General features: G+C 35.9%; 2 protein-coding genes across 6 annotated transcripts; both read left to right on the top strand.

Moving 5' to 3' along the window:
- Positions 1-6,603: 6,603 nt before the first annotated feature.
- nesd (SHC binding and spindle associated nessun dorma) lies at positions 6,604-78,690 on the top strand. 2 transcript variants are annotated; one of them, XM_081757321.1, is made up of 10 exons: positions 6,604-6,754; positions 23,830-24,066; positions 26,112-26,290; positions 54,585-54,674; positions 59,609-59,824; positions 60,491-60,628; positions 63,594-63,715; positions 67,603-67,940; positions 69,663-69,802; positions 76,841-78,690. In XM_081757321.1, exons 2-10 carry the CDS (start codon positions 23,842-23,844, stop codon positions 77,055-77,057), a joined length of 1,665 nt encoding a protein of 554 aa, XP_081613447.1. In that variant the 5' UTR covers positions 6,604-6,754; positions 23,830-23,841; the 3' UTR covers positions 77,058-78,690. The 2 variants fall into 2 exon arrangements, with proteins under 2 accessions (XP_081613447.1, XP_081613444.1); XM_081757318.1 differs by having other exon boundaries at positions 6,637-6,796.
- A 17,076-nt stretch (positions 78,691-95,766) lies between these two features.
- Positions 95,767-192,657, top strand: LOC145684938 (uncharacterized). Of its 4 annotated transcripts, XR_014131437.1 has the most exons (4): positions 95,769-95,931; positions 105,889-106,328; positions 149,818-149,885; positions 165,531-165,844. XR_014131437.1 is itself a non-coding variant. In XM_081757302.1 (3 exons), exons 1-3 carry the CDS (start codon positions 95,913-95,915, stop codon positions 159,632-159,634), a joined length of 522 nt encoding a protein of 173 aa, XP_081613428.1. In that variant the 5' UTR covers positions 95,767-95,912; the 3' UTR covers positions 159,635-159,645. The 4 variants fall into 4 exon arrangements, 3 of the variants coding, with proteins under 3 accessions (XP_081613428.1, XP_081613434.1, XP_081613420.1); XM_081757302.1 differs by lacking the exons at positions 149,818-149,885; positions 165,531-165,844 and adding an exon at positions 159,572-159,645 and having other exon boundaries at positions 95,767-95,931; XM_081757308.1 differs by lacking the exons at positions 149,818-149,885; positions 165,531-165,844 and adding an exon at positions 192,090-192,657 and having other exon boundaries at positions 95,768-95,931.
- Positions 192,658-236,386: the final 43,729 nt, after the last annotated feature.

Below are 236,386 nucleotides of genomic sequence, written 5' to 3'. Positions count from 1 at the left end.
TCAACAGGTGGTGTAGATTAATACAAGTAAATAGTAACTTCTTCCTGTACATCCTCTATTTTTACTTATTTTCATCACAATTGTTGGTAGTTACTTTTCGATACACTCCTTAGATCGGAGGTTAAAATCTTGGAACCTCCATGGTTACGCCTTCTAACTTTCATTCAAGAGTACATACTTTCCACTTGAAAAAAGAAAAACAAATTTAAAAATCCACCTTAATTTTAAGATATTTAAAACTACATATTCAGGAGACTCAATTTTTAAAATTCCTGGACCCAGGAAAGGACCCCCTAACCCTGAATAGTATTTCATACCCCGAGATCCCCGGTCGTGAACTGTGAAAACCACCAATTATTTTCAAAATTTGGAGTTCTTGCTTACTGTTCTGTTGTGGTGTGTCTGTCTGAAAGCGATGTACATGTTTTAAGGCAAAAATAACTAGAAAATGTCCATCTGACGATGTCATATGCCTCAATTTGGAAGAGAAATTTAGTAAAAGTACCGGTAATCTTTTTGATGTAGGAACATTTCATATGTTTCTAATAGTTTGGTTAATTTTTGCGTACTGTACAACAAAACTATCAGAAACACCTTTTGAATTCATGAAAAATATTTCTGAGGACTACAAAGAAGTGAATCCACGTAGGAAACTTCCAAGATCTCTAATTACTGGGCTGACCCCAGAAAAACACTTTTTACACAAAATTCCACTACAAAAGTCTCACTTTGTAAAGAACCCTGCTTCGAATTTTTCATTGAAGAAAACACTATCATAAATTGATACACTTTAGTGAAGTGAAGTTGCTGAAAATGTAATCAAATGTTCAAAAAATATTAAAGATAAGTACAATAAGTAAAATATATTTTGTTGCTTTCTTTATGCGTATTATATGTCACATCAACCTTTTATTTTTGTGAATTTTATGCACTACATGATGCACTTCTCAATATTGCCTTATTCTTGGAATGTAAAATATGATACACGAAAATAAAGAGCAAACAAAACTTTCCAGCGATGTATGATACCCGAATTTTTACATTTCTAGATTCCGAGATCTTATTCTTTTAATATAGGAAAAAGACCAGCAGTCATATTAAGGCTTGTGTCTCAGAATCCAGCTCTCAAGCTCTTTTGCATAAGTATTACCTTGCTTGCTACTGGGTAACGGACTACTATCAATACTTTCGACAAAATTACATGCATTTTTAATTTTCTTAAGCTGTTCTTGCATGCCTATAGGTCTATTTGTATCACATATAGAAATCTACTTACTACTTCCACATTGGTTTAATATTGCAATCAGGGGGGGGGGCTCCAAAAAGTTGAAATATTCATAGATTATTATTATTATTATAAATGTACAAATTAGTCGTCATTGTTATTTAAAATACTTTAATAATGTTATTTATTCATTTAACCTAAATTGGTACACTGATGTACTGCTTGTAATATACACTTCGGTGCGTATGGTCCAGGATTAACTCCCGTGGGGCACAGTTTTCTTGTGTTTACCATCATATTGAAGACTGCATTCACGAAAATAGCGGTATGAGATCTAGAAGTCAGAAATAATAGCGCCTGAGAACCGATGTCGTAATCAAGAATTGTATCTACTAAGTTGAAATATTCCACCTGGCCAGCCATAGATCCCCTTGAGCTGTAGAGTTAGAGTATAGTTTTTATTATTATTTATGCAATTCTCGTTTCTTCGTTAAATATTTAGCATTTCAGTTTGGTAGCTCAGATATCCGGTCACTTATGAAACTCTAAATAGTGCTATATATCTACATTGTATTATTAACAAGAATATATTATTATAAATAACATATATGATTTCAATACAAATACTTGAAAACAAAACGAAAAGCCACGTTGCCTCAGTTGTAGAGCGCTCACCTCAGGTGCGTGGGATCCCTGGTTGGATCCTAGCTCGAGTCATATTCTGCTTGTGGTACACAAACACTTGGGTGTGGGTTTTCTCGGTGTCCTCCCGTTTCCTTCCACTATCTTAATCCACCATTATCATCTATCATGACTGTCTTCCTTAGCGTTGGTGGATATTCGTAAGACGATAAAAATGAAACCACAGCATAATAATACGATTGATTTGCTTATTTAAGTTTAGTGTCCCTTCTCAGCAGCGAGGCTATGAGATGCGGATTTATTCTTTTGCATCGTTTTACTAATATTAGACAGAATGGATGCAATATCCAGAAAAAAACCTAGCAATGGAATGTTCTCTTTCTCCGACAGTTTTTTTTTTTTTTTTTTTTTTGTAAATACCACTCAGTTTAGAGCTATCTCTGTTGAAATGGTCAGTATTTTCACACTCGAAAAGTAGGAATTGCATTCTACAAGAAAAATCTGTAAAGACTGCCAATAGTACGTCCTTCTCATTTGAAATCCAACGTATGCGAAACAATTTTTTGATTTTCAGCAGTCCTACGGCATCTGTCGCTGTCGCGATACTTTTAACTTTTGCATCTGCAGATGGCTTACAGAACACTTTGTAAAGTTCATCTAACAAATATTCAAAGTTATGAACAGCATTCACAACACCAAAAGCTCTTTCAGAAACAAGATCCATTCGATGTGCCATGCAGTGTACGTTAATTAGGCATGGGTTGACATTTCTTCTAATTCGAGCGGCAACAGCTTCATTTCTCCTAGTAAACACTGCAGCCTGTCCGCGCAAACCTTTCTTTAAGATTTAAAATATTTATACCATCTTCGGAAAACGCTTGAATAATTTTCTATTCGAGGGATTTTGCATCGGCACTTTCTACAGATACTAATTTTTAAAAACAACAGCAAGGGTTATTTTCTTCGTCCACATAAGTCGTATATAACAGCAAGTGCTTATCCGCAGACCTGTCTGTAGATTCGTCAACTGAAATTCAAAAACAATCTGTTTGAGAAATTTTACCAATTTTGCAAGCAACTTATATGCTAGAGGATAAAGGTCTTCATCCCGCCACAACGGAACAGCAGGCACAGTTAAACACCTGATCCCTTTACAGCTAAACTACTTTTTTGAACAGGAATACATTTAAAATTATTGTTTGTCTAAAAATTTTCATTATAAACCTACTTATATTTTCATATTAATGTATCCCCCTACAGCTTTTGGTGGAGGGGAAAATGCAAGCATAAAATTTTTAGTTGGGGAAAATCCCTCCTGTCCTCCCCCGGGATTTCGCACCCTGATTACAACGATATTTTCTGTCTGCCATTAGCTTCTAACAGTGCACAAAATTTCGTTCCAATCATTGAGAGATTTGTTTATTACAGGAGCATATATATCTGTCTGTACTTCGCGGTCATCAACAAATGTAACTCTTTTTACTGGTTTAGCATTTTCTGCTTCGAGTTTGGTACTACATATTTCACTTTCCGCATATTTAACTTCTGACAAAGGTACTTCTCGTGCTACCGTGACAACAGGTGTTATATGTGATAGATTGTCCATCACAACAGATGTTACATTTTCTTTATTGTAACTAGACCTAAGCTCACAATCATTATTGGTGCTACATTTACGAAAATCTTTACCTTTTCTGCTCTACTCGTTCTACTTTTCTTCTGACATTGTCGTCATTACAATCCAATTTCAATTTTCTCTCAAAATATTCCAAACTAACATTATTGCTACGATTATACTTCTCTTTCAACCTCTGATACAGGTTAGTTTTCTCAAACCACATACTCTTAAATCTACTTTTTCAACTTTTGCTCTATATTCGTAAGTAAAATGAAACACATATTCTCCAATGTTTGCTTAGCAAATTTTCTAACCTTATTTCTTTCACGGAAAATGTCTAAAACATTTTCTACATCTGCTAAAGCGAACAATACATCTCTGTACTTATATTGTTTTATCAATGGGGCATTTTCGATTTCATTTCTATCTTTCAACAACTCTACTATTAACGTACTGGCTAAATTTCGCTTTTACTTCTAAATATAAAATTTCAAAGGAGGAGCATTACGATTTTTATGTGTTACTAGAAAGGCGGAATCAAGATGTCTTTTCTACACTTTCGACTTCGTCCCTGCTCGGGCGCCAATTTATAATAGTAGCGGTTCAATTCCGGGCAAAGCCAATTATATAAAAAGTCATCCGAGACTTATCCGGAATGAACAACAGGACATCTCGGCATCATCCGAATTTGCTCCCGGGACAGCCATAGGACTTCCACGGGATATCTAGATGTTCACTAATATCCCAGAAAACGGATATTCAACGGGACCTCAAAGAGATGTCCACCAGTAAATCGTGGGATTATGTGGTCCTAGGTATGTCCATCGTTGAATTTCCCTGGGATCTCCTGTCCCATCCGGGACGCCCCGTGGATATCCTTTAGGACGTCCCATGCAGGACGTACATGGGATTTCTACTCTGTCCCAGTAATCCTCGGAACTATATGGGATAATTGGGATCAAAATGGGGCGTCATGTGCTATGTGGGAAGTGGCCACGACCGGCACAAAACATGCTGGTGGAAGAAAATATAAGAAGTGGCCAATTCAGAGATTCGTCTAGACGAACCAAATTGTGAGGTAAACCATTGAATTTCGCAACATGTATGACAACAATGAAACATTGTTATTCTACATTCATTTAAAAAATTGTAACATGAAAAAAATTGGGTTTTAGTAGAAATTGTTACCGAAATTTTACCATGCAAGAACTTAAATATTCGTTATTACTATACTAATATTATATTTAAATATTCGTTATTTTGAGTTGGAAGCTTTGATAAGACGAACGATACATTGTACTTAATTTATTACAGGTATTAAGGATTTAGATTTCTGGGCTTTCGGCATCTAAGGCCATTTAGCTCGTCACGGTTTGAGGGATGACGTCCCTCGGCGAGCACAGTCCGAGGAATGGGAAGGAAGAAAGGATCGGGGAAGGAAGGAAGCGGCCTGGGACCTATGTTAGGTTTACAGCCCGGCATTTTCCTGGTGTGAATTAGGAAAACTCAGGAAAACCTCATTGAGAGTGGCAGGCTTAAAAAAGCGTGCTACACTTTTTCGATCGAGTGACCCCACCGGGAATCGAACCCGGGACCGCTCGTACCAAAGGTAAGAGCGTTAGTGACTAAGCTACGCGGGACCACTAAATTTATTTAAAAAGATTACCTGTACTATAAGTGCAAACATATAAATCACTAGCACAAACATACACAATCTATTTATTAGATAATCATAATATTATTATTTTTATTTATGTCCTGTGACAGAAATTAACGCCTATTGTGAATGACCGATGAAAGTTATTTCACATGTCGATGATTTCAAAAATTCTGAAGAATTCCTCAAACGCACATTTCTCACTCTTCTGTGTCACTGAGGAATCACTGCACCGTAATTGTCCCATTCCGAGCAGCTGATTTTGTAAATGAGAAAAACTTCGAAAAGAGGTTGGGCACCTGTAGTTATGGTGCTTACTTCTTTATGGTCTCATAGCCTCCTGTCGAGCTGCTTCTTGGCCATCGACTGACTAGCTTCTTCCATCAATTGCCTACTGGAAGAGGAAAAAGAGAGGACAAGGGAAAAGACATTTATCACTATGTACCACAATATAATTACTATTCAATTATGTTCATCATCAATGAAATTAACATAAGGAAATTCTGGTTTTTGCCTTCTACTAGCTTTGATAAACAAGAACTGATGTAATAGTTATAATAAGCGATTATATCATCAACCAAGTTAAACAAATTAAGACTTGGTTTTCTTTCTTTCCTTACACGTAACTCTCGCAACAAATATATGTATGCTCAGATGAGACCTGTAGCTATTCTGCTAGCTACTGTACATGTATACTCGTTTGAAGCTCCTAGCTGCACTTCCAAGAATTCTGACTGGCAAACTTCAGTTCTAAGAACTTTAACAATATATGAAGGTTAAATTAAATGTTGTATAGAGTATATAACGTTAATACAGTTATAATAACATTATTCACTTTATTATTGACGATTTCCGCATAGAAAGTTTAATGTAAATAAGAATTTTTCCAAATGTAATAATAAAGGACTATTAAATACTGGTAAATGGATATAAAACCAGGCACATTCGTATTCAAAAATAGATTAATGACTCGTATAAAATTATATTTAAAATCTAGGTCTTATTATTTTTGTTGAAGGTTTGGTCTCACTTAAACACATGTCGCCTTATGCGGAGTCTTTTAGAAGTAAGATTAGCGACATACTAACAACTGACTACTTCGGGAAACGTTAGTCGAAATACCGGTACTAGTATGGTACTAATCACGCTTCAGAAGGACTGCATAAGGCCCATGGGATCATATTCTGAGTAGTTGTGACACGTGAGTAGCGCTATACTGAAGAGTTCGATGAACCTATATTTCATACAGTAGTCAGGGTCCTTAGTATAATGGTAATCAAACTTCAAAATGACGCTGGATACGCTCCATGGGACCTTATGCAAAGTCGTTCTGAAGCATGATTAGTACGATACTAAAGAGTTTGACTTTGTTTCCTGCAATAGTCAGGTTTTTAGTACGACTCTAATCATAAACCAAAACGAATCTGTATAAGGGCCATACTTGTTACGAGTTTCATAAAAACTGAAGCTCCCAGTGGAAACAAAAGAATCACGATATATTCACATATTCGTGGCGGTTGCTTTCAATCATTTCAATGTATACGTGTATGGTCAATATCTAGTAAAGAAAAAGTGCAATTCCAGTAATTGCAATTTAGGAACAGTTTTATCGGTATATCCACGTGTACGAAACACCTTCAATTCAGTGCAATTGGTAATTTGTCTTCTACTTTTTTATTTTCTGCTCTGATTTTTTTCAAAAGTTAGATGTATTCTAGATTTTTAAATAGCAGGACAAATTATTTCCTGAGGCGAAAGTATTATAGAGAATAATGATAGTATAGCTGCTTTTCTAAGTATTATAGAGAATAATGATAGTGTAGGTCTTTCCTAGTTCACGGTTCCATAGATTTGCAAAATTTACAGAAGAAAAAATGTTATTTGAAACGAGGAATATATAAGTTATATACGAATCTGAGAGCTGACTTTCCTAATAATGTTAAAAGGTAAGAGTGCACTTTATGCCGAACATTCATTGGAACCGATTCCTCGCAACAGTTCAGAGGCCAGATTCCAGATCGGAGCGATCGAAAAGTAAATTCTGGACAAGTTTTGCAGAACACCTAGTAAGCAATCGTAACCTAACTACTCACCAGCAAACTAAGATATATCATGACAATGATAATAGATTACGATTACTAACCAAATGATCTACAACACTCACTAAGAATTTACTCTTCAATTGTTACGTACAAGGGCAATATCCTTGAGAACTGACGCTAAAGTCTTCCGAGATATCAATTCAGGTGAAACGGTGACTATCACTTTTGAGATCTAATTGGGGGCCTAGCGCCCCCAACCCCCCGCTCAAGTACCATAAAAACATCCAAAACAACAGTAAATAATCAAACTACTATAAAGCTAACGTAAGAAGGGAAAAAAAAAAAAAACCTCACCACTAATTATAAATCAGTGCAGCATGACGGAGAAGGGTATTTATTCCGAAGTTGGGCGTCTTATACTTTAAAATCTTCATAAAAGCTATTAAAATTCATAATTGTTCAATTCCTACGTTCTTAACTGACGTTACGGTTTCTTTCGTTACATCGTGAGGTAGGGGAGAGGTTAGGTTTGGCTTGGTTTGCATATACATCAGAGGTGCCCTTGGACGTCCGAACAAAGCTTACTATTTAATTCACACAGCATTGCCGAGCGAGCGTTAGCGAGTGAAGGCGGGTTAGAGCCCCGCACGGCACGTTGTTTTCAGTCTTCATTAAACTCAAATTAATATAGTTTTTTTTTTCCACTTACAGTACCTTAGTACTTCGGTTCGTACTGAAAACAATAACTTTCTCCACGTTTCTTCGCTGCCACCTCCTTTCCAATCTTCCCACAATTTGTTTTTAGGTTCATTAATTTATGCTCTTCACATAGTTTTAGATGATTTGCTCATTATGAACGTATTGCTTCACGAAATTTAACACAGTCAGTTCACATCCTGTGCATCGTTTAGATATATTTGCTGCCATGTTGATAATATAAATGCTTGTTAGTTTCCCACAACGCAACTATTCTGTTACCTTGCGCCAATTAGTTCCCTCCGCTCGCCGAATAGTCCCATGTTTGTAACCGTTTATATATAACAAATAAAGATATTTTTCGAGATCCTTATATATTATCAAGGACACAAACTATCAAATTATCCATATCTTCCCTGTAAATTTTAAAAGTTTTGCTGGAAACGGACGCCCAACTTTGGAACTTAACCCCGAAGAAGAACAAATTACATCTCACCAAGACAATGGAACAACCAGCAGCAAACCTTCTTTTTCTTAAATAAGCGAAATTATCACAACGTTAAGTTAAATTTCTCTTTAAATTCAACCACGTATTCTCGATAGACTGCGTAACACCGACTATCCACTTTTGACTACGGCGCATTCGACCGACATTAAATTTGCGTCTATCAAACAAACTCTCGTCCACCTAAATTCTTACTACAATTCTCAATATTAATCAGTCGACACAATATCGCGAAGCGACAAGAATTCACTTCAGTACCACAAACCTATTAGAACCAAAAAAAAGTAATAATAATTAATATCCGAACACCGAAACTCACTTCACAATATCAGAACAACGAAACAACATCGAAGCAAGACATATTCATCGTACAACATTTGAAAATAGAGCATCATCAGTCAGGAATACATAACAACCAATCAGCGACTTCAACACAACCAACCAACCACAGCACAGGAGACATCAGTGCCATCAATCGCTAAAACACCAAAACTACATTCACATCAGGAGAAACAGAAACACCGATTCCGTACCTGTTCCGGTGACAGGTTCTGTTCCTCCAATGCCACTTTCAGTGACAAAATCATTTGTTCGGTATAAACTGCATTCTAGCTTGTTAAAAACCTTAATCTAAAGTGAAGTATGCTTATAAGCACGTAATAACTTATAAGGAAGTTACGAACTCAATTCCTTTGTCAATGTAGTGTGTTAATTCATGATGCGTAAAGTTTCCTAACGGGTAAGGCATGTAGTAAGTGAATAATGCTGCTTTCACTATCCTCCCTTCTGGGTATTTTCACTCCTGATGCGCCTGGTCCCTACAGATGCCCTGCCCCGACTCGTTTCGTTAAGATTTACTTTCGGTGGTTACCTAGCATAGTTTTTTTTTTTTTTTTTTTTCGCACTATATTTTGTATGGCATATGTCCGGAAACTATTGATACTCATAACGGTTAAGTCCTCCTAACGTGAATCAGTGCTCAGGAATGAAACTCCTCCCAAGATATATTTAGGCTTATAAGGTATTAGGAGTACATTTCTTAATGAAAAGCTTGCATAAATTATGAATTTATGTGTGGATCCGTAAAATTAGATACCGATCGGGTTTGGACTCTTGGGCGTTGTCTTGGGAGGTGAAAGTTAGACCTCTTTATACGTTCGAAAACAAATTTTAATAACATTGAGGGTAGGGGAAATTAGAATTATTAGGTTCAGTGGAATGTTTCTTACAACTTTAAATGAGGGATTAAAGTTTATTAATTATTAAAAATCCAACTTTAATATGACAGTTCTTAAGATACAGCATTTCACGTCATCAGTGCCTACAACATTTGGATTCCTGCAGATTCGTCATAAGGAGGTGAAAATGGGAAAATCTAATTATTTGAACCTCATTGCATGTCCCAAAATAAATTTTATGTAAGAGTCAAGGAAGTCATAGTGGGGTACTGGAGTGTCGTTAAGTAGGGGAATTTTCCAATAACAGATTCAGAGAAGTTCCTCTTACATCATATAATAAAGCATATAAAGGTAATTAATTTAGTGTAAACCGGACACTAATATTAACAATAATTACTGAGTTACAGTGTTTTATATATATTTTTGACGTCATCATTGCCAAGAAACGATGCTTCATTTGCTCTCTTGGGTACTGGGTACAGAGAAACGAAAACTCAAAACTGTCTTTCTCACTGCACGACCAAATATGCGTCAATCAAGTGTCATGGTCAGAGGTTACTGTCAGATCAAGGTCACAAGTCACCTTGAGAACCCATTTGACATGATGAGGTACGGACATTGCGTTGTTTTCAGTGTATTCAAATGGGTTCTCAAGATGACCTGTGACCTTGATCTGACCGTGACCTTTGACCTTGACACTTGATTGGCGCATATTTGGTCGGCTTGCGACATAGAATAATAACATACAGTTTTTTCTTTATTATCACTTCGATTTACGTTTTTTCAGGCTCTTTCAGAATTTACCATTGGAGTCCCATAAGGAAAAAATCAAAATTTGACTCTTGATCCTATATCTCTTCAATCTTTAGCACGAGTGATTTGCTCCTATGGCGAAACAAAACTTATGTCCTTCATCTAAAGTTACACCGAATTGCACGACTTTACGTCATACCACTTTTGCACAGTGAACAAATGAAATTGACACACGAATTAATCAACCCTCTCTCTCTCTCTCTCTCTCTCTCTATATATATATATATATATATATATATATATATATATATAATGGTCTACTGTTAATTTTTTTGTAAGTTGTCCCGCTCTTAGCTGTTAAATTATGGTCACCCTATCCAGAACCCCCATCGTTACACTTTTTTCTTTTTTTAAGTGAAATTTGTTTTGGAACGCACAATGGGTTTCAATACTTACATTTTTTTAAATTTTGGTTCTGCATATTTAATACCGGATAGTCCACATGAAGCGTTGTTTCTGTATTAATGACGTCACAAGAATATATAAAACACCATTTCTCAATAACTATTTGCAATATTAACGTCAGATTTTCACTAAATTAACCAGATGTACTTCCTCTCTCGAAGAATGTAAGAAGTGTTTTTTAGGTATAATAATTATAGTTTCCCCCACCTTACAGCAATCCAGAAGCCCACCTTTAAATTCACTGATTTTTAAGTGAAGTTTCCTTTGGAACATACAATAGTTCAGTCAGTGATCCTTGCTCCCTGTTCAGTCAACCATTATTTATGCATGTGTTACCAAAGTTCACTAGTTTGTAAAATTCTAAACATACCAGTGAGCTCACGCTATGAGAGAGATTTGTTTCGGATATATAATAATTTATGTGACTGATACTTGCAGCTGAAATCGTGCAATGAATGTAGATATTGAAATAAACCTATAACGCAACTACAGCTCTTTTCAGATGAGAAACAACACGAGCAGTAGCCAATAGTACGCGATATTTAGCGCAGCGTTGTCGAATTGCGGACTCCCATTTCCGTACTAACACATTCTCCATTTAGGAATACAATATACTTGACAAGATTATTCATATCGTAAAAGGGATTTTCCACTAAAATTTAGAACATCCACTGTTCATGCTGGAAATATAAACTAAATTAATTGTCTTTTAGTGTATACTATTAGAACTGTTAAAAGTTCGTCGTCTATTTTATCCTGCTATAATTATCGTCTATGATAGTTTGTATTCTGTCGTTGTATTAGCCTGAATCTTAAATTTATTATAACAGGTTACAAATATTATTATTCACAATTTCATGAAATCTTCTCTAGTAGTTTTTCTATATGTTATGTTGTAAAGGACCATTTCCAGTCTTCCAGTATTGATAAAATACATAAAAATGACATACTTTCTTTTCTGGTTGGGGGGTCATACAAACCCCACGAGAGGCATTTATTGAAATCAGAAGTATCTTTGGTATCTATTTATTAACAACCTCCTTGCGTCGTGCCTAAATTGCATGGGGATGACGTTATTATTGACGCTTGGAGATCGCTACTACCAGGGTTTGCCCAAGTGGGCCCAGCCCGAAAAAACCCACCGGGTTTTTTCGGGTTGGACCCACCTGAAAAAACCCACCTGGGTTTTTGAGCTTTTTGTTAATATATTATTGATACAACTAAGGTGATCATATTGAAAGTGATTTTTATCAGATTTTGGACTTTCCTTGGGCGAATTGAATGCTTTCACGTTAAAGTATGCAACAACATTCAACACAAGACCTTTATAAAGTTCTGAAGGCACTGAATGAATAAAAAAACCTTACCTTAGCTTGAGATAATTAAGTAACAAATTAATGTATGGATTATGCTTATAGCCTATTTGAAGGAAAAAAAATGCAATTTTATACTTTAGAAAATACTTTCCGTGAATAGTATGCTCGCCAATTCGGCGACGCCGAGGGACGCTGTCCCTCATACGTTTAACGCGTTTAAAGCCATAGACGCCAGTACTACCAGTAAACATGTAATGCATTAGTAAAACTATTAGTATTATTTCTTACCTTTGATGGTAACGCAAGTATTCTTCAGTAAAATTTAGTTTTCCAACAACAGTTTAGTGCAGTTATTTGTAGGTACTCTTCAAATAAGCATTCTGTAGAATCAACACCAACAAAAGCGTAAAAATTCGTCAAATTTAAAAAACTCGATGCTCAGAGTTCCGAACTACGTACAGCTTACTATTTCAAGTACTGAATTCGAACTTTCGTACTAGTGGAAGTTTCGATGTACAGTAAAGGAGCTGTATTTTCGAGGGAGGAGGGAAAAAAAATACATGTCCCGAAAGAAGTTCTCGGGAAATTCCCCCAATTGAACGCACAAAGCATCGGAACTGAATACTTCAACAATAAAACTATTTATTTTATGCTGGAAGATATTTAATTTCATTTAAGATTCTGAAACATCCTAACTATATATAAAACTACATGAGCTGACAAATTATTGAACACTTCCTGTAGGGCTACAATGATTAAATTTGGCTACAATGATTAAATTTGGCTTTCCGGTACTAACCGACAGAAAAATTGCCAAAAGTGAATATTCTTAATTTTTAGGGGGTATAAAGAGGGGATGAAAAATTTCCCCGTGTTATTTAAATGGACCTTTTTTGGACCTATAATCTCATGTTTTAGGTACGTAGAATTGGAATAAAAACTTGAAATTCGGTATACTTGTACGTTTTCTTAGCAGTACCTAAGTAAATCAGTAAAAATTTAAAAATCCAACTTTAGAGTGGTTTTATAGGGAACTGAAATTTTTTTCCCATGTTATTTATGTGGAACACCTTTTACACCCCCAAATTATTGAGCACTTCCTGTAGGGCTACAATGGTTAAATTTGACATCATTGTAGCTTTTCGGGACAAACCCACAGGAAAATTGCCAAATGTGAATATTTTTAATTTTGAGGGGGTCTAAAGATTGGATGAAGAATTTCCCTATGTTATTTAAATGGGCCTTTTTTGGACATAATCTCATGTTTTAGGTACTTCGAATTGGAATAAAAACTTGAAAATCGGTATGGTTGTATGTTTTCCTTAGCGTTACGAAGTGAATAATCAGAAATAAAAATTTCTGACCGTAGAGTAGTTTTATGGGGAAATGAAAAAAACTTTCCCGTGTTATTTATATGAGTCGCCTTCTACACTCCAAAATGCTTAGGCACTTCCGGTAGGATTACAAAGATGAAATTTTGGCATGACTGTAGTCTTCCACGACTAACCGACAGGAAAATTGCCAAAAGTGAATATTTTTAATTTTGAGGGGGTCTAAACATTGGATGAAGAATTTCCCCATGTTATTTAGATGGGCCTTTTTTTTAAAACTTATAATCTCATGTTTTAGGTACTTAGAATTGGAATAAAATCTTGAAATTCGGTATGCTTGTATGTTTTCGTAAGCGTTACCTAACTGAAACATCAGAAATAAAAAATTCCAACCGTAGAGTGGTTTTATGGGGAACTGAAAAATCCTTCCCATGTTATTTATATGGGACGTCTTCTACACCCCAAAATGTTTAGGCCCTTCCAGCATGATTGGAATGATGAAATTTGGCATGATTATAGCATTCCAGGACTAACCGACAGGAAAATAGCCAAAAGTGAATATTTTAAATATTTTTAGGGGTCTAAAGGGTGATGAAGAAATTCCCTTGTTATTTAAATGGGCGTTGTCTTGGGACTCAAAAACTTATCTTTTAAATAGTTGAAATAGGAAAAGAAATGATAGAATTGAGGGTTCAAGAGATGCGAGGCCGTAGGCCGAGTGAAGACAGTGTGTGGGGGGCGATGCCCCCGGGTGGGCAGATTCAGGAAATATGAAGAGCAAGTTCACGAAATTCACTGTTGATGCAAAGGGCAATAGATAAGAAATGTGAGGCCGTAGGCCAAGCAAACTCGGGGACCTGGGGGCAGAGCCCCCAGCTAGCCAAAAGCTAGTTTATTTTATAAAATATGAATTATATCTTTCTTAGTGGTCTTAAATTAATTTTCTGGAAAGATCCCTCTTGCAACAAGTGCTCGGGAAATTCCCGAACTGAACGCACAAGGTATCGAAAGTGAACTTCAACAATAAAAACCATTTATTTTACGCTGTTAAATTAATATATTTGGTGTTCATATTTGGCAAACGTCACTGAGGCTTCTGGGACGATTCAATCTGCATTTGTTCGTTCGTCTGCTTGTACCACACATACTACAGGGAATCACTTCCGGTCTTTTAAGTGTAAAGTTTCAGAGTACAAGCACGAGACACACTAAATTTCCTGTATAGATTTTGGCGGCATACCAACGTAAAATTTCAAAATGGTGACAATTTATTTTTTTTTCAAAATAGCGGGTATGCACGCTACAAAGCACAATTTTCGGTCTTTTAAGTCGAAATTTTTAGAGTAGAAGCACGAGGTACTCTAAATTAGCTGTATATATTTTGGCGATGATCCAACGTAAAATTTCAAAATGGCGGCAATTTTTTCAAAACAGCAGTGATTAGAAAATTGTTGCAAGTTGTGACAATGATAATCTTGAAATATAAATCACATTTTAACACTTTTACCCCAAAGACATTGAAATATTTTGATAAAACCCAATTAAACCCGAAAAAAACCAATAAAACCCGAAAAAACCCATATGGGCCCAGGTGGGTTGGGCTTTTTCAGAAAAACTCGGGTTTTTTCAAACCCTGGCTACTACTCACCATCTGAAATGAGTAGGTTCGAAGTGGGAGCAGAGAAAAACCACACAAATTGAGCTTTCATTTAAATAACTGTTTAATTCAAAATATTAAGTGTGAATGTATGTTAGTGTTGAGTGAGTATAACACGTCAGATCACATATCGACAGCATCTAAGAATTCCGTCACGAATAATTCGTACATAGCTGAGATACACATACCTCAATATCTGATGACTGCCTGGACTGGATGTTGATGCTTCTATGATACAGGATCTCTTTTACTGCAAATAGTCGGCGAACTGTAGAGTCCGACTATAACCCAACCATACTCCAAGTTAATGGTTGAAAAATAGGAAATGATAGATCTTCCTAGATCTATTCCGCTGAATTGGACTTGCAGCTGACTACTCAACTGCGACGAGCTCTCAAGTGGTTCTCTCTAACGATCCTCCACTTCTGATCCTAATCCTCTCTGACCAGAGGTTTTTATTTTCCTTTCCAGACATTCTGGAATTCCCTTCGTTGATCTTTTGTCTATCTCAGCTATTGGTAAAACATTGGTTTCACCCGAATTACATCGTGACCAAATTCCCAGACCAACAATTTTCTGCAAGTCTGACGGTTATGCCACAGTCAAAGTGTGTCACTGTTACGTACAGAGTTTCACATTGATGACATTTCATTATTTTTAAACACAACGTTGCAAATCATAATAAACATGTAAACTGACGACTTAGCGTCTAGCCATAACACAGCAATTACATTTAACGCATTTACAAATTATTGACATACGTCAACAAATAAACACAAGCACGTGTTTATACTACATAACAACATTTCATTACTATAATTCAGTATTTTAATACAACTTTGAATGACTGTGATTTTCTATCACCAAAATAATATGACCCAAAACCATATACCTCTACATGCCCCCCCTTCAAAACGAGGGAACTGCGTTCACGTTTAAATTTCTGGATAGAAATTGACAAACATTTAGTATAAAAATACTAACAAAATAATTGAACATATTCTTCCATCACCTATATATATATATATACATATCAATTTAATATATTCCTACAACCATTTATCATAAATACAAATTCTGGCAAATATTATTTATTTACATCCATTCTCTTTATTTCATCTTAAAAAAAATCTTGACAAGAATCTTTGTAAAAAGTGTCGGCTCCTGCCATCTATTATATTTTACATGTAACTATATGTTACTTCCTGCGCTCTCAAACGCACATATATGTACTTTTTATTTCATAAATGTGTCAGAGCCAACTAACTAACTAACTAACTCTATGGCCTATGGAACCCGGAGGTTCAGTGCCGCGTTCACAAAAGCTCTCCACTGACTTCTATTCTTAGCTAATTGGATCCAGTTTCTACTTTGTATTCCTATCTCTGCGAGATCCATCTTAATATTATCCTCCCATCTGCGCCTAGGTCTTCCTAATGATCGTTTTCCTATGGGTCTACCAGTCAAGACTTTGAAAGCGTTTCTACTTTCTTCCATTCTAGCTACATGACCTGCCCACCTAAGCCTCCTAGACTTGACGACCCTAACAATGTTGGGTAAACCGTATAAACTATGTAGTTCCTCGTTATGAAGCTTCCGCCATTCCCCATTCTCGTTCCTCTTGAGTCCGAATATTCTTCTCAGGATCCTGTTCTCAAATACTTTCAGTCTATGTTCTTCCCTCAGAGTAAGCGACCATGTTTCGCAACCATACAGAACAACAGGCATGATTATCGTTTTATATATTTTAAGCTTCAAATTCCTCGACATAATTCGCGACGACAAGAGATTTTGAACCGAATAGTAACACGAATTCCCTGCTTTTAGTCGACATTTAATTTCTTCGTGAATATGATTTTCGTCTGTTAATATTGATCCTAAATATTTGAAAGTATTCACTTTATCAAAAGTATTATTTAATATTTTAACGCCTCCACAATTTGCCGTATTACGGTCCCGACGCACTTCCATGTATTTAGTTTTCTCTGCATTTACTTCTAAACCCATGTCCCTGCAAGCGTTTAATAATATCTCTGCATTTATTTCTACTGTTCTCCTATCATCCCCTATTAAATTTACATCATCAGCATATGCCATAACCTGGTGAATGCCGTTCAACTCTAGGCCCTGGTTGCTATCTTTGATTTTCCTTATGGCGTATTCCAGCACAAAGTTAAATAATAATGGCGACAACGCATCTCCTTGTTTCAGGCCATTTTCGACGTGGAAGCTCGTGGACAAAAATTTTCCTACCCGGACTTTACTTTGGGATTCACTTAAACATATCTTAATTAATCTAATTAGCTTTCTCGGTATTCCAAGCTCTGTAAGAACGTTGTATAATGTTTCTCTCCTAACCGAGTCGTAAGCCTTTCTAAAATCAATAAATAGTTGATGTACCGGGGTATTGTATTCCCACTTCTTTTCGAGTATTTGGCGAATGGTAAATATTTGGTCGATAGTTGATCGATTTCGTCTAAATCCGCACTGATAATCTCCAATAATTTCATCTGCGTATGGGGTCAATCTTGCTAACAGAATATTTGAAAGGATTTTATAGGATGTTGACAGAAGAGAAATGCCTCGATAATTATTACAGTCAGTTTTATCGCCTTTCTTGTGAATTGGAACAATGATTGACTCTTTCCACTCTTGTGGCAATTCTTCCTTGTTCCAGATAAGGAGAATGAGTTTGTGTATCTTGTTCCACAATTTTTCGCCTCCAGCTAAAATTAACTCAGCCGGAATTTCATCTACACCCGGAGATTTGTGTTTCTTTAATTTCTTTATAGCGGCTTCCACTTCTATTCGATTGGGTTCTGGAATATACGGTTCTGCGGTGTGTATCTCCTTTTCTCCACGCACATTAGTTTTTGGCTGCGTGTTCAGCAAATCGTCAAAGAAATCTTTCCATCTATTGAAGAGGCTATCCGTATCAGTGAGAACTGTTCCGTCAGATTTCTTTAATATATAAGCACGAGGTTGATAGCCAAAGTGGTCTCAAATAATTCGTATCTTTATTCACTTTTCTTATTGATATGCAAATTAAGTCATTGTATTTCTTTAACTTGGACTGATGTAAGTCGTAGTGAACTAACATGGATTAAATTAGTTCTTCTGTACTCTGCAGTACTTTAAAATTGTCCATATGTAATTCTGTGTAATGGTTTCACTTGTGCAACTGTGTATCTATTTGTCCTGAAATGACTCTTAACAAATATATTAACAGGTATGTAAAGATTAGTACAACGTATTTTTATCAGGAGTCCTTCGTGAGTGAGTTAACAGACGTATCGCATTTGTGGACAATTAGTCCCGGTTTCGAGTTCAAATGGAGAACAATTTCTCTCGGATGTAAGCCGAGAAGCGGTTTGGATTCCGCTTCAAGCTTGTGTGACCCCTTCCAGCATAACTCGGTCGTTGCATAATAACACCAAGGCGAAACGAACTTGTTTCTGTCCATATGTGATATAAATACATAGAGCAAATTATTTAAACAAAAAAAAAAAAAAAAAAAAAAAAAAAACAAAAAAAAAAAAAACAAAAAAAATGGTTTTCAATAAAAACCATGGTTTTTGCCAACCCTGCCTGAAGTTGATAATAAACTAAATATCTCGAGAAATGCGCATGCAATTTAAAAGAACACGAAATACGTGTCCAGGATTTTAAAAAGATGTATTCAACATACAAACGAAGTTGTCCTCCCCCTTAGGAAAATTCACAATTTGAAATGGAAACCTATTAATTTTATTGAAGATTTGGATTCTGCAACTTCGGATCGAAAATATGCCAACTGTTACTTGAAGTACTTTTTCGTTATCCTTGTAGATGGCGCTGTAATTCAAAATGTGAATATCATCGTACGTCATCTGAGGTTGATGGTAGACTAAATATTTCAAGAAATACACTTACAAATTAAAGGGACACCAAATACATGTTCAAGATCTATTCAACTAACAGGAAACGAAGTTGCCCTCCCCCTCCTTAAGGGACAAACTTTAAAATTTCAAGTGGACTAAACTGAATATCCCGAGAAATCCACTTGGAATTAAAAAGAACATGAAATACATGTCCAAGATTAAAAAAAAAAGAAAGAAAAAAAAAACATTAATATAACACTCACTCATTGTTCTATCAATAGTGTTTAAATGCTTTGTTCATCAAGCATATAATAAGATAATACGTTGCAACAATTTGCACTTACCTTGGGTCCGTGGGGTCCGCAGTTCGATTCTAGTTCGCGCAAGGTGTACTTCATGATGGACAATCAGTCTGTTCGTGGATTTTCTCGGAGTTTTCCCGTTTCTTCCCCACTCTTCATTCCGCCATTCATTTATTACTATGATCACCTTTCCCCTTAGCTCGGAGTATAATCGTGGAATGTTAAACTTTCATAAAATATCCCCAAGTTGTCCTGATGAAGAAATCAGAATGATTTCGAAATATTGACAGCGAGTAGTAACTTTACTTGATTTGGAGCACAAATATATAGTTTTGAATTCAACTACTGTATTCCACTCAACCTCTGAAGTAATGTGAAAATGTCTGACAGTTACTCCTCGAAATTTGGGATTCTGTAAGATGTTTATTTTTTGAGAAGAATGTTTCTGCATATGAAAAATCATACTTCCATACGAAATACTGCGACAGTATTGTATTTATTAACTTTTTACATTTTTTTAAGTAAGTTTAAGAATGTTTAAATTAATCAACTTTGTAAATAGATATTGAAAATCAATTCAGAGAGGGGGCGCGGTGGCTCAGTGGTAGAGCGTTCACCTCCGGTGCTTGCGGTCCCTGGTTCGATCCCAGCTCGCGCCGTTTGGACTTTGTGGTGGACAAACACCGTGTGCGTGGGTTTTCTCGGAGTTCTCCCGTTTCCCCCACTTTCTTCATTCCACCATTTCATTCATTTCTCATTATCACCGTCTCCTTTAGCCTAACCGGCATAAGCGTGGGACGTAAAACTTAAAGATTTCATTTCATGTTTTCAATTCAGAGAGAAGGGGAACCTAAAAATTTGGTGGAAAATTTTACAAAATTAGAGTTTGCCTTTTAATTTAAAATTATCTAACATATATAAAATTAAAGTATACTATCATACCCTCCTGAGGCCCAAGATTTTTAAAAAAGTAATTTCTTTTTGTTTTAACGATACTTAAAGTCCTAAACCAACAAAGAAACGCAAAATTAAGGAAAATTTTTAAAAACTTTATTCTGTCACGTGAGACACTATGTAGAGTATTCTCTACATTGGGCCTTTACTTGAAATAGTGCATTATTTTAATATGACCAGAATAAGATGCGTAATATGAAACTTTTAACAAACAAAAATATTTTTTCTACATGACTGTTCAGATAATTGCTCCAGGCACACACACATTCACATTTATAAAACATAATACCATCACACTTCTTTTATTATTTTGAACCTTTTTATGCCTCTAAACCTGAAAATATTTTTGAAAACACTATACGAACTAGATGTATATAGTAAAGATTATTTTCGGAGTCACCACAATCAGTGACTAACACAACCTTATTGGTTTCTGTGGAATTCCAAGAAACAATTTCTTGTTGGCTGCAAACACAAAAAGACATTACATTCTATGCAATACGTTCTGGAAAAATTGTTACATTTCTCATTTCTGCATCTGGGATAGTGCTTAATTTCTCCATTGATAGCCGGCATATGTTTTGCTGCGCAGACTCTCTTCGGTTTAGGTGGCAATGGACTTATAGGTCTTCCTCTTGCGCGTATTTCTTCATCTTCTTGATTATTTTCGGGAGAATCATCTTCATCAGTGTGAATAAGTGTTTCTGCGATATTAATTTGAAATCCAGAAGTTTCATTACCTCCTTTTTCGACACTTTATGCTTCTTGCATTCCGTTGTATAAATAAACCAACTATTTACAACTGCTAAGTCAAACATATGGAAAAATCATGCGTATTGTCCATTTTTTGGTTCTTGATGACATCCGATAAAATGACAACATGCGATCACATAGATCTACTCTCCCCATGAACTTATTATACTTTGCAACCACTGCAGGCATTGGAACTGAAATATGTTTCTGATCCTTCTTGCTCCATCTCTCACATGTGCCGAGTGGTTCAATTCCTGCTTCACTGGATACCAATACAACACTCCTGTTATCATACCACTTAACTGCTGCCAAAGCACCATCACTCCTTACAACCATGTCATGGCTGCCTCTGCCTTCCTTCTTTAGTGTAGTGTCTGATTTGAGGAGACGCTTTGCTTCATTCAGTAGCCTACTTAAGATAATGGTTCCTGTAGATGGCATTTCCTTGCTATTGAGAAAGTCGATTAGTTGTACAGACGTAAAATATCGATCAAAATATAACCTTGTACCAGAAGGAATTGTTTCTATTAACTTTACAACAGAGGCTCTTCCAATGCCAAGTTCGCGAAATTCCTCTGAAAGTGTTCCTTTTCCCTGGTATGGAAAGAAATCAAGTACACAACCATCATGGTTTGCTAGCACGAACAGCTTGATGCCAACAGGATTCGGCTTGCCTGGAACATACTGTCTTATTTTAGTTTTACCACTAAATGGTATGATTTGTTCATCAATGCACACATGAGAGCTCCTAGGTATACCGAGACAACCACTTTTGACCCGTTCTAACAAAGGTCGTATTTTCCAATGCCTATCCTTTCGTTTCTCTTCTTCTGAAATGTCACTATCAAACACAAGTTTCAGCCTTGACCTTAGACAGAAAAAACGATTTCTTGAGAATGTATTGCACACAATAGGAACTTTCGTTGCATTTTGCCAATACATTCTTAAGTTAGGATAGCCAAGACAAGACATATACATAGACACACCAAAAAACTTTTTCACTTCTGTCGCAGTAAGTTTTAATGGAAACGATGACAGTGATAGATGAGTTTGTTCTGTTTTCTCAGCGATAAGATGAAATATTTCATCGTCGATGAACCTTGAGAAGTACGTAATGGGATCATGGATAGTACTATCATAATCAGAGATGCATGTGTCCGGGAGTTTTGGCTCAAACTTCATCTTCTTCCAAATCCGTCGCCTTCCAGTTGAGATATTCCGTGTATCTTCAGTTGATGAAATATCTTCACCTGTTGAACTAGAATATTCCGTTCCAGCATCTTCACATACCCAGTCCTCGTCATCAGACGTGTCTGCATCAGATACATCGGATCTATCCAGAGCATCTAAAATCTCCTCCGGTGTCATACGTTTTCTTCCTGGCGGACTACCTACAAGAAATGGAAAATATTCTAATTAATTAAATTGCTGTCTGCCAGTATTGAAAATTAACAGTAACACATGTTAAGAGACATGCAAGAAAACAAGCGAAAAAAAAACGTGTGCTCTAAGAATCTAGTAAGCAGTTCAATGACTCGGATGGGAGTCGAACCATGGGGCTGTTGAACAAGTGATGGTGAAGTTAACCAGTGCATCACTAGATCCCCGATTATCAGTTTTTATTCTCTTCGTTTTTGAACCTATTTAAAAGCTATGAAACAAACTCTTACTATTCATTCCCTTACAGCCAATTCGGAAGCTGAAATAGGCGTCTTTATTAAAACCTTATTAGAACAATACTGCGAATCAATAATGCATATATTAACCACAATTCTCCATTACAATTACTCACATATCTTACCGGTACTGTATATGATTACAGCAAAATAATTTTCCATAGCGGAAGTTAAAAGTCTTCAATTTCACAGTCAATTGAAAATTACGAAAGAAAAATAATCTTTCTAATGCTTCGTGTGAATAACGAAATCAACGAAATCTACTTATTAAATGAAATTTCAGATCAAGGTATTAAAAACCAAACTTCATTTGTCCATTCTTGTGCTTTGAGATGCTAAATAAAGGTACAAAATTTATTTCATGTATGAATTTATTTTGGGAGGGATTCAAATTCAATAATAGATTAACTTACATGTAAAATTACCCTCAAATTACACTAAATTTACAGAAAAATCAGAATTTCGGAACATCCCCCTACGCACGTCTCTGTCAGGAAAGAGAAATTAAAGAGCACTGATATCATTCTCAGAAACCGTAGAAGCCCAAATGCATATTTGCTCACGTACAACTAATTTTAAAATGGTCTGAACGTGATGGTATTGGATGCACATTGAATATTCTCTTAAGTGCTTACGGCCCAATGTATAGAGGATTCTACATAATCGGAAAATATGCGTTGCCTTTCGGAAAACGTAATTTTTCAACAAAGTGGTGCCATATAACTAAATTCTATAATCCAGGGAACAAATATAAATGGAACTATTAATTACCAGTACCTATAAGAGCCTGAAATAGCACTCACCTTTTGAGCTTCCTGGCACAGCGTCCATTTTGCTTGCAGTCCCCTTTCAATAGAAGCGATTGACAACCAAGTGGCCTATGCAGACGAACCATCTGGTGGCAAAAGTAAGACTTAAGAGCGAAGATATCGAAGAAGAACAATGTGCACGCACAGCATTGCCAGCTACGATAATAAAACACACAGAATTTATGTATAGACCTCTCTACGCGGGGCCTCAGGAGGATACAACCCATCTTCTAAAGCTTCCGATTAGTGGTTAGTTGTGCATTGCTGCTGTACGCGAAATGCAGAATTTGATCTCCATTGAAATGGAAGGAATGAAAAGACATTAATTACAAATTAACTAATTCTCTATTTTCCTTGTTTTGTACTTTATTTTTCTTTCTTTTTTTTCAGTGACCAGTGAAAATGTTATCAGAAGTAATTACTTTTGGAAAATCTACTCAAAAGAGACTTGCGGAGTTTGCGAGTATTTTGATATCTGATGAACCCGTACCGCCTGAGAAAATCGAAAATATCTGGCGAAATTATTTGGAGTTTTTAGTTAGAGCTGTTGGATGGCAAGCAATTTGGAGAGTTCCAAAACATCAACAGAAAGATTTGGAAATAAAATCTTCGTATGTTCTTGTTACGGTAGGTATTTTCTTGTTTTGATATCCTGTGACTTATATCTTGATCTTGATATACACTTACATTGCAACAAATTTGTGCTCTACTGGACTAAAGTAGTAAAAAATCAAGGTCAGTATCTTTTGTGAATCGTATTTCCTGCAGCGTTTGAGTCTAGTTGTATTTATAGGAAGTGCGATTTTAAACTTTATATTAAGTTCTAGGGATGTACCGATATATCGGTATTGGTGATATCGGCCACTTTTGGGAGTATCGGTATCGGCAAATCGACACCGATATTTACCGATACATTTTCCGAACTATTTTCAATTTGTTTAATATTAACAATGACACTTATATTTCATCGGTTTCTTTTAGACTTAAAGTTGATCTAAATTATTATCAATTATACTATCGATTTCTTTGTGCGTGTATAAGCCTACTCCTATTTACTAGTTAAAAACAATTAGTTCAAAAGTTAATAAATACTTTTAAGTTGAGTTGATTTTACTTTAGCGTCCCTTTCGGCAGCGAGACTATACGAAACGTTGACCTACTGATTAACGTGGAATCCGAACCACATGAGCTCCCGCCGGGAATCGGTCCCGGGTCTTCCACGCCAAAGGCGCGTACGCTAACCGCTTAGCCACGAGGGAGCTCAATAAATAGTTTTATCGTTTTCGACTTCGTTAAATAACTCTCTTTTTTAACTTATACACACCAATACCTGGTTCAGCACGCATAATTTTGTCAAAAATTTGTAACGGTAGTATCATTTGCATTGTATGTATGTAATAGAGACTAGTAAGTACAATGTAACTATCAAAATACATTATCACTCTAAATATCAATCAGTGACTCTTAGAATTAAGTTTACACTTTATAAGTATTTGCTGCTTGTAAGTTAATTTTATGTAAGCTGGATTAAATTTAGCGGAAATAATTTTATTTTTTGTATGTGTGGAATCTAACATGAAATTTTGCTTTTGTCTTTGTATGTCAAATTTTTGCCTTATATCTAATATACCCTATTACAATGTTGATCATTTCATTATTCTGAAAATTCCTGATAATATATAAGAAATGTGTCCAAAAGTATCGGTATCGAGTATCGGTAAAAAGTGGTATCGGTACATTCCTATTAAGTTCATTTTCATTTTTTTTATATTAAGCCTTTAAACGCTGAAGGTTCTTCATATCTCCAAGTTCATATGACAACCTCAGCTTTGATAGATGAGATTCATTGCTATTATATATATATATATATATATATGATTTTGACTAGTAGAGATACTTGGCCGTTTTGTTTTATTGTCATTTTATTTTTACCCTATATCTTACTAACGTTTTCTGCTGTGACTTCGATAAGAGAACGAGCTTTTATGAAATCAAATGACCTTCCCCTAAGTTATATTCTTATTTTATTCTCCTGTATGCAGGTAACTACAAATACTCCTTTTTAGACCGGGGACCGCGGTTGCTCAGTAGTTCACATATAGTGCATGGAGACCTTGGTTCGATCACAGCTCGTGCCAAATGAGCTTTGTGATGGACAAACACCGTGTGCGTGGGTTTTGTCGGGGTTCTCCCGTTTCCTCCCACTTTGTCAATTCCACCATGGTCATTCATTTCTCATCATCACAGTCTTCTTTAACCTAGCCGGCATAATCATGGAACGTAAAACTTAAAGATTTCCTTTCATTTCCTTTTTTTTTTAGAGCTAAATTTGTACAAAACAAGTTATTGTTGAAAGGCTCACTGTTGTTGTTCTTGTTGAGAGAAAATAACAAATTTAAGATTGAAAAAGAGTAGTTGTACTTACCAGCATGTAGAACAATAAAACAAGGATACAATATAGAAGGATGTTCAAGATTGGAATTCAGAAAATATCGTTCTCTCAATAAAGCTCACAGCAGTGAGTAAAATGTAGGGCAAAAATAAAACAAACAGAACGAAAAGCTAAAATATATTTATTTATAATGTAATAATATTATATAATTTAGTTGTGTAAAATATGCTAGTTTTTGCCGTGGTTTCTCACATTTATATTTTCTTTTGTTTTCATTCAGGTTCATGGTATTAATCTTAATGACTTTACATTTGATGTTAATGTCATTAAATGTGTTACTGAAGAGATAGTGAAAGGCACAAAAACTGCATCTTTTCTGGATATCTTTCCAACCACAGATCAGAAAGAGGAAAGTGTTTTTGATGTATTGTATATTGCAGAAGCACTAGATCAGTTTAGGTAAGGTTTTGAAATATTTTAAGCTGTGTTTGAAACTAAAGAAAAATTTTCGCTAAGTTATTAATAGTTAAGAAAATAAATACAGTGAAACCTCCCTTAACGGATACCTCAATAATACGAACACATTTTTTGTCCTGGCAAAAATACATGTATTATTACAGGATAGACTCTCCCCTTTACGGACACGGACAGTCTTCTTGTACTCCCACTTTAGTGACCTCTTCACAACAGAAAGGAATTATTCTCAGCTCATACTTATTTAGCGTAGAAGATAATTTCCGCAATTTGAAAATATATCTTCAATTGATCCAGCAATAATAAGCAAATTTCGATCAGAAACTGGTTCTCATAGGATGTAAATGGCATACAATTTAATGTATATATATTTCAAGTAATTGGTGAGGTCTGTCTACATTGTCAGCATTTAATAATAATGTTGCATGTTCTGGTTGGGTTACTTTACTGCAGTCAGTAAGGTAATTAAAGGATTTTTACAAGAATATGACATATACTGAGAAGAAACTTACTGTACATGCGATATATTTATTTTTTATAGAGGATTTTGTCTTTACTCTCCTTGTAATTCGAACACTGAGCACAGTATTTTGATCTAGCATATATTTACATTCATAACTAATGTATTTACTGTATATTACATGAGCTGTGAGTAATTTAATTTTGTGTCACCTCCAGTGACGATTTCTCTAATGTACCGTGTTTACCGCCGGTAAACAGAGCATAATTTATGGAAATTCTTTGAGCCATTTTTCTATGATGTGATCAAACAGGCAGCGTCGCTTTCAGTAAGAAATGAAGTATCCATTTCTCCTTAAAACAACAATTTTCATAAAAGCCTGGACGTGTCTACTTATTTTTAATGAGGAGTTTATTTTCTCGTATTTCAGGGATTTACGCCGTACTTTATTCTGGGCAAAACATTTAACTTCTTTAGCGTACGTATTTCAAAAAGTTCATTTTTTGTTAATTAATTGTCCTCGTAGTAAAAGAGTTTTCTATACAAATCGCACGTTTCCAGATATGTTAGCATAGCCCGGGTGTCTAAGAGTGAGTCACTTTCACTCTTTTATATACAGATTGTCCTTTCCCCTTTTCGGAGGGAATTTTCGAAAACTCCGTAATAGGCTCTTTTTTTTAAATAAAGAATTTATGTAATGAATTTCACAACTTAAGTCAGTCCTTACATTAATCATTTTCTGAATAAATAGAGGGGAATCAATATTATGGAAATTGTCTCCTCCTTCAGAAATCAATTTTCGCAGGTTCTGAAATATGTATTCTTTTATTTTTATTTAAGTGTTTATATATCTATTTTCAATCTCGAACGTAAGCAAATCCCCACATTGGACACATTCTCAATAATAATAATAATAATAATAATAATAATAAAAGATATGGAAGGGCCCCATTTTCACCCGTAAACCCGAAATTCTCAAAAAAAAAAAAAAAAAAAAAAAAACATGAAACATAGGTTCTGTTATTTTTATGTAAGAGTTTATATACCAATTTCACATCGACTTAAGCTAATCCTTATATTTGGCACTTTGTGAATAAATGAAGGGAAATTCCAATATTTTACAGTAATTACTCTCTTAGGAGCGAAATTTTTCGAAAACGCTGAAACAAGTTTTCCGTTATTTTTAACGAAAAATTTATATGCCGAGCTTCATTTATCTAGTTTAAGGGACTCATGAGACACACTATTTTTTCCACTTCCCCCCCCCCAAAAAAAAAACTTCTTTTAATCGTTTCTTTTCCCTTGCTTTCGTCACAAAAGGTATTGTCCTATTACGTTTCCACTTATAGTACTATGACTTGGACGATGATGAGTCTGTCACTTCTACTCCTTTATATGTAGTCCCCACTCCTTTTCTTCCCTTCTAGGCCCAAAAAAAAAAAACGCTGAAAGTCTAATTATTTTATTAATTATTATTTTAAATGAGAAATTCAAATTTCGAATTTCACATTTCTACTCTAACCTTAAAAGAGTCCAAGATATGGATTCCAATATCGATATTATTATCTAATATAATTCCCACCCCCTTTTTTTCTCCCTTTTAGGCCAAATATCTAAAGACGCTTAAACGCGTATTTATTGTTTTAAATCAGAGGTCCAAATACAACATTTCATTTTCCTAACATTTATAATTTGTTATGGAGTTTGTTTTATAAAGCTGTAATTCACATACCTTTTTTCTTTCCTTCTAGATCAAATGTGTAGAAACGTTGAAATCCGTATCCAGTTATTTTAAAAGTCGAAATACCAAGTTTCATATCTCTAACCTTCAGAAATTCCGAAATATGGAAATTTTAATGTAATAATTCCTTCCCTCTTACCCCGCTTCCTAATCGAACTTCCAGATCTTTCCTTTCCTGATGCCTTACGACACAAATCCTGTATACTATCTAAATTTGAAGTTCCTAGCTTAAGCGGTTTAGTGTGGGTGTTGATCAACCATTCAAAACTTTTATCATATACAGAGATCAGAACGTTAGTTGAGTGTTTCTTTTTCTCTTTTAGATTGGAGCGTTCAATGGTAATTTTGCCGATGTGACTTTCCTCGAGAGACGTCACTGAGAATAAGCTAGTAACATAACTTGTTTCGTAAACTGATTTTTATCGTCATGTTTCCATTTTGCCAGATTCGACGTCTAAGGTTTCGAACCTTTTCTCAATTTCATAAGATCTCCGAAATTTTGGGTATAAAGCTCGAAAATTTTCTGAAAGTATTTTCCTTGAACTCTTGGTTTTGATAAAATGAGTTTTGTGAAATTCAACTCCAAAGGGAAAATGATGTGTTTAAATCTTTCTCACTGTTCAACAAAAATCCGACACTTCAAACGTATGAAGTTGAAATTTGGTACAAATTCTCCATCAACTAGGGTTGCGTGTTAGGCAGGGTACTAATTCTTAAGGAAGGAAAAGGGGTTGAACTTTTTCTCGCCTTTCATCAGAACTTAGAAACTTTGGGGCGTAGATAATTGAGATTTTATGTTGAACTTTTTCTCGCCTTTCATCAGAACTTAGAAACTTTGGGGCGTAGATAATTGAGATTTTATGCAAATGTCTTCAGACTAGACTATGAGTGAAGCTGGATTTTGTGAAATTAATCGCCTAAGAGGATGGAGAAGGGGGAGGGGGATACTTTCTCATTTTTCATTACATTTCCGATTCAGAATAGGAAGTTGGAATTTTGTACCAATAATATCCTTACACTATAAGTGAGACTGAGTTTAGAGATTCCACTCAGATGGGTACACGAGGGATTAAAAACAACGAAATTTATGTATGAGTATTTTTTGGTACACAACGTATTAATACACTGATCACCAGTTGAATTAGGGACATCTGCCTAATACTGTGTAGCATCAATTTTTTCGCTCTGATAACGGCAGCTACCCGCCGCAGCATGAACTCCACGAGGCGCCTGAAGTGTTGTTGTGGCATTTCAATCCATATCTGCTGTAAAGTCTTCCACAGAGCCAATAGGTAGGTCGGAAGAGGGTCCACAACCCGAAGTCGTCGTTCCATGGCGTCCCAGATATGTCCGATGGGATTGAGGTCCGGTGACCGTGATGGCAGGGAAATGTATCTGCCACATCAGAGGAATGCTCATCAAACCAGTCTGCTGCCATCCTAGAGCGGAAGCCCAGTGCATTATCCGGCGCAATGTACTAATTACGGTGCGGCTGAAAGATGAGGTCACCATCCGATGTTGCAATCCAGCAAATAATAAGACAGTCATCCAGAAGATCGCGGTAGCATTCATCTGTGAAGGACCATGTCACATGTGTTAGAGAACCCATTTCAGCCCGCGTAAACATGCCCCAGATAAGAATATCACCACCACCGGCCTGCGCAGTTCCCTGCTAGCACGATGGATCCATTTCCTCGTGCGGTTGGCGACGCATCCGTACCCGTCCATCGGCATGTACTACCATGAGCAAAATAAATGACGCGTCTCTTTATTTTGAAGTTTTTTGAAAATATCTCCGTTTTCTTTATATGTTCGAAATTTCGGAAGGTTTCCCCAGCAGGACAGGTTAATAACAAACCCGTTTTTAATATTTGTGTTAGATATTAGCTTAAAATAAAGAAATTAGAAGCAAAAAACATTAAATCCACAGAAATCTCGAGAATTACCAACTCTGCTAAAGTGGGAAATTTTCAAGAACACGAGAGAATTCTGCATTTCAACACGAAGCAGCGACATCTATGTCATTGAGAGAAATGTGGATTAAATCTACAAACTAAACTTTTAACGAATATTTCTAGTATGTCTTATTATATGCATTATCTGCAAACTCCAAATATATGAATATATGCTAAGTATTAACATAAAGATAGAGCAAATAGTGGAAATTATCTATGGAAAAGGACGAATTGGTAGGACGATCGTAATGAAATATCGTCTTTACCGGAACAGGCTCAGTTCACGTAAACAAACAAATAGCTCAGTTAGTTAAAGCAACGAGTCTGTATGCTGAAGGTAGCGGGTTCGATCCCGTGGAAGTGCCGTTATCATTTTTATCACTACACTACGGTTATTTTTTTAATTTTTTTATTTGGGAAAGAATCAAATTGTAACGTATGTGTAAAACTCATGACGATACCAAAGAAAGAAAAAATGCTGTTGTCGCACTTGCATTAGCGTCCCTAATTTTGTTTGCAAACAGTTTCGTAATTATTTCCCCTGTGCTCACTGCTCACCATATGCTCGCTGGCGCATAACGAATGTTTCCCAGTAAATGTTAATTCTAATTTGGAGAATTTTATAAAGTTTCACAATATTTCTCACTAGATAGTCTTCTATCTACGTGTTTGGATATCTTGATAACAGATTTCCCTATTAAATGTTTAATTTTCCCTAGATGTTTAATTACGGAAAAGTTTTACAATGTATTTGTATTGAATTGAAATTGTTTTGAATTTACTACATAAGGTAAGTAGACCGAAGGAGGAGAACTCAAGTAATTGATATTCTACGTAAAAGCAACCTATTGTAGAATGATGATGCTTCTTACCTTCAGCACATAATCTTAACGTTAGAGAGTCAGAGAGAGAAAAATCCTGGTTTTTCCTCCTCTATGACCACCCATCTTAAACCTCTACATATCTTTGTTCGTCTCACAAAATTTCGGTGCTCCAAAAAGATTCAAATAATAATAATAATAATAATAATAATAATAATAATAATAATAATAATAATAATAATAATAATCCTGAATATGCCATCCTTACATAGTGTAGGATATCTTAGTTTCCTAGTTTAAATCTTAAATATCTTAGTTTAAAATGCTTTCTTTAGTACTTATTTGAGCAACCATGTAGGAGGGGGTACGACTTTTTATTTTGCCCCTCTCATTTCAGTAGCCTTCCAACAGAAAGTAATTTTTGATAAGCAGGACAGACAAAATGAATAAGAAATATATTTACAGCATCCTCTCCCCTTTCATGATTGGAATATCACGTAATATTTTTTATTCTACGAAAGATGGCCCTGTGCGGTTAGGGGTAGGTAACTAAAAAAATACCTAATATATAGCGCCCCTTGATTGTAATATTACCGCTCCTTTATTTGTACGAGGGAGCCCCTACACAATCAAGGATGAAAAAAAGAATAGGAAGAGTGTCTATTGATTCCAGTGGTGGATCCAGCACGAACTCCTGGGGGAGGGGAGGGGAAGTGAAACATTCTTTTGATGATGTGAAGCTGTCACAAATTACCAGTTAACTAAACTAAACAATAGTGGGGGGAACTGGAACCCAGTCAGTTTAAATTTATGTAAAAGTTTAATTTTTGGATTCATATTAAAGTTTTGGTTTCAAATGAGAATTTCAGTCCAAGTGGTCAATGATCAAATCTCGTGGGGCTCTTCAGTGTAGGCTAATGAGAAAAGGCAAAATTATTAACATGTTTATAACTTTCGAATTTTTCGTCTATTTTAAAGAAATATTTTGCTTCGTATTAAAGTGTTGGTTCCAAATAACAAACTCAGTCCGAGTGGACAATGATCAAATCTCCGGGGGGTCTTCAGTATAGGGGGCTACGGCTCCCTTATGGGAAAAGGCAAAAATATGAAAATGCTTATAACTTCCGAATTTTCCGTCTATTTTAAAGAAATTATTGGCTTCATATTAAAGTCTTGGCTTCAAATGACAATTTCAGTCCGTGTGGACAATGATCAAATCTCGGAGGGCTCTTCGGTGTAGGGGTTTCGGCTTCTTTATGGGACAAGATTCACGTAGTTGATATTGCAAAATTGTTTTGTATATATAAGTGGAAACTTGCACCATTTGGTTAATTTTATCTCTTATGTTTTGCAGATTCATATTCCAAGCAATAGTTACTTCGCAGAGCTAAAAGAAGGCACTTACTAGTTTCATTAAAATGAAATGTCTTTTATGAGAGGAGCAGACGAACGAACAGGCACCCAAACGTTGGTTGAGTCGTACGGTTGGTTGAGTCGCTTCAATTATTATTATTATTATTATTATTATTATTATTATTATTATTATTATTATTATTATTAATAATAATAATAAAGCATTGCAGGGACCTTTGGTGCAGGGGGTCCGTGGCTCGATTCCACTTCGTGCCAAGTGAAATTTGAGGTGGACAAATACCGTGTGCATGGGTATGTGTTTTCTTGAGATTTTCAATTTTCCTCCCACTTTCTTCATTTCACCATTTCATTCATCATCATTCTCCCTTAGCGTAGGTGCATAATCGTCCAACGTTAAACTAGATATTGCAATTTCAATAATAATAATAATAATAATTAATTCAACTGAAAGGACTGTAATTTATGTGGACAGCAATTATCATAAATATGCAACCATTATAAAAACAATGCTTTGAGTAGAAAGATAATCCTTCCCAAGTGTTAACGAATGCGCACGAGATAAGACATGTCTCGAGAAAGAGACAAGACGCGCTTTGTGACATCCAAGATAATACGAGGCAAATGTTTTGGACACGAGATAGCTTGTAAAATGTCTCGTCTTGTCTGGAATGTCTCGAAAACAAAAGTCTAAGTTTTAAAATTATTTTTCAAGATCTATTCTCTCAGAAGTAGTTCTCTGCCTTAAAATTAATAACGACATTTGTGATTTAAAAAAAAAGATAAACAATGCCTAAAGTTAATAGTTAACTTTTCGAAAAGAAGCTTCATTAAGGGTGAACCTGTGAGATGTCCACAAACTTCGGGAGGTGATTCGTGACATCAAAAGGAGACAAATGGTCCTCTTGCAGTTTTCGAATTCAGCTTCGTTGTCGAGATACAGGGTTGCCAACTGGTCGTGTTTGAGAAACTCACTGGGAATAAATTCAGTCCAAGAATAAACTACTACTCATATATTTTTCAGGTCAATTGACTTATACCATGTTGTAAGGTCAAATATTTATTTATGAAGTGTGTACAAAATTCGCCAGGGTCTTTTCTGAGAAAATCGTCGAGAAAAAGTCACCTCCAAGAATAAACTACCCTTCGTAAATTTTTCTAAGAGAAATATCTGATACTGCAATATAGGGTTGTTAATTAAATATTGATTAATGAAAAATAAACAAAATTGTTAAAACCATTTTTGAGAAAATAGCGTTTTTCGATTTTCGGCTGTTTGTAAACCTCACTTATTTTAGGTGGTAGGAAAAAATGGAAAAGCTCCTGTAAGAATACTAAGTAAACCCTAAGTTTAAAATTTGGTGTAGATAAGTTGAACGGTATGGCCTCTAGGCGAGTGCATATAAAAGTGTGCCGAACGGACGGACCGGAAGGACGGGTGTCGAAAAGTCACATTTTCGGTATGTAGACGCCATGAAACATGTAAATCCGTTGAAATCTGAATTTGATATTATTTTCACAATCACTATATTTTCTTCTCTCTTTTGTCGCTCGAAAAAGAAAAGCCTGAGTTTACCACAAAAAGCTAGGGAGTTTCTCAAAAAATATTCAATTACAGGGCCACCGCACTAAACTTTTTCAATTCAATTTCTTAACTGTGTTAGGCCGCAGTTGTTACTGAAGTGTGTATTTGGATAATACGAATAAAATTATCGTATTATTCAAATACATCGAATGTCAGATTATCGAATAAAAAACTTCGATTGAAGAAAATCCATACTACAAAACTAACTCACACTTTGAGCACATTTTCATTAGACATATAATAGACCAATTAATGCAATCATTGTTTATGAAATATGAAAAAAATCAAATGAGTCACTTTGGGAAAGTCGTTCAAAAAGAACACGTCAGGAGTAACCTACCTCTTGTGAATTGTTTCGAACAATGAGTTAAGATATACTTTTGGTTATTAATGAAATATTTATTTGCGAAATTTGAACAAAATCGCCTGTCGTTCGAGAAAATTGTCGGGAAAAAAACCTTGACCCCAAAAATAAACTATCCGTTGTAATTGTTTTTTATAGAAATGACTTATACTAAAATATAGGGTTATTAATGAAATACTTATTTATGAATTATCAATAAAATTGTCCGAGTAATTTTTGAGAAAATCTTGTGGGAAAAATAACTCCCCGAATAAACTATCTCTTGAGGATTCTTTCAGGGTAAGCGAGTTATTCCATATTACTAGGTTTTTTAATGAAATATTTATTTCTGAGTACGAACAAAATTGCTTGACTCATTTTTGAGAAAACCGTGGAGGAAAAACACCCCCAAGAGTAAACTACCCCTCGCATATTTTTTCAGGACAAACGAGTTTTGCCATATTGTTCAGTTATTAACGAAATATTTATTTTTGAAATATGAATAAACTCTTTTGAGTCGTTTTTGAGAAAATCGCCCAGACAACACTCCACCAAGAATAAACTACCCCTCGCATTTTTTAGGACAAACGAGTTATGCCATATTGATAGGTTATTAATGAAATCTTTATTTATGAAATATGAACGAAAACATTTGAGTCCATTTTGAGAAAATCACTGAGAAAAAACTCATCCTCTTAGTATAAACTACCCCTTGTAGATTTTTCTCAGATAAATGCCTTATACCACAAAATAGGGTTGCTAATTAAATATTGATTTATAAAAAAAGAAAGAAAACAAGATCGTTAGAGCCAGTTATGAGAAAATATCTTTTTTTTATTTTCATCGTACAGGAAACTACCCTTGTTTTGGGAGTAGGAGGGAAATAAAAAAAAACTATAGGAAATACTATGAAAATCTTAAACTAAAATTTGGTGCAGATAAGTTGAACATACCGTAAATTTTTCAACTAATTTACGGTATGTTCAAGTATGGCTTCTAGGCGAGGTATGGCTTCAGGTATGGCTTCTAGGCGAGTGCACAGAAAAGTGTAGCGAACGGACGGACGAACTGATGGACATGTATCGAAAAATAACTTTTTCGGTGTTAGGGGCTATAATACGTGTAAATTCGTTGAAATCTCAAATTTGATTTTTTTTTCGAACACCATACTTTCTTCTCTCATTTGTCACTTCAAAGTAAAAGGAACTCAGATTTACAGATAAAAGACACCTACTTTTACACAGATAATAGACATTTATTGATTTAAAACTGTTTTAGTTTGTGTCATTTCACTTCCAATTGAAAGGTTTTACAATGATTAACGGCATACCAATGACGAGACGGAAGTTTTCAGGAAGTAAATGCATTCAGAAGTCTAGACTGCATTACAGCCTGTTTTTATTTCTGCAATTGTTAACAGCTGTAATTTCGTCCAAACGCTACATGAAATAATTTTTGGTTGACGTCATTGTATTACTATTTTAGTATTGTTCTCTTCAGACTTGGTTGAAGTTTTGTCTTAACGGTTATACATTTTTTCTTTCTTATTTCATCGTTACACATAAGAACAAAATGTTATGGTGAGTGGATAGATTCGAACCTACGAACATTGAGTTTATATTCTTCCAACACTTTACCAATGGACCAAGCTTTGTCTTCACGTTAACGCACGGTTACAGGGTTTACTACGATTTAAATAAAATGGCTGGCTGTTAGAATTCCCTGCTCACATATTTCGATAAATAATTTTCATTGCTTCGAAGATACGTAGAGCAATGTTTAGATACACATTTTAGGAGAGTGAATTTTGGTGTATATAATAATTTCATGCCAGGTAAAAGCTAGATAAGTTTTAATAAAATGTTTCATATGTAGTTCTCAATAATAAGCTTGCTGTTCGGAGTGAAGTTCCAAGGTTCAGCATTGCCTAGCAGTTTTTGCTATTAATATCCCTTCTAACAATATTGGCAGTGGACAAAAGTTAGCCCGTGTTGAAGCTTTTTGCTCCTAATTTAGTTATTTTACTTATTTAAGGAATATATTGAAAATTGTCAGCAGGCACGTATGCAGTAATTTATTTCGGGAGAAGTCCGACTTCAATATTAGGATAAATTATAATAAAATTTAAAAGATAATCCTTAAATTTAGGCTAAATTTACAGAGAAGGTGGGATTTCAGAGGGGAGTCCGGACCACCTGGACCCACACCTAAATGCGTCCTTGTTTGTCAGTAACGTTTCCTCATTTTGAAACCCTCAAAAACTTCGGATATATAAAGGAAAACGAGTTATTTTCGATAAAATATCACTTCAGAAGACGCGACAGTTTTATTGCACATGGTGGTATCCCAAGTTCACAAGGGCAAGAATTCATTAATTTTGATTCTCTGTCATTGTGCTCTATCGAAAGGTTAGGTTTGTAACATATTACTCCTACGAACAAGCATGACTGGCAGATAGGAATACTGAACACAACTCCAGAGAAATGCATGCTGAACTTACGTTTATAGTTACGCTTTGGTGATTTGCCCTCAAGGTCAATCGAGTGGTAATTCAGTTCCGTCCCTGTTCTTAAGCCATGTTCGTATTACTTCGAACAGTTTTGATAATGAAAAGAATGCCTCTTAATATAACAGACTTCTTTCGCGTAAGAAATCGAAACTCAGTTGGTCAGAGCAACTAGTCTGTAAGAATTAGGTTGTTAGTTAGTTAGGAGCCCAGTACGAGTAAGGGTTTTTATTACTATTGTTTTTATCTTTTTTATGTGAGGAAAAATCAAATTGTGACATCGCGATATCAAATGTATTTGATTAGGTAGCTTTGTCTTAGCTAAACTTTAAACATCAGTAACCGTCGAAATTATTTCACCGACTGATCACTTACTGAACATTTCAAACACGTCAAACCAGTGGCATAACATGAAGGTTAACCTCTCCTCCGCAGTCCTTAGTTATGCGTCCATACTTTCAAGGGCGGACTAAGGGCCGAGCGACTGCCCGGGGCGCCAGAGAAAGAGGAGCACCAAAACGAGCCTCAAAAAGTAAATTTTATAATGTGCTTTCTACTGACGTTTTTGGTTTATATTCTTGTAAAGTAGTGGCAATTATATGATCTTTTTCCATTTCACTATGGAAGAAGAGAGTTTCATAGTACTAAGGGGGCTGTATCGAAAAATTGAGAGATGGCATGTAGAATAAAGAGTGCCGGGAATTAAGTATTGTTTGTTTGTTTGCTTGAGTATAGCGTTCCACGGTTATGCCTTAATGGGCAAGGGAGATGTGGATACTAATTATAGTGGAATCCGAACCACTTTTATCGTTCAACAGTAATCCACCGGGAATTGGACCCGGTACCACAGAAGGCAGGCGTGCTAGCCACTAGACCAGGGGGGGTGGAGTTGGTATTCTTTATAGCGGGCCATATTCTTTGTGAACTTTTCCTAGGTAATGGATTTCTTTTTGAAAATGGGTTTAAAACAGGGGCGTCATTTAGGGAGGGCAGGGAGGGGCATTTGCCCCCCGTGAGTTTGAGATGTATATAGATTTTATCATTAGAATAGTAGTAAATCAGTGAAAAACGCGAAATTTTACTTATATCAAGAGGTCTTGCCCCCCCCCCCCAAAGCAAAATCTGAAATGACGCTCCTGGTTTAAACTATTAAAAACACTATGATAAAATGTAAAATATAGGCTACTACTAGGGGAAGGGCGCCAAAAAGTCACTTTGCCCGTGTGAAAATTTGGCCTGCTCCGCCCCTGCGTACTTTCTCTATATTTTTTGGCCTTGCAGCTTGTGCGGTCCCCACGCCACATTGTTGCGGGGGCGCTATTTACGCCTACCCTTCGAACGTAATTCAATAACTGTTTAAGAAATTCTACCATCAGCGTGAAAACGGGAATATATTTTTCTAATAGTCCCATAGAACTTTCACTCAGAATGCCAGATGCAATTTTTCAGAGTGGGCTCTGGCTAAGTAGAAGGAAGATCTGTTTCCTAAGTAAGTTCCTTTCAGAAAGTTTGCTATTTCTTTAACAGTGATGTAAATAAATATACTTATCGTTATTAGCTCGACACCAAACCATCCTGGACAAATCCCTCTAGAACAATGATCGGCAAAAGTTATTCTCAGGGTGCGAATTACCGAGGGGGATGAGGGGGATTTTCCCCCTCAATCACATTTTGTTCCCCCCCAAAGAAGTCAGCTGAAGTATCCCCACCGGGGATGCTCGCTTTCCCCCCCCCCCCCCAAACTATGCTCAGTATAACTCCAAATTTCTTCGGAATGATCGATATAAACTATTCAGTTTTGGTCATTTCTACTTACCACGTAATTGCCCACTATTTTCAACGTTGTTTAGTTGAACTCTATTATTATGACTACGGTTGTTACTTGCAACTGTACCTTTGTACCCTTCAGTTCGTCATCGTTCGTGAATTTGAATGTACTAATTGCGTATAACAAAGCCACATATGAATTTATAAATGTTCTAAGCGGTTAGTAAAGAAGAAGTAAACAAATAGCTTCTTCCACCATACTTAGCGAAGTTCTGACATGTCATATTCATCCTCTACATTTGTATCGATTATCATCTTATTTTAATTTTTGTTATAACATGTTGTTTCATTTTCCAGTATACTCTTTGTTAGTACATGGTCCTCATTCCCTAGTAGTGTGCGTGTATGCAACCCAAAAGTTGCATTTAATTTGTGATAATTAGCATAGTAATCACTGCCTTTTACAGTTTACGGAAATGAACTTTTGAAACTGTACTCAAAATCTGAGATATACGCATTCTCTCGCAAGTATATGTTAACGTACACGCTGGGGATACGCTCCTAGTGAACAGACATGTTAGTGAAGATGATTTTTAGGTGAATAAGCGCATAACTGAAGATTTGTTTCAGCATTTGTTAATACGACTGGTTCTCCGTGTCATTGTCCGTGTCTGTATAAGCATTTCAACCAGAACGGTTCTTTTAAAGTTAACTCTCCATTTTTCCATCTTTCTTTTAGCTGTACAGTTTGCTGTTCACGCTAATAATGTTGTCTGAAAAACTTCAATGTAATGTTTTATTTTATTTGAATAACGTAGCCCATAATGAATCAACTCATCTGCAACCTAACAATAAAGTAATTGTAAGTGTTGACTTCCTGAGCCCCATCACGGAATCGATATTTGGAGGAAAAAAAGTCGTGAAGAGCGCAGCTTTAGCGGGGAGTAGAAGCGCAAGCTCGAAATTTGAATTGAGAATTTTAAATATTTGGCCTTCGATTTGACCTTGATGTTAGAAATCGGGTCCAGCAACAACCCATTTCTTATTTGATAGGCTAATATCTAGATTTTCTTTTTTAAAAAAGTATGTCCGGTTTAACTGATACTTTTAGTGATTTTCATGAGACTAAAGGGTTTTTTTTTTTTTTTTTTTTTTTTTTTTTTTTTTTTTTGCTACCTGTACGTAATAACGCAAAGTGGAAGATTTCAATATGACTAGAAAAATTAACATATGCTAGTGATCATGGCTATCGCTCGGGCCGAATTATTAAGTAATTAAGTAAATAAACCTTAAAGAGGTACGGAGACAAGAGTGAGTACAACATTTAAACACGTTCAGAAAGGTTCTGTGGGGTGTGGGCATGTCAGACAATATATAGGTACATAGTTATTGTCGGTAGATTTATTAAATTAATACATCTCTTATTTATTACAGATGTCACACACACACATATTATATGGAGAGTAAGACATTATTGTCTCATTTTGAAATTTGCACCTTCACACTTTATGTTCTGTTGGCCTAATTTTATCCCCCCCAATATAGATTGTCTAATTCGCACACTGGTTATTCTGCATAATTTTATAAGCGACTCAAGGGTGAAACACTTGTTAACGAAAGCAATGTTGTGTATATACTGCCTTGTTTCTGACAAAATATAAAGTCTTTTGTAATCTTTAGACACTTTTCCTATTCTTTTTGTCACCCTTGGTTGTGTAAGGAAGCCTCGAACAAATAAAGAAGAGGTAATATTACAGATAAGGGGCGCTATAAATATATTAGGTATTTCTTTTGTTACCTAACCATAACGGCCTAGGGTCGTCTTCAGTAGAATAAAAAATGCTACGTGATATTACATTCACGAAGGAGGAAAGGATGCTCTAAATATATTTCTTATTCATTTTGTCTGCCCTGCTTCTCAGAAATTATATACCTTCTGTTGGAGGGTGCTGAAAAGAGAGGAGGGGAAATAAAACGTCGTGCCCCCTCATACATTTTAAATTTTGTGACGTGGTTGCTCAAATTATTACTAAAGAAAGCACTTTAAACTAAGATGTGTAAAGTTATAACATTATGTAAGGGTGGCATATTCATTAATAATAATAATAATAATAATAATAATAATAATGATAATAATAATAAATATGAATGTCTTTGGAGAGCCGAAATTATGTGAGACGAACAATGATATGTAGAGGTTTAAGATGGGTGGTCATAGAGGAGGAAAAACCAGGATTTTTCTCTCTCTGACTCTCTAACGTTAAGATTATGTGCTGAAGGTAAGAAGCATCATCATTCTACAATAGGTTGCTTTTACGTAGAATATCTATTACTTGAGCTCCCCTCCTTCGGGCAACTTTGCTTATGTAGTAAATTCAAAACAATTTCAATTTAAGACAAATATTTATAGAGAAAATTAAACATTTAATAGGGAAATCTGTTATCAAAATATCCAAACACGTAGATAGAAGACTATGTAGTGAGAAACATTGTGAAACTATAAAATTCTCCAAATTAGAATTAACATTTACTGGAAAACATTCGTTATGCATCAGTGAGCACAGGGGAAATAATTACGAATCTGTTTGCAAACAAAAATTAGAGACACTAATGCAAATGCGACGATATTTTCTTTTTTTTTTTTTTTTTTTTTTTTTTTTTTTTTTTTTTTTTTTTTTTTGGTATCGTCATGAGTTTTACACATATGTTACAATTTGATTCCTTCCCAAATAAAAAAAGAAATAAAATAACCTTAGTGATAAAAATGACAACAGTACTTCCACGGGATTCGAACCGTCTACCTTCGGTATACAAACTCGTTTCTTTACCTAACTGAGCTATTTGCTCTCTTACGTAAGCTGAACCTGTTCTACAGTAAAGACGATTTTTCATTACGATTGGGCTAACAATTCGTCTTTTTCCATAGGTAATTTCCACTATTTGCACTATCTATACGTTAATACTTAGCATAGATTCATATATTTGGAGTTCGCTGATAATGCATATAATAAGACATACTAGAAATATTTCGTTAAAATTTTCGTTTGTAGATCTAATCCACGCTTCTCTCAATGACATAGATGTCGCTGCTTCGTGTTGAACTGCAGAATTCCCTCGCGTTCTTGAAAATTTCCCACTTTAGCAGAGTTGGTAATTCTCGAGATTTCTGTGGATTTAATGTTTTTTGCTTCTAATTTCTTTATTTTAAGCTAATATCTAACACAAATATTAAAAACGGGTTTGTTATTAACCTGTCCTGCTGGGGAAACCTTCCGAAATTTCGAACATATAAAGAAAACGGAGATATTTTCAAAAAACTTCAAAATAAAGAGACGCGTCATTTATTTTGCTCATGGTAGTACCAATGTGAAGCGTGACTCATCTGTCCAGACAACCTTTTTCTACATTTCCATGGTTCAATGGCGGTGTTCCTTTGCCCATGCTAGACGTTTGTGTTATGCGGATAGAAGCGGTACTCGCGTGGGCTGATGGCTTCTGTACCCCATGGCGAGTAGGTGGTTGTGGATTGTGTGGCTGTTCGGTGTTATTGTCCTCCATTGAACCCCTCAGCGATTCGATGCACTATGGCCCGTTTATCGGCTGTTACGATGCGGGCCAGTCGGCGCCTACCTCTGTCGTGGACACGCCCCTGACCGCGACAGTTTGCCTGTGCAGGTGCGGTTTTACTGAAAGCCAGGTCTTCACGATACACTCTTGACATAGTTATCTTTGAAAATCCGAGTGCCACTTCCGAAATCAAAACACCCAGTCGTCTGGCCCCCACGATTTGACAACGGTTAAATGGATTCAGGTCCTTCGTCTTCCCTATCATCAAGGTTGGCAAAAACCATGGTTTTTATTCAAAAAACCCGGTTTATTTGGTTTAAACCTTTTTTTTTTTTTTTTTTTTTTTTGTCTAAATAATGTGCTCTATATATTTATATCACATATGGACAAAAATAAGTTTGCTTTGCTTTTGTGTTAGTAAGCAACAACCGGGTTGTGCTGGAAAAGGTCACATAAGCTTAAAGCGGAATCCAAACCGCTTCTCAGCCTATATCCGGGACTAATTGGGCACAAATGCGATACGTCTGTTGACTCACTCACGAAAGAATTCCGATAAAAATACGTCGTACTGATCTTTACATATTTGTTAATATGTCATTTCAGAAGGAGAAAAAGATGAACACTTGCACAGGTGAAACAATTATACAGAATTACGTATGGACAATTTCAAAATACTGAAGAGTACAGAAGAACTAATTTAGTCCAGGTTAATTCACTATGACTTTTATTAGTCCAAGTTAAAGAAATACAATGACTTAATTTGCATATCAGTAAGAAAAGTGAATAAAGATAAGAATTATTTGAGTCCACTTTGGCTCTGACCCATTTATAAATAAATAGATACCAAAGATACTTCTGATATCAATAAATGCCTCTCGTGGGGTTTGTATGATCCCTCACCCCCAAAAAAGGTAGAGCATTTCGATGTATTTCATCAATAGTAAACATTAATAAAACGAAACAATATTCAGAATTTTTCTTTGATTGCAATTGCATAACAATAATAACAAACTATAAAAAAATCACAAAAGAAACATTCATAAACTTATTAAAAAAAGTTGCTTTTGTAGTATAATCTCTTTGAGTAATGAATGGGGAATTTAGGTCGAATATAATACGAATAATGTACGGGAGTGAAACGTGATAACACACACACACACACACACACACACACACAAAAAAAAAAAAAAAAAAAAAAAAAAGCTGGTTTAAACCAGCCAACACTGCACTGATACAAATGCCGAGAGAGGAAGCACACGACAGCAGTACACGCGCGATACGTTTCATTCACATGCACTGGTGGAGCCTTTGCAGGGCAGTTTCAGCAACTGTCCTGCTGTCTCGACTTACATTGGTAATCAGTGTATGTTCTTGTGAGAAAGTAATTTGGATTCGCTTTGAGGCTAGAGAATGACGTGTACGAGCTGCGTTTGCAATGAGGGTTTAAAAATTTTGAGTATAATTGTCCACAAAATGGAATCTTCCAATTTTGAATTCAGGAAAACTATTTAACTTAGTCTTAACTTTGTCAAAGCTCATCTAAGGAGACTTCTGGAGAAGTGTTTGAAGCCGAGATGTGGATGCATAAATTGAGTTCTGAGTAGTCGAGTAATGAATGTACTCATTAAGGTGCGAGAAAATTATTTGATCAAGTCCAATGATGCAAAAATTTATTTAGTGGCTATTTGTGAGGGGTTTACGTAACTCCAAGGAAATCGATCTTGCATCAAAAAGATCATAAAAATAGAAATGTGGTTTGTATATAACTTTGTAACACCCCACTTTCGTGTTGGCACTAGAATTTGTTTCGTTTTGTTGATAGCCGTTTGTTCGAAGTTACATAGTTTTCTTGATTTATTATCGTTTGTGTTATTTTAATTTTAATATTCATGCTTACAATGGTAAACCGAAAATTTATTAAACTGAACCAAAATTTCTTTCCAATCTTTATAGACAACATATTAGAAATAAGTATTTTATGAATTAATTGGTTATAAAGACTTCAGTTTCAGAGACATATCATGAATACTTACAAAGGAGAGGAAACAAAAGTAATTGAATTGAACAACAATGAAAATAAAAAAATCTAATGTTCCGCAGATCAGAAACAAAAATAGTAATTGGATAGAACATAATACATAATTTCATATAAATTAATCTTTGACACCGAATTACACGATTCTGATTAGATGTTGAAAGGAAAGGAATCGCTGAATAGGTAAATTGTAGGACCAGAGTCGTCATCAAAGTTCAAAATCTATTTTTTATGTACTTTTTATTTAGGAAGATGAAAATGAATAATATGCATTACAGAAACATGCAACCCACTTCGGGTTCTCATATGCATTTCTCAAATTCTGTGAAGATCGTCATGCTTTTTAAAGTCCGATATCTACGTTTATCTATATTCTAAGTAAACAATAAACATAATCTGTAAATACTTTATGTTTATTAAGTATTCTGAACAAATAATTTTACAATATGCGGTGGATATCACACTAGTGTTACGATACAGATGGATGATACCAGCTTATATGACATAATTGCGCTGATCTTTGTCTGATGAACGAACTAACCAAGGGAATAATGGTACATCATCTTAATGTTATATAATCAGCTAGCGTTTATGTAACTACAAGAAATAATAAATATATTGAAGAAAGCAAAGTAAGTACAATAATTAAATCGTCGATGGATAATTATAAGGATTGCAAAAGCAAATAGTTTATAAAATATAAATAAAAGACCCCCAATAGCAATTCACGAAAGGAATAATAGATAATTAAAGGAATACAATAAAGGATTCCATGTTTTATATAGTACAATGCCAGAATAATTAAATGTGGAAGAACTGATTATGAATTACTATATTAAGTTATAGGCCTAATCTACAATGCTATTTCTACTACATTAAGCTAGCACAATACTACTACTCTAGCACGAAGCTAAATACCAAGATTCTAACATACATCTAAAAGTAACTAATAAACTAACACATTATAGCAAAGTATATTGACTTACCTGGAAGATGAGTAAAGCTAAGCAATCTACAGTATTGAATAGTAATACTACAAATATCTACAGCTAGAGGATAATTCAACTAAGCTATTTACAAATAACAGTATTTACCTGAAACCGGGACAGCCTTCTTGGTTTCTGATGTATTTAAACAACTTGAAACATAAATGATATTAAAACATAAATAATATTAGATGATTATGTAATCATATGGATTTGTTTAGTGTACAATAACCCAATTTGTTTTCTGCTGTTTACTTTGTAACGCAGAGTAAATCTTGTAATTTAATTATTTGTTGATTTCCTATTTTAACGACTTCCTATTCCGCCTGTCTTAATTCTACGATCACCCTCTTCCATTCCGGATCAGGACAGCGTTTATAGTTCCTGGAGTTTTACTTCAGAACGACCAAATCGGACCTTGTGTCCCCTATTGCTTGGGATGTTCTAGCATGTCATCGTCAGTTGTGTGACATCTAATAATTAATCTGTTACGTAGAGATCAAATTACCTTCTGCGTTGTTGCGTTGTGGAGATGAGATTTCTTCTGCGTCGAAGCAAACGCGCTTGACGTTATCCATAGATCCAAGGAAGAGCTAGCGCAACTGTCAAATATTTTCCATAGATCATATTTTTATTCTTTTATATATTTAATACGATGCTAAATACTTAACGTGGAATACATATTCTTTGCAGTTCTTGCAGTGTAAGGTTGCAAGAGGGAAGGAAGGTGAGAAAATATTGGATATGGAGGGAAAACAATTCTGATCCGAATCCAAAATCGATTTCTCATTGCAGAATGGAATACGAACTCGATTTCGAATACACAGAATATTCGATTTTGACTGTCCCTATAGAGAAAGATTGTTCTGGCCATCCTAGCTCAGAAGCAACCGCTAGTACAACTAGAGCCGCCGTGACCCCCATGTAAAAATGGCAACACTATTGTTGAAGTGGCGTCAATTGTTGAAGACAGGTCTAGTCTACGGATTTTCAACAAAGTGTTGGTAATAATTGAATAGTTGGTAGCAGGTTCTATGAATACTAGTGTATATGACTCTCGCTTGCCTTTCAAAGTTAAGATTTTAACGGGCGTGCAGTTATAACAGGATTACACTCACTTTTTTGTGACTTCGTAAAGTCGTCATTTCTTTTCATATAAAGAGTATGCACATTTGAGAGCTAATAAACAATTAATGGAGTGGTCAGTTTAAAAAAAAAAAAAAACCCTCGGCTCCTCATAACTAATCTGCGTATCGGTGATCTCAAAAAGGTGGATTTCTCTGAGCACTTTGACCAGCTTTGGTAAACACTTCATTGCTGGTATCTTTTTACCGATGGCCTGCCATAATCTACTTGTTATTAACCCATTGTATTTCGCAATGTTTATTTCAACTTTTTAAATGCCTCCTAAAGTTGTCCATCAAATCCTAATTTTGAGAATGGAATATCCGAAATCCAGATCTGTATTCGAGTATCCATGATACGAAGATTTGGATTGGCCCCAAGATTCGGAATTTGAGATCCAGTTCTCATCGGATCATAACATGAAGCTGTTAATGCATAGTGCGTAGATATCTGAGGCTAAGAAAAAGAGTCCATAATGAAAAGTCAGATTCAGAGATGTCTGACTATTCCTAGGCACTTCCTCCTAAGCTTCATTCTATAGTGCACAAGAAATAATTATCTCCCTGGTCTCTTCCTTCAATGCCACAACACACATATTGTCAGAAAGCAATACATGCTTCGTTCCACACTTATGAACCACTTAATTCTCTTAAATTAATGAAATTCTGTTAAATTACACCAAGAAATCTGTATTTCGTGTTATATCTTCTTCTTGTTCACCTCAGCCATAGGTTGGTAGGCAACATGGAAATTTTAAAACTTTTCTCTTGCTTGGGAGAGCTGTTTTATACTTTGATAAAGTCTCTTCTTCGTAACTGCATCTAGACATTCTATCCTTAGTCTTCCTCTTCCTAGTTTTCCTTCTGCCTTTCCCTCTATCATAGAGATGCAAAAAAGCCGGCTTTTTTGAATCGATGGTTTTTTCGCATAAAAAGCCGGCTTTTTTGGGAAAAAAAACGAGAATTTTGGAAATTTTGGCTTTTTTCATTTTCATGATTTTTCTATCTAAATAGCTGTCTTATATGCTTTCTATAATTAGGTAAGAAGTCCATGACCTAAATGCCATATTTCGCTCTGAAATTCACCATCAAGATTGATGGAGCACATGTTTTACGAATTAAAGCTAACAAAGAATGTAGTATTTGAGGACAATTTTAGAGGCTATTTAACTTTTGAGTTATCGACATTTTTTCTTCTCTAGATCATTATAGTTTGTCATCCGTGTTTCATTTCTAAGAGCTTAGTACTCTAGCTTCTAGCGCAAAAGTTAAACTTATGTTTTTCTATATATCCGTCAAAGCGTACGTTTTTCAATATATCCATCAAACCGTACTTCCACATTTCTGTTATACTGTGGCTGTGCAACGATTTAGCAATAATTTTCCGGATACAATCTTGAATACTAATTTATGCAAATAATCAGTAGCGGATTGAGAAAAGTACTTTGGGAGGGGTTTCTCTGATTGTTTCGTTTTCTAAAATGTCCTAATTTTATTTGGGAGGAGTTTGAAGTTTATGAGTACACGAATAATATTTCGTTTCGTTTATATATTTAGCGATAATCTTCCGAATACAACCTTGAAGATCATTTTATACTGAGAATCAGTGGCGGATTTAGAAGAGTATTTTGGGAGGGGTTTTTCTTACTAATGTTTAGTTTTTCTAAACATTCTTAATTTTCATTTGACGGGAGCTTAAAGTTTATGAGTAAAGGCATAACTAATAGATATTTCCTTTGTTTTAGACATTCCGTAATTTTGGGGAACAGGATTCAGTCCGAAAGACGGCCCCTCTAACCTTCGCAAAACCGTCACTGCTGGTAATTAGTAATAATAACGATTTAAAAACAATAAGAAAGGAATTCGGCCAACTCACAGTACACGCACTATTTCTACTTCACAGATGGAATGAAGAAAAGCTTTGTCAGAATGGTCGAATGCTGGGTTGAATCCCGAACTTCCCTATAGAAGCGCAAAAGCTCCACTCAGTCATGTTTGTTGTGCAGTTGTATTTATCTTAACTTAAATATATTCCGTAGTCCTTTTTTTTGGTGGTGGTGGTGGGGTGGGGAGAGTTCCGTAATGATATGAAGCAGGGTTGGCTGTTTAAACCAGCTGTTTTTTTTAATGGTTTAAACAAACAAAAAAAAAAAAAACGAAAAATGTTTTAAATCGTGTGAATTTCATGGTGACGTTTTCACATATCATACCATCCGCATTACGTTTATCTACTTTTCACCTTTTAATCAAGGGGTTCCGTGTTCAATTCTCGGTCGAACCACAACTCATATTTCAAGTGTAAACCAAGTAGCGATTCGAGGTGTCCCTCTAAGTAAAAGTCTTCTCCGTGATAACCTTGGTATTTCATAAGGATGTTGAGCCTAAACATACGAAATGAAACCAAATTATATATTTCTACTTGAATGAATGCCTGTTGTCTTATAAAGAAGCCAAGGTTGCTTAAATATATTGATAGAAATTGGCAAAATGTATCAACTGCCTACGTAGCATCCAACATCAGCTTGGATTTGACTTGGTTTTTATTTTATTGAATGATATCTACATACCAAGTTTGTAATTTAATACCTCAGTTTTAGTGTAGTGATTATAATACGTTGGCCTTAAAATTTTACATACAAATACATTTAAAGTAATAACAGGATTTTCCCAATGGCTAAGGCGGGAGTTTCCCGATTTGTATATAATTCTGTATAATGTTTTTACTTTTGTAACTGTTTATCTTTTTGTCCTTCTGAAATGACTCTTGACAATTATATTAACAAGTAGGCCGGTGTAAAGATCAGTACAACGTATTTTTATCACGAATCCTTCGTAAGTGAGTCGGCAATAACATTTGCAACCAATTAGTCCCGGGTTCGTGTCCAAATAGACAACTTCTTCTGGATGTAAGCCGAGAAACGGTTTGGATTCCGCTTTAGCTTATGTGACCCCTTCCAGCATAACCTTGTTGTTGCATAATAACACCAAGGCGAAATAAGCAAATTTCTGTCCATATCTAATATAAATACATAGAATAAATTATTTAAACAAAAAAAAAAAAAAAAAAAACTTTCTTTTCAATAAAAACCATGGTTTTTACCAACCCTGATATGAAGGGTGTGAGCCAAGAACATGGTAACTAATAAATTTTCAATTGCTGAGTTATGCATCAGATAGACAGCAACGCACACCGCTTCGTTTAGTCCTTCATGTATAGTCTTATATGAAAAATCAGCTTTCCGACTTTCAAAATGGATTGTGCAGCAGAAAATATCTAATTTCTTAAAATAGTAAAATTGTGGGTTACCATGTTCTTGCCTCACACCCTTCATATGTTGAATCCCTCTTGTTAAAGTTCAGAAAACTTGAGGACTGAGTAAACCGTGATGGTGGTTAACAAAACTATAGAATTTCAAGAATATACAGAACCAAAAGCTCTAGATGTGCAGCCTTTAAGTATATCATATAAATCTAAGTATTTCTCTTATGTTTTATTTTAATTTATTTTGTTCCAAAAAGAGGATATGGAATATTTTGAAGTAAAAATACTACATAGAATTTTGCTAGTTATTTGTGTATTTTTTTAAAAGAGGTATTTACTTTTAGGGTTGGCTGGTTTACACCAGCTGTTTTTTTTTCTTTTTTTTTTCTAATAAACAACTGGTTTAAACCAAAAAAATAAAAAGAACGAAAAATGCGAATCGTGTGAACTTCATGGTAACGTTTCCACACATCAAACAATCTGCATTAGTTTTATTTCCTTTTCACTTTTTGATCAAGGTGTCCCATGTTCAATTCTCGGTTGAACCACAACCCTTCTTTCATGCGTAAACAAAGTAGCGGCTCGGATGTAACTTTAAGCGAAAGTTTTCTTCTTGATAACCTCGGTATTACGTAGGAATGTTAAGCCTGAACATACGAAACAAAACCAAATTGTATATTTCTGCATCCCTGAATGCCTGTTGTTTTATAAAGAAGCCAAGGTTGCTTAAATATATTGATAGAAATTGGCATAATTTATCGATTACCTACGTAGCTTCCAACATTAGCTTGGATTGGACTTTCAATGTTATGTACGTACTAAATTTGTAATTTAATACCTCAGTTTTAGCGTACTGATTATGATACGTTGACCTTTAAAGTTTACATGCAAAGCAATAACAGTATTTTTCCGTTATTGTTTTACATTTAGAGTAATGACGGGATTTTCTCGATGGCTAGGGCGGGAGTTTCCTAATTTAAGAAATTTACTGACCGGACTTCTTTAAGCTTACGTGACCTCTTCCAGCATAATAACACCAAGTCGAAACAAACTTATTTCTGTCAATATGTAATATAAATACATAAAGCAAAATATCTAAACTCAAAAAAACCTGGTGTAAGCCAAAAAAGCCTAGTTTAAACTCCCCCCCAAAAACGAGTTTTTGGCATTTTCAAAAACAACCATGGTTCTTGCCAACGCTGCTTATTTTTGTATGTAGGAGGTTAAAAAATCTTATTATATGCACTGGTCAATCCTTTGGAATTCATAATGTAAATATGTTGAGAAGTAAAATTGTTTGAAATATCTTTTCGAAATTCATGGTTTATTTTCAAGGTTTTATATTATTATCGGCATCAACCACTAATTAAATGACTTTTTGTGTTATAGAGAAGCGAAACAAAAATCTGATTTATCAATTTAAAGCAGAATTTTGAAAAAAGCCCAAAATTTCCCAAGCAAAAAAGCGAAGCAGAAAAAACCGTTTTTTTTTTTTCAAAAGAGCCGGTTTTTTTCCGAGCCCTTGCATCTCTACTCTATCAGCACGGTGATCCAATCGGAGTGCCGAATAAGAGGGCCAAGCATGCTGCTTCTTCTTTTTCCCATTATCTTCATGATCTGTCGTCCTTCATTAGCTTCCTTTAGTACGTCTTCATTTCTTTTCCTTTCGGTCCATGATATGCGCAGCATTCTGCGCCAACACCACATTTCAAATGCTTCCATCTTGGATATTTCAGTTTTTCTCAATGTCCATGTTTCTGACCCGTAAAGCGCCATGCTTCATACCAGTGTCTCAATAAATCGTTTACGGACGTCCAGCGACACATTTCTTGATGTTAGTAGTCCTCTTTCTCTATTGAATTCTGGTTTAGTCTGCGCTATTCAGGAACTTACGTCTTTTTCACTTCTTCTGTCCGAGGATATTAGACTTCCTAAATAGGGGAACGTCTTAACGTCTTCGATTTTCTCTCCATCTAGCCATACGTTTGCCTCTTCCTGTCCTACTCTTGTGCACTTTATCACTTTCGTCTTCTTCTTATTTATCTTCATTTTGCATGTTTTTTCCAGTTGGTCGTTCAAGTTTGAAAGTGTTTCCTGCAAGTCCTCATCGTTTTCCGCTATCAATGCTATCTCATCAGCAAACCTTATTCTGCTGAAAACCTGACCATTTACTGTTACGCCTTTCTCGTTTTTCTCAAAGAATTCTTTTATAGCCTCTTCTATATAGAAGGTAGAACAGGAGAGCTCAAAGTCCACATCCTTGCCTCACTCCTTTACTTATTCTTGCTTCCTTCTGATCTCTTCCTATAACAGCTGTCTGGTTTCTATGAAGTTGGTATATTATATTTCTGTCTATATAATCCACTTTCAGATTCTTCAACGCTCTGAACATGATATTCCAGTCTACGTTGTCTAAAGCTTTCTCTATATCTACAAATGCTATCACAATTGGTTTGTTTATTCTGATGTGCTGTTCCATGATCAACCGTAGACTCAATATTGCTTCCCTTGTTCCCCTTTTCCTCCTGAATCCAAACTGGTTCTCCGATAACTGTTCTTCGATTTTTCCTTCTATTCGTTGTGCGATAATTTTGCACAGTATTTTTAATGCATAGGAAAGCAAACTTAACGTTGAGTGTTCTTCTCATTTCTGTGCCTCGTTTCTCTTCGGGATAGGGAATAATATGCTTTTTTCGAAGCCTCTTGGTATTTTTCCCGAGATGTACATTTCATTAATAAGATTAAATAGTTTCTTCTTTGTTGCTATTCCGACATTTTTAATTACTTCCGTTGGTATTCGGTCTATTCCTGGGGCTTTACCATGTTGCATTTTCTCCAAAGCATTGTCAAATTCGCACTGCAAAATTGATGGTCCTAATTCATTTTCATCAACTTCTTCCTTCTCTATCTCTTCTTGGTTCACTCTATCTCCTTTGTAGTATGTCTTCAATGTATTCCTTCCATCTTGTTATTTGCTCCTCTTCTATTAGCGTTGTTCCGTCCTTGTCTATGATAATGCCTGTGCATTTCTTTTTCTCACTGAACTGTTTTCTAACTTTTCTATATACCGTTTCTGTATTGCCTTTGACTATATTTTCTCAATTTCTTTGCACAAGTTGTTTGTCCAGTTTTCTCTGACCTTTACTTCTCTGTTGATGTGATTTCTGCACCTTCTGTATTCCTCTTCTTTGTTTGTTATCTTGAACTGTCTTCTTTGCTCCATCATTTCCAATATTTCTGTAATTATCCAGGGTTTATATTGGGTTCACGTTTCTCTTCCTATGTGCTCGTCGGCAGCTTTTGTAATCCCTGTTTTCATGGCTTCCCATTTCGAGTCGATGTCTTCACCTGCTAAAGCTACTGTAGACGTCTCTGTGTCTGTCGCATTTGCATATTCCCTTTTCATGTTTTCATCTTTTCTTAGCTTGATTGTGTTCCATCTTTTGTTTGGTGCTACCACTCGTTTCCTCTTTAGTCGGAGTTTGCTCTTCATCAAAACTAAATTATGGTCTGAGTCAATGTCTGCTCCTGGGTAACTCTTACTGTTCTTCACTTGATTTCTAAATGCTTGTTGGACCAGTATATAGTCTATTTGATATCTTTCTTTGTCTACTAGTCTTGTCCATGTGTATCTTCTTCTTAGTGGTTGTTCGAAGAGAGTGTTCGTTACAGTCAGATTATGGCTTTTGCAGAACTCAATTAATTGTGTACGTCTCGCATTCCTTTCACCTAGGCCGAAATTCCCAGTTACATTCTTTTCTTTGCTTTCGCCGACTACTGCGTTCCAGTTACCCATGATGATTAAATTGTCCTGGTCAATTCTAAGAACTTTTATCAATACTTCTATTTGCTCATAGGTTTCTTCTACTTCCTCATCTGTGTAGCTTGATGTAGGCATGTATACTTGTATTATCGCCATATTCCCCGGTTGGGTTGCTATCTTCAACATTACTATCCTTTCATTGTATTTCCAGCTGCCTGTAACTTTCTGTCCTATCTTCTTATTCAGGACAAGACCGACTCCTGCTGTGCCGTTTACAGCTCCTGAATAACTCATTCTGAAGTCCCCGCTACACATGTCGTCTCCATCAGGCCACCGAACTTCGCTGATTCCCAAGATATCTATCTTCATGCGTTCCATTTCTTTCTTCAGGTTTTCCAGTTTTCCACGTTGTAACAGCGATCGCACATTCCAGGTTCCTATGCTGCAGGGGTTTCGTTTGATGACGATCGAGGAGGCCCTACTGTGTTTCCCTCCACTGCCGGGGACGACCCTCTGTGAAACAGTAGTGTCGTATTTCCTAATATTACATTCTCTTATTTCTCTTTCCATGTTGTTTTCTAGGGACTAAGTAAAGTGGTGGTGTCCCAGGTCCTTCTACCTCGCAGTGAAACAGTCATAGAGGACATCCTGTTCTTGCCTGTTTTTGTCCACATCTGAGCCTTGCCGATGTCAATCATCTTCAGTCTCAGTGTGGTAATGGTAGAGCTGCTCCCCACTACCATAATATATCTATTCATCTGACTCGTACCCCTCAAGTCCTGTCCGACATGAGAAGCCCTCTGATAGCAAAGCTATCTTCGGCATAGCTCTTGGGATCATTAGAGCACGCAAGCCCCACCCTTCACCGCGGCAAGGTGGAGATATTGAGGGAGGATCGTGTTATATATAAGATCTGAAAAGGGATGGAGAGGAATAATGCTTTGTCGTGACTAATATGACTGTTGTATAAAATATTAAATTCACATTTGACAGGTATTTCTTCGAGCACGTGTGGACTCCTTTAGATGAAGAAATGGATGTCCCTGATTGGCCAAAAACATATTTGGAATCCAGGATGCAACTGTAAGTAAAAACATTTTATTACGTTACGAAATTGGTATATATGTATTTTTAATAATGAAATTTAATCATCAGCTGTGCCTCCAGTATTGTGCAGAAACTGTAATTATATCAACAGCCAGTTCGTTGTCATCCTCGGATCGTAATTAGAAGTAAGTAGGTGTCTTGAAGAAACTTGATTATTAAGACATCTAATTTCTAATTACTATCCGAGAATGACAGTAGACTGGCCATTGAAATAATTAACATTTCTGCTCAATATTGAAGATACATTTGGTTAGTAAATATCTTTATTAAAAGTATTTTAATTATTTTTAAGGGCGTAAGTGAAAAACTTACTTCATTGATTGTGTCTGTAAGTACAGTTTCAACCATTTGCTGTGTGGCCTTGATCACCAGGGAAGTCACTGGCGTACATGAAGGTCGAATCATTTTATGAATATTTTACACTTTTCGTGCAAGGGTTTTAAAATTGAAAAAATATCTTTTGATGGACTGATTGTTTATGTTCTTTTTTTTCTTTCTTTCTTTCTATATGAAACAACTGAAGAGTTAATGATTTTTCTGTATACATCAGGAGTAGCCAGTCTTTTTAGGTTTGAGTACTACTTTTCATTTCAGCAATCACTAGTGGTCTACTTATATTAATATACACTAACGGTGCCCAATTATAATGTACACGTGAGCCATAACCGAAAAACAAAATGCTACTGTTTTTATTTATTTATTTATTTATTTATTTTTCGTTCCACCCTCCCTCCACACCCCATTATGACAGCATATTAAAGAATGTCACAATTCACCTCATTGACGAAAACAACTCATGTGTTCTCCTACAATGACATAAACAACTCGTGTGTTCTCTACAAGAACTGTTTCTACAATTCAATAAGAAGTTTGTCAATAAGGGAGACTGTTACACTTTACGGTTGTTTATTAATGAATAAAAATGCTTTTCACAGAACAGATATAAAATGATTGCAAAGTATAGAGGCTCTTATTTAAAGCTGAATTATTCTTACTCAAAGCTGTAGAAAGTAAGCAATGTGCTTTATACGGGTTATTTTAACGAGATTAACCTATTGGGATTACTCGCATTGAAATTGATAGTGCAAGGACAGACCACCGTTGTCTACTTATTACGATTTGTCGGTCGACTAGAAGCTGCGAGAAACGCATTGGCCACTTCTGTTTTACATCAGCAATGAGAGTCCTGTAGACCCTAATACAATGAAGCCTGTATATGTTGGTCACCATAGGTTCCATTAAAAAGTGGCCAACTTAGGTGGCCAATTTACAGAAAATAAGAATGATTGGTGTATTTTTAGAATAGAATTTCTTGCATTGTGTGTAAAATTTTAACAACCAATGTCATGACAGCTACTTTTAAATAATGTATATAAAGTAATCATAATAATAACATAACATTACTACAAAAAGAACGTATTTTATGCGGCTCCTCCTAGACGTTTTTTTTGTTTTGTTTTGTTTTGTTTTGTTTTGTTTGTTTGTTTGTTTGTTTTAGCACATATGCATATTCTAATTTTGTAGTTCCTGTATACCATCATCTACCTCTTTGTTAATGAGCTACAAGTGTTCCTTCGGAGAAAAGAAAAAAAAAGTTTTGTGAAAATCTTAAGGGAATTCATATCTCAAAACCTACGCTACTTTTCGACAAGCCGTCAGGTGCCAATAGTTGACAATTGAGATGGTTAGTCTTAACTTTGAGAATTTTCCGGAATTACTAAAGCTCCCCACTGATGAAAGGAGCCGATATAGTTAATGGTTCTACCAAAACGAACAGGATAAACTAATATGTACAATTGTAAACCATTTCCTGAATTCCTGTACGTGCTTTTTCTTATCCACATCTTCCTTCACCACCCCTCTATCAGAGCAGAGTTCTAGCCAGTGACCTCCAAGAACAACTTGTGGAAATCCATGCTTCTTTGTCTCCAGTCACAAATACAGCATATCTGCCTTTGACGTGGGTATATGAAAAAGTTAAGAAAACAAAATGGTATTTTGCATGGCCAAGATACGCAGGTAAATTTATCATTATCATAGAGTAAACATTGCTTCAATGCGGCCAACTTTTTTAAGATAGACAGGTGGCCAACTTACAGAGTAATAAGTAACGAATATCTTATGGGAAAATGCAGGTTCAAGACGAACCAGACCAAGATGAGCAGGTGGCCAAGTTGACAGGTTTTACTGTAATTTGAATCTCTCCCTTGATATCTGTAGCACTATAGTGTTAATAGTTTTAATTTTTTCATAGTATTTTTCATAGTATAGATAACAAATGTCTGTATTTTCATTAATTTCGATAGTGTCTGAAGAAGGATATGCTAGATATCCGAAATAGTTACAAATTATAATTTAAAATAAAGTGGGTTTTAAGCTTTGGTCAGTGTCTCTTTTGTTAAAACAATCAATCCAAAGCCATGAATAGTCTTAGTATTTTTTATCATTATTTTATTATTTTAAAAAGTAAGTTTTCAAGTTCGATTAGAATATTCAGTTCCAAGTGATAATTATGTTCGTTAATATTAGTAATGATTTTACGTGGAAGCTATTTGCACATAAAATAAAAATAAAATCTTAGGTGATTGCTTCCATATTTAAACATTTTTTTAATGTATATTAAAAATTCAACATTTCCATCTTGTTCTGCCAGACATAGTCATAGGTGGATTAATGGCAAGAGGAAGATTTACGAATGGCGTAACGAATAACTGTCTTCCTGACAGATGTAACTGGTAACTTGATAATTTATTTATTTATTTATTATTTTGGAAGTAATCAAGGCTAATATTTTATTGTCATTTGATACATATGTACTAAGTTCATATTGTGTAACTATAATTCCCTTTACGAAAGCTGGTAATATTGGATATAAAGAAAGTGAAACAGAAGGTTTTAGGTTTTGTCTTCTTCCATAATATTGAATTAAAAAAGAAAGAAAAATTTCAAGAATACTTTGTTTAGGAGCTAGTGTTCTGTTGAAAATTTTCGGAAAATATTGACTTTAAAATAAATGGATGAGAGTTACTAAGTACAACAAAAATCATGTTTTAGAATCTGCGCCAAAATGTCAAATGTATTAGCGATATACACGCTACTTTCTATCTTCGGAAATGAAAAGTGAAATGAGATTTCTAGTTTAACGTTCCACAATTATGTCCCAAAACTAAGGGTGACGCGATAATAATGAATCAAATGGTGGAATGAAGAAAGTGAGAGAATTCCGAGAAAGCCCACGCACACGGTGTTTGTTCATCAGAAAGCCTACTCGATGCGAGCTGGGATCGAACCAGGGACCCTACGCACCAAAAGTGAGCATTTTACCATTGAGCCAACACGATCTTTTTAACTTCAGGAACAGTGCTAAGGAAATATCTCGACTTCTCTTCACGTATTGCTGATGCAACACAGATTTTATTATGAATCATTTCTGCGGTTATAGCTCCATTTACTTGTTATTTAAGCATCATTATATCCTGCACTTCTTGTGTATTTCGATGGTCTTGTCAACATATGTATATACAGGGCGTTACAAAAAATTGTCACAAAATTTTGGGAATAAATTCCTTACATCAAAATTAGGAAAAAGTTTATACGAACCTGTGGTCGGAAGCATATAGTTTCATTCTTATAGGGTGCCGAAAACGTGAAAAAATGAACTTTAAAGGTCCATAGTTCCACTACTATAGGACTGATCGTAGTCGGGTCAAGACATCACTGAGAAACTAGTATGTGAATTACCCAAATATCAATCTTTCAGAAGTTCCGGTACTTGTACAATCATTTTTAGAGAGGCTGTATGGGAGTACTTGATCACTCTTCACCTACCTCTCTAAGAATTGGTGTGCAAGTACTGGAGCATTCTTACACATGGATATTTGGATAGTCCACATACTAGTTTCTCAGTGATGTCTTGATCCGACTACGATAGGTTTCATAGTAGTTAAGCTATGAACTTTTAAATTTCACTTGTTTTAGTTTTCGGCGCACTATAACTCCGAAGTTATCCACTTTTAAGCACAGATTCATATGAACTTTTGTTCATATTTTGATGTGAGAAATATATATAAAGTGCGAATTCAATAATACACAGAGTGAAAAATGCACGAGTGGACCAAAATTCAAACATAGTTCTTCGGTTTACTATGCCGATGCGGTAACCACTACGATACCCAATTCGCTCCCTAAACAGCCATTGATTCTATTACTCTTGAAGTCGGTGCTCAGTCATTCAGATTGATGGGCTGTACCACAACTCCTGTATGCTTAGATAACTCATTGTCTATATTGAATTATTGATAAATCGAAGAAATAACCGATTTTGTGTCATATCATCATCTCTTTATATGGAATTCAACGATACCGGATGAAAGAAGTCAGGACAAAACCGAGATTCGAATCCGTGTCTCCGACTGTTCAGGAAGCGGATTGGGTAGCGTAGTAGCTAATGCATCGACATGGTAGGCCGAAGGCCTGGGTTCGAATCTCGAGGAAACCTATATCTAATACAGTCTAATTTCTAGTGAATTATATTCTAGTAGGACGACTGTATTCTCTTCGTCTAACCCCTTGGTGGTATTTTTGATCCTTCGAATTTTGTGGGATCTCCCATAGCGAAATAATTAACATGAAGGCTTCGGTTTGATTTCTGGGAGTACATTGGTTCGATTTCGAAAAAAAATGTTCAGTTAAATTCATTTTGTGTTGACCCTTGCTCTTTAGTTCTGAAAAATATTTTTAAAAAAGGTAAAAAAAAAAAAAAAAAAAAAAAAGGCAGAGATTCGACAAACATTGATGAAGTGTGTTCAAAGAAAGGAGTGATTTGAATTTTGGATGTCTGTATTAAGTGTGTTGTTCTAAGTGTGAATTTCGTCATAATAGTGTAACAAATATTATTTACTTTATTGTAGCTTGTACGACATGGAATTTGGGAATATAAGGTTAAGTGAATCTAATAGAATACGAGTTCTTCTACAAGAAGCAGCACTGAACAAACAGAAGATCAAAGAAATTGAAGAGCTGCCGGAGCAGGAAACCTTTAATTGTGGACCTGTATTGCTTCAACTTCATAACAGACAAGAACAGTTGAAGAAAGAGCTAGAAATGCTTTACAATCCAGTTCTCAGGTTAGTTTTATTTTTTTATTACTTGGAGTAGAATGTATTTTGTAGTCTTTTTAGTGTGGAACACCATACCATGAGTGACACTTGTTTGTATACAACAACTGTATTTTTGTTCTCTTAAGTGTCAAAGAATGAGTAATGTATAAATCATCCAAATTGCTTATTACTTTTTGTTCGCATCTCTTCCTTGAAGAATCGTTGTCAGCATTTCATCTTCCAGTTACTAGTAGATAATGAAGGTTCGCTGGAGATTAAGGTTCATTTCCAAACTGATCAATTTGAGTACATTATGATACACAAAGAACAGGTATTTAAGGTACAGTCAGTGACAAAAGTTATTTTCGTTTGACAAAATGTATTTTGAGGATAACGGTAGTATGGCTGAACGTACAGAAAAGTACATTCTTTTCTAATTTACTGAAAACTGTATTCAAATTGTCCTTCCATTCTGAAGTTATTTATGAAACTAATTTCATCAAATGGAAAGAACTTTTGTCGCTGGATGTACAATGAACTTACCTATATTGTTGTTTATGAAAATTCTGATACGATAATAAGAAGAGTTATTAATAAACAATAAAATTACAATCATTGGTTACTTAAATTTGTAAGAATGTTGTTGGTGGAATATCACAAAAACGCTATTATTTATTTATTTCTATTTCGTAGGAAGTTTGCAGCGAAAGTAAAAGAAGATTGTGCTTACAAAAAGAAATCCATACTTATTTGTTCTGGAGAAACAATAGGATCTGTTAATGAATTCTTGAATCGAGCTAGACAATTTGTGGATGATGATTCTACGATAAGGTATGTTTTTGTAGCATTTACCACGCTGGAAATTCAGATGAGATATTTATTTTAAAACTGAAAGATATAGTATGTTTTATTGTAACAAATACAAAACAAATTAACAGTATATAAGAATAAATTAATTACTTGTTTTCTTCACTTATCGTATTTTTACAGCAGTATTTAATTTATTTAAACATTGGAAAGAATATGTAAAAAAATATACATTAATTCCAGGCTAAATATTCATTATGCCAAATATGATACCAAGTCAAAGGTGACACAAAGTAGTGGAAACAGAAAATGACAGATTATACTTTGAAAATTGAAAACATAAAATAAAAGAGAAAAGTTTTCAAATACATAACAACAATAACGAAATGTAATGTGTGCAGGAAACTAGTAAATAAGTGAAAAGAACAATAAAAATATATGAATTTTTAAATCATTTTTAGTTAAGTTATTAAAAAGATAAGTGAAGCATTACCGTTAAAAAAATAAAACTACATAAGCAATCAGTTTATCAAGGCTTATTTTAGCTTTAGAACATTTGTACCAAAAATATAAGATGTGTTTATAATATGATTCTGTCCTCAGTTGAGTGATTTAACCGAGTGAACAAGACCACAGAATAAGTGATCGAAACTCTGCAGGAAAACTCTTACAAATGCTTAAGATAGTTAAGTGCCTTGTTTGAAATGCAACTTTGTGTATTGTTTTCCTCGAATAAAATGGTGTGAAAGAAACACACATATATACAGAATAGTAGACCCCCCCCCACACACACACACAGAGAGAAAGCAATTAAAGGGAATACAGCTTAGCTTGTACTTTATGGAATCAGTGGGCAAGTGGCTAATACAATTACCTGCTGTGCACTTGATCCTGGGGTTCGATCTTCTGTACGGGACAGAAGCTTTGATAAAAATCCAAATAAGGATTTGGATCTCATTCTGAGTAGTAGGTCACGGCGTAGACGTTAAACTCCAGTCAATAAATTCGGGGTTTACATAAATTAAATAAACGGAAAATAGGAAATGTAAATAACTTCTTAATATAAACTATGAAGGAGGGTATAAAATTCCTGAATATTTTTATATGTAAACAAATATCTGTGTGGGTGGGGTGGGGGGGTGTTCAGTCTAGATTATGACACGTAATTTGTAAAAGATAAATATTATGGAAACGGTTTTTCTCGAATGTTAATGTTGGAATGTTCCTGTTGAGTACCGAATTGTGTGCGGATATGTTACATTGTATCGAAAAAGAATTAGTCTTGTTCGAATCTGTAATCACCTTTAAGGAAACAGATTTTTGCCAACAACCCAGAGATTAAACGACAATCCGTGTAGTGGAAGTGCTCCGGTTCCCCCAGACGGAAAAAGAACATGCATGTTATACTGGGAGAACAGTTAATCAGTACTAATACATTGAGGTTTTGATTAGACCTCTTAGAAAAATGAGTAGAAAGATACGTCAACTGCGGAAAAGAGAGTGAATTCAGTATCAGTCCGTAAGACTGTCTGTCTGGCAGTTTTTAGCGGGTTAAAAACATTTGTTATTCAGACCTTACTCTACTCGCGGATCTGGCATCTTGTGACTTTTTTTCTCTTTCCGAGCCTAATGTCTGGTCTCAGTTGAAAAAGTCAAGTTGGAACCGACAGGCTTCACACATGATCTCAAAAAATAATTTCCACTATTATTATCAAGGATGGCAGCAGCGAATGCAGAACTGTATGAGTGCCAAAGGTGACTGCTTCGAAGGTAGTGATCACGCGAGGCTGTAATGCGGAAAGTACCAAAACTTACGAGTCCAATACTCATTTGTCACACCTCGTATACTGTGCTTTTAGTAAAGCTTCTATTATTTTTGTTTGAAATATATAAGTTGAAAATATGAATATCCATGTATCGAACCGTATCGCGCAAAGAATACTAATCTTAATTTTGTGTGGACATTTGTTCGAATGGCACAATGTGTCTATCCATTGTAATATATGCTATTAATTGTGTTGAAATGCCAATTTAGTATTGACAATTAGTTACCGAATGTGTGTTACGATATAAATATTCATATAGATGAAGATAAAGACAGATTGTTGATTAAATTTGCTTTTTGTGGAAATATATTGTGACCGAAGCGGATGGAGTTTACACTATACATTTTCTTCTACTGATTGTTCTTCTTTATCCTGTACATTCCTTCTTATCCCTTATTTTCATTTTTTCTTCTTAGATTTTGTATCTTCTTCCGTAATCTTTTCTTTTTCCCCTACTACCTAAATTATAGGCCCTCTTTGACTTCACGAACTCTCACCCGATTTTGACTTTCCTAATTTCTATTTATCCTATTTTTAAGTTTCTTGATTGTGTTATTTTTCTAATTTTATTCTATACGTATTTAAAACATTCTTAATGTTACAATTTCCTATTTAATACAAATTTCTATCTATAACTATCTTAGTGACTAACTATCTTGGCCTATGTCTGCACCATACGTTTCTGTAACCCGTTTGCGGGTTTTAAGAAAGAAAGATAGTGTGTAATTATGATTAAATATCAAGCTACGAAGTAACGGTGTGCAAACAGAATTTACGCAGATGTAATTACGGTGTAAATGTGAAGAATGGAAATGACTACATGTGGCTACGATTACTGAGGTAATAGCGATAGTTCATGCAGTGTGATCAGGGTAGGTAATTATTTATTTGAAGTTTTAACTGATCGTGGTTTGGCAGGCATTATTATATTTATAAGCGAGGCGAGTAAAGCTAGGGAAAGATCTATAAGAGCAGTTTCATTCCATCAGATTAGTATTTTGACTGGGCTTCAGAACTCTTGCATATGCTATACGTGTATATTGCCTGTACACTGAGAATTAAGAAAAAAGAAGAAAAAAATGAACGCAACATACTATCATAGTAATTAGTGAGTTCATAATAAAAGATGACTTAACAGATGTTTTTCAAATTTTTGTTTCTAGCATTTTCCCATCACTTCAGTCCGCTAGTATGTTTGATTTTTGCTGTGATACTCTTCTTCTTTCTGAAGGAGAACATAAGTGGGAAGGAATTGCGGATGTAAGTGGAGTAAAAACAATCAAAGGTAAGTTACATTCATTATTAGGTAATGGCATTTGAGATCTGAAGTTAAGCTGACCAACTGACCTTATGGATTAAGCTACGATTGACCCAACCAATATCCTGTTCTTTGCCGTTGTTAAAGTAATCTAACCACAGTTAGTTAAGAAAGCATAGACATGCTACAAATTTTATTTATTTATTTTTCAAGTGTTAAACCGAAGTAGACAGAAAGCAATAGAATAACACGAACATCTGGCTGCTATACTGCTGGGGATTCGAGTCCTAATTTCCTCATTACTTTTACTAGTTGTACATAAAACTGAGGATTACAATATGAGACGGGTTTATTGGTACGTAAACTTTCAAGCTTTCGTGCAGTTTAAAAGCAAACTCAGTATTTGTGGTGCTTAAACCTAAATGTTCACTAACTAAATAAGTGAAGATTTTAGACAACTGTGTCTGAAGGATATCAAATACTAGGGATGTCTTCATTCATAAATCTTATTGCCAAAGTCCTGTATTACTGCGAGATTTAGTGATCTCAAGATGTAAACCTTGAACAAAACTCAAAGTGAATTCATAAGACCTCTGCTTTACTCATCTCAGGTTTTGTCTTTGCTCACGTACAGTCATGTTGAAAAAGGTTAAACATTCACTTCTTTAAAAACACTAGCTGTTGCACTCTAGCCGTCAGCCAGCTGTACTTTATAGATTAAAATCTTGCTTTAATTATAAGCTCAAATTGTTTTTAATTTGCCCCCAACAGGCGGTTACACAAATACTAATGCTCGAATCTAAATATAGTTATGGTCCTTGTCCTAATAATATGCAGCAAAGCATATTTTATGTTCAGTATCATAACTATTTAAATATTTGGAACAATGCAGTTTAAGTTGCAATTAAATCATCAGATTATTATTGTAGAAATACTTAAATATTAATGCTCAAACCTAAATATGATTACGACGGTGGACCTTTTGAAATGGTTAAATTGAAACAATACAGTTTAGGTAGCAATTATGTCGTCACAGTAGTTTTAAATCGGTAAATTGCCTACGATGTCTATTAGCGTCAGGCAGGCAAGTAATAGCGATATATATTAGCTTGATTTGACTATTAGAAGATTAGCATGACGTACTGAGAAGTTTGCATTTATAAATAGTATGTACTAATCTATCAGTGGTAATCTAGGAAGATTGAGCGTTCAAGTTTTTTCGAAAACTATTGATCAGATTCTAGCTTAATGTTCATTTTGGCATACAGATGGCCACATTTTTTTCGAAGAATGAATTTTTTCGTAAAACGAAAATACTAAATTCATTTCAGTTGTTAGATCTCCCAACTATACTATGCATATAGGAAACCTTATACAAAGGCTATGTTCGTCTGTCCGTCCGTCCCTCTGTCGACAGGCATCAAATCAAAGACGGTAAGAAATAGCAAGAAGCGCATTTTTTGAAATCGAAATAAGTCCCACGAATAGGTTCTATCTAATACATTGACCTTCTATTTAATTCGGAAGTGATAGAAATCAATAACTTTTAGTTCTTCTAATACTTATAGGAGAAGAGGTAATATATAGGCAATAAGTAGTTCTTTGGAATCGATTCAGTACCAAGAATAGATACCGTTTCCACTCTTATGTCTATTAAAACCGGAAGTGGTAGAAATCCACTACTACTTTTGGTTTCAATATTCATCTTCATAGTGCAAATTTGATAACTGATAGCTAGAAATGGCTTCCTGTAATGAATTCAGAGTCACTCACACAAACATAAAATATTAAAAATAAATAAACGAACAAAGAAAAGTCATACATATCTAAGATATGTATGACTTTAAGACATATAACAAGGACTTATAAACAAAGACATATATAAGATTAAGGATGGTTTAAGTATAGGATCTAAGATAAGTCCGGTATTGTCTGATATCATTATGAATGTGTGGAGAAGGATGTGATAGAAAAGGGGAAAGAAAAGATTCGATTTTTATGTAGATACGTTGATGATTGTTTTGGGATATGGGAAGGATCAAAAGAAGAGTTGATAGAGTTCGTTGGTAGTATTGAAGATAAGGAGAAGGGAATAGAATTAGAACTAGAGACAGAGCAGGGAGATGTATTATGTTATCTTGACATTTTAATGAGTAAGGAAGGGAAGAGCATTAAGACTCAATGGTATCAAAAAGAATGTAGTGCTGGTATTTATTGTAATAAGAAAAGTAATGTAGATAGAAGCACAAAAGTTAATTTCATAAGAAATATGTTAGAAATAATTACTAAAATTTGTAACAAAAATGTAGAAGAGAATGTGGAAATCTTTAAAGGACAGCTGTATAAGAATGGTTATAGTAAAAGGGATATCGTTAAAGCATCTGTGGTCTCGGGGAAAGGTAAAAGTGGGGAGGACAATGAGGGGGTATGGAAAGGCATTGTAGGGTTAGGAGAAGATACCGAGATTTTAAAAAAGATGTTAAGAAAGCAAGGGGTCAAGGTGTATAGAAAAGGTAGCAGAACGTTGTTGGACATGGTCAAAAGCAAAGGGAAGAAAAGAGAGATCAGAAAGGTGTAATTTATTGTATAAATTGTAAGGATTGTGATATGAAATATATTGGTGAGACGGGGAAATTATTGAAAGAAAAAATTAAACAACATAAAAGTGATGTGAAATATGGCAGAGAAACTAACGCAATCTTTAAACATGTAAAAGAAAAGGGACATGATGTGAACTGGGAAGAAGTTATTGTGCTGGAACGGGAAAAAAAATTGTGGCCGAGAAAGTGGAAAGAGGCCTGGTGGTTAAAAAAGGAAGAGGATGTAAACTTAATGAATTGGACCAAAGGTATCAGCATTAATAAAGAATGGAGAAATATTATTGATAAATACAGAGAAATGTATATGAATTAATGTATTTAATGGTTGCTTGCTCCTTGTTGTTTCTTTCTGGTAGAATGTTATGCTGTCCCATTGGTCAGTTCAGATAGATTTCCACGCTTCTGATTGACTGTTTGAACGGGCCGATGAGAGAGCAAATAGGAAGATGAATTGTGTATATATACTTGAGTAGTTTTTTGTATCACTCAGTGCACGTCTGATGAGGATCTTGGCTAGAAGATCGAAACGTCACGTGTAAATGTGTTTTTATATTAAATAAGTGCAGTCTTGTTCAGCAGTGTGTTTATTTTTCTCATTTTATTCGCAAGACGTTGACTATGATTGTGTGTCAGAAAGAAAAGTCCTTAATGTTTCTCCATCATCTTGTGCAAATTTTTATTTTTGTCTAATCTATCTTTTACCGTTACAAAATGCGTAACTTACCCTAACACACCGGTGATAAAAACAGTCAGTCTAGTGATTAGGTCAATTACAAGATGAATGGGAGAGGCGAGATAGGTGTAGAAATAACGTTTGGAAGGGCAACTGTTATCGAAATTAGCGTAGGTTTTGCATCGAAACTTTTAACATTTGTTCTGGAAAAGGATTTAACGAGTGTAAGTGATTTTGGAACATCTAGGAGAGGCTTTGTTTGTTTAAATGTTTCATAGGGTTTATGAGTTTGTGCATGAAATGAAGTCTGTACTGGTATTGAATCTTAATGTAATTGTGATTAGAATATAATTAAATTATCAGTATAGTACAATATTTAATCTAGTGAAATGAGTTGTAATGTGATTTAATATAGTGAAATGTCTGGTCCCGTGTGCTTCACGAAAAATGCATGCGTTATACATAGCCAACATATAGAGAAGTAATAGTAGTAGGACATGGTCATAGTTGCATACAGTTGTGCAGTCAATTTAAGAGATCTTACTTCGAGTGTGTATAAGCAACGATTATAAGGATTTTTTCTTTTCCATTTATATTTTTGTTGTTTCATACACTTCCATTTTAATTATAATTTATTTCAGGACTGTATTCTCCGGAATCAACAATTCTTTCAACAAAAAACGCAGGTGAAATGTTTATATGGTATGGAGATAATCTCACAATTGAAAACGTTACAGTGGATGTAAGCGACTGTCTATTGTTTCTAAGAATACTCAGCCATCACACTCTTACGCTAAAGAATTGCCGTGTTGTTGGAAGCGGAAATTGCCTTTCTCAAGGTATTTTCGTTTGTGGTAATGCGATACTTGAGGCAGAAGACACGCATTTCAAAGGCCTATCTACAGCTATTGAAGCTCACGCAGTAGCTGGTGTCACTCTTAAATCTTGTACAATAACAGAATGTGACGTAGGAATACAGGTTAGTATATACATATTAGAAAGTTACGTGCTAGACATTCTGAAGTATTATACAATCGGTTACAAAAAACATATTGTCTTTGTAAAATCCTATACTGTGCGTATATGTTGTGGATTCATGTCTGAAAGAAGTACACAAATCTGATCATGTAGCGTAAGTTACAGGGAAAATGCTATCAATATAATTTTAATAGAAGGCAGAACTTTTTTTGTCTATTTGTACAGTCATGTTAAAAGTAGTGGATATTCATTCATCTTTCGTGAAAGGTTCTGTGTTCTTATCCAGAGGGGAACTGTATGAAAGACAATGAATTCCTCATCTTTGTCTCATCTTTTATTATAAGTCTAAATTAAAAGATTACAGGTCTACTTACGTAAAAATATATTTTTTTACGGAATTAAGTAAGTTTGCACACAGAAGATGGATAGTTAGGTTGCTGTGAATACTACACTTCAAAACAATTGCAATAGTAATTTCTAAGGACAATATATTAATACCAATATCTAGAATTAGTGCATTGTTAAGATTTATATTTTTCTGTACTGTTAAGGGCGCATGTTATTTGATACAGATGCATGACTGGTAGTTAATTCCCTTACATGACTTCGGCGTTTCTTTTTAACCAGATGTTTTTCAATACAATCTCATGAATCACATTTCTGTTTTTTGGAGGAGGGGGGTATACAAAGCTACAGGAAAATCAGCGTTTATGACTATTATGTACGTGCTTATTAATGTATATGCAAATACAAAAAGATTTAAAAAAATAATAAATCTAATAGTGCTTTAATAGTTAAATATTGATATTAAAATACACATAGAATAGTTCTTTTCCACACTTTATTATTTTATATATTCACATTTTATATATCGAACGGGGGCACGGTGGCTGTGGGAGAGCGCTTAACTCTGGCGCATGGGGTCCTTGGTTCGATTTCCGGCCAAGTAAGTTTGTGGTGGACATCAATGTGTCCGCGGGGTTTTCTCGGGGTACTCCCGTTTTCTCCCACTTTCTCATTCCACCAATTCTTCCATTATGATTCATCGCAGGACGGTAAACTAAAAGATTTAATTTCAAACAGATTTATATATCAAATATGATTGAATAATGACATTCGACAGAACAGTTTGCGCATTTTTCCAGTTTCCCTTTATTTTCTTTTTTTCTCTTTGCGTTCCAACTTAGAGCCACTGCGCCTCCAAAGCTATGTTTCTAATCTTTATTACGTGGATCCTCCCAATTTGTGAATGTTAGAATTTTTTGTTTCGCTAAATTTTTGAAAACATAATTTTGACATTGATTCCCGATGCGAGCATACGCTAAGTAATAATTGTTAGCACAATTTGAATAAATTGTTTTGCAAGTTTACTTAGAATAAATTATGGTGTGAATACTATAAATGCATTTAAAATTTAAGGTCGCACCTGAAAGTTTTGATACCTTTACTATAGACATAATTATATTGATCCAGTTATAGTAACTTCAAGGTTGCTGCTAAAAGACTGATAAACTTTCCGAGTGCAAACATACTTTGGATGCAGTTCTGAACAATAAATAATATGTAACAGACTGTATTAAAACCATCAGGGAATTTATATTTAAACTTTGATTTCTTTTATTGAAGAGAATGTGAACAAATAATTCATTAATCTTTGCATGATACATAGAAAGGCGCTAAACATTTTATAACTAACTTATTATTTCTCTCTCTGTTTTTCTAGATTGAAGATGATACTTATTTGACAATGCAGAAGTGCACGATATCTGATTGTAGAAGCCATGGCATTTGTAAAATTAGCCGCGAAGGTCAAAAGGAAGAGAAAGAACTCCAGACAATTGACTCGGAAGAATTGTTGAATGAGTAAGTGTAATATATCAGGTTGTCTAAAAATATGAGTCTTTGGAGGTCAAAATTGAAAATACTTTTACTCTGATTTGAAAATGAGATTATGAAACCATATATGCGTCATTTTGCTCGATGACCTTCTGCATTTTTTCCTGCAAGACCAGTCTCTATAGAAAGTCTGTGGTTTCTGGTTAATAATAATAATAATAAACTGTTTTGACAAACCTCTTTTGAAACTAACATAATAGAATTCAGGGAGCTTTGCGAAAACAGAAACGAATGATGGTCGGACGGTGCCAGGTCTGAGCTATACAGTGGATGCATTAAAACATTCAAGCCAAGTTCTTGTCATTTCTGATGAGTCGTAAAGATGTGTGCGGTTGACTTTGTGAGCGTAGTATACGATACCCTTTCTATTTACCAATTTTGGCTGACCATTTCTTTCGAATTTCTAGATGCGTTCGTACTAATTGTTGACAGTACAGGTCCGACTATCGTTCGGAGCAGCTCGTGATGCACGATGCCCTTCCAATCCTGTCAAACGCATAACATAACCATCCTGGGCATCAGTGTGGGGTTTGTTACAGATTGTGGAGCGTCTCCTCTCTACGACCACGATTTTTTATTGTATATTATTTTCGTAGGTTCACCCGTCTCCTTTAGTCTGGGACATTAAATTAAAAAAAATCGAAATACTAAACTCAGGTTCATCAAAGAAACCATTAATTTTATAAAGTACGGAACAATTTAATACGTAGTATTTATAAAGTGAAAATGTATAGCTGGATCGAAGATCGAAGCTACTTCAATGGTTTATTTGGCAACGCTCTAATATCTGTGCTACACAGTCCCGTCCCCAAATTAGCCACACATATTCAGTCCTAAAATTGGTGTTCAACCATCCAAACGACAAGAACTGTATTGTAACTTGTTACATTCGGACAATTCCAGGTCTACACAGGATTTACATTGACATTGAAAGTCGGATACATTAAAATGAATCCTGAAAATGCTTCAAAATATGCTGAAAGTCACGGAACTCCGCCATATTTTACAGAAGATTCAGAGAATTCTTTTAAGCCGCCCAGAGAAAACCTAAAGAATATCTCAAAGAATCAACATAGATTGAAAATGATGAAGACAAGACAGAGGCTGAAAAATAAAATTTTCTTCAGAAATATTTGTCGGTTGTAGATGATAATTAAAGAGATAGACTAAATTATAACATATGTTTATCTGTATATATTTGTGAGTGCATTCAGAATTCCTAGATACTAAAGATGTAGTTAGTGTGTAATTACTGTTTGATACTAGTATTTTATTGTATTCCAAATACAAGAAGTTAAACTTATAATAATGTAATAAACTAAAATATTATTAGAATTATACATAAGTTATGCTTATAATAATGTAATAATCTAAAATATTATTAGAATTATACATAATTCTTCCTATATCCCTGTTAAATTTAATAGAAAATTTATTCTCCATTTTAAATTCTTTCTCCGCCACTGCTTCTGCAATGATCACGTTATTTTACTCTCATCTCTTTAGTTTACACATTAAAATTTCTATAAATGGCTATAAACGAATTATATAAATCATGGGAAAGAAAGGAAATAATTTGTAAATATAGGGACCATCTCATCCAATGGGAGGCGGTAGAACAGTTCTCTAATATCCCCCCCATCTCTAACTCGATCGTTATAGGTCCTATTTGCTTTTTGTCTAAAACAATTGGATGATAGTCTAAAAATACCACTAAATCTGTCATGTTAGCGTCATAATCTTGAAGAACCTGTGTGAGCACAGAAGGGCCAACTGATGTGAGGAAGAGTAAATTAAATAAACATATACATACTATTAGTGTTCCATCTCAAGGACTAAGAAGAATAATAGAAGTATAAAATAAGAATAATTAAGTGGAATAGGCCGACATCAAAACTTTGAAGATTGAATAACAGAAATTAAGCATTGAAAGTAACACAACAATAGTCATATGGGCCAGCCATGTTTGCAGTAACTGGAATTATCCACCATTAAATCAGAAATTTAGGATTTTCCAGCAGTGAAAGAAATATTTTGAAAATTTATTGCATATGCCTTCAGCCGATAAATATTAACAAAATTTGTCCATTCTTATTTTGCATAACTTAGATTATTTTTTTAGCTCTTGTTATTATGGTCGGCCCGTAAAAATTTTCAGTTGTATACATAAACATAATGTTAGATTAGACAGGAGTGGCCCACCAGGGTTCAAAAATGTAGTTCTTTTGGCGAGGTATCTGCCAGAGATCCTTGATTGGTCCCTGCAGATGTCCTAAAATTTTAAATACCTTTTTCAACATTTCCCCTCCACTCAACGTAGCAATAGACCATTGCATATTTCCAGAACAGCTAACGTATCACATCGGAAAACGTATAATAAGTGCTGCTGATTTCTAATTTAATATATATTCTGTGATTTAGTAGTAGTAATGGTCAAGGTCAGGTCAGTGATATGTTGTATTTATTAGAGGTTTTTTTGTTTGTTTGTTTGTTTGACCTCATTTCTTTTAAATATTGAAAGAAATTATAGAGATTGAAATATTTATGCCGCGAGTGTTTTCAATAATTTCCGTAAATTCAATTTAGTCCATGGCGTCCATTTAGTGGAAATATAATGTATGTGTAAAAGTGCAAAGTTTATTGTTAGGTACAAGATGTGAATGATCGGTGTCTACTGTTCCGACTGGCGTACCATCTGTTAGCCTTCGCTCAATGTTAGTGTTTTGTCTTTAATAGAACAATTTTCATCAAACTCGTGCGGCGAGCATGATAAATAGCTGATGATATGCAGTTGTACGCTTTAAAAAAAAAGTTTTTTTTTTTTTTTTTTTTTTTTTAACTATGAAGTTCTTCATCTTGATATGCTGTTGTTGATTTGATGTAGGAATTTAATCTTAATGTGTTGGGAGTGTGTTACTAAAGGAAAGTGAGTGTAGAAAAATTATAAATTGGTTATTAAATTTAAGAAAGGGACGCTAGCAAATCCAGTTATTTCAAGACTGCAAAAAAAAGTGAGTGCGTGTTTTCGTGTTGTAAGTGCTAGCCATGTCACTTATTAGCCGTGTCATATTTATTTTAGGAAAATAAGAGTATAGTTTCGTAGCGGAAATGTTATGCAAGAGGGTCCACATGCGTGAAAGAATAAAGTCAAATTGTGTTTGACTGTGTTGTGGCTATAATGTAAGGTAATGATAATAAATAAATATAAATACAAATGTTTTATCGACGAGTGAGACATTCTAGACATTAAATGTCTTGGCCCAACACCAATGACGATTTATAATTATATTGATAAATGACCCCATGTTATTTTATTTGAGTATAGTCCACGGTTAAAGTAAGTAGTGATAAGTGCGTGTGATAGTTCGGCGTCTTGCAATGACTGTGTTTGCGGCTGACGAAACTGAACAATTTAGTACGTGTTGGGAACGGAAAGTTATTGGGGGTTGGATTAGGTTAGAAGTTGCAGTGAAGGAAAGTTAGAATTTAGATAGAAACCAACAGCATAATAGTGAACTTTCGTAATGGAACAACTGCTTATTGTTCAGATATAGTGTTAAAGTTTTTTTTCCTACTACGTTATGCACAACTGAATGATAGCATTTCACTGATGCGGTTAGTATTTCAACTAGAACTGTTTCATGAAAGTTATAATCTACACTTAAGTATTTCTTACTGCCCAACGGCAAGGAAATATTTTACCCCTTAAGTCCAAACATTATTTCAAGTGGGTGACTTGCGTTGTGTATCTGGCGTGCAGTAGACAACGTGTTGTATGGGGGGGGGGGGTATGTGTGTTTGTGTGTGTCTGTGTTGATTTGATATGATGCAATTTTCTGTTGTTTTCTGCGATTTTGTTTTCGTACTTTCTGAATCTGTTAGGTGCAAGGGGAAAATCGATAGAGACGATGTTCAAACTTTTATTATTGACTTCCCACTACTATAAGATAGCATGCCGCTCCCTTAACATATATTTCCTCTTACATTCTAGAAACGCGGAGCATGTCTTTGTGAGCTCATTTTGGGATTTTGCCAGTTTTTCTTTCCAAAAATGTAGGAATTTTGAATTATTGTTATTATTTTTCTTTCTTATTATTTTCTTCGATTGGAATCAGTGCTTTACTATTTTCCTGTCTTCTACGGACATTTAAAACTACAATGATATATATATATATATATATATATATATATATATATATATATATAATATTTCAAAATTAAGCAGGCAAACCACCCTTCCGATGTAGTCGGCCGTAACCGACATGGACGTATCTGGCCGATTACAGCGAATAGGGTGCGGGGGACCTAAGGGTAGCGCATAATGCGTTTTCTCTTGGTTTTCCATGCTAGAACACAGCAATTCCAGCGGTCATGTAGGGACATTTTAATGCGCCCAATATTTGGGGGCGGTATTCTTTCGCAGTTTATGAAGTAATTTGGATATTCAGCGAATGTTTAAACGCTTGTTTTTGTTAGCGTGGGAAACTAACAATGTCTATTTCTTACTTCTTCTTCATACCCTAAAACTTATGCACCTTTTGAGGATTAACGAGGACTACTAGTTGTGAAATTGTCTATATTTATGCTAGCAATATTTTTGGAATAGGGGGAAAGATATATTTGGCATTTAAAACAGTTGCAAAGAAATTTAAAAAAAAAAAAAAAAAACGCCTCGCAGTTTTTGTTTACTCTCAATTAATTAACTAATCGCCTGAATTTCATTCGAATCCTTACTCTTTCTTGTTCTACCTATCTCTTTATCTTAATATCCCTCCATTTTCTCCAATCACGTTAGTATATCGACATAAAAGTTTGGGCGTCAATTCATAATAGTCGTTAACATCTTTCTAGCTGCTTGTACGTTGGTATGTCGTGTACGCAGACTATAAATAGACTGCGTTTTCGGGCCTATCTGTTATTTTCTTCGGTCATATTTCTGGATTGTAGCGAGCTGGGTTATTCAGTGACAAGGTAACATTTCAATACACGTGATTTATTTTCTTTATTATTTTTTTCGGTTTCCTGCGACATAATTTAACTGACATCATATTTTCTCGTTGAGCTGAGTGCAAATACCCATTCTGTATAGGAAGAATCACAATATACATCCCGATTTTTTATCCCTCGTCATATTTGTTACAGTTGGTGATACATTTGAATGTATTTAGAGAAAACTATTTATCTTACAAATGCCTTTTGTTTTCTCAATTACCTATTATATTTTTGCTACTTCGCTAATTTAAAACTTTCTTTCAAGTATCTCAAAGAACGTGGTTTACTATTGGATGCTTTATTGTCAACCATTCCTCGAATAGTATCGATCGTAATACCACACTATTAGTGCAACTAAGAAACAAATTTGGTTTTCTAGACATGCTTATTAAAACTTCACATACTCGAACGCTATGAAACTTCCTAAAATGTGTAATATATGTATGCATACTAATTTCACTTCGTTTTAATAATTTGGTTACCGATGTGTTAGATACGTTATTAATCTCAAATGTAATACCATTTTCTTGAAACTCACTAGTTAAATCTGTTTTGCGAATGAAAAAAATTAAATCTTACTTTTGAACTTTATTATATTCTGTTATACAAATATTTTTTCTTTCTTTCAACCTCTTTCTTTGTGTTGAAATGCACATTTCATTTATTAAAATGTTTAGTGGAATTGGGTTATTTGATTCAACATGTATTAGTAGTGAGTAGTACCTGACCTTTGACTTTAGTGTTTGGTATAACTTAGGAATATGTAATAAGATAGTTTTGGTGTGATACTAGTAATATATGACAATTCAACAGAATTACTTTAAACTTGGAAGTCCATAAAGATCATATTTAATGTGTGTAGCTGAATGCTGATATATATTTACACTCTTGCGATCGTTATAAGAATAAACCGTCATAAATATCAACATATAACAGAGTTACCATTGGAAGCCTAATGAATAAAACATGAGATGGTACATTAGCATGACAGAAGGAAATAATGAATGTGGTAATTTAAGTTAACAGTACTATTTTATGAGGAATTTACTACTCAAATATCATTAGTACATTCATATCAATTCTCAGTTTAAGAAGGGTCCCGATCCATATTCAATTATTTGGCATAATTGAATATGAATCGGCCAAACACCAGACTACTGCTAACTTCGAATTTCTGGTACTACATACTAACAATAGCATGAAGTTACCTTAGAAAAGGTAATTTCGTGTCATTCTTTTGATTGAAAACGACTCGTCCTCATTCCTCCCACGGGCATATAACTGAAAGAAAGGAAAATATAATTTCGGAAGTCCATTGCCGTTAACATATTAAAACTTCAATACTTTTATAAATTATTCATATACGTTAGGCTCATTATAATTGCATTGGCGACCAATCAAAATAAACTATAACCAGAATGTAGGAGGAGTGACGTGGTGGCGTTTTTCAATAAGTATATACAGTAAGAGTAAGCTTATACTTTATTTTAAAAAATAAAAAGGAGAGGTTAAACGGCTAAGGATATGGTGGAGGTCGATAGAAAGAAGTATACCTTTTGTCCTAAACCTAACCATAAAGGATAGTGTTTGCAGTGTCTTGGGTCAGGGAAGATTTACTCACTCAGCCACAGAAAGTCAGGGAAACAATAGCAGAATTTCAATGAGTATCCTGCTATATTAACGAACACTTATGAGAATTGAATTAGATGTTAAATAAGAAATGAAAAAAAAAAAAAAAAAGCTGCTTTTTCTTAACACATATTCTGTGCATGTATTTATTTTTAAACGTTCACCATCACCTCCACATGCGAATGAAAAAACAACTGATAAGTGTTGAAAGCTTTCAGCAAACTGAAACTAATATCAAAGAGGTAAGCAACGAAAGATACAAAACAGAAAGAGAAAGTTAAATGACATTGAAAATATAATCTAGATAAAGATAGGTTGTTTTCTCAATTTCTAATGTAAATATAAAAATAACTTTTACAAAGTTTATTTTATTTCGATTCACAGTCATCCAGCAATCCACGTGGAAGATTCTATACTCAAAGGCAACAAAGGAGGTAATGTGTCATTGATTCAAGAGCAAATCATTGGATTAAATGATTCTGGTTGCTCTGGGTATACCCTTTTTGACAACTTTCATACATCGTTCTCATTTTCCTCTCCTCGTTCACACTCTCGACTGGAAGATGAGTTAGAAGATTTGGGATGTCGCTATCTGGATTAACAGAAGAGAAGGACTTCAAAGCATTATATACAGGAATTATGAAGGCAGTTTTTAACATATATGTGAGGTTTTCGTTAATTTAGATGTGGGTGAAACGTATTTATTAATGGCTTGGAGTGAGGCTATTTTGTATATTTTATAATACTTGGAATTTGAAGCATATGAGTTTATAGCGAACGATACCAGTAGGAAAAGTATTAGGGTATTACTTAGGTAGAATAAGCTCTCAATACGTATTAATGATCAAGAAGGAAGTCAAAAGTTAGATTTTATTTTCAATATTACATAAATAAAAAGTATTTTTAGAGATTCTCCAAGTTCTTTTTTTTATATATATATTATACAGAATTATGTTTTATGATATAATTTATATATAATGATGTTACCAGAAGCTTTAATAGTGAAATTTCTAGCTCTTAACACATAGTATATGTTATATTTTTCTAAATTTGGGAATACTTACTTCTCTTCCTTATCATGTTAAACTTGTGTCTTTCTTGCTTTCGAAACTACTGTTAGAAATCCCGAAGAAGATTGGATACAGATGACTACAGACACGTAGTGACGTGTCACCATATCACAACATGCAAGACTCAAGTGTGAACATTGCACTGTTTTTTGAGATTCACCGCCTGTTAACGTAAACAGGTGGTGAATATTGAGTAGTTTTCCTGTAACACGTTAACTCAAGTCTGTATCCAGTCTTCTCACCGTTTGAACTGACGTTGAATGAGTACGATAACATTCATATATATCTAATACGATACAGTGAAACTCTCGTAACGGAACGTATCTGGAATGGAAGGTTTAATGGAAAATTCTTTGTGTCCTTTGAATCTTCATTAATAATTCCAAATGTGTATTAAATGTAACCTGTCCGGTGGAGAAACTGAGCCATTCTGCCTCCGAAGAACAGAATATGTTTTGTGCACCTATAACGCATTTTTTTAAAAAATATCCAACGATGAAATATGTGCTAATGCACAATGGAAAAGGAACATCCAACTTTATGTTTTCAACTTCTTTATTTGGAAACAAACAGCAATAAAAATAGCAGCTAATCTTCTCTATTTATTCCTTAAATTTCTGGAAATTCTTTTTGATTCAACTATCGTATCTTCCATTCAATCCAAGTAACCGAATCTGCATATTGTATTGTAATTACATTTCAAATATCAATAATTTATGTGTGTTTGTATTGAATACTATAACAAGAGTTTGCGTGAGTAAGTGTAGTAAATATGGTATAAAGTTTGGGAGTGATGTATACATTAGCTGTCTGACTGCTACTTGGTAGTTAATACTATATATATATAAGACATGTATTTATCGGAAACCTATCCTCAGTGAGAGTAAAATACGTGTAACAACATAGAATAACATTAAACACATAATAAGGAAGAGGATTCTTCACTGTATTCTTTGTATTTTTTTTCACTGTATTCTTTTTTTCTTCAAACAAGATACTTTTGTTTATAATATTCTTATCACTGTACTTCTGTTGTACTGTACTGCCTTTATTTCTTTCAGCTATATGTACATTTATAGAATAAAATTATAGTGTTTAAATATATGTGCCAACTTTTGTACATTACTTGAGAAATATATTTTAATAAATTTTAGTATTAAATTATTTCCTTTTATTATTTGTATCCCATTGTAAACGATTCGAAAGTACAGGAAAGAAGACTTAAGGCCTTAGATTAAAGGGACCTCTAGTTTAAAAAATTCAGTTCATTCGATTTATATGAAAAGCTTTTTCAAGAATTCATGTCAAATATCACAATTTCAAATATATATATATATATATATATATATATAAAATATGTAATATGTAATGAAGTTCTTGTGTTTAAACTTATATTTGATCTTTTAAAGATTTAATTGATTTTGAGTTAGGTTTGTTATATTAAACGGCTGGGTATCGTGGTACGCTCGTTTCCGGTTTTCTTTAAATAAAATAAACTATAAAGCAAATTCAATAGGGATATTATAGAAGATCTAAGGTTAAAATTAAACTATTATTTCGAGAATTTATTATAATGTATATTTTACTGCTTATTTATTTCCGATCCAGTTTCACTAGTTTTTCCTCCAAGAATCCTTACAAGTTAAATTAACATACCAGAAGAACTTCCCGATCGACGGACATGAACAGTAAGCATACTTGTTTTGCAATTTATAGAAGGGTTTGAATGCCGCTATTGGTCATCCTGACAGCAGAAATATGCCCATTTCGCCGGGTGAATGCTGGAATTCCACTCAGTTACTTTTTATGCTTTAATCATAGACAAACAAGCAGCTAGTTAAATAAATAGCATCAGAATCATTATAATTTCTTATTCTTTACCATTACATAGAAATTAATGTGTTACCATGTGCATATTCTCATCCGTTTCATTGAGATATTGATCCACTGATCGTACTTCAGTATCTCCATTACCAGAAGTATACTTGGAAGATAAACGGGTTCTTAACTGCAACCTGGCAGCCTGATTACTCGAAACGTTACCAACAGCAACAAAAGTGTACGAGTAGTAAGTCGCAAGCACAAGGTACATAGAACAAGTCGCTTTTCATTCTTTCTTCAATACTGCTTGTAATGCCCATTCGTAATGCATAACAGATGGGATGGAATTTTTATAGAGTTATTCGAAATTCCCTCTGATTGTTGCTCAAGTGTAAAATGACTTCATAATCATGCCTGAAACTTAATAAATTAATTTCCGTTTTATCAATGCTTGTTATCTTTAACCATAATAACTGAACTTAGCTTTAGTCTCTCTCTCTTTCTAACATCTTTTAGTTCTTTAATGAATTTGCTAAAATTGGTTGCTGGACTTTCAAATGTTAACATTCGCCTCGAACTTAGTCTTACAATATAAAAAGTAGCTTGGTAAAACGTAGAAGAAAAATTGTAAATAGCGTATCTGCTGGTGGAAACTCATCTGTGGTGGACACCTGGAATTTATTCCAGTGAAATTGATGCCACGAAACATGTGCCTATGGAGGGCATGCTAGCCTTAGGTTGAAAGTTGCAGTATACTGATAGACGGCAGGCTGATTGCAAGTAGTTTGAAGGTCCTCAGACAAAATGAGTGTAAGAGTAGTTGCATGTGGGAATCTCTTCAGTGAATCACAGTCTGTGTGTGCAATTCCAGGGTGACGCCAGCGAACCCCTGTGGTCCTATCAAGTGAGTTCGAACATGACTGTGTGTAGAGGCTGCGAGAGGCCGTATAGTCGTTTCTTACAACTCTTGCTTACATAGGTCGTGATGTGTCAGTGATTAGTCGGTGATGTACACGATGGGAAGCAGATGTACTACCCAGTAATGGAAGCACATGCAGAGTGCAAGTTACCGTGGGATTTTCCCCTCAATCACACTTTGATCTTCCCCGATAAACAAACTGAATCGTCCCTGTTAGGGATGCTTCCCTTCCCCAAATTATGGTTAAGGATGTGGGAATATTGTCAAATTCCATTTTGTTTCTCCTTTCTTGTAATTTTAGTCTGCCAATAGTATTTGGAAATGAAAGATGTAAAAAAGTTAGTCTTTGGCATCTAATTTTATGCCAACAGCTACTGCAATATTCATAATTTTTTCCCTCTTCTCTTTGTCGCCCAGTTTAACTATTTTATTATGCATACAATTGTCACTGCAATAGTATTCTCATACCTTCATTCCGTCCCCGGAGATCAATTTAGATATACTAAGTACGTATAACAAAGACAGATGAATTTGCAAAGGTCTTACATTGTACAAGGTCTACCCATAAAGAAACTGAACTTTCAAAAAATGCGATCAACGAAACTGTCCGTGACTTTCTGCTTATCAGTGGTGCAGTAACGACACTAGCTTTAATTTTTTTGAGGGATGGTGGGAGGGAGAATTTTTGGGGGGACAGCTATTTTTTAGAATACGGAAAACAATAGTTTTATATTGAACTACCATGCAATACATATCCTGGGAGCAGACAATGACACTGGGGGCGTCTCCACCTACACTCGTGTCCGCACTACAGCACCGCGTAGTGGAATTATTTCCAACTATTTTAACTAATTGCATCATTCTGTCTTGATATTGTAAGACTACTTGTGGCGATTTTATGATATTACGAAAATGGAGATTTTGGAAACGCTGCATGTGTGCATCAAATTTTGTTTCAAATTAGGCAAGACCTTTACAGAAATTGGAAAAGTTTCAGGAAGTGTACGGGGAAGAATGTATAAGCCGAAACTGGTGTTCGGAGTTGTTCCACCGTTTCAAGGCAGGAAGGTTTTCTTCGGGAGCTTGACACATACTTACCGAACAAGTAGCTGGTACTAGTACTGCTGCTACTACTACTAGCACTTATTATTATTACTATTGGCATATCAGAAAGAAGTTCTTCCAACTTCCCGAAAAACGCATATCAAAATTTCTTATATGTTATCTCCATTCGCTCCGTTCGCGATAACCATAACTATTTTGAATATGTTTATTGCGGTGTATATGGTTTAATACTAACCATAACTATACCGGTTGAATTGTTTGTTTACAGCATCACATAGGATATTACAATATATATTTCATTCATTTACTGTATCTTTTTAATGTACAGAAAATTATTATACACGAGAAGATGCTAATCCACGACACCGTCGAAATTGCTGGAACATTTAACTTAGACTTAGGTCAAGAGGTATTGCCTGAGAATATCGTTAGTAATAGTACCTTAGTCGGAGTTCCCACCGTTAATGAATTAGATATAATGGAAGCAATTAAACTAATTAAACCGAACACTACTCCAGGTCCAGATAATATTTCTTATTATGTAATAAATGCTTGTGCAACTGAACTTTCAATTAGTTTGGCAAATATATTTAACGTTTCATTACGTACAGGTGTGGAAGCAAGTATATGTTGTTCCGATATATAAATCAGGTGATAGGCAGAATGTTAACAATTACAGACTAATAACTCTTGCCAATGCATACTCGAAGATATTTGAACTAATTCTACATAAACACATATTTTAATGTAAGAAATATCTTAAATGAGTCTCAACATGGTTTTCATAAGAGCAAGTGAATTATAACAACTCTAATTCATTTTACCTATCACGCACTGAAAGATAAATTTCAAGTCGATGTAATATACATAAATATTTCAAAAGCTTTTGATTCTGTCAGTCATAAGTATCTCATTACCAAGTTATCAAATATTGGTTTGTCATATTTGTACATTCGCTATTTTCAAAGCTATCTGTCAAACATAACATACAAAGTTAAAATTGGACCTGTACATTCTAGTGTAGGCTATGTAAAAAAGGCATACCGCAAGGGTCACCCTTGGGCCCTCCCTCTTACTTTATTTTTATCACTGATCTTGCAGAAAAAATCAAATGAAGTTGTTCAGATTAGTCAACAATGAGTTTGATAATTATTTACTGCAACAAGACTTAAATGCAGCAAGCATGTGGTGTAGAAACAATTTTCTAAAAATTAATGATAAGAAAACAAAATTTGTGACTACACCAATAAAACTCAATATTATGTCAGTAAATATGAGGTCAATGGTGTACAAATAGAGAAAGTAAGCATTATTAAAGGAGAAAGTAAGTATTTCAAGTTTTCTTACCACATAAATTGTATTATACAAGGTGCTTGAAGGATAATGGGTTTTACTTTTAGACAGTAGTCTGTATTTCAAAGAGAAAACATATGAATGTATATATAAATTACTTGTAAGACCAAAACGAATTTGGTTCAGTAATTTAATTTGGAGTAGCATTTCTAAAACTTTGACAAACAAGATAGGATCTGTGCAAAAATATTTTATTCGATTGATATATTTTAATATGAAAATGAGCTACTATTCATATAGCTATGAATATTGGAATAATTTATTGGGGTTTGGAGAGTCTTACGAACAGAAGAGAATATTTTGAGAAAGTATGCAGGTAAAAAATACTAGATAATATTTATATCAGTGAATATTGTTTACAAAACATAGGTTTTAAAGTACCCAATCAAATCATTGCATAACAAGTAGCACGATTTTAATTCCTCTGAATTGGAAATGTGAAATTTTAAAAAGATTGACAGATTCTTAAAGCTCATAAACTTAGACTTATTATTAAGCAAGTGAAAATTTTATGCGATCTGACTGACAGTTTTAACCAATGATGTTTAGAAATATTAAACCAAAATGTAATTTTAAGACTGTTGTTGTTTTAGATAGATGGATAACCTGATAATTTTTACTGCGTTGACAAGGAATTATTTCTGCTTAACTCACTTTTATCTACATTGTGTTTTATATTAGTACTCTTCTTTTCATTTCTTTCTTATTTTATTATTATTATTATTATTATTATTATTATTATTATTATTATTAGTAGTAGTAGTAGTAGTAGTAGTAGTATTCCATTGCAATGTAATGCTCTGATACCACGTGCTGTATTTTTGTCAAAAGCTGTTCGCGGCACTAAAATAAAGATTATTATATAAATGAAAATTTATAATATAAAAATTGACAAAGTAAAATCTTAAAAGTGAGTAATTTAATAAAATTCGTAAATCATAGATCAAAACAAATTCAAGTAACAAGAATTTTAGAAATGATCCCAAAAAAATATGGGTCACAAGATTGCGATCTTGGCTAATAATTAATTTTTAAATCAGGGGCTACAAAATTTTTGAGCGGCCCCTAAATCGAGCTTTCGTATTTTCTACGGAATAAGTGATAGTTTGGGTTTGGTTATACTATATAGTGGCGTAGGGAAGGAGACGGCCAGGAGACCGCCTTCCCTCAAAGGCTTCCGACAATGTATTTTAATGTTTGTAATTTTTTCTCGGAACAGAAACAATTGCCTTTCATGTACTCTATTTCAAAACAAAATATGTCAGTAAACAGTTCCTAGACAAGCTCTGTTCACCAACGTCGTCTTTATTATTTAAATATATTTGCATTTTGGGGGTATGGAACCCGAGTTTTACAAGAATCCCTGCTGCTCAAAGAGAAGAAAGAAAGTGAAGAGGACATATGTGCATACGGTGACCCTGAAGTTATTGTTCTACTTTTTGACATAGCATTGACCACAGTTTTCACGTGTCTTCTTTGACCCAAAGCCAAAGTTTGCAGACTCAGCCAGACAATACTGAAAAGAATCAGTTCCTTTCTAATAATAAAAGGATGATTCGAAAAAAATAATGTTTACCTTAGTTCAAGAAGCAACGGACGTAGCCTATTTGAGCCCAAGAAATCATTGACTTCGACCAGTGACGGATGTAGAAGGTAAAAACGGGGGGGGGGGGCAGCCATAACCAAATCTACGATAGGTATATCATGAGTTTACTATACACTTTCAAAAATATATAAATAATACCTTAAATTATTTCTTCACTCAAAAACCTGGGGGTCCTAGACCTCCCAGGCTAGATCCACCACTGACCTCGACAATAACAAAACACGTGACCTTTCATCGTCTATTTTGAATCATTCACTGGTGTTCCCAATAGGATATCTAGGTTTAATCTAGCTGCAATTGTCATCAAAGAAAGCTGCGCTCAATTGATTTTGATAAATACTCTGCAGCTAGTAACCAGCAAGGGAAAAAAAAAAAGAAGACAGAAAGGAGGGGTGAAAATAAAGATTTTCCTTGTTTTGGTTTCATTCAGATGAAATATATTTGAGGGAAATTTGTTAAAAATAGGGAGTGGAAAACAATAGTAAAGACTTCTAGCGTGTGACTAAGTCATAACAATCTCTGATGTTTGATCAATTAGAGTAATTCAGAAGATTTGCTCGAGTTAGACGTATTTGGGGTGTCGAAATAAGAATTTGTTTTACAATTGCAAAATGTTGGAAAATGTTTTACAAGAGTGATTAAAGCGGAGAAAAGGACAGTAGTGGTGTAAATTTTGGCGAAGAAAATGTGCAAAAACAGCAATCGAAAAACAACGAAAAATATTTAAAGAAGAGAAAGGTGTAAGTATTACATTATTATTATTATTAAAACTAAATCTTCCTGCGCAACAAGCGCATATATATAAAACAAGCCCCCTCAAACAAAAATTTTGGCTACGCTACTGACACTATATGTAGTTCTCCAAATATAAGACCTACAAGAAAAATTTTGATTGAAGTATATTGGATCTTTTGATCCAAAAATATAATTATACTGTTAATTCTTAACAGGAAATTTAATGAAATACAGTAATTTAACATTTAACACTTCTTAAAAATTTACAAATGTTACGAGTAAAATATTCTATGAATTATTATGAATATATCTATGAAAGTTGCATCAAAATCGGTCTCGCCGTTAGAGAGAAAAGTGGCAATAAAATCGAATGCATAAAACAGTCTTCCTCAGCGCAAGCGAACGTCAAGTGAGAGAATCTTTTGAGTCTCGGAGAATGAAGCTGGGAGAATTTCACTAAGGTGCTTATGGTGGCTACAGTAGTGTTTCCATTTCCAGGATGCGCGCCGACTACGTGGGTGCTCCTGGGCTCCAGCACCCACAAGATTTTTAGTTTGGACACGGGTTTGGACCCGTTTCTCTTGCTTTTAAATCAGCCATGTTACCGGCAGTCCCAACTTATTCTTATAATACCGGCATATTTTACTTTATCACAGCACAGCCCTTTATGACAGTGTTCATAAAAGATTTTAACTAAAAATAAATCAATCAAATATCGAGATTTCCCTGAAAACATATAGACTAACACGTCTCGCCATTGATATGCACCCACATAAATTTTGGAAAGTCGGCACCGTTGATTTCCAGTATAATTGTACCGAGAAAGAAAAAGAGAATCTAGTTTTCTTTCTTTTTTTTTTTTTTTTCTTGAAATTGTTCATTAGATTGTTAGTACACTGGTTTTATAGACTGTCCACTTTTGGCAGATAAAGCTATTAATGGAAGAGGATACGATAGAGTATTTTGTTTTTATTTTTCAGTGATTCCTATGAAGTATTTGCAGTTATTTAAAATGAAGCTTAAATAAATGATTGATGGTAATACACAACTACAATAATATTGCAGCTGTCACCGACGACAGTAAGCATGCTATCGTATGTGGATTTGAAACGCACAAACAAACTATAACACAAATTTAATTTACAATGCCTATACTACCTATCTCATAGGTAGAAGTCTGCGCGGATATAAAATATCGTATCCGCATCACGGATAATGAGAACATACATATATATAATGAGAATATATATATATGTATAGGATGACTGGTAATTCGATGCATTCCTTGCAAAGGAACATTTTCGCCTATGTATATGAACCGCGGGTTACAGATCAATAGTTTCTGAGTATTTTTCATGTGTGTCATTTCACTGAAATGTGCCGGCTAGCAAGAAGTGCGCGAGAAAGCTTTACCCTCAGCCACTTCCACATATCGTAGAGCACTGAAATTTTACATGTGTAATCTTGCATACCTTTGTAAGTCATGTGGTAATGTACAGCTTTGGTCGTGATACGTCGGCACGCTGTCATTGGTTTGACTAGTTTTTCCTTGGTTTTCTTTATTCCTACCAGGCGAAGGCCGGAATGGTACCTTCTAGAAGGCCAGAGTCATTCCTTCCCAAATCCTAGACCCACCTAAAAGACCGATGTGGAGCTGGAGTTGGAGGTTCGAACCCTTCTGTGAGTCATTGCCTTGCATAAATACATAAAGAAAGGAAGGAAGAAAGAAATAGCAATCGAATACACCGATGTACTACCACGAAAGGAAGTCCTTGTTCAACTCTGAGCGACCAAACACCAAAGTGATGATCACGTTTATTTGGGATCAGCATGTGGTATTACTACTTGCTTTCCAGGCAAAGGGTACCACAATTACTAGGATTATTATGCCTCACTGCTGCGTGCGTTGTGAGATTCTGTGAAATCCCAGAGTGTGGAATGCTGACAAAAGGTGTCCGCTATGTGGAAAACAAAGCACGCGTTCACTGGTCGAATGTTGGCCAGACAGAAGCACGACCCTGGATATGAAATCCGTTATAGTTCGCGTTTTCTCTTGACAACACAGCATATTCATTCACCTCTGCTCAATCATACAGTCATTTCCTAGGGGCAAATATTTCTGTGACGTTGGCAGGCTGCTTTCTGAGATGCAGTAATGGGTTTTGGACTACGCCTTCACGTTCAGACCTATAACACAGCAGCGGTGCAGAGATACAAGCTGTACATTACAATATGACGTACATAGGTATGCAGGATTACACATGTAAAATTTCAGCACTCTACGAGATGTGGGAGTAGGTCAGGGTGAAGCTTTCTCACGTACCTCGCGTTAGCTGGCAAATTTTTAATGAAATCACACATGTGCAAATCACTCTGAAACTATTGATTTGCGACCCCCGGTTCATATAGGTGAAAATGTTCCAAAGTATTTGCAGAGTATTCCCTTGCAAGGAATGCATCGAATTACCAGTCACTATAGGTATATATATATACAGTGGCGGATCCAAGGGGCTACACTCAGATATACAGTGACGCTCAGATATACACTGGATAAAATGAGCTTCAATCCTGCTTTACACTGGATAAAACGGCAAAATGTGGTTTAGCCCCTCCCTTGATCATATCCTGGATCCGCCCCTGTATATATATATATATATATATATATATATATATATATATATATATATATATATATATATATATATATATATATATATATATATATATATATATATATATATATATATATATATATATATATATATATATATACAAGCTGGTCATGCATCAATGACGGAAAATTTGGGTGATGAATCTACAGGTAAAAACAAGCAAAAACTGTCATATGAACATTGGGTGAATGCGGCTTCGTTTGGACGCTACAGGCATCTGAAATGTCACCTTCCGAGGCGGCAATTTGCAATAACGCAAGAACGGAGAGAAATACGAATGTCGGGTCAAAAGGTATCAAAGGAAACCCCATCCGAAGAATCCAATTATGTATAAGTGATGGCGAAACAGTGGCAGTACCAAAGGGGGCACAAAGAAAGTGAATGAAACTGGAGAGAAGTGAACAATTTACACTGAAAAAATGTAGGAGGGGATGGAACATGCAGCAACAAATGTTAATAAACAAAGGCAACAATGGCTACGCTGTAGTAACACTATGGGAAGCGGAATGTAGAATACGTTGTCTGTATAACGGAGGGAAATAGGAATGTCGGGTAAGAAGATATCAAAGGGACACAATTCCAAAGAATTTCATTATGTATAAGTGATGGCGAAGCAGTGGCGTCGCCAGGGCCACAAAAAAGTTAATGAAACGCGGAGAAAAGTTCTAGCACAGATGTTGTTCTCGGATGAAGCATTTATATAGGATGACATCACAAATATCCACAATGACCATCCATGGGCACCCAACAACCCGCATGCAATTGTAGAGACAAAGCATCATCAGCGTTTTCAATTGCATGTATGGGCTGGTATTATTGATGACAATTTTGTGGGACAACACTTCTTACCACATCGATTGAACGCAAGCAATACCGTATCTCCAGTTTCTGACCCAGGGTCTACCTATTCTGCTTGAAGACGTGCAACTGAGGGCATGACAGTGTATGTGGTTTATGCATTATAGCGTCCCTGCACATTCATGTCACACTATTCGTGCATATCTGAACGAAACATTTCCACGCAGGTGGATAGATCGTGGTAGCAGACGAGCATGGCCCCCATGTTCAGCCGACCTGAATACCCTAGATTTTTCCTGTGGGATTACATAAAGAATCTCGTGTGTACACGGCCCGTGCATGACATTGAAGATCTTCGCCAGCGTGTATGAGCTGCATTTGTCACACTACGACAAACACCAGTGTTATTACCACCAGTCAGAGAAACCTTACGCCATCGTGTAACTTTCTCGAAGAACAAGGAGGACATATTGAACACCTTCTGTAGGCGGCATTATGTTGACCACGGTAAGTACAATACCTCTTGTTTTTACAGTACATTGGGTATCATCTTCCATACATGTTTTGTACGATCTGCACGTTTCATCAGATGGGGTTTCCTTTGATATCTTTTAACCCCCGACCGTCTCCTTTAACCTAACCGGCATAACTGTGGGACGTAAAACTAAAAGATTTCATTTCATTTTCTTTTAACCCGACATTCCTATTTCTCTCCATTACAAAGATACTTTATTCCTACATTGCACCTACCGTAGTGTCCCTACAGAGTAGCCATTGTTGTCTCTGTTTATTAACATTTGTTGCTGCATGTTCCATGCAACATCCACTCGTACAATTTTTCATTGTAAATTGTTCACTTTTCAACATGTTTCATTCACTTTCTATTAAGAAGTGTTGTCCCACAAAATTGTCATCAATAATACCAGCCCACACATGCAATTGAAAACGCTGATGATGCTTTGTCTCTACAATTGCATGCGGTTTGTTGGATGCCCATGGATGGTCATTGTGGATATTTGTGATGCCATCCTATATAAATGCTTCATCCGAGAACAACAGCTGTGCTAGAACTTTTCTCCGTGTTTCATTAACTTTTTTGTGGCCCTGGCGACGCCACTGCTTCGCCATCACTTATACATAATGAAATTCTTTGGAATTGTGTCCCTTTGATATCTTCTTACCCGACATTCCTATTTCCCTCCGTTATACAGATAACGTATTCTACATTCCGCTTCCCATAGTGTTACTACAGCGTAGCCATTGTTGCCTTTGTTTATTAACATTTGTTGCTGCATGTTCCATCCCCTCCTACATTTTTTCAGTGTAAATTGTTCACTTCTCTCCAGTTTCATTCACTTTCTTTGTGCCCCCTTTGGTACTGCCACTGTTTCGCCATCACTTATACATAATTGGATTCTTCGGATGGGGTTTCCTTTGATACCTTTTGACCCGACATTCGTATTTCTCTCCGTTCTTGCGTTATTGCAAATTGCCGCCTCGGAAGGTGACATTTCAGATGCCTGTAGCGTCCAAACGAAGCCGCATTCACCCAATGTTCATATGACAGTTTTTGCTTGTTTTTACCTGTAGATTCATCTCCCAAATTTTCCGTCATTGATGCATGACCACCCTATATATATTTGTTCTATGGCAATTATGATTTCAAAACTAGTTTCCAACAACAATTATAAATATTGCATTTATAATTTTGTGAATCCTGTTATATATCAATAAAATTCAAGCTAAACTTTAATAGTCCAGTCAAATTAGTCACTTTTGGGACAAAACCCAGACATTTAAAATAACAAAACGAAACTTGCTAGGATATGTAGTACTAGTTATGTTGTACTTCTGGCAAACAATCCCCAAGAATCCCGTGACGGGTTTTGAAGCTATGACGTCATCAATATGGCTGCCGTCAAAATTCATAGTGAAATTTTTGAATACGTATAACTTTTCGTGTAATAAAGCCAAGACGTTCATTTTTTTGTGGCAAACTAAAGAGAACTGATTGGAAAATTTGTAGATTAAACTATAATCGAAGGTTTCCTTTGAAATAATTCCACATAAACTGCAAAATTCACTTTTTTGAATACTTGTTTTGAAGTTTGCATCTAAATATCTCCCTGACTATAGACTACTAATACATGTTTTTGCATAATGGTGTAGGCCATTTTATTAGCTTTAAACAGACACCAGTTTTATTTCTCTATCGCAAAACGTAAGGGAGCTACGTGAATTTATGTTGTGGAGCATGCGATCCCTAACGTGTGCTGAATGAGCATAAAGTATAATTCTATTTACAGATTCCTAGCAAATGGTCAGAGTTATTGTAGATGTCTTTTACCAGTTAGTTGGTTAGAGTGGATAGGGAAGTTATGTACCAGCTATGAAAGCTACTTCAATTATGCAAAGAGTGCACATGCTCATGTTTATCTTCAAGAAATGCTTACTCTGGAGTAGAAAATGAATCAAGATGAATATTTAAAAAAATCTGCACGTGGTTTCTTTACAATTCGCGGATTAAGCAAATTTTGAGCTGGTGTCTGGACTGATATGGCCATAGAGCAGATATTGATGCGTTCAATGAAGAGCGTAGGAGGCTGGACTCATGGTCGTTGTATGTCCGCATCAGTGGCGTATTTACGATTTTATTTCGGGGAGGGCCTTACTAACTTTCGGGGGGGCTTTGCCTGAAAATGTGAAAATTCTGCAAGATATTTCATATACTTTACTATAGTAAGTAAGATTTCGGGGGGGGGCTTAAGCCCAGAATCCCCCCTAAATACGCCACTGGGTCCGCATCTACACTTGCAAAATGTTGCACACAATGCCAATAAGATCTAGAGTAGTAGAGACTCTTGAAAAAGCCGCCGGAGTTCATAACACATCTTCAGAACAACACATCGATTTAAGATTGTCAGACAGGAGCGAGACATAACAGACACAAACAAGTTGCTAGAGTGGCTTCGTGCCACCACCCTTTCAAGAAAACTTCAACAGAACTTGTGTCCCTTTCCAGCGGAATTATTGGAGACAACTGCGTAAATTGCTATCGAGCTAACGAAATTGGACTTGCATCTTTCAAGAATAATGTTGGTAAGCTCTTCAACGAAGTTCATTTCCGGCGGAAGAATATGATCAGGTCGTTGGCTACCAGGGTGCGAATTGGCGGGGGGGATGCCAGGGATTTCCCCCCCTGACAAAAATCTTTCCCACCCTGGAGAAGAAAAATTTTATCCCTGGCAGGGATAACTTTTTCCCCCTCTTGAGTATTTTTAAAAGGACATAAAGATAAGATAGAAAAAGGGAACAATTCTTACTTTGCGTAGCTAACCTAAATATTACTTGAGTGAAAATTTATGAAAGATCTCACATCTCAACTGTTTTGTACTTGTTAGTGTATATATATATATATATATATATATATATATATATATATATATATATATATATATATATATATATATATGTGTGTGTGTGTGTGTGTGTGTGTGTGGGAGGACTGGGTGCGCATATGGGTGAAATTCATCCCCCCCTGGGAAAATTTTTCAATTCGCACACTGTTGGCTACAGTGAACAAGATTGTCCAAATAAACAACGAAGTCATTGTAGTCAAATCAGCTTCTTCACAGAATGTTGTGCATTGTGAAAAAGATCTGGAAAACTTTTTTTCTTATGAATTGGCAGCACAACCACCATCACTGTTTGACGATATCTCGATGAGAAAAGGCAATAAATGATCTTTCCTTCAGATTGTTAATAAATGTTAGCGATTTTTATATCCCAAGCAATGCAACGTATACAATTGACGGTGGTTATTTGTTGCACAGAGTTATTTGCCAGCGCCCAGCAACTTACAGAAGTATCTGCACGCAATATGTGACATATACATTATGGAGCATTACGAAAGTTGCCACATAGTGTTTGATGGCTAGGAGGACCCAGCATAAAAGATGTGACCCACTCACAAAGAACAAAGTTACGTACTTCTGTTGAGGTAATGTCGAAGATGATGTTGAGATTTCCATGTCTCAGCAGGATTTCCTCTCAAATCACATCAATTTATAAATGCGCCATCTGACAACCGCTGGATGTCATATCTATCAAGCAGTTGCTGACACAGATACACTTATTGCAGCAAAAAATATGGAAGTAGCTGTTACAGGTCCATTGGTCTTGTTGAAGGAGATACAGATCTTGTACTGTTAATCGCGCATGTGACAGACAAGTATTTATGGTAATGCCCGGAAGGACTGGGAAAGAAGATCGCATATACAACATTCGACAGATACAGATCCAATTAGGTCCAATGAAAGAGTATGTGCTTTTCTTTCATGCATTCACCGGGTGTGGTTCTATTTTTTCAGAAAAGGGAAAAAGATAGCTTACAATCTACTTTCAACAAATAAGGAACTTCGTGATCACATGGATGTCTTCTATTGTTCTTCATCTTCCACAAATGCGATTAGTGTTGCGGATGAAAAATTCTTCTTAGCTATGTATGGGGTGAAGAAAGAAACAAACTTTGGTTATTCCTTATGTCCAAGAATATCATCCCAACCGCAATCAGTGGAAGATTTACGGGGCTTGGGACTTTCAGGCTGAAGCCGACCCAAATTGCATGATTTCTTTTCTTTTTTTTTCTTTTCTTTTTTTTTTTTTGTTAAATCTAATGTTAGTTATTCTCATGCGTATAAGCTGCAAGCCCCCCCCCCCAAAAAAAAGTCTAATGGTTTCTAATAAAAAACGAAGCCTTTATGAGTGAAGCCCCTCTCAAGCTACTTTTCTGGATCCGCAACTGTTCATAATTTATTTTCCAACAAGAAATTCATTCCGGTATCCACCTAAATAGGAAACGTACGTACCTAAATTTAGAATGCAGGAGGTTCGGGTGGTAATAATTTCCTATCTAAGCGATATTTTGGACCGGTGCACAGTATCCCCGAATAGAGGCTGAAACCGCTTTCTCCCAGTTTTATATTTTTTATGACTTTAAAACATTTCACATTTCAATTTCAACTATTGCTTCAAAGTCCCATTACACACAGTAGTATTCTACGAAACTGACTTAACTTTGATGGAAATTCTAGTACGTGATATCTTTCAAATTTTAGCGGCCTTTACAGTGACTGCTTTCCATACCTCTACAATAACGAACTCTCCTGGTAATTAGAACTGATGTTAACCGCCACATTATAGCCAAAATACAGTTAGATGTTCTATCTTACGGTGGCAGTTGAAAATTCCTCTTTACTGTTCATGGTTTTACTGACCGAGGACTGTGAAACTGTTCATATTTTGTGCAAAGTAACCCCGTCTTACGGTACCTCAGAAATTTAACAGGACAACAATGACTCATTAAACTTAGGATCATATCCATAGAGCACAAGTTAGCTTCAAAGCTATCTTCTGAGGTCACTGTTAAAACCTTTGCAGCCGAAAGGACCCGTAAAGTTAAATTTTAGTTCCAGCTGTTTGAGTTTTCATTTGCAAAATGCCCGAGTATAATCTCGAGACGACAGCTTGACTATTTGCATAATTAAATATTCTGTTCTCTTGATTCATTCTACAAATATGCACATCCCGATATAATTCCAAAAACCGTGTGATTTGCTGTTATTATGATAAGACTATAAGGATACGTCAAGCATGCTACTCTCAGACTATTTGGCAATCAAATACTAATTAGTTTGGTGTTTTATCTCGTACTGAAAATTAAATTACGTAATGCAGTTGTGAAATCAAGCTTTACAACTTGAACAAAAAATGGAATACGAGAATTACTGTGTGACGTCAACATCATGTGTAGCGGAGAGCATTTTGGTTCGGTTGGTCAGTGGGGGAGGGGGGGGGGGTGCTAAGACGAGTTCTTGCCCCGAGCGACAACTAGCCTAGTTGTGTTTCTGCATACGATAATTTATTGTGATATAGGATAATTTAAGCCTAAATGCTATATACTAATAATGCCTTTGCAATAATAGGTGAACATTCGATAATTTTAGAATGCACACTTTTTGCAGTTTTTAAATGTGTAAATAAATTGTGAATGTGTAGATGTGTATTAGACAAATATGAAACGCACTCACTGAGGTTTTTAACAGTCATTTCTGCAGAAATAAATCAATAACGATTTGAGAATTGGAAAATGACAATCCGGCATCTAGTATTTGAATTCAATTACATTTACGAAATATTGTTGTAGGGACGATAAATTCAAAATCAACTCAACATTCAGAGTACCGGTAGTGTTAGTAAGGATGAAAGAAAATGGTGAGGACAATGACGTCGATTTGGAATTCGAAACTGAATATTACTAGATAAGTTTATTATATAGGGTCTACTATTGCTATTATTAGTAGTATTATACTTGTTCCTATAATGATCACGTGCATAACGAATATACGATGTTTTTTTAAAAATATACGACAATTTAAAGACAAAAATCGATAATTTAGTTCTCCGTTTTTGCCAACTCAAGGAAGGAAATAAAATTACGATTAGGAGTACAGTGTCTGAACGTTTGGGTAAATAACAGCAAATTATTGGTTGGCCAATCCTAAACCTACATCCTAAACTACGTTGGCCCAATGAAATTTTCATTTCTTTTTCTTGTTCTTTTTTGATTTAATTTAATTTTATTATTATTATTTTTGAGATTTGGAGGAAGAAAGAGAAAATAAAATCCAGCGAAACGATATTGTCCTTGCGGTTATTTGGTCCAGAAAGGTAACCATGCTTTAATATGGAAATTCCAACATTAATGTTTAGAAGAATGATAAAGAACTCGTCTTTTAACGAGTATTTGCAATTTTACCCGTCATCGACATAAATACTAAAAATACACCCGCGAAAAGCTATGTTGGTATAAACAGCGTGTTGCTTTTCTGTCCCAATTTTGGCCATTTTCTTACTTTATCCTTTCTTTTATTTTCTTAGATTAACATTTATAAAACTATAATTTATCATAGAGAGCTGAAGCTTTGCCAAAAAATATTTAGAAATCCCAAAACAAGCGTTTTGTACTTTTCTAGAATAGGCTACAAACCACAAATATGTCATGTATTGTAGAATGATTAAATATGTTTGATACCTTATTTCTTGTAAACACGCTCGATTTAATGTAAATTTTTCAGATAATTTTTTGTCATTTGTTTATAGGCTAAATAAAAGTTCTAAGCAACCCCCCCCCCCCAAAAAAAAAAGAGAGTAAAGGAATGGTTTCTTTTGTTCTTCATTTCATCTTTCATCTGCTATATGTATTGTAGATGGCACTGACATCGATCGATGAAATAAAAGAACAACGGAAGCGTGGTGGAGCATGTTTTGATCTGTTGTTGCGGCATCGTAATTGTTTATTTGTGTTCACCTGTCTTTATAATAGTGAAGAGCGTGACTTAACAAGTATATTTGTTGTATGACTGCTATTATAAGAAGTAAGTATGTTAACATTAAGAAATCGTTTGTAAGTGAGTAAAACGCAGAGTACCTGGCGAATTATCAGCTGTATTGCTATTTAAGTACAAGGGATCAGTGAGTGCGTGAAATTGCTCTGATCAAATTGTCATGGTTAAAGTTCAGGGAAAAGTCTATATATATTGCAAAATGAAAACATATTTGTTTACGGAAGTGTGATACTTCCTGGGGTTTGATTATTTCGGCGTTATTTGGTTATAAGTGCAAGGGTTGTTTGATGTAAGTATTAGCCCCATGGGCTTAAGTTTAGAGTTGCCACTAGTTGAAAACTATAAAAAAAAGGTGTAAAAACATTTTTTTAGGTTAGGTTAGGATACCTGATAAGACTTTAGTTGGACTAGAACAGTGACTGGAATCGGTTCTCACAGAAGCTTCGGGGTATGTTTAGTACAAGGGGTACAGAAGCACATAAAAAACGCAAAATTTACAGGAGAAATGAGTGGTACAAGTACTTAGACGTAACATAACGTAACCAAATCTAACCTAACCTAACATAAACTAAGTAAGCTAACCTGAACTAATGTAAACTAACGTAATATTAGTAGAAATAATCGAAATTCTATCATTTTTTTTGGAAAATTATGCGGGACTCCTACACTAATATGACATAAACTAAACTAACCTAACTTAAACTAACCAACCCTACCCCAAACTAACCGAATGTGAGCAGAAATTACCAAAATTGTAACATTTTTTACAGAAAAGAGCTGGACCCCTTCTGCTAAACATAGGCGGAAGCTTCAATTAACACTTTAACTCAGTAATAAATGGTTCTCATAAAACTTTAATACATTCTCTTCATTCTTCTTACATAATTCTGTAAAACTCAGTGAGAAATACCACATTCAACGCACCAATTCGCCATTCTATACTACTACCATGCTGCTGAATCATGGAAACCCTCCGCGTTTTGTAAATAGTACCCACTTCTACATATCGTTTCTCGTATTAAACATGAGGTAACTCTTTACTTTGAACAAGACAGTGATTTCCTGATTCATATAGTATTGCCGAGCGAGCGTTAGCGAGTGAAGGCGGCTTTGAGCCCCGCAGGGCACGTTGTTTTCTGTCTTTATTACAGTTCAGACTTGGGGACTGGAACTGAAACTGCGGGCTCCTGTCACTGCCTTGCATATAGTAAAGACTTGCCAAACATAACTCTACTGCCAAACTTCACACCTAAACGTCACATAAGAACTCCAAGTCATCATTTCTTATCTCATTTTTCCTGTAAATTTTCCTAATTTTTATAAAAAAACAGAGGGGCAACTCTAAACTTAACCCCTTTTACAGAATTATATAAGAATAATTAAGAGAATCTACTAAATTTTCTATGAGAACCACGGATTACTGAAAGTAAGTGATAATTGAAGCTTCTGTGAGAACCGGATCTAGTCACCATTTTAGTCTAACTAAAGTCTTACCGGGTAACAGGGTTGGCAAAACCATGGTTTTTATTGAAAAAAACACAACAAAAAAAGAGGTTTTTTTGGTTAAAATAATTTGCTCTATGTATTTATATCACATATGGACAGAAATAAGTTTGTTTCGCCTTGGTGTTATTATGCAACAACCGGGTTATGTTGAAGGGGTCACATAACGCTTAAAGCGGAATCCAACCGCTTGTCGGCTTACATCCGAGGGAAATTGTCCTTCATTTGGACTCGAAACCGGAACTTATTGACCACAATTGCGATACGTCTGCCGACTCACTCACGAAGGATTCCTGATAAAAATACGTTGTACTGATCTTTACATACTTGTTAATATAATCGTCAAGAGTCATTTCAGGACAAAAAGATAAATAGTTGAACAAGTAAAACCATTATACAGATTTACATATGGACAATTTCAAAATACTGCAGAGTACAGAAGAACTAATTTAGTCCAAGTTAAAGAAATACAACGACTTAATTTGTGTATCAGTACGAAAAGTGAATAAAGATACGAATTATTTGAGTCCACTTTGAACCATTTATACATAAATAGATACCAAAGATACTTCTGATTTCAATAAATGCCTCTCGTGCGGTTTGTATGACACTCCCCCCCCCCCAAGTATGGCATTTCGATGTATTTTATCAATAGTAAACATTATTACAAGGAAATAATATTTAGAATTTTTCTTTGATTGCAACTGGATATTAATAATAATAAACTATAAAAAAATCACATAAGAAACATTCATAAACTTATACAAAAAACAAAAGTTGCTTTTGTAATATAATCCCTTTGAATAATGAATGGGGAAATTAGGTCTGAATATAATACGAATAATATACAGGAGTGAAACGTAATAACCCACAAATGTGTGTCCATCAAGATTTTGCGAACACTTGCATTTTTACGAACATTTTTCACTTTTTGGTTTAAACCAGTTTTTTTTTTTTTTTTTTTTTTACCAACCCTGCCAGGTAACCTAACATAACCTAAACTAACCTACCCAAACCTAACAATTTGTAATGTTTCAATTGCCTTTTTGTAGATTTGAGATTGGAAGGGCACCTCTAAACTTAAGCCGGTAAAAATTCAATGTCAACGCACCGATTCGCCGTCCTATACGACTACCATGCTGCGAAATCATCTAAACCTTCCACGTCTTGCAAATAGTACACACTTCTACATATCTTTTCTCGTATTAAACATAACTTGACTGTCAAACTTACACACCTAAACATTACATAAGAACTTCGAATCATCATTTCTTACTTCATTTCTCGTGTAAGGTTTCCTAACTTTTATAAAAATCGGAGAGGCAACTCTGAACTTAACCCTTTAGGAGGACTTTACCGTTTTGCGTGTAAATACTAAGTTTGGAAATATGCTATAAAAGCTGCAGTGTAAAAACCCACAAACCAGCCTGTGCTATGTGGCACTAAAAAAGCACCAATGTTATCTAATCGAGTCAGGGCAGAATCGCAACAGGGGGGCTGAGTGTTAGCGAGGGGGGGTGTCCGCAGGGCGAAGGCGCGTCAGTTATGCTAGGTATATGCTTAAACGATGTCCTAAAAAGAACTCCGTTTAATAGTTACTACACTTAAATAGTTCCTTTAACACATTCAGTGCAGTTACTTACCTTTACAGTTTGTACAATTCTGACACTACCTTCAGGAAACTATAAACAACTCACTCGTTGGTGGTAGAGGACTTGAATAAATTCTCTGGTAACTTTCCACGTGCTCATTTTTTGTTTCACACCATCAACACGTTTAAATATTTCAGTATGTAACTGTTCTTCCAGTTCTTTATTTTCAGTGCCGTCCGCAAAACGTGATAACTCTTCGTCTTCACCAACATACGTTCTTATTAATCTCAAAATCGAAGTGTCACATTTATCTCCATTTTTGAATACGGGGGACTGATTTCCTTATTACACCCTAATGTCTGATGCCAGCATGCCTCGACTCAAAATAGTACCAACAACACACAGGTTTTCACATTTGTAAATACCATATTAAACTTGTTTAGTTAGCGTGAATTTTACTACAAATAGTGAGTTCACCTTTTCTTTCCTGTAAATTTTACGTATTTTTCATTTTTGTGGACTTAATCTGGCACCATTTCGTTTGTATTTGTAAGCACATAAGAACGTACTGTTAAACATGGAAGCGAAGCGATAACATACAGTTGTAATCCTTAATGATCGAAGTATCCGAATGGTGTCTAAAAAGTGTCCGAGAACAGTGTTAAGGTTTGGCGAAACTCATGTTCAAGTACGAAAGAAAATTAAAACATCAATTTGAATTACTTGACGTGGGAAGTGGGAAAAGATTTAAGGTGGGTCGTGTTTATACACAGATCTTCGAAAGGTAGCCGCCATAAAATAAGATAGCGCATTATATAAATAAATGTTCGGAATGCTATCTCTACCGATTTTCTTTACTCTGCTGTTGTTAGTTCCAGGCTTTCCTTTTATAGTAAAATACATTTAAATCATTTTTCTTATCAGTGGTAAATTGCAAGATCATTAGGGTAATAAGTAGACCGTCAGTGAATTAAATTTTACCACTATTACAAAGGGTTAGCAACTTGTCATTGGCTAACAGAGAATACAGGAGAATACCTGCTCTTTCCTAGAACAGTGTCGTTATTGTTTGTGTAGAAACTATAGTTTTGCTGATATTTTTGGTGCAGTATCCGACAATCTTTTTCCCTGTACTTCGTTCCTGCTTCAATATTCTCGTTTCAAAATATAAGATTACTCGACTTACTTGAATATAAGATTACTTCTAGAGATATGAAGCCATATCTTAAAATGCCATTCCGAAAGTTCAAAATATCTGTAGTGCATACACCGTGTCTAGTTCATTTCTTATGATATTGAACCTCGCTTTTGGTTTTGTTATATTTATGTTATTACTTTACTTACGGATCGGTTGTGTTCATAACGATATACGTAGAGAGTAATATTTATTTGCGATTTTACTTGCAAATTTTCCAGTTCTTGCCACCTCAATTTTTAGTCGGCAACCAGATTAATTTATTTGATATTCATTAATTTTACTGTCTAGTCTGCTTTAAATGAAACTTTAATAGGTATTGTAAACACAACATGAGCACATATTTATGGACGACACGTGCTAACGTTTACAAACAAGCAGACGATGCGCTGAACAGGAAGACACGAAGATTAACATGATGGGAACCGAAAGAGGACGAGCCACCTGAACAAAGCCTATAAAAGAGGAACCAAAGAAGACCGTGGTATCAGTTGACCACTGACCACCAACCCATAACAGCTCTGGAGGTCGCACTGGACTAAGGGACTCTACCTATCCTAAAATCCCTGGAGGCTGCTTTGAAGCGAAGGGGATTCCTCAACACAAACTATACCTCACGAGGCTGCCATGAGCCGAGGAGGTCATCTAGGACCGTAACCTGAAGTTGCTAAAAGACACCTCGGTAGCTGCCATGAGCGAAGGGGTTCCCGTATAAAACATTACTTCCTTTACCTTTGGTCATAAGGAAGATGTCATCAAACTTTGTAGACACGAAGACTATTTTGTACTTTTATAAAATAAATCGGTGAAGGGCTAGATTCCTGGACCATTATTGTCTCTGCCTACACAATATATTGCAATACATATTATTTATGTTTCAATAAACTTACGAGTAGCTAATGTCTAGCGCACTCGATTTCAGTGTAGAGAGCTACCTTTCGAAGAGCTACCACCGTTACACTAGCACATGTGCTTTCTACGAGGGGGTGCTGAAAAGTTCCTGGATTTTCCAAGAAAAACAAGTGTCAGAGGTCCGAGATTAAGCGTTGTTGAAACTTTCAAGCCCATGAAAAAAAAAGAAAAGAAAAAAGGAAAAAAAGTCTTGTCTCTCAAACCAGCAGCATGTGTAACTTCAGAAATGTCTTTAAAATGGTGACCCTTCAGGTGATTTTCCAGGTTGGGGAATAGAAAATAGAAGATTCCAGGTCTGGGGAGTAAAGTGAGTAACTGGGTGGACCAGTTAGAATTCCAAGGTGGCCAGTTTGGCAGCAACAATGTTGGACTGGTGTACGGGTGCATTATCGTGCAACATTATGATCCCTTTGGTGAACTTTCCATGGCATATCTTCTTAAGTGCCTCTTTCAGCTGGTCTAGAAGATTAGTATAATTCTCGCCGGTAATAGAGGCGCCATTTGGTAGGTAGTCCATCATTATAGTGCCATCTTTGTCCCAGAAAACTGACACCAGGACTTTCTTTGGTCGATTTCTGGGTACGAAACTCTTTGGGGGGAGGGGAATCACTATGGCGCCATTCCTTAGACTGTTCCTTGGTTTCGGGATCATAAATATGGAGCCAGGTTTCATCCTCTTTCACTAGTCTAGCCGAAAGAAAGAAAAAAGAAAGTCATTTATCGTTTCAAAATGGGACATGGTGGATTAAGATGCTTCGATACGTTCTTTCTTTTCATCCGTACTCAAAAATTTCGGCATCCATTTCGCTGAAAGCTTGCGCATGTTTAGAACTGTGGTGATAATATAACCAACTCGCTCCATGGAGATGTCCAGTGTCTGGGCAATCTTTTTGGCGGATATTCGACGGTACTCAAGAAGCATTGCATGGACAGCATTGCATGTTTGTTGGTCTGTTCAGGTTGAAGGGCGTCCGCTGCGGGGCTCATCTTCCACCATGAAATGGCCAGTCTTAAAGCGTGATATGCAGGTTTTTATACAGCTGTATGAAGAACATCCCCCCCTCCCCCCTACTGTTTGCAACATCTCCATATGAATTTCCTTTGCAGACTTTCCCTGGAGCCATAAGAACTTCATAATGGTCCTCAGCTCCGATGATGTGACACTTTCTCGCGCTTCTTCTATTTCACCTTGTACCTGCAATGACAGATGTTGTACGATAAGGATTCAATTGATTTTAACACAATTACATATTAAGATATGAGGCTTTCATATGCCAACAATTTTATTTGTCTACTTCAATTTAAAGGGAACAAAATGGAATTTTCAGCCCCTCCCCCACCTCGTATGCGTGTCGTCCTCGTGAATTCCCGGTTGGAGTATATAATTTGGATCCAATGTAAGTCAACCATAAGACCACGTTAACATGGTACTTAAAAGGGACGTTGAACCCCACCCAATTCACTGGATACACATCTCCAAATAGGGAATGGTAGTTTAGTGATAGAATGTGAAATATCAAATAATCTGAATTTGTTGTATACGTTATTTTCTCGGATTCTTCTGGCTCGGACATAGCAAATTAAACGACTTTGGTATATATGACGTCATTAAAGTACTGGAAGTTATAAATTGGAACATAACATTTATTGGCAAAAAGATGGACCAGCAGTGGAAAATTTTTTATTCCCTTTGCTAGCTAATATAGTTATAAATCACGTTGAAACAGCCATATTGGAAAAAGAAAAATTAAGATTCATGAAATACTGCCGTTTCGCTGATAATACTTTAGTTGCCTATAAATCAGATAATCAGCTTAAAACATTTGTTTCGGAACCGGAGAAAGTTGCCTCCAAAAATAAAATTTACAATCAATGCTATATGTATGTAAATCAATGTAATTACTTTCGTCCGATGTAATAATAAGTATTTCTTTTTAAAACTATATACAGAAAACTAAGAGCTAGTAACGTATTCGTGCTCAAAAAATCCGCGTATTCACGAATAGTAAAAGTTAACATTTGGAAAATATGTTTTTCAGAGCTTGTAGGGTGGTATATTCGCAGGATGGTTTATAAAAGGAGTTGAGTTTTATTTTTCAAACTGGTAAGTCCAGGGATACAAATAAGCAACAAAATTTTACTAGCCTAAGAAAAAACTACCAGCCCACATACCACAGTAGAAATCATTTACTTACCTTCGGTATGATATTAAATACTCACCTGCACCGATTAAACACTCGCCCCGGGCAAGTGGGCGAGTGCTTATTTGCATTACTGGGTAAGTCTAATGATTACGCTATGATATATTTGGAAAGTTGACACCAGTTAGCATACAGTATTTTCAAATCCACAGAAGCTATAAAAAGTCATGATTCGACGCAAAAATGGATTCCCTTTCCATTGTTTACTTGCCTGTTATCATCAATTTTTCATCTAAGAAATTCTAAACCTAAAGATCTTGCACCGTTCCTCGTCTCTTGATTGCATAGAATGTTTTCGTAGGCTAGTACATCAGGACAAAAGATCCGAAAGTAAAGACTGAGAAAGGAAATCTAAATAGGGATTGGGATACCATAATTATGAATTTTATAAGTAATAGTTAATGATAAAATAATTTTTCAACTTTATTTTTCTTTTGGTACACATCTATTGCATTACAAAATTGTTGTCTCGAAAAGTCATCAAAAAGAAAATTTTTACTAAAAGTGCAACAAATCAACAATTAGGAGTTTTCGAGATCTCATTGTCGAAAGGATTGGAGACAAACATATAGTTTCTTTTTTTTTTGGGGGGGGGGGGGGGCAAACATATAAACCTAGCATCCATGATATTGTAACACTAGTTTGGTATAGTTCTGTAATTCAGGTCTCTTGGAGGTGAGATGGTGCATTGGGAAACAGCTTATGCTGTGAGGATTGATCTTACATGTTGATCTGGTCGCTGATCAAGCCCAGTCATAGTTTGGAGCCCATTTTAATAGTAATTATAGTTACTTAAGAACGTAAAACACAGAAGCTCATATAGCAATATCTTGACATATGTATATTTTTTAAAGTTTACTAGCTGAACCTGCGCTCTCTACATAGTGTATCATTCACATTGAGCACGAATCTCTTTGTCATTCTTCACAACAGCTGTACATGTCCCTTTACAGACATAAGTGAAAGACATCTTGATAAAATCGGCAAAGGGTACCATAAAGTGAAGATTTTTTCTATTATTTTTTCAATATCTCGCACTGTTTGCAAGATTAAGCCTACTTCCGGTTGGAGTTTTTAATTCATGTATGATCAGTGTTTTTCTTCTTGTATGCAGTAGGTAACAAACAAATACATTATATACACAATTAGTTATAATGTCAGTGATATGTGGTGTTCATTGGGCAAAACACTCCAAAGAATAAGGATTCATCTTAAGACTGGAGAAATGGTTATCCTTCGCTTTTATTATAATTTGGCCATAGAAGGAGCGCCTGAAAGATATACAACACCCATATACAACAATGTTGTGTTGGAATGTATAACTTGTAGGATGTGATTATTTGTTAAAATTTCAACACCAGTGTACCCATAAGAATGTAATAAAGAAATAACGGCCTTGTTTTTTAAATATTCAATTAAAACTGGACAATCTACATAAAATTTGGAATCGACCAGTGAAAACCACACGTTTCTAGCACTTATGGTTTTCGAGATCTCATTGTCGAAAGGATTGAGGACAAACATATAAACCTAGCATTTTAATATATAGAGTAGCTGAACCTGACAGACAAAAGTTACAGATGTCATGATAAAAATCGGCGAAGGATATTATAAAGGGGAGATTTTTTTCGATTACTTTTTCAATATCTCGCACCGTTTGGAAGATTTGAGCCTAGTTCCGATTGACGTTTCTAATTCATGTATGGTCAGTGTTTTTGTTCTTCTTGCATGCAGTTTGTAATAAGCAAATACATTACATACACAATTTATTATAATGTCAGTTATATATGGTGTTCTTTGGATAAAATTACTGCAAAAATAAAGATTCATCTTAGACTAGAAAAATGGTTATCCTTCCTTTTTCATTATTTGTCCATGAAACAAACGTCTGAGACGTATACGACCTGTATATACAACTGTGTGGTGTTGGAATGTATAATGCGTAGGATATGGTGCTTTAGTTTTTTTTTATTTCAACACTTCCAGTATACCGTAAAAATGTAGTAAAGAAATAGTGGCCATGTTTTTTTTTTTTTTTTTTAATTTTCAATTAGAACTGGACAATCTACAAAATTTGCAATCGATCAGTGAAAACGCCATCTTTCTAGTCTGTAGTTTCCGATATCTCATTGTCGAAAGGATTGGTCACAAACATATAAACGTCCACAAACACGCAGTTTAAAAGAACTCCAAAGATGGCAGCACAATTAATTTACTTTGATTTTGGAGAAGGCTTATTAAAATACAAAGGCTTTGAAAAATAATTTTAAAAAAACATAAACTTTATATGAAAAAGGTCTACTTGAATAATTTATTTAAAGTACACATAGTTTAAAATATTTGTTTCTGTTAAGCGTGAAATTACAAATAACCGTAAATCAAAGGTTATAGGTTTGAGCTCGTAAATCAAAGGTTATAGGTTTGAGCTTAGGCGCTTTTGTTATAGGTTTGAGCTCGTAAATCAAAGGTTATAGGTTTGAGCTCAGGCGCTTTTGTTGCTATTGTAACATTTAAATAGGTAGATAATGTTATGTTCAATATACAATAAGATTATTTATCTGTGTATTTATTATTTTTATTTTAGGCGTGTGGCGGATTGAACTGGTTTCAAGAAAAGAATTTGTGTTGAAAACTGTTTCTCATTTTAAAAACAAAGTGATTAGTTGTTCTCGTATTGTTAGCCCTACCTCGTCATTAATACCGTTAGACCAATTGAAGTTATTTTCAGTAAACAGAGTAGTTGCTTGTGATATTTTTTTTCCTGTTAGTTCAGTTTACGTGAGACGTAATAATATGGCTTCCGGTGAATCGTTCGTGGTTGAGAAACACTCTTCTAATGAAGGTGAGGAAAGAACTATTTCAGCGGATGAATTTGTTGGTGACTCTTTCAAATCTGTTGGGAATCAGTGTATAGTTGATAGTGAACATGATAATGATGATATTATTGTCCAACCGCTAGTTCGTACGACAGAAGTAAACAAAGATAATGATGCTACATCATCTGAGATGGTTGACGCCGATAAGGTAAGTAATTATTAATTTTTTTCGCATGTAGCATTTCTTGACTGTGAGACTTAAAGTAATTGACTGTGAGCAGTGCTTTTTCTCTAGGTAAAAAGCTGCCAATACTGACCACGAATTTGTTTCTAAAGCAGCTTCCACACTTTTAGCATACTCTTTAATATATCCTTGTTGTCTCATCATCCATTTCTTTCAGTCTGTTCCGAATTAATTTTATTTTCTTGAAGATACTCTCGGAAATCACGAAGTGGTTCTCTTAAGCGGAATTTGCGTGTTAACGCTTTAATCCGAGAAGGAGTTAATGAAGACAGAGTTAGTGTGTTAAAGCTTTACGTGTTTGTGTTTTTATATATTTTTTATCACGTAGCCTTGCTCTGTATGTGATTGTGTTTAGTTTGATTTTCGAGAAGTTCTCAGTTTTCTTCATCAGAAGCAGAGTCAATTATTTAACGAAGAATGTCCAAAATTGGCGCTTTTACACGAGAGGAACAGTCAGGTGGAAGTAACTTTTCGCTTCCATATTTGTTTATCTTAGAAACGCCCTAGCGACAATGTTAATCTTAAGGGCTTAAAACGACTTCTAAAACATTAAATAGAAAAATAATAGGAAAATTTCAATGAAAAGTTTCAGATTTACCCAAAATTTGAATCCATCAGCGAAAACGACGTTTCTTGAGCTTGTCGTTTCCGAGATCTCATTGTCGAAAGGTATTGGCCATAAGTTAAACCAGCGCTGTAGTCCTAAAGTTTTTAGAGGGTATACGCTGTTTTGTGATCATCTATGACTGTCATAAAAGACATTTTTTAATGAACAATGTCAAATGCATGTATTAATCGAATTGAAATATAAATGATACTTTACTGTTTTATAGTCTTAAAGCATTTCATGCTATTTTTCTGATGACACTTCTTACTTAAATCACCACTTCTCGAGACTCCCAACCATTCAGGGCACCATCCCATCCATACCTGCTGGATGCGCATGTCTTTCACTCCTCTGTCCCATGGCTCCGGGTCCATGAGAGACTTAAGACCACAAATCAATTTATCATAAATAGGCCATACCATAATTGGCATTTTAAAAAATCCACATACGAGGCTTATCTTTCTACTGTGCTCGATCGCAAGTTTTAAATGACGGATCATGGGACCGGCACAACCCCCAACCTAGAGAACCAATTCCGAAGTTCCGACTGCAGTTCCAAACTGGGCGATGGGGACGCCATATCCCGAAGCCGGGTTATCATTGGAGTCATGGACTCAAATAAATATATAAATGAATATAAACAGAAGTAGAAAGTACTATACGCTTTGAAGTAGAAGGTACATTCTAATGACTAAAATTAAGCAGAGGGTATACGGCGTGTACCGCCGTGTACCCTCGACTACAGCTCTGCCATAAACGTATAGACGTAGCATTTTAAAAGATAGGTAATCGAATTTAATTTAAGTAATATTGAATTTATATGTAATGCAAATTCATTTTGATGAGCAAGATCAGACCAGAAGACTGAGAAGAAAGCAGTAAAATCACACAATTAAAAATTTCAGTTGATTTCAAAGAAAGAAAAAAACAAGCAGAAAAATAATTTCTTATTTAAATCAGCGGGGTAAAAAAAAGATGGTCGCGTAAATATGACATCTTTAATGCCAAAGAATTAATTTCGAATGTAGGAACATGTATCGAAGTAATTAGATAAGTTTTGTAGATTAATATATATATATATATATATATATATATATATATATATATATATATATATATATATATATATATATATATATATATATATATATATATATATATATATATATATATATTGCACCCTTCTTCATAGAAAAGCAAGATTACCCACCCGAAATTTTAGAAAAACATGTTCCATCATATGTTATTAGAAGATACTCGAATTCTATTTCATAATAAACATTGCATTGGATTTTAAAGGTTTTACAGTTATTTGTTATGCGAATCCATTCCTAGTGAACATTCGAGTAGCTATGCGACTTCCACTTTTAAAAGCAGTATGGTGAGGATAGCTTAGTGATTAAATCTTCATTTTGTGGTGCAGATTGACCCTGGGCATGGGACTTTAGGGTCAACAAAGAGTGTTTCTCTCATTTTGGTACCTTGTACCGTGCCACAACTACATCGTCATTTACTTTGTTTTTAATTCCTAACAAAACTGCACTGACGCGTGATTGTAACTATTTAATGAAACTGAGGAATGCTGCTTAATATTTATTAATGCCGACATTTTCAATAGGAACCTCAGCAATCCGCTGACGAAGGTAGGAGTTCCTATTGAAAACTTCGGTATTAATAAAAATCTAGACGCGTTCCTGAGTTTAATTTAATAGTTACTTTGTATTTATTGCCTGCCTTATGATATCGAGCATAATCGTGGGACAAAGCTTTTGATTAATTTCATCTCACTAGCATTTTGAGGATATTTATACATTTATTGCATAATATTATATTGTAGGAGGCAAATTCGACCTAGCAATGAATATATTGTGCCGTTTGGTTTCTTCAGTGCTTCTTCTTCTTTTCTTTTGATTTCGTGGTTTTCGCCATTTTCAAAGCTACCGTATGTAAAACTTTTTAATAGGCCTTTATAGGTTCAAGTTACATAGAAGAAACGTCCATAGATCGCAATTCGAAAAGAATTAAAAATTCGTAATCAGTGTGAGAAACTCATTAATACATATATCATTAGCTGCTGGAAAGCTCTCCCAAGGAAGAGAAAAGTTTTGAAATTTCCATGTTGCGTACCAACCTATGGTTGAGGAAAGAAAGAAGAAGAGCAAGATTTTTGATGTTACAACATCGTTGCTGGGGAAGAATTATGGAGTTTTCTCAAGAATTGTGATGTAAGTATATTATTTGCTATTTGGTTGCAACTTTCTGTATTATTTGCCTTCAAATATGGTTCAATTGGAAGTAACATTCTTTCATTAAGAAAAAAAAAAAAATCCTTATTTGTATACTCATCTTTGTAAGTGGTTTATCACTGATTTTTGTAAACAACTTCCGAAGAACATGGAACTATTTGGTACATTTCTGACAAGAAAACTTTTTTTTTTATTATTATTATTGGTTCCTTAATTCGAAAATTAATGACAAAATTTACAGGAGGAAGGTGGCACACATCACCGCCATTTTTGTATATGCGTGGTGTTTTAACATTCATCAAGAAATCATGTTTAAAACCTCCAAGGATTAACTCAGGAAATGTAGAGTGAGTATTTTGTTTTTTACTAATCTAAATGAGGTTCAAATCTATTAACAGCAAGTAAAAATTTTCATACGTTAAAATATCCACAAGACACGAGATCTGCGAACAGTTTCGAAGTACTCCTTACCTCTTCTTCAGTGCAGCTAAAAGAAAACTTGCTAATAAAAGATATAATGTATGCTATTCTCTGCTTGTCCGTTTGTTTGGCTACTATTGTAATAATCTTGGAAATGACAACTTCCACATCAACATTAATATTCTGGTGAGAATGCTTTCCCAGGAACTTGACTATCTATTTTAAATCCTTGATCTAGAGTTTTACGGATTGTAGTGTTTGTTCATGAGCTCATAATATTTTTCGATGGAATGTATGTGTGTTCTTACGATGATGAATTTCTGGAAAGTAAGCATATCACATAGATTTTGGAAAAGGAGCATGCAAGAGGAAAGACATGTCTCAACCTCAGAGTAAGACTGTCGTAACTCTAAAATGTTAATTTTACAGGTAAACCAAGGAAAAATCTTTATATCTAACGAAACTTTATTATCTTTCTTGTTTTGAGGAATTATAACTTAATTTCAATTTACTCAGTATTAACTATTGAGTAGAAAACCTTTCTTAAATAAATACAAACTAAAGTTATTACATGTTAAAAATTTATAACAATTTAAAACCGATTTTGAGCTGCGAGCCTTATGGGTGTGCGATATGTAGAAACTTATCAATTTAATGGAGTTACCTGGAGCTGAAAACACGTCAGATGTCTGAATTTGCAATGGTTAAGCTTAGACTGCAGCATCAGGTTGTTGGTGGTATGTTAGGGCAAACTACATACTACGTAAAGAGTAGTAGAACAATCCTATGCAGTGGAATGAGCAAACAGTGGTAGTGTACTGGGCGACTTCTTTTATTTCCAAAGACAGCAAATTGTTGACGCTTAGTTACGTAGTGCAAGCGTGACAGAACTAGTGTCTTGTGTTCCGCGAGGGGCAGTGTCCAAGGTGGTGATGACTTATAAAACTCACGACAAAACGCAGAGCACGTGAAGAAGGTGGTCGGAAGAAAACCTTCATCGATCCTGCGCTAAAACGGATTGTCACGCAGCGCAGCGTCGTCCGACTGAGATGCCTTTAACGGAGAACTCAAAACAACACTTCCCACAGGTTGTCGACAATCACAATCTGATATAAGTTACATAACATGGACATACGGGGTCAGGTTGCACGGACGAAACCTTTGGTAAGGGACCATAACGCTTTTGTACAGCGCCATACAAGTGGGCCGATCTTGACGGGATACGTGTGATATGGTCGGATGAGTCATCGTTCACCTTATTTCAAACTACAGGTCGTTTTCATGTGTGGTGGACAACCAAAGAAGCGAATGATTCGCAGTGTCTCCGTCCAACCGTGAAACATGGCTCTGTGATGCTATGGGCCACAATTTGTGGTTTTCAGTGAGATCTGTGCTCACACTAACCAGTCGCGTTACTGCCCGTTTTAGGTTACCATGTGCATCGTATCATCCAGATGATGTTTCCGGACAATGAGGTAATATTTCAGGATGATAATGCGGCCATTCCCACAGCTGGAACTGTTGCAGCGTCATTTGAGTAGAAGAACATCTGTAGTCCGTTGTGGAAACAAGAACTTTGCGCAGATTTTTGCCTCCATCTTTTCTCACGGAACTGAATAATGCACTTAATGCGGAATGGTTATAATATTTTATTTGCTACCATTCATGAGCTTTACGACTCCATTCCGCGTTGCATCAGAGCTGTTCTTAGGATACCAGTGCCATAATCTGATAAGTTGCACTTTTTCAGTTGTTTGGATTAAATTGATAAGCATTTGTTCATAGATATGAGATAATACTTCATGGATATACACTTTTATTTTCTGTGTAATGTATGGCATTTCTTTATGTAATGAAACATTTGATTTTTTTTTTTAAATAAAGAAGCTTTGAAATTGAGTACGATTCTTTGAGTTTGGTGTTTATTATCTGGTGTTTTCGAAGCTATTCCAAAATACAGTCTGTTAAGACTTGCCGAAAATAAAATCATGTACATGATTTCGTATCACCAAAATATTTTATTGTTGTTAGGGAAAATGAAGACGATAATATTTGCGAGAATCTTGATACATACAATGAAAAAATTCTCACAGCGCTTTTTTTTCTTTGTTTGATACTCAGTCATCTTTGAAATATTACGCAGTACTTAGTGGCGGCCGGTGGATTGTGGTTTCGGGTGTTGCAGTACGAACGATAAGAGACAGAAGATATAAAGTTGACTCATTGACTAATCAGTATAACTTTAGATGCAAATGCTATGTGACATGTTAAATTAAATAAAATTCTGTTTTTAAAAAATAAAAAATGCAGAACATTTTATCCGATTAATCACCTTAATTAGTAAGTTCATTCTCCTCTCTTTGGAGCAAATCTGTCTAATACGTGCTGGTTGAACTCTGGTATTCTTATTGTCAGGTCTTTTTCGATGGAAAGCATAACCAATGGTGATAACCTTTCTTGGGACATTCAATTCCTTGAAAGTATCAATTCTTTCTCATGTGGAAGAAAACTTTTCGTCTTTTGCTAACGCCATAGGTACAGTTAATATTAATTTCAGAAGCTTTGTAGATTCACTAAATATTTTTTCTAGATTATTGCGAACGATTCATTCTAGCAAACTCAGTCCCTGACAGTGATCCGAATTCCTCTTCAGCGTTGACTGAAGAGAGTTCGTAGCAGAGATTAGTGTTCTAAAAAATGTATATACATTGAACACACTTTATCCACAGTTTATCCAGGAAAATTTAAAGTAAATTGAGGAAATGTATCTGGTGACAACAACACTACTCCCATAAGATATCCTGTAAATTTAAACTGGATTTTTTTTTCTCGAACACTCTCCTGAATTGCCCTTTGCTTGTTCTGTCTAAGCCTTAATTGCAAATTTTTCCTCAGTTGAAAGCTGGTCAATGTTTTATGTAAGTTATTTACAGAAGTCATGGTATACAATTCATTCAGAATTTGTAGGTTATTTACAGAATTAAAGCACACACAATAAAATTAAACCTAATAATTAAAAACCAATACAGCTGATACAAAATAGGTACTGGTATATGAATTCCGAATATCACATATTCATACATCAACACGCAAACATGTGCGTAAAAGAAAAAACTACATTCCAAATCATTCCTCTTGGTTGTTACGCAATGCACGATGAACACAATATACTTCCACATGAGGCGAAACAATGCTTACCAATGTGATATGTTCTGGAAAGGAAACCTCGAAACCCGCCAGATGAAGGATCAGCATGTAACAGAACCAAAAATCAAAGAACATCAAAACAAACAGCACTGCCAGTTCTACACCCAGAAATGTTAACGGCGAGGGGTCCAAAGTATTTGAGGGAGGTCCAATACGTCTACATAATATGGAACCTGTCTTATATTGCACTCGAAAAGAAGATAAGTAATTCTTACTTACTGTCATCTATATTTTAAAAAAATGATAGAACGATTATTTTTATAAGAAAAGAAGAGTACATGATGAGGCGTAAAATAAAATATTTAGCCTACATCAATCGTTTCTCTGTTAAACAAGTACAGTTTGTTAAGAAAGTCTACAAATGTTAGTCAAGTTTCGAAATTTTTGGGAGGTGCGAACCCGGTGGCCCCCCTCGAGGCTACGCCCCTGAGCATTGCTAACTAGTCCCAAATTCAACGTGGCGTTCTCATCATACAGTTTTATGGGGAAATTATCAAGAGTATAAAATATACTTATTTTATAAAAGAAATATGTTTATACTAAAATACTATCCACAGAGGGGGGGGGGGGAGGAGCGTTTCTACATACTGACTTATTAATATTTGATTCACAAATTACTGTAGAAGAAGCCTTCATTATCAATATAAGCTAAGAATTAACTTGTAAATGCGGGTCTACTTTCATTTGTTTTCTCCTCTACTATATATTTCATTTCTTATTTTGTAATTCTGCAATCACTTTTTTAATTGTCATTAGATTGATTTGCTTCAGTACGGTCCCGAAATTTAAAAATATGAATGCATAAAAACAAATTCCATTTGCTAATTACTAGTGGAAGAAAATTTAGAAATATTATTTAGCATGAAAAACCTTCTCTTCACTGGAAACCGAGCTGTGTTGCAGAAGCACTGCAACGACCAGTCCCTTTAACTTCTGAGATAGGGGAAAGGAGACTTAACATTTGCTCCAATTGCCGCGCTGAAGGAATCTGGTCGTTGTATGTTCGCTGGAACACAATATTCATTAGAGACTTTGTGACGGATTATTTTTCGCTTTTTAAAACGGATTAACGGAACGGACAGTTACAGAAGTAAACAATATGTTATTTAAAGTGTATATATGCAAGTACAGGTATTAAAAAGTATTTTTTTTGTCCTTTACTACTATTGATAATATTTTTTCTTCTTGAAATACTTTGGTCGTTGCGCAACGCTGCAACACTAGCATTAGCCGCCACTGTCAGTACTAAGGAATTAATCTCAAATTACTCTTAAAATGTTGCGTAGCAAAAATTAGCCGAAAGCAAACTTCAACTAATAATTCTCAAGATAATCCACATCAGTGCCATACACTGGTTTGATGGCTTGGGCTACCACTAACCTTTCTAACATCTGTACACATTATTATTATTATTATCATTATTATTATTATTATTATTATTATTATTATTATTATTATTATTATTATTATTATTATTATATTGGAGTCTAGTTTACATTATTATAAATCTTCAAATTAGAATAAACCCTTACAAAACACTTTCCTTTTATCAAGTAAATAAATGATTTTCTCTCCACTAGCAAGACTTATACGAAACAATGATCGTACATTTCTACCCTTTTATTCCATGAAGTAACCATACATTTTGCTTTGGATAGGGGTATTCCTACTCATCAGAAAAAATGGAAGCTAATCGAGTAATAAAGAACGCCGAAATAGGCGATTAGCCAATGAAGGAGCCTCTGTAAGAGCCTTTGCAACGAAACGCAAATAATGAAACCAGTATTTGTACCAGCTATGCCAACGAAAAATTTTTTGTTGCGTTGACGCAAACCACTACTGAAGGAGGCTCAAGATGCCCGAGACAATTCCCAGAAACCTCTAAAATGGCTCGTCATTCCTCGTGTAATTTCCCTTTACTCTTCGCTTACGCCCAAGAAACCGATTTCTCTAGTGGCAACTGGTGTTACCTGGCAGTCCGTGTATTACGAGGTGAAGCGAAGGGGAATGCGCCGATACGATTCTTGGTGTAGTAGCTGGAGAGTGGCTACTGCTGCGTTGTCATATCGAAGACCTCTTAAGATAGCGAGACAGCTGCGTGCGAAAAAGTTTGTTGATCTTTCTAAATACACACAGTTCTCAGAAACTTGTATCATTGAAAGAAGATACTAAAGTATAAATTTATCAATATAATTTATATTATAATAGAATAACTTTATTTTGTAATATTCAGGGCTACCGCCGGTAGTCCACAAAATACGCCACTGATCCACATTAAAACTGTCGTCAAAACTCGAAAGCTACGAGAAATCTACAGTAAACAAATTCAGTTCTTATTCCTAAGCTTAAATATATATATATATTTTTAAATAAATACATGTTGCCGAATAATTGCTTAATAATGATAATTATACTTTCCCGCTGGTCTAGTAGCTAGTGCGCACGCCTTTGATGCACTAGGTTCCGGGTTCGATTCCCGGTAGGAGTGCATTGAATGCTTTACTGTGGTGTGGATTCCACCTTAAACTGTAGACTTACATCTGATATACCTTTGGTCAGAAAGGGATGCAAACTCTAGTTCAATCTAACGAATAATGTTATAATGTTTTCTCCTTGAACATCAGTATAGTTATGATCTATTCTTTATAAATTTATTTCTTTACTATAAGTTATATTTTGCCTTGTATTTTTCGATTATTTTGTCAAGATCACGCTAGTGAACCTTGTAAGATTGTAGTGCTATTATAGTATATGCATCCGTCCGTCCGTTATTTCATACGTTAACTCTTAAACGAAACAGAATTTTTTAGCTTCTTTCTTTTCCTTTCTTTTTCTTTTCTTTTCTTTCTTTCTTTTTCTTTTTTTCTTTTCTTTTTTTTTTTTTTTTGCAATGAACAGCTACAGCGAGTTAAACATTTTCACTGGTACAGATGGCTATCCCATATCCCATGGAAATATGTACTGAGCTTATTATTATTATTTAGATTAAAAGGTAAAATATTTTCGAGTTAGCAACTTTAGGGTTAAATCTAAAAAAAAAAAAAAGTAATGAGGTTAAAACACATGCTTGGGGTATGAAAGGGTATTCAAAGCCTAGAATAAAAATAATGTTGTTGAAACTGATGCGAAACAAATGTGCTTCTCAGGTTTTAAAGAATCGTTAGGTTAAACCTGAAGAAATATGCTTAATACTTCAGTACTTGGAGAATGAGAGGGTATTTAAAACCTGGAGTAATGTTGTTTAAACTGATGCCAAATGTGCTTCGCGGTGGTTAAAGAATCGTTAGGTTAAACCTCAAGAAATATGCTTAATACTTCAGTACTTGGGGTATGTAAAGCGTAGAGTGATGTCGAAACTGACACCAAACACATGTGCATCGCAGGGATTTAAAAAAAATCGTTACTTTAAACTTTAAGAAAGAAATATTAACAAAGATTAAGATCTCAGTACTTTGGGTATGAGAGGGTATATAATACTGACCGCTTCAACTACCAGCATAAATTCATTAATACTTGTAAGTTTATATGTTTAACCGAAACTTTTCTGGGTACTACATCTCCGTCCTTATTTCTTTATTCAGTACTAGATCCCCATAGAGCACAAAAAACGGTAAGAGTTAACGAGTTTTTTTTTCTCCTTTTGGATTCAAGTGCCAACTGTAGGTTTCATGTATGCTCTGATCCGTCTGTTAAAACCTGAAATGGTTTATCTATCACGCCTGGTTTCAAAATTTGATCACTATAATTTGGTATTCTACCTTAGTTTCATAATGTGAAATGAAGCTAACATGTTTTTACTTATTTTGGTTATTTTACTATAGTAACTATTTATTTTCTTAAATTTCGGTTTTGGGTTGTAAAGCGTAACAGGACGAACCCCCATCTCTTCCCGCTGGCTTAGTGGCTGACGTGTACGTTATTGGTGCGTGCGGTCACGGGTTCGATTCCTAGTAGGGGAGCATTAAAAATTTGAACGTATTAAGTGGTTCAGATTTTACCTTAAATCGGGGTTTCTCAACCTGAGGGTCGCGAAGATAAGCGGAAGAGAGAAATATAATCTAATACTGGGAAATATTTTTAAATATTATTTTGAGAATATTATTTTTTCAGCGCTATGATGTTGAGGTGATCACAGAGCCAAAACACTAATTCGCAGTGGCTCAGTCGTAGAGCGTTCATCTCTGGTGCATGGGGTCCCTGGTTCGATCCCAACTCGCGCCAAGTTAACTTTGTGGTAGACAAACACCGTGTACGTGGGTTTTCTCGGGGTTCTCCCGTTTCCTCCCACTTTCTCCATTCCACCATTTCATTCATTTCTCATCATCATCGACTCCTTTAGCCTAGCCGGTATAATCGTGGGACGTAAAACTAGAAAAAATCTTTTTCAGTTCATTAAAATTAGAGAGGCAAGGATTTTTACTTGAAGATCGTGACTGTATAAGCATTATCGGAATATTATCTTAGTTAAGGCGTTGCAATATTTCATGATCTTACTATTCGTGAAAGACAAAATAAAAGGTTTGTATTACTCAGAATAAAGGGAAAAGCATGAAGTTACTGATTTTGGTTTCTATATCTTCTATGTAGAACACTTTGTTATTTCATTATTTATGGACTTCGAAAATAAAGAAGTTACTAGTTGATGTGTTATGAAAGGTTTGCTGAATAATTTAGCTTTGCAGACGTAAAGTGCTGTTTCACTCAGACAATGTGTTGCAAGAGAATGTAGACTTCATTTCTCTCTGAAAATAGATGTATGAAAATAAAATATAGAAAAAAAAATCATTTTGCATTTTCTTTTCATTTTCTCTTCCTCGCTTTTAAAAATTTTGTGATTTTTTTTTTTCGAAATTAGATTCATAGTTGATTATTTCTTTGTGGGATAAAAGATAACTAGTTTCATAGGGATTTCTTTTTAGATATACTGTGCAGTCTTGATATTTCTTTAGTAACAAGAAGACGATTTTCTTGCGACGGACTTAACGCACAATTATTAACGTCCTTGGTTCATTCCAGCCCTCACCTCGAGGTCCTTCCGTTTTCTTTCACTTTCTTTTTTCTACCATTATTATCCATCTTAGTATCACCGTCTCCCTTAGCCTCGGAGCATAATCGTTTTACGTTGACGTCTATTGAAAACCATCTACATCAGAGTTTCTTAACCTATGGTACGCGTACCACTGTTGGTACGCGAGCCGCTGTTGGTGGTACGTACGATTTACGCGGTAATGCTTTGGTGGTTCGTCAATGCAAAAGATTGAGAACCCTTGATGCTACATGATTCGGTGTAGTACTTACGTAAGCAATTTTTCTATTTTTTTTTTCCGTACAACATCGTGCACTTCCTGAACGTGGACGTCATCACATGATATTGGTGGGGGTCCAGATTTTGCCTTGTCTTCGATGGATGCTCTTTCTGCTCTGAAACCATTTATAATACTGGGCTCAGCTTATAAATTCTTCTCCGTACAGTTTCTACAAATTTTCAAAATCCCTAAAAATGTCTTGCCCAATTTGAAACAAAATTTGATGCACACACGCCGTTCTTACAAAATTTTCATTTTTCGTAATACCACAATTACGGAACAGCTTCACTCCAACGCTCACAGTTGTACAATGACACAAGACAGGTCAATGCAGTTAGCGTTAAAATTCTTGGGAAGGATCCCACTAACTACAAGCGCTGGAAAGCAGAAAGTCAGGGATAGTTTCATTGATTTTTTTTTTTTTTTTTTTTTTTTAAGTTTGATTTCTCTCTGGACAGACCTCGTATTTGCAATTTCTCCAATGTCTAACTTCATATTATTCTCTCATGTTCTTCTTGGCCTTTCGAAATGGACTTCCACGAACACACTTTGCCCTGTTTTCCCTAGGAATAACTTGTCTCACTAATCAAAGCGTGTTGATTTAATTATCTGCTTTCATAGTGAGCACATATTGTGAAGCTCCACGCTATGTATCTTTCTTCATTTACTTTTTTTCTACTGTTTTCCTCATAATTTCTTCGATATTAGTCAGAATAATGAAAATAGTATTAATATTCGTAGCCAGTCAGCAATGGACTTTTGTTTTCGCATTAACTTAGCATTTAATTTTTGGAGTGTTTGTTTAAAATTCAGTGAAAATATATAAACACTAGGTTTTATGTGAAAATATCTATTTTATTTCAACTCTTTAATAGTACAATTAATAGTATGTGGATTAATGACAGTCATGTGGCCCAACGGCTCCCTTTTCTCATTTTTTGACATTTCATTCATACTTAATTCAGAAACTCGTGTAGAAAAAGGGATTGCAGCCTGTATATATAATCAAAAGTTGACTTTATCTGCATGCTCATAGAACATTCTTATAGGTAGAAAATAGAGCTGAAGATCTAATATTTCTCTTTAAAATTTCCCCATCCTCGCCAAATGCTCTTGAATACTGAATGAAAGTTTAACTCAATAGTTGATGGATTAAGAAAATCCTTGTCGTGATATAACTACCATGCAGAGATGGAGTGGGTCAGTGTGTCGTGGGTCAAGATTGGTGAGTGGGTCGTTGATCAACATGAGATGACTCACTGCGACCCACCACCTACCGTGACCCACCCTGACCCACTGACTCACTCTATTCGGTGCATTGTAGACAGCATCTTCTGGACATTGATGAATTTATGTACGTTTTACTTTCAAGGCCTCCAGTTTTCTTCCTTTTTCATTTGTTTCTGTTTACTTACCTGAGATGAGTATATCTAAGTGAGAAAAAGAATTTCAAAGGATATTCTGTTTGGTTTCCGAGACACAGTCGAATTTTACACTTTTTCTCCCTTTACGTTGGCCTACTTTTGCCAGATTTGAGATTTTCAAATTTCATCCTATTTTCCATTGAAAAGTATCTGTAATTCAACAAGAAAATAATTATATGTGATAATTAAACTGAAATTCATTATAATATGGCCCATGACAAATACTTTACCATTTTATATCATAAAGGTCAGATCCACCGGTATTCTAACAGAGCCGTGCTTGAGCGATTGATCGTAGAAATTCAAACTACGATTAGTGATAATTTCACAGGCTTTTTTATTATAAGTAAAGAGGAGGGCGTGGATCATAGGTCAGACTTGATGATGATGAGTTTAGGTGGGCGGTGGGTCATGTGGATCAGAGTAGGTCACAATGGGTGATGGATCATGGGTCAGAGTAGGTCACAATGGGTCGTGGGTCACGGTGAGTGGTGGGTCAATGGATCGTGGGTCAAGCTTTCATTGACTCATGCCATCTCTGCTACCATGGTCGTTGTTACTAGACTTCATAAGTACTATAAACGTAAGTGCAAAGGTCTGCACTTTGTTTCTAAATTACCTAATGTGAGCGATAATACAAAAAATTAATGATTACTAACCGGAATATAAAATAAGTGAGATGTTGTACACTTAAAATATCAGTCTGCAGGTCAAGATATTGAACTTTTTTAAATTTTGGCGGCGGCCCGGCCAAGCAAGTATGTGGTAGATAACATCGTATCCGTGGGTTTTTTAGGGGTATTCCCGTTTCCTCCCACATTCTCATTTCACAGTTCTTCCATCATCAGTCAGTTGCTTTATCATCGTTTCCCGTAGTGTAACGAGCATAATCGTGGGATCGTTAAATTGAAAAGTTGTTTCTTTTCAAAATTTGGTGCCCCTCAAAGTATGCTATTATAGTTACCAAGGAAGGGTTCTTACTTCAATACTCCATCGTAACTCCTCGTAAAACCTGTTACTTACAGGTTGTAGTAATGACATGTGAGGATAAATATTGTTTCAAATCATATTAGTTGGTGCATGTGTATGTAGTAGTAAGCGATCGTTAAGAACCTGTCTCGACACTGTAAGAGTTATATGGGAAAATATTAGTTGATTGAATACCCGATAATAGAGACATGATGAGTTATTTCCAATCGCAGTCGTGATTGAGATTATGATCTATTCGTGTTGTGTTGTGCCAAAAAATGTCTCGTATTCCCAAGAGTATTTCCTGTGACTATATGAAGATTTCAAGAGTTATATGTTATCGACCTGCGTCAAATTTTAATCTTCGTTTCCTTCCTCCTTGTACAATCCGCGGCAAAAAACTTGCAACATGAGGATGTAAGTTTATTGTGAAACTACGCCCAACAACACAGGGAATGAACATAACGTCTAAGTGGAACGAATCACATCAGGATAAACCTCGGCCTCCTCCCGTGCACACTTATTTTGGAGCAAAAGACTTCGTCATTTCACAATAAACTTAGGCTATATTCTCATGTTGCAGGTTTTTTGCCGCGGATTGTACAAGTAGATATAATTAACTTTGGCTCTAACGCCTTATATATAATGATACAAAGAATAATAATATATTTTAACCGAGAAATTTGACCTCAGTACATCGTTTCAGTATTTCTTGTAGAAAAGGGTCATTATTTTATAAGGACTTTTTTTTTCTTTATTAACAATTCCTGACTGCTTATTAAGGAAAAAATATGACCTTAATCATTAGCTTTGCTTTATCGGATTTTTAGGTGCTTAAGTGAATCTATTATATAGCTATTTTTAGTCGCAAAAATTAAATTGTTGGTACCTTTTCCTAACCACATTAGCAAGAAAGCAAACTTCCATATTTTTTATAGATAAGACGTTATTAAAGACGATACTGTCTGTAGCGTTCAGCGAAAATGGCGTGTTTGCGGTATCATGCAACATGTTATCAGAAGCCTCAAGTGTCGGATGTCACGATCTATCAGTGTTAGTTCTTCGTATATTAAAAGCAGAAGAGTATTAAAAAGAAAGAAGGCAAAGAAAAGCGTAGGTTCAGACCTTCGCCTAAGAAAATTAAGCCACTTATCTTAATTTTCTTTTCAAAGAGGTTGTTTTCATTCGTTCTCTTGCGTCTTGCCAACATTTCTTTCCTTCCTTTTAAGAAGCATATAAAAAGCAAATGATGTCACTTTTTATAAAGTATGTCTAGCATTATGTTATTTAGAATCTGTTGGTATACTTTCCCTTACAATATCAATATCAGTAATGGCTTTGATAAACAACGTAATTAGCATTCGGTTCACATGCTTTTGGTAATCTCAGCAAATGGGTTTCGCTGAACCACATGATTACATTTCACTATGAAGAAGGCAATGCTGTAAGGTGTTTTGACTAATGGAAAACCGAGGACAGATGGCGTATTAATATAACACCATACTCTTACGTACATCCTGCATTACTGCTGTTAATAGCATCATCGGAAATAGTCATTCTACTGAAACACAGTCTTAGAAATCATGGCATTGTGGAACATAATTAAACACTATATCCCAAAAATTTAACGTGGGAGTTCTAACGATAGGTTACAAATTAGCGGTTTATGTTTACAGGACTCGTATATACGAGTATATTAGCTAAACTGTCCGTTTTCTTCTGGTAAAATGAATAAGATTAATGTAAAATATTCTAAATATATTACTATACAACCCTGGAAACTATTCAAGCGAGTTCCGAATTCACTGAAGATTTGAGACTTCTCTCTCCCGCTCCGCAAGTTGACGTAAATCACTCGTCCGAGGGCCTTCTTCCGCACTAGTCTTCTCAAACTGTAACTGTTACTGCTGTTAATAGCATCATCGGAAATAGTCATTCTACTGAAACACAGTCTTAGAAATTATGGCATTGTGGAACATAATTAAACACGATATCCCGAAAATTTACTATTAAGGGCCTATCATCACAACCTTAAACCCATATTTTACGTTGCGTGACGTAAACCATTACGGAATGGGGGCCCCCACAATCTAAAAGTGAAATTCTTGATTTTATGGTGGCTTCGCCAACAGCAGTAACAGTGGTATACACCTTGAAGAGGATGGGGTTTTATCATAATTAAAACCCGGAATTAATGACAAAATGCCGTAAGTGCCATTATTGCAATTTTCATGGTATTTTCAGGAAAAGTGCAATTTCACAATTTAGAAGCAATTTGTTGCCATTGTCTCAGGTTTTCTCTTTCACTACTCTTTATTTACTCATGAATGACGCCATACCATAGATCTGAGTCGCTCTTTTATCTGGCCAAGGGATGTAGGCGTCTAATAATAACTGGTCTATTCCCGTTGGAATGTGACAAGTGGAGGGGCTGGGATGCTAGTGCGTATTCAGTTCTTGGAATTTTGAAGCAGTGTTCGGTTTTTGGAATGACAAACGAAGATGCTTACTTTCAAGAAGTAGCCAGGTGAGTAGTTATTGTGAATCTTACGCGTGCGTGATACGGAACTGGTATTTATGTTCGTTTCAGTATTTCAAGATGCCGAAAGTTGGTCTTTCTAGGCAACAGAAGTTGGAAAATTTGTGAGTGATCGGGCGTACTGTGTTTTCAACAGACAGTTCTGTACTGTTTTGTAAGTTACGTGAAACTGTGGTTTCTGCTGAAAAGCGTTATTTTGTGACACACCATATAAGCACTGCAAAACACAATTCTGCAAGGTCACGCAAATCAGCTTATGTAGAGGTTCAAAATCTTCTTGGAACAGTCACGAATCCCGCTTCGCGTACTAACAGTTTTGCGAAGATCTTTGTGAAGCTCTAATTAACGCGGACATTTCTTTATGGAAGTTAGAAAACGTTTCCTTTAGAAACGAGAAATGCATAAAACAAAAAGTTCCAAGTGAATCATTTTTGAGCAAGACGTTGATAGCGCGTACAACAGAGCTATTGACGATATCCGTAAAAGTGTTGCTGACAAAAATATATGGATTTCAATTGATGGAACTTGCGATATTCTAGAACGTTCCATTGCCAACGTTGTAATTGGAACTTTGGGCACACAAACTTTTTTGATTGCGTCTGAAGTTCTGCAAAAAGCAAATGACACTGCAATTGCACAGGTTTTTTACAAAATCGCTGAGTATTCTGTGGCCAGAATGTGTAAAATACGATAAGGTCCTTCTTTTTGTCACAGACGGAGCGGCATACATGAAAAGTGCAGCAAAATCCCTTTAAAATTCTATTCCCACGTATGCTGCATATCACGTGTCTGGGACACGCGCTACATAGAATTGCAGAGGAAGTTCGTTCTCATTTTCCTGACGTTGACCTAAACTAACTAACTAACTCTATGGCCTATGGAACCCGGAGGTTCAGTGCCGCGTTCACAAAAGCTCTCCACTGACTTCTATCCTTAGCTAATTGCATCCAGTTTCTACTTTGTATTCCTATCTCTGCGAGATCCATCTTAATATTATCCTCCCATCTGCGTCTAGGTCTTCCTAATGGTCGTTTTCCTATGGGTCTACCAGTCAAGACTTTGAAACGTTTCTACTTTCTTCCATTCTAGCTACATGACCTGCCCACCTAAGCCTCCTAGACTTGACGACCCTAACAATGTTGGGTAAACCGTATAAACTATGTAGTTCCTCGTTATGAAGCTTCCGCCATTCCCCATTCTCGTTCCTCTTGGGTCCGAATATTCCTCTCAGGATCCTGTTCTCAAATACTTTCAGTCTATGTTCTTCCCTCAGAGTAAGGGACCATGTTTCGCAACCATACAGAACAACAGGCATGATTATCGTTTTATATATTTTAAGCTTCAGATTCCTCGACAGAATTCGCGACGACAAGAGATTTTGAACCGAGTAGTAACACGAATTCCCTGCTTTTAGTCGACATTTAATTTCTTCGTGAATATGATTTTCGTCTGTTAATATTGATCCTAAATATTTGAAAGTATCCACTTTATCAAAAGCATTATTTAATATTTTAACGCCTCCACAATTTTCCACGTTGACCTTCTTGTCTCAAATATGAGAAATGTATTTTTGAAAGCTCCCTCGCGAACAAGTGTATTTCGCGAATTAGCCCCTGAACATCCGCTTCCACCACAGCCTGTCTTAAGGAGATGGGGTACATGGATTACAGCTGTTCTCTATTATGCTAACAACTTTGAGCCCATCAAAAGAATCATTTATATTTGGTCTAGGAATTAATTCGTGCGGTTGGTACGCACACATTGAAGCTGTAGTACAAACACAAAATACATAAATACCTTAAGAAAAATATTGTCCATCGCTAGCCACCACTTTCGCCCATCTGTCAGGCAATGTGCGGATTCCGTGGCGAAAGAAGTCCTCATCCTTGGAAGCGATCCAGTCAGAGACCCATGTTTCGATATCTTCTGAAGAAGTAAACCGCTGTCCAATCAAATCGTTGTTCATGCAATCGAACAAGTAGTAGTCCGGAAGGAGCAACGTCTGGTGAATACGGCGGGTGGGGTAAAACTTCCCATCCGACATTTTCTAAATAGGTTTTGACCGGTTTTGCGACATGTGGGCGAGCGTTATCATGTTGAACAATAAGTTTGTCATGTCTGTTCTCCCATTCTGGTCGTGTTCTGGCCAGAGCTTGCTTCAAACGCATTAATTGTCGTCGATAACGTTCTCCATTCATAGTTTCACCCGGTTGCAGCAGCTCATAGTACACCACACCTTTCATATCCCACCATATGCACAGCATAACCTTTGCACAGTGAATATCTCGTTTTGGTTGTGATGGACCTGGTTTCACCCAGGCCTTTTTTCGTTTAGGGTTCTCGTAATGGATCCACTTCTCATCACCCGTAATAATTCGATGCAGAAACCCCTTTCTGCTCTGTCGTTGAAGCAGCAATTCGCAAATGGTTTTTCGTCTTTTAACGTCTCTGTCTTTCAATTCATGTGGAACCCAATGTGACATCTTTTGAATCATTCCCATGGCTTTCAAGCGTTTGGAGACTGTTGTTTGATCAACGCCTAATGCTGCTGCAAGTTGTTCCTGCGTTTGACACGAATCCTGCTCGAGCAATGCTGTCAATTCTTCGTCTTGAAATTTTTTTGGCTGTCCAGCTCGCTCTTGGTCTGCCAAGCCGAAATCACCACTTCTGACACGTTCGCTCAGCTAGAGCATGGTCACCATACACTTCCACCAAAATACGATGACTTTCAGTCGCACTTTTCTGCATGTTAAAGTAATGCAGCAGGACACCCCGCAAAAACACTTTATCAGGCACAAATTGCGCCATGTTCACTTAACTACAAACTGGTGTTGTTGACGCTTTAATCCACTGCCCTATACTACGAACGATACGCGATGACAGGGGTTTGCAACACATGTGTGGATACACGGAACTGTGGGACGCTCCGTTCGTTGCGCCATCTCTTGTCCACCCGCACGAATTAATTCCTATACTTTTGATGAGGATGATGCGTCTTTAATTAAGGTTCCTCAAAGTTTGCTTAAGAATTCCTTGGAAAAGGACTTAGTCTTCATTGCAACATATTTTGCAAAGTTACCTGATTCTATTGCCAAGCTTGAAAAAAAAAAAAAAAAAAAGACTAGCTAGTTCTCTGAAAATCTTCAATGATACTCTCAACGATCTGAGTGTTCTGAGTGTTGTATCTGATGACAAGGGCGAGTACATTCGGCGTACGTGTGATCGTGTTGTAAGTGCTAATCCAGATTTGGGAAAATTGAAGGACATCGCTAGTGTTATGGAAGGTGATGCTGATACAACTGTTGACAGTGACATGAATCCTTTCCAAATTACATGTTTCAAGTATGCTCCAGTGACATCTCTAGATATGGAAAGATCATTTTCACATCTAAAGCGAATTCTTTCTGATAAGAAACAAAGTCTTTCTTTTGAAAATCTTAAAAAGATGTTAATAATTTCAGAGAACAAAAATATGAAAAACCTTTCGTAAGTGAAACTAAACTGCTAGTATAGTATAAAATGACTTCACTTTAGTATTTCTTGTGCTTTGAATGTTTGTGCTAATGTAACCGCGTGTGAATAAAATGTGATAGTGTTTTTAAGTTATTGTTTCATTGTCACTACTGAAGAATGGCGAATGAATTGTTAGATATCGTCCCTTCACGGGTTTTGCAAGTTTCCAGAATTTTAAGTGGTAAGTACAAAGTGCATCGAGTAGTAAACAAATTACAGCCTATTATAGCTTTTACATATTTTAGTATCTATTTTTTTCCCCAAAGTTCGTGATTGCTTGTTAATTTTATTTTGCCATTTTACCTGCCATTTTTGGGTGTTTATTTTGAAGTTTTGCCAGCCATTTTCGGGCTAATTATTCGCCATTAATTCCGGGCTTTAGTCATAATATTGGCTGCATAGCCCATGCACTGTAAAATGATGTCAGTTCTCTTAGGTGTAGTGCAGTTAGTTTTTAACTTGACTAGATTCGCACATGTGAAACATGAACAAGAAATTTGATAGTAATGTTCGGTTGATGTAGCTTTAACTAATCCATATTGACGTTATAGAAAAAGTGGCATCATGATGTGGTAAATGCTTGAATATGTATAGCGAATATGTTCAAAAGTAGTGTAATATATGCATTTCCTGTCTATGTATGTAATAATTTATCGTTTTTATTTTGTACGAATAGGCTATGTCCTTGTTTTCCTGAATGACCTTCGAACGTAAGTCATATTTAATCATACCCTTTGTTGTAAGGCAAGGTTATTATTATTATTATTATTATTATTATTATTATTATTATTATTATTATTATTATTATTATTTTACTTTTAACTGACTTAAGTTGGTTTCGCCGTTTGTCTGTTCCTAAATGTTAGAAATCCAAAATTGTAAAATTAGGATGAATAACCAGTGTAAGTTTTGTAGGACACCCTTTATATTGATTTAAATTGAAAGTGGTGTATGCTCTAGCCCAATGTTGTTCACTCGTATTTATACCAGTATTTATATACTTTAGCTCAATGTACGGTTTCCAAACCACGTTGGAAATTAACAATGAAACCATGACAAGTTGGAAGGGATTTAGAAGGAAGTCCAGGGTCGTGTAAATAAAGCAAACGCCGTCTTTAGCCCTTAGGATTTAGGAAAGCCTGAAGGAATCTTAATCAGAGGCCGCGGTGGCTCAGTGATAGGGCGCTCATCTTTGATGCGTGTGATCCTTGGTTCGCTCCTAGTTCCCTGCCAAGTGGGCCTTTTGGTGGATAAACAGGGGCGTCATTTAGGGAGGGCAGGAGAGGGCAGTTGCCCCCCAAGAGTTTGAGAAATACATATACTTTAATCGATTGTCTATTAATATACTAGTAAAAAAGACAAAGTCTTATGTCGGTGGTGCTCAAGCGAGGTCTGAAATGATGCCCCTGTGGACAAACACCGTATGGGTGAATTTTCTTGGATTCTCCTGCTTTCTCACATTTTCAGCATTCCTCAATTCTTCTCTGTTTCATTATCGCTGTCTCTCTTAGCCTCGGAAGATAATCATGGAACATTGAATTAAAGAGAAATAACTTAGACAGAATTTCTTGCCGCCGTAATTCAAACATAAGTGATTCTAACTACAAAGTGAGCACGCTAAACGTAACTTACGCTGCTATTAAATGAAGCACTCATTAAATTACACTAGTCAACAAATTTTAACTTTTTTTCTGCCACATGAGAGAAAACACCTGATCTTAAAGGAACTTGGCCGCTGAATTCGAATCTGCAATCCGTTTTTCTCTATCACGCACAGTTTTCCCGTGACAGAGGGATTTTCGGGAAATTTCCCCCAAAATTTCCCTTTTTCTTCATTTTTGTACCTCTAGCTCGGGTACCCTTAGGCATATAAACATACAAATTATATTCTAGGTTAGCTTGATTTATATTTAGTAAACCCTGTAAGTTTCTTCTGAGTCGTATCATTCTTCATTGAGAAATAAATATATGCTATGTGTACTGTCCATTTTACCATATACAATAGGTGCAGAAAAATCACATGTAACTTACACGGGAATTACAATATAAGCAAGGTTTATACTTAATTGGATTTGTAATGAAACATACTTTACAATGATGTATACACCATGTCCGCCATTTTTATAAGAGGGAAATTCTAGAGGGATTTTTCGGGAAATTCCCTTAAAAAAAGTAGATTTTTTGTCTCATGTCACTGTTCATATAGTGATAAAGAAGCGGGAATTGCGCCAGAATATAGATTTATATCAATTCAATAAATCAATAGCTCACTAGTAAACAAGGTTTTTGCCACATGAAAGAAAACATCTGATCCTAAAGGAACTTTGGTCGCTGAATTCGAAAGTGCAATCCGTTTTTCTCCATCACCCACAGTTTTTTGCGTGACAAGGGGAGGGGGCTGAGAAATTCCCTCAAAATATACCTTTTTTCCAAATTTTCGTACCACTGGCCCTTGAAATATAAATACAAAAATGACACCATATAAAACTTTGATTTATACTTAAGAAACCTCGCAAGTTTCAGAACAATCGCATTATTATTTCTAGAAAAATAAATATAGCTGCATGTATGTTGTTTGTACTACTTATTTTAAGACGTGATGTTGCGTACTTTGCATCGAAAGAAAAAAAAATATTTACCCATACAGGCCCAAATACGAAAAATGAGAGTATACGACATGGAGTAAGAGGTCTATGGTTTTCTACCACCTGACATGTGATTGCATTGATACAGCTGTACAACAACACGTGTTTAGCTGATGCAATAAAACTGCGCAAAATCGGACTCTACTGATAAATTGTCAGGTCCATGGCAAATAGATAAGGAAGTGTTGTATAACTGCATGCATATTGTAGGTTTAGTTTTAATTTGGATTTACCTGTGACAAGTGGTCGTAAGTGCGTGTGCGTGTTTGTTTTCTTACTCCGCTATGAAGAGATCGCGGCGTGCGTGTATAAACTCGCCGAACACTTTCTGTTACGTGTGTGGATAATATACTGTGAAAAGTCGGCGCCGTGCATTAACAGAAACGTTAAAACAAGCTTATTATAGCTATTTTAGGTGTCATGTGGGTGATCAAGACAAAGTGTGGGCTCCCCATATGTGCTGTGTAACATGCTATTCTACTCTTATTAAGTGGAAAAGTGGCGATAAAACTCGAGCTATGCCTTTTGCGGTGCCAATGGTCTGGCAAGAACCAACCAGTCATGCTGAAGACTGTTATTTCTGTCTAACAAAAATTTGGGGTCATTCTAAACGACCAAAATCTAATATTGAGTACCCAAGTGTTCCATCCGCTCTAAAACACATACCACATGGACCTGAACTCCCAATCCCTGATCCATACGCACAGTCAGAAGAATCTTCTCCAGCAGAAGAGCAAGTAGATGAGTTGCCCGAACCATCAACTTCCTTTGATCCAAACTATAGCCCAACCAAAAACACACCTCTTCTTGTTAATCAGTCCAGACTGAATGACTTAGTGAGGGATCTAAATCTGAGTAAGCAACAAGCTGAGTTGCTCGGATCGAGACTTCAAGAATGGAATTTACTGGCTCCTACTACCAGAATTTCAATTTTCAGAAACCGACATGAGGTGCCTTCCATTTCAACTCAGGCAAAAAAATATAAAATTGTACCATCACCATCTCAGATATTGTTGAAACTTTTTTTATAGCAACTAGACATGTTTTTAAGAGACCCATATTTTTTTGTTTTGTCGAAAAAAATTTTCCCGCCATGTAATGGGCCATCAAAGACGGGGAGTACAATTTATGAATTGTGGAAGACATGGAAAATGGTCAACTTCGGAGCCTCACCATTCGCCTATGGAGACAGGTAGAGTTATAATTCTTGTTGTGGTATGTACATAGGGATATAAATAAACTATATTTTATTATAGTTTGGTTTGCGCATGCGTATCTTTTTGTACATAAATTAACAAATGAACGTCAATTTATCTGAAAATTCGAAGTTTGCGAATTTTTTTCGAGCACTTCCGGTTCGAATTTTAAAATTCTGTTTTCGCGGTTGGTAAGACCTAGCTACCCGCTTTCCGAAAAAAAATTTGTATCGCTTCTGTGTGCAACCGTTTTGTCGCAAAAAATTCGAGAAATTGTAAAATTTTCAAAAATCGCCATTTTTGGGCGCCATTTTCTCGAAAACACCATTTTTTAAAATTCTGAAATTTTGTCAGATGGTTCAACTTTACATGAATAATAAACACACCAAATACCATTCTCGACCAATGCTTCGTGAATTAACTGCTGCCTTTTAAAGTTAGCGAAGTTTCGTTAACTTTGATGTCACAGTTAGCAACACTGGGAGCAATAAAAGTGCAATGATTTGATGATGTTTCTGATTCACATTCATTAAATGAAGAATAAAAGGTTTTCTTGACTGTTTTGTTCATTATTTTGATCAAGAAGGCTCTCTGAAATAGTAAAATGAGCCTCCCCCTACTCCTCCGTTTTCTTAAACCGAAATAATCTGAGGTGGAAATTACGATTACGAAACGCACAAATTTCAAGTTCACTTACTTAAAATGGTCTTCGGAAACAAAATTTCACTTATTTTTTTAATTTTTTACGTGGACCAATCATTTGCTTGGTTTGTGTTTTCTTCGCTAATAGCATGTAACCGTGAAGGTGCTCCAATAGGTGTTGGCTCACTCACAACTCGTCCAGGAGTGGATCTAGGGGGAAGAAACTTTTTTATTTTATTTATAAATATAACCGATCTCAGAGTTTGGAGCTCTTAAAAGTAGCTCTAAGTAGCAGTATTACGCCCCCCCCCTTCCAGAAGTCCGTCCTGGATCCGCCCCTGCGTAGCACATTGTCGATAGTCACAAATGCTGAAGGTCCATGTGGAAGCATAACAGCACTTCAACTTCACGTAATTCATGATTTATTCATAATATTTCTGCTACACACCACTGGTTATCATACATATATGATGTTACAAAAGTTCCTTTTTGCAGATTTCTTAAATCTACACTTTGAATTGCAGAAGTTCGATTTTGGGGGAAGCATGAAGTTAGTTCATGGTGACCCGTTACTGCCATAAAGACTTCGCCATTTTCCGAAAGCCAAAGATGACTTCGTTGAATACCAGTTACCGGTCGCATACTTTCCCTTTTTTTCTTCCGGAAGTCGTCGAATTCAGTTCCAGGCAACAGAACGAGAGTAATACCCGGAGTTTGTACTTGCACTATACTCACGAATTCTTCTGCGGTTTTAGTGGGGGCGCGGTGGCTCAGTGGTAGAGCGTTCACCTCCGGTGCTTGGGGTCAATGGTTCGATCCCAGATCGCGCCGTGTGGGATTTGTGGTGGACAAACACTGTGCTCGTGGGTTTTCTCGGGGTTATCCCGTTTCCTCCCACTTTCTGCATTCCACCATTTCATTCATTTCTCATAATCACCGTCTCCTTTAGCCTAACCGGGATAAGTGTTGGACGTGAAACAAAGATTTCATTTCATTTTTTTTCTTCTGCGGTTTTAACACTGAGTATCTGTATTTGCCTAAGATTATGCCGCGTTGCCACATTCTTTACACCTCCCCCCCCCCTCAATAACGTCGCAGAGACCCTTGCATGGCCGGTTTCACTGCAAAACCACTGCTTTATCGGACCTGTCTGCATCTCGAACATCTGAAAACGATTTTTAAAGTCGGATGCAGCACCATCAGAAATCACTGACACGGTTTGGGAAATTGTAGACACTTATTTTCTCGTATTCAAACCTTTTTCTATAAAATATATTTTCGTTTTTCTTCGAGTATTTTTAGAATCTTGTCTATGGCTATGAGTACATGAGCCGAATCGTGTGTTTTATCGTCGTTTATTACAACAAAACTGTCAGTTGATTCATATTCCGGTGATAACTCTGAATTTCACTTTGCAGAATAACAGTCCAGTTTTCAGCGAAGTCCACATGAAGTAAAATAGAGTTTGTATCTTGAAATTTTATATGGTGCTTTTCGGTAGCAATTAGTTCTCTTTGGATTTTCTTGATGTAGTCATGAATTACAGTTAAACCAGCAATGTACGATACGAAAACAGAAAGTGGCATAGTTTTTTTTAACGAGATTATTGTTTTCCCATATGGCATACCTAACACTTTCATTTTCATCAGGATCAACAATTAAAGACTTCACACTTATTCCTTCCACTCCAGGACATTCACCACATTCTTGAAGAAGACAGTTGTCATTTTCTAGGATCATACTACTAAAGGAAATAGGTCACTCATGACAGCTTCAATACAGACTGCACCTTTGATTTGTAGCAACGCAGTAGCAGCTAACTTAAAATTTGCACAATACTCACACACACATACACTTCCCTCGCAGGTTGCGGACTGAGCCACTTTAGTCGAATACTGTAAAATTCCGAGTGACCCATTCTTATGTTGGGATTGTTCTGTTTAAAAAGTCAGTAAATTTCTTTGGAACGCGTAAGAAAACGTTTCGATTTTTTAAACTTGTTGTCCTTTTTCGATCACTAATGACACCGCACTTAATTGAGACTTTGTTTGGAGCATTCCAAATCATCACTGAGGTAATAGTTCAGGCTTTGTGTAGATCATCAGAATTTATTGGATGGCCATTTCAAGTAAACTTAAAATTTATGTGTTTCGTAATCGTAATTTCCACCTCAGATTATTTCGGTTTAAGAAAACGGAGGAGTAGGGGGAGGCTCATTTTACTATTTCAGAGAGCCTTCTTGATCAAAATAATGAACAAAACAGTCAAGAAAACCTTTTATTCTTCATTTAATGAATGTGAATCAGAAACATCATCAAATCATTGCACTTTTATTGTTCCCAGTGTTGCTAACTGTGACATCAAAGTTAACGAAACTTCGCTAACTTTAAAAGGCAGCAGTTAATTCACGAAGCATTGGTCGAGAATGGTATTTGGTGTGTTTATTATTCATGTAAAGTTGAACCATCTGACAAAATTTCAGAATTTTAAAAAATGGTGTTTTCGAGAAAATGGCGCCCAAAAATGGCGATTTTTGAAAATTTTACAATTTCTCGAATTTTTTGCGACAAAACGGTTGCACACAGAAGCGATACAAAATTTTTTTCGGAAAGCGGGTAGCTAGGTCTTACCAACCGCGAAAACAGAATTTTAAAATTCGAACCGGAAGTGCTCGAAAAAAATTCGCAAACTTCGAATTTTCAGATAAATTGACGTTCATTTGTTAATTTATGTACAAAAAGATACGCATGCGCAAACCAAACTATAATAAAATATAGTTTATTTATATCCCTATGTACATACCACAACAAGAATTATAACTCTACCTGTCTCCATAGGCGAATGGTGAGGCTCCGAAGTTGACCATTTTCCATGTCTTCCACAATTCATAAATTGTACTCCCCGTCTTTGATGGCCCATTACATGGCGGGAAAACTTTTTTCGACAAAACAAAAAAATATGGGCCTCTTAAAAACATGTCTAGTTGCTATAAAAAAAGTTTCAACAATATCTGAGATGGTGATGGTACATGCTCTGCCTGAATTGAAATGGAAGGCACCATGAACAATTTTCAGGTTACTATATAATGCAAAATTCCCTTTGTGCATGTACAAATATAGATGGTTTAATGGATGCACTAGGTTTGCAACACAGCCCTGAAGAATGGAGGTTGTTTATCGACTCCTCTAAAACAAGCCTTAAGGCTGTTTTGCTACATAATGGGAACACTAAACCATTAATTCCAATGGCATATTCCGTATAGATGAAGGAAACTTACGAAAGTTTGTCTGTGTTGTCAGCTGTGATACATTATAACAAGTACTGTTGGCAAATTTGTGGTGATTTAAAGGTCATTGCTATATTACTGGGGCTTCAAGGAGGATTTACAAAATACTGTTGTTTTCTTTGCTTGTGGGACAGTAGGGCAACTGAATCACACTACATTAAAAAAGAATGGTCCCCAAGAGAAACATATATGCCAGGCAAACACAATGTTAAGTATTCTCTTTTAGTTAATTCAGAAAAAATTCTGCTGCCGCCTTTACATATAAAATTAGGCTTAATGAAAAACTTTGTTAAGGCCATGGACAAGAATGGAGAAGGTTTTGCGTACCTTAGAAGTCAGTTTCCAAAACTTAGTGACGCGAAACTAAAAGAGGGGATATTCGTCGGGCCCCAAATTCGGAAACTATTAAAGGACAACATCTTTGAGACAAAGTTAAATAATGATGAACTATCCGCCTGGAGAGCTTTCACTAAAGTGGTGTATGGATTTTTGGGAAATCATAAGGCAGAAAATTACCGTCAATTGGTTCCATAGCTTTTGGATAGCTATCAAAGGTTAGGATGTAGAATGTCCCTGAAAATTCACTTTCTTCATTCCCACTTGGAATTTTTCCCCGAGAATTTAGGAGCTGTAAGTGACGAACAAGGGGAACGATTCCATCAGGACATTCAAAAAATGGAGCAACGTTATCAAGGTAAATGGGATCCTCATATGATGGGCGACTATTGCTGGTTTTTAGTTAGAGAAAGTGACTGTCACTACAAAAGGAAGAATTAATTGTAAGTACAAATGTTTTATTTTCATACTTTGTAAAGCAGTTGTGCATTTGATCCATTGTGAGTTATTGATATTTGTTTTTGTAGGTCAATATTAATTTTTTGTTTACTATCTTGAATAACGTTTAAAAGGCGTGGAAACTAAGAATTTTGTTGTATACTTTTGGAGTTAAAGATCAGTTTTTGAATAGGATTAATCTGGCGCAATTCCCGTTTCTGTATCACTATATGAACAGTGACATGAGACAAAAAATCTACTTTTTTAGGGAATTTCCCGAAAAATCCCTCTAGAATTTTCCTCTTATAAAAATGGCGGACATGGTGTATACATCATTGTAAAGTATGTTTCATTACAAATCCAATGAAGTATAAACCTTGCTTATATTGTAATTCCCGTGTAAGTTACATGTGATTTTTCTGCACCTATTGTATATGGTAAAATGGACAGTACACATAGCATATATTTATTTCTCAATGAAGAATGATGCGACTCAGATGAAACTTACAGGGTTTACTAAGTATAAATCAAGCTAACCTAGAATATAATTTGTATGTTTATATGCCTAAGGGTACCCGAGCTAGAGGTACAAAAATGAAGAAAAAGGGAAATTTTGGGGAAAATTTCCCGAAAATCCCTCTGTCACGGGAAAACTGCGTGATAGAGAAAAACGGATTGCAGATTCGAATTCAGCGGCCAAAGTTCCTTAAAGATCCGCATTCTTCTTTCATGTGACTAGTGTTATTATTCGTAAGTGATTTTAACTTCTCCATGATTCTGCTACTATAGTATATTATAATGGGTCTGATAAAAAGCCGATGAAAATATAAGTTAACCGCCAGAGTAGCTAACTCTTATGATCAAGTTTCCCATAATTTGAATATGTAGGCCTTGGAAATAACATTGTCATTTGCTTTATATTTATTCGTTAAGATAGAGACATTTTTTCGTATTGTGAAAATCGAAAGAAAAAAAATCTTCGTATTTAAGATAACGGTTTAAGATTGATTACATTTGCTATTTAGTCGTGGTTTGGCTGAGATTTCAATATGGAGATAGAACACAAGGAAATTGCTGAACTGATGGAAAAGTCTTTTTTTGATTTGAGGAAGACGAGAACAGATGAATTCCAATCTCACGTTCTTCGTCTTTGTCTTTTCTTCATCTCCGTTTACAAATGTCAGGGGTAATAGGTTCTTTCTTATCTAGGTCTGGGTTTCTAAAATTGAACGGAAAGAACTGGAAATAGAACTACAAGCAATCACGGTAATGGATGTACGTAATAGTAAAAGTGTTCCGAAACGTTTTTTTTTTTTAAAAAAAAAAAAAAGATCCGTAAGGGACAAATAAATTTAAATACATAGGAAAAATCGATATGTAATAAAGAAGAGGAGAGAATGTTGTGTATTCCATCAACCCGAATTTGGCAAGGTTCAGATCAACTTCCGTCAAAGGTTTGGTTCCTTGATATTAAGATAAATCAAGTGGCCTTATCGTGGAAGAATATTAATTAGCATGTACAGGCCATGTTTGTAATTACACAATAATTTCTCCCTTTGAGTATTTGTGATATCTGTACTTCATTTCGGTTCTGTTCACAAGGGCTATTTCCGACTACACTGTTTTTAGCTGGTGATGTGTAATCAGCTTATAGACTCCGAGCAATATGCTCAAGTTTGGTCATGCTGGAACCATTTGCCTGTGTTTAAAGTCAGTTATTTTTATCACCATCGTTTTTGCTGTGTAGGAACATGCCCGCAGCGAAGAATTAAGGTAGGAAAATCAATGTAAAAATTGAGTGGGACACAGGTCTTTCGGACCACTGTTTAGAATAACGTACAGAAACAGGGAGTATATAGGAAGGAGGATCTTCACTTTTCCGCTACAGCTGCGAGTTTGGATTAAAATATTCACATTTAAAAGATTGGCAAGATTCCTATACATACATATCTTGTATCCCGGATTATGACTAACTTCTTTGACACAGGAGGTCTGAATGTAGGTTTTCTCTTTGTACACAAGTGCATACTTAAAAAAAAAAAAAAAAAAAAAAATCGCTCGAGAACTTAAGGGAATTTGAATGTCTAAACTTACAAAACAGAAATTTCCATTATCTGCTAGCTTTACACGGAAGTGTCAAGGATTGTGCTAAAGCTGTGATTATTTCACTAATAGTGCCGTAGCAGATTTGTAACAGTGCTGAAAATTCTCAAGTATACCTGCAAATGTATGGGCACTAATTCCTCGTACTCTTCAATTATCTCACAATAGCTTGAGTGAAAGCCATAATTTTGTCCTATAGTTGCTAGGAAGCCAGTTGCAATCCCATTATGCGAACATCTCAAAAATAGAAAGTTGCAGAAAAACATTTTAACACGTGCCCAAGATATATATCCGGACCTTAAAGGCAGAGGGGAGTAAGCCATTTTTTTTCTGAAAATAAGTTATTCCCAGATTTGAAACGCGTGTTCTGATATCTTATTCTTAGAAAGCTTGTAGTTGTATTATGAATATTTTATCAAATAGCAACAATAAAATTGGATATGTAAGTCCGAAGTAGTGCTCTCAACGGGTCGGGTCGGTTCGGGTTGAAGACCGACCCGTGATCCGATCCGATTGACCTGACCCGACAACCCGACCCGAGTACCCTGACCCGACAACCCGATTGACTCGCTCGGGTCGGGTCAACCCGACCCGTTTGAGAGCACTATGGTCACGACATTGGGTGACCGCCAAAATGCACTCCCATTGGGAATTAAGCCCGGACCACGTGTACCGAAGTCTTACACGTTAACCACTTGCTAGATCAAGCGGGGGATTTGTATATGCATCTTAATGAATATTTGGCACTTTTGAGGTTTGGTTATTTCTTTATACAACTGATACCAATTTCCGACGTGGGAGAAATTTATTTTTTTCTTGCTTTAGTTTTATGTGACGAACTTTTTCTTAAAGGTCAGTGTTCGGACGGCAGGGGGTGTTCTCGGAAGGCAGTAGCAAGAGTTTCTTGGAGGAGACAAAAGGAAGTCGTTTAACTACAATGATAAGGGTTGAGGAAACGGGAGAACACCTGTGATTTCTTCCAACCCTTCAACTTTCATTCCAAAATAGGTTCTTATGATTCCGGGACCCGCGCCATTTTGATTTTTCTTTCTCGGTAATTAAAACGTATTTTACAGTATATATAGTTGCACGTAAGAAGATACATAATATGAATTTTGTAATTTAAAATTTAAAAATACAGTATGATAATTAATTATAAAGTACTAATTTTATTTCATAACTTTCAGCCCAACAAATGAAATTCAAACAATTTCCACCCTGGGTCTTGGTCATCAATACTGCGTCTTATTCTTTGTCTTGCACAGTCAAGTCTTGGTCCTGCATTTCGTAGCCTTGGTGGTCTTTCATGCTATACAAGAGCCAAGAATGCTCGCCTCATCGGTACAAACGAAGACCAAGTGTGATTTTGATTATGGTCTTTCATACTATACGGAAAGCAAAAAAATATGCTCATCGCTACTTGGTGATCACCAAAACAAGGCCAAGAGCAAGATTACCATGCACTTCGTCTTGCATATCCAATCTTTATCTTATTCTTATATTGATGTTCTTGGGCTTGGTGAAATAAAATGAAATATTCAGTTTAAGGTCCCTCGATTCTACACCGAGGCTAAGGGATATGATGACCATGAGAAATGAATGAAATGGTGGAATGAAGAAAGTGGGAGGAAACAGGAGAACCTCGAGAAAACCCACTACACGGCGTTTCTCCACCACAAAGCCCACTTAGCACAAGCTGGGATCGAACCAAGGACACCATGCACCAGAGATGAATTCTCTACCACTGAGCCACTGCGGCCCTGCTTGGGCTTGGTCGACCATATCCAAGCTTTCTTTTGACCTTGCTTAAACAACTTCTAGTTTTGTTCTAAATCCAGACTCCATACTGGCGTAGATATTAATATTACAGTCGATTGGTAAAATCAATCTTCCACATTTAAAAATTAAAGTACACTCAAGTACAAAAATAAGCATTTACCATAAAAACAGTAACTGCAAGTGTTCAAAATAGATTTATGTTTTCTATAAAATCAATTGAAAATTGCTATTTTTAATTAGGCAGCTAGTGAAAAACGGCAGCTTTCGACTCCAGCCGAGTTTAAGCTCAAACTAAACTCAGTTGACCAAAGTGAACTGACCCGACCCGTTTGAGAGCACTAGTCCGAAGGCACTTAAAGGTAAAAAGAAGTAAGGCACTGTTTTCTGTCTCTCCTGAAAATTTACTAAAAATGACTTACTCCCCTCTGCCTTTAAGTTCTGGATATATATATATATATATATATATATATATATATATATATATATATATATATATATATATATATATATATATATATATATATATACAGACTGTTCCATAATTCGTGTTATTTTCTACAGCACTGAGAGAAGATGAAGTTTATACACTATTAATGTAAAATTTGGCACTCTTATTGAGAAATATCTGAATTTTTCGAATTTCTAAAGAAAATAAGAGAAAATTGCTGTTTAGCCCCCCTTTTAGGGGTGTAAACACGAAAGTTCATTTTCCTTATGGGAGATTCAATGTTAAATTTTAGAAGCAGTTTTCTCCAATAATTATTCGTGAAGATTTTGGAGCAAATGAGTTGTATTTGTTACAAAATGCAAAAAAAAACTCATTCAAAAATCTAGTAAAGCCGTTTCAAACATTATTTTGCGAAGGTCCCCGTTTGGGGGGGCAAGGGGCGTAAAAAGGTGGTGGGTGATATGTTACCAAAATCCCAAAATGTATTTTCGGAATGCCAGTAAGCGTGAGTTTAAACACAAATGTCACAGAATTAATGCTCCAATGTCCTTACATGTAAGAGTGACTGATAATGGGGCTACAGCCCCCTTTCAAAAATAAAAAAAATCACCATAAATATCCTTAGTAGGGACATATGAGAAGAAGGTATTTTTGTTAATTAATGTGAAATTTGGCGTCATTATATCAAATGAGTATGCGTTTTTTAAATCGGGAATGTTATTTTGATAAAGCACCGCCTTAGGGGGCACAGGGGGCGAAGCGCTTAATGATGAATCTTTATAAAAATTCAAAATTTTGTTCCGAAAATGCCAGTGAGCGTCAGATTTTTCACCACTGTCACAGAATTAATATTCTAATGCCTCTTGCATGTGCCAGTGACTTATATGGGGCTATAGCCCCCTTTCAAAAATAAAAAAATCACCATAAATATCCTTAGTAGGGACATACGAGAAGAAGGTATTTTTTTTAATTAATGTAAAATTAGGCGTTATTGTATCAAAATAGTATGCGTTTTTCAAATCTGGAATGTTATTTTGATAACGCACCGCCTTAGGGAGGCACAGGGGGCGAAGCACTCGATGATGGATCTTTATAAAAATTCAAAATTTTATTCTGGAAGTGTGAATGAGTATTAGATTAATCACATATGTCAAAGAATTAATATTCCGATGCTCCTTGCATGTGGCAGTGATTGATGTGGTGCTACAGCCACCTTCCACAAATCACCAAAAATCACGATAAATATCCTTGACAGGGACATACCAGAAGAAGTTTTTTTTCTATTGGTCGATTAATGTGAAATTTGGCGTTATTGTAATAAAAAGTTATGTATTTTCCAAATCTGAAATGTTATTTTGGTAACAGGGGAAAAAGGGCGCGGTTGGTAATTTTTGGTTTTGGAGGGCACGGGGGCCGAAGTATAAAACTTCCAAATTTTATTTTGGTAGTGCCAATGAGCATGAAATTGATTGCAAGGCGCACAGAATTAATGCTCCTATGCTATTTCCATGTACAATCCGCAGCAAAGAACATGCAACATGAGCATGTAAGTTTGTTGTGAAACTACGACTAACAGCACAGGGAATCAACATAACGTCTAAGTGGCATGAATCACGCCAGGAGAAACCTCGGCGTCCTCCCCTGCATACTTATTTTGGAGCAAAAGACTTCGTCGTTTCACAATAAACATATATGCTCATGTTGCAGGTTTTTTGCTGCGGACTGTACCAGTGACTGATATTAGGCTACAATCCCCTTTCATAAAACAATAGAAATTCATGATGAATGTCCTTATACGCAAGGACCTACTGGCAGAAGGTAAATATTTTTCATTATTAAAGTGAAATTTGGCATTATTGTCGAAAAATGTTTGTTTAGAAAAAGAGCTAAAGCGACAATATGATAATGGTCATGTGTTGATCTCTTTTAGTGGCGTCAACTCAAAATTTGATTGGTCTAACTGGAGTTTCAATGTAAAATGCGGAAAGCAGTTTGCTCTATATTTATACGAATTTTGCTGTAAATTAGCAGTTTTAGGTAGAAAATACGATACCATTCCTCTTCTTCCTCACCTTTCATCTATGATGGTACATGCGTTTCTAGTTTTATTGCGCCAAACCTGCAAATTGGGGAAGATAGGCAGTAAGAAAAATTCAAACTTTTCGTTATTTCCCGTGAGCGTCAAAATATTTGGAAATATACCAAAATTAATGCTTAGAAGCTACCTCCATGTGCCAGCGACCACTTTAGTGATTCAATTCCCCCTTCCTGGTCCCAAATCATTTAAATAACTACACCACTTTGTTTTATTATCTTCCATGCTTCTCTCTGGCCTATTCTGAATGCATGATAAGAGATGTGTGTTTAAGAAGCACTGGAACACGTCCGAATCATTTGTTGGCGTCCCACTGTAAGCTGATTTTAAGCAATGTCAACAAACTTTTGTTTATAAAACACCCTCTAATTCCTGACTCAACTTCTTGTTCATGTGTGCTGACAACAGTTTCAGACCTTTTCTTATCGCAATACACCAACGATTTACGAGTTAACGTGTTGACAGTTCAATAGAATTTCGTGTCTGCAATCAGCACGTGGGTTAGATTGACTTCTTCGGAAATGGACATTACATAGTAGGTGAATCTCGGGGATAGACTGGCTTAATCATTTGATAATTACTTGTCGTTTCCAGTATACTTTAAGAGTGTATTCATACTGTAGTGTCCTTCGATCATGCAGTCTTTAACTCAGGATCAGCGAGCTAATGTAATTGAATGGTACATTTTATCAGAAAAATCTGCAAGAGCAACAAGATCCCGTATAGTTAAAGAACTCGGATTAAAAGTACACGATATGCAAATTCACCGTTTGTACAAACAGTTCCGCAGCAATTGTTTTCACACTGTCCATCTTGCATCTAGAAAAAGTGCAGGAAGATCTCCAAGTGTATCTACAGAAGAAACAAAAAGACAGGTGTTGTTATCTGTTACTAGTTCACCGCGGAAATCCCTTGCTCGTCGAAGCTTAGGCTTAAATATTAAGAAAACTACGCTACAAATAATTTTAAGAAACTTGAAGGTAAAACCATACAAGGTCCGAATGGTTTCTGAATTATGTGCAAGTGATTATGGTGATCGTGTTTATTTCTGTAACTGGTTTATCGAGAAGTTAAATGAAAACCCTATGTTCTTATTTCAAGTGATGTTTTCCGATGAAGCAAAATTCTTCTTAAATGGTTCTGTGTCCTCATCACATGCAAGATATTGGTCATCGATACAGCCGAACGTGAGATCAGAAGTGTCAATGGACAAACGAGGAATAATGGTTTGGTGTGGTATAACTGCGACTGAGGTGATCGGACCTTTCTTTTTTGATGAAAATGTAACAACGTCATCATACCAAAAGCTACTAAGAGAAAAAATATTTGCTGAGCTTGATCGTTTAAATTTGGGTCAAAGTGATGAATTATGGTTTATGCAAGATGGAGCGCCAGCGCATCGCTCAAATACGACTATAAATCTTTTGAGAGAGAAATTTGGGGAACGGATAATTTCTATGGGGTCAAGTGTCGAATGGCCACCAAGAAGTCCGGATCTTACACCATGCGATTTTTTCTTGTGGGGATTCCTAAAACAAATTGTTTACCAAAAATCATGTAACAGTGTAGAGGACTTGAAACAGAGGATTGTCCACAGTATAGAGATGATCACTCCAGATATGTTGGAGAAGGTGTTCACAGTTTCTTTAGTAAATCGCATTAATTTATGTCTTGCTCGTTCAGGAGGGCATGCCGAATAAAAGTAAGTTGATTTTATGGGCTTTACACTTAGGTTAATGATCTTTTTAAATAATTAGTGATAGTAGAGCCAAAAAGAGTTGTTTTCAACAAAGAATAATTTCCAGCAACTGATTCTTATTCCTCGGGAAACATTTGTTTCTATTACAACCGTGTGTCCGTGTGTATTACGTCTGCAGTACATACCAGTAAATTGTTATATGGAAAGTAGGATAATACGATTATTGTGTAAGAAGTAATGAAAATACATGCTTTTTCTTTTTACGAATAAAGCAAACAATATTGAAACTTAAAGCTCACTTAATTTTTAAGATCTTACTTTTCATTAAGATTTTTTTTTTTGGTTCCTGCTACGTTTTCCATTGTCATTTTGTTTTCTATTTCGAGATGGTTCTGCTTAAGTGTATAGAAAATACGTAGGTGATTTGTGTGTGAGATTATCTGCTATAAAAAGAGCCCTAATTGATTTTTAAAAATATAAAATTCTTTGATTATATTCCAGTGACACCATAACAACAAAGTTATATGCATAATCAGTTACACTGACAGAGGTTATTCATTTACAGTTAATTTCCATGTTTATTGTATAATTTTTTTTTTCGTTTTGCAATAATGACATATTTATTGTGAATTTTTGTGATTTTTGGAAGGGGGCTGTAGCCCATATAAGTCACTGGGACATGCAAAGACCATCGGAATATTAATTCTGTGACATTTGTGACTAATCTCACGCTCATTTTCAAAATAAAATTTGGAATTTTCATAAAGATCCACAATCTTATGCTTCGCCCCCTTTGCCGCTAAAGGTGGTGCGTTATCAAAATTATACCGAATTAAAAAAAAACGCCAGCGCCAAATTTCACATTACTTGATTTAAAAAAAATAACTTCTTCCGGTGTGTCCCTGTTAAGGATATTTATCGTGATTTGTGGAAGAGAGCTGTAGCCCCACATCAATCACTGGCACATGCAAGGAGCATCGGAATCTTAATTCTGTGTCATTTGTGATTAATCTGATGCTCACTGACATTTCCAGAATAAAATTTGGAATTTTTATAAATGTCTATCATCTGATGCTTCGCCCCCTGTGCCCCCCTAACGCAGTGGTTACTAAAATAACATTTCAGATGTGGAAAACTCATACCTGTAGCCCATATAAGTCACTGGGACATGCAAAGAGCATCGGAATATTAATTCTGTGACATTTGTGACTAATCTCACGCTCATTAGCATTTTCAAAATAAAATTTGGAATTTTCATAAAGATCCACAATCTTATGCTTCGCCCCTTGTGCCCCCTAAGGCGGTGCGGTACCAAAGTAACATCCCATATCAAAAGACACATACCTTTTTAGCACAATAAGACCAAATTAAACATAATTGATTAAAAAAAAATAGTTTCTTCCGGTATGTTCCTGCTAAGGATATTTATGGTGAATTTTTTATATGATTTTTGGAAGCGAGGCTGTACCCCATATCAGTCACTGACACATGCAAGGAGCATCGGAATCTTAATTCTGTGACATTTGTGATTAATCTGACCCTCACTGGCATTTCCGGAACAAAATTTGGAATTTTTATAAATGTCTATCATCTGATGCTTCGCCCCCTGTGCCCCCTAACGCAGTGGTTACTAAAATAACATTTCAGATGTGAAAAACTCATACCTGTGTGCTACAACGACGCCAAATTACACATTAATTGACAGAAAGTACCTTCTTTTCGTATGTCATTACTAAGGATATTTATGGTGATTTTTTTTGAGAGGGGGCTATAGCCCCATATAAGTCACTGGCTCATGCAAGGAGCATTAGAATATTAATTCTGTGACAGTGGTGAAAAATCTGACGCTCACTGCCATTTCCGGAACAAAATTTGAATTTTTATAAAGATCCATCATCGAGTGCTCCGCCCCCTGTGCCCCCTTAAGGCGGTGCGTTATCAAAATAACATTCCCGATTTGAAAAACGCATACTCTTTTGATACAATGGCGCTTAATTTTACATTAATTAAAAAAATACCTTCTTCTCGTATGTCCCTACTAAGGATATTTATGGTGATTTTTTTTTATTTTTGAAAGGGGGCTGTAGCCCCATTATCAGTCACTCTTACATGTAAGGACATTGGAGCATTAATTCTGTGACATTTGTGATTAATCTCACGCTTACTGGCATTCCGAAAATACATTTTGGGATTTTGGTAACATATCACCCACCACCTTTTTACGCCCCTTGCCCCCCCAAACGGGGACCTTCGCAAAATAATGTTTGAGACGGCTTTACTAGCTTTTTGAATGAGTGTTTTTGCATTTTGTAACAAATACAACTCATTTGCTCCAAAATCTTCACGAATAATTATTGGAGAAAACTGCTTCTAAAATTTAACATTGAATCTCCCATAAGAAAAATGAACTTTCGTGTTTACACCCCTAAAAGGGGGACTAAACAGCAATTTTCTCTTATTTTCTTTAGAAATTCGAAAAATTCAGATATTTCTCAATAAGAGTGCCAAATTTTACATTAATAGTGTATAAACTTCATCTTCTCCCAGCGCTGTAGAAAATAACACGAATTATGGAACAGTCTGTATATATATATATAAATTATACTGCCATAAAAGTTCTTGTCTTTAAATGAGAACATGAAGAAACAGAAGAATCACATCGTAATAAATCAATTTTAAACTCTTACAATGACAACCAACAACACTGAATAATTTTACTCTGTATATCAACACCCAGTACTTCCATCACAAAAATAATACGTATATGCAGGCAGGCACGCAGGAATTTATTTCAGGGGGTCTAAAGCTTTTCGGGGGGTCTAAACTCAATATGAGGATAAATTATATTAGCTTTATAAAATCACTCCAAAAATTAGACAAAATTTACAGGGAAGTCGGGATTTCGTGGGGAACGTGGAGTTCAGAGTTCCAGGATCCACCCCTGCTCGCGTCCGTGCCCATTGCCATTAATCATGCAAATAAAATAACGAAGTGCACACCAAAAGTACGTGCCATTTCGTTCTAATTTCCAAGAACAAGGAAATACAGGGAACTAACCTGTTTCTATTTCTCAACAAACTCTTCCCTTTTATTGATACATAGTTGCCATCGTTCTGTTCACTTTGTGTAGCATGTGGCATAGTTCATATTTGGGTGTATGTTTCAGATACTGGAAAATAGCACTTCCCAGAGATAATCTACTGACAAAATGGCGTCCGTGTAGGTTTGAAACAGCCAGAAGTAACTTGGAGCTAAATCTGGTGAGTAGGAGGTGTGTAGCAGAAGTTCAGTGCCATGGTAAGCCAAGAATGAGATCATAACATTAGCACAGTGTGGCGGTACATTGTCCATGTCGAGGATGAAATTTCCATTTTCCATTTATAGTCGTTTCTCAGTAAATTTGCAAAAAAGTATGTATCCAAAAGTGTGCGAAAATACTCGCCTGTAATTGCATGACGTTTCAGAACAGAATGGACAATATAACTGCCTGAGAATACCAGAGGATAGCGTATATCACCTTCTCATTGGATGTCAACTAATTAATTTTTTGGGAAGTGGTAAATTTGTTTATTTCTATTGCAGAGACTGCATTTTTGTTTCTCGGATGAGAATGGTATATGTGATTCATCCATTATCACAACACTTTCCAAGAAATTTGAGTCCTCCCCTGAAGCATATCAATTTGGAACACATGATCGAATCCTTGCCTCCTTTTCATCGTCATTAAGCATTCGTAGAATTCAGTGAGAATTAACTTTCCTTAGACCCAGTTCGTTTGTAATTATTAGTTCTACTGTTTCCATTGCATCACAGATCTCCTGTATGTTGATATGATATTTTCAACATGGGCAGTGTAGCGTCAGTTGATGTTTTTGGTCGTCCAGACCTCTACTTAGCTTTCAGACACTTTCGTCTTGCTGTGAACTCACGTACCCACTTCCTAACAGTGTTTTCTGCAAGAGCACTATCATTACACGCATCCTTCAGTTGGTGATGAATATCGGTTACATAACGTCCAGCTGTGGTGAGGAATTTTACAATTACCTGTTGATCTTCAACCGAAAATTCCAAGTTCCCGGATAGAAACACGTCCTACTCGTTCAGGCACTGTGATTCAACTCCTGCCACTTTGTAAACAAAACCTGCACTGCTTAGAGACGAAGGATGGTCTCCGACGCCGAAATTCCTTTCCTGAGATGACAAAAAGTGCAGACTTCAGAACAAAACGGCATATACTTTTGGTATGCACCTTTTATAAATGTCAAAAAAGAAAAAAGAAAAATAAAAGAAAAGGAAAAAGACAATAGTAGATAATTGGTTAAGTGAAATCGAAGGAGTTAATCTCTGTTGTTTTGATTTATTTATAATGAGACTCATATTGTTTTTTGAAGATCTTTCCGAAGATTAGTTATGTTCGAAAGAATCTCACGGTAATTGAAATAGCTTTGATTTTGTTTTAAAAGAAAGACTCGTTGTTTGTAAAAAGAATTGTTATTACTCGTGCAACATATATTTTTATTGCTACAGATATTGATATAGAAAACGTGTTTTGGTAAGTTCTCATTTGAAATACCGTAATTGCGGGCTACTTGGACCCTTAAGGGGCTACTTGGACCCATACCAAAAATTCGTTTAAAGTCCCATATGCAATGCAATAATTAGTGAGTTCAGAGTTAGATCTATTAGATGGGATCATAATGCAGGCGTACACACATTGAAACTAGTTCTGTGGTAGGCTGCGATTGAGCAGCATCGGTGAGAAAGGTCGTTGACGAAAAGGGTGTATTTATTGACCGCCAAACTTTTATGTGTGGACACTATTTGCAAGGAAGTGGAACCAATGCTAAGTATACACATAAGTAGTTACATATAGGTTAATGAAACTGACATGGTAAACTTTCTCATATACAATAAGATGTGTGCGTAATTGCATTATTTATGAAGTGTGTACAATATGACCTGGAAAACATGGATAATTTGTCCTACCACATATTTTGTTATCTTTATCCCACCCCATCCTTTGTTATTCTTATCAATGAAAAATGAAGGTCCGTTGTCACGTGTCGCACAAGTAAGGACTTTTCATTATTTCCTTAAGGATACCGGTACGAAATGGTACATCGATATAAAAGATTGCCTGCAGGTCGAAAATATGTTGATTTTTCATAACAGCTTGAAGAATGTTTACCAGCAATTCAGTCGGGGAAAATGTTGCGAAAAGAAACAGAAGTTCACTTCAAGATAAGTCGTTCCACCATAGAAAGAAGATTAAAGAACAGGTCAAGGCAGAATCCGGGCCATCTGAAAGTGTTCACTGAAGAAAAAGAATTAGCTTTCGCTAGTCATCTTGATAAAGTTTGTGATTTCGGATTCCTCGTTAATTGACTTGATTTCAGATTTCTTATGAAGTCCTATTTAGCCATGCATGGGAGAACTGTCATTGCTTTCTAAGACAATCTTCCCAGTCGAGATTGGGTGAAATTATTTTAGAAACTGCACCTCCAGTCAACGACTAGATTCGCTGCTAATATAGATAGGGCTCGTGCAGCTGTAGAAGAAAACGTAATCAGGTATTACAGTCATTATATTTGGTAGTACCTCTTAACATGTTCTCTTTGTGGTTTGCAGTAAATAAAAAGTGTTGTTCTTGGAACACTTACGTCCTACTTAGTTTCAGAGCACATTTCAATGGTTTTCTGTAGGAAAATATGGGAGTGGGTTCAAGTAGCCCGAACGCGAGTCTTACTAGGACCCATTTTTTTTTTTAACAATAATCGCCTGTGCTTTGTTTTCAATATGTGTAACTAAAACTGTCCTCGATATGTACAATAAAGCCTGTGGTCCCACTTAATATGGGTTATGACAATAACTTTCGAGTTTTTGTGGATCAAAACAGGCCAGAGGAACGAATTTATTGCAAAATTGGGTTCAAGTAGCCCGCATCTACGGTACTGAAAAATTTTAATATTAGTTACATATATTTCTAAATAATATCTTCCTTTTTGCTGTGAACTCGTCTATATTCAGTTCACTAAGTATTTGTGTGAGAGAGAGATCGGTCAGTCTCCCCTTTCTAGGTATTGCTTAACCTAGTTAAGTTGTTTAAGGAAAAAAACTCCAGGACATAACTGATGGTGTCAAAATATTGCGTAGGAAATTTCCTTTGACATTTTGTAAACAACAAGCGAACACCTCGACCTTATGATAGATAATGCTAACTTGTATTGTCTGTTATCAAGATGTGATGATTACATCAAGACGTAAGAAAATACTACGAAAGTGGCAAGAATAATAAATGTAAGTTTATTCCTATTATTACTTCTGAGAAAATTCAATAACACTGTAGAAAATATGTAAAACAAACCAAATTTTAACTTAATGGTATGTGAGTTTAGAATCACATGAAGACCTACAGAGAATTGAACTCGGATACCTTTTGCACGAAAAGGGCAGCTATGCGGTAATTTTTAATTAGAAAAATATTAACAATACATTTTTATGGTTTGAATTAAATGAAGCAACCAATTATCATTTTTGTCTGATTTTGTTTTACAGAGCTGAAGAAAGAGCTACGGTGACGGAGTTCCACATTCCTTGGCTGCTGGAAGTCAACACTTCAAAAAGTGAGTTTTTCTTTTCTTTTCTTTATTTATTTACGTGGTATATATATATATATATATATATATATATATATATATATATATAAACTTGCATTGTGTATGTAGGGTATACACATTTAAGCATTAATACAGTATAATTTAGTGGAATCACGTAGCCATTTTTCCTGGTCAGTTACATTCACACTCATTGTCATTTCTTTTTTCTTTCGCTTGGTATTGAACGCCTATATTCTTACTTGTTTATACACGAGCATTCACGTAGATTCAAATAAGAATAGTTTGAACGGCAGACGGGATAGTATAGTAAAGTGTAGGTAAAGTAAATAAAGTGCCCCCACCAAGAGAACCAGGCTATGATGAAGACGAAGAATTTACTGTTGTTAGTTTTAGGTAGCTCCTTTGTTGACTTGAATTTCTATGTGCGATGGGGCTAAATGATTTATAGTAGGAATACTGTATCCTAGAAGTAAGAGTAATTGGTGGTAGTCTAAAGTGACTAATATATTAATAGTTTTGTACAGATATATATATATATATATATATATATATATATATATATATATATATATATATATATATATATATATATATATATATATATATATATATATATATATAAAAGAAGATATATCCCATCATTTTTGAGGGGTACTCACCTTAAGATATACTGCGCCGCTAGCACCGATTATGTTCTACTGGACCGCACCCCTGCAGCATTATAGAGTATCACACGACATCTCAGTTTCCACTGCAGCATGCTCGAGTGTAGGACAGACGTGGGCATTCTATCCCACTCCTCCCTGCACGCTTTCAATGGATTATTTAGGGTACGCAGGCGGCGATGTTGAAGATGTCGTTTCAACAGTTCAAATGCTCAAAAATCCACTGGAGTGACATGTGGGATTTCACAGGAATGTTCTCAAACGGAATGACATGAATTCCTACTTCCTCTGCCATTTTCTGATAAAAGCGTAGTGATGTTCTGACAATATGACTCGAAGCCTTGTCCATATGGAATATGGATCATCATCTAGTTTGCATCCATTCCATACAAGTCCGAATGTGACCACCGGCAGTGAGGTGGACATATGATTAATCCATTGTGACAACTTTCTTCCATTTGTAACCCACCAGGTACTTTTTATACAGTTTCCTGCAGTTCGCCTTACGTTCGGCAATGTGACGCCTTCCACACACACACACACACTCAACATGATTCGCCAGATGGCAGCACCGAATCGAAAATGGTCGGATATACAGCGAACAATCTTCTGTAAAGCAGGTACCGTCAGTTGACGGATTCATGAGTTTTGTATGTTAATTTTTATGATAGCATTAAGGATTAATCTCTGATACATATGTACAAAAATTCAGATTTTACGGCACAAAATTAGTTTGAAGGTTCAAGATGCTGATTAACATAGGAAACAAAGTGTCGTAACTGAATCTTGGCTAGATAGATATCCTTTCAGTCACTTCATGAAGGATGACTGAATTTTAAACAGATCATGAGGAAGAAGAATATGCTCTAAATACAGTGAGCGACAAGTACGGCCCACCTGCCAGACTCCTGAAAGGTTCTATCAGGCCACGACATGATTCCTTTTCTGACGAATGAAAAGAATAGGGTTATTCCAAAAGAGTTCTATTAGAAAGGTTGATAGATGAGCATTTAGTTTCACTTTTAAGAATCCGTTCATTCCATTTCGAACGAGATAATGAGAAACTTTAATTATTAATAGGATTTAGTATTACAAAAATTTTGTAAATTGTTGTTTTTAATAAATTATATTGGCCCGCCTTAAGGTCCTCGTCTATAAAAGTTCGCCCATCACTATCGTGGCTGCCAACTGTCCGGTTTTCACCCCTATCTACGGGTTTAAGAACTCAAATACGGGTGTACAGGTTGTTGTTCAAAATATACGGGTGAACTAATAATTTTGACACTGGTTTTTCTGTTAAGCAATAATTCGATCATTATTGTTATCATTTAGCAAAATAAATAAATAAAATAAAATAAAGTCTCAATTGACACCCTACTGTGTTCAGAATCACAAAGTAAGATACGAACAGAGTGGTAATTTTTGTATAAGCCGAATAGTAATTGTCTAGCCCCATGCAACCAGCAATTTTGTTTTCTGGTGTTGAGTTACGTGGCGCCACGGTAGCTATTTCTAACATGACGTTTCTCTTGAACAGAAACCAATGGAGAGCTTTTATGAACGCAACATTGAATCTCCGGGATCCGTAGACCATAGAGTTAATTAGGTTTTAAAATAAATATGTATGTGGAATAGAATATTTTGGCTATATTAGGATATAGAACACTTCACCTTATACGTATGATGGAATAGAACTGGTATTGGTGTGATGTAATTATTACATAGTAAGCAAAGCTTAGTACGGTTGCAAATAGTGACTGTGGTAGTAGGAGAACGTTCTTATGATCTGCAACTTTAGTCGGCTCAAAATATAACGTTTATAGAGAGGAACACGAGAATACGACTTACAGGTGAGCATTTTTGAAGGCAGATTGTAGAGTGAGTGAGATATAACTACGTTTTTGGAGCGTTTTCTAAGGTAGAACTGAATATGTTTGGTACGAAACTTAGCCATTAACATATAGAAAGTGTGTGTGAATATGCATGTAAGTACTTTTACATTTTGATGTTTGAGTTCTAAATACACAAGTAACATGACACAGTTAGATTGTACAAATTTACTTTATGTGTATATTTGTTATTATTGATAGAATAATACTGTTATTGTATTTATACACTTGATTGCAATCTTATTTTAACTAAAATCAGAAAGTGGTTCAACAAAGATTTATTTATTAAAATTGTAGCATATGTAAGAGACACGGGAGGTACACATTTCAGATGCATTATATACTAGCATAATTATTTTTTATGTGATACAGGAGGATAAGAAAAATATTTTAGATACTCAATTCTATTACGTTTTACTTTTAAAGAAAGGAAAGTAGTGGAGAGTACTTTTTCGTGTTGCATAAATTGGTTTTGGAATGAAGTAATCGGTATCTTCCATAAATAAAAGTAGCTGTGATACACTTGTACAATAGAGTTCTGTAATGCATGGAGAATCTCTTTAACCGACGAGGAAGATACACTGGAAGAAATACGGTAGAGGAATAAAAAAGATACACAATAATATGCAAAGAATAATCGGGATTGATTTTGTATAGCATGTCTTTTTAATTAATGTGAAAGATCTGTTGGAAAAGGATCATACTTAAGTGCAGTGAGACGAAAAGAAAGAAGCAGCATTGATTTTGTGTGGAAAATATTTTAACTAACGTAAAAGAGATTGGAAGGAAAGCAACAAGGGAGAATAAGAAAAATTATTATCTTCACAACAAAACATCTTTACAAGTGAAAAATTATGGAAATTGAAGTTAAATCTGAGAAATAGTTAAATAACAACGATGGAAAATAAGAAAATATTGTATGCTTTTGACGTATAATTATTGCTTTTGACGTATAAATTAATTATAACTATTTTCCTGATTTGCATTAAAGACGAGAATTACATTGGTTACACCTTTGTATCGTGTCATACTGTCCTTTTAGTTAACGTGGTAGAAATATTGGAATAGATAAGAGGAAAAAGATTACATCTATTTTACAATAAACCTACTATTGCATGGTCTAATTACGTATATTAATCGGGAAACGACCATTAGAAAGATTTAGGCGCAGATGAGAGGATAATATTAAGAAGAATCTCGCAGAAATAGGAATACAAAGTAGAGACTGGATTCAGTTAACAAGGAACAGAAGTCAATTGAGAGCTCTTGTGAACGCGGCATTGAACCTCCGGGTTCCAGGCAATATCGTTAGTTATGTTATCGTTAGTTTAATACTTATATTAATATATAATGCTGTTGCATACTGCTTTTTTTTTTCTTTCTACATGTTTAATTGTATAAAATAGGGAATTCTTAAATTAATAAATCTGGTCAATCGAATAAAATATTACATGTGTATAAATCATTTACTGTTTGATTTGTACAAAGGTGTCCAAAACCCTACAAAATGGAATACTAACACGTGTGATTTGTATTTAAAATTTAATAAAATAATAACTTCACTGCAAAGTTATACTTTCTAAGTTGTTATTCGCAGAAATTCCACATCTGAATATAAAGTTTAAAGTCTATAGCTGATGAATTATAATCTGCATTTAATAAATGATAATATAGTGAACCAAGAGTTTACAAACCTCTCGGTTTGCAAACAATTTTTCCGTCGGCTTACAAACAATTATTTCGAGGTACGAACACGCACGCACTGTACCGACAATTTCACGCACCCAGTAGTGGTTTTGTGTGTTTGCCTTAAACATCTGTCCGAGTAATGTATTCAAAAACTATTTTTTCTTCTTTTCTTCGCATGTTTTGTGTGTTTTAGTTATCATTATGGTTTGTTTAATTTAGTATTATCTGTTTGTCTTTAAAATGAGTAATGTTATTTTAATTCTATATTTTTCAACACAGGAAAACACTTAAAAATATATAAAAATATATACAGTACCGTGTTTCTGCGGCTAGTATATTCTATTCAATGATAAAATATTTTCGGTTCACGAACAGCGTTACAGAACGGATTAAGTTCATAACCAGAGGGTCCACTGCAAAACATACACTGCTTATATTTTCTTCTGTAATTACAGAAAACTTAGATAAGATGGTTGACATTAAATTACATACTAAAGCAGCAATTAGGTAGTCGAATTTGACGACATTTTGACACTATTTCCTTGTAATTTGTTATAGAACGTAGAGATTATTTATAATTCGTTTTGTCGTTAACTTCACGGAATCGCATTAACATTCAGTTATAATAATATTTGTTTTAACACATTAATTAAAAAATCTCAGAGTAATGCACAGAAAGCATCTAGTTTACAACTATCGTATAGCCCAAATCAATTTAAAGTTTTACAATTGTTAATTTAGTGTGTTTATAAGATTTAAGCAAGAGAAGAAATGACTTGGATACATTCTAACATCACAACTTAAAGTTAGACTAGAAATAAATCACAAGATAAAAGTTAGAACGCACATTATTTTACCTGTACATTTCAAGCTAAAATACTTGTCTTCTATGTTTGACAGAAGAATTAATGTAATTTTATAATCTTGTTACATAATCTGCCACCGAAATACAGTATAAAGCTAAGAGCATTTTAACATCTTTTCACTTTAATTGCCTCAATTGACATATATATATATATATATATATATATATATATATATATATATATATATATATATATATATATATATATATATATATATATATGTTCAGGTGTAGACTTAAGTCCTAGTCGTCTGTGTCACTTACTATTGTATTATCTGTAATAAACAAATGGTAATTATTTCACAAATTCCGCTTGTCATAAACCTGAAAATTGTCTTAGTTGAGATTGTTCGGTTTCTATATATAATTATTCGTTATTCCTTGTTTCAAGAGACCTAGATGAAGTAAATAATGTTCTTCATGTTTAAACACTGTTTCTAATATTGTATTGTAGTCAAACTTGTTATAATAATCTGTGTTATAAGTAAAGTGAATTAATGAGAAATTTTTCTGGGAAAGTTTTCCTTAGGTTCCTTGTAAATAATTCTTTGTATCACACTAAATATACTTTATTAATTATCTTGGTATTAAGTTTTTATGTTAAATAACACATTAATGAATAGAAATGTTAGAAATAAAATGTATATAGAAATTCTTCAGCAATGGTAAATTCTTTCCTATATATCCGCCATCATGGTCCACTCTGCAAAACGGTATTTACATCTTACCAAGTACAATAAAATAGATTGTGACGCAACCTGTACTTTTAGCTCTAATACCGCAATCAAAGATAAATACAATATATACTAAGGAATACAGTGTATAGGCAATTCTCCATTTTTTGCGTAATGATAAAATTTCCACAAAACTCTAACAACTATGAAGAACTAAGAAAACTGCCATCAGAGCATTTCTATCCACAAGATTAAATCATTGTATTCTATAATATGAATAATAACAATTTAAACATTTCAAATATGCACATGCTCAACAATCAAAATTAGTTATTTTTCTTCCGAATCATTTAACAGCTTGCATGCTCTCGTCTTCTTTAATTCCTATGGGGTATCTTTAGGGATACGCACGAGACAAGATTTGTGGCTGTCTTGTCTCGAAAATGAGCTGTAGAAGTGATGTCTCAACTCGAAAAATGTATATTTCTCTATTGGAAGAGCCGTGTCTCGAATCGAATTTTGTCAGGAAAATCCTGTCTCAACTCGTCTCGTGCGCATCCCTAGGTATCTTCATTTAGACGCTGACTTGAGTTCATGTCGCCTAAATACTGCTAATTGTTAATTAAATTCGTATTAGGTCTTAATATAGTGTTAGGTATTATTGCCAGTTGTGAGATAAAGTCACTTCATGCAATATGGACCTAGGTCAAAATGTAACATTAACAGATTCAGCATTTCTATACGTTTCTTCCTAAATAATTTACATCGGGAAATGATAAAGTTTAGTGATCTAATGTCTTCAATGCACGGGCATACGTTATAATCTTCAGTGTGTTGCATATGACATCACTATGGTTGTAGCAGCGAAAAGTTATCATACGTCGCAGTATGGGCTGCATTTACATCACGCAACCCTAAAGCGTATTAGACATAATTCCATCAGATATTGTATCAAAATTTCAACAAACTAAAGCTTGGATGTATGTGCTACAAGTTCTGTGCAAATTTTTAGTTGTATGCATTGATATACGAAATGAAATACAGTATATTTTCAACCAGCTTTCCTTGAAACAAATGAACAGAAAAACATTGTGTAGTAACGTCATGATAGGTGCTGAAAACTTGACGTGCTGGTTGATAGTTACAAGGAAAAATATTAATTTGCTAAGAATAAACTTTGATTAACTGACAGACTGATCAACGCTTAGGCCAAACTACTTAAGCTGGACACTTGGACAATACATAGAGTTTGTGACGTAAAATACTACTAAGGCAGGATTTTTGGATGTTCGGTGTGGAAGGGGGAGGAATGAGGGTTGCAGATATCACGGAGCCCCTCAAGTGTAGCTATGAAATTTGGTATTTGACTTTCGATTTAAAATAATGAAACAAGTGTTTCAGCGTTTTTGATATTTGTCGTAGAAGACAAGAAACGAGATGGAAAGGAAAAGGGGTGGGAGATGAAATTATTATAATAAGACGTTTATCTCAAAATTCCTTAACGTTAGAGACATGAAACTTGGTATTTGGATTTTTCAGTTTCCGGTGGGAGCTCATGTGGTTCTGATTCCATGTTAAGCTGTAAGTCCACATCTGATATAGCGTCACTGCTGAAAGGAAACACTAAACTCAAAGCAAATTGGATTTTTCGTTTGAAATAATGAAACACGCGTTTCAGCGTTTTGTGATGTTTGACCTGGAATGGGACAAAAACGGGATGGAGGAGATTAATTAAGATGTCCATACGAAGCGTTAGGATTTCGTGCGGGACTTCTTATTCAGAGGAATTCTAAATGAAAGATACGGAAGAAAGAACGCAAAATACTGACTGTAGTATCTCGTAGGGGCATTTACTAGTGAACGTAAAACATAGGCCACCAGTGATTGGAAGAGAATAGTAATAAATGAAAGGGAGGCAATGGGAAGGAAGTTCAGCTTCTGAGACTGGTGGCTTCTGAGACTGGTGGCGAATGTCAAGAAGAAAATGTGAGTACAGGTACTAATTATCACAGTGGAATGTGCTAATTTTTACGTGTAAGAATATATATATATATCTCGGATTGCAGATAGTAAGATCTATGTGCGTAGTTTTCGTGCTTATTTTGTAGAATAAGTTAACACGTGCATTGTTATCTCCAGTGGTGCTGAGTACTCGTCTATCTTTTACTAAAGAACAAAGAATGAAATAAAAGAAGTATTAGCAATAAGTATATAAACAATAATTGCATATTTATATACATGTATTTTACTGAAACAAGCTGCAACAAACGCACACTGTTTTAATTTTTATTTATTTATTTTTATTTTTAACAAATACAGTAAATTTAAAAAAAAACGCACACATTATATCTTGACAATGCAATTACTTACAAACAGTGTTAAGTATGCCGCCCAACAATGTTAAACTGTCAAGTAAATTTTGATGTGAACATTTTTTTTTTTTTTTTTTTGGTCCTAAAGTAGGTAAATAAGTACAATCCCAAATTTATATTGTCATTTGTATACCTTTTTCTTCGCATAACACAAGATCAGAATCATTGCTCATTTTCATTGGTTAGTAACGATGAACATTAATGCACTGCACTATCTTGTGTTAGCGCAGCGAAACGGTGTAATATCGAATGATTTAGAGTGGAGTGAAAGTTGGGTGTTCATTCAGACTGGCAGTGTCTTAGGCATATCGATAGAAACAATGACATACAGAACTCGTGGCAAGACACAACTAGACGAGAGTGTTAAAGGAAACCAAACCCAAATGAATTGAGATCACCAAACCCAGGGACGTACGCAGGGGGTGGGTCGTGGGGGTCTGGACACCCCCCGAAATTTTGACTTTTGTGTAAATTTAGCCTAATTTTAGAGGCAATTTTAGGAATTTTAATATAAAATACCTTCATATTGAGTTTGGACCCTTCCGGAAATAAATTCCTGCATACGCTACTGACCAAACCATTAAGTTAATGCGGCATAACTGATTGCAGAACTCAACCAGCATCTGGAACGGCCTGTTTTTTCAAATACAGTTGGACAAGAGATGCATAATCTCAACATCCTGGGTTGGGTTACTATTTCGATACGTCTTAGCACTGCCGCGAACACAGTAGGACGAAAAAAGGCGCTAAGAGCGTAAAACATAGGCCACCAGTGATTGGAAGTGAATATGAACCGGTGAGTCATCTTCCTTGTTATTTACAATAATCCGCATTTATAAATGACGTACGCCCAAAGATAAGTGTGCTCTGAACTTCCTTTTTCTTACCGTTAAGCATGGCGGCGCATGTTAAAATTAAGTATCTTGATATAAAGAACAACTTCATAAGAATTTAACCACTTGACATATTAGAAATAAATAGCAGTCTCCTAAACTGAATATCCACCGAAAAATATCATGAAAGGACAGTGAACAATATTTATGAAAATCATAAACTCATGTTTAACGTGTTGAGAGTCTTTTTAGGGAAAAGCGAAACTACAAAATCCTTAATTTTTGATAATAAAATAAGGTGCCAAAATTTGCTAAGATGTGGGCGACTATAATATTGTCATACCTTTTTCTCTTCCATACTGCGATTGTTACTGGAACCTTATATGTTTACTTCATGATAGACTTGCTTGGTTTTGAAGAAAGAGAAGCTGTCCATTAAATACAGTTGATAGCTGTAGAAGTGTAGTTTGATTCTGAAGTTGGATTACCTTTGTGGGCGCAATGTGTACCTTCTCACTAAAAACTGGCCATGGCTTGTATCAGTTTTAGTTACTTGTAGAATAACTGTTTTCCATACATAATTTTAAATTTTTACATGTTGTGCGTATTACGAACATCGCACACTTGAAATAAAGCACAATTATTGTGTAGTTGAAAAATAATTGTTTTAGTCAACCTTTAATTTTTACGTCCGACTTCTTTCAGGTTTATCTTCCAGTCGTTCGCTGGCAATCGAAAAAAAACTTCCAGCTGGGATCATCAAATTAGACAATACCAAGGTAACCTGACCTTGAAAACGGGAACCGTTCTTAATCAGCAATTCGTGTTATTTATTCCAAAAGGTGATTCCTTCACCTGAAAAACGAAAAGATTATAATAATAAATTGAAAACAACATTTATTTCACCTAAAATAATTTAACAAGAAAATCTCTTCTGAGGAGCTTGTTAATACATACAAATACAGGGTGTTTCAAAACAACACCGACAACGTTTGGGAGGTGATTCCTGACAACAAGATACGACAAAAAGTATAGACCAACCTGGGTGCACAAATGCTTCCTTTCGGAGCTATAGGCTGTCAAAAACATGAAAAACTGAATTCTAAAGGTCCATAGGGACCCATCGTAGTCGGATCAAGACTTCACTTAGGAACTAATATATGCGCTATCCAAAAATACATGTTTCAGAATCCTAAGGTACCCACGCACCAATTTTTAAAGAGGGAGTTTAGCTACGGGCATATAAGTTGAAGTATTCATCAACTACCTCTAGAAAACTAGCGGAAATACCGCAGGATTCAGAAACATGGATATTTGAATAGAGCACATACTAGTTCCTATGTGAAATCTTCATCCGACTACGGTAGAACCCATAGTTTTGGTGCCATGGACCTTTAAAGTCATTTTTTTTCATGTTTTCGGCAGCCTATAACTTCGAAAGGAAGCATTTGTGCACCCAGATTGGTCTATGCTTTTTGTCTTACTTTGTTGTCAGGAATCACCTCCCAAACGTTGTCGGTGTTGTTTTGAAACGCCCTGTATAATCTTGAGTAAACAAACACGAGGAGAGGACAGAAAGACCGCCATCATGATAAACATGAATTAGGGATCTGCAATTTTGTCCACTGACACATCTTTCTCTATATATTCACCTCATATTGCCTTACATTTCTCACATCTATGGGTTAATCCGTTAAGTTTGCGGAGATGGAGGCAAAACAGGTTTTTACCACCCTGGTGACTTCATCATCCACAAGACAGCTATCCCGCAAATTTTTATTAATATTTGAGGAGATGAAGTAATCGTATGGTGCCACATCGGGTGAATGTTGTGCGGGCAAAATAAACACATCCCACACATAAACATCCACATTGACACATAAAAGTGAGAGTTTCTGCTAGTCAGTGTGTCTGCGCATAGTTCGCTAGCAGCAATACACCTTTCGAGAGCAAACCCCTCTTTACATTGATAGCATCCTGTAACTTTTGCGGCATGTTCCTGTAATATATATGATTGTAGCCCCTTTTGGTATATAATCAGTCAAGATCATACTCTTATGGTCCCCAGACATGACCTTGGTAGATGAATGCTGCATTTTACCTTTTTGGGGGGTGGAAAACGAGGTATGTTTCCATGGTTTACTAACTTCTTCGGTCTCAGGGTTAAATAGATACACCCAGCTTTCATCCATGTTACTGATCTATTCACAGAACCATACTTGTCCTTGTGTAATAGGTCTAGAATATGTTGTACCCATTGTTCGCGTTGCTGTTCTTGAAAATATGTCGCGCATGTTCAGGTCTCACAACTCGAAAGCATTCATGTTCACGTCTGCACTGTCTTGCTGTTTGGCTTAAACTGAGGAGTCGTAGGTGGAGTGAGTGATTTTGAGTTGAACGTCCCTTTCAGCATCGAGGCCATATGAGACGTGAACCTACTGATTAACGTGGAATCCGAACCACATGAGCTCCCGCCGGGAATCGAACCCGGGTCTCCCACGTCAAAGACGCGTATGCTAACCGCTTAGCGACGAAGGAGCTCGAGTCGTAGCTGGAGTATGCTACAGTTGAGTATTTCTTCTTTCCGGAAATCAAACTTCCCCCTGCTGATAAATTTAAAAGACGCTGTTATATATGATTGAATACATTGGCGGTACACTGGCAGTACAGAAAAAAAAAACTGGTATACACTATGATAAGTGCTTGGATGTGTATGGCGAATATGCTAAAAAGTTGAGTACCGTATATAGTTTATACACCATAAATAATTCGCACATATCGTTTACCGTCTGTTTCTCACCAAAACATCCCTTTTTTCCAGGTTATCCCTTATGGTTTATGAATAATCGTGACAAAATAGAAGAAAATCGGAGTTGACTATGTACCTTATTTTAGTTATTTAGATTAACTGCAAAATGTATATACTAACAGAATATGACTAACTATCTTAAGTTTGCATGATATATAAAGGTAACCAAGAAAGTTCTGTCGGTTTTGTGGAGATATGTGTTCAATTGGCCCTCACACCTTGAGTTGAATGCGAATGGAGATAAGGCGAAGGTCAGTTGTTGGTGTGGGTATATCCAACATACTACCTGGTTGTGGGAGTTCAGTTACACCGTGAATTCGCGTAAGGACAGAGCGAACATGGAACCTCCACAGAACATCACATGGACGTGGATACTGCACGAATTCAAAATGGGGTCAAACTCCGCGGCAACGGGGCGGAAGATATGCCAGGCCTTTGGTGAGGGTGTCGTGGCTACGCATACACGGCAGCACACAGTGGTCCCAAACGTAAATCTAGCTGGACAAAAGTCTGTGAGTTAATGTATGAGTGCAAGCACTATGTTTACTCATCGTGAGGACTAATTTTATTGCGTGACATGCATCGAGGGTACCTTTTACAACATTGTGGAAAATTATTTCGTCATACACGAGAAAAATGCGTGATTACGATGTGTAAAGACATACTGACGAATAGTATAAATGCAAGTGTAAGTTAATTTTTGCAGCAGGAATATGAAAAAAAGTAATATATGAAGTATAATCACAATAATGCAGATCTCAGTCATCACAGTTATTGCCTTCGAGATCATCTTTATCATCATCATCATCATCATGAGAAGCATCAAATGCCGTATTAACTTTAATGCAGTACTTGGTAAGGGGGACTCTTTGCCTGATCGTGGTAGTCTTCTATGTGGACTGATGACGATCTGAGGAAATAAGCAATAAATGCAACAAATATTCCATAATTTTCTCTCCAGAAAACTTTCCAGTATGATGTTCCTGTAATTACGCAGATCTTTATTTCTAGCTTCCTGAGCAATGTCTCTGTAATAGTGATATTGTCTGGGTAACACTGTCTTTTTGCTTCCAAAATTGTTTAGTAACTTGGATAAATGTTTGCATTATGTTCCTTATTTAATAAACGTATTGAAATGTATTGTTTTATGAAGCCAGAGCTCGTTCAGGAATAATTGGTTCGGCATTTATTTATCTTTCTGTTTTTACACTAGTTTCACTTTCGTAGCTCTCTTCGGAAAAGCAAATAAATTCTGCAATCATGTCAGCTGCAAACATTTTCCTTGTGTACGCAAGTTGGTTCCTGTTGCGTACGATAATTCTTCGGGTGTATATATTTCAGTCAACGAAGATACACGTCTTCTTTCAGTTTTGTTGCTGCTTGCAGTAAACCGTTTCCTTGGGCGTCTCAATGCCACTTGCTCCGAATCGTGAGACTAATGGTTCTACTTTGTTTTAAACTTTCTGTAACCATGCATCATTTTTCCTGACATATGTCTTCTTACATCTATTGGCCTGTACCCATTTTGCCTTGACGTGTGCACAAAGTGAGTCGCAGCGTTTTCTGATACTCGATGGTAGCTCTTTCCCACAGGTCTCTGTATTTATATGTAGGCCTAGTTGTTGCTCCACATGTCTATATACACCAGTGTTTCTATTGGCACACTCCGATTCGCTATACCAGGCCTCAAACAATGTCCGATTGGTATTTCCAAGTTTCCTGATTGGGTGGCCATATCTGAAAAGACGAAACAAAATGAAAAGCGGCAGGAAGCGGCAAACAAGTATAGTCAAAATAAATAGACTAACTAAAGACATATGTACACTCATGTCCAAAATTATTGTCGCGTGTCTATAAATATGTTCTTGTTGGAATATAATTTGATAACGAATTCGCCCGGTTTTTCTTGCAGTGTTAGTATGTGTATAATCGGCAAAGATATGTATGTGGCAAATTTAGTATCAAAAGAGCAGTAAATAAGAACAATAGAACGAAAATAAAATTTTCTTGTCCATTAAGCAACATTTTGTTTTCCTCATTCTAATTTTCGTATTTATAATTCTTTTCCTATGAAATTTACCACAAATTTACATTTCCCGATTATACACATAGTATCAGTATTAAAAGTACCCTGCAAAATCATTATCAAATTATATGCTTACAAGAAGACGGTTACAGATATGTGACAATCATTTTGGACATGAGTGTACATAAATCTCGACGGATAACGTCGGTCAAACTTTGCTTTCTAATGTCTTGATATGCTGCATAAAAATATACATGTTACCATAACTTATCAAATTGCACCGGTAGTGTACACGTAATATACATAAATCTAAACTTAAGTCAATCTCCTAATGATGCTTTCAACGTAAAATTAATTATTACTTATATAGCCAGTATAATTGTTGTGCACTAAGTATGTTCTGATTCTGCTTGGCTGTAAAACCGCCCTCCGGCCATTTTCAACTTTGCCTGCACCCTCTCCGCCATACCATGTATTGTTATCTCACAATAAGCACAGTCTCATATTACAGACTTATCCAGTTATTGAATGTGCAACTCTCAATTGAAATCATTGTTGTTGCATTTTTGACTTTTGTCCGGTAGATTTACGCTTGGGACCACTGTACAGCACGGGTTTAACAAGTTTAAGAACGGTGACGAAACACTCGAAGACGTACCACGTGCCGGAGGACCAACACATATACAAAGTGAAGATCTTCAGGCAACAATTGAGGCGAACAGTGGCAGACATGTGAGGAAATGGAACTACAATTCAGTGTGAGTGGAGAAACCATTCGACAGCACCTCCATCAACTTCGGAAGCACTACAAGTTGTGTCTATGGGTCCCACACGATTTGAGTTCGGGCCAGAAGGCAACGCGTGCAGACACCTGTGTTTCTTTGCTGTCTCGTCTGAGGAAGGAGCCATTTCTAAACAGGGTGTTGACATAATGAGAAGTGGGTTGTGTATGAAGCTTCACGGTGCCGTCATCATTGATTAGCATTCCGTGAACCAGTTGCAAAACAGCTGAAACTAGCACTGTACCAGAAGAAGGTCCTCCTGTGTGTTTGGTGAACTGCTCGCGGCATCGTGCATCGCAAACTGCTATCAGCTGGTCAGAGCATGAATGTAGCTGTGTACTGTCAGCAATTGAGCTGTGTTCAAGAAAAGCTCATAACTCTGGAGCCATCACTTCTGAATCGCAAAGGAGTCCTACTGTTACACAAGAACGGTAAGCCCCACGTGGCTAGGATGACCCGGGACACCATTCTGCGCCTTGGATGGGAAACACTATTGTATCCGCCATACTTCCCGGACATTGCACCGTCCGATTATCACCTGTTCCATTCCCTCGACGATCACCTTAGAGGAGGCCAGTTCAGATTCCTAGTTGAGGTGCAAAATGAAGTGATGTTTTCTTCGCTTCACGTCCCACCGAGTTCTACCGCGATGAAATCCATGGCCTTCCAGAACTTTGGCAGAAAGTCTTCGATGCTGATGGGGACTATTTTTGATCTTCCAGGTACGTCTTAGATGACATATCGATGTTCGAAGGTGGCGGGTGAAAAAGCGACAGAATTTTCTTGGTTACCTTTATATTTCAGATTTACTCGAAATTATTACTTGGATATACTAAAACTGCGAACAGGATTCAGTTCATCTAATGTGCTTCTGAAGTATCATATGTGTTACTGGTTTGCTTTAAATAACGTATACACTCAATAAATTGAAAACAAATTACATTGGTATTGAAACCAAACTTGTTTTACCCTTGAAATTTAATCTATGAAATTTAATTTTATATTTATTAGTTAATTAATAATTTCACTTTATTTTTCTTTTTACAGATGGAAATAATATATTTTCACAACCATCATAATTTACACAAGAGCAAAGAAGGAAGAATAATCAGCTAATGCGGTATAGAAGAATATGAAAAATTGCTTGATAAGAGTGACTAGATACTATGATGCAACATATTTATCGAATGACAGTGTAAGGAAGAAATATAATACTGTAGCAAGGATTGACAAGATCGTTAAGTTGATATTTAATGTTCATAATATAATGTTGATATTTAATGTTCGAAATAAAAAAAGATTTATGCGCATTGTGAGGTAATAGTACAAATTGATTTTAAATAAATATGTAAATAATGTAACTCTTTAGACCGGTTCATTTATTTCTTTCCGATTATTACTAAACTAAACTTCTTACCTATTATTAAGCTAAACAAACTGAAGCTTTAGGTGTTATCACACCTTATGGTGCTGATTTTAGTTGCATCAACATATCAATATAATATTTGTGGGTTTTAACATTTATTTGAATAACTTCAATGGATATTTATGAAATAGTATGAGTATAGATGTATTTTCGTTTGGATGCTGGATAATCAGCAGATCTAATAAAGGATGTGATATCTCCAGTTCTAAGTTCACTTTACTAGCTATATACAATATTTGGCTAGGGATTCAGCTATGTAATGTTTGATAATCACTGAAAAGGTTTTCAGCAATCTAAATCGAACCATTGAATTTAGTTTGTGATACGTGCATGGAAGACCGTTTTATTTACATTCCTGCAGTGAAGTTTTATTTTGCGTTTAATTATGATTACTCAACGTGTAAAAAGATTAAGAAGCGATTGAAATTAAACCAATATGTGTTAAGCGATATAATTAATCAGTCGTTGTAAAATGTTAGGCAAGTAAAAATATGGAAGTATTGTATATTACTTAACTATAGATTTAATCAAATCTAGTTACTACACAAAATGTGTTTAACATTACATTCAGATTCAACCAATTTCTTAAAATTTCTATTAGTTGTATTTCAAAATTGAAATACAGTGTATAGACTGATATGTGAGTTTCTCCTATTTCAATAAAAATAAATCTGCACGTTAAGCGGGTTTGCACATCCAGACTCGTAACTATGAAAACACTTACGATCACTCCAACACCAATCATTTCACGTGTTCAAGCTGTCTTATATATCAGGACATAAAATCGAATGTGATTTATTCGAAAAATACTTTTATACATTTTAAGAGCTGTAGCTCCCAAATATTCATCGCAAACCCATAGTCGTATCGCACTAAACAAAAGCGAGCGTGGAGCAGTAAACTATTTTACCCAAAGGTCAAGAGATGATTTGCTACTGCATACAAAATGGTCGAGCGGTTTCGGTCAATAGTCTATCAATCAGGAGTTCAAAACCAAGTAGGAAGACATTTTTTAAAGTGTGTTCCTATTTTCATTCGAAAACAGAGAATATTTCTTTGAATAACTTTTTGGCAACTTCTTTTGTTTCAAATTAGATTGGAACGGAAGTATATGAATTGCAAATCTTAAAACCAGAGCTGAAAACAAAATGTTAGGTATGTTTACTATTCTATTATCCTCTGATTTAGCTGCTTAAAAGGAGGGATGATTTCAGAAGATTCTCCCTGGAGGATTGTCAATATGCGGGGGAGGGAGCACAGCTAAAACACTGGTAGTCCACATTGAGCACGATCAAAGATATGTCCCCGAAGGGGGAAATTTCTTAGTTCGGGAGAGGCCTCAAATTCTCTCGCAGATTACCCTCTGAAATCATCACTGTTTGAAAGGTTTTCCTAACAATTACACTGTAAAAAATTTACGGTCACATTTACTGACTGATTACCGTCAATTCTAGCTGCCAATCGATTACTCTAAAATATACGGTATTACTGTAAAATTTATGGTTATGGGCCATAATAAGGCCGTATATGTGCTCTATTACCATAACTTTAACACTAATACCGTAACTTTTAGGGTAAACGGTTTGCAGCCAGAATTGTCGGTAATCGGTCAGTAAATGTGGGCATAGGGGAAAGTCGTCTGATATCGGACACCTTAGCTTTCTTTAGTCTGTCAGGCTGAAAAATAACTATATCAAATTACTTAATGCACAAAATGATACCTTGGTATCTTGTTAAAAATGTTAAAGGTGATTTGACAGGTTAAAGCTAATAACATATTTCCGTAAAAAATCAAAGGTAACACAAATTAGCGTTCTTACAAAGTGGAGGGTGGTATCGGACAAACATAAAACTATAGAGAATTGGTCTTTTGAGGTACTTTAATAACAGAACAAATTGCAAATATTAGCTGTTTACTTACAGGAGTTCTTACATACAAAATAGTTTTATTACGTTTTGAAATCCTAAAATAAAAGTAAAAAATAGATCTTAAAAATTCTTAGTCTTATCAAGAGTTATTTTTTATTCTGACACAAATCACAATGATAAAACAATCTGCCTTCAGAATTTTCACATTGTTCATGGAGAAAGTCTTTACATATATTGCGCTGTATCCAATCATCAAAAGACCCCCCCCCCCCCGCAGAGTATAATGTTTAGTTTTTCAGCTAGTTTGTAATCTAGTTTTAAAAATTCTGGTATTCTTAGTGGCATTAGACTAGTTAACTATACAAAGTCTTTACATGATTGTACAATATTTCTTCTTGGTCACTTTCTACTAAATGTACCTTTGTTATCCGTGCAGCGAGACTTAGCTGTTGCCTCTTTCCCTTTAAACAGTTCCTCGGCACGATCTCCTAATGTACTCTAAGGAACACCATATCTAGTACTGGTCGCACGTGCTTCTTTGGAAATAACTTTGTCCATGGCCAACTTCATATTTTCTTCATCCTAATTGCCACGTATTTTCCCCATGGTTTCTTGAAAAAGCCAGAAATCATTATAAACGTCAAGTTTACTTACCAGTGTTTTGTCCGATACCACCCGATTCCATTTTGACCGATACCAGCCGAAAGACTTGCAACTTATGAATGGCTATCTACTGGCATGTATCAACACGAATGCAACTATATGCCTAAATTACAATATATACACCCTAATAAATGCTGTGATAACAATAATATATCAATACACTTACTTTGTAATAAGTTGCAGCCACACAAATCTATCTCCATGCACTTGATCACTCGCAAAAATACAAAAACCTTGAAGCACGAGATACACCGTTCATCGGACAAATCCACTATGGCGTGGACTTGGCTAGTTCATTCCGATCAACTCACTGTATGCTTGCCAGGTGCCGCCTTAAGCAGAAAATAACGAAAACTGCTTTTGTCCGATACCACCCGCTGTCCGATACCAGACGACGTTCCCCTAATTGTTTACAGTGTAGAATATTGCATTTGTTTCTTGTTCTACATTTAGAATGGCAAAACGAGAATTATAATAAAAGCATAAAAAATTATAGTAGTGATTAAGTAAATTTTATCGTATAAGTTATCGATTTCTAGTCGGATTAAGGCTCGAATATTTTTTCGGAATATTCCTTCCCACTAGTCTACTAGGTAGCACATACGCCTTTGGTGCACGTAGTCCGGAGTTCGATTTTGGTGGGAAAGGCCTAAAATTTGATCGCATTACGGTGGTTCAGCTTCACCTTACATTGTAGATCCACTTATATTTCTTCGACGCTGAAAAAAGATGCTAGTCTTCATCAATAAGTGAACAAAACTGTACAGGAGCACACACACACATAAAGATCAATTTATAATTGTAAATCACTGTATTTTGCTTGGTATCGATCTTCCTAAGGAAAAACGAGAAAATCAAATTACGTGAAAGAATTGCACTCTTTAAACATTTGTTTTTGTTCTAAAGAAAAAATGAGGCGAAAACAAAATGGAGCTTTTTATTTTATTGTTTTTCTTTTTTTACTTCTTCCTTTCCTGTTATTTCTTACTCACTTTCTCTCTTTGTTTCTTATTTGCTTCCGTAGTGGCATTTCACGGATGCATTTGCGCAGTACGAATGGATGAGAAAGGGATGTTCTTTACGATTTTATCTACTTTCAATTGCCTTAAGTCTAACCTAAGAGTAAGAGATGTTCAATTCCAATCTCACTGAATTCTCCAGCAAATATTTCTCTTTTCTTCGTCAGCCTTCTGAGGCCCTCTTACCGTTTCTGTTCGAATGTCTACCTATTACTAACGTAAGAATATTGGCTCTAATCCATTAGTACTGCAGATGAAACGCTATCTTCCTTAGTTTTTTCTTCAGTCCCATAAAATAATTACTAGGTAAGGAGAAACAATTGTTAATAAGTAAGAATTTATGAATCTAAATTATAATTAAATGCACAAATTTTCCATGATCAGTGTAACTATTGAGAAGTTAGTTAATGCTTTAATAAACAGACTTTTTATGCCTTAGTGTTAGAAGAAGTCCAACTAAATCTTTTGAAATTAATTTTGTGCAAGAAAGCCAGTCAGCAATGACAATATGAATCACACACAACATAATAGTTCGTACAGAAGAACAGAAACGACTATATGACGAAATACTTTTATGAAAATTGTATCGTTTTATTTAATTTTATTACGCACCATAGTCTGGGTTGTGGCTTCCCCACACAGTTTTTACCTTCTACATTCGCCTTTGTTTCTTATTCATAATAGAATAAAAACAAACACGCTAATTTCCATTTTCCAATTAAAATTTTTGTGCAAGCCAAGCTATTTAAATTGCTAGATTGCATGTACCTTCAAACTTTTCCCCCAATGTACAACGAACAAATCATGAATACAACATAGCGGTATTCTTTCGTTCGATGTTAATGACAAATAACATAAATAAATCTCACTTATAAAGAATGATTGCTGTTCATAATACGATCGTTAGCATCGATAATGAAATGGGGAATTTCAACATCGGAAATAATATTTACAATTATGTTACGTACTATAGTAAAATCTTTCTAACGGTGGACATTATGGCTAGTACGTACATAATGACAGAGAAGGTAGACTTATACAATAGTGTATGCGTACCATTTCTTAAGAGAAACTAGTTCGGATATTAGGATTTCAGCATCTGGGGTTATAGTGTATTTGATTACTATTTTATTTATGTAAACTGCCCAACATTTCTTTTATTGGACGTGCAGCAAGTTATATTTTGTAAATAAATAAATATAAACTAGCTGAACCTGCGCTCTCTACACAGCGCATCATTGAGCATAAATTTCCTACTCATTCCTCACAACCAGGGCCGGCGCTAGAAGTTTTGCCGCCCTGGGCGGTTCTTTCACATGCCGCCCTTTAATTGTTTTCTTTCTCAAATTTTGCCGCCCCTGTATTCTTTTCTTTTTTTCAAATTTTGCCGCCCTGGGCGGTGGCACGGCTCGACCCCCCCTCGCGCCGGCCCTGCTCACAACCTCTGTATGATCTGTCAGGAAAGTAAATGTACACCTATTTTTCGAGTCTGGCATTCCTGCGCTCCATCCGTGGAGAGTATGAGAATTAAATCAATCAAATGTTTACTGAGGGGCAAAAAGAAAAGCTTAATCTGAATAAGACATTCTAGAGGGGCACAAGCTGTGAATACGAATAGTGCATTGTGTAAATAAAGGACGACACCGAAAGAGAAAGCCAGAAACAGTTGTTAAACTTACAAAAAAAGAGTAAAAATTGTCGAAGTGGGAACATAAAACACAAATACAACAAATACGCCGACAACTAAACGGTCACCATGCCATGATCTTGGTGTAGTGGTTAAGGTGCTGGCTTACAAATGCAAAGGACGCAAGTTCGAATCCTCGGCAAGGACATTTTTAAAAATTTTTGTTAATAATACATACAACTCATGAGATGGTAAAAGAGGTCGTATTTAGTTTTTCGTAGCAATTATTATTGGTAATGTTTAGTACTGATAATACATTTTGTCTTTGCGTATTGCTTTTGTTCTTGTCTTCATTTCCAAAGAGAAGAATATCCGAACAAATGCCACCAAAATTCCTCATATTTTGAATGTAAACGCCATTTGCAATTAGTAAAGAATAAAAATTGAACGTTCCGAAGTAGCTGCAAAAAGTAAAAGGAAAAAAATGGAAGTGGACCATACTCATGGTTACTAAAAATACAATTTCTACATGCCTTACACCTCCCGACCACGTTTCTACGTTAGCAAGTAAGAGGCTTGTGTTTAGGTTAGGCTCGTCAATACGTTTTGCAAAGGGGCCCGGTTTAGCTCTGACGCACCACAGGTGCGAGAAGGGAGAAAAACACTTTTTCTCTCTCCCTCTGTGTGTCTATTTATCTATCTATTTGTATATATATAACGCTATTTGTGAATGCCATAACCACCCTAATTTTCAGCGGATTGAGACGAAACTTGGCACAAACATTAATTGTTGAAATATCTTGATGAGTTCGTTAACCAGAATAATCAGATGAAAATGTTCAAAATGGTGTCCCTTCAAACTCTTAAAAAGTTCCAAGGGAACCAAATTTCGCCCATAAATAGGTATTCAGAAAGTTTGAATAAATTTTCCTCTTTTACTGAAATATTTGTGTGCAGAAACTTATTGAAATATTGGACCTGATTAATCGCCTAAAGAAGGTTCACGCCCTTTCGCTACGGTCAGTTTTTTTTTTTTTTGCAGGAGGGGGTTATTTTCCTATCGGAACAAGATGATTGTTAGTGATGATATGAAATTACACATTGAAAGTGAAGTAACTTGTGTAACGTGTTATTTGAAAGAATAATATAATAAATGTGCATTCCTCTAACACAGAGAACTGTAAATCATGTATTTCGAGTTCGGGAGCCTGAATGGCAAGGAGTGTTATTTGATTTGCTTTTTAGTAACACATTGCATTGCAAATAAAGGTAGGCAACATTAGTGGTAAGTAAAACAACAACAATAATAATAATAATAATAATAATAATAATAATAATAATAATAATAGGTGTTGTTTGTGGCAAGGTAATATCTTAATCAATTCTTCTTCAAACGTAATGATTGTAACGCCATATCTCCCTTACAAACAAAATATTAGCAATTTATATCGAGAGAACGGGAAACTGTAGAGCGATGGGAGCAACGTTGGACAGTATGCACTCATAGTACTCAGAAAAGTAAGCGATTTCAATGCAAAATGAACGAAGAGTCATTGTCATGGGTACTCATGGGGCCACGGCAGAGCCCTCTTTAGGCAAAATGTCGATAGCTTATATCGAGAAAACAGGAGGTGATACTGGGATGGGACCAACGTTGGACACCGTGGACCCATAAGGCGCATCGAAAAAATTAGGGAGGCGGGCGCCAGCCAGCCTTACTTATTTCCACATAATATAAAATTATATTGTCGAAATACACACACGAGTTAGCTACTAATATTTCATATTATTATTATTATTATTATTATTATTATTATTATTACTATTATTATTACCTACAGCGTCTTTTCATTACGTGAGCATGTTTGACATGAAACCAAAGAGAAAATCCATCCTGTAGCGAAAAGAAACAATACTTTCTCTCAAATGGATAAAATATCAAGCCGAGATTGATTCGAACTCGCATGGACGGCGCGAAAAGCCAGTGCTTTGTCCACTATTTTTTTAACTGACTCACCGAACGCGTTCCAGTAACTTACTTATTGCTAATTTTACTTGCTTCACTCGTTTAACTTGCTTTTTCTAATAACTTATAACGACAGGGACACGAACACAGAAACATCGAGAACAGTTAAAAATGATAGATGCTCTCCCGCCGAGAATCGAACCCGAGACTCCATACACCCAAGGCTCACGTGCTAGCCTCTAGACCAGCGGCGATGGCAACGCTCACTTCCTGTGTCGTTAGGGATTACGACCACTGTATTGTCAGCTATCACTTCAGTGGGTTGTATACTATGATCACATGTTTCTTCTTTGCTGGAAGAGTAAAACCTACATTATATGTAATACATGAGGTATTTAGACCTACATGCTCTTCATATAATGTAATAAAAGGGTCATGGTGTCGGATTTTAATACATGACGTATTGCAGTATACAACATGCTTTGCATTACTTGTTTGTTTGTAGACAGCTACTAGCTTACTGTTCTGAAAGGTTGTGTATTAGTTTTCGGACTCCCGAAAGTAAAGCCGGACAAATTCCGGAATTCGGAAAATTCAAATTTTGTAATAATTTCGGAATTCGGAAAAATCCGGAATTTAGAAATTTCTGATTTCGTTAACATTCCGGAATTCGGAAAATCCGGATTTTTTCGAAAGTCGGAGTTTTTCTCAATTCCGGAATTTTCTAAATTCCGGATTCTTTCCGAGTTCCGAAATTCTTCTGAATTCCGGAGTATAACTGAATTTTATAATTTTGCGAAATCCGGAAAGTGAAAGTTCCGCTTCCGAAAAATGAATTTATTTTGGTTAATATGAATCGTGGCGGAAATAAGTCTTTGACCAGGTAATGACGACTGCTTTGAAAGAAATGGGGAGTATGAGAATTCAATCTGTCATATTTGTAGTTTCGTGTGGAGAAAGAACGATCTTGTGAACCAGTGGTTTAAGAAAAACTCAAGTTATTAATATAAACTTTGCCGACTTCATAAAAGAAATACGAAAGACATTTTGAATCGAAAAATATGACATACAAGTTCGCAAGCGGAGACAAAGAAACCTTACGTAACCAGACTAAAGACGGATCGTTTACCGCGTAGCGATCGCGGTTCAGTGGTCAAGGTGCTTCTGCGAATGCACGTTGCAATTTTTTTTCTTACTTTAGAATTTTTGATGGCGATTGATCAGCGATAACATACGTTTTATTATATTCATATATTTGAATACTCGGATGTTTCAATACTTGAACTATCAAATCTTCAGGTATAATAATAAACTAATAATAATTATTATTATCTCGTAGAAGATTAAAAGCTAGAAACTAAATTATCGCTCAGGTCATACCATTACAAGGAGAAACGTGACATTTGGAAAGAATATTTCGGTTTGGTTTAATGTTGCTCACGAGAAGAGGAGTTTCTCATCTCGTTTCTAAAACAAATAAAATAACATGAGAATTAACATTTTACATTCGAGATGGGTCAGGGCTAAATCAAAATTTTCGTCTCTCTTTGGAGATGAGAGTCGAGACGAGACGAAAAGTATCGTAAACATTTCCCGTCTTGTCTCGATTCTCGAAATAGTGTATGTCCATTCTTTAAGTAACAATTGCTCTGTAGACTGAATCTCATAGGCTATTTCGTTACATTGTATTTCAGAGCTCATTGAATTATGCTCTGTGTAGGTATTTTTGTAGCAAAGCTTTTATATTTACCTCTGCATATTCTAAAAATTAGTTTATTATATGCCTTACTGTGGGGTGATATTCAGTTATATTTATTACAGTTATTTTCCTCAAAACATACTTTCTACATGAAACTTCAATAAAAGGTTCTAGTTAAAATGTTGGTAGTTGCAGAGGTGTGTCTTGAAGGTACGGAACCCTTTCCCCGAAATCTCTACTTTTAAGTAAGTTTTGCCAAATTTCAGGGCAAGTTTAAAACTATTATTATTATTATTATTATTATTATTATTATTATTATTATTATTATTATTATTATTATTATTATTATATCAACTCCATGTATAATCTTTAAAAGATATACGGTTTGTATCTGAATAGTAAAAGCTAATTGACTGTCGATCTCGGTCGTCTGGAAGTCTTCAGGAGGCAAGGACATCGGTCACGTTCTGGGTTTGAGTTCCGAATAGGGATGGCCAGAACCGGTTCTTGGTGGAACCGGTTTTCGGGTCTGAACGGATCCGGTTCTAGAAGATCCGGTTCCGGAACCGGTTTTTCGGATCCAGGTCTGGAACCGGTTCTTCGGATCCAGGTCTGGAACCGGTTCTTCGGATCCAGGTCTGGAACCGGTTCTTCGGATCCAGGTCTAGAACCGGTTCTTCGGATCCAGGTCTGGAACCGGTTCTTCGGATCCAGGTCTGGAACCGGTTCTGAAAACAGAACCGGTTCCTCGCGGAACCGGTTCCCCTGGAACCGAAACTTTGTTACCATCCCTACCTAAACGCGAGCTGCTGGCAAGCTGTGAACAGTATGCTAGATGAAATGGTGGAAGCGACAGGCAGGCTCCCAGACGGCGGCAGCTTGTCTCATTTGGCTAAATAAACTGGGTAACTGGCAAACTCATTGGCTAAACAGGCAAACTGGCCAACTCATTTGGCTAAACACCCACTGGTGGACCAAATTTTTTTTCTGGGGGCACAAGCGGGTCTGGGCGGGGAAGGCACAAGCGCATGGTCCTCTTTGCATTATTTTTGAAGGTGAACTTTGTGCCTCTTTTACGGGTCTTTGGAGGCTTTCGGATCCAGGTCTGGAACCGGTCCCTAAGATCCGGTTCTGGAACCGGGTTTTCAGATCCAGATCTGGAACCGGTTCATAAGATCCGGTTCTGGAACCGGTTCCTAAGATCCGGTTCTGGAACCGGGTTTTCGGATCCAGGTCCGGAACCGGTTCCAGAACCGGTTCTGAAAACCGGATCTCCGAGAACCGGTTCCTCGCGGAACCGGTTCCGCCGGAACCGGAACTTTGTGGCCATCCCTAGTTCCGAAGGGGCAAGTATTCGGGCTCGAGCAAAAAATTGTTAAAAGTTATAGGCTTCATCCAAACATATTCAAAACAGCTGGGACCGGGTTTGGGCTTCTCAACGGCTCGAGCGGCTCGGCTTACAGCTCATTCAATATCGAACCGAATCGAGAAGTGAGCCGAGCCAACAGCTCACCACACCGAGCCGATTTGAGCCATCGGCTTAGTTGAGCTGAGTCGAAACGTGCTGATGAACTAGTATCAACTTAGCTGGCTCGAACCGGTTCACATGAGCCGAGTAGGTGACCCATCCCAACCGAGAAAGCTCGAGCCATCGGCTCAATTGAGCTGAGTCGATGGCTTGTTCCAACTAAGCCGGCTCGGGTCATCGGCTCATCCCAACCAAGCCGACTCGAGCTGTTCGCTCAGTTGATACGAGCCGAGCCGGTTGATATCACTACCCGAGTTGGTCTTCTGCTTGGGCTCAAGAATTCGACCGTGCAGATCTCAGCCTTGATTTTAAGAACTACAGTATATACTTATATTGGTGATTACGACATTTGAGGCTGTCTCGTAATAATAATAATAATAATAATAATAATAAACCCTTGTCTTCTCGTTATCTAGACGAGACGAGATACACTAAAATTGCCCCACGAGATGCACTAAAATTACGAGAGGAGACGCACCTCTGTCGTGAGCAACACTAAAAGTATTCCACATTACTGCTTACATTTCTCATGGCTTTTGCTTTCCAGTCTGATCAGGCCAATATTTCAAAACGAGTTAAAACGAGCTGAACGAGCGAGAGAGCCATTATCAAACTCAACTCAACTCGAAACTCGACCTCGAAAACAGCGACTTGGCTCGGAACTCAATTCAAGAAAATTACCTTTGACTCGACTCAAATTGTACTCGAGTCGAATTGAATTTTGGCTCGACTTGTGCTCATCCCTATTCGTGTTTGTATTTTGTTTCCACTTCAACAATGTCTACTCTTTTTTCTCCTTTTACCTGCTGTTTCTGGATTTCTCTTTCGGTGTCGTCCTTTATTTACACCGTGCACTATTCTTATTCCCAGCTTGTGACCCGCTTCAATGTCTTATTCAGTTTAGGCTTTTCTTCTTACATTGACTTCACATGTGATTGATTTAATTCTCACTTTCCGCGCACGACCGATGAAAATGTTTTATTATTATTATTATTATTATTATTATTATTATTATTATTATTATTATTATTATTATTATTATTATTATACTATTGAACTTGCACGGCGAAATTACTGTATAATACGATATCATTTCTGTAATTTTACTCCATTGTATGTTATTTAGTTTATTAATGGGCACTAAATTGTCTCCAGATCAACGAATAAATTAACTACGGCATGCACTTTGGTGGAAATATCATTGCAATAAGATTATTGGTTCGTTCCAAACATGTTCATGTAATGATATTTCCACCAAAGTGCATGCCGTAGTTAATTTATTCGTTGATCTGGAGACAATTTAGTGCCCATTAATAAATTAAATAACATACAATGGAATAAAATTACTGAAATGATATCGTATTATACAGTAATTTCGCCGTGCAAGTTCAATAGTATAATAATAATAATAATAATAATAATAATAATAATAATAATAATAATAATAATAATAATAAAACATTTTCATCGGTCGTGCGTGGAAAGTGAGAATTAAATCAATCACATGTGAAGTCAATGTAAGGAGAAAAGCCTAAACTGAATAAGACATTGAAGCGGGTCACAAGCTGCGAATAAGAATAGTGTATGGTGTTAATAAAGGACGACACCGACAGAGAAATCCAGAAACAATAGGTAAACGAAGAAAAAAAAGAGTTGAAATTGTTGAAGTGGAAACAAAATACAAATACGAATAGGGATGAGCAGGAGTCGAGCCAAAATTCGACTCGACTCGAGTTCAATCCGAGTCGAGTCAAAGGTATTTTTCTTGAGTTGAGTTCCAAGTCAAGGCGCTGTTTTCGAGGTCGAGTTTCGAGTTGAGTCGAGTTTTATAATGGCTCTCTCGCTCGTTCAGCTCGTTTTAACTCGTTTTGAAATAATGGCCTGATTAGACTGGAAACCGAAAGCCATGAGAAATGTAGGCAGTAATGTGGGATACTTTTAGTGTTGATCACGGCAAGGGTGCGTCTCCTCTCGTAATTTTAGTGCATCTCGTGGGGCAATTTTAGTGTATCTCGTCTCGTCTAGATAACGAGAAGACAAGGGTTTATTATTATTATTATTATTATTATTATTATTACGAGACAGCCTCAAATGTCGTAATCACCAATATAAGTATATACTGTAGTTCTTAAAATTAAGGCTGAGACCTGCACGGTCGAATTCTTGAGCCCAAGCAGAAGATCAACTCGGGTAGTGATATCAACCGGCTCGGATCGTATCAACTGAGCGAAGGTGTTGTATTACTATACATCTGCTTCCGCCCCTGTCAAATCTGGTCGATCTCGTTGACGCGACATATTTGCTTTTTTATATCCCTTTCTTCGTTTACTGAACAAAACAGTAACTATTCTGAAATATACTAATGCGCATGCCTCGTAGATAAATATTTCTGATGCCAATAGTTTCCGTTTTGTCCAAGGAATGTTCTTTTTCTTATTCCCAGCATGACCCTTTTATTACATTATATGAAGAGCATGTAGGTCTAAATACCTCATGTATTACATATAATGTAGGTTTTACTCTTCCAGCAGAGAAGAAACATGTGATCATAGTATACAACCCACAGAAGTGATAGCTGGCAAGACAGTGGTCGTAATCCCTAACGACACAGGGAGAGAGTGGTGCCCTTCCCGCTGGTCTAGTCGCTAGCACGTGCGCCTTTGGTGTATGGAGTTCCGGGTTCGATTCCCGGCGGGAGAACATCTATGATTTTTAACTGTTCTCGATGTTTCTGTGTTCGTGTCCCTGTCGTTATAAGTTATTAGAAAAAGCAAGTTAAACGAGTGAAGCAAGTAAAATTAGCAATAAGTAAGTTACTGAAACACGTTCAGTGAGTCAGTTAAAAAAAAAAAGTGGACAAAGCACTGGCTTTTCGCGCCGCCCATGCGAGTTCGAATCAATCTCGGCTTGATTTTTTATCCATTTGAGAGAAAATATTGCTTCTTTACGCTACAGGTAGTCCACTCTTTTCGTATTTTTCGCTGTCGTTCACAGTTAAAGTAACTGACTATTATTCTTTCTACGAATGATGGATCTTCTCTTTGGCTTCATGTCAAACACGCACACGTAATGAAAAGACGCTGTCGATAATAATAATAATAATACAGTGAAACCTCCCTTAACGGACACCTCTATACTACGGACAGATTTTTTTGTCCCGGCAAAAATATATGTTCTCTTTCGGAACAAAACCCTCCCTTTTACGGACACTCTCAGATACGGACGCGGACAGTCCTTTTTTCCCAAAAAAACATTTGAATAACCTCTTCATAACGGACAGTAATTATTCTCGTTTCTGCGATATATTTACAGTAGACAGAAAAGTCTTTTCCCCACAAGTGTACCTATCATAAGTCTTGACTTGATGAACTATCAAACAGAGTAGCTTCAAGCAGAACTTGAATTTCTTTTTTTCTGTCCGCAATAAACTGCTTTCTGGTGGAAATCCTAGAAAATTTTCTATAAGCAATAACACTCATGCAGGGTTAGTCATAAGGCCAGGAATTCTATGCGAAAGATCTTCCCTTCCCTAACAAATTTAACCCTTTTCGTCCGGACCTTGCAACTTTACGGACAGTTTCATAGATAACAAAATAAACATTGTTTGTTTTACAATAACATTTTCAACGAGCAATGCTACCTCTCTTACTTTTTTTTTTTTTGTTGAAAAGAAACATTTTTCTTTTACTCATGATACTGGAACAAGTCTGAGTTGGAGTTTTCCCGGCTTCCTCTTTCATTTTCTCTAAAAGGATATTCTTTGTGATTGGGCCTGGGTCAATAAATATGCACCCCCCAATAGCTTGCCTTTTCATCCATTCTGTCAACGAAGATGCCGCGCCAGTACACAAACACACCCACACACTTTTCTTCTGCAATCGTACCGAGGATTTTTAGAGGACACTTGCTAATGAGTTTTATTACCATTGTAGAGGAAAAAGCATGCCTTTTTCGTTAAACATTGCAACAGCAATAATAGGCTATGATTTAATAGAAATGAATTTCTCCTTCATCCCTCCCAGTCAAATTGTACTAAATAAGACTATTTTCATATTGAAGTTTACGTATTTAAGCCCATACATAATGTATTTACTGACATTACTGCATACAATTACCCTTATGAGAAATTAAATTTCTGTAACCTCTCTATAACGGACACCTCTCAGTAACGGACAAAACTTCATGTCCCATTGCTGTCCGCTATTGAGAGGTTTCACTGTAATATGAAATATTAGTAGCTAACTCGTGTGTGTATTTCGACAACATAATTTTATATTATTATGTGGAAATAAGTAAGGCTGGCTGGCGTCCCCCCCTATTATAAGTTGGTCCCATCCCAGTATCACCTCTCGATATAAGTTATTGACACTTTGCCTAAAGAGGGCTCTGCCGTGGCCCCATGAGTACCCATGACAATGACTCCGTTCCTTTTGCATTGAAATCGCTTACTTTTCTGAGTACTATGAGTGCATACTGTCCAACGTTGCTCCCATCGCTCTACAGTTTCTCGTTCTCTCGATATAAATTGCTAATATTTTGTTTGTAAGGGAGATATGGCGTTACAATCATTACGTTTGAAGAAGAATTGATTAAGATATTACCTTGCCACAAACAACACCTATTATTATTATTATTATTATTATTATTATTATTATTATTATTATTATTATTATTATTATTATTATTATTATTATTATTATTATTATTGTTGTTGTTGTTGTTGTTTTACTTACCACTAATGTTGCCTACCTTTATTTGCAATGCAATGTGTTACTAAAAAGCAAATCAAATAACACTCCTCGCCATTCAGGCTCCCGAACTCGAAATACATGATTTACAGTTCTCTGTGTTAGAGGAATGCACATTTATTATATTATTCTTTCAAATAACACGTTACACAAGTTACTTCACTTTCAATGTGTAATTTCATATCATCACTAACAACCATCTTGTTCCGATAGGAAAATAACCCCCTCCTGCAAAAAAAAAAAAAAAAAAAACCTGACCGTAGCGAAAGTGCGTGAACCTTCTTTAGGCGATTATTCGGGTCCAATATTTCAATAAGTTTCTGCACACAAATATTTCAGTAAAAGAGGAAAATTTATTCAAACTTTCTGAATACCTATTTATGGACAAAATTTGGTTCCCTTGGAACTTTTTAAGAGTTTGAAGGGACACCATTTTGAACATTTTCATCTGATTATTCTGGTTAACGAACTCATCAAGATATTTCAACAATTAATGTTTGTGCCAAGTTTCGTCTCAATCCGCTGAAAATTAGGGTGGTTATGGCATTCACAAATAGCGTTATATATATACACAAATAGATAGATAAATAGGCACACAGAGGGAGAGAGAAAAAGTGTTTTTCTCCCTTCTCGCACCTGTGGTGCGTCAGAGCTAAACCGGGCCCCTTTGCAAAACGTATTGACGAGCCTAACCTAAACACAAGCCTCTTACTTGCTAACGTAGAAACGTGGTCGGGAGGTGTAAGGCATGTAGAAATTGTATTTTTAATAACCATGAGTATGGTCCACTTCCATGTTTTTCTTTTTACTTTTTGCAGCTACATCGGAACGTTCAATTTTTATTCTTCACTAATTGCAAATGGCGTTTACATTCAAAATATGAGGAATTTTGGTGGCATTTGTTCGGATATTCTTCTCTTTGGAAATGAAGAAAAGAATAAAAGCAATACGCAAAGACAAAAAGTATTATCAGTACTAAACATTACCAATAATAATTGCTACGAAAAACTAAATACGACCTCTTTTACTATCTCTCATGAGTTGTATGTATTATTAACAAAAATTTTTAAAATGTCTTTGCCGAGGATTCGAACTTGCGTCCTTTGCATTTGTAAGCCAGCACCTTAACCACTACACCAAGATCATGGCATGGTGACCGTTTAGTTGTCGGCGTATTTGTTGTATTTGTGTTTTATGTTCCCACTTCGACAATTTTTACTCTTTTTTTGTAAGTTTAACAGCTGTTTCTGGCTTTCTCTTTCGGTGTCGTCCTTTATTTACACAATGCACTATTCGTATTCACAGCTTGTGCCCCTCTGCAATGTCTTATTCAGATTAAGCTTTTCTTTTTGCCCCTCAGTAAACATTTGATTGATTTAATTCTCATACTCTCCACGGATGGAGCGCAGGAATGCCAGACTCGAAAAATAGGTGTACATTTACTTTCCTGACAGATCATACATGTTCCTTTACAGACAAAGTAAAAGACGTCTTGAGTTAAAAAAACAAACAAAAAAAAAAAAAAAAAAAAACGGCAAGGGGTATCATAAAGGGGAGACTTCTTCGTTGGAGTTTCTAATTCATGTATGACCAGTGTTTTCTTTCTTCTTGCATGTAGTATGTAATAAGCAAATACATATATATATATATATATATATATATATATATATACAGGGTGGGCCATTTTAATTAATCCACGGAAATATCTGAAGAATGATAAAACATAGAAGAAATGTTTCAAGTACACGTTATATCTCGCTAAGGGGGAGACCCAATTCCGCCAAAAGTACCCCTACCGCCCCTCCTAAATGGGGTAACGGGGGGTAACTTTGAAATGTCAAATGGGAACATGGGTCGAGTATTACCTCGTTCGAAAGGTCTTGGAAAACTAAGTAACGCTGTACCAAAAGATGTTCCATAATTTGCACCGGTTTCAAAATGGCCGCCAGAATATGGTTCGGAAACTCCAGTACCCGTAGTATGAAAACCATGGAAGGTAAATGAATGGAACAAAATTGAAATACGTAAATATCATAGGGCATATCGAACGGTGTGGTCCCTGTGATCCCAGTGGCTTCCCTAAAGGGGTCTTGGGGGCTAACTTCAAAATTTCAAATAGTAACATGAGTCGAGTGGTACCTCGTTCGATAAATCTTGCAAAATCTAACATATTGCAGGAGAAAACGATTGATGTGAAATGGCAGTGTTCTCAAAAGGCCGCCGAAACATAGTATCCGTGTCAGAGAAAAGGTTTAGTACCCGTAGTATGCAAGCGATTGGAGATAAATCAACAAAAGAAAAAGTGGAGTAGCTAACTGACGTAAGGCACACCGAGAGGAGTTATCGGGGTGACTCCAAGGGCCAACTAAAAGGTATCCGGGCCAACTAGAAAATTTCAAATAGCAGCTTGAAGCGAGTAACATCACGCTACATAGACAAATTAATATTAAACAGCTTCTCTAAGAAAATTTTCGACATGAACACCGTTTTCAAAATGATCGCAAAGACATGGTGACTGTGTCTAAGAAAACGTCTAGTGCCCATAGTATGAATACGGTTAGACATAAATGAAAATAACGAAAATTAAATAGGAAAACCACGGAGGCGTTCCAAGGCTCGAGAATAATACAACAGAGATAAAAATATTAGAGTAAAATTGCCATAATGTATAGAGATAAATCCAAGTCCTGAAAAATAATCTCTCCCTGCGCTCTGTATGTGAGTGGGGTGGAAAGTAAAGTGAAAGTTCAAACGAGAACTCACTTTAATTCGTAAATTAAGGCTAACCTTACAAATAGGTTTGGTGTGGTTGAAACATTTGTTTGTAAGGATGACGCTGTAGTGACTAAAAAAAAGAGAAACTATTATGCAATGCGTGCTGGTTATTCAGAAAGCATTTCGGGGATATACGTACACACCGTTTCGTTCCTCAAGCTCACAATATGACATGAATGCTAATAGTTAATCAAAATGTAACTGTGGCCATCCGCGTTAACTTAGTGCACCAATTCTCTATGCATGAAGTCTGCTTTCCAAACAGCATTGGGTAGGTCAAGCGTACACCCGAACCGTTGTCCGGTCGGACATTGAAATTTTGAAGTTAGCCCACAAGACTCCTTCAGCGAGGCCACTGGGATCACAGGGATTACATCATTCGATATGCCCTATGATATTTACGTATTTCAATTTTGTTCCATTCCTTTACCTTCCATGGTTTTCATACTACGGGTACTGGAGTTTCCGAACCATATTATGGCGGCCATTTTGAAACTGGTGCACAATATGAAACATCTTTTGGTACAGCGTTACTTAGTTTTCCAAGACCTTTCGAACGAGGTATTACTCAACCCATGTTCCCATTTGACATTTCAAAGTTACCCCCCGTTACCCCTATTTACGGGGGGCGGGGAGGAGTACTTTTGGCGGAATTGGTTTTCCCCCTTAGCAATATATAACGTGTACTTCAAAAACTTCTTCTATGTTTTATCATTTTTCAGATATTTCCGTGGATTAATTAATATATATATATATATATATATATATATATATATATATATATATATATATATATATATATATATATATATATATGTGTGTGTGTGTGTGTGTGTGTGTGTGTGTGGTGTTCATTGGGCAAAACACTCGAAAAATAGAGATTCATCTTAGACTGGAGAAATAAATGGTTATCTTTCCTTTTTCATTATTATTTGGCCATTAAGGAAACACCTGAGATATATACAACAATATGGTTTTGGAATGTATAATGCGTAGGATGTGATGCTTTAGTTTTTTCCCCTTTTTTTAAATCTCAATACTTCCAGTGTACTCGTAAAAATGTAATAAACAAATAATGGCCATGTTTTTTTTTTAAATATTCGATTAGAACTGGACAATCTACACAAATTTTGCAATCGATCAGTGAAAACGTCATCTTTCTAGAGCCTGTAGTATCCGAGATCTCATTGTCGAAAGGATTGGCCACAAACATATAAACGCCCACAAACTTATAGTTTAAAAGAACTCCAAAGATGGCAGCACAATTCACTTGCATTGATTTTGGAGAAGACTTATTAAAATGCAAAGGCTTTGAACAATAATTTAAAAGGATGAACTTTATGGAAAAGATCTCTTCAAATAATTTATTTAAAGTACATGTACTTTAAAATATTTGTCTTTGTTATAAACGTGATATCACAAATAACCGTAAATCAAACGTTTGAAATCAAAAGTTATAGGTTGGAGCTCAGGCACTTTTGTTGTTATTGTAGCATATTATTATAGATGATTGGCAATTTTCTTCAATCTCCTAACTTAAAAAGGCGCAAACGATGGAGTTTCGTGCACAAATGAGCACAAACAATGCGCTTTTTTTCTCGTTAGAGCTTGAAGTAGAAAGGCCAACCCGAACTTGGTTCCCCTATCAGTTTTTTTTTTTAATATACTTATATCTCCTGAACTAATAAAGCACAAACGATAGGATTTCGTGCACAAACGATGCACTAATCCAGTCGCTTGTGCTTCACGTGTAGAAGGAACATGAGCATTTTATTTTTTAAAAAAATAATTTGCTTTCAGTTTCCAGTTCTGCTTTTAGTTTTTGTCGCATATCTAAGATACTATTGAATAACAAACCATCGGGTTTCATGCACTAAATAATGGCACTAATACTATGATTTGTGCTTCACGTGGGGGAGCAATATAAGCATTTTATTTAAGAGGAAATAGTAGTAATTTATATCCAGTTTCAACTCTGCTTTCAGTTTCTTGCTTATATCTCAGAAACTATTGAAGCACATACGATGGGCTTTTCGTGCACCATCGAGCACAAACGATACACTAAAGAATTACACCATTTTCACCATTTGTGCCTGAAGTCGGGGGACCAGCGTGGACCCCCTACCAATATTTTACTTGTATCTCTGGAACTAATAAACCACAAACGATGGGATTTCGTGCTCAAACGATGGCACTAACTCTAGTGTGTGTTCGAGGGGCCAAATTCACGCACCTCACCACTAAGTAACCTGCACGTAAACTTCTGTGGAATATTCTTCATTTCTGCACTGATATTCGTCATTTGCCCTCATTGACAATCTTCGGGAAGCATTTTACTCGCTCTCCCTCAGTTTTCTTGAATTTATCGTTCAAATATTTAATGGTTGATTTATTTGAAGACGCCTCCCCGAGGTGTCTTTGCATAATGTGCCACGGTGGTTTCGTAACTCCAACTCCTTATATATTCTCCCGGAATTAAAATTCTTTCCTTCTGTGTGTACCCATCATACTGATATGGTACTGAACTATAAGTTCCTTGCCTTAATTACCACCACCTGTCACTTCCAACAAAAGAAAAAATGACTTTAAATATCTGCACTATACGTTGGGTGACTTTTTAATCACTCTATATTATTACCACAACTTAACATGACAAGTGGCCAAAGATGCTCTAAGTCACGTATTTCCTTTAAGCCAATCAGCTCATTCTTTAAGTGGGTTTCATTCATATTCGTCAGAGCGAGGAAAGGATAGTTATGTGCTCTCTGTGTAAGTATATTAGCAAATCCTCCCATATTGTATATTACTGCAGACACCATTTTGTGCTTTCCATATTGAATTCGTGCAACATATTCACGTTATATATAGCAAAAGGTCCCGATATACCTAACTTCATCCCTGAAAGTTAGTAGCACCGCGGTGGCTCAATAGTAGAGCGCTCACCTCTAATATGTGGTGTCCTTGGTTCAATCACAGCTTGCACAAAACCCACAGACACAATATTATCCATCACATGAAGTTCGTTTTATTTTAACATTATAAGAGCTGGTAATGTGTAATATATTGACCAGATTAAATTTTCCCCGTAACATTCAATGTCGCGCAGAATATTAAAGAATAAATATGCCAGTAGTAAACAGCCCACGCCTGAATAAAATCCTAATTGTGCTTTTTATACTAATTTGAGGAGGATGAATCCAACAGGAACTATTTTAAAACATATCTCTTCATGAAATCACGAGGAAAACGACTTCAAATTCAGGTGCTTTAGAGGCACAGCTTATGTCAGTAGTAAAATTATCCATGCTTCCATATTTCTAATTGCGCTTTTTATCCTGATACAATGGAAATACGGTATTTTCAAACATATTCGTCCATGAAGTTACGAGAAAAATTACCTCAAAGTTGAGATACTTACATTTCAAATTTGAGGTCACTTTTATAGGCAACCCCTGGACGCATGTGTTTTTAAAAAGTTCCATTGAACTCAGCAGAGTCAAAGTAGTATACGAAAGTGCAATTAGACATATATTTAAGCTTGGGCGCTTTTACTATTGGCGTAAGCGATACTGCAAAGATCCCAACTTTGAGGTAATTTTTTTTTTTGTGATCTCATGGATTAATATGTTTAAAAATAGTTTTATTGGATTCAACATCCTCAATGTAGCAGTGCCGTGCCGTGGAAAATCAGCGCCCGGGGCGAGAGTGTACGACGGCGCCCCATACATATATTCCAAGTAATTTTTCCTTTCTTTTGCACCTTTTTCTCCCGATTTTTTCGCCCCCTTCCTTAGGCGCCCGGAGGCCGTCGCCCCGCTCGCCTTTCTCCCACGGCACAGCCCTGCAATGTAGTATACAGAAGTGCAGTTACAAGTGTATTCAAGCGTCGGCACTAGATTTCAACTTCGAGATCAATTTTCCTCGTAACTTCGTGGACGGATATAAATAGTTTCATTGGATTCAGGATTTTCAATGCAGTACACAAAAGTGGAATTACAATTGTATCCAAGCGTGGTGACTTTCACCATTGGCATAAGTGGTACTTAAAATATCCTAGCTTTGAGATTAGTTTATTCTTGACCCCATGGCGGATATGTTTAAAAATAGATTCAATGGACTAATCATGTTCAGATTAGTGTAAAAAGCGCGATTAGAAATTTATCTAACAAGGCAGGGTACCTCGGTGTAACACGCCGATTTTGATAAGATTGCACAGACATACAGATCATCAAAAAAGAAGCGACACGTATTTTTTTATATCGGCCAACAAGCGTACTGAAAGGGTCAAATAGGGACATAAAAATGGGGTCAAAATGAGATTTTATGCAATATAGCGAGAACGAGAAGAGATATCGGAAAAGGTTAAATGTACGAAATACTACCCATAGTTGACGCAAGCCATTGAGGTAGAACTTACCCATGTGAAGAAAGCAGAACATCCGGAAATGGACCAATCACGTTTACAACATTGTCATAATGTGCTACAGAAATGAGTGAAGAGGGTGGCAAGGAGCTGGAAAATACGTGTTTTTGCTTTGAGTTCATACGTCACCCGTTTGCGAAAGGGACGCAGATTCATCTCAGTGCACGAAGATTCATCTCTACACGCAAGAAGGATGCAAACGCCGTTCGTATAGGCAGCCAGCAAGACAGTACTGCACAGCGGGTTGCATATAAGATCAAAACCTCAAGTTGAGTGGTAGAAACGACTAATAGATGAAGGAATACGAGGTCAGATGACGTAGCACATTATGACAGGTGCAGGTACTGTAAGGAAAGAAAGAGCAAGTTGACGTTGTACACAAAATCAGTTTTAACAGTGAGAGTATTGGACGCGGCGTATGCAATACGAGCTGGTTTGAGTATAGAAAGTTGCCAAACGCGAGGTGTAGAGCCAGCAAAGTGTATGTGCATTTGTGTCTTTCACAGGTACTATTCTCAACAAGACAAGCAAGGCGACGTTTAACTGCTTGTGAGACCTAGTGGTGAACATTGGACAGTGTGGTAGCTGGAGTGGTATTTGATTGTTGTGTAACTGGTGGTGTGTGCTTGTGCGTATTTGTGCGTGTGTAACAAAATTCAGGTGAGGTGTAAGTGGGCTTGTGACGTTTGTGGTCGCAAGATGGTCTATGTGAATCCCCTGAATGTGGTGGATATGCTAGTGGAGGCATATCAGGCAACACAATATGTCCGGACACCACGAACGGTAACGGAAATGGAGCTCAAGGACTATATTTTTAACATCCTAGAAAGTTTCAAGACGACTGGGCACATGTATGTTGAGATTGAAGAAGACCTATTATGCAGCAATAGATCAGACATCCCAAGTATGGCAAGTGAAGATGAGATGGATGAGTGGGATGGCCCAACGACCTCCAACGTACATACAACTGGAGTCAAGAGCAGAGATATTGTGGACATGGGATACAAGCGGAAGGCAGTATCGTTTTGGAAACGAGGGAAGAAGAGAAAGATGTCCTGGAAATCTGTACAGAAACACTTCAAGCGTGTCAAATGCAGAACAGATCTATATAGATGGGAGAAACAGATCACAGAAGGTGGAACCAAACGTGAAAAGCTAAACGTGATAGACCGAACTGTGTATGAAACATTTGCGACAGCAAAACAGCGGCATTTAAATGTCCATGACACAGACTTGCAACGTTGGGCGTTAGAAGCAAACCAAACAACAGCCGTTGCTAATTTCAAAGCTTCGAAGCAATGGTTATGGCGCTTTAAAACACGTCACGGTATCGTCTCACGCAAAGTTACAAAATTTGTAACACATAGCATTACAGCGAAGGCCACACAAGTGCACGAAAGCGCTAAAACCTTCGTCCAAAATGTACAATCACTCATTACTGCTCATGGCGAGGATAACGTATATAACACAGATCAGAGTGGCTTTGCTTTAGAATTTCACTCTGGACGCTCTCTGACTTTGCGAGGCGAGAAGCATATTACAGCAACAATGCAATCTCTACCTGCCATCACACATAGCTACACAATACAGCCTGTTATATCTGCCAGTGGAAGATTGCTGTCGCCCATGCTCATAGTCTTGAAAGAACTTCATGGTACGTTTGGGCCACGGATTCAGCAAACAATGTTCCGCCCACAAAACTTATATATTTGTGCATCATCATCTGGGAAAGTGACAAAACAGATCGTTAAGACGTGGTTCCAATCAGTGTTCCTTCCACAAGTCAATGAGCAAACGGTACTGTTAGTCGACTCGTGGACGGGTTATGATCGATCCGACTTGGCAACAATAATGCCACAGGACAAGCAGTGCAACATTATGACGATACCTACACACACAACTGGGTTAATACAACCTCTGGATGTGTATGGTTTCAGAATTTGGAAGAACTTCGTACGCAAAGTATCTGATGCGGTACGCCTTCAGCAACTCAACATCAATCTATACAGCAGAGACAATATACTGAAACTTCAATCCCTTGTGCATAATCAACTTTCATCTCCACGGTACATACATCTATTCCAATACGCATGGTTTTGTTCTGGATATCTTTCATCACGACCAGATTATTTTCCAAATCCAGTGGAGTTTTGTTTTCATCAGTTGACGTCATTGGTCTGCGAAGAAGCAGAGTGCCAGAACCCATCCATCATCAAGTGTTCGTGGTGCAAATACTGTTTTTGTTTGGACGATTTCTTCCTGAAATATCATTTTTGTGCTACTTATCAGGAGTGAGCGTCTTGTTTTCAGCATACGCCTCTGCTGACTTTTATGTTGTACGTACATATGTACGCGTATTTTCATGATATAATGTAGATACTCATGCGTAGAACTGATATTCCTGTTGCTCTTTATCTTACATGTGGACCACCTGCTATTACATTCTACTGTGCAATGCATTTTGTGTGTGTGTGTGTGTGTTACTAGCTACAAACATTCCCGTTTCCAATATGTATCTCACCGTTGCTCCCATTGCACAATATATGCAACCCACTGTGCAGTATTGTCTCACTGGCTGCCTATACGAACGGCGTTTGCATCCTTCATGCTTGTAGAGATGAATCTTCGTGCAGTGAGATAAATTTGCGTCTCTTTCGCATATGGATAACGTATGCACCCAAAGCAAAAACACGTATTTTACATTTTCGTGTTTTCTTTCTTCCTGCTCCTTGCCACCCTCTTCACTCATTTCTGTAGCACATTATGAATATGTTGTACATGTTATTGGTCCATTTCCGGATGTTCTGCTTTCTTCACATGGGTAAGTTCTACCTCAATGGCTTGCGTCAACTATGGGTAGTATTTCGTACATTTAACCTTTCCCGATATCTCTTCTCGTTCTCGCTATATTGCATAAAATCTCATTTTGACCCCATTTTTATGCCCCCATTTGACCCTTTCAATACGCTTGTTGGCCGATATAAAAAAATACGTGTCGCTTCTTTTTTGATGATCTGTATGTCTGTGCAATCTTATCAAAATCGGCGTGTTACACCGAGGTACCCTGCCTTGTAAGTGTAGACACTTTTCAATAGTGCCGCGATTTTTAGCGTTCTTTATTATTCTAAATTCTTTATGTTAGGTAAATTCTATAATTGATACTTCAAGAACTCAAGTCTAATGTATGCGTGTGTTTTTCTGAAAGGAAATTAATGTAGTGGCAAATATTTAAATTCTTGATTTTGTATGTTATTATCTTGTTTCAGAAAATGATCATTTTCCTATCATAATAAAGTGCAAGTAAAATATTATTCTTAATTATGGATTTCGTAGATTGAACAACCCAGTCCTACTTAAGAACATTTCCAACTAAAACCTCATTGCGAAGCTCATTCTTGTTTGATCTGTTTTTTTTATATAGTTATTTCTTCTTTGAACATCCTACATACAATTCCTTCTTTGAACAAATACTTTATATTAGGAGTGCATGTGCTGTGGTTTTATACGTAATCCGACCGTATCGAAACATAGAATTTAATATCTGTGCATTATTTGCACGACTGACTTTCGATATGAAAAAATATTTTGCATCTGCCAGTGGTAAAAGCTCGGTTCCAACTTTAAATCCGCTGCATGCCTATAGTCACGACTACGCAATGAAGTGATTCATACGTACGTATAAAGTGAAGGATTTTCGTAGGAAAAAGAACATCGAAATTGAGCGGAATAAACAGAAAAGAAAGTAATATATACAAAGGAGTTTTAATAAGTTTTCGGGATTACATTTTAAAAAGGAGCAATATCCGTGTTATAAGAAGCATTGGTATTGTGGGACAAGCTAGATATTAAGATTTTTTTTTTAGGCATTAGAGAGTCATCCCTTCAAGTTATAGAGAATACTGCAACTCTTGAGGCATTACAGCCAAGAAGGAGTATGGACAGCCAGACGATTCTTACTTCGGTGGTGTTTGATAAACATATCTGATCCTATTATACTCTTTTCTGGACTGGAGTTCTATACTTACTAATTACCAACCAAAATTCCTTGCGTTTACCTTGCCTGACCGTCATGTGAGAGACGAAACCATCTATGTCCAAGAAACAAAACAACGACTGCCCTGTATCCATCTTTCCGAAAAAAAAAAAAAAAAAACTGAAGAATTACTTGATACATCACCATCGACTTTGACCAGGCTGTAGATGGTCAAGAGTCAGGAATCAAGTTCACTGATGTAGGTCACATAGAAACCAGAAAAGATAGAAATCAACCATTTCCGGTTTTACTGTTCATCACTGTAGGGCAAAAACGATCATGGATAGCAAGAAGTAGTTTCCTGCAATCGATTAACTGTCCCAAGAATACATTTCATTTCCATTCTTAATTCCCTACTAAAACCGGAAGTGGTAGAAACCCACTACGATATTGATCGACATAGAGCAAGAATTATTAGAAATAGCGAGTAGTTATTTTTTGAATCGTTTGAGCGTTCTAAGAATAGGTGTCATCTCTTTGAACCCTCTATTCAAACCGTAAGTGCCACAAATCAGCCGCTTCCGGTTTCAATATTCATTGCTGCAGAAAAAAAAAAACGGTAACATAGTAGATAGGGAAAAGCTGTTTTTAGTGAGCATCACAAGAATATATTCCATCTTCACTGTAATCTCTGTATTAAAATTGGAAGTGGTAGAAGTATCATGCCAAAGCAGCCAAACTCGAACACGTGGCACTTCTATTGTTTTTTTTCTTCCTTTTTTTAATACTTTGTATTTGTCTCATTATGCTAAATCAACATCATAATCGTCGGGACTCGTGCTTTGGTCGGGAATCGAATTCGGAAATACATAAACTAAAGCCAGGCGCGCTAACAGAAAATACCTTAAAATCCATTATTCAGTTGACAAGGAATGTTATAGTTTCAGCTATTTAGGTTTTGCTGTAATTCGCTGTAAAAATACCCTATGATAGTAATCATTAGAATGATTTGTAAGAAAAGTGCATCAACTGTATGGGAGATTGTAATGAGGGTTTTTCCACCACACCTTTCAAGTAATGACGTGCACCATTGTGTCAACTTAAATGTCTGGATTTAGTTATTCGTAATATGCTTGCAACAAGGTTTTCCTACAAGGCAAAAGTCGAGACTATGCCGTCTCAAAAAGGTCGTGAAAATGATGTCTCGTCTCCAAAAATATATGTTTCTTATGGAAGTACTCTGTCCCATCACGAAAATTCTGTATTGTCTCGTCTCATAGGCAATCCCACTTACAAGCAATGCTCATCGTACATTCCTTTGTTCGTCCTGTGTCTTACTTCCGTGGTTTCTTTGAAAACTTTATGTGCGAAAACGCCCAATGTATGGTTATGCCTGCATTCTAAGACCTAACTTTCGCATCCCTATAGTACAGAGCAAAATTGTGCTTGTTTGTATTTTAGTTTTTATTTCTTCGATGTCAATTGGAACAACAGCACGATTTACTGGAAGTAATAGCATGAGTTTCCAGCAATTAATCGTTTTGTAAACTTACATTTAAATATTTGTACCGCTTTACCTCCTCAACGGTTTGGGTACAAAACCTCGCGGCCAGAACCTCGCGGACCAAAACCTCGCCTGGCCAAAACCTCGCCTCCCCAAACCTCGCGGCCCAAAATCTCGCCGGGCCGAAACCTCGCCTGGCCAAAACCTCGCCGGACAAAATCTCGCGTGGTCAAAACACCGCCTGGCCAAAACCTCGCGGCCCAAAATCTCGCCGGGCCGAAACCTCGCTGGGCAAAACCTCGCGCCCGAAAATATCACCATACCCAAAATCTCGCCTGACCAAAACCTTGTTGTAATGATCTCGCGACACAGAATCTCGCCTGGTCTAAATTAAGCGAGACGCAGTGTCGCCTGGGAAGAAATGTCGTCAGGATAAAACCTCTTCACGACGATTTCTTCAATGTAGAATGTTCTATATATTATTGTATGTACATAATTAGTAATAACACATAATTACATTAAAATAATGACAATAAAAATTCTAATGCATGCTTTGGAAATCTATATATATAAAAATTAAATGACTATGTTTGTTACATTATACCTTTTGAGCCATCCTACCGATCTCAATCAAATTTTCAATATAGATGAGGTTCGAGCCTAGGATGTCTTTTATAATTTCACTTTGTCGGCACAACAAAAGGGAGGGGGAGTGGGAGATATATATTTTGGCCCACGAGGTTTTGGCGGCGAGGTTTTGGACACGCGATGTTTTCGGTGGCGAGGTTTTGGCCCGGCGAGATTTTGTCCCACGAGGTTTTGGGCGGCGCGGTTTTGGCCCGGCAAGATTTTGTCCCGCGAGGTTTTGGGCGGTGATGTTTCGGCCGCGAGATTTTGTCCGTATCCCCTCCTCAACATTATATTGATTATCATCAATATTGATTAATTTGATTGTTGTTTTTCATACTTAGTGCACTATCTTATGGCATCGAGTCTAATTTCTTTATACATATTTTTGATACCTATTAAGTAGAGAGTATATTAAAATATTTGAGAGTGTTAATAATTTTATACTAGCAAATTGAAGAAACATTTCTTTTACACTGATGAAGAATCTATAGTTTAATAGGTTCAATACTGTTAATAAATCTTCAGCAATTAATTATGAGAGATAATAAGGGATTTACAGATGAAAGGCTTTATTATTAATTAGCCACACGTTGTGGCATGCGTCTGGTTATTCCGCCCACCATTAATTACTACCTGTCACTTGCGACTTGACCGACATTGGCTGTCATCTGAATCGTCCTCTGTGAAGGGTAATTAGTGATTGTTTCGTTGATGTATTGGGATTTTGAACCTCAATTCCTTCCCCTAAAGATTCGCTCATTTCGCAGAAGAAAGGAAAATTTACAGGAAGAGCTTTTTAGGTTCTCTAATTTAACGCTGTGAAGTATGTCAAACGCAGTTCGGTGTCTTTCTGAAATCCAGTTTTAACGTTTCATTCTTACGTTTAACGAGGATAATAAAATGTGTAAAGTCGTTGATACTTTCTTAATGAAACCAGTCAAGGTACTTGTATATTGATTTGTGATTTGGACATGAGACAGAAAAACAAATAAACTGTTTAGTTTTGAATTACTCTCTTTTAAGAGAACATTTTAATAAAAGAAAGTATAGGAGTTATGTATATGTATAACGACTGTTTTCTTGAAATTGGAGACAGTAAATGCCTTGTGTAATATACCTGTCATTGTCAGTATGATCAATATTGTTTGCAACTACGGTATGTTTGTGTGTCTGTCTGACAATACTAAAATTTTTTGAGGTCATGTTTCATTAGCGATACCAATCTTCTAATACGTACACCTTGTCTCAAAAAGGTTGAGCGCATTCTTTATTGGCGTTTTGAGGCAAAAATTTTCTAAGTCCAGCTTCGGGTATCTTCGGGAAAAAGTAAGCCAGGTTCGAACCTCCAAGCCAGCCTTTGCAATCGGGAAAAAGTTTGCAGATGTGTTTTTCTTCTTTTAAATATAATAAGACTTGTTACCAAGTGTTTAAAAAAGCAACATTGATTGAAATACTTAATGATACAATATTTCGAAACTTTTTTTTTTAATGTCAGCACATGCTTGTTTGTCATTTAGCTTTCTATACGTAATGGAACATTTAAATACGTTAAAGAATCTTTCCATATGTAAAAGAATGCTCAAAGTTAAGAAATAGAACATAATTATCGCCTGAGTACTAAAATAAAAGTCAAAGTAGAACAGAAACAGCGTTTGTAATGGATATGAATGTCATAATTATCTTGAGTTCCGTTATACATCGCTAGAAGCTGAGTTCTAGAAGTCCTTGTGTTAGCTCATTGGTAAGCTGTCGGATTTCAAATCATAAGGTTGTGAGTTCGAATCCTATCTCGGTCAATACTTTTTTTAAAATTATATTTTCCGCAATGCATGAAAAATTATATAAAATAATTACATTAAAATACATAAGTTGTTTATATATAACATAATAATTGCAGAACATAGTAATTATTATGTTTAAAAAATAACATCTGAGATAATTTTCACAGTAGGTCGGTATTATATATGAGGATGTAAATACAAGTTAAGAAACTCGTTCAGTAGCAATAAATAAATCATGTAGTGTATTTATTTGCAGCTATTTGTCATATAGAGAGTAATTCTCAACATTCATAATATAGAATGTCATTTATGTTCTTGAAAAGTTATTCGATGCATAAACAGAGGGTATAAACAGAGAATCCAAAGTCGGAACGCTCGCAAAAAAATTCATGAACCCCAAAGGTCACGTGAGCAGACTGGAATTGTCCTTATGAAGCATGCCACAGCAGAAAGTCTTTACATAGATTTTCAATTCAATTCCTGATATATGCTTTTGCAATGTGGAAGTGGTGATGCCTTGAGTCACCCTCTCTCGCTCGCTCGCTCGCTCACTCTCTCTCTATTTATACAGAATATAAAAGTGGATTTATGTGTGTGTTTCAACATAATTCTGATATATCTAGAGCAATTTTAACTATATTTCTTACAGTCTGGAAAAAGAGTACTGTCGGGATACATATCAAAAATGCTAGAAACGGGTCGATATTATTATTGAATCCATAGTTTCGTGGTCGCTTAGGTGAATAGCTCTACTTTCAATTCAATTCCAATTAAGCTCCCATTAGCACCCAGGGTGGTTACGTAGCGACATAAAGATATCGAAATCAACCGATATTAGAATCGAATCATAAGTTTTCAGCGCCGCTAACAGTGCAGCATTTTCCATTAGTCCACATTAGTGCCATTGCCTAGAGGGCAACATATTTGCAGAGTGCAAATTTTAAAACTTGAATAATATTTTAATTTTTTCCGTATGAAAAAGTTAAAAATCATGAGCAAATATACTATTTCACGAACAATCCTCTTTTACTATTCTAATATGTTTAATAATAGCGTAAGAAATGTAATAGTAATTCAGAACATGTTTCACAGTTGTTACTTTTTCTTACATAGTTGTAAGTGTAGCATGTAGTGAGTGGAATTTAACTGTAATAAATTCACTAATTAACCATATTCGAATTAAGTTTTATTTTTAAGTTCGGAATGAAGGGGCGGAGAAATATGGAGTTATTGGGGGCACCGAGCTTTTCTACATTTTACTTTCAAGATCTCCATTTTTCTTTTGTCATTTGTTCCTAATAAAAAAAGTTCAGTCACTTTTGGATTGTCATAGGATAGTAGGAGTTGGATTTTGGGATGCAGCCTGTGAGATTCTAGAGGAGCTAACTGCTTGAAAAAATATTTTTGAATCATCTGTAACATATGAAATAAGGATATGTATCATAAAAAATTGAAAGTAACTATGTCTGCGTAATCATCACGGTCAAATTGCAAAGTCAAATAAATTGACGTTTGGTATATAATCAGGCTCCAATCCCAACTGGGAAGTTATCATACGCGTGTCACTTTCATTATAATACATATCCTTAGGGGGAGTAGAAGTCCGAATTTTTGCGAAAAATTTAGTATCTCACAAGCCGTTCAACTGAGAGCTGAAATTCAGCATATAACTCTTTATTAAAAATAAAGAGAATATGCCCTGGCATTTTTTAAAATTGTCTTTTATGAGCGGGGGGACGGGGGTGCATTTTCTATATATTGGAAATTGGTAGTGGGTTGATTTGTAAAAATAATCGAAAACGATTGATATTAGTTGAGAAAAAAATTGAGTAATGCAAACTAAATTTCTTTTTGAATTTTATACCCACTGCTTTCTATTTATAATTGCTGAAGCTGGTGTTTAATATATGGAGCGTTCCGAGCATAAGGCAATCAAGCCATAAAGTTAGAGAAAAATGGCCATAAAATTTGTATTCTAAACTTAATTACATGGGCATTTCCAATTAGTACGGCATGCTTAATTATATAGAAAATTAGTTTCTCTCTCTCTTTCTCTCTCTCTCTCTCTCTTTTTTTTTTACGTTGGTCTACTTTTCCTTGATTCGAAACTTTTAAATTGCACCCTATTTTCTAGTGAAATGTGTCTGTAAGGCAACAAAGAAATAATTACATATGATAAATTTAAATTCATTTTAATTCGGAAGATGAGAAACACTTTGCCATTATATATCGTAAAGGTCAGACCCACCAGTATTGTAACAAAGAGGTGCTTGAGCCAATGACGGTAGAAATTCAAACTCCGATAAGTGATAATTTCACAGTCTTGTTTTATTACAAGTGTAATCTCTTTAGTCAATGGAGAGGAGGACGTGGGTCATCGGTCAGAGTTGATGTCGATGGGCTTTGGTGGGTCGGAGTTGGTCGCAATGGTTCAGAGTGGTTCATAGTTGGTGGTGGGTCAGAGTGGATCACGATGGTTGATGGGTCAGAGTGGGCCAATGGGTCATTTGGGTGGTGGGTCATAGTGGGTCATGGTGGGTCGTGGATCAAATTTTCATTGACCCACACCATCTCTGGTTAAAATTGTACTAAAGGTAAGAGGCACCGAAGATGCATGTCGGCTATTATGCTCAAATTTTGCGCATGGATAGTACTCCACAAGAAAGCAATAAATCTGAAACGGTTCACGGTATGACCTCCTAGAACTCGAGATGTAGGGGTTTGTCTGATTGGCTAAATTAAGACGTCAATGATTTATCCTTCAACAACCAAGCTTTTTATGATCGTTTCCGTGGGGAAGTCAGAAGAACACGTGCCTAGTAATCGTAATATTGATAGTTCGCGTCCACCTCGGGGTATTTGTTTTGTGTTTTTTTGTTTCACCTAAATATAAACAAATCACACATATAGGCATTTTAACATATTTTGGGAGAGTAATTTTGTGGTTCGTTGGCGTTTCATCGCGTCTCTGCCGCTGGTAGTAAAGTTTTCAATATGGAACTTGGGCCATCACGGATCGTCGCTGCGGGGCCACCAATTTCTGGCGAGAGGTTAATAGTTGACCATCTGTAGTCCACCGACGCTTACAGCTTAGGGTAATGAACGATGTCCTTGCCTTGTAGACTTCATGACTACCGACGTCGGCAGTCAACTAGCTTTTAGTATTCCTTTACTAACCATCTATCGTTCATGTTTGTACACGGTGTTGTCATAATAATAATAATAATAATAATAATAATAATAATAATAATAATAATAATAATAATAATAATAATAATAATAATAATAATTATTATTATTATTATTATTATTATTATTATTATTATTATTATTATTATTATTATTATTATTATTTGTAGTAACAGTAGTATAATTGATGATAGAATAATTATTGTCTATGTATTGTCTAGGTAGGACTACACACAGGATTTGGCTCGTTTTGGTTCGACTTGACTCTAATCCGAGTCGAGTTGGAAGATATTTTTCGCGCCGAGTCCAAGAGTAGACCTCAAAGATGTCTGTTTCGAGTCGAGTCGAGTTTCAAAGAAAAGTCGTTCGTGCCCATCCCTACTAATGAGAGCTTAATCGGAGTTAAACGAAATTGAAAGTCTCACTATTTATCTAAGCGACCCCGAAAACTATGAATCTAATATCGATCATTTTCTAGCAATCTTTTATATGTATCCCCCTCCCATTCACCATAGGTAACCCGACAGCACTCTTTTTGAAACTATAAGAAATGTGGTTAAAATTACTCTAGGCCAGTGGTTCTCAATCTAATTCCTATCACGATCCCCTTTTATCACACGCTCTTGCCAGCGACCCTTTTATAATTTGTTTTATAATAAGCTTGTGTGGGATTTTTAACATACCTATTTCTATAATAGTAGAATCCATTTTTTTTTGTTTATAGTGAACAGTGCCATGGAAAATCATTGCCCGGGGCGAGAGTATAGTACGATGTCACCGTATATATGAGTGACGTCGACAGACTAGCTACGAAGCGCCACCATGGTTGGCACGAAGCTCAATAACATTTTCAAAATAAACCCTACCTTTCCTTAATTTTGAGCACATTTTATTACGTTTTTCCTTCTATTTTACACATGTGCACATGCACTTTCCTAACTTGAGTAACACACTTCCTCCGAAATGTGTGGCCCCTCTTTTCGGCGCCCGGCACTGACAGTGGATACAGTAACTGTAATATCTATATTCCCAACGACGAAGGTGCTGGTTCAAGATGGATGTTAAACTCCTTCATTGAAGAGGCCATTAACGTATCCGATCTAAGCCCACAACTTCTTGACCAAATAATAGAATGATCATGCGACAAGTCTTTGCAACTGGTTTTCTGTAACGAAGACTTGGACAAGTTCTGCCTGATGAGGAGAGAAGAATATCCTGGTCTGGTGATTGCTGCTTTAAAAGTAATAATTCAATTTGCTATATCGTACTTGTGGGAAAGTGTTTTTTTTTTTATGGTAAACATTAAAACAAAGATAAGAAATCGCTTATCAGTTGAAAACGGCTTGATAATATTCGTCATGAAGATTGAACCGGGCATTGCTGCACTAGTGAAATTACACCATGCTTAGGTATCTCATTAGGTTTTAATTTTAATTGTATTTCAATGTGCAGGTTTTGTTTCATGTGTATTTTTCTAGTATTTCTATATACAGTTCTCATTAGTTTTATATCATACCTCTTTGATTTAAATTCATTTTTAAACAACTCTACTAACTAACTAACTCTATGGCCTATGGAACCCGGAGGTTCAATGCCGCGTTCACAAAAGCTCTACACTGACTTCTATCCTTAGCCAATTGGATCCAGTTTCTACTTTGTATTCTTATCTCAGTGAGATCCATCTTAATATTGTACTCCCATCTGCCCCTAGGTCTTCCTAATGGTCGTTTTCCGTTTGGTCTTCCAGTCAAGACTTTCAAAGCGTTTCTACTTTCTTCCATTCTAGCTACCTGACCTGCCCACCTAAGCCTCCTAGACTTGACGACCCTAACAATGTTGGGTAACCGTATAAATTATGTAGTTCCTCGTTATGAAGTTTCCGCCATTCCCCATTCCCGTTCCTCTTGGGTCCGAATATTCGTCTAAGGACGTTTGCACACGGCAACGATAATATCGGTGGAAGCCCCGATAATATCGGTGTCGGTTGTGGCGTACTTTGCACACGTCGCCGACAATATCGGTGGAAGCCCCGACAATATCGGTGTCGGCGATAGTTTGCACACGTGGCCGATAATATCGGCGCTGAGACTAGTATTGGACAGGACGTGAAAGAGAGAAGATGAGTCCAGCTATCAACAAGAGATATCTTCTTGCCTTGTTGTACTTACGACGTAGAAACAGGAAATGTAGATCTCGAAAGCTTTGGGTTCATCCATTATTGACTGTGCGTTATGTAGAAGGTGCTTTTTATACACTATATGAGAAATTACGCGAAGACGATGGAAAATTTTTTAATTACTATCGCATGTCCACACAAACTTTTGATTTTTTAATAGAAAGAATTGGAAACCATATTCAGCGCCAGCATACAGAAATGAGACCCTGTATTCCACCCATAGAAATGTTGGCAGTTGCAATAAGGCAAGTCTATTATTATTATTATTATTATTATTATTATTATTATTATTATTATTATTATTATTATTATTATTATTATTATTATTATTATTATTAAAAAGATTTTAAAATATTCGAGAGTGGGTATACGTTATGGCAATAATTTCTAGAATATCACTTTCAATGGAAAAGAACGTTTTTTCCCGTCGACGGGCTTTAACTCAAACGAACAATTATACAAACAAGCGTTTTATCCAGTCAGGGATTCCGCCAGACCCCCCTCCCCCCAATAGGGGGTGTCACCCCTAAACTTCGAGTAACACCCTCCAAACTTCTGCCTTGATCCGAGCCTGAATAGGCGATTTTTCACAATTATTTCATGTTTTGTGCGAAGAAGTCCTATTTGAATATAGAACTTTCAAACGATTGAAAGAATAAGTTTCTTCAAGGGATTTCTAATGAAACTTTCCTGTGAAGAATATAAATCCATTATATTTCCTAATTTGTCAGCTCTGGCAACAAAACGTGTGCTTGTTCCAATCGGTACCGCTTCAGTCGAGAGATCATCTTCAACAATGAATAGAATTTTAACTTCAGAACGGTGCCGGCTCCCCCAGAACACGTTAATAATTTGAAGGTGTCCTTGGAAGAACCTTGTTTACTGATGTTTGAAGTGAAAATAAAAGTGTTGAGGCTGATTTTGAAAATTTTATAGGTTGTGCACAGGCCCATCCGCCCGTATCCAAGGGGGTCTAGGGGACGGCCCCCCTAAATTTTTGCTGCCCCCTCCTAAAATTTTCACGGTAGGGTTGCAAATGACCTATAATATGGTGATGAACTATAATATGGTGATGAACTATAATATGGTTGGATCGGGCCATAAGGGTTAAAATATCATACGGAAAAATTTTTGCCATCTCTAAAATTGTAAGCAAAACTAGAAAGGTAAGAACACAAGAATACACAACCTTTTCACCCACTCACTATAGCTAAACTGGAGAACTCTTTCAGGTGGTCGATCCCGGTACAAAGGGGAGAGGGAAAACTTGCATACATAGCTCTGGTCTTTGTTTCCATTTGCCATTCCACAAATTCTTTTAAAAAATGGGGGTAGCGTTGGAAGTTAGAGAAAAGATGTGCGACAAGTGAAGCGTGGAGTCACATCCCTGTTTTTGAGATCACAACCAAGAGAATGCCAAATGAGTCACTTGTCCTCGGGAGCTTTGAAAAGAACGTTTGATTATCCAAGGTTCGTTTCAAAATAATAATAATAATAATTCTACTTGTCAATAAATATTCTATTCAATCATTGCTTATCGAGTGAGACCGGGAAAATTGTGTGCACACAATTCTGATGTAAATAAAAGAAAGTAATAATAATCAGGATTTTTCCATATGCTTATGTTCACAGAGTATCAAACTTTGAAAATTACGCTTGAATTAATTTCCAGAATATAATAAAACTTAAATGCATTAGTAGATTTAAAAAGATACAATCAAAGAGAGAGAGAGAGAAAGAAAAAAAAGGGAGTAGAAAATAATCAACGGAAATTGGTTATGTAAGTTTCCTATATTCTATTTGATAACTATTTAGAGGGAAATCAGTACTCTTCAGACTTCCCACATTTTATATTTATTTAATAAAGGGAATTAGCTACTCCAAAACAGAGACTGTAAAAAAATAATAAGCTGTTCCAAAGTTGTTTATAGGTCAAGATAATAATAATATTATACAATTGTAATAGAAAAAATGGAAACAGCAAAATTCCAAAGAAAAGAAAAAAACAAAAATACACAGCGCCTTGTCACTCTCTTCATCTAACCCGCTGGCCGGCCGACATTATCGGTGGCGTGTGCATCCAATCATAAGAAAACATTGCCCCCGACAAAATCGGTGTCGGCGGTACCGCCGACAGTATCGGGGGCTTGGCCGACAGCATCTGCGTGTCGGAGGAACGGCCGATAATATCGGTGGCGTGTGCAAGCTACGATTTGAATACATTGAAGTCGATTTCACCGCCGACATTATCGGTGGGACCACCGATATTATCGTTGTCGTGTGCAAACGCACTAAGGATCTTGTTCTCAAATACTTTCAGTCTATGTTCTTCCCTCAGAGTAAGCGACCATGTTTCGCAACAATACAGAACAACAGGCATGATTATCGTTTTGTATATTTTAAGCTTCAAATTTTTCGACAGAATTCGCGACGACAAGAGACTTTGAACCGAATAGTAACACGAATTCTACACCCTTTGAAAATGTTCAGTAGACTTATTTTTTATTGTTCTTTACAGTGTGTATAAAAAATAAAAGTATGCCTATCAGAACAAAATTAAAAATAATATTTAAAAATAATTTCTGGTATTAGATTCTAACTATATTTATCTCTTCCGCCTATCTTCGCGATCCCCTAGGGGCCGCGACTCCCAGGTTGAGAAACCCTGCTCTAGGCATACATGAGTTATGATGGAACATACATACATACACTTTTATATGTATAAATGCAGATAAGAGAGAGTTGAGAGAGAGCGATTAAGGAATTACCGCTCTCAATCTCTTCCCTTTACTTTTGCGATTCGTGAATTTCTTACGTGACAGTTTGGGGCTAGCTAGTTTTTTGTCTTGAACCACGATCCGATTTTCGATATGCTCTACCTAAATGCTGTAATGCGAATATTGAGAAGTTATCTGCGATGAAAGTAGCTGCAAATAAATACATTACCTAACTTATTTATTGCTATTACACGATTTTTTAAATTTGTATTCAATATTCACACATAACACACCGACGTTCTGTGAATACCTCAGATGTTATATTTTAAAGATAAGAATGACTTATGTCGTGAAATGATATGAATATATATATTCAACTCATATATACAACTGATGATATGAAAATATATATACAACTGATGAATTGTAATGTAACTATTTTACATAATTTTCATGCATTGAGGAAAGTAGAATATCATAAAGGAATCTCACCTGAACGGGTATCGAACTCACGATTTAAACGCTCGGTGGTGTACCACTGAGCTAACATGACCGCTTTTCGGAAGCTGCTTCTGAAATATAACTGAGCTCATACGTAAATGCTCTTTTCCGTATGGAAATCACAATGACGAAACGAGAGTGTGAATACATAGTCTCGAAATATTGTATCATTAAGTATTTCAATCACTGTTACTTTTTTCTACACTTAATACCATTTCAACATGTCTTATTATATTTAACAGAAGGAAAAACATATCTGTACATCTTTTCCCGATTACTAAGGTTGGCTTTGGAGGTTCGAACCAGCAGCTTTAGTTTACTGTTTTCCGAAGACACCCGAAGTTGGACTTCGAAAGTGTTCGTCTCAAAACAGCTATAATCATATCGCTCAATCTGTTTGGTATATGGTATATGTTTTTATACGTGTAAAGTCAGTATAATAATTCATTCTTTAAACAGCTTTTCGTATGTATTAATATTCCTTTATAAAAACTGTTTTTATTATTATTATTACGGCGCACCATTTTCAGATTTCTTTCGCGAGTCGTTGACCAAGTCGTTCGCCACCAGCGTTGCCAGACTCACAGCTCGGAATTATTCCAAAACCTGATCGAACTTATGCTAGATTCGGTCAAATTATGCTAGATCCTCATAATTACTAATTCAGGGGTTTTAAAAAAAACAAAGTTGAGATACGATAACGTAACTTAAAATACACAGAGAGCAAGAATGCATGGATAGAACTCAATACTTCACGCACCAAAATTTTAACTCAACTAAATTACTGCAGTCGTTGCCAAACTCAATGGCGTATATATCGTATAAATGAATGCAAAGTTTTTGTTTACATATTTTGAAAGAAAATTACTTCGCAGCATAAGCGGAGTTGGGAATCGTCTGCTGGGGGAGGGGGCAGATTTTTGGTCGGTCTCGGAGCGGTCATTTCAGGAATAAATATGATCATGAAGTCAGAAGTAAAGATGGTGAAGTTGTCAAAAAGTTGGGGGGAGAATGGCCCCCATAGCTCCGCCCATGCCTCGGAGTTAAAGGATTAGAAAACCCTGGGTGGAGCCACAAAAAAAAGCCCAAAGCCGTTCCGAACTTACTTAGGAAAATAAGACTCCCTGTATGGTTTACCGAGTGTATTAATCAATGGAAGAGGATACATTTCTGCCGTTCTTTTTCTTCCCACGACCAACTTCTCCAGGTTTTACGGCTTTTTGATAACTTGCTGAAATTGTGCTAGATTTGGGCAGGATGCTAAAAGCAAGATGCTAGGTGCTAGAGACATGCAAATTATGCTAGATCTAGCATCATTATGCTAGATCTGGCAACGCTGTTCCCCACAATAGGCGTGTCGTGCAAGTAACCAATCACACGTCAGGTACTAGCTTTTACCTATTGCTTTCTTCTCACAGCTCAGAACATTGGTAACTATGGATAGACGTACAGCAGTAATTACTTTATGGGAGTTGGAAGGTTATTCTGCAACTGCAGCTAGCAGGCGAGTAGGTGTCCCGGCCTCTACAGGAATGCAATGGATTCGGAAATATGGTGCTACAGGTCAGACTGGTAATTTACGATCTCCTGGTCGTCCGCATGTGTCAACCGAAGCCCAAGATGCGAGATTAGTAAACAAAGTCCGGTTAGACCCACTAAGGACGTCTAGACAGATAAGGGAAGCTTCTCTCTTTCCTGGTAGTAAGCATACAGCTCTGCGAAGGCTTCGTCATGCTGGGTTACGTGGCCGTGTTGCTGCCGTGAAGGAAAAACTCTCAGACGACCACAAAATTTACCGTCTCGCGTTTGCACAGGCGAATGTGGGTCTCAATTGGGAAAACGTAGTTTTCTCAGATGAATCCATATTCACAACATCAAAGGAGGGACGCCGTTTTGTGTATCGTCCGAGAGGCACCCGATATGACCATGGATATGTGGCTGCTTGCAATCGCAGTGGCCATGTATCTATTTTATGTTGGGGTTGGATTTCCAGTCGCGGAGCAGGACAGCTTCATAGAATTGAAGGACATCTGGACAATGCTCAGTACTTAGACATTATCAGTAATATCATGGTGCCATCTGTTTCAGCCTGATGGTGTAATTCAGTTCCAGCAATACCAGTCGCCAATACATAATTCCCGTGTGGTTCAGGAATGGTTCGCAGGGCACCCTGATATTGATTTAATCGACTGGCCGCCTCGTGGAGCAGACCTCAATCTCATGGAAAATATGTGAGCAGAAGTGAAGCGTACTCTAAGGGAAAGTTGGCCTGAGGCAGATCCACCAAGAACTCAGGATGACCTGTGGCATCTTGTTTCCGAAGCATGGCTGGAGGTAGGGGAAGGAGATAGATTTGTCACCCATGTAATAGATTCCATGCCCAGAAGAATGGAGCGTGTAATAAATTCAGAAGGGTCTTGGACACAATATTAATGACCCCGCCTTAACTCCCGAAAACAGCCCTTTTCAGGGCTACCTAAACGCTTCTGAAAATATTTCTAGAAGTAAACCACTCCTTGTATCCGATTTCTGTGCAATCCTACTAACAAAAGAATGATAATTAGCTGTAGGCTTTGAACTCAAGACCTCTTCAGTGGCAAGTCCGTACTCTACCAGTGAGCTAACATGAACACGCTAACCTAACCTGAAGAAACACGACTTTCAATTTCTGGTATTCGATGACAATGATGCTCATATACTTTGCAAATGTTGTATTCAACTTGGGATATTCTGCAACACACACACACACATAAACAAAGCGAAAGAGAGAGAGAGAGATGAATACACAAAAGCATATTCAACGTATTCGAATGAGACTCTAAGTAACGACATTCCGTTCTAAAGAGAATTTGTGTTTCTTCCCGTGACGTTAAGGGGATCGGGAAAAGCTATGTGTCTTGAAGCAGGATACGACTTTGGATACTCTGTTTATACACTTTCTATATCCGTAGGAATATACTGTATTTCACGAATATAAATAACATACTGTAATGAGAATATTGAGAAGTTAAATCTGTATGACAAATAGCTGCAAATAAATACACTACATGATTTATTTATTGCTACTGAACGATTTTCCTAACTTGTATTTAACATTCTCATATATAATAACGACCTACTGTGAAAATTATCTCAGATGTTATATTTTAAACATAATAATTACTGTTCTGCAATTATTATGTTATATATAAACAACTTATGTATTTTAATGTAATTATTTTATATAATTTTTCATGCATTGCGGAAAATATAATTTAAAAAAAAATATTGACCCAGATGGGATTCGAATTCTCAACCGTATGATTTGAAATCCGACAACTTACCAATGAGCTAACACAAGGACTTCTAGAACTAAGCTTCTAGCGATGTATAACGGATCTCAAGGTAATTATGACATTCATATCCATGACAAACGCTGTTTCTGTTCTACTTTGACTTTTATTTTAGTACTCAGGCGATAATTATGTTCTATTTCTTAACTTTGAGCATTCTTTTACATATGGAAAGATTCTTTAACGTATTTAAATGCTCCATTACGTATAGAGAGCTAAATGACAAACAAGCATGTGCAAGGTTTCGAAATATTGTATCATTAAGTATTTCAATCAATGTTGCTTTTTTAAACACTTGGTAACAAGTCTTATTATATTTAAAAGAAGAAAAACACATCTGCAAACTTTTTCCCGATTGCAAAGGCTGGCTTGGAGGTTCGAACCTGGCTTACTTTTTCCCGAAGATACCCGAAGCTGGACTTAGAAAATTTTTGCCTCAAAACACCAATAAAGAATGCGCTCAACCTTTTTGAGACAAGGTGTACATGCGTAGATCAACAACATCAAGAAATTACACCAAGATCATTTCAAAGTATGATGAAGATTTTTAAATTCCATGGTTTTATTCAAAAGTGCATTAAAAAACAAATTTCACTACTTAGACTATAAATGATAATGATTTTTTTCATGAAAGTATATCGTTATAAAGTCGCGGGGTGCCTATTATTATATGGAAGTTACTCAATTTTATAACCAGTTATTACGGAGTGCGAATTTTCTTTTCGGAGGATCTTTTAAAATATCACTTAAAAGCATTTATTTGGTGTACTTCATGTTATGTTTTTTAATTCAGAGCAAAGCGACAAGCTCTCCAAATCATCCTTCAGATTAAAAAAAAAAAATGTTCGTTAGTTGCTTGAGAGCTATTGAAGCTAAATTTGTAGTGATAACTTGTGTTGGAGATAGGGACTCTTTCAGTAATAATCATAGTTTTGCGAAAGCTATTGAAGCTCCGAAACAATCATAGCTGCGTGAAGGCTAAACTAACAGTGACTTTTTTATATATATATATATATATATATATATATATATATATATATATATATATATATATATATATAAAGATAAGGCCCCTTTCTGTGACAATCGTTACTCATGAGGGTTAGTGAAACCAAAATAGTAGTGACATCTAGTATTAGAGATAAGGGTTATTTGCATAAAATTATAGCTCCGTGAGGACTGTTGAATTTAGTTTAGTAGTAACCTCTTACATTAATCATAACGATTGTTTGTGATAATCATATTTTGTGAGGGTTAGTAAAGGATCGTTTGCTAGTAGTGACATCTCTGTTAGACAAAAGCACTATTTCCATAAATCATTCGTGAATACTTATATCTCAATGAAATATATTTGACATATTTAACTTTAGAGACTGACTCGGAATTGATATTGTATTCTTGGGAAAATATGCATATACATAAAGCAAATAAGTTTGGCAGGAGTGGATATAAAGTTAATGACAAATAGGAAAGAAACATGAAAAATTGGGTAATAACCTTTTAGAGTCTGTATTGAAATTCTCATCGGAGATAAGCTTACATAGACTTAAACAGATAAACAGAGAAACCAAATGTAATAAAAATTACAGTTGTAAAGAAAAAAGTAATAGTATTTTTATTTACAAGCACTTCTTTGAATTTGTATTTCTGTTTCGTAATATTTGACAAGCTGTACAAAGCGATTGTGAACTCGTAAGCTCTACTTGTGGCTGTCAGATCCAACGAATTAGACCCAGAAACGACAGTCCTATTAGCGACAGGAACTGTTGTCTGTCCTATGAGCGACCGATTCATTTACATTGAGATGATGGAAGATGATATGATTCCCTCTCGTAAAATATGTTTGCCTCTGGCGTTATTAGCGCCCGAACAACCTTGCTACGAAAAATGTACGTGCCAGTAATACAGTTCATCAAAAATATTTTCCCTCTACAGTGAGTGCAAATAAAACTTATTTTAATTTTGAGTTAGATTTGACATAAAACATATCAAATAACTTAGCGAGACAACAGGGACATTTCCATGAAAAGTATATTCTTATGTAATTATGAAAAATCCAGTTGTAATATCCCCTTTCTTCAAAAGCTCTGTTTTCTGTATTTAATTTGATTCAAATCTAATTACTCACTAAGCACAGTAATATATTTTATTTTGAAAAACTTAAACGTGTAACAGTTTCGCTAACTATCTACTTTTTAGACTTCCAAAGACACTGAATAAAATAAAAAAAAAAGTCAATGATAAAACACAGCTTTTGAGATCCTTTACATCTAATTGGCTATTCTCAACCAATCTCACCAATTACAATGCAGTTCACTCTAAACAATCCAAAAGGTAAACAAACTTTTTAAACTACCTTCCTCCCTATTGTAAGCTACAAAAACGTAAACTAATTGCTTAATTTGCCTTCCTTCCTTGTTTTGACTTACACATAAAAGCTTGTCTTATAGCAATCTGAAATACGAGTAATCCCTTATAACTAGACGAACTGTTAAGTCCTGCGAGAGATTTGTAACTTGTGTAATAATTTCTTCGAATACATTTTTTTTTAAAGATTTCTTTGATATCCTCAAGTGGTGAACACCCTCTTTCCATGGGCGCCCGATGGGAAGGCAGGGATCGTCCCCCTGGCTCACTAAAATGTATACGTAATATAGCAAAACACGTATATTAAATACCAGATATACCAGACATGGTACAGCAACCATGAAGATGCCCCTCCCTAGAAAATTTTCTTCAGGCGCCCCTACCTCTTTCTGATTTCTTTCTTATGCCATAAACATATTCAATCTAAACTTATGCTCCGCATCATTTTAACATGAAATTTTTAATTATATTAGAATCATAGACAAAGGCGGAGCTACTCTAAATATTTAGTCGCGGTGGCTCGGTGGTAGAGCGTTCACCTCTGGTGCTAGAGGTCCCGGGTTCGATCCCAGCCCCCGCCAAGTGAACTTTGTGGTGGACAAACACCGTGTGCGTGGGTTTTCTCGGGGTTCTCCCGTTTCCTCCCACTTTCTTCATTCCACCATTCATTCATTACTCATCATCACCGTCTCCTTTAGCCTAACCGGCATAACCGTGGGACGTAAAACTCAAAGATTTCATTTCATTTTTTTCATTTTTCTAAATATTTAGTTAGTTTACCCCTTGATATAGTCATTGTATTCATAGAAAGTAATTCAAAAATATTTAGGAAAAATGTAGAAAATATTGTTAGTGTAATGAGAGTAGTCTCACTTATTAAATTCAGGTAGAGCGAAATTTTTATAGTACATTTTGTTAGGTTCTAAATCGCATTAGCATGAAACAAGTTAAAGAAGAGAGAATCTTGTCTTCTTCCATTATCTTAGTATGAACGAATCGGTGACTCATAGAGCAGTTAACAGATCGAATCGGTCGCTCGTAGGACAGTTAACAGTTCCTGTCGCTAATAGGAATGTCGCAAGTGGGACGACACCGATCCAACTCCCTGTTGACTGTCTGATACAGCTCGTTCATCCTCTACCTGGAAATCCTTTTCTACTTGTTTACCGTTCTACAACCTCGCCTTCGGATCTGTCCTTCCATCTGGTCAAACTGATTGTTGACATATTTTATTCAGTTTTCGTTCGGAGTTCCCTCGTGACTAAATGGTTAGTGTACCGGGTTTGGTTCGCGTTGTTTCGCGTTCGTGTGATTAGAATCCCACGTTAAGCTGAAGGACCACGCTTCATATAGGCTCGGTGCTGAGAGGGACACTAGACCTCATTCCAACCAATATAATAGTGTTAATACTATACATTGTAACTATAATCAAATTAACAAGTTACTAATCAGAGTTATTGAGGTGTAAAAGTTGACAAACACTTGAAGTGGACATCGCATATTTAACATGTAACAAAAATATTAAGAAAATTACTGTAAAAACTTGTACTTTTAAAGAGTCTGTTTGTTATTAAAAGTGTTGTATATGTACTTATTCAAAATATTTTACAATATGGTATTTTAAGTTGGCGATTTGCCTATGAAACGCATATGAAATCTTTACAAATTCAGCAAAACAGTATGATCAGAATTTGTCTAAATAAAAATAAAGAAAGCAGATTAGAAGACCTATATAAAGAATTTTCAGTTTTAGCCGTTGAAAAATTATATATGAAAACTATTTTTATATGCAAAAACATGAAAACAAATGGCATGAAATAGCATACGGATATGGAACTAGAAAAAATTTGAAACAATAACAGTGAATAAACGAATATCACAAAACAAAACATTTTTTTTTTTTAGCTACAAAACTTTATAATGTTTCAATTCTTTGATTAATTTAAAAGTTATGTTTCTATTTGATTTGATTGGTAGTATTTAATTACACTTGATTGGTAGTATAGTGGTTATATTTTACATGTTTAATGCTAATTGAGGTTAATATGTCTAAAAATGAAATTCTAATTAATATATATTTATTTGATCATAAAACATTACTTGACAAAACAATTAAATACAATTGTGGCAGACATATTCAACATGAACATTGATTAAGTAAGTAAGTAAGTGCACTTAATTTGTCTGCTGTCTCAAAAGACATTAAACTGAATATTTGAACAAGCATATTAGTCTGATTATTAAAACAACTTTATGAAATTACAAATATCTGAATGATCTGATAGTTGGTAGGCCTGTTAGGAGACCTCCATGAGAATATGTAAAAATACATTCTCGAAACAAGACAAATTCAATTATAGAAAAAAAGTTACAAAGTTCCGAGCTGAGTGAATTCTCATTTCTCGTGGATACTGAAAAGTGACTTTATCAAGTAGTCCTTCCCTTTCTTCTTCCTCGCTGATAATTTTGGGAAGTACTTATATATATTTGTACAATACTTTCACTGGCTTGAAATACATAAACAACTCGTACGTCACACATCGTTATGGACTATTTTGAAGTTGTTTATGTATTTGAAAGTTTCTATATTTTTAAAATAAATCATGTTTGTAGGTGTTTCAGTTCCTGTACACTCATGTACAAAAGTTTTTAATACTTAAAAGATACAATAAAAAAATTAATATTTGATAGATATAGTAAACGTTTTTAATGTTATTCCAAACAAAGTTAAGGAAGAAAGAAACATATACATTAAAAAACAAATAACTAATTGATTAATGGAAATAAGAAGTGATGAGGTAAAAAGCGTAATGTTTTAAGAAAATATTCGGCAAAAAAAAATCACTCAAAAATTGCATATTGTCAATCACTGCAGTGTTTTAATTAGGAAAATATTAGGGTAAAATATCATTTAAAAATATTTAGTGGGGGTGGAGCTTACTTAGAAACGAAAGCTTCTGTGCAAAATCACCTACCATTATTATAAATATGAGGAAGATTTGTGTGATGAATTGTGCATGTTTATACCTTATGTTAGTAAAAACATAAATACTTTATAAGGACTATGTAGATATATTAAAACAAGAATCTCTGCCAAGGCTTGGAAATAAACCTCGTGGATTTCCGGAGGTCACCGGACATAGATTGGCAAGATGCTAGTTAATTATTACAATTTAAAGATAAAATGATTGTGAGTGTGTGTGTGTTTGTGTGTATATGTGGAAGGTTTTCTGATTGTTTTTGGTGTTATTACCAGTATATATATATATATAAAATGTGTGTGTGTGTAAATAAATAAAATAAATAAACTTCAAAGTGAAATATTTTGTTTCTTAGGATCCGCATTTTTTTATTCCATTAGTAAACCAGTAATAGGCTATTTTAGTTTTTAAGTATTTTAATATCCATCTTTTCTTTCAAAATCCCTTGTATGTTTGCTTATTTTCTTTTGCCATATTTATCTCCGTTTTGGGGATTTTTATTTCGCAATTTGGCAGCCATTTTGGGTTTTTTATTTGCTACTAATTCCGAGCTCTATTTATTGCCCCTCATTATGTTTACGTTTTATTATTACAAGTTAGTTTCAATATAACAAGTTGTATTACACACTACAAGTTGTTTTATGTTGGTTTCATTGCCGTTTCATTGTGTTCTTGTTAGATACATCAGTACAAAAGTGTTCATGTTAAATTTCACTACAACAAATCGTACTCATATTGGTTCCACGTGTCTATGTTGGTCCAATTACTGCATATTATGTTTATGTTGATTTCAGCGTACGAAATTGCATTTATATTGATTCCGATACCACAAATTCTGTTCATGTTCCATCGCTGCAAATTTGGTTCATATTTTTATCGAAGGTTCATACTTTGAAAAATACTTAATTTCAGAGCGTAAGTAGTCGCCATTTTTTTTTAAAGCGGAAACATGGTAGGACAGCAGGACCGTAACCAGAACACTGAGACGGGGGGAAAGGAAGGATATATAGACCTATTTTTAGGGCCCCTCTTGAATTCATCTTACATCTTAATTTTTTGAACATATATTTAGAAAAATAAGTTTCAGGCGGGTTGATACGGTCACAGGGGGAATGAGCCCCTCTGACCAGCATTGATAGAATGGGTCTTTGGTCATTACGTTTTTCCGAGTTATCTGGGTCTTGCTGCTCAGACTCGGTCTTACTGGTTGGCCCAGACAGACCCGGTGACCCAGATAAATCCATAGATCCGAGCATACTCGACGACTCAAAAGCATGCGGAAATATAATATAATGTCTACAGCATTACTGGAGAATTTTATAGTTGAATAATGATGTTCACTGTTTGAGCTAAAACATTCATTTGTTTAAATCTCGGCATGACATTTCTTAAAATATTACGTTTTGAACATTCAAATATAATTTCATGCTTATCTGTCTTCTTACGCGTGGCTTTTGTAACATACGCAAACATATACAACAGTGGCGGCGATTGGACGTTAAAAGTGGAGGGGCAAGACATGATCTGAATATTTGTATATCAATGTTAGTTTTCTTGGTTATTTTAACACTTTGACGAAATGTTGTAAAACTAATAGGATACTATCTTTTGAGTTAAAATAGTTAGTATATCGTATTTCATATTTTATTAAGTAAATTGACAAGAGCAACACAAGTAGGTATTAGCCCTTTGTACTCTTAAACAACGAAAGTGTAAGAAGAGATTTGATTCCTTGCTCATGAAGATCTTAAAATTGTGTCTGGAAAATTGTATGATCAGATTATTTAATAACAAATTTGCAAAACAAATAAATATAAAGGATAATGTTAATGAGAGTAATGAATAATGAGGCTTGTTTTGTAGAAGTTATATTGAAACTGGGGATCAATAAACATCTTATATTTTTAATTTCGCACGTGCCATTAAATGTATGTTATTACTCTAGAAAATGAAAGACGGTAAATACTACAAGCCTATTTCTACGACACTTAAAGAAGTACGCAGTTGCAATAGTAATTGGTTTGGGTTGCAATTAAAACGCAATTCCTGTAGCTTCCTTAACTTCACGGGGAGACAACCAATACATACTCAGACAACGGCAAATATTATATGACACCATTTTTTTTCTATGAACCAGAAATACATACAAGAACTTTACATTTCCAAATGAAACTATACACATTAAGGGGTGAGTTAAAAAAGTGGAGGGGCAACTGCACCCTCTTGCCCCCCATAATCGCTGCCCCTGATATACGAAAAGAATTAACAAAACGCTGTTTGGGCTCAGCAGTATCTTTTGTATTTTAAATGACAAGGTTTACATGTCAATTCAACTTTGACTATCCCTCATAAGAGAAACATGGCTTATCTCTTCTGTAATTCTAACTCCTTACTTTGATAAACCTTGTAGTTATCTTTCAATGCAATGTTTGACACAGAAAGATGCAAATAACAAGCGAGAAAGGAAATTATATTTAGAGAAAAGGCAATGAGAGAGGAGAGAATCATGTTTCTTAGAATTGCATTAGTAGCCTTATACATGCTTTCCATGTGTATGAGAACGTTTCGTGTCCGTGGCATAGGTCTATCCGGATCACTGCGGGTCATGAGTCTTCCAGGTTACGAGTCGCGAAGTTTAGTGACCCTTCCATCACTGCTTGCCACCTATTCGGGTCTGTGTGAAAGTAAGGGTCAAATATGCATGCAGTTTAAAGATTACAGGAAATTTTACATACTTTTGGTTGAAAAATATCCTATGGTATATTTTGTCTCTAGGATTCCAGTAAGGGCAAAATGAAGAGTACATTTTTGCTTCCCCCCTTTTTTTTAATTAAGTATCAGAATGTAAATGATAACTTCTTTCCTAAACGCAGTTATACTTCTATGTGAAACATCAGCAGAAAATGATTGTTACAGTATTTTTTTTTTTTTTTTTATACATCATTATTCCATTCTGTTATAAGTATTCTCCTGTGTAAACAAGAGAGCGTTTTGTTCAGGACAAACTATTATCGATACGTCTCGACTTGTCGAAACGTGACAATGTCATTCGTTTCTGTTGAGAATAGCAAATATTGTGAGAATATGACACACTTCCAGGAAAAAAAAAAAAGAATAGAAAGAAAAACAGTATCAAGTTGACAGCTCCGGCATATTGAAACGGATGCTACCGCAGATTATTTTAGACTACAGTCGTTTTGATATGATGGATGTTTAATGTTTTATGTGTGTTTCTCTCTCTTTTGCTCTAAGTTGTCGTAGGAGCTTCTCTCCTTCCTCAACCCACACATCGTCTGTATCTCGCCTGTTGTGTGTGGAGAACACTGAAGCTTTATAGATCGTTTCAATGTGACAGTTGCTGGCTAGTAGCCAGCTACCTTCTTCGATGGTTCCTCCATTATTTTTTTTCTGTTATTCCAGCGGGACGAGATGGGATGTGGTGTTTCCAAATGTCTTGGATCAGTGACTCTAACTTTTTTTTTTCATTACCAATTTTGCACTTGAACGCTATGGCTCTGCTTGAGGAAGACTGTAAATTGGAAGTAGAACGGGGAGGAGTTGAAGAATAGCGAACATTGTTTCTGAAATTAGAAAAGAAAAGATCCAACCCCCCCTTAAAAAAGGCCAATCTTTTTTCTTTACTTTTCTCTTTTTCTTCTTCTTCTTCTTTTTTTGTAATGAAAAGTTGCAACGTTTCATGGCCTTAATTCATGGAAACGTTCGATGGAAGGGAGTGGAAATGATCGTGAAAGTGGCTGGAGTTTCGTACAGAAACGCATTTTTCATTTCATTAATTTTGTAAGTGCGTCAGCACCTTCGGTCATTCCGCGTTCGTTGTGCTGTCTACAAAACTTTTCTTTCCAAAATACGAGAGAGAGAGAGAGAGACACAGAGAGAGAGAGAGAGAGAGATTATGGGAAGAAGAGGGAGGAAGGAAGCCGTATCGTTTCTATTTTTTTCTTTGCTTTCATTTTTGGTTTGTTTTCGCAACATGTCATTCTGGTAAAATCGTATGTCTCAACCAAAGAAACTGAAGAAAAATTCTCTGAGAAGGATCAAGGATTAAATCAGGCGTTTTTTCTTGGTTTTTGCTGTTGCTGATAACGCCATCCTTTTGTGCTCGAATTACGTGAACATATACTATGTATACCGGGTGTCCCATAAATCTGGGTCTACCCTCTTATCTCAAAAAAACATTGGTAACTTTTTTGTGAAAAAAATACCGAAACTCTTACTCTATTATTTTGAGCTAACTAAATTTGTCAAGGTTACCATAGGAGATAGGGCGGATGGTCACACAAACACTTCGAGTAGCAAAAAGTGTTAAGTAACACACCGTATAAAATGTATTTACAAGGCAAACATTTTGATGTAACTACTAATCTTTATGTACTGAAACTCCAAAATGGCGAACAAGCAAATTTGTATAATCAGCGTACAGTAAAAGGTACATATTTTTTTAAACGAGATTAACAAAAAAAAAAAAAAAGTGCCGAAGCCCAGCTTCCATTAAGTTGATTAGCTGATATTTCGAGCTAATCGGGTATTGCTAGAAGAATTTGGCGGGACCAACTCAGAAATGTTAAATAGCAAAGGGAATCATGCAATATATTATTTGAGAAGTCTTTGCAGGACAGACATTTTGGTACAATTACATACTCTTTCTGTGAAGCTTCGATTTAGAATAACAGACGAGCAACGTACAGGGCTTGATCTACAGATCCATCATTTTGGATCAAGCCCACGTGGAGGCGTCCCAGTTGTACTAATTTTCCTTGCAAATATCTTCAAAAAAGGTCTCGGTATATAATATTACCAGGGTTGTTTTGTTTAAAACAAATGATTAAAACTTGTTTTAAACAATTGATTTTGTTTAAAACACATTTTGTATACGTTTTAAACATTTTGTTTTAAACATGTGTATTTTTTTAAGACTTGTTTTAAACATGTGTATTTTTTAAGACTTGTTTTAAACATATGTTTATTTTATTTTTGTAAAAAAATCTGCCAGAGAAAGAAAATTGTCAAAAAGTTCTCATTTAGAAGATTGTTTTCTTCCCATGTGAATGTTTTGATTTCTCCTGGCTACAGCAGGTCAATGTGGTCATCTACAATTTATTTTGTTTCTTTTCCCCCTTATTTTAAACGTATATTGTATTGTTTAAATGCTTCTCAGTAAACTTGCGAGAAAGTGTCGTAGTCGAAGGTTGGACTACTTGTAGAACTGATATTAAAAAATAAAAGAATTATCATGGAAATAATTTTTTGTGTTGTATTCAGAAAACAAACAAAAGGTTATTTACTGAATTGTAGTTCTGAAATTAAAATATCGCTGGCATTCATTCGTTGATACAGTATAAGTTGGTTCTCAGTCTCTGTACAACTTGGAATCGTTTTAACATGAGTGTTACGGGAAGAAAAAAGTACATAATTTGGAGGAAATTTATTAAAGTAACTCGAACTCCATCAGATAAGAAAACGACCATACGAGCTCGTTGCAAAACCTAAGAAAGAAATGTTGATTTAGTTCAAAGAATGAAGAATCATTATGAAAAATGCAAATCTGTGAAAAGACTGGAAATTCAAACAGGAGTGTTGATCCGAAAATTGCTTCTGATGATTCGAACGTCAGTGGTGTGGTTGACATGCAGCTGGGAACTTCAGGTAAGAATTAATTTTGTATCAACAATATCTCATTATATTATTATAAATTTTACTTCGTCCCTCTTCCCCACCTCAGTTTTAAATTATCTTTAAAACTTTACACCTTGGCATAGCTTGTATGAAGGGACCAGGCGAAAAAACGCAAGGTATGGTAGTTGCCCGCGAAACTAACTATTAAAGCGTGATACTTATTGTAGCATTAGTGCCGAACGTCAGTGTCTGGGACAATTTGATCTCAATTTGTTCGTCTGTCTGTATGTGTGAACCACGCTCCAGGGCGCAATTTTCGGTCTTACAACATTAAATTTTGAGGGTAGAGACACGAGACATCGGAATTTGCTGTATAGATTTTGACTGCGATCCGACGTAAAATTCCAAAATTAGTGGTTCGGATACCACTTTAAACAAAAAGCCCTCCTCATGCAGCCTTGCTGCTAATTCAAGGCTTAATCAATCAAACTAAACAAACTAATTTTATGCGTTTCGAACACACTTGGATTGCAGGATAAATTTGACTCCAACTCAGTTTTTATAAAATATTTTTAGATATGGAACATTCAGAGCACAAGGGATCCAAGTCCATTTTCAGAAAGGTTCACTTTTGTTCAGCAAACGTAGTATCTTTGTAGCCGAGTGGTTTTTGTTTCATTTAAGTTACATAGGACAACCGCTAGACAAGGGCGTTGATGGTGGTGGAGGAAGGCTAATTTCCGCCTCCTTGCTCTTAAATTTAAGATATTAACATTATATTGTGTACGATGCAGCGTGGGGAATGATTAACAAATCAAGCTCCAAATGCCATAGTCAGTGATGCATAATTATGTTAAATAAATACAGGGTATGTCCAAAAGAATACACCGACAGAAAACGTCATATTTTCACAACTACGAATCCGAGATGAAAGAGAGAAAAAAACTACATGACAAGATGCAATCTAGAATTTTATATGATTGCCGCTAGAGAAGGGCATTCGTTTAGAGGTCATCCGCCCCCTACCCTGACTTTCAGATTTTGGGGGCAGTAATGCAGATTTAGAAACCTTTTGCTGAGCAAAGTCCAACATAAAAGATTTAAAGTTCTTACACCGAATAAATGCGGATTTTGATGAATTATAATCCATTTCCATTGACCGTAAGGAGCTATAGGCCTTTATTGCTCTCTTGTATATTTTTTGGCCCAAGGATTCCAAAGGTGGCTCTACTTTCGAGTTTCGGGCCTGCTTAAAATTCTGGAAATTGGGCCTAAGCAACTTTCCAGTTTTAATCATCTGTATGTTCTCCGTATTTATTCGGTGTAAGAACCTCAAACTTGTTCTGTTGGACTTTGCTTATCAAAAGATCCCTAAAAGCACCTTACTGCCCCCAAAATCTGAAATTCATGGTGAGGATGGGGGCGGTTGCCCTCCTGTCCCGCTGACGTTCCTGTCTAGCGGCTGTACTATGAAATTATTCCATGCCCTTTTGCATGGTTTTAGTTACATTTGTTTTGGACTCTTGACTGCGAAGATATTACGTTTTGAAATAGAATTCATTTGCTGAGCAAAACTGAACTTATTAAAAATTGATTTGGATCCATTATGCTCTGAACGCTCCAAATATTACTTTTCTTCAATAAATTATTGACTCAAAAAACAATCAATTAAATAGACTTACAGAAAATATTCTAAAGTTAGCACAATATGAAGTGTGTTTCAAACATTACTCTTCGAAAATTTATTATTTTAAAATAATTTTATTAGCATCAGTGTTCTGAAATAGTAATCAAATTTTGCAACAAAAATCTCACCCGCCTCCACGAAACGTGAGCTTAACTCCTAAAGGCATAACTTTCACAAGCGGAACTCCGAAATGACTTGCTTAAGGGCTAAAATAATAGCACATTGTATTTCTGGTAGAATTCTAGCCTTAAAACATGTAACATGACTCCCTTTGTATTTGAAATTTCGAATACCGAGCAAAGATGTCCGCCATGATGCTTGATAACACCATCTGATATGTCAGACCATTTCCAAGTTTCATCATTCTCCCTCAACCCGTTCTCAACACACAATGATGGTGAGGACTTTTGTTTTGCCATTGTATATTATTAGATTGTGTGAAATCTCCATAGTAGGTAGATTTAAAATCTATCTAAAAAGCTTATTACAGCCAAGAAAGTACTTATGCGAGTCACTGGCAAGAGGGTGTAATAAAAGGGGGTCATGATATGAAATAAATTGATTAGTAATTATCAGTAATAGTATACTGAAATACGAGTACTCTGTATCCAACACGGTGTTGTCTTAACCAGGATAAAATAAATAAAAAGATCGGTTGCAAGAGCAAAAAAAGTCTGAATAATTATGTTGATTACACGATTTTGAAATATGTTTAAAATCATGTTTTAAAGTGTTCAAAATGTGTAAAACATGTTTTGTGTGTGTGTGTTTTAAAACATTTTAAACAGCTTTTTTATGTTTTAAACACATGTTTTGTTCGTTTTTTTTAATTATATTTTTTCCAACCCTAAATATTACACGAGTTAATTGTATTTAAACATTTTGAGTTACCTTTTACCACCTCCGGAGATGCCCCTGGTGATTTTTTTAAAAGTTCAAAATAGTAGTTCCTCAAATTAAAACAGCACAGATTGTAGCCTATCTGATAATATTGACTCTGGGTTTGGTTTTAATTCTACTCCTTTTTATAAACTTTGATTATTCGTCATTTTGGACTGGGTTTACAAGGAGGAAGTAAAGTGTTTATTCTAACCCGATTTGTATTTTGAATTTTTTTAGTCACACTTGCACACTCCCCTGATCATATTCCTTTCTAAATATCAGCCTTTCAATTTAATAGAATACTGGTTTCGGCATTATTCATAAATACCAATTGTTTCTGAGGTAAAAGAGTAGACTTGACAGTTACTAGAATAGGTATACTTGGAAATTTGAACCATCTATACTGTCGAGTTTTATAAGTCGAAATTTGGTGTGTGAAATAAATCAAATTTTGAATTTGTAGCTATGCTGGGCCTTCGTATTATATAGTCGATGTGATTGGTTTTGGTGGAACTAATAGCGCCACGACATAGTGCGTAGAGTATTCGCGATAATTGGTTCCTGCAAATTTACAGTGTAGCCAATCAACAATAAAGGTTGCGAGTAGTAGGAATATGGGAATTTGATAAATTGATTTATGTAAATAATTTTGTTTTAACCTCTCTCATCGCTGTTTCTTCTATACGTTTATTTCTTGGCTTTACTTTCGCAAAACTAATTTTGATTAAAGCAATAGAGAAAGGCTAATATTCATTGTTATAAGCATACACAGTTTCAAACAGCAGGAGTGATTTTCGAGGGCAGGTGGCTCTGTGGTAGAGCGCCTACGTTCGGTGTGTGATGGGTCTCTGATTCAATCCTAAACCATATGATTTTATGAGGATAGGGATGCGCACGAGTTGAGTCGAGACAGAATTTTCCTGAGAAAATTCTAGTCGAGACACAGCTCTTCCAATAGAAAAATATGTTTTTCGAGTCGATACATCACTTTTACAGCACATTTTCGAGACGAGACAGCCTCAAATCTTGTCTCGTGCGCAACCCTATGTGAGGATAGCATCGTATCCGCGAGTTTTCTCGGGGTTTTCCCGTTTTTTCCCATTTCTTTTTCCACCAGTTCTTTCATAATCGTTCACTTTCAGTAATCAACCGTCTCCTTTAGGCTAAATGGTATAAACGTGGGATGCTGAACTAGAAATGTCATTTCACATCTGGAGTGTTTTACAAATTATTTATTTATTTATTTGTATTTATGTCCTTTACCAGGGGCGAGGCTATATATGACAAGTCCTACAATTAAAGTGGAATGTGGTCCACGATATTGCATCATTCGATGCTTTCCCACTGGGATCTCCTGCACCAGGGACCCACATTAGTCACTAGAATGGACAGAACGGTCCTCTTTTATAGATATTTATGTCCTGTGTTTTATCATAAACCGATAACATTGAAAATATGTTTCTTTAAATAATAAAAAAAGAAACTACACGATAATATAATATTCTGAATATTATTAAATATATTAAGGCGAAATCTAGTTCTTGAAGTGGGATCCCAAATACCAGTTGAGTTTATTTGCGAAGTTAGTATCAAAACAGGGTTCAAACCCGAGACCACGCAACATTTTTTCTTCCAGGTATCTTATATGCATGTCAACATGGATATTTTTGTGAATTTACTGATTTTCGAATAATAAAATTTTATAATTTCTTATTGTTTTGGTATTTTGTTTCTTTTCTTTTTCTTAAGTAAAAAGATAAGAACATAATATCTAATTCTGTAGTATTATACTATTTAAACCAGAACTAAAGTTGGAAGCAGAACTAAAACATACGCTCATGCTTTCATTCTCTGTAATAATAATAATAATAATAATAATAATAATAATAATAATAATAATAATAATAATAATAATAATAATAATAATAATAATAATGCCGGGACCGTTAATATGCTCCTGTAATTCAGATCTTTTGGAGGACAAATTGTGTAATGGGGGACGACCCACACTGTAAGGCTTGATCTTGATTGATTGATTTTAAAGTTTAGCGTCCCTTGAAGCAGCGAGCCTATAAGACGTGTACTTACTAATTAAAGTGGAATCCGAATCACATGAGCTTCCACCAGGAATCGAATCCGGGACTCCCACGCCAAGGGCGTGTAAGCTAACCGCTTAGCCGTGAAGGAGCTCGAGGCTTGATCTTTCAAGATGGTCTGTGCACTCCACCACCAGCTGCACCGGATTTAATCTGGTAACCCTCGGTAGGATTTCTTGTGATACTGACATAAATGTGTATTTAAACTTGTATAGATGCTTTAAAAAAAGTTTACTGTAAAGTAGTAATCGCACTGCTTTGTTTAATACCAGAACCAATCGGGAACAAAACCCAAATCATGCGTAGGTAGATACCAATTAGATGGATTCGTGCATATGTATTCCTAAAATAAACAAAAGGCAAATTCTCGTTATCACTTCTTGTGAAAACTCAATAGTATAACTGGAGGCGAATGAGTAGAATTAGCCTTTTACTTTTTGAGTTTCAGTTGTTCCCAGTAGAATTCGAAGAACATCTAATGGTTGGGTTTTGGTTTTCGTTTGACTTCTTGTTCTGTTCGTTGTTCCAACAAGCCTTTTCAAAGGAATGGTTCAGTTCTCGTAGAGCATCAGAGAAGCCACAAAATTCTCTAGTACGAACGATTTTACCAACTTTGCTGGTAAATGATCATCAAACTAATTGCAGTGGAGACTCAGAGGCAACAGAGGGGGACCACAAGTGACATACAACTTTGATGTAGTTAATAATAGCATAGTATTCGCTTGGTACACTGAGGGTGATTTAAAAATATCATTAGTTGTTTCACACATTACTTACTCTCAGCTTCAAAGGGTACTTCTACGTATAATTAAGCAAATTCACACTTTAAAACGTTTTCTAAAGATGCAGCAACTAAACCTAGTTAGTCAGGTCATACTGACATCAAATTAGTCGGTATATATTTCATGTGTTAACATTAAGAAGTTAAAAATAAACGTATACATAGATACATTCTTTAGTTACACGCGTGATTGAGGCTACATAATCTATGGTGCGCGATACTCGGCTGGTTGTACGAGGTGTGATCAAAAAATACGGTGAGCTCCTCCTTGGCTAAGCGGTTAGCGTACGCGCCTTTGGCGCGGGAGACCCGAGTTCGATTCCCGGCGGGAGCTCATGTTCGGATTCCACGTTAATCAGTAGGTCCACGTCTCATATAGCCTTGCTGCTGAAAAGGGACGTTAAACTTAAAATCAACTCAACTTAGAAAATACGGTGAATAATTTTATTAGAAACAAAGTAGTAAGCTTATATGGAATTTGATTTAATCTCCTTCAAAGAACTGTCCTTGGCTAGCAGTGCGCTTATCCCAACGTTGAATCCATGACTGCAAGCATTTCTGGAAAGGCATTCAGCTGCTCTGTCGTGGCCCTCTCAATGTCAGGAATGTTGTCATAAAAAAACGTTTCCTTTAAGCACGGTTTTAATTTTAGGGAAGGCAGGAGTATTTTTTTACGGGCAAAACTCACGGATCAAAAGCAAAGTGTGGCACGGCGCGTTTTCGTTGAGATGAAGAGAACCATTTGCCCATTTAATCGATGGTTAAAATGCTTTTCACGAAGCCATACGAGATGTTTAGTTCTCCGGAAAGCGTTCGCCTGTTTGAACAAATCATTTTTGTCACTTTTTTTTTTTTTTGCATGTTTTCATCTGTTTTTGACGTCGAAGGACGTTTCGATCGTTGTGCTCGTTTTCAATCGATTCCTTGCCGCTTTCGAAAAATGAAATTAAATCCTTAAGTTTTACGTCCCACGATTATGCCGGTTAGGCTAAAGGAGACGGTGATGTAGAGAGATGAATGAAATGAAGAAAGTGGGAGGAAACGGGAGAACCCCGAGAAAACCCACGAGCACGGTGTTTGTCCACCACAAAGTCCACACGGCGCGAGCTGGGATCGAACCAGGGACGCCAAGCACCGGAGGTGAACGCTCTACCACTGAGTCACCACGTCCCCTTGCCGCTTTCGAATCTTCATACAACTTGTAAACAGTTTTCAATGCCACTGCTTCATCACCATACACTGATTTCGACATTTCATGAGCTTCTTTGGCACTTTTTTTTTTTTCAGCTTAGAACAAAATTTAATGTTGGCGCGACAAACACTCATATCACGTCCTCACTCTTCAGCGTCTGGAAGCCAACTGACATTTGTCACAATTCGTTCAAACTCGACACCGACCGTACCAAAGGTTTAGGCTACCGAGCTTACCTAGTATACACAATTACTTTAAAACACCTAGTATACATAATTCTCTCCATGATCCGAAACCCTATACTCAGTTCTTACATAAGGATTTAAAGGTAACCTTTATTTGAAATGGATACGACATAGATAGATGGCAATGTGCAACTACATTGTGGATTCCAAACCACCGTAATGCGTTGAAATTTCAAATTTCTGCTACTGGGAATTGAATCCAGAACCGCAAGCCACATTTTTTAAATCTCTCCAACCGGGACATTTGTCTCCATTGTGTTTGTTTTCAGCAATCTTAGTTACGCCTTTATTTATTTATTTATTTATTGAATCCAATGTGATAGAACCACGATCATAGAAACTTCGATGCAAAAAATTAAAACTTAAACTCTAGAAAATTAAGATTCATTCATTTTTTAATAAACATATTTTTATTTTATTTGTACGTACAGTTTGTCTTCTAATCTACAAAAATTGACCTCCTTTGGGTTTCAGCAAAAGTATTCCTATCATGTTAATTTTTCTGTATAAGTTCAATCAGCAGCTTGTGGAACTGTTGGCAGCACTGTTTTTCATTGTCTCTACAAGTGCAGAACTAACGTTATGAGAAAGCAAAATGGGACATGATCCACTCCCAAGAATTTTACGTTGTCCCAATTTTATAGATACAATTCGTTTTTCCTGTTGTATTTAATGCGTGATATATTGCTACACTTAAGCTTCAGACGTCTTAAGTGGCTAACGCTCCTCGGCTACTCTGATTCAAAATTGAACGTTGTGCCACATGCCACGAGATAGACGCCGTGTTTTATCCTTTCTGTGCCACATCACAATATTGATCAAGTTTTGAAACCTAGAAAACCAAGAAAGTCGAATTCATTCAGGAAATAAGTAAGAGTTCTTTGTTGTTTGGTTGGATTCGAGTTTAGCGTCCATTTCAGCATCGAGAGTGTGTGAGACGTGGAGTTACAAGACTGGAATTCGTTCAGGAAGACACAGTGGCTCAGTGGTAGAGCGTTTATCTTTGGTGCATGAGGTCCCTGGTTCGATTCTCGGCCATGAAGGTTTGTTGTGAACAGCATCGTGTCTATGGGTTTTCTCGGGGTACTCCCGTTTCTTTCCACATTCTCATTCCACTAACTATTCCATCATCACTCACTTGCCTTAATCATCCGTCTCTCTTAGCCTAAAGGGCATAATTGGGGGACGGAAAGCTGAAAGGTATAACCTACGTAATGCGTTCAAATTGTTTAAGGTTCTCCCACCGGAAGTCGTATTCAAAACTCCGTACATAAGAGTAACTCGTGATATCACTTTAATAACACCCTGAATAAGGACAAATCACATGTATTTAACGCAGAAAAAAGAGTAACACAGATACATGCTAATTTTTGGTTAATGTTTGTGCTCTTGTACGTTCTTGAATTCTAATAGTGAAGGTTTTGCTTGAAAAGCTTGCAACACTGTTTATCTTGGAGATCGTTCGTAAAATACACATTTATTGATGTCATCTACAGTATTGGAAATGAAGACGTTGATATGCCAAAATGTCTTTCCAGCAGTTGTGTTTGTTTTTATTACCTGTTTCCTGCTGAGACTCACTTTTGCGGCCGAGAAAAGAGAGAGAGAGAGAGAGAGATTCCACTTGAAACGGCGAGAACATGCATTGCATACCGTAACAATTTTGTGTTTCATTTTAATATTTGTAATTATGTTTGTTTTCTTATTCGATATAAAAGCAGAAAGTATGGGCACGATATAATTTTCTTTAGTTGTTCTGTTTCCGTCGGATTGTGTGCGTGTGAAGCATTTAAGTGAATATATTACGGTGCAAAAGCAAATATATATTCGTTAATTTCAAAAGTTACTAGGTTCATGGTTGTCGTATAAGCTATTCTGAGTACGACGTCATCTTGCTCAAGCTTAATGCAATTACCAAATGAGTTGAGTTTAGCGGTGATAATTGGCGAGCTGCTTTTTAGTCGAAAGTTTAAGTTCCAATTTTCGCTTTGAGTCAAATGTTTTCTGGTGCTTGGATTTGCTGAGTTTCCATGTAATTGAATTACGAAATTAATATTTTATTGCAACGAGATCTGAATTACGATTTTATCAAGCTATGGTTATAGATTCGTCATGAGTAAAGTGCTGCTCCGTAGTTTTGTAAACAAGCACTTCTAGAATTGACTTTTCGGTAAACTTAGTAGACGCATTACGTTTTTCTTGCAAAACGAATTTTATAGAAGCTGTTACATTTATGTCGTATAGTACACGTTTTAGGATAGTGTAAATTTCTGAATATTATGTTCGTCTGAAAATATGTGCAGCAGAGTTGTAGCTCCCATACATTTATTCTGTGAACTGTAGCATCAATATGAATATGTCTTTTTATTCAATTTGTCTTTTTTTTTTTTTTTTTTAAAAAAAAACTATGTTTAATATAAGTATTGTATTGAAAGGAAGTAGTGATTAAATACAGGGATGCCAAAAGAGGCTGAAAATTAAATGAAATCTTTCTGTTTTACGTTCCACGTTTATATCGTGTAGGATAAAGGAAATAGTAATGATGAAAATGAATCTACTGGTGGAATGAAAAAGTAGAAATTAACGGGAGAACCTCGAGGAAACTGACGCACACGGTGTTTGTTCAATACAAAGCCTACATGGCTTGAGCTGGGATCGAACAGGGGAACCCATACACTAGAGGTGAACATTGTACCGCGGACCACGACGCGAAACCGGTTAGTTGAAACTACAGCTATCGGTCTCAAATATTTATATTTTAAAATTAGTGGCGCAAGGAGGTCACATTGGTAGAAGTTCGAGTTTTATCGCTACAAACTTAGGGGAATAAACTAATTTCTAGAACCATCGCGGTGGAAGTTGGTGGTCCGTGAAGCGAAGAAGGTATGAAGTGCATTTTGCACCTCTACTAGGGATTTGAACTGCCATCTTCTAAGGAATGGAATATGTGATAATCGGATGGTGCAATGCCTGGGGAGTATGGCGGATGTTATAGTGTTTCCCATCCAAGGCGTTAAATGGTGTCCCGGGTCATCCTAGCCACGTGGGACTTAGTGTTGTTCTGTAACAGAACGACTCCTTTGCGATTCAGAAGTGCTGGCTCTAGAGTTTTCAGTTTTTCTTGAACACGGTTCAACTGCTGACACTACATAGTTGCATTGATGCTCTGAGCAGCTGGTAGCAGTTCCCAATGCACGATAACGCCAGCAGTCCACCAAACACAGAGAAGGACCTTATTTTGGTGCAGTGCTGGTTTCGGCTGCTTCGGAACCTCTTCATGGGATGATAACTAATGATGGCGGCGCCGTGGAGCTTCATACAGGACCCACTTCTCATCACATGTCAACACCCTGTCCAGAAATGGCTCCTTCCTCAGACGAGACAGCGAAGAAACACACGTGTCTGCTCGTGTTGCCTTCTGGCCCGGAGTCAAATCATGTAGGACCCATCGACTCAACTTGTAGTGCTTCCGAAGTCACCGTCCTTAAACTTGTTAAACTACAGCTGCACTGTGCACGTAGTCACGACACCCTGACCAAAGGCGTAACATATCTTCCGGCCCGCTGCAGCGGCGTTTGACCCCAGTTTGAACTTGTACGGCATATATACCCTTATGACGCTCTGTGGAGGCCCCATTTTCACTCTGTCCTTACGCAAGTTCACGGTGTAACTGAACTGCCACAACCAGGTAGTATGTTGGATATACCCACACCAACAACTGACCTTCGCCTTATTTCCATTCGCATTCAACTCACAGTGTGAGGGCCAGTTAAACACAGACCTTCACAAAAAGCGACAGAAATTTCTTGGTTATCTTTATATAATATGTCTGATTGGTTTCACATTTTAATGCTTTATTTTCCTACCCAGTATAGTACCTAATACTACGGATTATTATTTCCAATAATAGTATTTATTTAATACATATATATCCAACACTTGAAATAGGGCTCTATGGTTTAAGCTACTTTTTCGCGTCATATAACGTTTGGTCGAGCTCTTTCCTACTAACGATCATACGTATTAGAATTTAATTCTTGAAAGGAAGTCAAAAGTCTCCTATAATTTGAAAATGATGACATTCCATGTCCGTCTATGCAAAATTTGCGGACCAGAACGCAACGCAAAATATTCAAATCGTCATTATAACTGCTATGTCATATAATCTCGGTGCTGAACAGGACCACAAACTGAAAATCAAATCAAATCAAGTAACAGCTATCGATTAGTGCAAATAAAGATACAAATTTTACGTTGCGTGAACACAAGCCGTTATGGAATAAGCTCCTACAAGAATTCTTCCACTACTTATGGGCGGATCATTTGTTGTAAATTGTGAACTTTTGTGTACTATGTTCATTCTTCTCTTGGTACAGAAATTATCTTATTTGATATTGTTCTTCTTTATCCTTTCCTACATACCTTCTATTACATCCTTTTAATACAGTTTCTTAACACTTCCCTCTTTGTACTTAATTTAATTTTATTTGCATTGTTAACAACTACTTTCATACTTCTTTTTTAACTACTTTCTTTTCTGTCTCATCCAGATTTTAGTTTCTTCTCCATATCCATATTTCTAACGTTTCTAGCAATGTTTAATCTCTTTCCAGTAGTGCCCTTGTTTTCTTGCTGCTCCAATACATGTTATAAACATTTAGTAAATATTTTCATAATTCTTCTCCATATCCAGATTTCTAACAATTGCTTATTTTTAATCAACTTTCCGTTGTACACTTGTTTTCATTCCTGCAATACAATACGGCATATGAAATGTTAATTAAGTATTTTCTAAACTTTTCTGTTTAGGAAGTCTCAAAATATTGCTTTCTTCTTCTGCAATACTTATTTCATCATTACTCCTGAATATCTTTACCGATAATTACGACGATTTTGTAAATTTTCTAGTATTTTATTCATTTTCAGATATGTGGCAGGAGAGTTCTTATCTCATGAATATCTCAACGGCACTGTTTCTAAATTTGATATGCTTCCGTCATCTTAACCTTCAGTAATTTTGATTTTTAAAATTTCATATTCTTCACATATTTTCTCCAAGAGTTTTTTGTTCCTGTTTCGAAGAGTATTACAAGGAAGGTGAGAGGATGATGTAAAGGTGTATCTTGTAAACGGTGTAGGGTAGCTTTTGACTCTGCAGCGATGAACATTTTTTTTATTTATTTTAAGCGATAGTTTTTAAATTTCCGTTTTATTGTTATGGCTTAGTGAGGGTAGGAGTTAGGAGTAGGGTGAGGAATTAGATTTCTGCGCTTTCGACATCTATGAGCATGTTAATCCGTCACATATGAAGGATGACATTCATGGACTATTACAGTGTTGAGGGAATTGAGGAGGAAGAAGGGAATGGGGAAGGAAGAAATGGAACTGAGGCCATTATGTTATATAACATCCAAACATTTGCCTGATGTGAATGAGGAAAACCTCACTGTTACAATTTTTTGACCGAGTGTCTTCACCGGCAATCGAACCCGGGATCGCTCGCACCAAAGGCGGGAGCATTAGCGACTACGCTACGTAGGATCACGAGAATAGAACCTGTGTAAGAAAACAAAGCAAACTGTTTTGGACATTTGGAATCAAAATAAATGGAGTTAAAAGAAGAAACTGTCAATTCCTTATCGGGGATCGAGTACAGGACCATTGCATTTTGAGTCGCACACATTTTCCTGTTTCACATCGCTTTGCAGGCACAATAATTGAACCAGCTACCTTTCAGTGATCGCATGATTTGAAAACGTTACTACTTTTGGTATAATTTTTAATTCTCACTAAGCTGATTTTAAACCATATATAACTTTTTTTCCCCTACCAGGCCGTTACCAAAATTACGTTTTCCTCTTTCCATAACTTAAAACTTTCGTAAGATAATCAGGCGTCATATTTTCGTACGTCCAACAGTTCACATTTTCAGTTGAATACCTATAAAGGCAACATTAAGCACATGTTCTTTTTCATAGGTGAGTTAGAAGTGCATGATTTTCTCATTTAGATTGTTGGCATCATCCCAGCAATCTCGACCTGCTACCGTACTTTATGAAACACCTGTAGGACCAACAAAGTTAACGCTACGAGAATGTGAAAGTGTTTGCTACTATCTGTGCTGCTATAAGCTTAGAATCTAAGCTTCGTAATCGCCTTCTCTTTCGTCAGTTCCTAATAGATAACAATAGATCAAACGAGCAATGTTCTATTTGTACTCAGATACGGATTCAATGAGCAACTTTTTTTTATTATTCTTTTAAACATAGAACGCTTAAAATTTTATATATATTTTTTATCGTTACTTAACGTTTCGGTAAAAAAAAAAAAAAAGAATTTTCAACATTGTATCTAGTACTAATCATTTGTTAAAAGCGGTGAAACATCTTTAGCGAAACAAATTTGAAAATAACTACCGTTCATGTCAATGGTAAAATTGTCCATGCTTGGATAAATTTTGTAATTGTTCGTTTTATACTGATCTGAGGACTCGGAATCTGATGCTACGGTACTATTTTTTAAACATATCTGTCCGTAGGTCACGAGAAAAGACCTCAAGTGTGGGCTATTTAGCTATATCTCATGTTTGAGGTCATTTTTCTTGCGACCCCATGGACGGACATGTTAACAGTCCTTTCATTGAATTCAGCGTCCTCAAATTAGTTAAAGAAGTCTCTCATGGCTATATGGTTAACGCACCTGCATTAAATTCTCGGTGGGTAGTATTAGTTCTTGTCTAAATGCCAACATTTGTTGTTTTGGTATAAAATGCATAGACCAGAGGAACAATCCTTCAGAACTGTTACATATACAGCCTAATGAACACTTCAATTTATTATATAAGCAAGTACAGTTAGCGACTTTACACTTCTTTTCAGGACAGTTACAATACAGAATGTCAAGTGCAACTTTTGTGTAGGTACTCCGACCATCCATTTCCACTGGATGCATAGTTCTTATACTGTCCTTTGTCAAGTCATGTCTTTCGGGTCCAGTATATTTGGCATATTTTCAAAGATTTTTCTCCAAACTCTTGCTTAATAATTGACGCGGGCTATATGTTGTTGCAAAGCGTCTTCGCAAGTTGGTAATTGGCAACCATCACGTTTTCAAAGCGGAGTGAATCTCCTTTATATTTTAAAAAAAAGTACGTTTTGCGATACATTTCTTAATTTCTTTTATTTCATAAACAGTGTTTTATAAATATATTAGATTTAAGAAATTAGTCTTATTGCTTCAGTCAGAGGTGAACCACCGTGTCTTAACACATAATTCACAAAAAAAAAAAAAAAAATCTTTAAAAATCATTATTTTTATGAAATGAAATGAAATTTCTAATTTTACAATGGTTTTCCCCTTTAGCTTAAAGAAGACAGATGACTAATGAAAGTGAGTGATTATGAAATAATTAGTAGAATGGGAATGTAGGAAGAAATAGAAGAAATCGAGAAAACCCGTGAACATGGTATTGTCCACCATAATTTCACATGACCAGGAATTGAGCTAGGGAACTCTAGCACCAAATGTAAACGCTCTGCTCCTGAGGCATCGTGTCTTCCCCATGGTTTTCGTTTAGCGTATCCTGTGCTATCTTTGAAACTTCCCAAATCGTGCCCATTACTTGGAGTAAAATTTAGGATAGAGAATGGGGATAAAATCACCCCGTTTAAAACGTTTACGATAACTTTCCTCAAGACTATATGATTTTCGTAAATCAATGTACGATCTTTTTTTTTTTTTTTTTTTTTCGGCTTCTATTTGCTCCTTCAAGTCTGTACTCGGGATTGAAATCGACCGAGGATAAATTTTAAAAATAAACGTTTCAGGGAAACGTTCATTTAAAAAAAATCCGATTTTCAATAAATATGATGTGTATTTTTTTTTAGTTTTGAGGATTAAGAAATAACCCTGTTGCTTAGGGTTGAAATAGGTAAAGGATAGGTAAAATTCCCCAATTTTAAAATGACATATTTCTCTTACTTTTACTGTGCTACGACTAACCAGCACTGGTTAATAAATATAAAATTTGGTATCTAAGTTGATGTCGACAAAGAAAGATTTTAGTACAGTTGCTGTAAGAAGTGCTTAATCTATTATTAGCAGCTAATCCTACTATTGTAGAGCTTATTGTAAACCAAGATATTTCTCACTTACTTCTTTGTTTCATGCAAGTTACTCTTTTCGTTACATCTTTTAAAATCCAATATTTAGATTCAGCACTCATAATAAACAATAGCTTATCATGTCAACACCGTGTAAATAATGCATAAACACACAAACTGTTCATTGTAATACTAATTTCTGTCGTTTTACGTTATCTATACAGGCTATTTATCATATCAGTCATAAAATATTTCCCTACCTCTAACGTTGCAATATTAAGTTATTTTTCATTTCGAAGTGTTGTATGGTAAAAGCACACTAAATTGGCCACTCTTAGTTCTACAGAACGTATCAAAATTCTATGAATGGCCAACTTATGGAGCACGTTCCAGAGGTGGCCAAATTAAACTGACAACCAAGATGCATAGGTAGCTAACCAACATAATAGATTTTACTGAGCGTACTTAAAACGTTTACCCGTTTGGTTGGGTTGTTAAGCTTTAAAGAAACTCAAGAAGGAAAGAATTAGAGATTTGGAGTGCACGTATTTATTTCCAACGAATTCTTTTTATAGTGTTGAACTCTATAACGTATTTAATAATTAGAAAGAGTGAAGTGACTTGGAGAGATGTTCGTTTTCCCTCCTCTCCCTTTCCTGAAGTGGTGACTTGAAGCCTCTTTACGAGAGGTTATTCTCTGTCACATCGCACCCTTGCTTTCATGGAGATCCCCTTGTTGCTCGTATAAGTTGTCAGGTAATTCACCTTCGATCCATCTTGGTCCACCATGACGTCTCCAGGCGAGACAGAGAAAGAACTAGAAACCTCAATGAGGTGTGGCGAATTTATAAACCACTCTACCAAATTTCCTACCGGATATTTTCCAGTATTCTGTGTGTGTCCGTGTGCCGTGTATTGCTGGAAACTTTAGTTCCATTAGCTGCATAGTTTGGACCAGAGACAACGTGTAGTAAAGGCAGAGAATGAGGATTACTCGAGGCGAGACATTGATGGTTGTGTTAGTTGGTTTTCTCTCGTTGGATTGTAGTTTTTTTTCTTCCTTCTTTTCGACTCCGGGTGGAATTGTAGCAAGGCATTAGCAGCTCCATTATTTCGGCTTGCTACCGCGGACTTGAAGTCGACAACTGACCTCAAATGGGAAGTCGCATGTCAAGAATGTGGTCATTTGCGGGGAACCTCACACTGATCCAGTTACTCGCTTACGCCAGTAAATAGATTCACAAATTGAAGTTTAGAGATGGAGAGAGAAGAAGAGAAATATCAACGATTTTTTTTTTAATGAAGGATTTTCTTCATACATAATGTGGATAGGGTGTACAACAAATTATGTACGTGTATTAGTACTTTATTGTAGCTTAAGAAATCTATGAAGGAATATATTTGACCCTCGCCGTTGAAAAACATCCTTGCATGTGGGTTTCCCTGAAAAGATTTGACATGAAATCATGAACTTTTACGTCCCACAGTTATGCCGGCTAGGCTAAAAAAAAAAGATGGTGATGATGAGAAATGAATGAAGTAATGAAATGAAGAAAGTGGGGGAAATGGGAGAACCCCGAGAAAACCCACGTGCACGGTGTTTGTCCACCACAAAGCCCACTTTGCACGAGCTGGGATCGAACCAAGGACCCCATGCACCAGAGGTAAATCTTCTACTCTTGAGCTACCGCGGCCTTCCAATTTAACAGATCAATTCATGAAACACGAATTATTTTCTAAAAAAATATTTGCTTCATCCGCCTGTTTCTACTCTCCAAGATTGTACAAGTTATGTGTTTTGATAACCCAATCTGATGTGTTTTCTTTCCTCTCTCTTTTCACCCTAGTTACCTAAATTACAAAGTGTAAACTTAATTACCTAGGTAGATACGTCAGCGTTTTACCTTATAATACTTATGTATATTTTTCTTTGTTATTATAGAGTGCTTTCTGTTAGGTCACTCTTATGTTCTTTGTGTGCGTCAGAGCCCTGCACGTGCCGCGCGCACCTGTTTGGCCCGGCGGATTACCCGGCCCGGCCCTGCCCGTTTCAAGTATATCGAACTGAACCGTGCACATTCCGGGCCGGACACAAATGCTATAGGGCCGAACCGAGCACATGTATTTCCGGGCCGGCCCGGCTCGGCCCGGACACAGTGAAGGACGGATCGGAAACTAATGTTATCAGTCTATGTTACTCGTAATGTGACTGACTCGGGAAACTGACTCTTTATTCAAGACTGTGGTCTTACTGGCAGACGCATCTGCCCCTATCACTAATATCTCTTACTACTATAATTTCTCTCTGCTCTCTTTTCGTTTTCTATTTTCCCAACAAGGTAGGGGTGGAGCGTATTTTCTTTTAGCCTGATTCCTAATTATTATATCAC

The sequence above is a fragment of the Thermobia domestica genome, chromosome 1, assembly GCF_964235325.1.
Source record: "Thermobia domestica chromosome 1, izTheDome1.hap1.1, whole genome shotgun sequence".
NCBI classification, from domain to species: Eukaryota; Metazoa; Arthropoda; class Insecta; order Zygentoma; family Lepismatidae; genus Thermobia; species Thermobia domestica.
This window is presented reverse-complemented; position numbering and strand designations above follow the sequence as displayed.

Excerpts from the sequence above, each read along its gene's own strand:
- nesd (XM_081757321.1), top strand. The coding sequence starts at position 23,842 with ATGTTATCAGAAGTAATTACTTTTGGAAAATCTACTCAAAAGAGACTT. Across the intron at positions 54,675-59,608 it reads TTGGAATCCAGGATGCAACT|CTTGTACGACATGGAATTTG; the intron begins GTAAGTAAAAAC and ends ACTTTATTGTAG. Across the intron at positions 59,825-60,490 it reads CTTTACAATCCAGTTCTCAG|GAAGTTTGCAGCGAAAGTAA; the intron begins GTTAGTTTTATT and ends TCTATTTCGTAG.
- LOC145684938 (XM_081757294.1), top strand. Across the intron at positions 106,329-165,530 it reads AGATGGTTGACGCCGATAAG|ATGGAAATAATATATTTTCA; the intron begins GTAAGTAATTAT and ends TTCTTTTTACAG.